Raw genomic sequence first — 245,458 nt, 5'->3', positions numbered from 1 at the left:
GGTGAAGATTAACAAAATAAATAAAAGCAAAACAACAACAACAAAAAAACCCAGGAGGCAAGATTGCTTGCACCTCTCCAAAAGCAGCTAACGAAATGCAGGACCTCCAAGGGGGAGACTGTCTGGGCCACACCTGCTTTTCTTCATGTCCGAGGACTGGGGCTGTGCCCAGATGTAAACTGCTTCATTACCAAACTGATGATTCACATCAGGGCTGTCTCCGCAGTTTCCTTTTTGGTGCTAAACTGGTTTAAAAGTTCAGGATGCGCCAAAGCATTGTCCAGCACTCTCGATGGTTGTCACCAGCAACACCTCACTCAAAACCAACTCAAGAAAATGGGTCTAAACCGCATAATACAAACTGGCAACCCAGGGGTGAAATCCAGCCCACAGGCCGTGCAGGGGGCAAACATGGTTGGTTGTCATTTTTTAAAATTTTGTTTGTACAGTGTACACGTTTCTTAAAAAATTATACACTTACAGAAACACTGCAAGAATAAAGAATTCCCACGTACCCTTCAACTACAGTCCCCAAATGTTAAATTTTTTTATATGTTTATTTTTTTATTGATTTAAAAGAGAGAGGAAAGGAGAGGGAGAGAGAGATGGAAACATCAATGATGAGAGAGAGCCATTGATCAGCTGCCTCCCGCATGCCCCTGGCTGGGGATCGAGCCCGCAACCCGGGCATGTGCCCTGACCGGGAATCGAACGGTGATCTCCTGGATCCTCGGTCGACGCTCAACTGCTGGGCCACGCCCGGCCGGGCCAAATGTTAAATTTTTGTTGCCCCCATATTATTATTACTTGAACCATTTGAGAATAAGTTGCAGACTTACTCCTAAACCCTTCAGCGACTATTTTCTAAAACAACAAGAAGAGTCTCTTATACAGCCACGTACACGGATGAGATCAGGAAATTAACACTGATTCCGTGTCACTCCCCGTCTATAGCTCCGATTCACATCTTACCCATTGGTCCCTTCGCCCTTTAGGGCAAAAGAGGAAATTTATTTTTTCAGGTCTCAGGTTCAAATTAGGATTATGTTGTCATGTTTCTGTTGTTTCCTTTAAGCTAGAAGAGTGTTTCTTTGTCTTTCATGATCCTGTCAGTTTTGAAGGGTACAGGCCAGTTTTATTTATTTACTTATTTATTTTTGCAGAATATCCCTTAAAACAGCGTTGCCTGTTGTTTCTTTATGATCAGACTCAGGCTATGCATTTTTGGCAGAAATGCTCCAAAGTGATGGATCCTTACCAGTGCGTCACATGAAGCACATCACGTTACTTTTTAGCATTTAAAAAATTTTTCTTTTTTTTTTTTTGGTTTAGAAAAAGAAACATCTATTTGTTGTTCCATTTATTCATTGGTTGACTCTTGTTATGTGCCCTGACCAGGGATCCCACCCACAGCCTTGGTGCATCGGGAAGATGCTCTAACCACCTGAGCTATCCGGGCAGGGCTGTAAACATTATTGATGGCATTAACTTTGATCCCTTGGTTAAGGTAGCGTCTCTAAGGTTTGTCCACTGCAACTTTTGTCCCTTGGTATGTCCCCTTTCTAATGAAAAAGCATTTTGTGGGGAGGTGCTTTGAGACAGTGTAAACATCCTTATTTGCATCAAATTTTTACCTTCCAGTTCCAGCATCTGTTGGTGATTCTTGCCTGAATCGGTGACTGCTGTGAGTTTCCCAGTGTGACCAGCGGGAGTTTCTGTGTGCGCCTGGCAACTCCCCATTAGTCTTTGAGCTCCTCCTTACTTTCTAGTACAGTATGTTCCAGGCTCATCCTGTCCTTTCTCTGCAATAGAAACCAGTCCTTTATTTAAGAAGGCTTGGTTCTTTTGGGTGGAGCATGGTGTTTACAAACCAAGATCTGGGGGCTAGAGATGCTCATTACACTGGGCTGTTCTTGATCCTAGGCTCACTCGGTGGACACAGAATAAATTTCTATCTATCATCTATCTATCTATCATCTATCTATCTATCTATCTATCTATCTATCTATCTATCTATCTATCTATCTATCTATCTATCTATCTATCATCTATCTATCATCTATCTATCTATCATCTATCTATCTATCTATCATCTATCTATCTATCTATCTATCTATCTATCATCTATCTATCTATCTATCTATCATCTATCTATCTATCTATCTATCTATCTATCTATCTATCTATCTATCTATCTATCATCTATCTATCTATCTATCATCTATCTATCTATCATCTATCTATCTATCTATCTATCTATCTATCTATCTATCTATCTATCTATCTATCTATCATCTATCTATCTATCATCATCTATCATCAGTTTCTCTATCTACTTCTATATAAATCATTTTATCTCTTTATCATCTATCTATATTCAATCTTCTAACCAAGAGTTTATAGTGATACCTCCAATTCCTAACAATACACGCTTCATTGTGGCCTCCCCTCTTCCCATACTTGTAACTTTCTTCTCTGACACTGAGAAACGTGACTCCCACTATCCACAATATACTTGTATACTCAAGCTTAGGACGCCCAGGGTGTAGCTTCAGAGTTGCTAACCCACCCACTGCAAAACCCAACCCACTGAGTAGAGGTCAGGATTTGTTTAAGGTTCTTGTTGTCTTTCATCAAAATACCTTATTGAGATGTCACTTGGGTTAGTTCCTCCACCCTCTGATTAGGGTCATTTTTTTGGTCTGTATCCTATTTTAGGATTTCCACCCCCCCCATTCTTGTTTTTTATTTTAAAAAAAATTTTTTTTAGGTAAGTGGAATGTTAATGTGGTTCCTAAAGTCAGAACTACACAGAAAGGTGCACTCAGAGAGGTGTCGCTGCCCCGTGCTGTGTGCCTCGCCCATAACCCCACAAGCTCTCTGCCCCACATGCTCATAACCCCTGCTTCTACCCTGGCACTTGCAGTCATCACTCTCATTTGTTTCTGGTTTATCCTTCTGGGTTTTCTTTCCTTGTTCTGTACAAATAGCAGATACACCTAAACAGTGTATCACTATTTCTCATTTCCTACACGAAAGGCGGCAGACAACAGATACTCCGCAGTGCCTCTCTTTTTCACTTAACAACATAGCCCGCAAATCGCTCTCGCTCTATGATGATATACGGTGCATGGTAACTCTATTTGGACAGAAAAGGCAATGAAATATGTTTCCCCTCTTACTGTCTTGCATACAGATAATCCCAGAGGGCACTTGACAAATTGACAGTCAATAAACCACTTCACCCGGTGGGGAAATAGGGGAAATTCCAAGATGAAATGGTAATACCCGTGACACCAAGGCTTCATGGAAAAAAGCGAAACATTCCAGCTGATGAAATTGGGGATTTAGCAAAGAAAGAATTCTTCAGGTAATTCTAGTTCTAGAATGAGAGAAAGCAAGATCTCCTAAACAGTTAAAAAGCAAATTCAGGAATTCTTCAGAGAATAACACAGATCTATTATATAGGGTTTGGCACATGGCATATGATCAATGTGAAATGAATTTTAAAGAAGCAAACATATTAAGCTGAGTGCTGTTCCTCAAATAAATTAAATGGATGAGTCTGTACCCGTCATAGCATTTAGCACACTATTCTAAATTGGGAACCCAAAGAATCATTAGAATTAATACTGTGGCAGATAATATTTTGGATGTATGTATGACTGAATTTTATCGTCCTTTTTTGGTTTATAATTTTTTTTCTGCAATTGCCACTGTTTCTTTGGAATTCTTAGCTTCCTTTAAAAAAATTATTAAATAACAAGCCATCCTGTTTTACACCCTTGCAGATAGCTATCTAATAACAAATGTTAACATTTCCAGCAGGCAAAATACTGGTGTTGTAATTCAGTATGCCATAGCTCAAGGTCATGTATTCAAGGTAGACGAATATTAATTTTCAGAAAACTTAAGGTTAAACCACCTGAGTAAAGAGACTTATGTACAATGAAAAGCGTTTTCAACTCACGGGCCCAGAGCATACAGTTAAGCACTCATACATACATACCTCAACACAGACATGGAAAATAATCCACATCAAACAGCAAAAACATAAACAGCTTAGAATCAAAGTATGTCTCTGCTGTCTTTATAAGATGTATTTAAAATTCAGATTTTTTTAGTAACTGCTGTGACACTGCAGGGAAAATGTTGCCAGGAGATACCTATTGATTTAGCAGCATTTCTCCCATTGTTACATGGGGGTGAAGAGCGAGTCTCCTTGACAATGATACAGTTTTGGAGAATGGCCTTGAGAACGGCCCCATTTCACTGTGATCATGTTTTATGCTTCATCGTTATTCTCAGTGTTTCCACAATTCTGCAACTTGAAATGAATGCCCAATTAAAACACTGCTTTTATAAATTTATGGCTGAAGTTTTCTTTTGTTTTTTTAAAAGATGCTTTCTTTTCTTTTCTTGTTAAACCCACTAATTGCATAACTTAATTTCTTGATTAGTGGTGCCTCTCAGCACTACTTCACTGACGTTTTAGGAAGCAAAATGTTCTGTTCCCATAAATACCAAAAAAATATAACCACATACTTTCAAAGCAGCTGTTGAGAAGGCTGCCCCGACATGTCCTGACCACCAGGGGACAGCCGGTAGCCAGATTATTTGATTCCTTCCCGAGTATTTTTTTCAGTTCCTTGAACAATCTAGGCTCCTGCCGGCCACGAGGTCTTTGCACATGCTGTTCCCTCTGCCTGGAATGCTTTCCCCTCCTTTCGTGCCTAGTTATTTCTCCTTCTCAAGCATCTGCTCCCTGATCTCCCAGAACAGGCAAACCCTTCCATTTCATGCCCTTATCACACCTTTGCAGGGTTATTTGCATGATTATATGTATGGTTATTGTTAGTAACCCTAGCTACGCAGCCCTGTTGCAGTTCGCTGAGGGCTGGGGTGTTACCCTGGAAGGCCCTGAGCCCTCCCCGCGTAGACGCACTCCCACACCCAAACTCACAAGAAACTCAGGAGCTGACCTAGGGTGCTTTACAGCGAGAGCTGGGACCACCAGGAGTTTCTTCAGCCACCTTGCAAATTGGAGGCGGGAGCTCGAGGCCAGATGCATCTGTTTCCATTTGCTGTTCAATTTCTGTTTTCCTTGGAATTAATAATTGTCTTTTTCTCCCTTTTACTTGGTTTTCTCACTGATTCATCCCCAAACTCAGCTCAGGTTGTATGCATCTTCCTCCCGTCTGTCCTAACATGCCAGGTGCTCATGATCAGTATTGATTTGTTGGCCAAAACAGCCTCCCCCAGAGCCTTCCTACCTGCTCCTACCTGTAGGGCTGGGCTGCCTCCGTGCCCACCGACACTGAGTGGGCACTGGTCCTTCCTCGCTGCGGCCTTTTCTAATGGTGATGTGTGTAAGGCTCCTCTTCTATGGTCTGGCGATGGGACTCACTCCCAAGTGGGTGTCTTTTCCTGTAGATCTGAAGGCCTTGAAGGGGCGAGGGGTGTGGGGCATATAGAAAACAGGTTTCTCCATCTTCTGGGTCTTCAAGTGGGGCAGCAAGAGCCTCATTAGACAGAAGCAAAGGAGGCTCGTGGCACCCTCCCACAATATCCCCATTGCATTCTTGGGCCCACTCATTTCCTCCTCTATGCCTCACTCGCGCCCTGCATTTCACATAGGGACCTGATAATGCGCGAATTTAATGGACTTGACAATCTGACAACCCACAGGATCTCGAGGCTGACTCTTGGCAACCTCAGTTCCGTGGCTGCATGAGATGAAAATTCTTTTAGCCTCATCACAGAAAGTCCCTTGTTTCCTGACCTTGCCTTGAACCGAGACTGTAGAATCTGAGCTGCTTGTCCTGGTTCATAAAGCTGTCCAGGGCGGTGCGAAGGGACCAGCTGACTCCAGTCTTTCTCATGCCTTCCCTGGGGCTGCAGTCCCGCCCCGAAGCTCGCCTTCATTCTAGGGCACGCGTGCTTTGAGAACCTGCCTCCAGCTGCTGGGGCATCACCCTCTCACCCCCTCACAGGTCCTCGTTGCCTTCGGGCTTCACCAGATGGGACAACACGTCCCGATCCCATCTCCTTGAACGTCTGTTGTTTGCAGTCATCGTGATACTAGTATAGATCAGATAGGATTCTCAGCGGCAACAAACCTGAGCACATTTTGGCTGGTTTAAGCACAGAATACATGCAGAGGCCTAGAGAATGAGGCTTGACTGTCCCACAGCCAGGAATGGGATCATGGAAGCTCTCTTTGGGATTTTTTCAATTACAGAAAAATCATATCAAATAAAATATAAAATGATGTAGACTAGACTTCGAGGGAAAGTGGAGGTTTGGCAGCAGCCCCACATGGCACAGCCTCAGACTTCCGCCCAGAGCTGGTGATACCTTGTTATACACACTTTAGTTGGATGTGTACATGGAATGAACCAACACGATCTCAGGGACCGATGGCTTTGCTGAGGGACAGCGGCCAATCAGGTTGGTGGTGTAGACAGAGATCTAAGTAAGCACTTACATTAATTTTATTACTAAGCACAGTAACCTGGTGAGTAGATGGACTTTAAGGACCAGAGGTAATCTGCTGGACTGAAAAACTCTAATTGAATGGAGGCAGACTTTCCTAACGTGACTTTTCTTCCTGTTAATTTTGTATCTTTCAGTTCCTCTGAGTTTGTCAAGGCCTCTTCGGGCTTAGGGAAAACAGGTTGGGCAACCTTAGAGAAGCGTATTTAATTAGCACCAGTAATGGTGGCAGGTCTTGTTAAGCCAGGAAGCATCTGGAATTAAAATGCCTGAAATTATTTGCTGGACCATTGTCCTAAGTGTCAGGCTCATCAATGCTCTTTGCTGCAAAAAAATCTCTTCCCTTCCAGACCTACAGTTTGTAATCTTTTTTGGCTTAGTCATTCGTACCCCTCCCGGATGTATCTTTACTTAAAAATAATTTGCATGTGCTTCACCGTTATAAAAGAAATAGATGCTCATTGTAGAAAACTAACTGCATTGTAGAAAACTGCATGCACGGGGGCATTCAGGCTAGTAAAAACAAAATAAAACAAAAAGCAAAGCAGAAACACTGACAATCCTACTTACTAAAGACAGCCATTTTTAACCCCTTGGTGTGTATCTTTTCACACCCCTCTACACTGTGTGGTGTGTATGTGTGTGAATTTTAACCACAGGGGAGGAAAAGAAATTTTAATAAAATCATTAATTAAGAACACAATGTTGTAAATGTGTAAGAATGGGACCAAAAAGCTACTGGGAAAATGCTTAGTGACTGACTGGTGGATCGATGTGGAAGCAGTGTACTAACAAGGAGGAATGTATTCTATTTAATTTGGGCACATTTGCCTTAAGATCAGGGTCTCAGGTGTGGCCCTGGGCAGGCAGGTGGTGCCCAGAGAAGGTGGCGGCCACTGAGTGGAGGCCAAGGATCAGGACCAGTTAGTTCAGCCCCCTTTAGTGGGTTGTTCACGAGCAATGAGCTGGACTTTCACCTCCCCCCCCCCCCCCCCCGCATCTTTAACATCCTTACAAAAGGTTCCAGCTCTTCATTAGCACAGAAATTTCAGACCGAACTCCTGAACCATTTGCAGCCATTTTTCCTTTATTCCAAACATGTATTTTTGTAAACCTGCATTTCCCAAACAGTGCAAGTGAAGTAGAAGTGACTGCATAGGCTTTACATGCATGTGGCTTTCGGGGGGAGGCACACCCCTCCCGCCAAAACTCCTCAATGGCAATATACACGAATGCATCAGTCAAGTTCTGGAAGTGAAGGTACATGGGTGCCTGCCATGCAACTAATCACTCGGAAAGCTTGGACACTCACTCTGCCAGTCACACCGTGCACTTCAGAATAAAAAAACCCAAACCTTAATGAAGACTGAAATCCAGACCATTGTGCTAGCACTGCGCCGCGTGGGAAATCCGTTCATTATGCCCACGACGTGCTGAAAATCAGACGACTTTCCAGAGGGTCCTCCCTTCAGCCATTCGTTGTTTCAGAAACTAGTCTCCACTGTGTACGTTACTGCTCCGTATCGCAGAACAGAACATTGACTAGAACCCTGCGGATTGCAGCATTTCCAAAATGACACTCGTTTTCTGCATTTTGTCTGCGAAAGGGTCATTTCCCCCAAATTCTAACCCTTCACAGGTCCTGTAAGTTCTGGGCAGTTTGAATCGGGTGTAGGTAGCTTTCACCAGGTATGTTTCATATGTATCCTATGGGTAACTGCATTCACTGGGCATAATGCCTTCCCCAAAATAATAGAATAACCTTTTAAAACATTGCTCTGCTAGGGATGAACTGGCAGCATACGACACACATTTCACTTGAGGGACCCACTATGCTCCGTACTGAACACAGGCCCCACAAATCCCAGGAGGCCTGCAGGTTTTTTGTGTTAACCTCTTTGCCTTTGGCTCAAGGACTGCAGGCTAGCCATGACTTGGTGGGGAAGGACTTTCTGTTGGATTTTCTGCAACAAATTTACCAGACTTCAGAATACTCCTGGTGACGCTGGTGGAACTCTCCTGAAGGACTGACTGGGAGAGCCTCAGTGGTTAATTCCAGGTACGTGCCTGTCAGTCACCAAGCAGCTGATGGACCCACTCACTTCTTCTAGGGCCTCCTTGCTCCTAAACTTCACAGCCTCTTCTTTGAGGCAGGTCCAGGGCTCACTCTGAGGATGTTCCGAACGCATGAGTCCCAGGTAAACTGAGCCTCAGCAAATGGTTTTTGCAAAAGAGGTCATGCTTTTACTCAATTTCCACAAAGCCCTTTTCATATTTAAAAAGCATCTCAATCCTTCTGATAGTTGGTTAGAACAGCAATTTTCATCTCATGGCACACATAAACCAATTACTAAAATTCTGCAGCACACCAAAAAACATATATTTTTTGCTGATCTGACCAAAAAATAGGTATAGTTTTGATTCATTTGCACTGGACAGCTATTGCTGTTTTGGCTGTTGTCATTTTTTAAATTTGACAATCTAAGAGAAAAGAGGTCAGTGCCCCTGTCTAAATAGGTATTGCATGTTTTAAAAATTCTTGTGGCACACGGGTTCAAAATCTCTTTCTTATAAGATCCCACAGTGAACCTAAAGAAACGTGCTAGGGAAGGGTAGAAATTAAAATGCGCTGTGGAACTGTGAGAGAATATTCTGGAGAAGCGTAACAGACATGACAACTCTCCCAGTCTGCTTCCCCTGAGAGCCTGGCGAGGGCTTCTGCCCGGGTGGAGCTGGGAGTGCCAACAGTGTGGACTCCTTTCTCTGTCGCTGCCCCACCCGCTCCTCAGTGTGACCAGACAAGCCGAGGCCCATTCCTCCCAAACAGGTTCCTGCCCTGGCTGCCAGGATTTGCTCCTGCTGATGCCAACTATGATTTTCTTAAAACTGCCTTACGAAGTTCTAGTGACCTCCCAGGGATGTGACCGCTCACGTGGTTCTACCATCCAGGAGCAAATGGATCCAGCTCTGACACCGCGCACAGGAGCCCACCCTTGCTGGAGAGAGGCTTTTTCCCCTGGCTGGCAGAACTGTCGGCTGTCACCCTTCCACATGGTCACCAATGCGGTCACCAATGCGCCTGCGCCCCTTGCAGGAGGCTGGTGAGTGGCTATAAAAGCATCTGGCCAAGCCCCTGATGGACCAGCCCAAAAGCCCATCAAAGGAAAGCTGCGAATGGGGTTTCATAAAAAACTCCACACGCTACACTCCACTGCAGGAAGGTCTGTCTCCCCCCAGGCAAAACGTGCCTGTGGTGTTCTCTGGGCAACCTCCAGGACCTAGCACAGTGCTTGACGCACAGCAGGGGTCCCATAAATATCTTTTAAATGAGTGACTATAACCCACGAAGGACTGCTTTTGTTACTTTTGGTTAAACTCATAGGCAAATTCTGAGCAAGAACCGGTTCCTCTGACTCCATCTGCCCCGCAGTTACCTCTGTGCCTCCAACGTTAGACGCAACACCCCTGACTTCACTCTAAGATCAGCTTTGTTCACACATCCCACTGACCCTCTGGCTTTTGTTGTCTGTTCCCACAGTCACCATGGCACCTTCATAATCTTCTCACATTGGGGTCAACACGTAAGAAGCAGCGAAAAGACACACGTGTTCCATGCCAGGTTTGCAGCTGCCCGGCACCATCAGGATTTTGCCAAAACTTCCCATATGTTTGCAAGTATCAGCCAAGTGTATAGAAAACCTTTCTCCCCTGGGGTTGTGTCTTTCCAACAACGTTCCCAGAGCCCCACCATGTTAGCTCCCAGTAGACAAGGTCCTATACTAAAGATCCTTCATCTTGTTCTGTTTCATTCCTATTTGATGCCCACTGTATGGATTGGGGCTTGAGCAGGCTCTAATGAGCCATGAAGGGCACTCTGTCAGACCCTGCTCTGAGCCACGTTTTCTCTCTCATCAGATGGTTATTCAGCAGTGGTAGCAGTAGCCATAGCTGCTAAGTTATTGAGTGTTCACTAGGGGACCAGGTGCAGTGCTGAGGATGCGACAGCCATCGTCTCATTGCCCTTTCAGAAAATCACAATGCACCCCAAATGGGCAGCATGGTGCATCCCACAGTAGACACTCAGACAGGAAGCTTGGACACCGAAGGCCATAGCTCAGCATTCAACCATGAAGGGGGGGGGGGGAGGAGGCCGGGGCTATGCCCAGATCCCTCTGCACCGTTTCTGTGCCTCCCCAGGTTGGGGTGCACCTGCAGCTCTTCTTTAGTGGACTACTCCTGAGCTGCTGGAGCGATTATGCCAGTAGGAACTGAGAGCAGAAAGTTTACATCTCCCCTGGATGCAAGAATATGAAGGCTCAGCTTCCTTGCCTCAGGTTGGGACAACCCTGAGATGCAACTTACCCTCCAGAGCTCCTCTGCGGGATCAGGCTGAAGCTACCCTCCACTGGACTTTTCCCTGAAATGGCACCCTTCCCTGGCTTCCTCCCCTTCCCTGCCCTGCTCCTCTCACTTTCATGCTGGTCCCCCGGGAGTACTTCCTTAAGTTACTTGCATGCAGATCCTTGTCTTGGGGTCTGCTTCTTGGGAACTCCACCAAAGACACTATTTTAAAAAATAATAACAGGCTGAATGATCATCTCTTGGAAGGAATCTGCAATCACCATTCACTGGGACAACAAACGTGATGGGGAAACAGAGACCTCTGAACTCAAAGGACCGCATAAATGCAACACATCACAGCGTCCAGACACAAGTCTCTGCTCGGTGGGCACTGATTTAGTCCTTGTGGTGTGTAGACTCCACACACCAGGATGAGATGCCAGTCTGAGGTTTACCAGATGACAGACTGGCGTTGCTCCAATTCTTCTATTAATCCAATTGGAAGGAGGGTGAGATGTCTGCTCTATAGAGGTGATGCAGAGCAGACTTGTTGCTAGGAATCAGGTTTTCCATCCAAGTTCCTGTTGGGGGTCTTCCGATGAAAGGTACATATGAAAAAGCACTTATAGTTCTTTAGCATATTAACTCCAAACTTGACTCCAGGCAATAGAGTTGTGCAACGTCTTGGGGGTCCTACTGCAGCCACAGTTTATAGGCGGCACTGCAGGCTCGGTGGATTCATGACACGAGGTTTCTTCCGATTATTTGATCTGCAAGTCTTTTTTAACAGCAAGTTCCAAAGAACAGTAAGATCTGTATCCTTTAAAATTTGTATGAATGCACGTGTGTTTCCGGGCCAGATATCAGTGCTTGAGTGAATTATATAACTATTTAATAGAAATAATAAAACATCGATACAAATATAAAGACATGATCAGTATAAAAGGCTTATATTTATAAAAATACTTTTAGGTAACAGTTTTCCCCTGAGGGTTGACCGCGCACGTTGCATCCATAAATATTGCTCGGCTCTGTAGCTTGCTTTCCAAAGTTCAGAGTTCATCTTTAAAGGGCAGTGGTGGCCTCCAGTCATGTGACCTGGCCGGAGTGGCTGCCCCAGGTTGGCACCTGGGCTGCACAGAATGAAGACGAGAACAGCATCAGTGGGGCCTCCGAAAAATCTGGAGAACATTCTTTCTTCCAAATATGGAAGATACAAGGTCAAGGACAACAGGCGAAATGAGTGGGTCAGGCGACTGGGGGGGCAGGTCACTGGTTTTTCTGGACCCAGTCCCAACTGTCTTCGTTCTCTTTCCGGCTCTTCTCGGCTTCAATGATTTCTTTGTACCTCCGGCGGAAGAAGCCCATCTGAAAGGCAGGCAGAGAAGCCGGGTTAGACATGCGGGCGACAGGCCGCTTTGGCTGCGGCGGCCCCGCCCGGCTGGGAGCGCGGCCTGGACTCGGCCTGGGGAGGGCGGACGCCTCCGCTGGGACCGCTCAGAAAGAGCACCGAGCGCAGCCGCGGCTCCAAACGCAGGGCTTCCCGCCGCTATCCTAGGACTGTGCCTAGGAAAGTGCTCCTGGAGGAGTGTTGCCCAAACTACGTGCTGGGGAACACCAGTTACAGAGAGTTAGCCCAAGGTGTTTGGGAGGAAAATAGGTCTCATGGCCAAGTAAGTTTGGGAAACACTGCATTCTTTCTTTTTGTTAATCCTCACTTGAGGATATTTTTCCCATTGATTTTTAGAGAATGGAAGGGGGAAGGGAGGAGGAGGGGGGGAGAGAGAGAGGGAGAAAGAGAGAGAAAGAGAGAGAGAGAAAGAGAGAGATCAACTATTTCCCAGCAGATGTCAGTAGAGAGTCTTTTTCTAAGGAAATCAGTAGAGTCTGAATTTCTGAAAGATGAAGTCAAGTTTCTGGAGGAAGGGGCGCTGTTTACTACTTTGCACAAAGGTGCTCTGTCTAGTGGGGTCTCTGTCAAACTAGCTTTTTACATGATCAAACTAATTCTATTTCAGAACATGAGACTATCACCTTAGAGCCTGTTTTGGGCTTTTGATATAGAACCCAAAGCTCCGGCTCTGAGTTTACCAAAGCAATGGTCCTCCAAACAACTGTGTCACACTGGGCCTGCCCAGTGCCCCAGACCCTACTCGGAGGAGTTGTACAGGTAAGTAATATGGCACGCGGAGCCCAGGGTCCTGAGAACCGCTTGTGCTCCAATCAACTACCCCTGGGCCACAGGGTAAGTCATTTTCTGGCTCTGAAGCCCAGGGTCTTTGTCTCTGCCCAAGAGATCGATGGCATTCTCAGACCCCTTCCAGCCATGAAACACAATGACGGCTTTTTATGTTGGCCCCCAAACCAACTTGGGACTGCAGCCTGTGGGGCACACAGCTGTGTACCCAGGACTCAGACTAAGAAGGGACGGGCATAGTGTCGATTTTTCTTAGTTTTTGAAACTTTTTGGAAAACTGACTTTTCAACTTTTCTATTAAAGTATGCGTATATTATAAGGAATTAGAAAATTCTTAAAGATTAAGGTAAATCAAGACTTCAAAAAAAGTCTCTTGCAGCAGGTGGGCAGACACGCTCACACTCGTCAGTGCTCATGGCTACATTGGGTGGACCTTTGAGAAGTGCTGGGCAAACCCATGTTTTTGCTGCTAGCTGAGCTCATGCTGAGCATGCTGGGAAATGATTAGTGCTGAGTGTAAGCTGGACCCTCAGCGGCCCCACACTCAATTCTAATCCAGTGGAGTCAAGGTTCTGTTTATAGCTGTTCTGTCTGTAGCAGAGGAAACACTCATGGAAATCCTAGAGGAGGAGAGACTCAAGCCAAGTGTTGCTCAGCTGAAAGCCGAGGGAGCACTGTGCTTTCTGGCCTTTTGTCTGGGAGGGTCCCGCAGCCCCCAAAGCAGCTCCCTGAACCTCTAGATAGACTCAGACCATTTTCCAATAAACTTGTATCAAAAAAGCTGCCAGAAAACGTCTAGGGAAACAACAGATTCAGCCCTAATTAGGGAGGCACGAGGCCTAGGGGGAAATAAGGCTTGACTGAGCTCTGGGGTCTGCAACCTGCAGCACCAGCCTCTTCCTTCCCAGCCCATTTCAGGGTGAGAGACAACGGGCCTGGAATACACGGCATCTGGTCTCTGGTGCGATCCCCACCCCCTCCTTCCCTGGCCTTTGGGTTGCCGCCTGGACAGCTATTCCAAGGACCTCAGACACACTCCTTCTTTGGATGAACTCAGGGCCTCATGTTTATCAGTCTCTTCAGTTTCTTGACTATTTACATAGCATGTCTCTGTCTCAAGATGTCAGCCCTGCATCATCAGCCCAATATTTACTTTCAAACATAAATAAGCCCCCACCAAATGTCTCTGGCACATGGTTTTAATTGAGACAGTGTGATGGGTGTTTGTGTGTGTGCACAAGTGTACACACACAAGTGGATGTGTCTGTGCATTTTTTTTTTTCCTTTAGACAAGGATGACTTCCCCAGCCTGGCTGGAAGAAAGGTGATGACCCCAGTGACCCCCGAGGGGCTGCCAAACCTTACACATTCTCAGAGCCATTTCGCAGATTTATTTTTCTAAGTGTTTCTGCTGGAGGTCAGCAATCATGCTCTCAAATAAAAACCAGGAGCCCAAAGCCAGCTCGAAAGCAGCAGGCTGTTGGAATGGCTCCAGCTGAGGTCAAGTTTGAGGCAGGCCTTTTTCTGACTGCGGCCCTCACACTCCACAGCCTGCTCTTCTCAACGGGTGGAAGAGCGGGGCCTGGTGGCCCTCGGCTCCAGGCCACCTCGGCTTGCACCGGGCAAACAGGAGAGGGGAGAGACTCAGTCGGGGAGAGTGCAGGGTTTTTCTCCTTCGCCGAGTGGTGGCCTGTGTGTCTTGGCAAACTGCACAAGGGAGGGGGGAGGGAGACAGCTGCCAGGGGCCTCAAATGAGGCTTTTTCTTCTAATGAAAGACATCCCAGCATCTTCATCTTTTTACCACTTGACTCAAAGGCTGGCTTCATGAGTTGAAAGCACTTCTTAAAGGTGCAAGCCATAGACAAAGTTCTTATCCCTACTGTACCAGTGAACAACGAAACTTTCGCCTATAAACAAGCCTTTACAATGGTCCTGAAGAGGCGCCGGGCCCAGGCCACTTCAGGCCTGGTCGGGTGAGAAGGGAAAGGAGAGGGGACTCATTGGGACTGTTCTCCCTTAAAAGCGTGTCATATTTCAAAGTTTTCTTCCCGCATGGTGGTTTGGCAGGCTACTGTAATCCTCTCGCAAGAAGTTTAAATCATGGCTCCCAGTGTCTGCGAAGATCCCAGCTCTGCACAAGCTCACTGGGATCCATTTCAGCATTTGTACAAGGGTCTGGTTAGCTCAAGGCCCTCGCTGTGGATTTTGCACTCGGGCCAGGGCCTGCTGCCGCCAAGCATGAGAGAGTGGCTGAGATGCCAGGGGCAGGCCTTCTGGAAGACTCCGGGGTCTGCCCAGAGTCAGTGGGAGAGGAGGCAGGGGGCAAGGCGGGGAGCCTGGAGTTCCTCTCAGCAGGAAAAAGGCTTTTGTTAACCCCATAAGGGGCTTCTATTTTTGATAAACAGTGGATGGTTAGTGTGTTAGTAGTACCACAGTGACATCAGGAAGGGCCAGGAGCTGGTGGCACGGGCTCCGTCATCTGCCAAGTCCTGCTCACCTCTCAGGGTCTACATGGCTTTGCCACATCTCTGGTCACTTAACTGCTTTTCCCATAGGTCGTCAAGAGGGAGTGAGGGCTGTGTTGTTTACCTCTGTCCCTTTGTCCAGAGCCTGCCACCTACTAGGGACTTGAGCGAAGCCAATCAGATCCTCTCCCCCAGACTTGTAGATCTGGGAAGCAGAGGTGCTGGAGCGAGTGTTTTCTCCCACACGTCGGGAAGCTGGAGGAAGCTGGTCTGCCATGGGGAAGGCGATGCAGGCCCGTACAGGAGGAGGGGTGAGGGCCGAGTGGGGCAGTGGGAATGAGGGGAGGCGGGAGAACGCCTGCTCTGGTTGGTGGGCACTTTCCGGGTCTGAACACACCCGTTTCCTTTGGTATCTACGAGTACCTTGCATCCTTAGAATTCTCGCTCCGGGTTTAGTGGCTACGGATAGATACCTGGTTTTATTTATTTATTTTTGACAACTGGAAACAATGGCCTCTGTGATGCCTGAGATAAGTATGTTCAGCCCTAGAAACTGAAGAGGAAACTGCCCAGGCTGGTGAGGTGACAGGGATGCCCTTCTGTTGACCTTCCCTCTGCCAGGTGAAGGCAACTGGGAGTGAGCCAGGTCTAGTCTAGTCTGCTGGAGGCAACCACACTCAGAAAGCCCAAAGCTGAACTCCTCCTCTTTCGAAACGACTTGCAGCCCTGCTTCCTCGCCCTGGTTAAGGGAAACCATTCATCGTCTAATCTGAAAACAAGAGGCTGATGCTTTTTCCTTCCTGACCTCTCAAGTCCAACTGGTCAACAAATCCTGCCTCTTCTAACTGGGTCCCCTCCTCTCCACCCATGGAGATGGCCCTCATCCCTATCCTGTCCCAGATCTCCCTTTTGAAACAGACATGGCTACGCCCCCAATCTGCTTACAGACCCCCACGCTTCCCCTTTCTCCTGGCCAGGAGGCCCCGTCACAGCCGAGGAAGGTGATCGCACTGAGAGTCATTGACTGCCTTCCCCTGACACACCCCACAAGCTGCCCCACGACAGCCACCTCCTGTAACCAGTGTTTAATCAACACAACCAAAGAAAAGCTAAGCAGATGGTGGGTGAAAGCATGTGCTCGGGAGATGGGACACCCGAGTGGCAGAGTGGAGTGGGTGGCCAGAAGGAGGGCATCCATGCCATGACAGCAAGCGGAGCGTGGCCACCACACTCCCCACCGTGTCTCTGTCTCCTCCCACCCACCCAATCATGGAGGATGGCATTTCCTCTCATCTCAAGAGCCCAGGCAAAGGCAGAAGGAAGGAAGGAAGAGGGAACACACACACACACCCCCAAAGCCCTTACTGTCTTTTCAGATCTCAAACACTGAGCTGGCTTTGTTCCCCACCCACAGACCAGAGGCTGTCTCAGCAGGAAGGAGTTGGAGAAAACGGGAGAATTAAGAATCTCACTGGCCACACTGATTAAACAAACAACAAACTGGCAGATTGGAAAAAAAAAAAAAGGTGATATCCACTCCTGGCAAATATACAGGAAATTGGGCACTTTGGATACACGGCTGGTGGGAGGGTGAATGGGTGTAACCTTGCTAGAGGGCAACTGGCAATGTGTAATAAAAGGCTTAACATATGCATTTCTTTTGACACTGTAATTCCATTTCTAGGATTTCATCTTAAGCACATAATGAAGGATTTGTGCAAATATTTGGCTCCCAGGGTTATTCACTGCGGCACTGTTGAAAGAAGTGTAAACCCAGGGGCCACCTAAATTCCAACATCAGAGCCTGGGATGAATAATCTGCAGATCTCTGTAGCCTTAAGGCAGTGCTGGAAACGGGTTGTTAACCGCATGGAAAGATGATTGCAATACTGTGTTTGGGGGAAAACAGGCTGCGAAATGGTACCCAGGGTGTCTGACATGCATGGAAAATACGATAAACTTATTTTCAAGTAATGTGCTCAATATACTTTTCTTTTCTTTCTTTTTTACATTTTTATTTTGAAATTTGATTTTTAGAGCGAGGAGGGAAAGAGAGAAACATCGATTTGTTGCTCCACTTATTTATATATTCGTTGGTTGTTTCTTGTATGTGCCCTGACCGTGGATTGAACCCGCACCTTGGTGTATCGGGATGACGCTCTAACCAACTGAGCTGCCCGGCCAGGGCTCAATATACTTTTCTTTAACTTCCAGACACCTTTTCAGGCGAAGTATCTCTAAATTTAAAGCAATCAGTCCAACTTTCAATCTGAAAAATGTGCAATAAAAACACGATTTTTTTCTGTGTTTCTAGACTTCTTGGAAAGAAGTATATTTATTATACTTTTTCAGATTAATAATTAAACCCAATGCTTTTATTTTAGAGTCTTATACCTGAGAGTAGATCAAGTATATTACTGGAAAATGTAACATACTACTCAAAAATAAGTAAATGCTGTGAGAATGCCTGGTCTATGTCTATTTGCAGAAAAAAAGGTCAAGAAGAGACAACTCTATGCTCACCATGATTATTTCTGGGATGTGGACTCCTGAGCGTTTTATAACTTTCCCCCCTCATTGATATGTTACTATGTTTGAACAGTAAATACAAATTATTTTGAAATCCCAAAGAAGTAAATTATTTAAATTTAAAGTGTCAATTCATAATAATGTAAGAGGCTGTTTCCACCTGCGTCTGAAACCTGGAACTCTGGAAAAGCAGGGATCTGGTGTCAGGAAGTCCCAGCTCCGGTCCCTGGTGCTGTTCTAGGGGCGGGGACACCATGGAAACAAGAACAGACATGGGCCCCACTCACCAGGAACACTGCTGGCCGGTGGCAGAGACAGGCCTCCGTCCCATGACTGACGCCAGTGCCGAGGAACACAGAGGTATAAGGACTCCAGCCCTCTGAGAGTGAGGCAAAGAGCCCGTCCTAGACTTAGGGGTGAGGGCACCCCTTTCTCTTGAGGAAGTGACAAGAGGCAAGACCCAAGGCATGCGCAGGTGCTCCAGGTGAAGGAGGCAGGGAAGTCCACGCCCTGGGTCACCTACCGACGCACCCCCACGGGGTCTGAGGACTTACGAAGCGGCGCCCCAGGCAGGACGCGGGACCTGCGGCCCATCAGCTGCCAGGCCGTGCGGGCAGACACCTGTCTCATCTGCCACACGGGAAAGAAACAATGAGCTGCCCTGCGGTCCCTTCGCTTGGCTTTTCTCTTTCAAGTAAACGGTAAACCACACGAGTCCCAGCTGTTGCTCCCCACGCTCCTGTTTTGAGTTAGGTCCCCACCACCCTATGTCAGGACTGGTGGGAAGGCAAGAAAAAAGGAGAGGAAGCTCTTTGCTCTTCCTCTAAGGTGGTCCAATCCTCCTGTAAATGGCCTCAGGAGCTGGGGCTCCACGCACTGCCTGAGGGGACGCTGCCCCCCCTCTGCTGTCCCTGCGCCGTGAAGGAAGTTCCAACAGGATCATCTTCCCAGAGGCTCAGACCCTGGTGGGACAGGAGGGCCGGGCACCCACAGGCAGGGACCGCACGGGGACCCGCGGCCGCCAGACTCACCTTCCAGAGCAGCACAGCCAGCAGGAGGAAGATGAGGATCCCCACCAGCAGGCTGATGGCGATGATCCAGCCCACGACGTAGCCCCGGGGCTCCAGGCTGTGCAGGGCCTCGAACACCACCTGGGAGGCAGAGCGAGAGTCAGGGCGCTTCCCGCCGGAGTGTCGCTGGCAGGATGGCGCCCAGCCTGGGCTTGACATTTGGAGGGAACGAGGGCAGAAAGCATTCCCCCCCACAGGAGGACGAGGGGAACAAAACGGACTACAAAACGCAGCAGTCGCTCTGGGAATGGAAATGAGGCCTCTTTGCAACACATGCCCACTTGCTGTGTGACCTTGGGTCAGGTCCTTTACCTCTCTGAGCCTCATTTTTCTCATCTGCGAACCAGGCAGAACAGCATCTCCCAGAGACTTCAAGGGGATCATGTGGGTAGACCCCCAGCACAGCACCTGGCAGAGCTCACCCCTGACAAATGGAGGTGCTCCGATTAGCATCACCATTGCTGGCAGGGAGATTTTTTTTTTTGAGGATATGCATGGTTGGCTACTCTTTAATTTTTAAAAAACTTTTTATTGACATCTAACCTACATAGAGAAAAGTATACCTAACCTAAGAGCACAGCTCACTGAGTTTTCACACACTGAATGCTAAATGCATCTATGTAATCCATACTGAGATCAAGAAATTGAATGTGACCAGCACCCCAGAAGTTCCCTTCACTTTCCTTTCCAGTCACCTGTCCCACCAAGAGCAACACTACCCTGACTTCTAAGAGCCTGGATTAGCGTCACCTGCTTGTGCCCTCGATATAACTGGAATTCAACATTATGTTTGGGAGACTCAACCGGGTTGTGGCTTGTTTGTTTTCATTGCTGGATAGTGTCGCACTGTGTGAAGACACAATTTATTTATCTAGCCTACCCACTTAGGGGCCAATACAAAGGATGATTTTCAGACACTAGGCAATGCTGAAGGAGGAATACTTGGGATTGGGAGGTGGTGGGACAGAAATGGGCCGTAAAGTCTGTCATCATAAGCCTGCTGTTTTCTACCTGGTTCAGATTAGAGAGTCCCGTGTTTAAAGTCACATTCATGCCTTTGGGTTCTTGCCCCTAAAAAGCTGTGTGTCGAATCATCTCCCACATTCAGAATCTCTCGTGGTGTCTTGTACAGATGAACTATGAGACATTACTGGCCATGACGGGTGACTTTAGGGAACCAAGACGCTCCTCTGAGGTTCCTCCTCTGTGAAATGGGGTCTGAAGAAACTTCTTGTTGACGGCAAAGTACTGAGACAGGCTGTGAGCTCAGATGTAAAGGCCAGGCCTTTGGGTGGCCGTGCTGGCTTCTCAAGGACATTGCCTGCCCCCCTTCATCCCAGCGAAGCCACGCTGGAGGTATGGTTTCGTGGACACAGACACAGTGAGAGATTCCGCTATAGTTTAGTCTGGCAAACGCCACAAGAATGCGCCGTCACTTCCCCGGAATGCGTGCTTCATCTTTTATTGTTTTTAGTGATGCCGGTCAGCTTCTTGGACGTGTGCTAGTTGCTTTGGCAGAGCTGCTTCCCGCACATCACGACTTGAGTAAACTCCTCTGTGGGCGAAGATCCGAGCATCCTGCTGTTCTAGGAAGTCACGTCTTGGATGAAAACCCGGAGGAAGGAACGGCAGCATGGATCACAGGGACAGACACGGCAAGCAGGTCTTGTGTCCACCACTGATGAGCTGTGGTCGTACCTGTCTCTAAGCACCTTTTCTCTCTGTCCTCATTTCCACTCCCAGTTACTGCCCCAGTTCAGGACTGGTCTTCTCTCACCAGTACTGTTTCCGGAGCCTTGGGGAGGCCTCCCTGCGGCTGTCTCATTGTGTAGCTTCTCAGCTTACACCACGGATGGCTTCCCTTTACACTGAATATATATTGTAGCTCAGGGTACTAGGCTCTGCACGATCCAGTCTCCTTCCCACCTTTTCAGCCCCTCGCAGGATGTGCATTCATGACATTCTGGCTAATTATAGAGTCATCTCTCCCATAAGACCTGGCTTTTTGTCCCCCTGAATGCTCTTCTGTTCTTGTCCGTTTGACAAACTCCAATGTTGCTCACCTTACAAATGTTCCTACCCTTTGATCCATGAATTCTGTACTTAAAAATTTACCCAAAGGTAAGAAACATAAAACACAGAAAAAGTGTTTTATTCAAAGATGTTCACTGCAGAATTATTTATATTGGTGCAGAAGCAGAAATATTCTAAACATCCAACCACAGGGCAATAGATAAGTAAGTTACGATCCATTGTGAGGTAGAATACTACAGAGCTATTAAAAATGGTGACAATAAATCTGGCTGTCAAAGTGTGATTTAAAAAAATTTAAAACATAACTCTCATACAAAAATACAGTGAATACACATTAAAGACTTATTTAATTCCATTATTGCGGGAATCAGGAGGATGGTAAAGCCAGCTCACAGAAGGATCTGAATACTATATGTGTAGTCACAGAAAAACGAAAAAAGAATTCTAAAATCAGATATGAAACTGGTTAATGGCCGAGAGGGCAATAAATTATATAACCTTTTGGATTATATTTTCGGCTAGAAAGAAATCATTTTCATCTTTTCTGGCAAAAGTTGTTTATAACTTATCTGTCTTCTATGGGCAAATATGTAACTTCACAGAAGCTGGGCCCTAGAGGGTCAGGCAGGCGTCTGAAACCAGCACTGTTCTCTAATTTTTCTTTAAATATGTTTTTATTGATTTTAGAGAGAAAGGAAGAGGGAGGTAGAAACACTGATGAGAGAGAAACATCTATCAGCTGCCTCCTGCACGCCCCCTACTGGGGATCGAGCCCGAAACCTGAGCACATGCCCTGACTGGGAATCGAACCGGCGACCTCTTGGTGCATGGGACGATGCTCAACCAACTGGCCTGTTCCCAAACTTTAATATGTACAAGAACCACAAGGAATCCGGCTACACTGCAGATTGTGAAGCAGCCAGTCAGGCTGGGGCCTGAGACTCTACATGTCAAATAAGCTCCCTGCTGAGGCCACGGCCGCTGGTCCATGACTGCACTTAAGTAGAAAGGGGATGGCAAATGCTCCAAGATGCCATTGGAAGGACATGTTTTTGCCAGATTTTCAACTTTTAAATACTTTTGAAAACATGATAATAACATGGGGGAAACTAATAAATGTTATAATGTTAAGTGAAAAAGTCAGGGTATCAATTTAATATGTAGAAGACTTCAGCTTTGCAGAAAAAAAAAAGGTAGAAAAATGTAAAACTGAAAGGTGGTTTCTGAGATTATGGGTGTTTTTTCTCATTTCTACTTTTTTACTATTAAAAAAAAAATTCAACTGAACATTTAAAGCCAAGTTAAAAAAAATGAAAAAGAGAGGCTTTGCTCCAGTACCTCCTCTTCCGAGAAGCCTGCCCACTCGTCTCTCTCTTCTCAGCAGAATTCATCATTCTCTGAGCTTTTGGAAACATGGCAATTTCTAACCTCTTTTAGCAGAGAAAAACTACTGTAGCATCCCAATGCATAAAACAGAAAAATGTGGGTTCTCTAGTTGTAAAGAGGATGGGCAGCCAGAGCCCTGCCTGCTCAGCCCCCTTCCCAAGCCTGTCCCCCCACCCCCACCCCAACCCCAGCAGCCTCTGAGTCAGCTCAAGGGAAACCCCGGCTCCACAAAGCTTAGTTTTAAAACCACAGCGAGAGCTCCTAGTCCCAGCTCTAAGTTCTTTTCACTGAAAGGTAATGATGTATCTTCCCGTCTGCAGACCCCAGCAGACTGTGAATTCCCGTGGAACAAGGGTGCAAAGGCATGCTCTCCGGCACCTAACCCATGGTAGTGATTCATGATGTGATTCACAAATGCACACATTAATAAAGCCAGTATTTTCTACCACAGCGTTAGAGGAAGCATGGATGGGACTCAGCCCGCAACGAAAGAGAGGATGGGATTTGAAGCTGAAGTCTGACTGTGCTTCTCTTCTCTCCACTTCAAAAATATATCTGCAAATGTTATTTCTTTGGCAAAAGTTCTAGCCATCCATTTATCCATCTGCCCATCCACCTACTCATTTGTTGGTCCATCCACCCACCCATCTGTCCATTCATCCATCTGACATATGTCTATGTAGCACCCACTACTGCCAGGAACCGGGGGAACTCATTGATGAATACAACAGGCAGTCCTGGCTCTCATGGAACTTTCTGCTTGTAGACAATACCGGCCAAATGGACACATAAATGCAAAATTATAACCCTGGAAAGTGCCCCAAGGGAGAGGTGCATGTTGTAAAAGACTGAGAAAGGCATGACAGTCAGAAAGAGTTCCTTGAAGAACTGCTTGAGATGAGAATTAAAAGATAAGCAGAAGTTAATTATGTAGTCAAAGAGGGGAGGGAGTATCATTCCAAGGAGCAGGAACAGCATGTGCAAAAGCCCTGTGGCAGGAGTGAGTTTGGCAGGGGTGACAGCGTAGGTGGAGCAGCTTGAACGGGAAGCCAGAGGAAGATGTTTGAGATGAGGCTGGAGAGTCGGGAAAGGCTGGAGCCACATGAAAAATTACAAGCTATTATCTTAAGAGAAATGGGAAACCAATGGAGGGTTTTCCCCAGGGGAGTGACATGGTTGCAAAGAGGACTCTAGCTGCAAAACGGATATAGATTAGAAGGGAGAACTTTTTTTGGGGGGAAGGGGGGATCAGGAAAGAAACAGCCCCAGAAAGAGGGTTGCAGGGGAAGTGGTTTCCCCAGGGGAGACCCATGCTTCTGGGTGTGAAGAGAGAAAAAGAGACTGAGGATGAAGGGAGGTCTGCTGGTTTTAGGTGGTAGGAGGCAGAGAGATGGGGAAGGCAGAGGCTGTGACCAGTGAAGGGATGGATGGCGGCATGGCCGCTGTCTGAAGCTGGAGGGCTTATGTGTTGGATGCCAACTCCTAAAACAAGAAAATGAAAAAAGCATGAGGGAGCATTTGCCTCAACAGAGCCTTCGAGAAGGACAGAGATCAGCCGGGGGCGATGGCATGGCACCGGGCACCCTGTCTGCTGCTGTAAAGTCTAATGCACCTGAAGCTGGCAAGCTGGCGTCAGGAAATGACCAGGAGCCAACTTCCAGTCCGAGGCAGCTGGTGAACCGAAACCACAGTGCTTCATTCACTTCTGGAAGCTTCCACATTGTGACCCTTGCAAATATGCCTAATGTCACAGCTGGAGATGCTCAGGTCCCCATAAGACCTGAGGACAGGACCACAGTGGGGCACACCTGGCCCAGGCTGGACGGAGGGCTTCCAGTGCTGGGGGCATAGTTCAGTCTGTACCACTCCCCCCGCCCCCACCAGGGGAAGTTCAGCTAAAGATCAATCACAACAGCAAGACCCTCTCTGCAGTGAACATTACCACGCCTCACAGAGGGAAGGAATCCATGTAAAATAGAAAGTGGAAAGAGAAGAGCATCTGGGACAGCGGAAGGAAATTTTCACCTGCTTCTGATTACACCTAATTGCCAGTGGGGGGGGGGGGGTGCGGGGACTGGGAGAAATGTCCTCCACCGAACCATGTCTAAATGGCTCTCAGCACACAGCCTCCAGAGAGACATCAGCCTGGGGGAGCAGGGAGGCTTCTGGAGACATCAATGAACAGAAAATAAACCGCATCTGGCAAGATCAACGCTGTAAGTCCGCACTGCGATAAACAGAGATGTCAACCACGTCTGTGCCTGCCCGGGCCGGGTGCAGCCATTCCTCGCTCTGTTAGAATCTGCAGAGGAATAAGCCGGGCTTGTGCTAATTCCTTTGTCATTAATAATGGGTCACATTTGCTGAGACCTTACTACGTGCCAGGCACTGTGCTGGGAGGTTTTATTTCAATTCCTCTTGAGAATCCTCAGAGCCTCTGTTTGGAGGGAAGACAATGCAGCTCACTGACCTCAGGCTACCCAGGGCCCTGGAGGAGCCCCAGATCTCCTCTTGATGAGTAGGTTGCATCTGCTTAGGGACCTGGCCACAAAGGGAAGAGTGCCAGAGTCAACAGACATCTAAGTCTGAACATGATGTGCTTCTGGGGCTACCAGAGCCAAGGGGCGCTCCTAAGACAAAGGACCGGCTGTTTAGCACCCAAGGCTCTGATTCCCACCTCCTGCGGGCGCGGGGTGGCGGGACAGCACAGGTCAGAGGGACAAGGGATTGAGGGGGACTCGGGGCTTGCAAACAGGCCGACCCGGCCTGTTTTTCCTGGTTTTTCCACTGACAAGCTGTGGCACCTCAAGCTGATAGTCTCCTCACCTCCTGGAGCCTCGGTTTCCCCAAGAGAAAATGGGAGTAATAACGCCTAGTTTGCAGGGTTGATGTGAGAGTGACAGGAGCTAATCGCATCAAATGGTCCATCCTGTCCTTGCCATCTCCGTGCAATAAGAGCCACTACTAACTGAGTGATGGGTGCACCAGACAAGGAACTTGCATCAAGATGTGATCTGAGGCCTGACCGGTGCTGCCCAGTGATTAGAGCATCGGCCTGGGCACCGAAGGGTCACGGGTTTGATTCCTGGTCAAGGGCATGTACCTGGGTTGCAGGTTCGATCCCTGGCCCCTATCGGGGCGTATGCAGGAGTCAACCAATCGATGTGTCTTCCACATCTATGTCCCCCAACCCCCCTCTCCCTCTACCTCTCTTTCCCTCCCTCCCTCCATTCCTCTCTCTAAAAATCAATGGAAAAAATATCCTTGGGTGGGGTTAACAACAACAAATCTGATTTCTTTCCTCTTCTCACCCCCACCCTGCTCCATACTGGCTGCAAGCACATTTCCTGCTCATTCCAAAGCCATAACAATTTGGTGCCTAATCTAAAATCCTGTGCCATTTTGCCTGATTTAAATTTGGTGGCTACCCTCTATGGAAATTTCCCCTCAGAGGGACAACTGACAAAGAGCCAGGCATTCAGAAGGATCACGCAGGAAAGAACGTGTTTGTTCTAAAAAGGCAAACCTTCCTTCTCAGAAAAGATTTTTTTTTCCTGCCAAGAAAGCTGAGAACAGATTGTAGAACTTCATCAGAGCTCACGGATTGAAAAGGCAAAGCCTCGGAAAGGAGGGAGGACGGGGCACGGTGGGGTGCCGATAGGTGTTACTTTTTTCTTGGGAATACTGAAGGAAAAAAAAAAAAAATCAGTTGAAATGACAGCTTCTTCCAACGAACTCTTGATAGTGAAAATATCACCAGAGGGCTCAAAACAGAAGAGTAATTACTGGAAGTGGTATTTTGGGGGCGTGCAGATGACTCAGTATCCAGCAATGGGATGTTAAGCAGTGTCTTCCTGCATCCCACACGCAGCTCAGTGTTCTCATGGAAGGCCATGTTCCCAGGGATAGGTTGTTTTTTTTTAAATATACACAAGGGATTCTACCTGTAGGAAACCTGTTAATTACTTCCATTAGCTCTTTTTAAAAATTTATTTGTTGATGGTTTTTTCAGAGAGAGGGAGGAAGAGAGAGAAAAACATCAGTTTGTTGTTCCACTTATTATGCATCATTGGTTCATTCTTGTATGTGCCCTGACCAGGGATTGAACCCACAACCTTGGCGTATTAGGAGGACACCCTAACCAACTGAGCTATCTGACCAGGGCGCTTCTATTAGCCCTTGATTGGGAACACTGTGGTCTTCCAGAACATTCTGAGCCCCCACTGTTATCAGAAAATAAGTTAACAATCTTTTTTTGGTAAGTGAATAATCTTTATGAGCATATCACTTCTGTAAATTTGCCACAGCAACGTTGACTCTTCCAAGAGAGGGTAAAGTCTCCCTTGAGACGAGGCAAGTTCCAGGGAAGGAGACACAGAAAGGTAGCATCTTTCCCGCTTGTGGGCAAAACCGGTCTACAGGCTGTTGCCTCCCCTTCCCATTTGCCTGGGATCCGAGTGTGGGAGTCGAAGGATGAGCCTCCCCTCCCCGCCCCAGTAAAAGGCAGTAAAATCCCGCACAACCAAGTGGCCTGGTTTCTGCAGCTTCCCACGTCTCTGAGGCCGGCATGCCAACTGCATTTTATGGAAAGCCAGGGGGTAGGGAGAGAACGAAAGAGAAGGTTCTAGGACCTGGCAATCTGGATGTGACCTCCTTAAGTTATTCAAGCAACTTGTTTTTATCCAGTATTTATCCATGGAGAGATTTGATTGGGAAGGCTGATGAGGTTTCAGGGAAAGGTCTGCGGCGGGTAAAAATAGTCTTGGCTTCAGGGTGGAAATCCAAGCCCTGTCAAGGGTCCTTCCAGACTATTTCTCCTTTGGCTGGTCATAGCAGGGAGCTTTCACTTCGTGAGGGACCTCTAAGGAACGCTGCTATCACAACACAGGCAGACCGCAGAGGTTCCCCACGGGGGCCTGGGAGCCGGGGCAGGCATGGTCTTGGGTCTACCACAAAGCTGACATCTTGGCTCAGAAACCATGTCTATGCTCAGATTCCAGCACCAAGTCACCCAGCTTCCCTCGTCCTCTGCGGAGGCTGTGGCGGGGGTGTGGGGCTGACTCACCATCATCTCCTCTGGGTTCCCACTGGCGATCTCCACCACCCTCAGGGCAGGGTCCACTTTCACCTTGGCGCGGGTCATGAACTGGATGACAGATGAACTGTCCTGTGGAGGGAACAACACAGTTCACTGTAAGATCTTTCAGTGACAGTGGCTGGGCCTTGACAATGGCGGGGTACCAGGTAGAACTGAAATTCCAAGATTCCACGTGGACCGGACAAAAATTATATCACTGAATCAGATACCTCCCCCTCCCAGGCACCCACATAAACAGAGATCGCCAGTCTTTCTCTTGAGAAATCTCTCACATCACGGTGGATGCTGAAAAACGAAGGAGTCTTGCCAATTATCAACACATGCAAGTATGTGTGCTGTGGTTTCCAAGCTCAAAGAGCCAGATATTTGGATATTGATATTGACATAGTCACAAAGAGTAGAGAATAAATAAAGCTGTTTAATTGTGTAAAACAAATCCAGGCCTGGCATTCCATAGCAGGCATCTGATTTACATTCTCAAGCATCCTCCTGCCCTGACCACAGCCCTCAAACCCTTCCCATGAGTTGCTTTTAACTCTTTCTTTGCTCTTCAGTGAAGATGTTTTGGGTTCAAAGCCATTAACCATGGAAAGAGGGTACCTGATGGAGACATGAGAAAGCAGGAAGCATCTGCTTACAGACTGGGCTATGCCTGAAGAGACAGGGCTGGGATGGGCATGAGCATCTCTAAGACTCAGGAAGAGTCCACCAGCCAGACGCAGTCAAAAGCCTCGGTGTGGGCTCAGAGTCAAAGCCACTGATCCAGAAAATGGGAAAATGGTTCCAAGGCAGGGATGGAGAAGGAATTTGGAAAAAGACAGGTTGGCAAAATATGGCTTAGGAAAGGGCCAGAACCTTGGGCCAGTGCGGATGAACTGTGGAGCAGAGAGGCAGCCTGGCCTTGGTGGTAGAAACAGAGGGCAGACAACTGGAGCACTTAGCATCCCACCTGCGGGATAGCTGGGGCTCTGCCAGCCAGGTGTCTTGCAGTGCCCCCACCCACATCTGCTCAGCTTGCCTGCCATGCAAGGAGGCAGGTATCAGATGCCAACTCGGGCCCACGGCTGGTTAAGCCCACCGTCCAAAATGAAAGTGGAGATCTCTCTCTATGGGAAGCAGTTCCGAGGGGACGCTCTGCTCACCTCTGACAAAGAAACCACAAATATACATATATATTTTGTTAATCTTCACCCGGGGATTTTTTTTCTCATTGCTTTTTAGAGAGTGGAAGGAAAGGAGGGAGGGAGAGAGAGGAGAAAGGAGAGAGGGAGAGAGGGGGAGAGAGAGAGAGAGAGAGAGAGAGAGAGAGACACTGATGTGAGAGAGACACATCAATTGGATGCCTCCTGCATGCACCCCTACTGGGGCTGGGGATCAAACCTGCAACCCAAGTATGTGCTCTTGACCAGAACTCAACCCGTGACCCTTCGGCGCATAGGCCAACACTCTAACCACCGAGCAACACCAGCCAGGGCAATAAAACATATTTTAAATGCTCCGGGAAGCTTGTCACTCAAAGGTAATGCTCCAGTTAGCTCACATTAAGCAGGAAATAATTTTGTATGCAAATAACCTTTTCACCAATTTTAATAGTTTTATAAATTGTGGGTTTATGTGTCAGGATATACTATATTTTCAATCTGGGATCATCATCATCATCATCATCATCTCAGGGATTGATCATGACAATAATAATAACTGTAATAAGGACGCTAACTGTCCAAGTTAAAGCTGAGCAGACGAGGGACCCGCCTCAGCACAGGCCTTGGTGGCCCCAGAACACTTTCAAAGAAATCTAAACCCTCTGATAATTTTTTAAAAAGCAGATCCTACATTTCAAATGCAAACTTAAGGTCAAAACAATAAAACCTCAAATTCCCTTGTCTGGGGCCAGACCTTGAGGTCAAAGGAAAATAAACAGGCTGGAGGCGAAGGGGAACCACAAGGCTGGCGCCGCGCCGCGTCCTGAGGGAGCTGGAGGCTCCTGGAGCCATCTCCCGCACGGCTCCCGAGGGAGGGGACCGACGTGACACTGCCAGCTCCAGCAGCAGCTGGGGCCCCAGCTGGCCTCCAGGTCAGCCTCGCTCTAGGCCTGGAGTTTCTGCTGAAAGGCCCTTTCAGGGGGAATGACTCTGCAACACCGCATGACACCCCATGGCTTTCTGCTCTCTCGGGGCGCAGACTGCACCGCATGGCCCGTGGGGGCAGCAGTCAGTGGGACATGCTGCTTGGCCAAGGGTCTCCACGGATCACGGAGAGGCAGCTGCAGAAGGTCAGGCCACAGAGCTGTGTGCACGGAAGGCTGGAGGCCCGGCACGTAAGGTAAGCCCAACAACAGACGTAGGAGCAGCGGCCACCTGGGTTCAGGGTGAAGGAGAGTCAGGGTGGCTTCCCGCCATCGGTGCCAACGTCAGGGCTCGGTTGACAGTGGGGAATAAAACTGTCACCAGGGCCATTTCTCAAGCAAACGGACAGGCTGGGTAAGTCTACACAATCACAGTCCGTCGCCTGCCCTGGGGACCCAGGCCAGGGAGACACTTGCTGTGATGCAGGACTTCTAGACTCCCTCTGGAACCACAGAAGGCCTGTGGTGCTCTAACTCGTCCAGGTCCTCTCCCAACACTGTCCTCTTTCAGGGGACAGGAACATCAGGGAAGCTCTGCTATGTGAGCCCGACATGCCCCAAACCTGTTTCCCTCCCCAGGAAACCAGAGCCAGCAGAACTGTGCAGGGCTCTCCATGGGTGTGTGTGGGCTGCCCTGGATCCATGTGGAAAGTGGGGAAAACACCCCGTATTCCCTGTTGCCCGTGATTGCTCAGGGCAGCGTGTGACTGCCATGCTTAATTTAAAAAATAACACTGGAATGACTTTCCTAAGGATATTCATACTCACACACTGACAGGTTTATACGGACTGACACGCTTAGTTCTGCCAAAGGAAAATAAATAGAATCTCTGTGGCTAACATGCATATTTAGTTTTATCTCTGGGTGTGATTATTTTTAAAGCATCTTGTTGGATGTGGCCTTTCGTACTCAGCAGCTCTTCTGTCAAAATAAATCATAGAGAATTTGTGTGACTTTCTAAGGGCCACCGATTCACTGACTGAGGTATTTTTTTATGAACTACTTTGGATAAACTCATAATAGCAAAGTGACTTTGAGGTTCCAAAGTTGGACTTCTCTGAAACAAGGTGGCATCTAAACAAGGGTCACAGACTACAACCCACGGGTCAAACCTGGCCCTTTGCCTGCTTTGGTAAGAGTTTGATTGGAACACAGCCATGCCCCTTAGTTTGAGGACTGCCTATGACTGCTTAAACAACACAACTGCAGAGTTGAGCAGTGGCCAAAGACTGTAGGGCCCCACGAGTCTCAAATATTTACTACTGGTCCTTTACCGCAAAGGTTTGCCAACCCCTTGTCTAAAATGTGGTCCCCAGACCAGCAGTATTGGCATCACCTGGGAACTTCCCAGAACTACAGCATCTCAGACTCCAGCCCCAGGAATCTGCGTTTTAACAAGGTCTCCAGGTGACTCTGACGCAAGCTAAAGCCAGCGAAAAATGTGCGAGCCCAGCAGCTAGTTAAAATGAAGGTGCTGATTCAGCAGGTCTGGGGTGGAGCCCAAGATTCTGCAGTTCTAACAAGCTCCCAGGTGAGGCTGATGTTGCTGATCCTTGGACCACGCTTTGAATAGCGAGGGTCTTGTATTTTTCCCTGGCATCCTCTGGCAAGAATTCCCAATGGTACTGGCCAAGAAAGTTGTAAAAGGGGCAGGCAGAGTTTCAGAAGAAACCCATTCAAATGCTTTTAAATGAACCTCCAGGGTGCAGCTGCCCAGGACTTACCTTCTTCAATATTTCTGTGTTCAGCAGCATGTAAATGTCTATAGTACGACTTTCTTCTTTAGCAAGTGCACTCAGGTTACAGTGCATTGTTAGGCAAGGAATTCCTGGTTTTTCACAGTCCTGAGAAGAAAAAGCGGAGAACTGACACACGGTAATACAAGCAAAGACAGATGCACAGCGGTGGATGGAGCAGAAGGCTCCATGTGCCTCAATCCCGGCGACTAGGACAACTCCAGGCCGAGGAACTGCCCAGGAAGATGCCATCTTTCCTTCTCGCCACCAGAGGGCAATGGAGGGATTTCCCACCCAGGGGCACCAGAACATGTCTTCAAGTCAAGCAACTGGGAGAAAGCAGCTCACTGTTCATCCCACCCAAAAGTCGGATTTTGCAAGGAGAAAGAACTGTTTTTAAAAAGAAACACATTTACATACTCTGAAAGCGTTTTCCTTATGAGTTCTGAACACAGGATGTACTTCCTGCATTATGTAATTTCTGCCTGTGCAGCGGCAAATATAGGGTGTCCCCCCAAAATGTATATGCACTTTGAATAATTACAAAAGCAGTATTTATTAAAGTACATTTCATTTTCAAAATTGAGCTATCAGCTGTTAAAGTGCCCATTTTTTAGGTAGGGCAGATGAGAGGGCAAAGGAGTCATATGACTCAAGAAAACACAGGAGTAAAGAAAAACACATGTTGGACATGAACATATGTGAATTACCAGTACAAACCTATATCAAAATTTAAGTTACAAAAGAGTAATTTTCTTTTGTACTGCAGGATCCAAAATGTACACACATCCCTTCATGATGCTTTACGTGGTGGGTAAAATTTTCAGCCAGGTAAAGAGTTGTATCTGTCCAACAGCTAGATATCACTACGCCTAACAATTCCAAGGGCTTTTAGTTGCATCATCAGCACTAGATAAGTAAAAGAACCCACCACTCCAAGTGGCAAAGAGCCCCACATCTTCTACAGGAATAAAAATGCTACGAGACACGCCTACGTTGGAAAAAGAAGCTACAGAGGCGGAACCAAAGATACGGGGAAAGGAGGCTTTGGCAAAGCGTATGATTCTACCTTAAAAATGTGCACTTAAGGAAAAAACTGGGATATTACTTACATACAGCAAACGAATTGAATCTGAAGGGCCCACCTTGATAGATTTTTACATATGCTTATACCCAGATCAAGATGTAGAACACGGCCAGTTCCTAGGCGGGTTCTCTCACGCCCCATCCTATTGATATTCCTCCCAAAGTAACCCCTCTCCTGACCTCCATGGCCACTGGTAGCTTTGCTATTGCTGAGCATCCTATCAGTGAAATAGCACAATATGTGTCCTTTAGTCTCTTGCTCCGCCACCCAAACATTACGTCTAGGAGATTCGTTCATGTTGCTGCGGGCAGCAGTTTTCTGTGGCTCTGTGATATTCCAGCGGATGGGGACACCACAGTGTCTACTCACGCTCCTGTTGATGGATATTTGGACTGTTCCCAGCTTTTGGCTATAATAAGATGACTGTGATTCTTGTCCACCTCTTTCGGGGGACACAAGGACTCATTTCTCTTGGGGATATACTTGCGAGTGGAATTGCTGGGTCGCAGAGTACAAATATCTTCAGTTTTAATAGATACTGCCCAGCAGTTTTCCAAAGTGGTTGTACAAGAAGCATCCCTCTTGATTAGACTCCTACTGGTTGGGGAAATGTTTTACTGCTCTGTGCTTGGTGGGATGCAAAGACTTTCCCTTTGCCATTCAATGGAACTTGAAATGTCAATTGAACACTGTGATTGAAACCTCAGGCTGAAAAACAGGAGCTGACCACAGTCCTTGTGACTTTCGAAGACAACTGATTCAAACCAGATTGGGGGAATAATAAATGCCAAATAGAAAACTGGCCTCTCATCTCAGACTTGCCTTCTTAGTAAGGACCACCCATGCTGACCCAGCCAGAAAGCAAATTCTTACCAGGACTTTCCTTCCAGACTTTGTGAAAAAAGCAAATATAGTGTGGAAGATATTTTCTTGTTCTTGAGGGATGATGCAGGGAGTGGGGTTTTTCTGGAAAGAACAGTTTCCCTTCTCTTGGCCCACCTAAAAATGAAAAGAAATCTGTCAGAGGGGTCTAACCAAGAACGGATCACGAGCATAGAATCTTACTGCAGAGGCAGTGAGAGTCAAGCCCAAGGTCAACGTTCCCCCTTGTCCGTTCTCCAGCGGACAACAATGTTGGAAGAGCTGCGAGGCACAACCAGTAGCATCAACATGGCCCAACAGGAGAGAATGTAGATCCCCTGTCCTTAAATAACCGAGATGAGATGGCACACAACATGCAAGTGAGGTGTGTCTAGGAAACAGGGCGAACATGGATGTACACTTCATGGTTTCCGAGGCACACTTACAAGCATCTTTACAGCTCCCTGAGATAAGCACTCGTACTCTTGGTCCGGAGGAGGGAGATGAGACTCAGGGTAAGTCACTTGCCAACAATCACTGAGTCCAGCCGGTTTTGAACCCAGGTCTTCTGAGACCAAACCTTTATGCATGGTCCACTGGGTTCCATGGAACCCCTAGAGCGTTTTAAAATCCTTTCAAGCCTCGCAGGCACCACACTGAGCCAGGCAGGAGCTTAAATGCCCAGTGAGCTCTTGGTGAGTTACCCGATTTTGCTTCTGACAGTGGCAGCAAAGATGCTGAGTGGCAGCAACATTAAAAAAAAAGAAACCAAAAACAACGGTGTACAGTCTCCCGTGTTGATTTCTTTAAGAACATTATTTTTAATGCCTAAATTGAGGAATTGGAAAAACAAGGTCTTCTTTATATATTATCACATCACACTGGTTGAAGCTGGAGACTCAGACGTGGCTTAAGGTCAAGTTGCAAGATTAATACTTAGTCATTCATAATTTAGGATTGTGTTTAGAACTCCATCTCTAACCAGAACATCTGTTTAAACTCGCCCACCTTTAATGCCCTTGAGTAGGATATAATGTATAGTTTGAATTTATTGAAGAATTTTTCAATTTCTCATTCATGGCAGGCTTAATTTAAAATTTTTACATAAAGAAACTTCCAACTTAAGCTAACAATGTTAATCTTTTTAATAATGAACTATAAAACAAGATCTCCAAGTTTGCCAAATTAATCTCTTTTTATCTTCAGTCTGAACATATATGCCAGGGTTTCCTACATAGTGTAGAGGCCTGAATTAGATGAAGATATAGTTCCTCAAACTGAGTATTAGAAGAGTGTTGCCCTTACAGACCTCTCACAGTTTACAACTTATTATTCCTTTTAAGTATCTCATAATTCGGTATTCTCTCAACTACTTTATTTGAACCACAAAATCTGGGAAGACATACCAGCCTGAAATGGTCTCAATCAGTTGGTTTTGGATGCTTTCTGAGGTTACTGGAGGGAACAGATGGGAAGGAAGCAATGAGATTGAATACATATTTGGGGATTACTCCTGGGATGCCATTGTTGTAAGTTGTGATAAATATTTTAAAATAAAGCTCATTTCAGAAAGCAAAACCTAAGCTGCTTATGTAGTGAGGATCATCGAGTAATTACTTATCAGACAAGTGAGAAATACAGTTACTGCAGTTATACAAATGGGTGTGTGTTTCTTTCAATAACATTTCAGCATCAAACATGGATTCAAAATGTTCTGTATTCCAAATAAATTGATAAACTGGAGATGATAGGCTCTGGAAATCTGTTGACTAAACAATGTCTGAGTAATATACATTGATCTTGAAAGATGGACGTGTGCATAAAATCCTTTTGTGAAATGTGTAACTAGGAAGAGTAATATAAATTAATGTATTATTCTTATATAATTGTAAGTACAGTAGGCCCTCTTTATCCATGGGGGATATGTTCCAAGATCCCCAGAGGATGCCTGAAGCAGCAGAAAGTACTGAACCCTATATAAACTACTACGCTTTTCCCTGTATGTACATACATTTTCACTGAAAGGAATCACTTTACGACTTCTCTTTGGCATGTCCGAATTGCCAGCATCACTACTCTTGAGCTCTGGGGCCATTATTAAATAAGGGCGACTTGGACACAAACACTGGATACCAGGACAGTCGATCTGATAACCAAAGACAGCTACTAGTGACCTACAGGCAGGTGACATCTACAGCATGGATTTGATGGACAAAGGGACGATTCATGTCCCGGGTGGAATGGAGCTGGACAGCTCAAGATTTCATCATGCTATTCAGAAAAGTGTCTAATTTAAAACTGATGAGTTGCTTATTTCTGAAATTTTCCATTTATTATTTTCGGACCATGGTTGACATTGGGTAACTGAAACTGTGGAAAGCAAAACCACAGATAAGGGGGGACTACTGTATGCAACTACCTGATTAGGTTAAATATTATTAAGTAGATATTATTTAATTCATTATTATAACTTTTTAAATATATATATATATCTTTACTGATTTCAGAGAGAGGAAGGAAGAGGGAGAGAGAGAGAGAGAGAGAAATATCAATGATGATAGTCACTGATTGGCTGCCTCCTGTACGCCCGACTGGGGATCGAACCCGCAACTGGGGCATGTGCCCTGACCGGGAATCGAACCTTGATCTCCTGGATCCTAGGTCGAAGCTCAACCGCTGAGCCATGCCCGGCCAGGCTATTATAACTTTTTATTGGTATAAAATTTACATTCACTAAAGTGCTTAGATCTTTTTTGTTTTTCAATCCTCACCTGAGGACATGCGGCGAGAGAGAGAAAAACACTAATGAGTTCACCTCATTAGGGGAGTGGGGGGCTGGGTTATTTGGGGGTTGCTCTCCATTGAGGCATAGAGAACATATTACAGATGGGAAACACTTCGCTTGCTCATTGAGCATTTGAGAATCTGAACGTGTGCTCATGTTCCTAATTTAATCACTTTCCACTCTGAGGCACTGGGTCTCCACTTCCCCGCTTGCCTTCTGGAGGGGACGTCTGCTGAAAGGCCTCTGGAAAATGGTCCTCAGCCCTGTGGCACACACTCCTCTGCGGAGATGGTCAGACCCCGCCACCCAAACACATTAGAAAAACAGGCCCCCTGAGTCCTGCAGGATGCATCGTCCTAATTAACGTCAGGGAGGAGGCAGGGCTCCTCCTGGCTCTGCGGATGGGCACTCTGGGTCCCCAGGCCAGGAGAAAGTGTGGGAGCAGACCCTACCTAGGCCAGTTCACTCCCAAGCTTTGGGTGAGGCCTGGCGCCATCACCCCCACAAGACCTGAGCACAGAGGGCAGGGAGCCGGGGACAGCGGGGCCAGGGGGCGAGAAACCGCCGAAGCCGCCCCCGAATGGCGGGCAGAGGCCTGGCTCAGGACTTCCTTTTCCTTTCCCGCCCCGGGAGTGTCCAGGGCGGCCCGCGCACCGGGTGATGACCATGACATGATGCGATCGATGTGACATTTGATCGGCCCCAGTGGAATCTGGAGAAGGGAAGTGGAGACTGAGTTCGCAGCGAATGAAAATCTCAGCCAGTTGCACTCCCAGCTGCGGTTCGGTGGGAATCACTTCAAGCAAGAAAGCGGCGTTTCTCCTGGGCGGCGGGGGCGGCCCTCCCCCGAGGGAGGCCGAAGGCTGCCCAGTGCGGCGGCTGCCTGCGGCCAGCCGGTTCTGCCGCAGGCGCTTCCTCGGCTACCACTGAGCAACAGTCCCGGCCGGGGTCATCCAAGGCAAGCATGTTCCCACTGTGTTAGGTACCCATGTATGAGACGCCAGTAACACCCGGCACTTGTGCAGCCCTACTGTGTGCCAGGCTCTGAGTGCTTTACACAAATAAACGCATCCAGTCCTCACTCCCACCAGGTGAGTGCTATTACTACCCCACTGAGAAGCAAGGGGGGCGTGGATGCCTGCCAGAGGCCCCCCAATGGCAGGTGGCAGAGCCAGGTTGGAATGCAGGCGTCTAGCTCCAGAGATCTGCTTGTGACCACCTTTCTGCCTCTCAGATACGGAGGATGAGGGTGGGATAGGGCTGGGGCGACAGTCAGGGAGGGGTGGGGGTGGAGGGAAGCCACCCCTCCCTGTTTTGACCTTGGTCAAAAGGAAGGAACCAGTAGCCTAGAAGCCTGGGAATCTCAGAGTCCTCCACTGTGACCCAGTTCTGCTGCTGTGGCAAAAAAAAAAAAAGACTCTTGCGTAGACCATGGGAGATAAAAGTGCCTGCTGGCCAGGAGGCCAGGCCACCCCATGCTGTCCTGGGCTGGAAGGGGAACAGAGCATCCTGGAATGTTGTTTCTGGAAGGCAGCTCTGAGGTCCCGTGGTCCCGTGGCCTCGGGTGTCAGATAAAGAACCAGAGACCCCAAATTCCATGACTAGTCCTAGGTCATGTGATTGGCTGTGGGCATAAGTGGCACCAGTGAAGGAATCCTGTGGCACAAATGGCCTTGATGACCACTTGATGGTCCTGGGCCTCAGCCCGAGCTCTGCCTCCTAACAGCTATGCCAATTCAGATCTCCAGGGCCTCAGTTTCCTCGTGTGCAAAATGATGATGGTGGCCTATGCAGTCACTAAGGTAGGCCTCCTTGCCAATCCCACACTTTGAGGACTATCTGGGCATTGTTTTATTTTTTAAAATTTACCTTTATTGATCTGTGAATTTTTTAAACAAGATTTTTAGAGAAAGAGGAAGGGAGAGGAAGAGAGAAACACATGCATCTGAGAGCAAAACATCGACTGGCTGCCTCCTGCATGCCCCCTACCAGGGATCCAGCCCCAAACCGGGGCATGTGCCCTGACCAGGACCAGGAAGCAAACCAGCAAGCTTTTGGCGCACTATCTGTGCATTTTAATTAGAACATGGGGTCACCTAATGTCACATTAAACAGATAAGCAATTGCTGACCACTCCACCTCCCTCAACACACAACTTGGTTCTAACCACCCTCTCTGCTCAAAATCAAGGGGTAGTAATGTTTTCTTTCTGTACCGCAGACAAGCTAAGCGTCACAGTGCTAATGTCCAGAAGCTTCGTTTCCTTGTCTGGCCAAGGACTCTGTGGCCATTGCCCCCTACATCTCTCTGCCCACTCACTTCTCATCTATTTTCCAGACTATGTGAGTCCAAATGCTTCCCATGACATGGCTGCTTATCTTCCGCGACCCCTGGGGGCTGGAAGAGGTCCATGTCTACTGGAATGTGAATAAAGGGACTTCACAAACACACAAAAAAGGACAAGAGGATGTGGGACACTGTCACGGCTGAATTAGGAGAAGGCAGCTATTGAGGGTTTTCTGTTGGCATTTGGTCCCCACCCCCTTTCCTTGTCACAACCCCAAAGAAAACATTGTACAAGTTGAAACCGAGAGATAATAGTGACTTGGGAAACTGTTGGGAGCCCAAAGAGAATGGGGACATCACTTGGTGGCAGGGTCCTGGCCAGCCTTGGTCAGGGGAGCCTTTATGGTCAGGAGCGTCCAAGGGCCCAGGTGTGTCTAAGGATGAAGATCACACTCTAGGTGGCCTGGCAAAACCTCGTTTCATGAAATAATGGGTTCGAAGTATGAATTAGGGCTGATTCCATGGGTGTGACACCAAAAAAGAGAACCCACACCTTGTTTTGAATGTTATCATTTGCAGGAACATCTAGAGCTTTTACTAAAGACTCTCCAGGCTATGGTGATCTGATAAAAGGTTAGAGGAAACAGGTATTTCCACCAAGAGTTGTTTGCTGACCTAAAGTGAGAGAGAAGACACAGGTCTCCCCCAGAGTCCTAGAACAGAGCAGCCCTAGCACAGTGTCTGTCCCTGGGTCTGAAGACTGGAGGGACATAAAGGTCCTCCAATCTGTTTTTTAAGTCTCATGTCCCAAGCACATCACCTGGGAAACCAATTCTCATTGCTTAAGGCCCCATCTCCCATCTCTACACTAAGTTCAAATACAAATGGAAATAATACTAGCTAACATTAGGTACTATTCTAAGTGCTGTGGCATACATGGAATCCTTAACACACCCATGTGCAGGGGGTGCTGCTATCAGTATGGTGACCATATAATTTATTGTCCAAGCTGGGACATTTTTGAGAGTGAAGTGGGGAGTAACCAGACAGAACAGTATGAGAGAGACATATCAGCGATGTGTTAGGCAATCTGCGCCATCTAGTCTCCTTAATTTTCACCCCCAATTTAAAGATAAGAACACTAAGGCCCAGAGAGGTTAAGTGGCCTGTCTTGTACCTGTAAGCTTTGACTCCGGGTATAAGCCTCATCCCCAAAATCCCCACCCGGATGCCACTGCCCTGTTCTACCTTCCCTGTACCCCAGCTGCACAGTTTCTGTCCCACCCACACCTTGATCATGGGCTGGTTTTTGGTTTTTTTGAATCCTCACTCAAGAATACGTTTATTGATTTTGGAGAGAGAGAAAGGAAGAGAGCGAAAAACATCAACGTGAGAGAGAAACATCAATAGGTTGCCTCCCGCCTGGCGGGCGTGGCTCAGTGGTTGAGCATCGCCCTAGGATCCAGGAGATCGCGGTTCAATTCCCGGTCAGGGCACATGCCCGGGTTGCGGGCTCCATCCCCAGTTGGGGGCGTGTAGGAAGCAGCCGATCAATGACTCTCTCATCACTGATATTTCTCTCTCCCCCTCTCCCTTCCTCTCTGAAATCAATAAAGATATATATATATTTTAAAAAGGTTGCCTCCCATATGGGCCATGACCAATGATCAAACCCACAACATAGGTATGTGCCCTGATCGGGAATCAAACCCATGACCTTTTGGTGTATGGGACTTTTCTCCAACCAACTGAGCCACCCATCCAGGGCCTGGACCGTCATCTTATTGTTTATCTTTTCACAGACTTCAAAGCAGGGCTCCTGTTGTGATTATAAATCTTGTCCACAAATGTCTCCTTCTACCAGCAAGCCAGCTCCTGTCATGATCTGCATTCCTGACTGGAAGGTGGCACTTCAGGTGGATCTTGGAGGGTAAGGGAACTTTTAGAGAGTGAAGAGAAGAGGGGAAAGGTAATTCCAGGCAGAGAGGAACAGCATATGCAAAAACATGGAGGTACAAACAGTAGACTTGAGTCTAGAGCCTAGGAGTTCAACATGGCTCAAGCATTGGATGAACACTGGGTGGTAGTGGCCAGAAATAAGGTAGGAGAGGTGGGCCTGGATATGGAGGAGGGCCTTGTAGGCAAATCTTCAGAGGGGCCAGTTACCTAGACGGTGATCAGCGCAAGTCAAATATAGAAACCACTTTTTACCTGGGGCATGTGGTCTAATTGGTATATTTTTAACAAACTAAGGCATAGATGACCTCTTTCTACCAGCATTGGCCCATTCCTTGACTGTCCTCTGGCTGCTTGGGTTCTGGGGATGGAAAAGGTCACCAAAGTGTCTCTGACTTGATGTACAGAGTGTACTGCCTTGAACGCAGTACAGAGCCAATAAAAGAGAAATGGAAGATTAAATCAGCAGAGGAACCCACTCAATGACTCCAAGCCTGGCTCATGCTTCCCATGAGCCAGGCTTGCAGTCTTCACCAGTGCGGGTCTCGGGTGAAGTTTGATCTAGAAACTGTTTGTTGAATTGACTTGGATTAAAGGGGGCATAGGTTTGTTTTTGAATAACACCTGTTTCGTGTTATCTGACATTTATCTGTTAATCACTGACTTTATGTTCTCTGTTACATCCTTGGGCCACTTTTCCATATCACGTTACACCAATCGCAGCTGATGGCAACTGGGTAAACATGACCCATCCCCTGACTTACCACCTGTTCCTCTGAATTCACATGCCCCTTGGCTTCGAAAACCCAGAGAATGTTTTGAATGCCTCCTTTGCTAATTTAATTACCCACAGTCTACTCTTGGAACCAAGGTATCAGAAGAAACAAGTTCCCTTTCTGCCACAGGAGGCTGACCGTTTACCATAGTGGCTTTGGTGATATTAATTTTAGGACTCCAAAGTTTGAAGTAAAAATAGTATTCATATCAACCGATTAATGAGGCCAACCTAAGATGTTTACTACTAGAGGGATAATTAAGAACTACATATTTTCCGTTCAAAATGTAAACTGTGATATACAGTGTTACAGAGCCCTTTATACTGTACCTATGTTCATTCACATTGCTGTGATTCACTATTGTTTTTTCATATTCATCAAAGAGCAGGAGAAGATGACAATATTTTAATCATAAATCCTAAGATAGATATTTTCATGTTACCACCATTCATTTCAAGTCTTTACAATGACCAACAGTGACCTAGAAGGGATGGATCCATTCATTTACCCTGGTTTTTCAGTATCAATATCCCCTTATTTAATATAACAACACAGAGACAGTGATAACAATCTTGGGTAGCTCCTCATAATAAATATGCTTTGTTTTATGTTTTAATGTATTCACAAGGTTGAAAACACACTTTTTGTGTGAATACATCATATCGTTCAAAGGAAGGCGCTCTCAAAGGCATTCTTTGCTGGACCCTTCTACAAATTACAGATTCTTTTACTTTGTGAAAGGGTCCCCTTGTTTATTAGTTCAGCAAGTTCTGATTTTCTGATATCTACCTCTGTGTGTAGCTAGAGTCTCAAATGTGTTCATACAAACAGACAAAAAGGAAAAACAATTTGATGATCACAGTAATACGAGGTATGTGAACATGAGGCTCTAGCTTTGGACAGGCCCTCCAAGCTTTGGTCCTCAAATGAAGAGCCATGTTCTGTTTTCAACTGAAAAGGGTGAACTAACAGTGTCCCTAAATAACAGCCAGCTGCCAAATCTGCAGAGTGGGGGATGGAGTGGGAGCAGCGAGAAGTTTACAAATGACCTTGTGTCATTCATTGCAGAAAGGGAGAGATAGTAACTTTAAAAAGTCGAAAAGATCAGCACTTTAGATGTCTTCTCTCTTTCCAGTTGGAAATTATCTTCTAAATAAAATACTTGCTTTCCTCAACCTTCTTCCCCACCCCTTAAGCCCAGCACCACTGCAAAAAGTTATACTAGATCTGAAAGGTCAGGGTGTTGCTGAGACTAAAACTGAAACAGAACATAAAGGGGCCAAGGCTCAAAACCAAGGCTCCAGAGGAGAGGGAGAGCACAGTGTGCTATACGATTCTGACCACTGTATAAGTCTGTCATTATTTCATAAAAAATCTCACTTCTTATGATAAAAGCTAATGACTTTTTTCCCCTCCACCAGCTCTAAGGTTTGGCTAAAACAACGTGGTTCCCTCCCCAGGCCCTCACACACTTTCCTTTGGGTGTGGTAGGCCAACACCCTTCCCAGTCAAGAGTGCAGGTCACCACCGGGCTGCCCGGTAGAACAGAATTCATTCACATTTACTCCGGGAAAGACCAGTCTCCCAGATGGGGCCCACTTCACGAGCACAGGGATGGCCTTTACTGGAGTTAAAGCGATACAGATGGGATGTACTTTCAGAGAAGCAGTGACACAGAAGAATTTCCAGATGCGGTCAGTTTCTCTTTAGGGAAAAAGTGAGACATAAATACGTTATCTGAGCACTTGACATGCATGCCAAAAATGTTTCCCTTCCACAGATAATGAAATATTTGGAAGCAGAAAGGTCTGCGGATTTGGATAATAAATGAGTCAGTAGCCCCCGCTGTGGGACCCGACACAGTCCTCGTAAGTGTACCGGTTTCTTGAAATTCTGGTTCTAGCTCTTCGCACTGCTCCCCTATCTTCCCACAACAGATACAGCAGCACACCCACTGACCCACTGAGTTACCTCTGCATTTACTAGATGTGACACTTCATTATTACCCCTTTATCAAAAGGTAAATAATCATTTTTCTGGATATGTAACCATCTGTCTAACCTCTTCGATTGCTTTCTGAGACTATATCCATCAGAGCAGTGAAAGGAGAAACCAAGATGTCACTCATTAGGTCTAAAGTCTTAAGGCTTCACGGGAGGCCTGAAGCGTCTTAGGGTCCTGAGTTTCGATTCTGAAGGAGTGACGCTGGCTCCGAGAGCTGGGAGTTAATTGCTTCCCAGTGTCTAGCGATGTTGCAAAAGTTCCTTTTGGAAGAGGCTTGGTATGTCTGTCAGAAAGGAGTTTTCCTGTTTTTGTGCTTCTGAAGTATCCACAATTAGTCCTCGCAGGTTTAATGAGAACCATGTGTTTCTGGGCAGTGACCGATGAGCTCTGCTTCTCCTCAGCGAGGTTTCCTGTTATCGACTTTGGTAACGACCCGGCACCCCTGCAAGAACAGGGCTGTGTGTCATGTTGCTCATAAGGAGCAAAAAAAGGACTGAAGGAAAGTAAACTGCGTAACCACCCACTTTTAGGGCCAGGAAACGCCAGGCACCTAAGCACCAGCATTGCGGCGGGGCCACACCCCGCAAGGACCCATGAATGCTTCCAGATGCCCCAGCAGCCTGAGCACAGGCCCTGGGCTCCTTGATAAGGCCGGCGCCCAGCCAGCAGGGGGATGGCACCGGAGGCTTGATTCATTGGCTCTGCCCGGGGTTAAAGGGCAGCCTCTGGACCACACGGTGCAGGCGCAGCCCAGGCTGAGGCCTAGCCCCACCTTCCCGGACACACAGTCCCCTCTCACCGAAACCAAAATCGACCCCAGAGCCCAGGAACGTAGCTCTCCCTCCAGAATTCCGTCAGCCATCTCCCCTCTTTTGTAAGTGTTTGGCTTTTGTTGAGGAAAAAAAAAAAAAAAATCGAAGCCAAGCTAATCCTGACCCATTTCAAGAACTTGACTATTCAGCTCACACTCAAACATGTGCAGAAAGAAGACAAAGAAAAAAAAATGATTTGAGCCTATTGCTGAGATCAGCAGACTTGATATGTGTGTGCCTGTGTGCGTGCCTGTGTGTTGTGTGTGTGTGTGTGTGTGCAGGGAGGAAGGGAAAAGAGAAAGAGGGGAGAGGGAAGGGGAGGGGAATGAGAGACAGGGAGAGATGTTTTCATGATTATCTCTGATCAAAGTTTTTCGAGTTTCAATCTGCTCCTGGAAGCCTCTATTTCTGAGAGGTGACGCAACCCCTTATTTCAGCTTTACCTTTTCATTTATCCCCACATTGAAATTAAGGCAACCTCTGCTGTGGGTTAAAGGAAGTTGTCAAAACATCCCTACTTGGGGATTTCAGTTCAATGCAAATTTCCCGAGTTCCTAGAACATCTGGGGAGCCCAGTGGATGTGTTGCAGGGTGTACAGATGTGTAAGGACACATGCCTATCCAAGGCAGAAAGAAATACTTGTGATGGTGATGCTACCAGAGTGGGAGCAGCCGACTCTTTCATTAAACTGAGCACACACTGTGGTCCAGGCACCAAACGCGGGGGATACAGAGGAAGCAAGGCAGCCATGACCTTTATGGTCACAGTGTTTTTAATCTTGTGGAAGACAAGAGACGATGAAACACAGTAATGTCAGATGAAGAAAATAACACATGGAAACGGGACAAAGAGTCAATGCAGGTTTGCAACTAGCTAATGTGGTCAGGCCTCCCAAGCGCAGGATGTCTCTGAGTTACACAAGTAATTAGGAGGGGAAGTCAGCAAGTTCTCAAATGGGAAACGGGGCCAGGATCTTACCTGCCTGAGGGTAACAGTCTGCGAGGAGGAGAGGTTGGATCAAGGGGCGTATATATCTGATGCTCCATTCTGAATTTTTATTTGTTTGGACAATATGGAGAGAGCAAAGAGAATGGCCAAGGATGGGAAAATGTGAATTTAAGGAATTGTGATTAGCTCAGTTGGTTAGAGCATCGTCCCGATATACCAAGGTTGCAGGTTCGATCTCCGGTCAAGGCGCATAAAAAATAAACTAATGAATGCATTAATCAGTGGAACAACAGATCGACGTCTGTCTGTCTCTCTCTCTCTCTCGGGATCTTTTGAAGATGAACAGTGGGGGAAAATGACTAAATAACAGCTCAACTTCTCCACAGAGGGAGCTAGGCAACTGTTTTCCATTTTAGCTCAGAAAAGGTCAGGGAAATGAGAGCATGAAGAATTAAGGATGGTCATAAAAAACGGACTTAGAGGAAACACGGTTCCATTGTACTGCGGAGATGTCTTGATTGTATTCTGTTCAAAGGCAGAGGGTGAGATCATATAATCCCCAAATCCACCCAGGGCTGGAAATCTATCTCCTGCTAGGGAGGGGCTTCCTTTTCCCCTTCCCTCTCTTATCCCCTTATCTTATAACATAAGCTGTATTATTAACAGTTCACTTTGTATGACATCATTCCAGTGACAGGATATCACGGAAAAGAATGCACATTACCCAAGGACCTAGTGTCCTGGGGAGGGTTCCTAAGCCTGGACTTCTTTTTTAAAAATACATTTTTATGGATTTCAGAGAGAGGGAGGGAGAGGGAGATAGAAACATCCATGATGAGAGTCACTGATCGGCTGCCTCTTACAGACTCCCTGCCGGGGATGGAGCCCCCGACCCGGGCATGTGCTCTGACCAGGAATCGAACTGTGACCTCCTGATTCCTGGGTCGGGGCTCAACCACTGAGCAACACTGGCCGGGGCAAGCCTTGACTTCTTAACAGGGACCTCCTACCCAGGATGAGGGATGACTTGGTATAGGGCAAGTCCTTGAATTTCTAGAGAAAAAACTGAGGGTAAAAGGGGAGAAAAAAAGAACATGTGTTCACCGTTGGGAAAGTAGTAGACGTTGGGGAAAAAAAGTGAGTTGTTCGATTCTGCTTTGGGTTATTTGCGGGGCTGCTTTAAAGTGCCAGGCCTGGCTTATGTACAAGTTACATATCGGCCTCCAGCAAGCCTGCTGCAGGGGAGACTTCTTGTTGCAATTACCCTCTGTGTACAACTAAGTCATAAAACCCAGGATGTTTCTCATGCACAACGTGCCCTCCCAACCAACCAGCTTTAAAAATCGGTGTTACTGTCAACTGCTGTTGCCAGCGACGTGATTCACTGTGAGACAGAAAGCTCCCCCAGCACGAGCGCCGATGAGCAACCCCCCCACACACACACCCCTGGATGCCCAATGTGGACACAACGCACGGGAAAGCATGGGGCCGACATTTCCAAGGAGAGAAACCAAGTAGGGCTAAAATCAAGGAGAGAGAACTCTAGGGAAACAATGAGTTGGCAAGGCCTTCATATGCAAAGATCACATTACAAACTCCAGAGCCAGCTCTGGTTCCACCCCCTTCCCAATGACGGTCTCAGTGAGACCTGCTTGATGAGCCCTTGTCTCCTACCTCCTTTACTTTTCTCCATAGCATTTACCACCATGAACTATATGTCTTATTTATTTATTATTTGTCTCTCTCCAGCCGAAAATACACAAGGCCTGGAAAATATGATGTTTTTGTCTGTTTTGTTCCCCAATGTAAGCCAGCGCTTGGCACAGGGTGAATGCAAAGTATTTCTTGAATTCGGCACAGACTGGATATAAAGCCACGAGTCTGGGTGAGATATCTGAGACTGAGTGTAGGAAAGAGGAGACGCTGGGCCCCACAGAAGTAGGTGAGAGGAGAAAAGCCAGTGAGAAAGGAGAAACCAAGGGAATGTGGCGTCTTGGAAACCAAGGAAGTCAAGGAGGCCAGTGGGAATGACCATATGCTAGTTACCAAGCCTTTCTTGAGACAAAACCATCTATAGTTGACTTGGGATCAGGTAGAATTGCATATTCTGCATAAACTTGAGTTTCAACCTGCACTTATGTTTTCTGAACCAATGCTTCATCCTCTGGGCATCAGTGGCCATTTGAGACACTTTATGAATGCTGTGGATCTTTCCTTCAGAAAAATGCGTTCAGACACACACAAGACTGCAGACGGTTGCTGGGCGTTTCCAGGGACGGTGAAGTCTATTCCAGAGGTCAGTTCATAACCAACCCTCACCTCACCCCAAAGAGGCCTTCTCATGGTGTTAACCAAACCGTCTCAATGTAGAAATTCAAGTGTTGTGGTCTTCCGGCGTCTTTGGATGTTTCCAAAGTTTAGAATGAGTTAAGCTTCTGGGCCCCCGGGTGGAATACAAAATGGAAATGAGCTGGCTCAAGTCTGAAAGCAACAATGAAACAAGAACTCACCACCATCTCCTGTATGTGAAACATCTCTGCACCGCCAGGTGACAGTCGATTGGGGAAGGAGATGCTGACAGATGACCCAGGAAGGGTGCTTGGCCCAGTGTTGTAGACCTGTGGGTGTGAGACACACACAGCAAGTTTTAGTAGAAGCGCAGGTCTTCATGTCATGCAATATATACCCTAAAATTCTTTGAAGTGATACACAGAGACTCTAGGGTTTGGGACCTAGAAGGTCATGACTTGAAGTGAAATATCAAATGATGGGAGATTTCAATGTTCTTATCTTCTTCCTGCTAAAAAAATTACTTCTTTTTATATCCCTAGAAATTTACTCATAGACTATGGAATTCAGACATAATCTAGGTCAGCGGTTCTCAAACTTCAGCATACATCAGAATAACCAGAAGGGCTTGTTAAAACACAGACTGGGGGGAGGGTCACACCCAGAGTCTCTGAAGTAGCAGGTCTGTGTGTGTCTGTGTGTGTGTAAGTGATTTGCATTTCTAATAGGCTCCCAGGAACCATACTTTGAGAACCACTTTAGTTTTACAGTTTGAGGTAACTGAGACCCTCACAGACAAAGTAGGTTGTCCCAAAACCAAATGATCTAACTTACAGAAAGGACTGTTTTTACTACACTATCCAGCTGATTTGGTTTCTCCGTAACTTGCAGGTAATCACTTGCTTATATTGTTCGATGACACTTGTGTGCCTCTTTCCTGTCCCAGCATTTGGTCCTGTAAACTTTAGCCCTCTCCCCCCGCCCCCCGAGTCCTCCCTATTTCCTGCCTCCAGCGGCCCATCAGCTCCTGAGAAATGAGAGAAAATTGGCAGCCACAAAGAGACTAATCAGAGAAAGGCGATGGAGCAAAGGGTAAACATGAGACAAGAAAAAAGGTGGGTAGATATATAGAGACACAGAGTAGTTTAGTGGTGGCCGAGGGCTGAGGTGTGGGGACGTGGGGAGTGTGGGAGGCAGAAGAATGCCAACCCCAAGACGTCCATGTTCCTAATCTGTGAAACCCGCGAAGAGGTCGTGTTACATGGCGATGGAGAATTAAGGTTGCTAATCAGCTGACCTAAATAGCGAACTTATCTTGGATTACCCAGGTGAGTGCAATGGAATCACAAGGGTCCTTACACAGGGGACAGAGCAACAGAGTCAGAGTGAGGGAGGTGTGTTGTGAGAAGGGCTCAACCAGCCATTGCTGGCTCTGAACATGACGGGGACCCCGAGCCAAGGAATGCACAGCCTCCAGAAGCTGGAAAAGGTAGGAAAACAGACTCTCCCCAGAGCCTCCAGAGAGGAACGCAGCCTGCTGACCGCGATTCTAGCCCAGTAAGACCCATTTCGGACTTCTGAGCTGTGGCACGGTAAGATAATAAATGGGTGTCGTTTTAGGCCGCTAAGTTTGAGGCAATTAGTTACAGCAACGATAGGAAACGAATACAGGGACTGACTGCCTATAGATATGGGGATTCTTTTGGGGGGGGGGGGTGATGACCTGTTCTACAATTAGATTATGGTGATAGCTGCCCAGTTCTTTAAATGTACTAAAAATCATTGAATTTTACACTTTAAATGGGTGAACTTTAAGGCATGTAAATGATATCTCAATGTTATTATTATTATTATTATTTTTTAAAAAAAAGATGGGTTAGGAACAAGAGAGAGGGGAAGAAGTGAAATGCTACTTTGCAATCTGGGGACCAGAGAGGGAATTCAGGGAGTCAGGGCATCCCTGAACTTGAGGTGAGACGGGCAGAGCCAGGAGACAGGCTGGAAATCTAAGCGTCTTTGCACGCGACAGAACATTATCAGGATCGAGCTCCGGCCAGCTCTTCTTACCTAAAAAACCATGTCTTCATTTTTTTTTTTTTTTACAATAGTTGGTTCTGCTTCAAAGAACAGACAAAAAAATGATAGAGCAGATGAGCTGTCACTGCCAACTCTTGGTTCAAAAGGAACAAAATTCACTGAAAACAACAATCCTAAGGCACAAGAAAAGGAAGGACTATCCAAAGACAACTGAAATAACTAATTTGAAGTGAAACTCAAGAGCACAGAATTGAGGGGGAGACCTACTGTCCTGTAAGGGAAATCCCATGAAAGGGTGAGTGGGGGAAGGAAAGAAACTGGTTGTGATTTGCATTGTCTCACCATCAGGGCCAGACAGATGGGAGAGCTTGTATTACAACATTAATTTCACAAATGTCTTAATTGATTCTCTGCAAATGTTCTTGGGTAATATCTGCATTATTTTTCAGGTGAGAAAAAAGATAAACTCTGATGCAAAAAAAAAGCCTATCACTGGTCAACAATTTATTTGTCTCTGTTAAGAAAACCCTGATGAAATGTAGGATCCAATCCCAAGACTAGTATTTCTGCCTTTCTCCCATCTGCATTAGCAGTGGGGTCTTTAATCAATCATGTAGCTTATTGAATAATAGCTTTTAAAAGACACGAAACATCTCTTTATATAAAAAGGCCTGTGCTCTCCTTCAGGAGTGATGTTGCCAGAAAAAGCACATATAGAAGAGATTTATCCATAATCCTGACCCTACGTTATCACCATGAACATAGCTGGTGGCCTTCCTGCAGGATGGTCACACTTATACCAGAAAATGACCCGTGAGGGAATGCTCAAGGAAACTGTCAGCTTTGCTAACACAAGAGAACCTCCCGATCAGTGACACACATCACCCATCTCACAGTCCCAGCCAACTCTCCTAATCCTGACGGAATGGTATGTTCTTCCTCAGGCAACTGATAATCAGGAGGTTCATCTAAGGGGCATGTCGATCACTCTTCCAGGGGCCCCGATTCTCTAGCCTGTCTCCTGTGTCAGGTCAGACGTCTAGAAAGCTCTCTGCCCGAATACCAAACTTTAAGCTCCTTGTAAAAACGCCTTCAGGGAAACATGACTTAGCCACGTGCCCTCAGATTTCTTCCTTTCTTTTTTTCTTTTTTTTAGAGGGTGATGAGAACATTTTTGTATCTTTTGTATAACTGCTCTTCCTTCTTGCTTTCTCCTCTCAACACCTATACCCTCTTCATTCCCTGGCATGTGGCATGTGAACCCTTCTAAATAATTTATTTTTTTAAAATATATCTTTATTGATTTCAGAGAGAGGAAAGGAGAGAGAGAGAGAGAGAGATAGAAACATCAATGATGAGAGAGTCATTGATTGAGCCCACAACCTGGGCATGTGCCTTGACCGGGAATCGAACCCCTATCGCCTGGATCCTAGGTCGACGTTCAACCGCTGAGCCACGCCCGGCCGGGCTAAATAATTTTCTTGACTGTATCTTTTGTTGACTGTGTCTTTTGCTACTTAAGAGTAGGTGAGTAATTACAATGGAAATGATTTAAGGAGAATGAAATAATTCCATCTGGCCTTAATCTTCTATCCAAATACAAAAAGCAATGGAGAAAAAGAAATGAGCTCTGAGAAGCCATTCGGAACCGCAGAGGTCCTGTTCTCGGCAGCCACTCTAAGGTCTCGAAAGCAGTCTACCCTCGTCTTTCCCCTCCCCCCATAAATCAAGCGGGGGGGTGTGACAGCCGGGCTTAGCTGGCCGGGCAGCTCATCCTCTCCGAGCTGGGGACATGTGCTATCCATCATGGTCTGAGGTCTCTTCCCTGGGAGAATCTTTTGGAGAGAGGTAGACCATTGTTTGTGAGACCCCACAAATGTTTTACTGCCTCGTTCTCTGGACCCTCACCCCGTCATTATTTGTCATCCCCTTGGTCCACCTAGGAGTGGCCACAGGGAAAGAAAAGAAAAATTATTTGGCCACAGCAGTGAATGCCAGACCAGGAAACCTCTGTGGGGAAGGCGGTGGAGAGGAGAGAGAGCTCAGGGCGATGTGGGACTTAGATTATCTGCACTGCCGGAGACAGGGCCCATCCCCCCCTCCTTCATTTAATCCCCAGCTCCTGGCAGGGGGCTGGGCTACACAGGAGGGTCTGGTCAGTGCCCTTCCAGTCCTGGCCCTCCCTGCCCCTCCCAGCTCTGGGCCCTTCAGCCTGTCCTGCCCCGCTTGGGCCTACATTTCCCTGCTTGTCAGTTAAGAATAGACAGGCTGATGCTAAGGCCCCTCTAGCTTTATATTCAGAGAGTCTCACGTGGAACAGTGCTGGCCTGAGAATCTGTACTTTAGAGCAGGGCGGGTGCACTATGGCCTGCAGGCCACATCTGGCCTGCCACCTGTCTTCAGCCTGTGAGCTGAGGATGGTTTTACATTTTTAAATGGTTGGGGGGGGGGGGATTTAAAGAGTAACATTTCATGGCATGTGAAAATGACAAAGTTCAAATTTCAGTGTCCATCACCACGGTTCCGTGTCTGCATCGCCCCGGGGCTGCTTCTGCGCTACAGCAGTTGAACAGTTGCTACAGAGCCTGTACTGCCTGCCAAGCCTGAAATACTCACCCTTCGGCCCTTTTCAGAAAGTTTGCCCACCCCTGGTTCAGAGAAGGAATGGTGTCCTTCACGACGGCCACAGAGAGTGGCCCTGCTGGCGGTGATGCTGGTGCGAAGGGGAGTTTACATGTGCTCACACTGCTCTGCGGTCCCTCGTGGGGGTAGCAGGCTCCTGGCTGAGTCCCCAGGGACAATCCAGGAGGAAGGGGACATGGCAAATCCTCAAGGCTACCTGGCCCATAATGTGAAAACTAATGGGGAACTGACAGGGGTCCTTTGGGACCGTTTGGGCCGGAATGTGGGCCTGGGCGTCAGCATCCAGAGGCCTCCTGGAAGAAAGGCAGCTGGTGTTCATCACGCAGCTCTCCTTCCAGGTGCTGAGAAGCAGAGGGGTCTACACGGCAGAGTACTAGCCCCAGAAGGAATTAATTCTGTGTGTGGTTACAGAAAACACGTATGCGCACATAGACGACGCTCCAGCCAACCAGACTGGCAACAGTGCCTCCTGGAAATAGCCTGGCCCTTCCGCTGCCTTTCAGAAACACATCCCACGGGCCCTCCCGTTGGTCCCCCGTGACAGATGGTCTCCAAGGGTGGGTACCTGAAGGGTGATGTTGAGGGGCTGGAAATGACACTGCAGATCATCCAGCTGAACGAAGTTGGCTGCGTCCACAGACTCGCCATACACAAAGGAGGTTGGGGACACGATTCTGAAAGAGGAAACCATGAAATCCGTCATCCCAACCTGTGGTCAAGCAATGCATGGTCACTCCTGTCCTGAGAACCCAAACCTCTGTCTCGGGAACCTGGCTCTCTCTAGTGTCTTTCAGCAACTGACTTCCTCCTGGAATTGTGACTTCTCTTTCCTGTACATGGACACAGCCAGGTGTATACTTTCTAAACAGACATTTCCAATAATGACCCCCCATCTTATGTCAAATCAATAAGCTACATATATAAATATGTACTGGGATTACAGTTCTCATATGAAAAGGAAGCTGGGGTAGCTTTGATTTCAGTTTATCTTAACTGGGTTATAAAATTAGACATGTTCTGATTTGTCATTTGAGAAACTTTCTGTAGAGTGAGGAAGATCATGGCAGGTTTTTAGGAAAGACAAAAGAATTCGATACTTGGCATCCCACGGAACATCCTGTGACAGATTCATTTAAAAAATTTAAATTTGTCAAACTACCAAAATTATTAGAAATTAGGTCCTAAAAGTGGAGTCCATTCAGTGATAGCATTTTTCTTCAGATTTCAAACAGTGGCTGTGTGAGCCGTGGCTAAGAACGCAGCATGCTTTCCATGTTGCCCGAATCAACAAACCTGAGATGAGAGGAAGCCCAGATTCATTTAAATTCCCAGACCAATAATGGATTCTAGATGAGATGCTAGAGGCTGCTCACTTGCCTAAACACTAACAATGTAAGATTTGGGGTACCACGTCTGAATGGACAGCAATGCATCTATTTTCAACTTAAGTGTATTGCTTTAGAAATGTAATGAGTCCCAGTATTATCAAATGGCAGGATCCGGTCCCTGTTTTGTGTCCCTGGAAAGATCAGAGGTTGACTAGTTTGTTTAACTGACGGCTTCATCAGGGGATGTTCACACCTCACCATGAGGCCCCCTGGGGCCAGACAGCAGGATCAAGTGAGCCAGTGTTTTCTCTTTGGTCCCCAAGGACAGGGCTGGGTTCAGGGCACATTCTCACTGTGCCTCTGATGAGACAAGTAAATAAACGACACGGTTAAAAATAGAGCCATGAACAAAGGCAAATCTATGCTGATTTGCAAATATTTTCCACCAACGCCTCCTGTCTGAAGACTGTGATGAAAAATGCCAGGAGCACAGGCCTGCACATTCCCGGGCACCCAGCAGCGCGCCAGCGATCACGGTGCTGGCTCCTTCTGCGATATATTAGCATTTCTACTGCTAGCCAAGGCCAGGGCCCACCGCACTTGAAAACTGAAAAATGAGAAACTGAACCTCTAGAAACTTCAGCTTGCATTTGGGGCAAGGGTTCAATGGATCCTCATTTGATCTAAATGGATTATGCAAACACTTTCCCCCCCATCCAAGAGGTATGTGCTGTTTTCTGAAGCCGGAAACAGGAACTTGGTTCTCAGTTTTCCAGGCCTTGGCTTTGGATGAAAACAGACACGGGTTGGTTTGGGGCCACAGCCCTGCTTTCCAGCAATGCCAGCAGCACTGAGTGGCCGAGACTTCACCTGGCAGATGGTGTGCCCGTCCGGATTGCTCCCTGTCCACTCCAGACCAGCACAGACATGGGGCAGAGCTGCTGCCAGCTCTGCAGAAGAGGTCAACAGAGTCACACAAAGACACACAGAGCCAGTGCCGCTGCGAGCCAGCCAGGGCACTGGGAGGCCTCTGGCCGCAATCTCTGGCCCAGCAGCCTTTGGTGGAGATTTTAACTCCAGGAATCAAGCTGCCTGCTACAACATGGCACTCTGGAGGGGTGGGTGCTGGGGATACATGCATATAATGGTGCACAGGATGTTCAAAGAAACGAAGGGGCTTGAATTCGCCGTCAAACGCCTTGTGTTACCGACCAGGTGGGTGGGGAGCACATGAACAGGAAGAAAGGCATGAGTCCCTGGAGCTGAAGCTTAGACCTACACGTCAGAGCTGGGGAGACTTGGAGTAGCAGCACCACTGACTCCAGGCTACACGTGCAAATTCGAGAAAGGCACAGTGTCCCCTGCAGGACACCTCTGTGCTTGCCAACCCAGGCCTGGGCTACTCACCCAGTGATGGACGTGTCCACCTCGTGCACCAGCGGCACCATCAGTGTGAGGGAGTTGTCGTGCAGGGACTCGGAGCGCTCCGTGTTGCCGCTGTACGGGAAGGGCGGGATGAATGAGCATGGGTCAGCACCAGGTCTCGGGCAGCAGCCTCCTGTGCTCCGTGTTGGAGCTCGATCTATATTCCCCAAAGCGCTGACTCTGCACCCCATTTATCCTCAGTTTTGTTTTTGGTCCCTGCACAGAGTCACAGTGGGCCCTCTATTGTCTCAGTTGTGTTCTCCTCACAAAGAGGAATTGGGAGCTGACCCCAGGAATCACCAGTCCGGAGTGGTGAAAGGAGACAGGGCAGAGGAGGAAGACAGTGAAGGCATGTGATCCAGGAGCTCAGCACTGTGGGCAGCAGGGCTGGGTCTGGCTGGGGAACTCTGGGAGCCAGTCTTCCCAACTGGGCATGGGGGCTGGGCCTTGACCCCTCGACTCCTGAGACCTGCTGCTGCTGGGGGAGGTGGGGGGAGGACCATTAATTCCCTGGCGCCTGCCCTATCACACAGGCGAGTGTGCTCGGGACAGAGAAGGCCTCAGGTAGAATGGCAGGTGCTGGGAGCTGGGAGCTGCGCAGCGATGTGTGTGGGGAAGGTGAGTGCTGACGGGTGATGGGTGGGCACTGACAGTGCGAGCTACTTCTAGGATGCTCATTCCATGAATAATGGTCCAGCAAGGTTAGGGCACTGCAGCCAGGGAGGAATCTGCTGGACGTGGCAGCCACCTCCCACCTGGAGGCATCACCCTTCTTCCAGGGACAGGCAAGCCCAGGAGAGAGGCCCTGGCCAACCCCGTCACCATAAATACCACAGAGCTCCCGCTAAGGACTTCTGGTACAGTCCATAGGCATCCCCTTTGGGGTGAGGCAGCACAGAATTGGGATTCTTGTGAGGTCATCCTGGAAAGGCAAAAGCAAGGGCGCTGAAGCTGCTGAGCGGCTGCTATGCAAGAAGTTAACGACCTCGGACAGGTAAAGAGCAGGCAGGTTAGGTAACTTGCCCAGAGGACCCGTAGCAAACCGGGTCAGTCTGCCTCCAAAAGCAGGGCTTTCCCACAGGGATTCCCTCTCCTGACACTAGGTTTGGAGGCTTGGGGGAGAGATGGGAAGAAAGGAGAGAAGAAAAAGGAGAGAGGAAGGGGAGGAAGAGAGAGAAGACCTAGTTTCCCTTTACTATTTAATTAAATTTCAAATATGAACTGTGATGATGATTCCAGGGAAGCAACCACCTTGCTAAAAGGCGTGGCTGTTGGCTGCGTGTCGCTGGACCCAGCATTTACAGTTGGTTCTACCACATGGTGTGAATATGGGATCCCAGTAGAAAGCCCAGTTCACCCTCCCGGGTGGAATATAAGTCTCCAGGACCCGCCAAGGCTCGGGCACAGCTCATCTGCACGACTCCCCATCGCACCATTCCCTGCTGCCCCTGCCCTCCCTCTGCCCACTGCTTACCCCTCCCACCCAGCAAGTGCCCAATGCAACAACACTTAAATAGCCTCACATCCCCTCTCCTCTCTCCTATTGTTCTGAAACAATGGCGCTCTGTGACCCTGACCCCACTCCTCAGCTGTCTTCCGCATATGGGGTGACACCCACGCTCAGAGGGCGGCTGCCGTTTGCAGAAGCAGCAGGGTCAGGTGCCCACCTGGCCTGGCTTCCTCGCTGGTCCTTCCCCAGGGGGCAGTGAAGGCCAGAGCAGACGCGATGGCACCCCAGGGCCTGCTCCCTTCCCCCCAGCATCCTGCCAGGCCTGCGGAATGGGCTCCGGCTCCGGATGGAAGCGCCGCCCCTTGCCCTGCCATTTGTCCAGCCACCTCTGGCCGCTGGCAGCTCAGGCCCAACAGTGTGGTCTGTCATCAGGTGACTGCTCCAGACTGAGCTAAGTTGAAAAGTTGAGATAAAGAGGCCAGACATCAAACGGCTTCCCGTCATCCTGCAGGCGCGTGACGGGGGACGCTTCCCCGAGGTCGAGGCCCGCAAAGCCCGCTGCTGAGGGGGGCTCTTAAGAAACTGTTTGCTCTCAGCATTCTGCCCTCCCACATCCACACGTGGGCAAGAGGTCTTCAAAGGGTGGTGACGGGAACAAAGGCAGGGTCGCTAGCTTTCAAGATAAGGAGCTTTAAGGAACTTTCCATCACAGCAGGAAGTCGAGTGCTGTGGGTGCCCTCGGGGGCAGTGACACCAGATTCTCACCGAAGTCTGGAAAGAAGCGAGTGCCTGAAATACTCTGCCTTGCACGCAACAGATAATACAGCTTCCTTAACATCTGTGATCCAAAGAATTAGGAGATCTGATATTTCATAGTTAAGCTACCAATGCTAGGGGTTCCCTGATACTATCAGAAAGAGATGTTCTTGAATTTAGTAAGTTATTAGCATTTTCTTATGTGCCCGGTACTGTATTTGGTAAACAGTAGGTGCTTAATAGATGTGAAAACAACATTAAAGGGTAGTGGGAGATGAAAATAAAGCTTCGTTACGTCTACACCCCATGAGTACTGCTGCTGTCCATGGCTGTGTTTTACCTGCTGGGGCCTGACCCTGGCTTCCCACAGGCCCTAAGCAGCTAAGATGGAGACTGAGGCCTGAGGGCAAAGCCTAAGATTAGTGAGACTGTGGATGATACTGAAAGATTCAGGACTTCAGAATAATCTAAGTCTAACCTTTGGGTAACTGTTTTTGAGAAAATTCAAGAATGGCTCAGAAGGCGAGGGTGATGGGATGTTAAGATGAAAACTCTGGCTGAGGCATCCTAGAAGCCAAAATTCAGAGAAAAGCACTAAGCCAGGATTTACTACGCCTGGCAGCAAACATCCAAGATATGACGTCAAGGACATAACGGAGCTGAGAAAGGGAGATTTCTGCAGACAGTTTTAGGAGAAAACTGGGATGAGGGGAGGATGTCTGCCTTTTAACTCAAGCTTCAGGAAACCTGATCAAACAGTGTGGTTGCTGCCCAAGAAATGGAAGGGAAGGGGCTGCTGGCTTTCCCTCTGATGGCAGAGTGAAAGAGAGGTGGCCTCCCAAGGGTCACCTGCATCTCCAGAGACTGGGCAAAGATTGCTACATGGGGTCTATATGGGGTCCCCTTTTGCCCTGTCCTGGAGGACACAGTCTCAGCAGCAGAAGCTGAAGGTACCTCTGGCTACCTGCAGGCTGAGGCTGGAAACGGTTTTCCCTTTTCCAGAGGGCAAGAGTCAGCTTTGAATCTCTGCACAGCCCAGCGAGTGCTCACAGCAGTACATGTTAACCTTACCTCCCCTGGTCCACACCCCTGTTGTAAGCCTGGAGGGCTCCCGAAACTGCTCAGGAGAAGGGGAGAGGCCAGTAAGAACAAGATCACTCCTCCAAGGCAAGTTTTCCTTGGACACTGTAATTATGGATTTGTGAACTTGCTTTGGGACTCAAAGTGACTGTAGGACTTTGCATCACCCAAGAGTACCTTGATAATGCACAGGACCGGCCTAGATGTCCTCCAAGGACAGGGAAAGAGAGATGGGGTAGCCATGTAAGCAGAACTAGACAAGCACCATCCCTGAGAGATCTGATTCCACCAGTGCTTTGGGGCTTTATCACTGAATAACCGCTTCTTCCTCCTCAGCATCCTGGACATCATCACAGCATGACCAGGCCATGTCTTTTTGGGTCCCAGCAATTCTTTATCTTCAGGGGGAGGGAAAAAGTAAATCCTTCTTACCTCTGAGCAGTAATGATGAAGCTGAGAACTTCCTCTTCCCCAGACAGATGGCTTGTATCAAAGATCACACTGAATTCATACTAGAAGAAAGAAAGTGACATTTGGCATCAGCAGGCATTCCAAATTAAACTGTTAGCTACAATCTTCCCCAGCTTATGACCCCTGGAAACTCATTTGTATGATAAGCTTTATTTTTTAAAAATGTTTTTATTGATTTTAGAAAGAGAGGGAGAGAGACAACAATGTGAGAGAGAAACGTCGATGGCTTCCCAGTCACACCCTGACTGGGAATGGAACCCCAAACCCAGGCACGCACCCCGACCGGGAATTGAACCGGTGAACTTTCAGTGCATTGGGTGACGCTCAACCAACTGAGCCACACTGGCCAGGGCTGTATGTATATCTTCTTGATTGTCAAGCCAGAGACACAGCTTTAACAGTAAAGTCCCCCCGCCAAGAGGCACACGAGCCTTTTCAACAACTGAGGTTCTCTTTAGGAAGCAATATGTTTGTTCTTAAACCAGGACTTTCTAAATTTGGCTCACACACAATCTTCCCAATTTTTGGCCGCATCTGCATACCATATCGCCTGTGACATTTACTTCATATTTTTATTGCCTCGACTCTTTTTATTTAAGGACTATTTTGAAAGGAAAATGTACACCGCTATCACCGATGGGAATCCAGGATCACTTGCCATAAAAAGAAGGTAGTTATCAAAATAGGTATAATGAAAACAAAGCGACACTGAATCTTGCTGCTTGCTGAAAGCTCTGAGTCTAAGGTCTCCTCTCTTTCGGTAAGAGGGAGATTAACAAGTGACAGGGAGGCGCTAAAGATATGCTACACTGTTGTAGGCCTTATCCTGCATGTGGTTAGAATGGAAAGAGTATTGAAAAGTTAATAACTTTCTCACTGTAAGAATCAATGTTGGTTAGTGCCATGTCCACATATCACCTAAAATCATCTCAGAAACTACCTAAAATCAGGTACCCCCAGTGGTAAACATGCTGTGATTTGGGGAACACTGCTCTAAGCAAATGTTTTTCAACCATATACATATGTATATGTGTATACATGTAAATATAGATACATATTTATCAGGCATGTGTAGGAACGTGGGGGGAACCCTTGGGTAGGGCTTACAGACTGGGCTCTACCACAAACTTGGCTATGTGATCTTCCCCAAGACACTTAATGTCTTTGCATTTCAATAAAAAGAAGAGGGTGGACAAAATGATTCTTAAATTCCATCAAGCTCTTAGAGTCTATGACTTATTTAATATCTAAATATTGGGGTTCCTTTATGACTAATTCTAGGCCATGGTCTAACTTGGCAAGACTGGAATCTACTGAACTGAGTGCTGCCTGAAAGGAATGAACAAAAGACCATGATGACACTGAAGCATCATCTACAGTGGCCATTGGATGTCCCTTTCTAGACAAAAATTTCTGTTGCCGTGGGACTTGTCAGCTTACAGTGAGGGTGGGGCATGGAGACAGGCTAGGAAGCAAAGCTGGAAGACACAAAGGAAGGGAAAGTCAAGGGTCTTGTCCCAGCAAAGAGTCAGAACTGGCAGAAGATCTGAATTAAACACACTAGAGATCAAGGTGAGGGGAGACGCAAAAGATGTGGGCAAGAAGCCAAAACGGGAGACGGAGGCCTGGGGAGCAGAAGGTCAGAAGCCTAGAGCTCACCAGGGTAGTGTAGTCATGAGGCTCAGCAGGTGGTCTGGAGCCTAATGACCCACGGGGCCTGAGGAAAGCGGGGGCAAGCCAGGCTGTGGACAGAGGGAGCCCGTCCCTGCCGCGTCACTTCTGAGCTCTCTCCAGGGGATTTGTCCCCAGGCCCGCTATCTCCACGTTTAGCTAAGACCTCTTGCTACAGCTCTTAACCTCTGTATGTGGGAGGAAGGTCCCAGCATTACCAGGTAGGAAAAAAATTCAATATTCCAGCATTCATATGTCTGTTGGCTTTATGACTATTTTGAAAGTTAATGATTCTGACAAACTTTAATGCCCCAGATTTCAACATCACCTGGTTTTCACAGCACTCATTCTTATGATGACCTTCTCTTTACGGCAAGTGATCCTGGGTCTATTTGTGACGGTGATATAAATTCTCCTTTTAAAATAATCTTTAACTAAAACTAGTAAGGTACACCTGAGGTCTGATTTGGGATGAAGACTGAATTTCATAACAAAATGGCAACTGTGAAAAATTTTCAATTAAGTCTATTTTCTGTTGCTCAGCCTTCTCCTGGGATGAATGTGGGCAGATGAGAGAAACAGAGCCAGAAAAATGCTCAGGAATCACAAATGTAAGGGCCACAGTAGTTTGGAGCAGGTACAGTCAATGAGGCTGACAGGTTCAAGTGATTTTTTTTATTATATTACAGATGTCCCCTTTTTACCCCCATTGATCCCCTTCAGCCCGCATCCCTCCCCCAGGCCTTCCCCAGAACAGTGTCTGTGTCCATGGGTTATGCTTATAAACATAGAAGTTCTTTGATTAATCTCTCCCCGCCCCCTCCCCGCCTTCCCTCTGAGATCCCTCAGTCTGTTCCATGCCTCTATGTCTCTGGACATCAGTTAATTTTGTTTATTAGATTCCACATATAAGTGAGATCATGTGGTACTTGTCTTTCTCTGACTGGCTTATTTCACTTAACATACATATTCTTTCTAGTTCCCTCCATGCTGTGCCAAAGGATAAAAGATCCTTCTTTTTTACAGTTGCTTAGTATTCCATAGTGTAAATGTGCCACAGCTTTTTCATTCACTCATCTACTGCAAATGATTTTTAAGAAATGAGCAAATCTTTCTCACTAGAACATTCTCAAAACTGGTTTACAAAACAGCTACCACGACTGGGACCAAAAAGTCTTAAGGATTAAAATGATCCAGTTCTAGGACAGGCAGGAGAAAAAGATTAAGCTTTCATGTATTCTAGGGGGAAACATAGGTAGACCAAGGAATGTGACCTTTCCTTCAAATCATAGCAGGGAAAATATCTTCCATTTCATAAGGCAGACCTGGTCTTTTAGATTCTAGTTTTGCCTCCAAAAGTCATATCTTCTATGTATGTCTGCATCTTCTTATAATGATGGCACATGCAAGAATGCCCCATGAATGTCTGAACATGATGTGCCCTATTATTGTTTGAGCTTTAAAAAACTGGCTCCTCACCCTGGGCAGTGTGTCCCGGTTGGGCACCATCCCGTGCACGGAAAGGCTGCCGGTTCAATTCCCAGTCCCAGCACATGCCTGGGTTTCGGGCTCGATCCCCGGCAGGGGGCCTGCAGGAAGCAGCCGGTTGATGTTTCTCTCTCATATCGATGTTTCCCTCTCCCTCAAGTCAATAAAACATATCCTCAGGTAAAGATTAAAAAAAAGAGGCGAATAAACCTGTTTAAAACAAATCGGCTCCTTATAAGTATCAAAGCGACTGTAATTTCTTTTACTTAAAAAAAATGAAGTGCAATCCAATTATTTATGCTTTAAGAATTTTAAGAAGTCTCTTAAGAAAATGGTGAGTGCCCAGGGGAGTCAGGACTGTAGGTCACTGGGCCGGACCACCCGCATCTTCTGCTGTTGTCTCAGGGACAGGAAGCGGCGAGCAACGGCCCAGAAATAAAGCATTTCAAGGCGGCCAGCCAGATGCTGCTTGCCGGAGCGCTCAGGCCATGCTGCCTCTCACATCTGGGGCATGTCATGTGGGTCACGGAGAAAAAGCACGTGACCGTGGCCCCTCGGGCGTAGACTTGGAGGAGACGGCCAAGGACAGGAGCGTGGCCCCCCAGCTGCTGCAGGAGGAAACCTCGGGGGACGCAGGTGGCGGGGGCAGAGGCCGGTGGGAAGGTCCGGGCTGCTCCCGAGGAAGTGCCCCACCTCGGCCCTTACCTTCGACTTGGACCTCATGAAAGGAAATCCCACGCTGCACTTGAGGAAGTCCGATTCCAGCAGTTCACAGGAAATGCCCATTTCCTCCTGAAACAGAACCCAAAACATCAACGGATGTGCTGGTGGCCTGGAGACAGACGTGTGCAAGTGGCCTCAGGGCGGCAGATCGAGGCTTCAAGCAGACACGGCCCATCTTTAGTGCCTAGACAATAGCCACTGCTGGCTGGCGTGGGATGAGGAACCTCTGAACAGGACGGGTCCCAGAACTGCTCTTGCTGCCCCCCCTCCCAAGGGTCCCCTGGGAAGACAGGTGCAGGCGACAAAACCACTCTTCATTCTTAACTAACATGTGAGCTGTGAACGCCTGTGCTTTCCTGGTAAACTGAACCGGGCCACATGTGAGCTGGAGACCTCCTAAGGTTTGGATTAAAAGGCAACCAAGTCATCTTTCTGGCCCCTTTCTCCTAAACCCATGCCCTAATCCTGCCTCTCAAGGCCTTGGCTAGTGTAAGAGAAAGTCAAACTCTAAGAAAATCCCACCAACGAAAATACAGGGATTCCTCCTACAGCCCAAAGAAGTGAGGAGGGCTGAACTGGTGGCTCCCCTGCAAGCCTCGGGGGGGGGGGAGAATGTTGGGTCAAGGGCAAGGAGAGGTTTCTCATTAGCCGGCCATGGACCCTACATTCAGTGCCCCGAGAGAGCCAGGAGAGGGGCACAGGGAGCTGCTGTCTTTCCACTGGAACACATGGCTTACAACCAAGGTCAAAGGAAGGCAGGAGGCTCTTCATAACCCCCATGGCTTCTCCAGGTCACTGAAGCAAATCAGGACTTCCAAGGGGGGTCAGCATGTTTGCAGATTTTGGAGAAGGGGAGGCACAAGATGGAACTAGCACTTGCTGAGTGTCCGGAGTCGGGACAATGAAGTTCAATGGGGCCCTGTGACTTCCCCAAGTTCAGTCTCGGCTGACTCTAAAACCTGTCTCCTTCCACGTTCCACACGATGGGAGACAAAAGGAACCAACTCATGTGGGTCCAGCTCTGAAACACTGCCCATGCTTCCTGCTCCGGTTTCCCAGGCCCACACCTCAGTTCGGAGCAGCTGTTCCTTGCACGGACTCGGGAGCCCTCGCTCGCATTAGAATAGGTTTGGGAGCATCTTGAATGACAGATTCTTGGGCTACACCTAGTTGTCTGAGTAGACAACTGAGTAGATTCAGGGACTGAGGGGCCTGGGAAAGCATTTTCAGTGAGTGGTGATAAAGTAGGTGATTCTGCTCTACAATGTTCGGAAGCCACTGCCACGAGCTTTCCTTTCTTTGGTCGACCCTACAGGCTGCTGGAGGAGACTTCTCAAAACAGTGTGAGGGCTGCTCTTGGAACCTGGGGGACATGTGTTGGCAATTTCAATAAGGAAAACCAGAGAGTAACTTCTCAAATGTCTCAAGACCTGCATGTCCCCAAGACTGGTCCTAATGACTCACTGTGGGTGGCCTTTTGTCACCATCTTCTTCCTCGTACTCCTCACCCCAGAAGCAATGCCCACAACTGGCCCAAGTAGAAGCTCCTCTAAATCCCAGCTAATTGGCTCGTGGGCCTCAGAGGCAGCAAGCCCAAGCCCAGGGTGACCTTAGCTCTCGGTTTCCTGGGACAGTCCTGGTTCATGTCTGTCATCTGGGTGTAATTACTCTCAAGAGTGTCCCAGCATATATATAAATTACATGATTACTCAACCCAGTTCCAAACTCCCTTTGTAAAGCTCAGTAACTCACTGGAAATCCCTTTCAAGCCAGGAGAGAGGTTTTCAATTTAAGTCAAAGGCCTGTCTGTTCTGGAAGATTTACTGCCTCGAAGACATCTTCAGTTTTCGTGTGTGTGTGAAGGAATGACCGTGGCTTCAAAAATTTACTCTGGAACTTGATGGGACCTCGGTTTACTCAGCTTTGCCTAAGACTGCTTTGGATCATTCAAGAGCTGCTGAATGACCTTCTTTTTCTTCATTCCCAAATACGAGAAAATAACATTTAAACCAGCATTGACTATATTATTCCAAGTCTCTCTTCCACTCAGTCTAATAGAAATTACAGAATTCTGGATGGATCTTGGTGGCTATAAGCAAAAAGAGTGAAAAACAGACATCTCTAGGAACGAGCGTGCTCAGCGAGGGAGTGTCTGGCTCCTGGATGATGCTACTGTTCGCTTGTCATGGATCACACCCCTGCCACCTGTCGGCACCAGCACAGCCTCCTGTGGCTACCGAAGCTCCCCTGACCAAGAAGTTTTTTCATTCTGAGCCCTGCTCTCCCACCGCAGCTTTGTCTGGGAGATTACAAAGCCCTCCCCCACGAGCACTCTGCAGCCGACGACTGACATGGTGCAAAAGGCTGTCCCTTTGCCTCAAGGTGAGACCAGCTGTGTTGTGAACTCAGGATCCAGAGTCCTCACGGGCACTGGCCGGGCAGACTCCGGCTGAGTGCACAGTCCCGCTTGGCTCCTTCCTCCGCCCCTCCCCGCTCCCTTCGTTCCTCTTCTCCCAAGAGCATTACCCGACAGGTCACCTGCGCAGGAGTCCCCATCTCAGATTCTGCTCCTCATGCATCTGACTTCAGAGAATACTCATTAGAGACGAGGCTCTGGGGATGAGAGCCACTGGAAAGTGCCGGGCGGAGAGGCAACAGAGGGGGACACTCACAGGCTAAGGTCTCATTTAAATCCATACCAGCCAAGAGGAGACTTTAACTGCAGTTTATAAAACCTGCATAGCCCCCCATCAGGGGAGCACTTGCCCTCAAAGAAGCCTCTGCACCCTTTGTTCTGATTTCAGATCATGCCCAGGCATAACCTTAAAAACCAGGGTCAGGATGGAGCCAGGCACTCCCTTGGGAGCCAGGCAGGCATGCTGCAGGCACAGAAAGACCCAGAGAAGCTTTAAGAAAGGAATTCTGGGCCCTGGCTGGTGGCTCAGTTGGTTGGAGCATCGTTCCACTCGCCAAAAGGTTGTGGGCTTCATTCCGGGTGAGGGCACATACCTAAGTTGCCAGTTTGGTCCCCAGTCAGGGCGTGTGTAGGAGGCAACTGATCAAGGTTTCTCTCTCTCTCTCTCCCTCCCTTCTTCTCTCTCTGAAATCAATACACACATATCCTTGGGTGAAGATTAAAAAAAAAAAAAAAAGAATTCTGGGAGATGTGGTTAAACTCAGCCGTTCCCCTGCTTTCTTACCTCTGCCAGGCAATCGGTGCCCACCAGGAGGTATATGGGGCTGATCCCAGGGACCAGGCTTCCCCTTGACTCTGGTTCCTCGCACGTCCCAGTCATTGCTTTAGTCCCAGGACCCTGACTTTAGCCTGGAGAACTTGACTTTAGCACTGTTGCAAAACTCAGGATTATCAGCTCTCAGCCCTCTGGGAACGCGGACCAGTGAACCAACTGTCTATCCTTTGTCCCTGGCTGCCAGACAGTGTAGACATCTGATCATCCAACTCACATACAGTGCAAATCTACCATAGAATATAACTCAAACCTTGCTGCGAAAGATCTAGGCTTCCACAAAATCAATGAAAGTCATGTTGGAAAGCTGCTTACACCACCGAAAGCAGCGATAAACCTGGATCTGGCAGCGTTCAATCAGTTAACTGCTGGCGAAATCACAGTTTTCCCTGGATGATAACACGTTAAGCCGTAAAGGATTCAAATTAAAAAAGTATCAAGAGAGCCCCTGGGCAAAATATACCGTTGTAAAGACGACCTCTCTGTGATTGTGCTTAAAAAAAAGGCAAAATATAAAGCAAAAAATGTTACTTTATGACACAGTAGGGATATTTGCCTCCAAAAGGGGCCCATCCAGCACGCAATCCCTTCTTTTGTTTCAGAAATTGATGGCCTGCTATTTTAAAGACACTAATAAAGCAAGCGAGCTCTTGCCTTGGGTCTAAGATATCCTTGACTGTTATAATCACAACGTTACAAAAGCTGTTAAATGGAAGATAATATAAACTTATCCTCATAATTTTTAGTTTCATTTTTCAAGTAAAGTTCCAATCAAAACTTTAAAAAAAAAGTTTTTACTATGAAATTTTGGACCCTATTTTAAGAAGATTCACATAACCGGCTTTTTTCCCAGTCCCGCTTTTCTTTGGCTAGCAACAACTTCCAATACTCTAAAACGCTATCAGGGTGTCTCCCTGGAGGTTTTAAGTGATTCAATTAAATTTTTTTTTTCCAGTTTGTAACCAACATACATTACTCCCAGGATCAAGAAAACATCAATTAACATTTTTGAGAGCACAGTAATGAAAAGCGTGGTTTGTGCACATTCACCTCTAGATGTGCCATGCCTGTCACCTAGCCGGGTGCTTAGCAGACCCTGAGTTTGCACTTACTCCACGAACGGGCTTTGGCTCATCGCGGATTCCGATGGAGGGACTGCAAGGAGCAGTTCATTTGCTGGTCTGCCTGGCATGGGAGATGCTTGCCTTGGCAAAGTCCGTCCCTTTTCCAGACATACCTCGGCTGTCCTGGCCCCAGGAGTGTGGCTGGTGGAGCCAAGCTCCAGCCCTGATTGTAACGTGCGGTGGTTGGCAAGAAGACTCAGATAATGAGGTTGGGGAGCCTCTGTGGCCTTCAGGCTCCTTCCTCCCAATCACACAGCGTTTGGTTTCAGTGGGGAGTGGGCTTTATCTGACCACCAACACAGTGCTCTCTGGGGAGCAGCCAAGCCTGGTCCTGGGCTTATGCTCAGAGCCAGGGCCAGCTCGAAATTTGATTTCCCATTTTCCCACTTCCCACACGTCTTTGTCAAACCGAAGAGGACCCCGATGTCTCCATGTCTGTCTGCCAAGCCTGCCAGGTGATCCCTGTGGGCCGGTAAGAGATGCCTCCGTGTTAAGTCAGTTAATAGAGAATTCAGCTGAATTTTGGAAGCATTTTATGCCAAATTCCATAATCGACAGAGGAGTCCGAGGTGAGCAGGGGTTCCCAATAACCTGGCCCAATGAGTTAACAGAAAGAGCGTTTATTCCAAGGGAAAACTTTATTGGCCTGACTCAACGGTGAGTCAGCCTGAGCCTCACCAGAAAAAACAGTCCTGTTCCCAGAGGGGAATCCTTCGGGACAAGGCCCATGAAATTCCTACCCACGAAGGAAAGCACATAAGCATGCAGCATAGAAAGTGCACATGCTTTGGCATTAGTGCCACAACTTTTTTTCATACCCTCAACCTTGGATATGTTTATTGATTTTAGAGAGAAAGAAAGAGAGAAACACCAATGTCAGAGAGAAACATCCATTGGTTGCCTCCAGCGTGCATCCCCACCGGGGCTCAAACCTGCAATCCAGGTATGTGCCCTGGCCAGGAATCAAACCCGAACACTTTCGATTATTGGCTCAGATACGTAACAGCCATACGCCATCAGGCACATTAACCATCCTTTCTGCAAGCCTCCATTTCTCATGCTGACGATGTGCCAGGCAGCTCTTCTGTGGGTAGCTTCTCTTTTTATGCCCATTTTACAGGGAGGAAAGTAGGACACAAAGAAGTTATATCACTTGCCCAGGGTTTCCTAGCTGGTAATAGAAGAATGGATCAGACGGGGTTTGGGGTGGGGACCACCAAACAAGGAAAAATAAGGTCCTCTTTCCCCCTCCCCCAAAGGATCCACGGAAACTGAGACTGACCAGGGTGGGGAGCATAGACCCCATGAATCCGGAGCACGCAGGGACTCTAGCACAGATGCCAAGGATGGCTGGTGGCCTGGCAAGGCTAGGGCAGTGGTCATAGACCTTGTGCTGGTTAAGAGCTGGCAACTGAACAGTTCTGGGGAGCAGAGGTGATGACTCACACACGTGGGGGATTTGGAGGAACAGGGCAAAGAAAGTGCTACAGAGTGGGTTCTTTTTTTAAAGTTCGTCAATACCCCCATTTGGCAGCCAAGGCCCAGACTATTCTGGGTTTATTCTTTCCAAGCTTGAAAAAGCGAAGCAAGGAGGCGGCATAGTGAAAACGAGTGTTGGAGAGAGATAAACCACATGGCTGTTAAAGCAAAATTCCCCTCCAAAGCCGAGCGATAGAAATGAGAGAGCGCCCTTCAAGCAACCCGGACCAATCACAGGCGTGGGAGATCGGAGGTGGCAACTGGGGAGCAATCGTCTGATCGAAGTGGTGACAGGGGAGTCTCTTCCCAGACAGCCCTCTTGACCCTTAGAAAGAAAGTGCTCTGAAAGCTTTAAAATAAATGAAAATAATCTTACATTTTAGAAACCAGTACAAATCAGAAATGACTTGAAAAAACGTACTCCTATAACATGCCCCCACCTTGGCGCACTTCCCCAACCCGGCTTAAAGCTAATCTTTATATTTTCCCAAAGTGAAGACATAAAAACACCTTCCCAAATGCTGATGTTTGCCCCCTTCGGGACCACAGGAATGTGAACTTGAGGATCTAAACAAACAAGTAAATAAAAATAAATTGACCAGCCCTAACTGAAGAGCCCAACATGAAGAGACCAGCAAGCCGTGCCTTCCTTCTAAGGCTGGAGTATTTGATTTTCACCCGGGAAGTTTTTCCTCCTGGTTAAAAGGAGGCAACTAATTTATTTTTAAATTTTTAAAAAATTATTTCTATTCTAGGATAAATATACATATATTTTCCAGAGCCTTTAAATTCTTGATCAACACACTAAGAATTCAAAGTTGAATTCCATCTCATGAGTCTAATTATTTTGGGTTTCTATCATGCTTTTCCTTTGCCCTACAGGCTTGACTGAATAAAATAAGGTGGAGACCTCTCCTGAAATGATTGGAAAGAATTTAACATCATGGCATAAAGGCAATTTAGGAGTGGTGTTGGGATGAAAAGGTTGTGTGGGAGTCAAGTGTTTGAGGGGCGCTTATGAAAGTCTTGGCCAGGAATCTCAACACGAGAAATGTACTCAGAGTGAAAAGTTCCATCCCACCTCCAAACCCACGCAGACCAACCCAGCCCAGGCAGCTCTCGCCAAGCCCTGCACCTGGCAAAGGGCTCTGGGCCACAAGAGGGGGCACTTCTCTCTGATTTGTGCAATGGTGTGGCTCTCGGGGAAGTTTTGTTAAAAAGACCCAGATGGAAGCCCCACTGTGGACCCACCGAATCAAAGCACACAGTGCGGGCAAGCATTTGCTGAAAGCTCCCTGGGTGGTTCCCCAGTTAGGAACCCTTGAACGTTAGGGTGCATTACAATCCTGATTAAAGAAGCCCAGCGCATGCTCCACCTCTGGGGCAGGGTTCTGGGTCAGGACCCGAAGCCTGGTCAGGAAATCTGGATGTTGAATCACCTGAGGCAGGTGTTTGAAGCACTGGCCCCAAGGGCTGGGACAGTCACTGCCATTTGGAGATTAAGAGATTGAGACCTAGAGCGGACAAGAAGTGCCTTCCTGGGGTTCTAACCTTGGTGAGGACAGAATACGTGTCATGATGGCCCCCCCTGCCTTTGAGTCCTCCGACTGAGGCCTGCAGACTGTGCCTGCCCACCATGCCCCCGGTGCGGGACACAGAGCGGCGAGCTCCAGCCCGGGCACCCCTCTGCTGCCGTGGAGGAAGCTCACCCATTCACCCAGCAAGTGTTTCTTATTTTGCGTCAAATGGGAAACAGCTTCCATGGAATACTTATGTATGAGACTCGTATGTTTCCTGTTACGTCTTACATTCCTTTGTTCATTCCCTCGGTTAATAATTATTTACTGAGCAGCCTCGATGTCCTTATGGGGCCACATGCCTTTATAACAGGGTCCCTGCTGTCTCCGACGGGGTGTTCCCAGCCTGGGACCAGGGAAGGGGACCATGCTGTCTGAGGAAAGACTCCTGCACTCCTGTGTGAAGGGTGCGTGGGGGGGCAGCTCGGAGGGTTGGAACCGATCTCCCTTTACAAGAGAGAAGCCTGGCTTCCCACCCACCTCCCCCCTGTGAGTCCTATTTCACAACTCATTAGCATTACTATTGCGTCACCTTTCCTTTTAATTGGCAAAAAAAAATAAAATAAAAATCTACAAATTCTTTAAATGATGCAATCTAAGACTGGACAGAGTGAGTGACGTGCCAGAGTGTCACACCGGTGTTGACTTAGGTGGGAAAGTTTAGCTCATCACTCAAACACCTAGATAAAAAATTATTACAAATGACGACAAAAAAACACCACTCATGACACGGCAAGACCTAGCTGAGGGTCCTCTCATTCAGAACAGTATTAAGCAGACTAAACGGCGGAGAACAGGTCCCTGTGGCGAGTGGAGGACTTGTGCTCTGTTATTATTTTATCCAACAGGTATTATTGGGCTAATCTCATTGCCAGGCATGGAAGTACCCAGGCATCTCCCTGTCCTGAGCAAGCTCTTCTGTTATATACCAGACATAGAGTAATTGCCTGCAGCCAATCTAACAGAGAAACATGTACCAGTGAGGGCTCAAGCTTTAGGAGCCCGACCATGAGGACAGGCTGGTTCTGAGGACGTTCAGATTGTGCACACAGCAAGAGAGGGCCGACGCCAAGAACCCGGGGGATCAGTATACAACTAGGACTACTGCAGGTCAATCTTACAGCACTCAGTCCAGAAGGACCCACTGGGATAGCTACATGTCCTTTTTGTATTTTGAAGAACAGGACAGGGAGATGGGCTTGGCGTTCTAGGATTATACTGGGTTTTCTCCATATTTCTTCCAACATTTTCGGTGAATTGCCAGTTGTTTAAAATGACTTACATGCACCAAGAGTATGGTTTGCTTTCGGTTGTTTGAACAGTTAGGTTTTAAGTTAAATCTTGCTAGCGTTGTTTGTGAAAAATTTATGATTTGTTCATGGTTCTTTACAAAAAGCTGCAGGTCCCTAGGATTGCCTGAGCCCCAGTATGTCTGTTCTGAACTCGCTGGAATCCACCGGATTTATGACTGTGTCAGCTGCTGGCTTGGCTGCGGGGCAGAGATGAATGGACTGACTGATTTATTACTTCCCATGCCCCGACCTGCAGAAGTAATCAATTGGTCAGCATTTTCTGTGTCTCCATCTGTCATTTTCTAGGTGTCTCTCCCTCACAGGACAGTTCTGTTCATTCTTTGTTCTCCCGTTGAAAATGTTTTCATTTGTCTTGCTTTCCACGGTTTTTTATTTTTTATTTTTATGATGTTATTGACCATCCTCTGTGCTATACATTACATCCCCACAATTTATTTATAACCGGAAGTTCCTACTTTCTAATACCCTTCCCCTTTTGTGCCCCCCACCCCATTGGTTTTTAGTTTTCCTTTAGATAGCTAGACTGACCACATGCCATTTCCTGCACAGCAGGGCGCAGGAAGGATGGGCACACAATGCTGGTGGCTCCACCATGTCCCCTGGGTCTCTCCTCCACCCACAGCTGTGCGCACTGACTCCCCAGCACCAGCACCTGTGTGTCTTCTGCTGGAAGAGGGCCCCTGGGCTGCTGGAACCCTCTCTGCCGGTGAACGTGAAAGGTGGAAGAGCTTGGGAACTCACACACCCTTGGGGGAACCATCAACCGAGCTCCCTTGTCCCTGACTAGGACACTCTGAGGTGGGACCCATACATTGGGTTGTGCCAAACATCACCCCCTACCTTTGCCTCCTTCCCCATGCCCCTGGTGGTTTCTCCTGGGAACACTTCCTAGTGCCCTTTTTACATAATGTCTCGTCTCAGGATTTCATTCTAGGAAACTCAAGACTGCCCATGCCAAGCAAACCAGGATCTTTTAAAACAAAGAACTCCACCCACCCAACATTACAGATGCGGCGAGGATGGCTGTGCAGACTTACCAGACCTACATATTGATTTTAATCCACTTAAGTGCCTCTCAAACATGGGCTCATTTAATTATCATTGCTAAGCGTTTCCTCCTGGTCCACTTTGGGAAGGACACCGCCCACACTGTCCACACCAGGCTCCCGGCGGGGGCTCTGAGTGAAGGTTAAAGCCACTGTCCTCTTTACAGAGCTTCGCAGGGGAAGAAAGTGAGACCCTGGGAACGTCTCGACTTGTGATTGCACAGTGATTTTTTCAAACTGACTTGGGTTCAAATGTTAGTTCTGTCACTTACCAAGTACCTGATGGTGGACATCCTGCCTCAGACACACCAGGGCAGGCTGCAGAGGGAGGCCTGTGTCCCCAGGCGGGGTTTCTGCAGGGAACGTAATGTTTCACATGCAGCATTTAAAGCCTCTGGGTGGGGTTTCCAACCAGAAATAGGAAATGCAAACGGGGTCTCATCTGCCTGAAGGATCCACGGATTGCTTTTAGCCCAGGCAGACAGAAACAGAGGTGTGACTGCAGGCAGAGTGGCCCCGGGCTTTCAGAAACGGCCGGGAGGCCCCTTGCTGGCAGCCAGTGTGCCCATCGAGAGTCCCAAGCAGCTGCTCCTTTGTGAAGAAAGCTCAACAGGCTTTTCTAAAGAGCACAGAGTTTTCTTTGGCACGAGGTTCAGATTTCCTGCCCTGTTCCATCGACCTCACAAGGGGGCATGGCAGCACCCCCAGATCCCCTCCCAGTGCCAACCATCTCCATTTCACAGCTCAGTTTCTGTTTATTTGGGGAGAGAGTTTGTTTCTTGTCTTCTTCATTGGAGGCCCTCCTCCCGCCGCCTTCTGTGGCTCTGTCCACTGCTCTCCTCTGTATTTGGAGACCAAAGACTGTCCCTTCTGTTGGAACCTTCTAGAAGAGGGGGTGTGGAGGAGAGAGGCCTCCATCTGTCAAGAGCACCAGTTCTGCATCTCTTCAGCAGATGAAATTTTTAATGCTGATAAATGACACGCAGGAAAAGAACTGTGGGTTTAAGTCTTACAATGAGGCAGCACTACTAGGGGAAAGGAAAAGTCACAGGAACTAGGATGCAACCAAGCCTCCCACTTGTCTGTGTTGTCCGGGGGGCGAGCTCTTTCAGGGGTTTCTGGGAAGGGGTTTTCCTAACTAGACATGCTGTCTCCTCTGGCCGGTGGGTCTTCATCCCATGCCACTGTCTGCAGTCCCTTCCAGAGCCACTGGGTATGTCCTGGAGTTTTCACTGGACACTTAACACAGCCACAGAGCACTCAGAAGCCAGGGCTGAGAGGAGGGAACCTGTTCCTTCATCACCATGAGCAGAGCAGGGAGGTTGGAGATTAGGATTCCTCACTCCCGTTAGCAGGGAGACTGGCCATGTTGCTTGCCTACTCTGAGCCCAATCCCTGTCTCGGTAAGTGCGGATGACAATGCCACAGAAAACCTTTGTTTCTCGCCACCCACATCCGTCCAGCTTTCTGATGACCCACCACTACAGGTTCCCTCTGGGGAGCCCTCCCCTCCCCACTCTCAGCCCATGGGTGGCACTCCACCAGACTCCCACTCCCCTAAGAGGTGGGGCATGTGACCCAGGCTTAAGCCAATTAGACCAAGGAGACTCAATGGAACTTTTGCTGGGACATCTGTGAAATGAGATTAGTGGCAGCTACTTTGCCACCCTGAGGGGACAGCCTGTCTGAGAATGAAGGCACAACAAGAGAGAGAAGCGGACAGATGGAGAGAGAGAGACTATGACACGTTTCTGAGGCCCAATGACAACTTGTGGCTGAAGCCAACCCCAGGTTTATTTAGTTTGCAAAAACAAGAAATTCTCTTTTCACCCTAGCCAATTTGGGTTGTGTTTTCGATTGCTTGCCACAAAAAACAATTCAATACGATACAAATCAAGAGAGATACAAATACCTATCTCCCAGTGTCCTGAGAAGCAAACTAAATAAAAGTCCTTGAAAGAACCTAGCAGAGGGTGGGCCAGAGAACAGCCCAGGGGACAGGCCTCTGGGCTACAGTTCTGGGGCCCAGTTCCCGAGTGGGAAGGAGATGCAGCCACGAGCTCCAAGCACCAAAGGGGGGGTCAGGAGTTTCTTATCAAGAGGTTTTAGGGGGATATGTGTGAAAGTCCAACGCCAATTGAGAAAGAATTTTGGCCCCCTGGGCCCCATAAAGGAATGCCTTACATCTGAAGAAGTCTCAGAGCTGACCTAATTTCCTCAGGTCCTCAACTGTAAAGGTGACTTGAATCACCGCATGTCTGGCAGGGGTGCTCAGGCTACTGAGCACTTGGGAATGCCGCTGCTGGACCTTGGAGGGCCAAGGGATTCTTTTGGATTTTAATGAGCGCCAACTCCTGTTGCAGGCACTTTACACACGGTACCTAACTTATTAGTCTGTAACATCCATCCTGAGCAGCTACACTGCCTTTCATGTATGGCCATAAATTATTTAATACCCCTCCCTTCAAAAGGTGGGTCCCCTCTTGACTGTGGGCCAGACTTAGTGACTCCCTTCTAAGGAATAAAGTGTGGCAGAAGTGATGCTGTGTGACTTCTGAGAAAAGGCCATACACAGGGGAGGCTCTCTCGGCTGGTGCACTCCGGGGAAAGTCAGCCGCCATGCTGTGAGGACACTCAAGCAACCTGCTGGAGGAGCCCGTGTGGTGCCCTCCACTCCCTCCCTGCAGGATCCTCAAACTCAGGACTTAGAGGGAAGACGACGCTGTCCCCAGTACATTCTCCATCCCTCCCTGTACCCGCACCTCTTTGCAGCTTGACTTTGCAGTGCCTCCCATCACGAGGCAGACTTTATTTTCCCACCTAAAACTGGGCAGGACCTGTGACTTGCTCAACAGAATGCAGCGGAAGCGATGCTCTGCTTGTTCCAACCCTCGTCTCAAGAGGCCTTGGAACTTCTATTCATTCTCCTGGAACCCTGCCGAAGCCACGCGGGCCGGGGCTGGCCTGCTGGAGGCTGAGAAGCACACAACTCTGCTGCCACCTCTGCCCCAGGCAGAAGCTGGGCCCCCGCTGGCCTGCCAGCTAACCACAGCCACCTGCGCGAGGTCAACCAAGGGCAGCCGAGCCAGGCCCACGGCTGAAGAATTCCTCCTAGAGTCAGGAGCAATACTCAGCGGGGGGTGTCTCAGGCGACTACATTTTGGGGTAGTTTCTTACAGTAATGCACACAGACTTGCTGTGAAGGGTAAATAAGGGCGCCTGCGAGTTACCTAAGCCCCACCCAGCTAATAGGAAGCACTTAGGAAGGGGAAGCAGTGACGATGCTGTCACCTGCCCACACCCCTGTCCACACTCCACTTTCTAAGAAGCTCAGGTCAACCTTTCTTTCCTGATTAAACCCCAAGGAGAGGTAGAACTGATATGCACAGGCGAAAAGAGACAAGTTAGAGAGAAAGAGGAATATAATCCCAGAACAGTAGCGTGGATTGTCCGAGGCTCTGAGGGGTGAGATCGTGCGACGAGGCCCATCTATAGACAGAAGGGAAGGCGGGGCCAGGGGACACGTGGAACGTGCAAGAAACCCTGACATCCGCTCGATTCAGTTCATATTTGTGTACCCTGGGGGCTGAGCAATGACCTTTTGAACACAGAAAAACATACCGACTCGGGGATGGATGACAAAAAATGGCCATCCATTTCATTTACTGTCCCCTAACCTTCAAAGCACTCGAGGGTACCGCAAACAGAAAGAAATGTCAGAAGAACACAAACATAATAAAAACAAGAAAGGTGTTTCATAAGCTCCTTCAGACAAAGAGTTTTCCTCACCTGCTGAAGGTGCAGTCACTCACAGAGGCCCCACTCACACAGAAAGGAGCTCCTTGGTAAAGCTGTTCCTTAGCTAAATATTTATGAATTGTTGAAGCACATTTAACTTTTTATTTGGATTGTAACTGACCTCTGTTAAGATGTTTTAATCTTTTTCAGTATTAATCCTTTTGTAAACAGAAAAAACCTTGTGACTAAAGAAATCAATCCCTTATTTACCTTTCTTAAAGTCTGGAGTTTATTTGTTTAGCTTAAAAGAAGGTTTCTGCACAGTACAGTTTAAATGCCATCACTTTTGAGACATTTCCACATTTAAATTTTTTCTTAATTTATACCCAGTGTCAAGAATAGTGATCAGGAAGCCCCATCCACCTCCCTCCAGAACACAAACTCTTACCTGCTCACCTGTTCTCAGAATGCAGACTGTCTTCCCCGTGGGCTTAGGGGAAATCTCAGAAACTCATACAGCAGAACAGCTGACTGATGCTGTTGCTCAACGGCAGGAAGCACTCGCAGGGTGAACTCAGGCTGTGGGAGCCTGGGCTGGGACTGGGGTAGGAAATGGGTTCAGCATGTGCCACAGATGCCCTGTATCACTTCCTTCCGGCCCAGCTCTGATTTTCGCTCGGGCATGGCAGACAGTTCCGTGGGCACTGCATTCAACTGCACCCCTTGCCAGGGCAGGACGATCTAGTCCTTCAGAGGCAGCCCTCAGCTGACTGGGACTGGGAGCTGGCGAAGCAATGCTCGGGTCTCCTATCTGGTAGGTGAGCATTTTTGGGGGGCTTTTATTTTATATGCTTCTCAAAAGGTCCAGGTGCTAGCAGCAGGGACCTCAAAATCACACCCTGGAGCTGGCTTTTCTCCCCTCCTTCCTGGGACCTGGCTCCCATAAGCCATCTGCATCACATTCTCATTTTCAGGCCTTGCAAATGGCAGCAAATGTCAGGAACAGGCAAGGTCTGAAAACGACTCCTTTGTGGGGAAAGGTGAATCAAAAAGCCCAACAGTCCAACTGAGGCTGAGAGGGAGATTTCCAGAGGTTCGCGGGTAAGAGGCACCCTGACAGCCTGAAGGGCCAGCAGGCAAGACTCTCAAGGACAAATGGCCCTTCCAGGGCAGGCTGGCATGTGTGCAATGGGGAGGAGAGAGGGCGAGAGTGTAAAAAATTCACCTGCCTGGGTTCTTTTTTTTTTTATATATCTTTATTGATTTCAGAGAGAGGAAAGGAGAGGGAGAGAGAGATAGAAACATCGCCGATGAGTCACTGATTGGCTGCCTCCTGAACACCCCCGACTGGGGATCGAGTCCACAACCCGGGCATGTGCCCTGACCGGGGATCAAACCCCGATGGCCTGGAACCTAGGCCAACGCTCAACCGCTGAGCCAGGCCCAGCCGGGCCACCTGCCTGGGGTGTTGCTCTGCAAAACCACACGTCCTCTAGCCTTACTTCCATCCTGCACTTCCACTGTACCCCCAACGGCAAGCCCATCCCATGGAAGCTGCTGGACCCTCCATCCACCTTTTCATTTCTGCTGCCCCATCCATCAGGTCCCGTTAGGAAGAGGCAGAATGGGTGCCTCAGGCAAGGGGGACCCCGCGCTGGGCCTGGCCCTGACATCACGCTCCTTCTTTCCCGAGGAGCAAGCCAGGCACTAGAAAGCGGGGTGAACGGTGCCTTTTACCAAGCCCAGCTGCTCAGTATGCAGACTCTTTCCTCTCGGTGCCCAATTAATTCAGGAGGCGCGAGCAAAATAAAATGGTTGCTGTATGCCTCCAGCCAAGTCAAAGAAACCTATTTCCCAAAGCCAAGACTAACAGTGCAGGCTAACGGCCCGAAAGCCAAGCAGAGAGCAGGCAGGGCGGGTGCTTCACGGAACACACATCGTAACCCCGAGCCGGGAAGCGGGCTGGAGGTCTCAGTGCCCCCCTGCGCCGGGCTACACTTTCAGAGAAGCCGAAGAAAGGAGGAATTATTCTGAACCTAGATTTGCTTTTCTTCAACAATTTGATAGGCCATTTGGCTTTGTGACTTTTAACAGACCATTCCCTTTTCCAGGGGCTTGTCCTATAAGTAAAATGTAACCTTTTAGGTCTTTTATAGCCTTAGCTTCTGTCCTCCGAGGACAAGGTTCTGATTTAAAGCTTGGACTTTTTTTTCCCCCCTCCCCGGCTGCTTGAAGATCGGCTGCCATCATTAACGACACAGTGACTTTCAGGACAAGGAAGTTCATGAGCAACAGACAACTTCAGCGGAAACAAATGGTCATCAATGTCGTTCACACAGGGAAAGCAACAGTGCCCAAGACAGAAATTCAGGAAAAACTGGCCAAAATGTAGAAGACCACACCAGATATCATCTTTGTGTTTGGATACAGAACCCATTCTAGTGATGGCAAGACAGCTGGGTTGGCATGGCTTATGATTCCTCGGATTTTGCAAAGAAAAATGAACCCAGACATAGACTTGTAAGACACGGCCTGTACGAAAAGACAATGACCTCAAGAAAACAGAGAGAGGAACACAAGAACAGAATGAAGTCAGGGGTCTTCAAAGGCCAACGTTGGTGCTGCAAAAGTGAGCTGGAGATGGGACGACAGATGAAGTAAAGACTCTTCAGTGGCTTTATCTGGGGGGACTACAGATTTTTCATAAGATGATTAATAAACTAAGAACTTAAAAAAAAAAGATTTAAAGCTTGGGTCCATCAACTGGCTAACGACCATCAGCAATAATCAAATGTGTAAATGGTTCTTTTATGATGACAATTCTGGCCTCAATTAAAAAGTTTCTATTTTCAGAAGGACAGCTATTTTGGGGGGGAGCATCTTCTAAAGTAAGAAAAAAATGATAAATGTATATACCCTTTCTTCCCCAGACTTAATTGTTAGACTAGAACTTCATAACAAATAAGTACATAGACATTTCTATAGCATTTAAAACATACTTGGAGGCTCCAACATTAATGCAAAACTTAAGCTGAAACACACACGCAGTCTCACTCTGCTGTTTGTGGCAGACATCTGACTGCGGGCCCCAGCAGGGCCTGCGTCACCTGGCCCTGCCCAGTCCTTCAGCCTCCTTCAGGCTCTCCGCTCACTTCCTCACTCCATTTTAGCTACACTGCCTTTCCCTGCAGTGGCCTGTGTTCCTTCCAGTCCCAGCATCTTTGCTTGTCCTGAAAACCTCCCCCGGCACCTCAGGAAAATCTTCTTGGCACCCAAGCGTGTTTCCCTTACCACAGTTACAATCAACTTCATGAAGAGCTCTTCAGATATCTATTTCCCCGACGGACTGTAAGCAGATTGAGGGCAGGGCCTATGTCTGTCTTCCTCATGTATCTCCCATGCCCCCTACATGTTAAACAAACAATCTCTATTTGCCGAATGAGTGAATGGAGTTGTGATCCTGCTCACAGTCAAGGCATTTACGCCATTCTAAGCGCCCACTTTCCCATCTGTTCCTTCAGTACTCTGAGGAGAAGTAATTCCTTTAGACCTGTAAAATATACATGAATGGTTATCTGTCCAAGGCCCAGTCCTAAACCGCACAAGCAAGGAGACCTGTGTTATTCATTCAGTCTCTTGTTGATAGAACTTGCCTTTGACTTATTTAGAGTAAAACAAAACAAAAATAAGAGGTTTTATCCCATGGAAAATGCAGCTATCTCTACAACCCAGCATCACCCCATTGCATACTGTACACCCGTAAATTAGAACATGTCACAAGATTCCAGCAGTTATATAAAATAATCAATCATTCAACACCCTACCAATTTCCTTGGTGTCTATAAGACCTTCACAACACCCATTGTGCTGATAACACAAAGCCACCAGCATCTCCTCTTCCAAGTGTCCAGTGTTCAACAGGTAGATGTCCAAACAGGAGGGACTGTGCTATTCCACTTTCCCAACCGCCTTAAAGGACAAGACTTTCACGTGTGATCTTCCTTCCAAGTTCACTTGGGGACAAATTCATTCCAGAGAGGAAAACCCCAGGGTGAGGATGCTGCCAAGCTCTCCAGGATCCAGTGTGGAGACATGCAGGCACCGCAGGAGAGCGAGCTCCAGGAGGAGCTGGTGGGGAGCTGGGTCTGCGTGCCAGCACCCTGGGGATACTGAAGAGCGCCTTGTTCAGGCAAACTGCAGCTGTCCCTGAAAATTCATCAATGCTCCTTTGCCCATTGCCTCCTGCGCAAGAAAACTGGTCATGATGTAATGAGAAAGATCTAATTCATGAAGCCCCTGGCACTGCGGAGGGGAGCAGCCACAGAGCCACGCGGGCAGCCAGCACACTGCATCAGGCACATAACTGAGCCTCTTTATGCAAAGAAGATGCAGTGGGCACGCTGGAGTCGGCCTGTCTGCGCCCAGGTGCCCGCTGTGGCTCTTCCTTAGCCTTGCTGAGTCTTGGTTTCCCCATCAGGAAAACTGAGGTCATAATTGGACATACCCATTGGGTTGCTGTGAGGGTTAAATGCGTTGGTAAAGGTTAAGTACTGAGGGCAGAGCCTGGCAAGTGCCCCAGTAAGGCTTAGCTTCTGCTGCCCGCCACTATGATCACGCTGTGTAATTTCCAGGGTGAGGAGAAAGAACGTAAGCTTTCTGCTTGTTGTTGCAAATACCAGAAAATGCCTGACACCAACCTGACATAGACCGCACAAGAAAGAAAACTACAGACAAATCTTGTTTCTGAAAATAGACACATCAATGCTACGTAAGGTGTTAGTAAACTGAGTCCAGTGACATATTAAAAGAATGACACACGACGACCAAGTAGAGGTCGTAGCTTTTAAAATAGAATTGATCTTATTAAAAGGTCAAAAGAAGGAAGCAATACGAATAGCTTAATATGGCAATCTTTTAAGTCTTATTAGGTAATTTCGAAAAGTTGTAATTTCAGTGTCCCAGTGGATCAAAAACTTTCCATTTAACTGAACTGGATTGGGCCTCATTCAGAACAAAATGACTCAGAACAAATACTTACAAAGTAGATTTATAGTAGGCTGTGTTATAAAAGTAAGGTACTCCAAACAGGGTCATTTCAGGGAAAAGATTGTGGTCACACACAAAAAAAATCAAAACCTATCTGATTGGTCAGATCACTAATTTGGGAAGCTCCTGCTGTTATAACAAAGCCTACTTATGAAAAGGAGGCCTATCTGTTTCAGGTCTGGGTACCCAGACACAGACCCAGAGATGAGGATTTGAGATTAAAGATACATAAAAAATATGCTCCCAGAGGGACCAGTGAACGGGTGGGGCAAGCAGGATAGCGGCCTGGAGGAAATGAGGCCAGGATGTGAGCTCAGGCTGAATCCCACAGAGGGTGGACTCAGCTGCTCCCACAGGGGAGCTCTGGAGTATGTTACACCCAGAACTGTCCTGACCTGGGGTGCCCGCTCTCATACATCCACACCAGTGATCGACTGGTCAAGGGCTGCCCAGGATGGGGCACTGTGGTTCTTCATAGTTAGTTACAGGTCAAGTGGCTCTTGTAACCTGAGGCCAGTCCTCCAAAAAAAGAGTCACAGATGCTGGGCATGAAAAGCAAACCGAAGTGGAGTATGTGTGTGCAGGTGGAGGGTACACAAGGCAGGAAGGGAGTGGAGGGGATCAGGGTGGAACACCAACACTGTTGGCGACATCAGCCAACTGGAGGAAGGACTAGAGTAGAACCCTCATGTCCCTGGGGCTGAATCTCCCACAGGCACCTGGTCCGTGCCTCAGGCTTGAGAAGGTGACCCTAACTCTACTGGGAATGTCAGTACAGTTGTAGCTCCAGGAAGAAATCAGAACCGAAGTCAAAATCAGAATCAAACTAGAGATAATAAAGAACCGTAAATCTCTGATAGCAGCACTCATGCAATTGGTTTTTAGTGTTAGCCTACTGATCGGTGAAATCATGGGTTTGCTTTCTAAGGTATGGAAAGCATTTAAGAGAGTCTGAGAAAATTCAATTGATTAAGCTGGTGTTTGAAGTTAAGTGGGAAAGTCTATTAGGTTGAACCGTCTAAAATTGCCAACATTCACTACTTTTGACCTATAACAATATCAATTTAATATGGTTCGATATAAACCTCTTATGTTCCTGTTTTTACTGTAGAAGTTAGACAGGTACTATGTGAATATGCATAAAAGGGTAGTTGTTCCAAAAGAAATGAACTGGATATTAGATACAATGCTAACAGAAGTGACCATCCCTTTTCATGCATGAAACCTCTTTGGATTGGGCAGAATCTTAGACATAGAAGGAAAGCATATTTGACGAGCTGTCAGTATCCATCGTGTTAATGCACTTCCGAAATATGATTAACCAACTATGGAGCTCAGGTTGACAGCTACCAACACGCTCATTACAGTGGAGACCAGAAGAATCTTCGCTAAGCCTGCCATTGCTCCATGACCTTCAAGTGCGAGGCAGAGAGCTAGTCCAGAAGAAGAGAAATTTTAATATTAGAAAGGAGGGAGCAAAATCATTACTTACATATGAGAGGATTTCTACCCAAGAAGGCCTCGCTTAATAAAACTCAAAAACTAAGGTAGAAGTTCAGTAAAGTCACCAGTTAAACTTATACCAAACTTGAAAGCTTTTTTTTTTATATACACATAACATGCAGCCATAAAATATAATGGGAAAGGGCCCCATTTACAACAGCAAGTACCCAGGAATAACTAGAACCTGAGGATCCGAGTGGAGGAAATGCTGCTGCTCTTCTGAGGGACAGAAGAGGAAAAGAGGAAACAGACAGCAGATTCTTAAACAAACCCAGAACATGTACCGAAAGATGTATACATGTTCTTCCAAAATGAAAGTACATATTTAAAATCATTCCAACCATGTGGCAATGGGATGTTTCTGAGCTTGCAAGAATGGTTTATTTGAAATAAGCATGTGACACTCACTAGGCAGAAAAAGTTGAAAAAGCTGAGCACTAAAGGAGAAACTTCTTCCAGATATTAAACTGTCTTATAAAGCTTCAGCACTTCAAGTTCATGGCATGACACTGAGGTAGACAGATCAGGAGACAGAACAGAGAAATCCAGAAACAGATCCAAACACAAACAGAAATTTGGGATGTTAATTCCTTTTGGTTCTTGTAAAGAACCCACGGCAGAGATGATGACACTCAAGCCCAGGGGACTGCAGCTCACATTCCCACCCACACGCACAAAGGATGCTCTGGCAGGAGGGAGCGGCTGACTTCCAACGTGGAGGGAGTACAAGGAACCCCGCGGGCATGGCCTGGTCCATCAGCTGTCACCCCTAAGAGGCCCAGACCCAAAGTTGACCCCTCAGTGATGAGTTGCAGCACCAAAGGACTGAGCTCACACCAGGACAGGCCTGATCCTACACAGCAAGACTCTATCACCAGGTGGGGGTAGCATTTCTCCACTTCTCTCATTCTTGGTGGTTTGTTTTTCAAGGGAGATAAGAAATGAGCATGCCTCTCCAAATCATTGCATTGTTTAAAAAGAGCATTCAGCTTAACAACTTAACAACTACCAGTGTAATCTAAAATTTAATAACTGACACAGTAACCGTAAGGGGAATAGAAAGATAGAACTATCCTTTATCTATCTATAGCCATCCTTCATCCATTTGTCCACTCAACAGTACTGAGATCCGACTACATCCCAGGCGCTGCTGTAGGTATTTGGGATGAATCAGTGAATACGGTCATTCCATACTATATGGAGCTTATAGTCCCGTGGGAGAACCAAGGCAATCAGCAACAAACAAATGGTATGTCAGGTCGTAATAAGTTTTATGAAGAAAATCAGGGTGAAGGAATGAGATGGGAGTGTTTGGAACAGTAGAACAGTAGGGTATTTCTAATCAGGTGACATTTGAGCTGAGACAAGAAGGGCTTGAAGTGGGTCATGTGTATATCTTGGGGAAGAGCCAGTGCAAAGGCCCTGGGGCAGGAACAAGCTTACCGTGTTGCAAGGAACAGCAAGGAGGCCACTGTGGCTGCAGTGGAGAGGATGGGGGAGAGCAGTAGGTGACGTGTTCTGAGAGGCAGCAACTGTGTCAGGTCTTATAGAGCTTTATAGCTTTTGTAAACAATGAAGCTTCACAACAAGATGGGAAGTCGCTGGAGGGTTCTGAGCAAAGGGCTGTCAGGGGGCAAAGGTATTTTGGAGGATGACTTCTAAAAAATCCTAAATGCAGTCATGCAGAGCCTGAAAGATCCTTGGCAAAAGGGAAATAAGAGAGTAATTATGCTAATCGTTTTCCTGTTTGTGATTCATTCTCCGTCTCTCCCCTTTCTGCGGAGTATCTCAGAGACGCGTGCTTCCCAAAGACCTCTCCCAGATTTCTGCTGTGGCTGCTGATCCCTTCCCATGGCCACGCTTCCCTTCCTCTCCAGTAACAGGACCTGAGTGAGTCTGGGTTGGCAATGTGCCCAGCTAAGAAAATTCATCTCCCAGCCTCCCTTGCGGCCAGGGGTGGCCATGTGACATGGTTCTGGCCAATGAGATGGACATGGAAAATGCTAAATGGAGCTTCGCGAAAGCTCTCTGAAAGGGGCAAGCCTGGCCTTGTCTTTCTTGCCACCCGAATGCAGCTGCAGTATTGAATGTACAAACCAAGAAGCATCATGTACGAAGAAAGGCTGAGCGGCCAGACAGAAGGAACTGGGTTCCTGATGGCATCGTGAACTTGCTCACCAGTCTCAAAAGATCCAATTCTAGATTTATTGTTACAAAAGAAAAATCAAAATCTCATTCTGATCAGCCACTAAAAGTTGGCTTTTCTGTTACATGCAGCCAAACACATTCCTAACTGATTTTTAAAATCGGCTGTTTAATCCACTTGCTTAGGAGAAAGGGCAGGCTGGCTAGTTATCCTCAGGTGCCTGGGTAAGAAAAACACCAGTGGCCATCACGCACCAAAGGGCTACAGAAACCTTGACTATTTGTAAGTCTGGCTTCAGAGGGGTGAAAAGACGGCTCTGGCAAGCTGGGTTGCAATGGGTTGCAACTATGCATTCATGTTCTCTGTGAAATTCCATGGGCACCTACGCTTGCGGCTTCCCTCATTCAGATGCTGGCAGAAATACCCTGTGTGCCACCGACACTGAGAGTATCACACAAGAACCTCAAGAGTTCAAAGATCTTGGTCAATATGTTTGCAACATAACCTTCAGAACACAAAGAAAACCAGCTGATGGTAAATGTACTGTAGCAAACTCTTTCAGTGGTCCCCCCAGATCCCCTTGGACCCTCTTGATATGCCCTCTCTCTGGCTTCAGTTTGCATTTGCTTCCAAGAGCCAGCATCTGTCGACATTCTTCGGAGGCCTGACCTCAGGCTACCAGAGCCACTCTGTCCACACCTCACCCTCAAAAGGTGGAAAGTGCCTGGGAAATTATCCTTTGTAAGTGGTGCTTGTGGGGAACAAAAAGCCCAGCTTCCAGGCCTTGAGATGAGATGGTGCTGTGTGCACTTTAGAGCTCCCCTTGCAGGACCAGGCTGGAGCCACCCTCTGTGGTCCTCTGCCTGAGATTGTACCCTGCTCTGTCCTGCTCCCCCATTCCCTGCCTGTCTCCCTGGGGAGCTCATCCCTCACAAACCACCTGGCATGAACCCTCATCTCAGGATCTGCTTCAGGGAAACCCAGTCTAAGACACTTCCATTCCTCTGGGTTTTTTTAGTTTTCTTTTGTTTGCCTTAGCTTAGCAGGCCATTTCCATGGCTTTCTTTTTAAGAGGTGCGATGCTGCTTTACCAAAACAATTTAAAATCCAAGACTCCCCTTCTCCCCTTAGAAGAGGAAATTATTAAATTGCTGTTTTGCAGTTCATTAGAAAAAAACCATCCAGAGGTTTAACACATGTTTTCTAGGCTCCCCCACCAGAGATCTGCCCAAGTCCTGCAGCTCTGGGAAAGGGCCTTCTTAATTGACCCTTGTCACAGCTACAGCTCTGTTGACATTTCTAAAGCAAAACGCAGCCTTCCTTCCAAACGTGCTGAATACACAAATGAAGCTTTTCATATATGTGAAAACTGAGCCCCACGGTGAAACACTGGGGCCACGCTGTGACTTGAAATGGACATCTGGGTTTCCCCACCACTTCCTCGCTGCCGGCTGCCACAGGAAGGGCCCTGCCCTTTTCTCGCGGGCACAGTTACACTCCGGGTTAGGATCTCTCCGGCTGCATGGCCAAAGAATGCCAATTCAATGGCCACAGGTAATCCAGGTGAAGAAAGGAAAACAAACCTGGAGTTGCTGGGGTATGCGGTCCTTACCACCCACCCTTACCCTCTTATTTAAAAATTTAAAATAATTTTTTTTTTTTGTTAATCCTCACTTAAGGATATTTTTCCCATTGATTTTTAGAGAGAGTGGAAGAAAGTGCGGAGAGAGCGAGAGAGATGTGAGAGAGATACATCGATCGGTTGCCTCTCACACATGCCCTGACCAGGGCGCTGGTCGGGGATCGAACCTGCAACCCAGGTACGTGCAATTAATTGAGAATCAAACCCAAGACCCTTTGGTGCGAGGGCAACACTCTAACCACTGAGCACACCACCAGGGTTCACCCTTACCTCGTGAAGAGGAAGGTCAGGGCCTGTAGAAACAACTCAGAAATGCCATGGGTCTCTAGGGACTGTGGGATTTCCCTTCGACAGGCCTGATGGGAACACCAACCCAACTGTGCAATAGAAAGGGCTCGCTGCTATTAGAGCCTCAGATGGGCTGGGAGCCAGGTGAGGTTTTTCTGCCTGGCATTAGGCAGGAAGTTCAAGGTAAAGTCACCAGGGGGCTTGGGGCACTGGATTAAAGACAGGAAAGGGGCGGAAAAGACTTATTATTTTCTGAGTATCGATATCCACCCTCAGGGCTCTCTTACAAGGGCGAGCAGCGAGTTCATTCATCATCTTAATGGCCCAGCAGAGATGACTATAAACATCTAAGGGTTGCATTTTACTCGGGGCTACTATTAACTTGACGAGAGACACCGGAGAAAGCAGAACACAATGAAAATCAGTTCCTGCCATGAACCAGAGCAGTGGAAGGGGGGCAAAGGCTGTTGGAAATCTGCTTACACAACCACGGGTGGGGTGCACCCACTTCTGAGCGAACCCTTCTGAGGAGCAGTGTTTGGCTTCCCGGCCCCGCTGAATACAGTTCATTTCGTTGCTATGTACGGTTGCTGCTTCTGTGGGGAATGTTCTGTCTGACAACAGGCCCTGGCACTCCCACAGATACAAAGGGAGACAAACACGTCAGTGTCTGTCTTTCCTGCTCCACCCAGGTTAGAAACCAACGGATCGGTTTTATCGCCTGGCACCATCTTTGCGATGTGCTTTGAAAGTGAGAAGAGAGAAACTCGGGAGAGAAGGGACCACCCTTTCCATGGTCAAGGTAGATAGAGATGAAGCATCGCTTTACAAGAAAAACAAACTTACGAGCCCTCTCTGTCTCTTGTAAAGGATCAGCCGCCTAAAAGCTGCCGGAGCTGACCTGGTGCTTTTCCGCCCCCAAGGCCAACTTGGAGGCCTCGTTTGACATTGGAACTCAAAGCACTCACTCCTCAGAGAGAGCAAAACCGGGCTTTTCTTCCAGAAACTTCTAACACTGTCCCACCTCCCACATTTGGCCCTGCCATGGGAGGAAATGAAAGGACAGAGGGCCCGTCCCTCAGTCTCAAGGTTAGAAGGCAATGCAACGACTAGCTCATGAGCCGAATTCGGTGACTTATCACCAGCGGAAACAGCGCTAACCTGAAAGCTGTAAAATGAATGTCATTCCCCGTTCTCACTGGCCTCTTTCCTCCAGCAATCCCAAGGCGAACCTCACCTTCTGACATCTCTGTTTCCTCTCCCTTGGCTCTTCCTCCAGATGTCGTCTCCAGCCTCTGCCCTTTTGTTTCCTCAGTCCAGACCCTCAGTCCAAACACAGCTGGGCCCACCGGTGCCCTCCTGATAAGGAACATGGGTTCCCCCTCCGGCCACACCCCTGTGGCCTTTCGGGCCAGTCGTCTCCTTGCCCCACCTTCCAGACACAGGGCCTGGCCCTGCCATTGCTTCTGGAGCACTTCATTCCATTCTCTGAACTCTGATATTATTTACTGCATGTATCACATATATGAGCCATTATATATCTGGATTTTTAAAAGTCAACGTCCCCAAACCAAATAGTCCAATATTTTAGCTAAAAGTAAATTTGGGGAGAAAAAAAAAATCAACAAGCCTGATTAAAAACAAACAGGAGCCACAAAAGCAAATACAAACATTTATTGAACTGACACATATTTACTATGTTTCACGTGAATTCTCACGTAACTGTATTTTTTTAAGTAAAGGCAATTCGTTAAATGCAAAAATATGTTCACTTTAACACCGTCTCTTTCTTGACAATGTAAGCGCATTTGCGCACACATGTGCACCCGCATGCAGTCTTTTGTTAAGACCACGGGTCTTTATTTGAAAGGAAGCGTCAATACCCTCTGGCTTACACACTTTGTGCTATATCCTTGCTCTTTTCCCTCCTCTCCCTCAGCTTAATCGTGATCTGCAGTAGGTGATCCATATACACTTTCTGAGTAAATGAATGAGCTATTGGAGGAGTCGTTTAATCCTCAGCACATCTCATTTTATAGAGAAAGAAACTGAGGCGCAGACAGAAGACCCTTGGTCTGAGGTCACAATGACGTGAGAAACTGAGCTACAGTGTCACCCCTGCATCTGAGCAGTAGCCAGAGCCTCACTTGTGCTCTTTTCCAATTCCTCTGCTTGGTATTTTACTTTTCTCCTCTAAGAACTTATAGAATAAAAACTCCAGCTTAGCAGCTTCTCACAATCATTACAAAGTACAAACATTCTGGCTTGAAAATGGTTTTCGAAACATCATTAGCTTCAGATATTCCATGGGCATTTTTGGGTTCACCCTCCCCGACCACCTCCCTCCCCTCAAAACACACTCACACCTGATGCCCTCAAATTCCAATCTCTTGGGCTGGTTTGTCTGCCACGCAGGGATGGACGTGAGACATAGTCAAGGCTGCAGACAGACGAGGTTTACCAGAAGTACAGACCCACGTGACACACAGGTAGGGACGAGAATGGGACTCGAACACATGGAAAACAGCTAAGCTGGAGGTCACAAACTGGTGGCCTATGGACTGGATGTGGTCCGTGGACATGTTTTGTTTGGCCCATACAATGTTCAAAGAACATTTTAATGAGCTGCCAAAGTCATGAGATTTCACATAAAAATGTGGATTTCTGGCTTTTACTGAAAAATAGGAAGTCTGGCAGCACTGGCTGAGACTCCCACCTGACTACCACGGACCCTGATGAGAGCTAGATGAGGCTGGAACACTCCGTTTTTCCAGTCTCCGCTGCTTCCCAGTGTCCCACACCTGGCCCTTTCTCCAATTTATAACACCTGCCTTCTCACATTAGACCCACAGTGAAGTTCTATTAGGCCAATTTACAACTTCTGGAAGCCCAGAATGTGAGGTGCTCATGTTGGAGGTGCTTCCAACGCTGTGTGCATTTCCAGCAGATGCTGGTGAGCTGCTCAGATGCCTCACACCTTGCACGGGGCTCCGCCTGCTGCCAACTGCCAGCGTCTGCATCTCTGCACCTGAGGGCATTTTCCAGAACCGGGTAGGCTGCTCTGCACATGCACATTAGAGGACAAGAGTACTGGGGAATGCACATCCCCAGAAGGCCTCAAGCACTGACTCTTTGGGAGGGGGGTCAATCCCCTAGCTCCCTCACCCCTGAGGTTTGTATTTTGCTCTGTTTCCCAGATGTGCCCTTGGGGATTAAACCCCATCATGCACTGCAGTAGCTGATTTAATGGCACCCTCTTCATTAGCTGCCTCCACCTGCCTGTATCATTTCCCCACCTCCCCACCAGTGTTTTCTGCACCTCCCAAATAAGCTAATGGCCCTCAGGTCTTTGCTTCAAAGTCAGCATCTGGGAGACCCAAACCAAGAGAGCACTCCTACTATGGAGAAGAGCCGGGCCAGGGAGTCTGTCTCTGTTCTCCCATCCCTCCCAGCACCCCTCCTCCGTAACTCCAGTGCAAGCTTCTGTGTCCCCTCTGTATCACAGGTCAGCTGACTTGAAGCTTACACTGTCCATGTTCATGTCTGTTTCCATGTGCACCAGAACAGTCATGCTACCAGAATAGCACGGAGATGTGCTAATGAACCCAGCCCCGTCTCTGAATTTCTCTCTCTCGGTCATGTGAGACATCCAAGAATGCAGGATTCCTAACAGACAAGCAACTTCAGCACAGGACAGCAGGCGTCAGTGTTCCTAAAATGTCCTGAGGTCACCCCCCATAGGAACGTTCCTGGCCCTTTGTCCCGCATGGGCAGCCCCTTTCCATCTTGCTGGATTCCTCTCCTCTGCCCTCTCACCCCTGTACCAGCCCAGCTCTCCCCTTCACTGCCCAGATAGACTGACCCACCCCACCCACCCACCTTAGCTCTGCAATGCTGACACTAGCTGACACCAACTTTTCAGAGACCCATCCATCTACCCTCAGCCTTTATCTAAGGATTTAGGCCAACCCAAGACTATCAGTTGCAGTAATGACTTGCTTCACCTTGTCACATCTGTGCTTCCAAGCCCCTTCTCAGCACCTGTAGAGCAGCTGGCATCTTGTGCCTTAACTGCTTGCTGACATGCCTTTCACCCACTGTATGTAGCCAGAGATGCTGAAACCCTACAGATCCTTGGTCCTCTCTTGCTGGGGCAGGGCCTAGACCAGGGCCAATTTCTAGGGCGTAGAAGGTGAATGGAAAGGATGCCCTTCCTGCAGTCCTTCTTAATTATTTTGGGGGCCTCCCCCAACCTTGGAGCTCCTCAACCTCAGAGTCTGAGGTGACCTCTGAGAAAGCTCTTGGAGCACTGCCATGCTAGATGGCTCTGTATGCTTCAGTTGCCCCCTAAGCTGGGCAAGATTGGCACAACCCTGCCAGAACTACTGAGTCTGACAGGACATGTGCTTGAACAGAAATAAGGCTGCCAGCGGGTTTGACGGTACACCCAGTGGTCATCTGTAGGCAGGGTGAGCGTTTTCCTCAGAAAGTGATTTTTGTTCCATTTTAACACGGACATCAAGCCACTGCGATTCAAGGCTATAAATGCTCTGAAAAGCTGCAAAAATTCCCATCAGAACCGCTGTCAACAGTTAGAGCAACTGCGATTCAAGGCTATAAATGCTCTGAAAAGCCGCAAAAATTCCCATCAGAACCGCTGTCAACAGTTACAGCAACCACGGGGTGGAGTAAGGTCTGTTCAAACCCACCCATTCCTCCTGCTGCCCACCCAGAAGGCCTGTCCTTTCTCCCCAAAGGTGGTCCATCGAGGCAGATTATACGGCAGGAGAGACTCCCAGCTCCTCTCTCCTTTCTGAGTCATGCTATTTAAACCCCAATTCATTCAAATAAATTAATTCTCTCTCAAAAGCTCACTCAATTCATGGAGATCATTTAATTTCCTCAATTCCCTCAGATATGTCAGGAACAAATAAATATGCCGAAGTGTAGGCTGATGAACATGACCCTCGAATGAAATCATCAAGTGCTGATAACAAGCACGCTCAGCTGCAATCCCTTCTCATCTCTTATCTGGTTTTTCACAACTACTGACCCAACACTAAAGCTCTCTGAACACGCGCGTGCTGGAGACAGTGGCCACATCATCGCGGAGAAGAGACCAGACATAAACTGTATGGAGAGGGTTCCACAAGGGACAACAGGGTGGGAGACACTGACACTGCTCCGACATTCGAGGTATTTATAGTTTTCTCTCTGGCTGTACCAACATACTTTCTAAGTCCAGGAGGAAAAAAATTCTAATAGTCTCAAATGACACTCCACGTAACAAAATAGTCTTTGCAGAATCACTGCACATTCTGAGCTATGATGCAAGTCAGAAAATGCACGAGATGGACCAAACGCTCTCTTTCGGGGTGCCCTCCTTACCTTCTGCCACATGTTGATAAAGAAGAGCTCCCGGGAAACGTTGAAGGACACGTTGGCATCATAGGCATCGTCACCGAGGTTGGCGATGGAGATGTTTAGGGAGATGTTCTTCACAGCCCCCAAAGCCAGATAGGGGGTTTTCTCATCAATGCTGCAATGAAAAATTATCAGCAATTAATGCCCTGAAGCTTTCAGCTTTCACTGATATAACATGAGCCATCGTGGGGGAGCTGAGGGTGGGGGGCAGGAACTCCACGAGGATCGGAACTACAAGTCCCAGGAACCCCATGAAGCAGCCATGCCCACCTGGGGCCTAGGTTAGATCCCATGAGCCTCGGTTTCTTCTGTGCTGCCCATCTCACTAGGCTGATCTGCGGATCACATGAAATCTTATACATCCAGCTTGGAAAATTATACTACGCTTATATTCTACAAGAGTTCTTTCCTTCTTGCAGCTTCAGGGAGACAGAAAACACAGACACAGAGAAGCAAACGCACAGGTCGGATTGTGATAAGAGCTATGGAGATAACTTGCCAAGGGGTAGAAGGATTGGCAGTGCCGGACTTGGAGGGAGAGTAGTTGCAGCACTAACTGGGGTGGTCAGGGAAGCCTCACTGACGAGGTGCCCTCTCAGTGCAAACCTAAAGGAAGGAAGGGGGCAAGATACAAAGGTATCCGGGAACGAGCGAAGGAACAGTTGTGCCTGGAATGTCCAAAGACTGGCAAGGAGGCTTATATATGACAGGGGACAATTGCTGGATGGCCCCTGAACAAATGGAGGGGCTGCCTCAGCTGGTATGAGGTGAGAGAGAGGCACATATGGGGCAGATGAATTAACAGATGGGTGTTAGGAGCAAGGAGAGATTCCCTTATGATTGCTTCCATTTTACATGAAATAAAAGCTGAGTCAAGGACTGGAAAGTGGGGGGGAGGGGTATTTGAGGGGTGAGGAGAAGAGGGGAACAGCAGCCAGGAGAGTGGAGAGTGGCTGGTCCATCACTGGATGGGTGGAGCAGGGTGGAGAAGAGAAGGAGGGTGAGAAGGGGAATGAAGCGGTGATAGGCCTGAGACTGATGATCAGTGTGTGATGTGAGCACTGGGCAAAATAAATTCACACGGGTGACCAACCTTTGATTGGCCAACCAGTGGACAGAAAGTGTGGTCAAGCATATGGGGGTCTGTGTAATGAACAGTTGATCTTTTTGGCCACTCAGCATCCTGACACCTTCCTGTGTGGGAGAAACCTCAAGATCAGTGGGAGGGGCACAGCAGAAGAAAGGGTTAGGGTTGGCTGCCAAGGTGTGGCCAGTTAAGTGCAGTCCTGTGATCTAAGGGTGGGTCAAGTGGCCTCAGTGTGGTGAGCAGATGCTCCGAACTGCGGTCATGAATTTTGAGAATTGCCCAAAGCCACCAGGGCCCTCTGAGATCATCTGAGGTGGCCACTGAGGATTGGGAGCCCAGAGGTGGCATCCTGGGCGAAGCCTTGTACCTCCTTTGTTTCCTGTAATGATGATGGTTCTCCAGCTTTCCTAGCTAAGCTCTGAACCAGCCCATATCCTTCCAAAAAATTCCTTTTCTGTTTCTTTTTAAAGTATGTTTTTATTAATTTTAGAGGGAGAGGAAGGGAGAAGGAGGGAGAGAGAAACACTGATTGGCTGCCTCCTCCATGCCCCCTACTGGGGATTGAGCCTGCAACCCCGGGCATGTGCCCTGACCTGGAATTGAACCGGCAACCTTTTGGTGCATGAAATGACGCTCAACCAACTGAACCACACCAGTCAGGGCTCCTTTTCTATTTAAATTATCCAGCATACAGTTGTTGTTGTTTGCAACCACTGACACAGCTAGTAGAGCATGAAAGATAAGAGAACTATCCAAAATCTCAGTAGGCTCAAATATTTTGAAATACAGATTTGGGGGGAAGGAATCCTCATTACCCAACCACGAAGAGAGAACCTCACATTCCTGCATGCCTGGCACGTCAACAAGAAGACCATGTGCAAGGAGAGATCTGATGGTCTCATTGTTGGAAGCAAGAGCTCTAAGGATCCAAACAAGATGTGAAAAATTAACTTAGAGGAAAGTTTCAAATTCTTGACTGGCCTCCAATAAATTATGACCCTGACCTCAAGCTATGTGGCAATTATTTATTATTGTTGGCCATTTTAATTTTAAACAATTGACTGGTTATTTCTGTCCTCTTGTTTGCTTTTGTAAGATTAAAGGAGCAATCCTGAGGCCTTGAGGAGTTATGACAGAGAGAGTGCTAACCTTGCTTTATCTCGAGAAGGAGTTGCTTAAGCACTCACAAGTAGCCTAGTCACCTCAGAGAATATCCACAGGTTCCAAATGGGATATTAAATAGAGAGGGAGCATAAAAAAGCGCAGGACCATGGGCAGGGGTACCTCCTTATTATTCCAGTTTTGTTGTCCATGATCAGCCACCTTGGACCAGGGCAGGGTTGTCTAACCTTCCGCTAGCCCCAAAGCTTAGACCCTTGTCACTTAATCATGCAGCAAGGTCCTCCCCAGGGTCTCAAACATGTGACTCAAACATGGCTCAGTGACTGAGGGAAGCCAGGCACCTTCCAGGGCAGACCGTGAACTCAGACTTTTTTAAAAAGTGACTCGAAGCTGTGTCACTCCTCCACAGCTAAAACCCCCATGTTTAAAACAGAACATCTCTGTTTCCAAAGCTATTCTTAGAAATGAGATGTAATGTAATTTGCCTGGTGCTGGGTACTTTCAAACATGTCATCCTTCTGAAACCTTACGACACTGTGAAAGGTTCCTGATGTTTGTTCCATTTTTAGAGATGAGGAAATTGAGATGCAGAGATAGGAGTTGTGCTGGGCTCAGAACTCAGTGCCTCCTAGGTCTTCAAAGCCCACTCTTTGCCATCGCAGCCCATGTTCTCCAGCCCCTCACCTGCCACACCCGGGTGTGACCTCCCTCCTGGGTGAAATAAATGCCCCCAGTTATGAGCTCTTCCAGCCCCACGTGCTCCACCACCCTGCACATCACTTACTTACCAATGTTGTGATGACACATTTATTTGTGCAGATATTTGATTAAGAGCTGTCTCTCTCCCATTAGGATCTAAGCACCAGGGGGCAAGGGCCCCTGTCTGGTTTTGCTCATCACTGAAATCCCAGTGATAGAGTTGTGCCTGGCGCACAGTAGGTGCTCAACAAACCCTTGTGGAATGAATGAACATGCACACCATCCTATAAGAGATCATCAACTCAACCTTTGCATTTTACAGGTGAAGACCCTGAGCCCCCCAAGAGGGAAATGCTCTTTGATCCGGGTCACGCAGCTATCTGGGGGCTGGGCTGAAGTTAGTGCCAAACTTCCCCTGGCATGAAGGCCGTCTGAGCCACAGCTCTTACATAAATTCCATCACAGTCAGGAAGGGCTTTGGCAAGAAATATCTTTTCATGGCATCTGAAAAGAACAAGACTCCACAAAGACTGACCTCTGACAGGACTGTTGAAAAGTAAAATGACCAGGCATAAGGTTATAGTGCCAAATATTCCCTGGGTGCTTACTTATGAAGTAAAGAACAAGCTTTCTAATTTCCAAGGAATTTTATTCCCTGAAAAAATGGCCCATTAATTTTAATTTGCTTGTACAGTCTTTTGAGTGGGTCATGTTACTCTGAACACCTACTGCTCTGATGTTCTTTGATAAGAGAGGCATTATTAATAGTCAACATGAGAACCAACTGTACAGTTTCTAGAGAGCTTATCTCACCACATCTGCAGCCTGCTGGAAACGTATTGCTCATTTGCTATAAAAAATAACAACTCTCACTGTCCTAATACATGTCACAGCAGCTGTTTTTGAAAATGTTGGGTTTACATTGAAGTCTGGCACAATCCACTCAGTACTCCCAATGTCAGCTGTTACTGCTGCCATCTTGGTGGCTGCGTGGTGCCGGAGGGTCACTGAAGGATCTGTTCTGTGACCTCGCTCAGCACGTTCCATGAAGCGTGCGTGCCCCTCGAAGGTTCTTGTTGGAAAAGGCAGTGCAATCCCGGCTCAGTCACCATGTGCTGAACTACTAGGGCACTAAACTGAATTCTCCCCCTTCTACCATCACGGGAACAATTTTATACAGACAGTGTTTTGTGAAGATGCTAAGGGAAGAAACTAAAGTAGCTTAATGGTGTTTAAGAACTAATTTTCCTTGACTTTGATGGAGGCATTCAGGATGGTTCCAGACACCTTCAGCACCCCTGTTGGGCAATCTCCTCGGTGCTTTGTTGGCAACTATCAGTTTTTCCACTATTAGAGCTTAAACTTACAAACGTGAAAAACCCCATAAAACCACAGTTGCTCGTCTGATGTCTTCCTATAATGTGGAAAGGAGCAGGGGACGGACATCCTTGCAGTAAGATCAGTGGGAGGCCAGGAGAATGCGTAGGATGCATCCAGGTTCCCATGGACTTGAAATGTCAGAGTTTGGAGTTGATCCTCTGAGGCCAGTGACCTTGAGTCACCAATGCCAGGGGTGCTGAATGTGACTTGTTAATAAATAACAAGGCACTGGAGTGAGGGCATTATAAAACGTAGTAGGCTACGGGTGGCTCTACCCATCCCCGTGGGTCTTATCACTGTAACCTGCACAGGCTGCAACTCAATCCCCATCTTTTGCTGAAGGACTTCTCTCTGCAGGCCACCAAAGTGCCAGAGAATCAAGCCCCCGCCAGCCCAGTGGCAGCCCTCAGCTAATGACGGATGGCAACCGGTGCATGATGACCTCAGCTCCCTCGCCCACTGGGGAAAACGACACTGAAGTCCCTGTTTCGGCTCCAAGGCTGGGCTGTCCAACATGACAGCTACCAGTCGCATATGGCGCCGCGCACTCGAAATGTGGCAGGTCTGCCTTAAGTGTAGAATACACATCGGATTTCTAAGGCTTAGCACAATAAAAAAGGATATTAAAAAAATCTCAATTGTTGTTTTAGTATTAATTACGTTTAAATGATTTTTGGCTATCTTAAATACGATTTGTTTTACAAGTTTCACTTTTAATTTTTCAGGGTGGCTACCAGAAAATTTTAAATCGCCTATATGGTTTGCGTTATATTTCTATTGGTCAAGACTTTTCAAGACTCTCAGTAAATACTATGTATTTTGCTTCTCACAATATAATATGTGTGATTGGTGCTTAATCTTCAATGGTACATATTTGCTCATGTTACTTGCAAAGTAGAGGTGTAGAGAAAATTAAAAAAAAGGGGGTAAAAATAAAATTGATACTATTTAGCCTCTAAAACTCACTTGCTCATAAGAATGTAATGAAAACTGAGAAATGGCACAAATGAAAAAGTGTACCACATGTGTGCTTTACTTCCCCACAAAGTAATTTTGAGTTCACCAAAATCTGATGCCCAAAGTTGTACACTGTGCAAATAAACCTCACTTATTTTTATTATAAAAACATTTTTTCATTTAAAAATAAGAGCAGCAAAACATGTCCAAAAAGGATATTGTACCAAAAGGTGTAATACTAAATATATATAAAAAAGCAAATCTAATCTTATTTTAGCTTTTAATGTACTCTAGAGTGACGGGAGTTGTTACTTCTGCCCAGTCTTAGCCTTGTCCTGTAGTCATTCCCACGGCCCCACATAAACCCAGGCCTCAGGCAGCCCCTGCGGTTTACGGCCTCAGCCCTGAGCCACCCGGTGCTCTACACCATCAGGTGGCCCTCACGCTGACTTGCTCAGGATCCTCTCATTTCACACCCTACAGTATGTTTCCCTTCGTTCAACACTCAGGGCCACATCTGGGACCAGCCTGCTTCTCAGGTGTTCCTGCCCTACCTCTGCTTCCACTCGGCTTCCCCTCCTGCCTTTGGTTTCCCTGCACACACTCCTCCCCGCGACTGGTCGGACTTCAGCTGAATCCCTGGGCTGATGTGCTGGCATGGCTTGTCCCAGACCTCCACCGGCATCTACTGGATATTGCTCTACTTTCAAATACACTTAAAAAAATCTAAATAGCAACAGTTTACATTGATTCATTTCTGCTTTTGTTTTAAATCTGCAATTTTAAGTAGTTTTAATATTTATATTGTTCATATCCTTCAATACTGCCTAACCCAGTAAGTGAATTGTATGTGTGTATGGATGTAGGTTTTAATGTTTTCCAACAGTGGGTGATTAGGCCCTACAGTTGGAGATGGGCTTCACCTCGCACAGTGCTTTATAAATCCCTTCTAATCATGCAACACAGACCCACATGGTTATTAACTCCGGATAGGAATCCTGAGGCACCTCTGTAAGGCATGTCAATTAAAGTTTATAGTGGGGCAGGGAAATGATGCCTGGGACTGGATTTCTGGTTGGAAAACCACTTACATGCAGCCAGAAATACCCCGATCTCCCTGCTATGTACCCACCTGGGCCAGTTTTATAATCATCAAGAGAGAAAAGCATTTACTAAGGTGATCTGAGCCAAAATAGTGGTTTCCCTAGCAACATGCAGATAATTAACATATGTTACTTTAAAAAAGTAACGTGCCTAATATCCTCGCTGACTTCACTCGCATTAATCTGGCCCTAGCTCTGGCTCATTTAATAACTGATGCAGGGACAGAATCAGCGCTTGCTTCAAAGGCCATCCCCTTCCTAATGAGGCAAACATGAGAAGCCAGAGGGCCGTCCCTGGCCCTCCAAGCAGCTTAGGCTCCTTCCTCCTGCCCCATCTGTTTAACTGTGAAAAGAACTGCTGGTTCCCAGCTAGCAGAGGAATTCCAATCCTCATCAGCCTTTGCTTTAGGAGCAGTTTCCGGAATCACTAAATCTTCGGGCATCTGGAACAGATCAGCGAGGTTCACTCGCTGGAAAACTGGATTAAAGGCAGAGAATACTCGGGGGGGGCAGAGGAATTCCCAAGGTCTGTGAGCTGCTCAGCCGTCTGACGTCATGAGACAGGGATGGTGTGCAGTGATGTATGGCTTCACCGAGCAATGGCAGGGCGCCACCTGATGTCATACATAAGCCGCCCGTTCAACCCGGCCACTCACTACACACTCACAATGCGACGAGTGGATGTGCACTTCCCAGAAGCTGGCAGGTCAGGCAACTCAAGAGAACCAGGTCAGCATGGCCACCGTGGTCCTCTGACCCTGATTCTAGCTCAAGAACCAAATAGGGGACGTAAATGGTCACAGACAATAACACGTAGTGAAATGACGAGCCTCCCTGGATTTGGAATCATTTTTTCCTGTGAGATGAGCAGCCACTGGGGCAATGGGGGAGAAGGTGCTCAAGGCTGTGGTCTTGGGCAGAGTCTACTTGGCCTGATTGACACCAGGGCTCTGGAGCAGAAACCACTGCATGGAATTACCCTCACTTGACACAAAGGGGGGGGCTTTTGGTACCCAAATCAGTCGGTCATTGGCTGAGGGCTGCCCCAGGCGGGTGTAACCTCCCAGGGTGAGGGCCATTCTCCAGGCCAGAGGTGGAACAGCTGCAAGCCCTCAGCAGCCAACGCTTACACAGCTGGGAACCTGGCACCTGCACAGCAAAGGGAGCGGGGCGGGGCACCAGCATCCACCCAGCCTCGTCATTTTTGGATCAAGGTCACCTGGCATTGTCAGGGACGAAGGCTCCTGAAGCCCAGAAGTTCTTTAGTGGTACCTCCCCTCTCACGGCAACAGCAATGAACTGTGACTTTCGGGTGGTTCATGTTTTTCCCGAGTCTGTCACCTTTGGCTGTGGGGGGAGGGACCAGTAACCACTGGGGACCGTCCCTCCTCGGCCACAGCTGTCCTTGGCTTTTCATCTGTGAAGAGCAGCAGGGCCGCCTTCCAATCAGCCCGAGGTAACGTCAGGGGGCTCAGAACACACTTGGGAGAGGAGCTAACGAGGGTGTGTGCACAGGAGGAAAATGCGCGTGGAGGAAGATTTGCTTCGGAAAACGAAACCACTGTGCATCTTCGGGATTTGGCTTTTCTTACAGTAACTGAGTCTGTGGTGGGACGGCTGAGTCTAGAGTTAGTGGCCAGAGACCAACAACACAGTCACACAGAATAAACTGAAGATCTCAGCGAGGACACAGCACCTGGCTCCCTGCCTGCTCTCAACTTGAGAGTAGAGCGGAATGGAGCTGCTCCGCTCTCTGGGCAGGTCCTTTTCTTGGGCTGAACGTCCAGTGAATGGAGCCTCCAATGGTTGGCTACATTTGGAAGCCAAGGAAAATACTACCAAATAAAATTTTATTAGGTACACCCGTGAGGTAGACCCAGACTTCCCAGGTCGCTTGGGAGGGAGGCCAGCTAGGAGCATGTTCCCAGCTGCTTGCGTGGCTGCCATGGTTACCGCTCAGCCCACCTTCCATGCTCGTCAATGGATTCCCCATCCTCTCACCCTCCAGATGGAAAATCTCCATCGGTGTCTGCCGAACAGGAGGGCTGTCCTCGAAATCCAGAATTGGTTGGGATAGATTTCTGCGGCTCATGTATTGGAGGGAAGCCCTGAAAATGAATTTAACTCCCCAAGGGAGAAAGGTCAGTTCCCATGGTGATGGCCCACTGTCCCTATCCTCACGTTGAGGCCAGTAAGCCATTTAGGAAATCAGATCATCCCTGAGGTAGGAAGGAATTTCCTAAATTGGACAGCAGCACATCACAGTGGGAATGAGAGACAGGCCAGGTTCCCAAAGTTGCCACAGCTATCTATTTATTTATCTATCTATCTATCTATCTATCATCTGTTTGTTTGTTTTTAAAGATTTTTTTTAATTGATCTTTTAGAGAGAGAGAGAGGAAGGGAGGGGGAAAAGAGAGAAACATTGATGTGAGAGAGAGACATTGATCAGCTGCCTCCTGCATGTCTCCTACAGGATCGAGCCCGCAGCCCGGGCATGAGCTTTGACCAGAAATCAAACTGACAACCTTTTGGTACACAGGACGAGACCCAACAGAGCCACACCAGCCAGGGCTGCCACAGCTATTTAAAGACAGAGACCACGGAAACATTGGATTTGGACTCAGGAACCTGCCGGCAGGTGTTTTTCCTGCCATTGCCATTTAACTTCCCTTTTGAGCTCAGATAAGTGACTCCAATCCCTGCCTGTCAGCTTCCTGTTCTATAGCTGAAATGACATGGGTCCAAGTACATACACGAAACCACCAACCACAAAGATCCTGTGAGCTGGGCTTGTTTCTATCCTGCCTGAGTTACTGTGGAGGACAATGGAGGGGTGTCTCAGAGCCACAGAGTCAGCATTTGTGCTCCTCCCTGGGCTGAGCTGGAGCCAGGGCTCCAAAGAAACACAGCTGTGTGGCCCAGCTCCACCCCGGTCCCTCCCAGGATGATGGAGGGGTCAGAGGTCTATCCTCTCTGCCTCGGATGTGCTGTGGACACATCCCTCATCTGCTGTCCTCAGGAAAATGGGAACAAAGCTCCCAGCCCTGTACTTGGATCCTGGGCTTGCTCGAGAGCCAAATGCCCTTCGACATGTGGGCAATACGTGGCTAGGCCTGGTAAAGACGGGGAAAAGTAATAAAATGCAGACAAGTGCAGTGGGGGAGTGTTGGGTGTTTGGCAAAATGTGGAAAGAAAGCATTCCCAGGAAGTTAATGGGAAGAAGTCTTGGTGTCAAAAGGTGATGTTAATACTCTTGTTGGAAATTCCAGAATAAACTCATCTGAGAGTCTTTGAGAAAGCAGGTGTAGCAACAACAAAAGCCAGCTGCCCCCAATCAACAAACTTCTTTTGCATTTTTTTTCCAGATCTGGGGCAAAAAGTAAAGAAGTGAAGAAATAAATAAATTGTATGGCTAATATTCTGGCAAGGACAAAAGTTTTCCAGGTTTCTGATCAGTTCCCACCCACCTTCCTTCTTTCCTTCAGTACTTCTCAGTGTTGTTGAGAGGACTGAATGAAATGATGTTCGCTCTCATCTACTGAGTGCTTACCATATGTCAAGCACTTTTAGAAGCATTTAAATATATTTTAATTCATTAAACACCCAAAATAACTTTACAAGAGGTTGTTCTTATGTCTCCCATTTTACAGATGAGGAAACAGAGGCCCAGAGACGTTAAGCAGCTTGTCCAACGTTGCACTGCTGGTAAGACACACTACAGTGTGTTTATGTACACTGAGGACTTTATATAGAGTACCTAGTGCCTGTAGGTGCTCAATAAACAGGGCTCTCTTCCCTTTCATTAAACAAGACAACTTTACTTCTACCCCATACTGTGCAGTTAATGCTTCTGGCCACGTTGCCATTTTTTGAGAAGAACAATTTGTTTTACACTCTAAATAGCTCTCTGGGTGCAATGATCCTCCTCTCAAAGGCTGGTCTCTCGTGGCTAAAGCTACCCATCTCCCAGCCAAGGGTTCTGGGAAATTCACTCGACTCCCTCACCCTGACCGCGATAATAGCATTAGTAAGGCTATAACCGTAGGAGCAGTATATGTGGCCACTAGATGGTTCTTCTAACTTCATAAATATTCTACTGTGTCTTTTCACTACCCTTAAGAGTGCTTTCATTATTGGAGTTGGCTAGCCAGAGGCACTGAAATGTTCCACTGGTCTCCTATGGGAGGCATCAAAAAATATTTTTTTTAGCTCCACTGCCATAGTCTATATTTCTTTTTCTTTAACCTAATCACATGTGATGCATTCTTAGGTACTGCGAGTATTCCGACAGACAAAACAAGACATAGTTGCATCATTTTCCAAATGGAATGCTCAGTCCTGTTTAACGGAAACTATACGGCTTCATCTCCATCCCTGGACATTTTTGGAAATGGCGTGTTTTGGAACTAGGCTCAAGACCATTCCTGATTGTGGGCTTTTAATTGAAGAGTTGATTGTTTTAGGAGACAACAGGCCTGCCAGGATTTATGCTCTCTGGAGAAAAAAATAAAAACATCCATGAGTCTCAGTCATAGACAGAATTTCCTGGCTCGATCCCCGGCCACTCTAGGTGACTCGATCATCCCGGATGTCTTTCCCTCTGTCTTCTCAAGACAACGGCTCCTCAGCCTGGTGGGAACTTGGCTGCTTCCAGCACAATACCTTGCACTGCACCGTCCACCCAGTCATTGGAGGGATCTTTCTCTGCTGCCCCTTTGCTTCAACTTTTCAGTACAGTAAGTCACAGCTAACGTGAGAGCTGGGTTCTAGAGACAGCATGAAAGGCAAAAATTGTGTCCAAATGGCCCTCGAGAAGCCCTTGTGGAGGCACCATGGTGGAGATCAACACATCTCTCCTAAGTCCAGCCCTGCCGAGAGTGCTCCTGCACCGAGACAAAGGCCACTCTGTGGTCCTTAGCCAGGGATACAGGAACTAAGATGGATGGAGAGAGTAGTTGACTCAGAACTCCGGATGGAACGTACTTTCACCGCGTGGAATCGAAGACCAAGTGACCCATGCCAGCCTCTCCTTCTCTCTCTTCCCCTCCGTCCCTCCCCTCCTTTTTTTCTCCCCCCTCCCTCTCTCTCCCCCAGCCTCCAATCTCCTCCTCTCTCACTATGTTCTCCTGACCACCTCCAGACCCTGAAGGTCTTCATGGGAACCCTGCTCTCCACACCTCCATTGCTCTGCTCACATTTTCCCTCTGCCCAGAATGCCTGGATCCTCCTTGTTCCCCTTAATTCCTCTTCTTGGAAGCTGCTTCCATGGCCCTGTAATGACACACCCACCTCTCTTAAGCACTGAACAGTTTTCCTTATGTGGTAGGGTAGACAGCATTATTGGTCCCAATTCTCCATCCCTTCTATACTTGGGCCCTTGACTGTGCCTTTCAGTGAGTTCCTCTCACTGAAAAGGAGAGCATATTTTGGTTAGAGCATATTTTCCTGTCCCTTGACTATGAGTTTGGCCATGGACTTGTTGTAACCAATAGAATAGGCTGAAGTAAGAATGCACAGTTCTGAGCCTAGGCCTCAAGAGTTCCTGAATGTTCCTGCTTGTCCTCTAGGATTGTTGCCATAGCAGGAGAAAATGCCCAGGCTAGCCCACTGGTTCCAGCAGGACAGTGAAAGACACATGAGGCAGAGCCGAACTGGGTTGCCCGCATCTGGCTGCGATCAACCCACCGTCTGTTGAACTGCAGATGCATGTTGAATCTAAGATCCAGCTGAATCCAGCCAACCCTCAGCTGACCCACAGACCTTGAGACTAAGTGACTGCTGTTTCAAACCACTGAGTTTTGAGGTGGTTTGTTACACAGCATGTTTTGTGGCTACGGCTAGCTGATACATTATTGATTACTGGGCCCACAGAGCCAAAATGGTTCAGACCAACAGGCTTAAGAGGCAAAGCTGTGGAAGTAGAGGCAGCTTTAGCCATAAGGTACCTTACTGATCATGAGCCTTGGGCTTTACATCTTGATATATGAGAAGCACAATCAACAGAGAGAGATTTCACCATCCATTACTGGGCAGCAAGAACGTCGGGACTTTCCTCACCTAATATTTAACCTTGGAACAGTGAGCATTTCCCCACCACATGAACTTATCCATAATCCAAACTAAATGGCCCACATTTACAGTCTGCCTCAAGACAAAACAAATCCATATATTTTGTTTCCTGTTAGTTTTTCCCCTAAAACACTTTTTGGAAGACCTATTTAAAACTAAAAGTAATGACCCGATAATTTATGAACCTTCTTTAGATTTGGTTTCTTTAATAATCCCAAGAGGTCCTTCCTACTAAGTTAAAAATTTCCCAGATCCACTTCATCAGGTTGAAGTAATTTTCTAAGCTTGGCAAAACATGTGATACTTTAATCTACCACTCTTGGTCCTAACTAAAAGTAATGCTAATTAATATTTAAGTGGTTTGGAGGAGTATTTGTGTGTGTGTGTTGGGGGGATTACATCACCTTTCACCCAATAAATGCAAACAAAAGATAAAGAATCTCCGTATTACTTTCCTTTGATGAATAACGCATTTATCATCATGAGTGTCCTAGTGTGGTGACTGGTTCATGAGGGGGATATTTTTTTCATTCCGCCCACACTTAATTTTCACAGATACAAATAAGGGACAGAGTATGCATTTCAGAGAATAACTATCAGGACAGATGAGGATTTTTGAGAAATGGTAATAAATCATATGGAAGGGCTTTCTGGCCCCAAGGCTAAAACAATCTCTCAGAAGGAACTGTCTGGAAAGGAAACCATTCTCTGAAGTGTGGCTAAGTGATTCGGGGCCAGTGCCTTCATCCTAAAAGAAGTCTGAAATACAGGGTTGGCGAAGAGGAAACAGGAGGCCTGTGTGCGGTTCACCTTTAGCCTGGGGGATCGCGGGCTGTGGGAGGAAGCCCTGACACAATAGAGACTGGCTGCTCTCTTGGATCCGGACCGCCTGCCCCCTCCTGCTACGGAACCACTAACTGTTGTTAAAGTAGACATCACTGCTAAGTATGGGGGGGGGGGCAATAAAAAGAACCTTTATATAATGATCAGTCCAATCACAGGAATTGTCCTAAACAGTTAAATACTGGCAGCTTCATATGGTTCATATGGTTCAACTTAATACAATGAGTAAACATAAAATACCCACACACACACATACACAAATACTCCCAGAAATTAGAAATATAGGCTAAATTGTGAGATATGTGGAATTGCAAACAAAAACCAAACTATTCCCCCAAAATAATAGCTGTTGTTAAAATTATTGTATAACATACATTTTTTAAACCACAAAATATCATTGCAACCCACCACCTCTATTTGCCCTCTTGGGTGGGGAAATCTGCACATTCAGGCTTTGGGCCTGGAGTCAAGACAAAGGAACTTTCCAGGGCAATGTGGCGAAAGGGGCACTGACTCACCTGGATAGCAGCAGTTGACCCTGAAGCTGCAGGTCAGCAGCACAGTCCTCAGAATGGCAATTCCTTTCAAAAACAGTCTGTGGGAGATACAACAGGAAAGTTGGAACCAGATTTAATGGCAAATGACTGAACAACAGCCAAATACTTTCTTCCAAACCAACGGGAATTCTTCCATGAGCCCTTCAAGCCCTCCACTCCTCAGAAGCCAGCTCCCAGCATGGTGAGGGGTCCTTCTCAGGCTCCAAGGAAACCCACATCAGTGGCGGTCTTGCCTGCAGTGTGTTCCTTACTGGGCTCATTTTTCAGTCTGTTCAAGGGCTCCTTCGAGTAGTTTTCTTAAGAAGGGTACAAGATAGGAGTCCTTTCCATCTCTGAGAATATCTCTAAATGCCCTCAGGTGAGTGAATAATAACCAATTGAGTAAAGAATTCTTAAATTACTGTCCTGTCACTTCCCTCTGTTTGCTGCCTTGGGGAGGCAGCAAATCTCTATTTGAGATGGATTCTGCCTGATCAATGGGATCACACTATAATTTTTAGTTCCGAAGAGCAAAGTCAAAGGCAATTAGACTATTGGGCTGAGGGGACCACAAAAGGGCCAAAGGGATCCTCTCCTGTGTCTCGGGGGGCAGCGAGTGGTGAATAGGGACTCCCAGCAGAGTGAAGGCTTGGCCTCCGGCCTGTCTCACTCACTCCCGCCCACTGCAAAATGCCTGGGACCCATTAGTAAGCCTGCACTTACCATGCCATAGTCACTGTCTCCAAGTTATATACACTGTCTGTGCAGCTATCCCACCAGGACAAGACCATCACTGGGGGCAGACCCTAACTCTACAAGACCACCATGATTTAATCCACTCCAGGGCACGATCCAACATGGGCTCGGAGCCTTTGAGTTGAAGAAATTAAGGCATTTAAGTCCTAATGTAAGTCCTAATGTTATCTGGCCACCTGACTTAAAGAGCCCCAATGGAAGAAGTGAACTGCTCTGTGTGGAGCTACCATATACGCATACAAAGGTTAAAAACCAGCTCTGCTTCCTGGGGTGGGCCTCGCTCTCACTCTCAGAATCACTCTTCCCCTCAAACTGAGCCAACATCTGGAGGACACATGGAGGGAGGTAATTAAATTATCTTTTAAAACAATATATTAATCAGGAAAAGGAAAACAGGCAAGGATCACTCTCCCACAATTTTTCTCAGGCTCCTGGACAATCTTCCCAATCTAAGGGCAGTGTTTTTCTTGCATTTTAACTTCAACCAAAGAATCACAGGGTTAAAACAAAAATAATGACACCGCCACACACCTCTCTACTGAGTTCCTGCCCTCCAGGGACAACCACTATTACCCATATCTACTTTATGTTTCATTTCATGATTACTTCCATCTCTCTCAAAAAATATCCTGGTACTACCACTTCTTGACTTATCAGATTTAGATTATCTCACTTATATAATGGCCCCTCCCATCCGCCTTCCTAATTTTAACAGGCAAATCATTACTCTTAGCTCTTCTGCTACAGTGATTCTCAAATACGAGCTGCATCAGAATCACTGGTCAGCTTCTTAAAACACAAGACGCAGTACATCAACATCTAATTCAATGGGCCTGGGGTGGTGGTAGAGCATTTTCATTTCTCCTAAGATCCCGAGAGGGGTTGATGCTGCTGACTGAGTGACCACACTTGAAGCAGCACTGGGACCTGTGCAATTTTAGGTAACAAACAACTATTTCTGGTTTCATCAAGTTTTATAATACCTGTTGGCTCACCAATTTAAACAATTAAGAGATTGAGGGAATGTCTGTAGAGCTACTTTTACCTCTATCCAGTCAAATATAATGATATTTATACTTTATACTATAACCATAGTATACAGGATTGGTTGTAAATACTGAAAACCAATAAACAGTGCTAATGTTATTACGGCCACATGATTATTGCTCAGAGTAGAGCCAGTAAGCATGTCATGATTACACATCCTCCTCTCCAGGGTCAAAGTTAAACTCCTAGAATACTCAACTTTTACTTAAGGGAGACTATTTCTAGGTCCTTTTCTTCCTTATACTCTTCTTCTTTCTTAAAATCTCACCACATTTTAATTTGTTTTATTTTTGAACTATGACATATTGACCATATTTCTGTTTTTCCAGGAGTTTTTGATTGCCTTTATTTTTTTAATCCATAGAAAAACTATATTTCATCAACACTGTATCCTGAATATCTGCTGCTTTCTGATCCTGTCTATTGCTGGCTTCATTCTTCTTGAAGTTCCCTGACTCCCCCGTTCTAAATTGGTCAATTGTTTTTAGATTTGCTGCACAGCTGTAACCCAGAGTTTCTCGTCGTCAGATTTCTGGGGGCTAGTTCCATAGTTTCTTGTATCCCATGTTTTGCTCCTTCTGTCTCCCCTGTTTTGTTAGAGCACATCTCAGGTAATTTCCTGGGAAGGTTACTAGGGAAATAAACTTTCTGGATCCTTGCTTGTCTGAAAAGTTATTTTGACCTCATACTTGACTGTTAGGCTATGTATGAAATTCTAGCTGCGAAATCACTTTCTCTCAGAACTTTGAGAGCCTTACTTCACCATATCCTGGCTTCCAATCTTGCTAATAAGGAGTCTGGTGGGCTACACAGTATGACTCTAACTCTGCTGTGAGCTGACATACATCCCCCAGTATCGTCAGCCTGTACTCCCTGTCCTGGAAGCATTTAGAATTCTCCTTACATCTTAGGAGTAGTGATATTTCAAAATGAGTTATCTAGGATATTTTCGGTTTATCTTGCTTGTAAGTCAGTGGGCCCTTTAAATTAAAAAAATATCTTTAACACTGGGGAATTTTTATTCCATTGTCTCTCTCATAATTTCTTCCTCATTTTCTCTGTTTACTTTACTGATATTCCAGTTACTCGGATATGGGACCTTGTAGATTAATTCTTTACTCTCTTTTCTATCTGCTTTTGTCTGCTTGCTGGGAGATTTCTTACCATTATCTTCTAGTCCTTCTACTACGTTTTTGGCTGTGTAACCATATTATTAATTTTCAAGAACCTTTCCTTGTTCTCTGATTCTTCCCTTTCAAAATAAATAGAATTTCAACCATTTTACAGTGGATGATATATATTCTTAAATCTCCTTATGTGTATTAACAGAGCTTAAGTTGGTTTTACATTTTTTATAATTGCTTCTATACCCTGAACAGTTTATTTTCCTCTAATCAGTTGCTCTGTAGGTTTATTTATTCTTTCTTTCATGTACCACATTTCACCCTAGTCTCAGGTTACCCTGATTGTTCATTCATATTTAAGAACAGGTAAAAGGGCTGACTGGGAAACTTGTGGGAGTGTTTGGGTGGATGGTGGGAGCGGAAGCTAGCTCATGCATTTGGAGAAGTGCCAGAGGTAAGGCTTTCCTGGGGGCACCACACTATCTCTCAAGCAGTTTACTCAAGTCTCCTTTATTTAATCCTTACTTGAAGACATGCTTACAGAGAGGAAGGGAGAGGGAGAGGGAGAGTCCCCTTGCCTCAAGCAGAGGACATCTCTGGTGTAATTTATGCTCTAGAGTTTCCCACCTAGGGCTAAAGCTAGATTGGAGCTGAGATCAATCCTCGCTCAGCCCCTTCCCCTCCCTCATTCCCTCCCAGGTTTCTCCCAGGACCACAGCCTCATTAAATCAGGTGCTCCAAACCCATCTCAGGCTCGGTTTCTGGGGAACCCGACCCAAGACCCATGGAAGAGACTTTGGGAGAAAATAGGGATGACTTTGTGGAAAAAAAAAAAGGGGGGATCACCACTTAATTGAACATCTGGCTGGACATCTTGAACCCCAAACACTTCTCTGTAGTTCTGTTTACAGCTCTAATAAGCAAGCTGTGGGCCACTGGTCTGCTTGTTTTCCCATAATCTCAGAGAGTGGTGGAGGGTGGGGCTGGTGCATGGTTCTACAGCTTTGCCCCCTCCCTACACAGAAGTCTGGTTTAGCCCAAAAGATAGCTTTGTCTGACCTTCCCTAGGGTTCTGGGTCTGTGCAATCTTGGGTGTTAAAACAGGCTTGGGATCCCAGGTTCCTTACACATTTCCCGATCAGCAGTCAGTACTGCTCATCTCCAGATGGCTCAGGGCAGACAGGCCAGGGCTGCTGTGCAGAATGAGCTCACAGGCTCACTTCGGCCCCGTATGGCCTCACATGGCCTCCACACAAGCGGCACATCGTGGAATCTGATGAGTGTCACATGGGGTGGGTGGCCCCCCCGCACTCACAGTGCTCCGGCTCCCAGAGACACCTGGGTTGGGCATTTTTAATTCAACCACCGATTCTAGCAAGATGAAGTTCTTGCTTCTCTACCCCACTTGCTCCCCCATCAATAAAACACTGATTAAGCACCTACTATGTGCAGATCTAAGCTCTGGAAACAGTCTAGGAACAGGGCACAAGTTCAGGGACCAAGTGGTCAGTTCATGACCTTGAAGGGGATTATAATTTCCTAATTGCTTGAGAATGGCCTCAATGTGTTTCAATCACGTGGTTGTTAGAAGCAACACTGAGAATCATAAATTTCATCATTGTGCAGGTCAGGAACGGGAGGCCCAGAGAAGGGGGTGAGCCTTGGCCTTGGTTCCAAGGACAGCCAGGACCGTGACTCCTGCCATATACACCTGCTCCCTCGGGGCCCAGTTGCGGGCTTTAAGGTTCTGACCTGATTCTTCTGGGCGATCTTTTGTCCCTTTTTCCAGCGGAGCACAGGTGTCAGAGCCGGCAGCTCCCTCTCCTCCTGTCCTGTCACATGCTCCCCCAGGCTGTAGGCGGCTTCGAACACGATGGGACTGATGACGTCCTGCACCCTCCGCTGCAACAAGAAACAAATGCGCGTGAACTGGGAATACCGGCCGATGCCTGTGGCGTTTCGCAGGTACCAAGGCCACCACGTGAACCGCCTCACACGACCCTCGCCACCGCCGCTGCGAGGCAGGATTTGATAATCCTCATATTTTGATGAGGTCACCGAGGCCGAGAACAATTCAGGTCTCGTCCGAGGTCACTCTGCTAATGAGCGGGGCCCCTGCGCTCTACCCTGCGTGGTGCTCCATCGTCTCCCCTTTAGCATCTGGAAGGCATTACCTGACTCATCTTCCAAATATGCCTGTGAGCCCGGGGCGGGCAGGGGAGCATTTGCACGCACCCTGCAGCGCTCGCCCCTCGCCTCCGTGCCGCTGGGCTGATGAAAGCTTCTCTGCGCTGAGATAAATGTGGATCGTGTGTGAGAAAAGGACACTGAGGGGCCCTGCGTCTTCCCCAGGCTGCCCGTCAGTGGCGCTGGAAGAAAAGTCTGACTTCGGGCCTTGTGTTCTTTCCTTGGGAACCCAAGGACCTTAAGACCCGAGGGAAGGATAGGTTGACAGTCACATCAGGAAAGCAGAGAAAGGAAAGGGACGCAAGCGGGCATACGAGCGACACCTAGGAGATGCTAAGTGCGGTGCTAGGTGTTCTCAAGAGATGGGCAACACTGTCGCCCAAACCCTGTGAGCCAGGGCTCATCACCCTCCGTGGTGCAATACCAGGGAAATAGCAGTGCAAGCCTGAGTATCCAGGACACAAGGCTAAGAGGAGTTTTCAATCACATCTGGTCAAGCCTGGAGTTGTCGGCCTTTCCGTACAAGGTGTCACTGTCTCCCAGGGACTGTGGGCTCCCAGGCTCACAAGTTAGAGTCAGAGAAGGAAAGGGTAGGTAGCCCTACATTCTTGGCCAGGATGCTCTGCGGGAGGTAGGTTTCCAGGTGGAGTAGAGCAAGCCTGAGAAGCGGCACCAATGAGCCAAGTCCCCATTGCTTCTGTCACGGGAGAGACGGGTTGGGAAGGGAGCCGGCAGGAAGCAGGAGTAGCCCAGTCAGGGCGGGAGAGAAGCTGGATGTCCAGCTGGCAGGCAGAGGCCAGCCACAGGGTGAAGGACTTCATGCTGCTCTGTGTAAAGTTTGGAGCAGATCAGTGCTGTGTTCACAATTATAGAAAATTCAGCCTGGTCAGCATGGCTCCGTGGTTGATTGAGCATTGGCCTAGGATCCAGGAGGTCGCGGTTTGATTCCTGGTCAGGGCACATGCCCGGGTTGCGGGCTCGATCCCAGCATCCTCCAAGATGGGCTCTTTGACCCTCAGTTCCCCACAAGGGGAGGTAAATAAAAGGGTCTGTGATCAACTAAGTTGCGGGGACACCAGGTTAAACAAAGTTAAAGAGGGTTTTATTCTGTTTTGTTTGTTCTTTCTGTTTTGGTCCTGAGTTTATGGGGTCATGGCACCCTGCGTTTCCTTAGAGTTCCTTGGGGTGCGAATGTTGAGTAGAACACACTCGGAGACACTGGAGGGCAGAGCAGAAACCTCCAGCAGCAGCCCAGGCGAGGAGATGGAACTAGAGCCAGGCGGGGGGGGGGGGGGGGGGGTGGTTGGCAGACAGAGGCAACTACAGCTCTGGCTGCTGAGCTGTGGGGTGTGGGGCACAGGGCAAAGGGGCACGGATGACTCTGGGGTTACCAGCAGATGATGTACATTTGTGTTTAGAAAAGCAATTATTCAGCAAAATAAAATACAGAACCTCTCCAGGGGAGTGGGGGTGGGGTGGGGGGCTTTGGATAAACTGCTTCCAGAAAATTCTCTTCAACTTCAGATTTTAGGACCAGATCTTTAATACCCATGCCCTTTCCAGGAGCAAAACACACACCTGGGATCCAGATCCCCTCAGCCTGCTGACTCTGCTGAGCAGTTTACAGATTGTCAGGGGTATGGGAACAGTAAGTGCAATCTTCATGTTTTTACAAACAAATGCTTTAGTGTCTCTTTAAGGTGGACTATGTTAAGAGTTTGCCTCTGAATCCTTCATGTTGAAATAAGTCAGGTGTGATGTTGCTATTCTTGGGGGAGAGGCTGAATATGGGGGTGAGGGGGACAGAAGTAACTTAACGTTTCCTGGCTACTGAATGGGCCCAGGCATCTTCCTCCTTAACCCACATAACCCCCAAGCTGGACATTGTTGCTCCTATTTTACAGACGACAAAACAGAGGCTCGGGAGTTTGAATAAACCATGCCTCATCCTAAAGCTAGTAAGTTTTAAGAACCAGACTTATTCTTAAAACCTGAAGCAAAACAGCTTTCCTTGAAGTCCGTAGAATACTATTTTAAAATGATCCCAACCGCTTTAGTTTCTAATACCACCCTTAAAAATTACCTGTTACTTAAGAGGCTACAGAAGGGGGTTCGCATGGCGAGTGTTTTGCACACCAGCCTGAATGTAAATACATGACAGCGAAGAAACTGGCTTGAAGCGAGGGCGGTTTCCATTCCAGCCACGACCACCCTCGGAGGGAAACCTCAGGCACGGCCTCGCTTGGTTGGGACGAGTTCTGACGTCCGGGGCACAGAGTGTGTGCTCTGGCGCTGACTGCACGAACCTGCTTTAACTAAGGGTCTGAAAAACAGCTTCTTATTACATGTCCCAGTAGCTCTGGGCAAGAGGGCAGCAATGAGAAACAAGCCAACACCCCACAGGACAGCCCCTCCTCCCGCTACAAAGGAAGAGCAGCGGCCACATTCTGTGGTTTCCTTCTCGTTTCTGGAAGGGCAGCCTCCCCCGGCTCAGCCCTGCAATTAAGCGGAGGAACTCCTCAGGGCAGAGGAGGCGGCTTAGGGTTCTGGCATGGACCGTAATTGCTGAAATTTTACTGCCGGAAAAAAAAAAAAAAAATCACCACTACAAACTGAAGCTTCTAAAGTTGAACAAACACTTATCCCGACAGGCGGAAAGGCAACAATCTACGTTTTCCTGCTGAAAGTCTATGGGAGTCTCCTGTTTTGCAAACTGAAGGAGCCCGCCCAGAGAACACCCAGACTGGTGGCAGAATTTGTGGCCACTGAGGTTTTACAGGGAACTTAACATATGCTCAAGTTGAAGTTTATTGGGTGCTTACTTTATGCCAGGCAATGTGCTGGGCCCAAGGGACACCGAGATGAAGGGCTTTCAGGAGAAACAGGCGAGCAGTGACAATCCAGGGCCACATGCACACAGACAGAGGTGGCTTTGGGGACACAAATGAGGGACACCTGATCTGGCTTGAGGATTGGCAGGCTCCCCAGAGGAGGTATCCGGGGCTTAGACATAAGACAGCAGGATATCAGGCGGAGAGCAGGTGGGAGGCATGGGGTTTAGCAGGGTAGGAGGGGCCTGGGGTGTCGGGTGTCAGTGGATTGAGCGTGATTCCGAAGCTGGGAAAGTTGGGTTTGTGGGTCTGCAAACAAGAGGGAGCGAGAGGCTCAGGGAAAGGCCCAAGGTGCCACCCTGGGAACCCCATTCCTTCAGGGAGAGCCTCAGGCTTCTCCTCATTAATTACTTTGCTCTGAAAATGAAACAGAAGTAACTCAGGAAGTCCAGCAGATGAGGCCATTGACAAGTAGGTGCCACCCACACAAGGGTTTCTACTAGAGGGAGGGACACTCGGCCCTGCTATGCTGGGGCATCTAGGCAGCTGTCAGAATCAGAAAGAAGCCCAAAGCCTTTCATCTCCTCTACTTAGTGGAAGCAGGGAGCCTTTACTGGTGAGTATAGCAGCGTCAAATCACAGACTAAGGGAAGACCTGCACGACTGCTGGGGGAAGGGTGACTGGATGCCAGCTCTCACTCTACAACACTAAATTAGCAGCACTCCAGTGCCCTGCGCCCCCCAACCAGCCACATGACTTAGAGATATACCTCCCAGCTGCTTTTCTCCCAGAAAAGAAGGGTTTTCATCTTCCTGGGCTGTCAACTACAGTGGTAAACGAAATGTAAACAGGAAGGGCTGACCTCACTTTAAATTGGCAAATAACACAGAGGTCAGCAAATTAGCCACTAGCATTAGGCCAGCTTATTGGTTTGGGGGGAAAAACACACCTCTAAGTGTTTTTGTAAAGAGGCCTCAGTATTTTTCTTTTTCCCATGTGATTTTTTTTTTTTTTGGTGCATCCATCTGGTATTGTTTCCCACTATTTCCCTACTCTCCACACGCAACTCTACTTCTGCCTATGGTCACCTTGCTGGCATGCCTAAAAGTGAGAAATCTTCAAAAGCGAAATGCCTTTTCCTTTAGTTCTATGATCATAATGATGAGAATGGTGGTTGAAACGTTATAGACAAGTCTTAAGTTCTCATAAGCTTGAAGATTTGTTAAGAACAAACTGAGGAATTTGCATTTCTAGTAACAATAGAACAACACTAAAGATCTGCGCCCCTAGAACGACTAGAAAAGCTCACACACACACACACACACACCCCTGCTTAAAGGTACCAGGGAACTATCAACACAGCCAGCACTTCAGGGTCTAGGATCCCACAGAGAAGGAGGGAACACTGCAGTGACCCCGGCATGGAGCAGCACCTTCCTCTGAGCTGCTTACAGGTCTGTCAGCAACGTGGAATGAGAGGCGAAGAAACTGACCGTAAAGTAGTGGCTGAAAGGCCGAGTTCTCAAGTTTCTGAGCTGCCTTTCTGGCAGTCTTACTAGTCTGCAAAGACACAACTGAAAGCTCAGGGCTAAGGCAGCCAGGACTTGAGGGCCAACACCCCGAAGGAAAGAAGCTTATGGAGGCGAGTCTGACATTGACACATTCACATCGAGGTACCTGCTGATTCCACAGCAGCATGGTGACTTGGGACTAAGAAACCACGGAGAAGGCAGTGGCCAGGGTGCTGAGAAGAGAAGATGTATGTGTTTAACTGTCGATTGGACACAGCAGGAGAGAAGACCAGTGGTCCACAAGGTAAGTCAGTAGGAAATATCCAGATGGAAGCATGAAAGAAAAGAGAATAGAAAATTCAGAAATAAACATAAGAGACATGTAGGCCATGGTGAAAGGAATAGCGAACTTGAAATGATATATAATAAATAATATTTATAATTCTATAAAATACCTGGCACAATGACTAGTATAGTATGTGAGCAATAAATGGTGGCTATTCTTATTTTGCCATAATTTTAAAAATGGCAACTTCGATATGAAAATCTGTAAAAACTGCCCTATTGCAAAATGAATCCTTATGAACTGTGCACGTGACAAGAACCTATTTCCCATTTTACAAGAGAATAAACTGAGGCCTGTGTAATTTCAATTAAGAGTCCTCCTATAAATTAAAAAAGAAACAAAAAATTTTTTAATTCAAACCAAGGAAGGCCCTGGCCTGTGTGGCTCAGTTGGTTGGAGTGCCATCCTGTACATCAAAAGGTTGCCGGTCCGATTCCCAGTCAGGGCACATGCCTGGGTTTCAGGCTCCTAGAAGGTGTGCAGGAGGCAGCCCCTTGATATTTCGCTCTCACATTGATGTTTCTCTCTCCCCCTCTGCCTTCCTCTCTCTCTAAAAATCAATTTGAAAAATTAATAAAAAACCAAGGAAGAAAATCCTAGAAATAATTTTTTAAAAACTTTGTGAAAAGCACAAGTGACTACTATAGTCTTTACGAGACAGGATTTACACAGAAGAGACAAAGCTTTATCTTTAGATGAGCTGAGTTATAAACAGTGACTAGACAGAGCTCTGAAAAGCAGCTGGATCCAAAACCTCAAACATTCTGTCACGGGAGCAGGAAATAGGCGGTGAGCAAATCGGTGTATCTTATTTCTGGAAGTTTCTCAATGAGATTAGAGATTTTAATGATGACAACACATTACTTTATGTGTAATACCTTGCTACAGAAATGGATATCACTGTTCGTCTAAAATGGATGACCCTCGGGCAAGAGCCAGTTCTCAGGAAGGGCAAGAAAGCCTCAATACTCCTTAATGGACACGGCCACATAAATTACCTATGAAAATCACATAACCCCGTGGATGCCTTTTCCTCTTCAAAGATAAAGTGACATCTAGCTGGATATCTGGAAAATGGTTTGCTTTTGTGTTTGAGCCTGTGTGTGTGTGTGTGTGTGATGGGGGGGATGGGTTGCTTATATTTACACGTTTCTTTGTATTATGATTTTTGTATCTTTTCCTCTGACCCATTCCAGATTAGGTGAATGGGAGATCAGACCCTTCGACAGTTTGGAAACAATTTTCTAACAGCACACAACACACTTGCATAAGTATGTTGCACGCTTCATGTTAATTACATCACAGATAATTACATGCATCACTTCACAGCTAAGTGACACCAGCTGGAACTGGCCCCACATGGAGATCATCCAGCCTGCGGATAATCTCCTCCCTCTCTCTCTGAATTCTCTCCTCCCACCTCCCATCCTCAATGCCCAAGGTGTCTCTGGTAACAATATGAGGAGGTGAGAAGCTAACATAAAGGAAAATGCTAAAAATGGAACCCACAAGAGAAAACGGACAGAGCTGCCCAGGCCGGGCTCTCCGGCTCCCCCACCCTCTCCATCGTCTCCAGCAGTCCTGCGTCCCGTTGGCGCGTCAGGCTCAGTCCTCACATTAGGACAGATGCTCTGGCAGTAAACACAGGCCTCCCTGCGGCCACTCACGGGGAGCTCTGCCCGCTCGCTGAAGGAGGAGACAGAGAGAGGCAGGGACCGGCGTGGCCTGGCCAGCACCCGAAAACCCTGGAGTGCGCATCTCCTCTCTCTCCCTGCAACCTGCCCCGCTAAAGCTACCTTTCGAGGAAGGGGACACAACTGAGCCAAGTCTGTGCGCTCAGCCCACCTGCTGACCCCACCTGTGCCTCTGCTCACGCTGTTCCCACATCTGGAGTGCCCCCTTCTCTCTGCAAAACCTGATCCACCTCCAGGGCTCAGCTCCAGGCTGCCCCTTCCGTGAGATTTTCCTTGAAGATGCCAGCCCTGCCGCCGCAGTCCCCCCGAACCCCAGTGTCCTCAGAACACAATTTGGCACTTAATTATTTTCTGTCTTTTATTGCTTCCTTTCCTTGACGCTAAGGACTTCCCCGCCTCAAGAACCAGATGATATCGCTCATATATGGGATATAAAACCGAAAGCAACAAATGAACAAGTAAAATGAACAAACAAAAACTCAAGGACACAGAGTACAGTACGCTGGTCACAGAGGGAAGGGGGGTGGCGGGTAGTAAAGGGTCAAGGGTCAAATATACGGTCACAGAAGATCTGACTTTGGGTGGTGGGCACACAATGCAAAACAGAATTGTACACTTGGAACCTATAAAATCTTATTAACCAATGTCACCCCAATACACTTAATTTTTAAAAAAAATAAAGTTTCTGAAGCTGGGCTACATCTTAACATCAAATAATACATTTATTGTGAGGCTGTTTCCCACTCTCGGCCCCTGCCTGGAACTCTGTCATTACCCTGTTAGCAATGTGGGAAGCAAAGAAAAGTGGGGCTCGTGTGGGGCTTGCTGGCTCACTGGCGGTAACTGACTGTGGGACCAATCGCAGCTCTGCCTTGAGCTCCCCGTGTCGTGGACAATACTGAGCATACTCTTGTCTGAAAGAAGGGGTGGCAAGGACACGGCACTCAGGTGAGAGCCGGGATGACAGTGTGTGGGGCAGGCTGTTAGGGGGGTTGACTTTCCAGAGGAGCTGCACCTCGGTTGCTGTGAGCCTGTGCCAGGCACCACGTTAGGCGGAGGGAAGCAGAGAGGAGGGGGGGTGCAGGCAGGAGGCTGTGAGCAGAAAGATGCAGAGAAGGTGCCCACTCACGAACAGGGGAAAAAGAGGAGAGGGACTCGATTCTGACCCAGAGTGGCCTAGGGGTGGAGTGTCGAGACCCTGCACAGCAGATGGCCCTGGAAGAAAAACTAGAAGTTCGGCAGGCTGAGGGGGAGGGAATGAGGGCTGTTGGGTCAGGTGACAGAGATTATATGGAGGCTGAGTAGACAACTGCTTGTCTGAGGACTGGGGGCAACAGACAAGGTAGAAAGCAAGGACTTTGACATCGGACAGTCCTAGGTCTGAGGGAGTCCCAGCTCCATCTCTTACAAGCCATGTGACACTGGTCACTTAAACTTTCAGAACCTGCCTTCTCAGAGGTAAAACGGTTGATAGAATCAATCTTGCGTGACCATTCTGAAGATTAGAGATGACATGTGTCAAGGACCTTGGAGAGCTCCTGGTACTCAGCAGAAGTTAACAGAAGCATCTTTATCATAGTCATCATCATCACCCCCACCCAACAAGGGTCTGTGGGGCAAGATCACAGGGTGAGGGGCACACAGATGGGGCAGGAAGGCAGGCTGGCACCAGGGCGCAGGACCTCTGAACCCAGGCGAAGGCCCTGATTCACTCTGTGGGCAATAGGGGCTGTCATGAGTTTTTAAAGTCAGCTTTGGGATAAGAACCCCAGTGGTGATCTGAAGGACTGTCTGGGGATGGAAGGGGAAGAGGAGAGGACCCTGATGGGCCTGGTGCACCCACCCCCAGCTGTATGTCAGTTGCCATCAGCTCCCAGCTGCCCCTTCTACAGAAAACTGTCCTTGGTTAAATGGGAGCCATGTCACCCAGGAGGTTTTATGCCCCCCTCTATCTCTTCCCACTAGCAATGACTGACTGCTATAGGGGTACAAAAGCGGTGCCCCTTGCCTCAAGGTGGGACAACTCTGGAGTGTGTGCTTCACGCCCCAGACTGCCCCGTGGGCTCAGGCTGAGGCTGGCCTCTGCTGAGACACTGTTCTTTCTCAGCTCCTCCCCTGCTCCTTCCTGCTCCCCTCATCCCCTTCTCCTGAGAACACCCCTCAATAAATCTTGTGCAAGTGAGTCCCTGTCTCCAGCTCTGCATCCAGGGAACCTTGACCTCACACAGTAACTAAGTGATACCAAAAATCGTGGCAGCAGAAGTCCACATTTACATATACATACAATATACACATAAAACATGGACTCAGAGGTAGGGAGAGACAGAGTCCCCACTTGTTCAGCATCTATCCTAAAACCTCTGGCATGCCCAAGGGGATACCCCTGTGACCACCTGGAAAGCTTTCATGATAGAGATGGAAACACTTAGGGCCAAAGAGGTGAAGAGACTCCCCAGGGTCACAGAGCCAGCATCCCTCTCCCCTCTGCACCCTTGGACTCTGTGAAGGAGTGAGAATGCAGCAGGCATCAGCAGGGAAGCTGCAGCCAGGGAAGTCTTTGACCCGAGGTGAGGAGGGACACCTCCCACAGCCCTGCGGATCCTGGGAGTCCCGCGCTCCTGCTGGGGAGGAAATGCAGCAGAGAAGGCAGCACTCAGAGAGATGCAAGTGGTCTCGAAAGTGACCCAACCTGGCCCTAGAGTTCCCAGGGGATGCTGGCCTGCAGGCGCCAATCCCTCCTGCTCAGACATGGATTTGCATGGCCAGCACTGAGTGATTGCTGTCCTCGTGCCTGTCTCTACCACCAAACTGTGAGATCACAGTGGCATGAGGGGCGGAAAGCAGACTCTCAAGGCAGCCGATTCCACAGCAGCTTTGGCCTCTATTTTTAAAAGCTATAGATCTGAGAAGATGCCCATCTGTAGCAGTCTTGTTGGTGCCCTGCCCAGATGCCCTTGACCAGCTAGCTGGTGCATCCCTCCGCTGGCCACTACAGGCATTGGCTACTAACAGCCCACATCTACAACCTTCTCGGGAGGACTGCCCTTGGCTGACGGAAGCCATCTCCTCCAGAGAGGCCTACTAGGCGATGCCCTGTGATAGGAAAAATCAAAGACAAGCCCCAATGGCCAACGCCCACATAGAAGCCATCCCTTCCCCTTGAGTGTGGGAAGGACTGTAAATATGATGGATGTCACCCCTGTGATTATGTTACAGTATATGGCAATAGTGAAGGGACTTTGTGGATATAAATAAGGTCTCCAAATCAGTTGAATTCGAGTTCATCACAAGAGGTATTATCTGGGCAGGTCTACCCAGCCAAAAGGGGCATTGAGTCTTCTCTAAGCTAAGGGATTTGACACAGGACAGACACTCTCCCTTTGACCTTGAAGAAGCCACCACTGGTCCGGAGCTGCAAAGATACGAACTCTGCCACCAACCGCATGAGCCTAGAAGACCTGAAGCCTCTGATGAGACCCGGCTGACACCTGGATTGTAGCTTCGAGGCCCTGAGCAGGGGACCCAGTTGGGCCGTGTCCAGACTCCTGACCCACAGAAACTGTGACGTAATAAACGCGTTGCTTTAAGCTGCTAAATTTGCAACTCTTCACGCAGCACAGCAAAGTAATACATGCCCCGCTCCCCAGCTGGCGGACGCCGAGGTCTGACAGCCCATCCTGCTGGCCTCTGCGTGAATGAGCTCTGCGGTGTCAGCCCCCAGAGCCCCCTCCTGGGATCAGGCTGAGGCCAGACGCCTCCTGAGACCACATCCTCGCTCGGCGGTCTCCTCCCTTCTGCGCGCAGGCCCCAGAAAATCCCTGGCAGAGAGCCCCAGCTCCGCTCCTGCTTCTGCAAACCGGACGCAGGACACTGGGTAACAAATTCCACACGGAATTGGCTGGTCACAGCATCTTTCAAGAAGTGACAAAAGCTAGACAAAGTGCCAGGGATGACCCAGAGCTCATGCGTGACCAACATTCACGCAGATCCATGTCGATACTGGGGAAGCGTGGGGATTACACGCAGGCTGTCATTTTGACCGTTGCTCTCCATTACTTTCAACTCATAGACTTTTTCTTTGCCCTTCTTTTATTTATTTCCAGAAAGAACAGAGCTAGCACCTCATGAACACATCTCGGGGCTCAGGGGTGGCATACAGATACAGATCAGCCCCAGGCCTCCTGAAGGAAAGAAAACCTTTTATTTTTCGCTTTTTCAGAGCTGCTCACGAAGCACCTTTGTCTGTATACACAAGGCCCCGAGTTTTACAAAGGACAGAGTGAAGAGAGAAAGGGGCTGGACCTGGACTACCCCAAAATTAACAATGAGCTTCTCAACCCTGAAGAGTCAGTGATCCATTCCCACATGTCACATAAACGATGCAGACTTTCTCGTTTGTTTTTTCACTACTTTCAATCAAAGTGATATCTTAAACCAGAGGTTAGGAACCTGGAATTCAGGGGATCTGTAAACTTGGAGAAAAAAAATGCACCTCTTTATTTTTGTTAACCTCTAGCTGAAATCTAGTATTTCCTTTCATTATAAACGTAGGCAGCAAACCACGGAACTATTAGAAATACCTGTGACTCTGTCATTAGTAGAAATCTGAGATATTTTCACATCGTATTTCAATTGTAGAGTCTTTGAAATACGGTGTATGTTGCTCAGTACTTCAGAATTCTAGATCTCATTATTTAATACATAATAAACAGCAGGTATATTACGAAATTACAAATGTGGGGGTTTTTGTTAACATTTTGATAGCTGAATTTCAATAGGATTGGTTTCTTTGTAATTTCGTGTATTTTATCCTATGATCTTAGAAACATTCTGAGAAGGGGGCCAGAGGCTTCTCTCAACTGCCAAAAGGGCCCATGTGCAAAAATAGTCAAGAACTCTTGTCTTAAGGGTAAGTGATACAAGGAGAGGGCCCGTCCTGTGGTTTCTGAAATGCTTCAAGATCTGCTTCAAAAACTTCAAAAAGAATCATTATGTTGTTTCAGTCTTCATCGGCTGTATTAACTCACTGGTCTCAGCAGTTAAAAATATACCATCCATTACATTTCATGACAGGTTCAAGGCCTGGGCTCAGAATCACCCAGGGCCCCCGGGGTTTTAAGAATTTGGCCCCGGATAGATATTTCTGGCCAGGGTAGAGCAAGGCTGAGCTTCGCCTACAGTTACACAAAAGCATCTGTTTCCCTGTGTGAGCCCTTAGGAGGGGAAGGGTCGAGAGACTAGGCTCCTCGGGGCCACATGGAGAGTTCACTCCTTTTACAAAAGGAGCCCTGACCTTCCCAGGGCAGGCCTGCAGCTTCACAAGCCCTGAGAGGGTATCTAGAAAGCTGAGACGCTTGCCCTAGACCTTGGTGGTGTGTGAAAATCCTGAACCGTGACGGAAATAAAGAAGAGAGTCAAAATACCAACCCCACAAGATTTCCAAGTTACTCAGACCACAGTGGGCCTAGCTGCTTGGGGTCTAAATGAACCAGTCTAATCGCTGTGAATGATTTGCTGCTTAGCAAGTGAAGAAAGTAGCTCCCCTCAAAGCTGTAATAAAACAAGGGCATTAAAATTCCAGGGACTTTCATCAGAACTTGCTCACTCCTGGTTCTCCTTCATTCTCCTTCCCGCCACTCGGTTCCCACTGGTCCTGACAAGATCACCAACAGCTGCTGTGTTGCTGATTCCATGGGTACCCGCTCCCTGTGCTCATCTTTCTTGACCCCCACAGGCATTCCTTACAGTTGAACTTCTTCTTGCAGCTCACCCCTCCTTGATTCCCCCAGGGGAGAGCTTACTCCTCCTGTCCCCACTGTCCCGTGTCCTTCTGAGATGATATCTAAAACAACCCATGGCACTTATTGGTTGACATATCCCCCCGCCACCACCACCACCGCCAAACTAGACTGAACTCCTTGGGAGCGGAGGCCCACCTTTAGCACAGCTCATGGGACACAGTGGACACTCGGTAACATTTACTGAGACATACATGGAACTGAAATGGACATTCATCCAAAAAGGAAGGCTTTGGTCAACTTGAGATCACCCCTTGTAAGAAAAGCAGCCTTACTGGACAGACCAATCTTACACCTAGAGTCAGTGCACAATATACACATGAACATCTCACTAAACATTTACCTAAAGCATTATTTCTTTGCTCTACCATTACTTCCTTTCAGTGAATATATATCTCACACCTTTTTACTGCTTTTCTTTCCAAACCTTCCCTCCTTCTTACCCTTGGCTATTTTGAACATCTGTAAGCTCAAAAGAAACAATGTCATACCTATTCACAAAAACCTTATTAAACCACTTAATAAATAGCATTTATAATACCTTTTCGCTAGAGCTTTTGGGTTTACTGGGTACTATGGGATCCTAATCCAATAAAAGGAGACAGATACTGGGTTCTTAGTAGTGGGAAATGGTTGGAACATTGGCAAATGGACTCTCTGAGGGAGCTCTACTTTCATTTAGGTCCCTTTAACATTGGTACCTGTCACATCTGAATTCAACTAACATTGATCAATCATGCTTTGGACCGGGACACATGCTTTTAGAGATTGTCTAATATAATCTTATCATAGGTGATATTTTCCCCCAAGCGGTGAAACTCAGGTTTTGACAAATTAAGCCTGTATATGTATCATTTCAGAGTTGACTGACATGATCCCAAGAGACTGTTAAAGTTGTCTGGAATCACGGCAGAATACTCTCAACTATTATTACATCTGGAATCTCTGCAAGTAGATAATAAAGAACATGTATCATATTTCCTTCTTATTTCTCCTTCTTCTAGTTGGGTCGGTCTTATTTCCTTTCCTACCTGGCCATTAGATGGAAACCATGTACAGATTTAAGATGACCTATGAGTTTGAATTAAACAATTTAGAATGACAAAAATCATCTTCCTTTTGGGTAAATAGAAGATTAAACAGCTCTGCCCTAAAGAATTTGAAATCTATCTGAAAAATAAAGAAAGAAAACAATACCATTTAAAACAGCATTAAAAATAATAAAATACTTAGAAGTACATTTAACGAAGGAGGTGAAAGATCTGTAAGATATTGATGAAAAAACTGAAGAAGACATAAATGGAAACATCCTATGTTCATGGGATGGAAGAATGAATAATGTTAAAATGTCCATACTACCCAAAGCCATCAAGAGCTTCATGCAATCTCTATCAAAATTCCAATGGCATTTTCTAATAAATGAAAAAAACCATCCTAAAATTTCTATGAGCCACAAAAGACCCTGAATAGCCAAAGCAATCTTGAGAAAGAACAAAGCCGGTGGTATCACATGTGCCGATTTCAAACTATACTACAGAGCTATAGTAAGCAAAACAGTTTGGTACTCGCATGAAAACATACATAGACCAATGGAACAGAGTTGAGAGCCCAGCGATAAACCCATGCACATACAGTCAACTAATATTTGACATGGGAGCCAAGAATACTCAATGGGAAAAGACAGTCTCTTCAAGCAATGGTGCTGAGATCACTGGATATCCATATGCAAAAGTATCAAACTAGACCCCTATCTTATACCACTCACAAAAACCAACTCAACGTGGATTAAGATCTGAAATGTTAAAACCCCTAGACGAATCCATAGGAGAAAAGCTCCTTGACATTGGCCTTGGCGATAAGTTTTTGGATTGACATCTAAAGCACAAGCAACAAAAGCAAAAATAAACCAGTGGACTGCATCAAACTAAAAAGCTTCTGCACAGAAAAAAATAAAAATAAAAAGGGATCAACAAAATGAAAAGGCAACCTATACATTGAGAGAAAATATTTGCAAATCATATATAGAAGAAGGAGTTAATATCCAAAATATATAAGGAATCCATATAACTCAATATCAAACAAACAAGCCAATGGCTATTGTTTTATACTATAAAGCTTAGGGTGGCCTGCTACACAGGAGCAGACAACTGAAACACCCATATTTTGTGATGCATAGTTACTTACAAGTGTCATGGGGGAAACCATGTCATTCTTCGATAAATCTTCCACAAGAATTTTTTACTTGGTAGGAGAATGTGCACATAGGTGTTAACTTGTTCAGCCATTCCACAAACACTTATTTCGAAGGCCCTCTGTGCAGGGCAGAGTGTGGTAGGGATCACAGGCATAATAAATAAGATATTTTATCTGATAGGGGAGCTTACAAATATTCTTTTCATGGAGACAAGACCTGTTTACAAATATTTCTAACACAAACCCAAAGAGACACGAATGAGAGGAGCATGTGATAGGAGGAAGCGTGGGAGTGGGCAGGAAATGAGAGTGGGCTCGGTGAGAGAGGGCGATTATGCGGACAACCTGGATGAAACAGAAGCAGGAAAGCCCGGCACATGTCCCACCTCTCAGGAAGGACAGGGAAAGGAGTGATCCTGTGGTCCCAGTCAAGGATTTTTTTCTCAGTGGATAAAAAGGAAGGTGTAACACCATTTACTTTGGGACAGTCACAAATTTAGGGGATGCTGACCTACTTCTTGGTGCAGCAAGGCCCAGAGAGCAAAGGAAGCCTCTGGTCCCAGGAACTTGGATCTGTGGAGCCCATCGCTCTGCCCAGCCCCCCACCTCCCCTTAAGACAGATAACATCTGGATTTACAGACTCCACTCCAAGGACTACCCTAATCTGAAGTTTCAATGAAATCCTCAAACAAACAAACACAATACCCTCTAGGCTTATAAAACACACCATAAAAGAGTTGGTCCTGCTAACTACATAAAACAGTATTTATGTTTCCAATGTCATGTCCAGCAAAAGCCTTTTAATGGAATAAGGAAGCGTCTCCAGGAACTCTAAACACAGCACTGTTTGTACCAAGGACAAGTTTGTCCAAAAGGACTTGGAAGTACAGATGGACTCTCTGGGGCCCCAAGGACAAACCCGTCTGAAGTGATCACACAGTTCGGTGAATTCTCTGGAGTCCATGAACCACATTCTTGACTTAACCAGAGCTAAAGATGCTGAAAAGTTTTTGTTTGTTTTGTAAGTATTAGTTGGTTGAGCCATTTTCCACTAAATCTCAGCCTTGATAGTCCATATAATCAGTTAAAAAGGAAAAAAAAGAGAAGACAAAGAAAAAATAGTTAACACGTTTCGGTAGGTGCCTTCAAAGACATCGTCCCAAACCCTTTCTGTTAATAGCAAGAGCTGAGTTTTATGTTCTCAAAACAGCGTGCGTGCTGCATTTATGATCTCTTTGATCTTAACGTTTTCAGCGGGTAAGTCAATAACACTTCTTATATTGGAAAGGGAAACATAAATGATGGAGGCTCCCCAATCAAGGGAAATTTGGCCATAACCTTTAAAAGCATATTCTGGAAATATAGCCATAAAGAGCCCAAAGACATCCCCACACACACCCAAACCACCTGTTTATAAGCAGATCGGCTCAAACTCGGGGTGTGAACAGAGACGTGACAAGTAGAAAAAGCCATGACTGCAATCCAGATAATTACCTGCAATTGCAGATCCCTGCCTGGCTTTCTCGTGCCTGGCCACCCCGACAGGAATAAAAACAGCTCTCGGGAATGACCACCAATGGTGAAAACAGGGCTACCCTCAAATTAAAAGCGGTTCCTGTTAAACCTGAATGTTTAAAAAAGAACCAGCAGTCCTTTCGCAGGACCATGTTTGCCAGGGCCCAGGCCTCCCTGACATCCCTCCTAGGTCTGGGCTGTTTCTCGGCCCAGATGTTGTTTCTACAGGATCCCATGGGCTTTGCATACCTCATCACTATGATAGATGGCACCGGACATTTTTAACCCTTTTTGTTCCTGAAAAAGTTATATTCTAAATCTATATCATGCAAACAAAACCAAGCTGCTCTCCACAGAACATCCATCCGTTATCTTTCACGTGTCTGTTGCTGTGTAGAATATAAACTAATCCCCCATATGCTGATGCTGAGATCTTAATTTGAGGAGCAGGACTCGCCCAGACATCAAATTCCAGAATGGGCAGAATTGGTGCCATTCACAATGAACACCCAGTCTGCCATCAAGCTGGGGCACCTCACCAGTCTTCCCTTCCTCACCTACAGACCGAAAAGAACAATGTTGGGCCAATTTTTTGTCCTAAAGCCGTTTCCCCATCTGCACTGGAGTAACCTTCAATGGCTCCTTCTGTAGTCAGGTGAGCTACCTGATTTCTGACCGTGAATCCACGTGTCTCCTGGTCCTGGAGAGCACTGCCGGCTCATCCATGCACCCACCCATCTGCCACTGAGCCAAGGCCTCCTGAAAACACTCCTGTTCCTAAGGAGGTGGGCAAACACGGGGTTCATTTGGCCTTGCTGTTGTTATGGCCCCTACACTGTGGTCATCAGCCCCCAGAAATCCAAAAAGTGGGCACGTGCCCCCAAACCACTGACTTTCAAGTGTCTACACTGGTGGGGACAATATTAAACAAATGTCCTCCCGGGGACTGGCTGTCCTCTGCAGCCACCACTGGGGAACCAAAGAGACCAAGCAGGAGAAGGCTAGAGCTCGGAGCAGCGCTCAGGGCTGGGGATACCGCACTGTTCCCATCTGGCTGTCCCCTGTAATCCAATGAGAAGCATGTGTCACAGCAGTCCCCAAACACAGGAGACATAGATGCTGGTGAGGATCTCGGAGGGCACGAGGGGAGTGTGTGAGCTCACAGATTCACAGAACCGCTGGGGCTCAGAGGAGGGGTTTCCATGAGAGAGAAAAAACATTCCTCCAGAACTGCACTGTCCAATGCAGCGGCCACTAGCCACGTGTGGCTATCTAAATTTTAACTAATTGAAGTACAATACAATTTACAATTCAGTTCTTCAGCCACATCTCGAGGGCTCAGCCAGCGGCTACTATACCGAGGGGGGCACGCGGAGAACACTCCCACTGCTGCAGCGCCTCCCAGCAAACTTTTTTAAATTGGTCTCTCTGGGCACCCCGAGACCCTCCTGGATGACAGGGCAGCAAATCTCAGCATCTGCTCGCGGCCGTAACAGAAAATTGCATTTGAAACAGGATATTTCCTGGTAACTTAAGGAGTCCAAATGGCCCAAACTCATGATGAAAAATGGACTTGCTGTGTTCAAAGCCAAAACAAGTATCATGTGACTTTACCCTAAGAACCCTGAGGTTCTCGGGGGGCAAGGACACAGCAATTCACTGGACTAGGGGATAGTGGTGGCCCATGGGCACTAATTGGTGCTAAAAGCATGTGGCCCTCTGTCAGTGGGAGAGTGACTGTGGGGAGGTTTACGGGCCCCCACCAGGCATCTCACATTCGCAGCACGTCACACTTACACACTTCACCACACTCATACGTCACCCACATTTGGTGACCAGAGACATGAAGCTAAAAAGAAAAAAAAAAAAAAGGCTCAACCATTCCAAGTTATTACCCCAGTAAATGACGTATAAATGACCACACCGTGGGATTTTTAACCAGCTGCCCTCCCTGAGAGAGACACTGATGGCAGTCAAGAAACAAAAGCATCTTTTGAGCCTTGGGCTGTAATAAAATGTGGCTCACGTCGGGCAGCTGAGTGATTTTTCCAGCTTTGCAGGGGTCCGCCTCCCTTCAATATGAATCATATTATAGCTCAGATAAGCATATGGTCCAGGTTTATAGAGGCCTTTATGAATCCTTATTCCTTCCAGAGACCACATGAGAAAATACTTACCCCTATTTTATTAGGGGTGAATGCCAGAGACATTAGGAGGGCTGCCCAAAATTGCACAGAAACAAAGTGGCAGAGGCGGGACTGGATTTCACCCCAGCTCACTGGGAAGCATGGTGATTGCTCGCCGGACCTACCACACGCGTCTCCTCTCTGGCTCCCTGCTGTTCTCCTGTCCACCCTTCAATCAAGAGGCACAGCAATCTCCTGAAAGCACAAGGAGAACCACATACCCCTTGCTCAAAACCCTCACCACTTCCCACTGCTCATCGAAGTGAACCCGCTCCCTGAGCATGGCCCACCAGGCCCCTCGGGAACTGGCTGTGTAGACGCCACCATCATCATCACCTCCTCCCACTCTCCCCCTCGTCCACCACGCTCCAACCGTGCTGGCCCCTTGATGCCCCTCTGAACACCCATTCCTGCGTCCAGGCTACACCTTTGCTGTTCCCTCTGCCTCCAGTGCTTTTCCCCCCAACACTTAGCATGGCTGACCCCTTCTCAAACATTTCATCCTGGCCCCCGACGGCATCTACAGTGATCAATTTCTACTATTTAGTTAAAACGTGTTTGCTTTCCAGCATTCCCAGGAGACGGCGGGCTCAGTGGGGCGCAATCGTGTCTATTTCATCGGCCTCCAAATACCCAGCCCAGAAAGAGATCGGTCAATGAGCTGAACGAATGAATGAACTGGATGGATGACCGAATGCTTCCTCACGCCCTGCCAACGGCCTCGGGCTGTCACGGACAGGACAAGGAGACCTGTCTGAACGTCCCAGAACCTCTGCGTGGCTGCCCTTGACTTTCTGAAACTAATGCTCCTTTCAGGGCCTTACAGGGGTGGGGTGAGAAATACTGCACTCTCCCAAGGACACCTGCCAAGAACGACATCTGTCAGGCTGCTGTTCCGCAGTGAGGAAAGAAAAGGAGATATTGAGGAGAGGTGGATTGCAATTAGAGGCTGAGCAGAACTGGGGTCGCCCGTGATTTCGACACCGTTCCCGAAAGCCACACAAAGCCCTCAGTGTGGAAAGCCTCTGGCCAAACATTTGCTTCTGTAAACAAGGTTTTCCTAAATGTTTAGCTCATGCTTCTGGTTCTCACAAGGAACCCATTTTTTGCTACCATCCAGGTATACATGATAGGAAATTAGTATATAGATCTCCATGAATTCCTTCTGAAATACACCAAAAGATAAGGCTTCGCTTCTGACAAAGGCTTCTAGAATTCACCCGACGACGGGAATGTTCTACCTCTGTAACTGAGTTTAACACAAGGTGGTAGGAAGTGCAGAAAACTAGAAAAGACTGCCTGACTAAATGGGAGATTCAACCCCTCATCGTTCAGTTGGCATCTGCCTCACTGTTACCTACACCCGGCTGCCACCTTCTCCCCACTGCTTCTCCATTGAAACCTCAGAGGCTTTAGTGACTCCAGATGTCTCAGAAAATAAGTACAGCAGATGGGGTGTGATCTGGGAGAGGGGAGCTGGGAAGACCCATCAAATTTTCTTAAAACACAGTTTCCTTTCTGATAGAAATGTTCGCCCATCTGTGTCCTCTGTCCATTTCCTGGCTAAACAGGTAGCCTGCTTTCCAGTCCCAGCCCAGACCTAAGGAAGCCGAAGCAGTCAGGACGTGGCTCGGACACACCTCGAATCAGGTATGTTCCCGATCCTTTCATCCAGCAATGAGCATCCTTGCTGCCCCGCCCCATCCCAACAAGATAAAATAATGGCAGCACGGGGTGGTGGTCAGAAACCCCAGGTTTAACCCCTTCGTCTGCGACACCCTGAATAAGGAACATGGCCTCTCTGAGCCTCAGTCCCCTCCTCTGGCAAAGGAGAAGACAGGTGCATGGACACGCACCTCACGGGGTCTGGCACACTGGGGGAAGCAAAATCTCCTGTCGCGTGGTCCCTTGTCAGTTACGAAGAGAACCCCAGAAGTTTCTGAGAAGAAAGCTCAGAAAGGCTCCGGTTTGAGCCTCACAGCACCCCTCCATTCTCAGGCAGCACCGCGCACCGCTTTCCACTACGATCGCGTAACTGCGGCTTGGCACTCGGCGGGGAAACACTGAGCAACATAAATCCCAGCGAACGGGGCCCAGAACCTCAAAGCCACCGAGTGCGTGGAATATATGAAGTAATGAGGGAACTGCAGGCTGGGACAAGTTGGAGACGCTTTAGCGCCTTTGATGGCATCCAGATCATCACATCACGGGTCCGGAGTGGGACACACCACCCTGGAAGTGGGCGACCCACCGAGAAATTCCAGGGGGGGTGTTTCACCCTCACAGGAGAACGTTAGTGAAGGGCCGAGATGACAGCCTTCGAAGGAATATGAACCTCTGCCCCAGCTCTGCCAAAAAATGGCTGTGTGGACAGGCACACATTATTTACCCTCTAAACCTCAGTTTCCTCCTGGGCAAAATTATGGTAACGGCATCTCAACACAGAATGTTGGTCTCGATTAAATGAGACAATGCGCACAAAACAGCCGGCATCAAGCGAGGTCTCGGTAAACACAAAGCGCCGTCGTTAAAAGAGAATCTGTTATTTACAATGACAGCTTGAATCCATCGACTGTAACTGACCTCACTTGGAAATGGCCAAGAAATGCGTAGAACTGGAAAAATATGCCTGACTTAATAAGCATAAATGAAAGAATTCAAATAAAAAAGAATCTAAATCTTAATACAAAATTCTTCATCTAATGAAAGAAGATAGCATTTCAAGAGAGCCAGGAACTGACTTTGAACTATATTCTTACAAAAAAGATGATGGATGGGCAGATATGTGATAAAGCAAATGTAATGAAAGGTTAATTGTAGAATCAAAGTGATGGGTACAGTTGACCCTTGAACAACATGGGAGTTAGGAACGCTGACCCCCCCCCCCCGCCCCATGCAGTTGAATAAAACATGTATAACTTTTAATTCCTCCAAAACTTAACTATTAATAGCCTACTGTTAACCGAACCCTTACTGATAACATAAAACAGTTGACTAACACATATTTTGTATATCATATGTATTACATACTATATTCTTACAATAAAGTAAGCTAGTGAAAAGAAAATGTAAGAAAATCATAAGAGAAAACAGTTACAGTATTTTGAAAAAAATATATTATCAAAAAAACTCCACATGTAAGGGGACTCACACAGTTCAAACCTGTGTTGTTTAAGGGTCAACTGCACATGGGTACTCACTGTGAAAATCTTTAAACTCCTCTGGTTGTTTAAAATCTTTCAGGATAAAATATTAGGAAAAATAACAGAAGTAGGAAGTGTGAATCCTAGTTTAAAATTCCAGACTTATCCAAAAGGTTTGGGAAGACGTTTATAACCCCTGAAGGAACTCCAATTTAGCCTTTAAGACAATCTTCAAATGTCACCTCTCCCCTGGGCTTCCTTCGCAGTGTTCCCACAACACTTGCAGAGTGTGTGTGAACGCACATGTGCAGTAATTACTCAAAAACATGAATATGTTCTTGTTTTATAAGATCAACTCTCTCCTTGCCCTTCTCAGTTCCCTCCCCATACATAGTCACTATTATCAGCCTTCCAGAACTTTAAATACATATTTTATACATATATATATATATAAAGCAATACAAGATATACTTCATTTTATTGAGCTTCACTTGATTGTGGGGATCTGGAACTGAACCCCCAATATCTCCAAAGTATGCCTATATATAGCATCGTGAGGATTGTTTTCATGTAAATGGTATCCACTATGTCCATGGTTCTACACCTTGACTGTCGCAGGCTGAGGTCTGGGGAAGCCAACTCTGAGACGGTGAGCAGCGAGTGTGAGGATAACTAGGGAGTGCCCTTGGGACCAACACTTGTGGAGGGGAAGGGAAAGAAGCAGACTAAGCAGGTGGAGGGGTTGAGCTGTGATGTGGTCTCATGGAAAGCTTAGCCAAACCTATTAATTACTCAAGAAATAATAAACGATAATAATTATTAATAATCATACATTATTATTATTAAAAAGTTCTAAAGATGGAATGACCTTTTATGGTTGTTCCAAGTTGGGCCAAGGGGCTCAGGTGAGGGTAAGCCATTGGATGCAGGTTGCTCCAGAAAAAGTGTGATCTTGGACAAGGTCAACTGAAGGTGATGCACAAAGGGAGAGATGACAGCTAAGGCCTCAATGGGAGGAAGAAGTCCCTCATTTTTGGAGGAAGACCTGAGATGTGGCTGTATGTCACAGCATCCACCCCATTGCTTTCTTCACTGCTCTTTGTCTCAATTTTAAAGTAGGATCTCTGAGAGCTTTCTGTGTTGGTACAAATAGACAGGCCTCAGTGTTCTTACCCGGTGCAAATTAGAGTCCATAATATGACTCCATTACAACTCATCTAACAATCTCCCTACTTGTGAACAATTAGGTGCTCTCAATTTTTCTACCATCATAAACAACAGTGTAGTCAAGATCCTTGCTTTGAGCATGTGTGCAAATATTTCTGTAGGGAAGATACCAAAAAGTGGAGTTAAGTCAAAGGATATGAACAATTAAGACATTTGATGGAAAAACAAATTACACTCCCATCACTAGTAAGTGCAAATAACTGTTTCCCTATTTTCACCAATATTTAATATTGTTAATCTTTCAATTTTTTTGCCAATATGATGGATGAAAAATGCTGTTTCATTGTTCTTTGTTTCTTTGATCACAAGTGAGAATAATATTTTTTTGCCTGTTTTTGTATTTCCTAGACTATTTGTTTCTTACTGGTGATAAATGGTTTTCTTTATTGTTTTTTAAAAGGTTTGTAAGAGGTCCACAATTAATGTTAGTTGACTAAATTGATGGGATCAAAGGACAAACGTGTTTTTTGTGTTGTTTAGTCTTTTAAAAAACAGTACTTCGGGGATATTTTTTCATTTTTAGGGAAATAAAGCTATCGATTTTGACTTCAAGATTCTGATCAAAGGAGGAAATGCAAGCTCTGATATATGTGAGAATTTCGTTCAAGTCTGTGTTGATGGAGCTCGAGTCTGCTTAATATCAGAGGTAAAGCCTAATATTGCTTACGCTGATAGTTAGCAGAAGCCACAGTGTCTAGACAATATCAGTATTCTACCTGGAGTCCTTAGGAAAATTGCTCGAGGTGAAAGTAGCTCCTGGAGATTGTATGAAGCTACCGCAGGAACACGCTGCTTCTGGGGGATCACCAAGGTGACTCATGCTAATGAAGTGTTAAAAAGTGAATTCCGATGCTGATACCTCATTGCCATTTCCCCTTGCTGCTTTCTGGGAACACCACCTGACTGGCTAGCAAGGGAACCTTTGCTCGTCTACTGGCCATTATCTGTCCCCCTGGCCTCTGTGTTCCCGCAGGCTGCCCTTCTCCAGAGAGCTGTTCTGTTTTTGTTCCCGCTGCACCCTCCCTTCCCCATCCCCCACCTCCGACCGGCATGGGGCACTTAAGGCCTGGTTGGTTCAACGCCATTCTGCTCAGCAACAATGCCATGGAGGGAAAATGGGAGCCTCCAAGGGAAGACGAGTCATGGCAGAAAAAAGGGAACCACTATTCCCCTTTTTCTGTCCAATGAGGCTAGGAGGTATGTGGGAAAGGAACCTGAAATCTCAGTCACTGGCGCATCCTCGAAGGGCTGGTGATGAGACTCTGGGAAACACCAGGGCAAGCGCTCTGAGCGGTTCCCTCCTTTCTCTTGGCCTGAGGTGAGGGGATACACCCCCTTCTCTCCTCCAAGGGGCTCAGGTGAGAAACCACCACACCATCAGCCTTCTCTCGCCAGCGTCAATACCTGGGCCTCTGGGATGGCAATCCCTTTGTACTCTCAATGTCGGTAAGGGACCAGGGGTCCACAACTGAGTGGAGCCTTTCTCTTTCCAAGTCTTTACAGGTAGTTCAGTATCCCAACCGAGGGTGTGGAAAGACCTGCCACCTCTCGGGACTCGGTGGAAACTGACAAGAGGATGTCACATGTAAATATCCAGGTACACTTTAGTAGCAACAGGTTTCCTCATGACAGTGTCACAGCCTCCTTTTAAAATTCACAATCATGCCCTGGCCGGTGTGGCTCAGTTGGCTGGGCACCATCCTACGCACTGAAAGGTTGCAGGTTGGATTCCCAGTCAGGGCACGTGCCTGGGTTGTGGGCTTGATCCCCAGTAGGGGGCGTGCAGGAGGCAGCCGATCGATGTTCTGCTCTCACATAGATGTTTTTCTCTTTCTCCCTCTCCCTTCCTCTCTAAAAATTAATTTTAAAAATCTTAAAAAATAAAATTCAGAATCAGCTTAAACTTCCAGCCTCTCAAAACCCAGGACAACACACGTTCCCGTCCCCTGTCCCCTGTCCAAGTGTCTCCATGTAGACCCAGGCCAGGTTTCAGAGTGGAAATCGAGGCATCTTGGGCTGGGGATGGACGAGAGTGTGGAGACAGATTCCACAGGCGACTCAGGAAGGAACATGCCAGGAACAGCTCCCAAATCCGCCAAGGCTCAGGCAGTGATGCGTAGGCTTTTTGCTAAGGTCCAGAGACGGGCTGATTGAAGGGCCCAGGCTTTGTACACAAGGAGGGTCTACAGCTGAGGAGGGGGAGGAAAGCCCGGGAAGTCCTAACCCCAGCAGCTCACAGGAGCAACTTGAATATATGGGGGCGGGGGCACGACTCACGCCCTCACAGAAATGGCTAAGGGTGCGGGTCCCCAGATGCCAATGGGACTCATTCCATCCCAGGTTACATAACCTCTCGGCTGCAGCCAAGCTCTGAACTAAATATGAAAATGGAAAACGCTCCAGCAAATAAATTCCAGGGGCATTAGGCAAATGGCCCTTTTAAATAAACAATAGCTTTCATTTTCACACAGACGCGATGAAAGGGAGGTGGGGTGAAATAGGAAGAAAAATGGAAACTTCCCTGATCACAGATATTATCCTGAAGGCCCAGGGCCTCTGCTTACCCCCCAAACCCAGGGCCCTGGAGTCAGGGGTAGGGGGTGAGCGGTCCTGCCCAGTGGAAGCCAGACTCTGCTAAGGGCAGGGCCCCCCTCTGCAGGGCATGGTGAGGCAGAAAAGAACAGAGAAGCAGGGCGAGGACTTCCTCAATCGGAGCAACCCTGACACCCACGGGGCTGTGCAGAGGGAGCTGGTGTTTCCACTGGCAGCTTCTCCCAGAGAGAGAGCTACAGGGCTTCTCTGCGTTCATTCCAAGTAGGGTCGGGAGGGGACACATATCAGCAGGAGGTTCTGACTCCATAGGAAACCCTCCGACCCAGGGCCACCCCTCACCTTCACTGCTGGAGCAGCAAGTGAAGCAGGCCTTGCTTATCCTTCCACTGCCCCCCCCGGCCCACCCACAGAGCTGCAAAGGGGACATCTGCACCTTGGCACTGGTCCCAGGAGAGCCTTCCAGCCCCCTGCAAGGCTGGCCGGGCTGATGCCAAGGGCAGGGCGGATACTCTCAGAGGGTGTCTGCACAGATGTCTGTGCCACAGTTACAAGCAAAGCAGGGGCTGGCGTGGCCGTGGCTAACTGTTTGGGCTCGACTGCACCATCCACTGGAACAATACTTCTTCAGACTGAGCCCGAAACCCCAGGGGAGAGCCCCGACTGGGAACTGGTTAGAGAAAAGAACCCAGCCCTACTTCCTGCTGGCTCCCTAGCACACACACCCTCGTCCATTTAATGTAAAAGGAGGAAATGCTGCTCTGGTCCAGTGTCATAAGGATGCCTCCGGCCTGCTCCACCTGGACTGGCTGGGCGGTCCAGGTAAGGGACATTAGCTTCTGCTTCCTCATAAAATGGGGGATACAGATCTTACCCCACAAAGATGCTCTGAACGTTGGAGACTGTCTGGCAACAGGTTTTTAATAAATGATGCTTTATCACGTAGACACAGTGCCAAGTAGTCTGTAGGAATTAGTAAATGTTGACATGAATGGATGGGTAGATGGATGGACGGATGGATTGCGGACAGGAGGGTAGATTCTTGGCTGGACTCATTAAAGGATATTACAAACTACCCAGTAGTCACAAAACTCCCCACCCAATGACGATTCATCCAGCACTGCCCTCGAACTGAACCTCAAATACCAGGTCATAAAACTCCTTTTGTCTTTCAGAAAGAAAAACAATAACAAACAGCTTGGAATTCATCACTGGAGTTAGGACTTGGACCTTACTGTATCCTTCTAAAGGGTGTGCTGTCAGGTCCTGTGCAAATGGTCAGAAGCTCAGTTCTGGATCTTAAAATGCACATTTCAGGGTTCATGGCCCCTAGGGTCTCAACATCCACCATGGCCTAACGTCTGCCCTTGGACATGGAGGCCACTTTTAATATCACAAGTACTGGGTCAATGAATTGAGGCTCAAGTCTCAGTCAACACTATGCAGAAAGAGAAAACAGACGTTATACTATTTTTCCACTGGTACAATGCAATATACACCAAACCAGGGATGCTGATAAATCAGTTTCAGTCCAAGGTATCACCATGAATGAGGGAAATGTGCCAACACTAAAACACACGGACATCATAGCTCCCCAACCCTCCAAGCCCGGGGGCTTGTATTACTCATTCCACGTTGTCCTAGATTTTGCAGAAGGCAGAAGAAAGGGTGTGGATGGGGATGGAAAGGAAGTGAGAGAGCTAAATGTTACAAACAGCACGAGTGGGGGCAATAGGAAAATGGAACAGTCAAAGCCCTGAGCTTTGCCGGCGAGAGATTTCTTTCTTCAGTGGGTCACAGAAGAAATAACCAGATGAGTGATAAGTTAACAGGCAGCCCAGGCTCTCTAATTTAAAGTGAATAACGAGATGGTTACCCAACCGTATTAATTAATAGCTTGAACATTTCCCCCCAAAACCTCAGACTACAATCCCAAAGCATTTGATATCAACGGCTGCGAAGTCACCTGGGATGTCGGTTCCGTAGGTATGGCTTCCTGCAGGACTGTTACAGAAACTTGAATGGCATCCCTAAAGGGAGCCTTCCTAACCTGCAATATAACACCAGCTCCGCATGTCCTTTGGAGGAGGAAACATCTGTGCTCCTCTCCAGAGAGCAGTCAGTCGGGAGATCCCCTTGCCTAATGCTGTCTGTCTGCAGGAAAGCCCTCTGCAGAGCTTTCTAGAAACTCCTCCTGCACGATCCAGGCACGGGGTGAGGTTGAAAGATCTTATCAAGAAGTCATGCCTCGGTTCTCAAAGGTTGGACTAAAGGCTGTTTGCATGTAGCTTTCATTTGTATAACATGATCATTGCTGTACCTTTGCTTCTGGGATCAATTAGGATATTTAACAAAAACCTGATGGTACTATTGTTTTCCATTCAATTCTGGTAAAATAATTCTGGTGCAGGCAATATTAGGCAAGAACAAACCCTAAAGGGATCTGCGTGGTTAAGGAGAATATATGTAAAATCTTGGCAAAGTGGACCGTGATTTCTAAATGTTACATGTTCTCATGTACTACTATCATCATCATCTTCTTCCTTTAGTCAATGGACCAAAACCTGCGAGGATCATTAGCCGGGCCCAGTGTATCCCACACTTGATTAATATGACTCACCCGGATACATGTTAAAAACAAATTCCTAGGTCCCACCCCAGGCCCAGTGAATCTGAATCACTGGAAATCTGAATTTTTAACAACACATTGTCTTGACCAGGGAAGTTTGGGAAATATTCCAGTGGTTCTCAAATGCATTTGGAAAATTGAAATCTCGGGCCTTTTATTTTCCTGCTTAAAAAAACAAAATTCATTGTTCTATTGAGTCAGGCACGGTGGTGTTAATGACCCCCTCCCGAATTATTACTAGTGGGTTTTACATATAGTCTCCGTATGTTGAGACTTCTTTAGCCACAGACATTCTCTACATTCCCTTCTTAGAACGTGATATGGTACATCTGGGAAATAAAACCTCCACAATTTATGGAGAAAATGTTGAACTTGAAAGAATCCCTAATTATCCCACACGGCATGCCAAAAAGCCTCGGAGAAAAAAAAGGAAAACCTTATCTTCTGAATTCACTCTGATGAATTTCCTCTGCCTGGTTCCTATGAGAGGGGATAGTGGTTGGACAAGTAATGGGGAGAGAGGGAGGCTGCCCTGATCTGAAATCCCATGGGGTTTTCAGGTAGAAGAATTCAGTGATCAGTTTGTAGTGCAAAGGCCAGAGGGGAGGGGAAAAGAGGAAGCCCTGATGCTCTCTTAATCATGCACTTATTGAGCACCTAATGTATCTGCGAGGGTCCTGCCAGGGAATAGATGGCTCTTGCAAACAGGCAGGATGAGAAGAGCTCACTGAAGGGACTCTTTATAAGAGAGGGACAGGTTTAAGAAGGGAGACCCCAAGGGGAAAGCACTCCAACGCTAGCCACAGCAGGCAGCTCCAACTCCTCCAAGTCTGAAGTTACTAGAACCAGATTAGCAGAACTAGCTGCCCGGGGAAGCTCCGGCCTTCGGCAGAGGGCCACAGCCACACCAACTTCTTTCCACTGTTCCCATCTCACTGAACCCAACTAAAAGCCACAGGAAGGTGGGCCTCCCGGGGCACAGAGCAGGGAGGATGATGGTGGAGCATAGACCTGCAGAGGGGAAATGGAGACTATCCAACATACCCACTCGGAGCCAGATACTGTGCAATGCCCATAGCGAGGGTCTCCAAATAAATACCCCACCTGCACCCCCCATCCCTCACCTGCTGTTCATATCTTCTGTCATCCATTGACTCTGCAGTTCCTCTCACTAGAGGCAAATCTATTTCCACATTCCCCAGCCTCATGGCTTGCTTTGGCTAAGAAGTGCCAGTGCTAGTTCTGAACCTGCCCCTATGAGGTCTCACATGTTTCTGCTCCCCACTCTGGCCCCAGGAGGCCACCAGCTCTAGAAGGAGGTGAGACATGGAGAAGAGCTTCCCAGGCCTGTGGTTTGAAGCAGAAGTGTGCAGCCATCTACAGACCTGTGGAAATGAGAAATGCTTTTCTGGTTGTGTGCCCTGAGTTTTGGGGGTAGTTTGTTAGACAGCAATAGCTAACTGACTGACATCAGTCTAGCCAGTTAAATAAGCCACTCTTCAGTAAGAGAAGCTAGAGGGGTAGAGAGTAAAGGGAAAGGATGGGCACAGCTAACAGAGCCAAGTTCAACGTGGTCATTAAAGGCCAGTAGTGTCCAGTAGGGAGAGACACCACGTGAAGTCCCAAGGCTTAGATGTGAGGCCACCCTGGTGTGGGAGGCTATCTGAAGTGAGAATATAAACCCTCTCTCAGAGGAACAGATGCTTTTTTAATGTTGCTTTTTTGAAATTTACACCTAGCCTTGTTCCAGACAGGATTTAAAGATGCTTACAAAAATCCCCATGATAAAATAAGCAAGTGAGAAAAGCAGAGCACTGAGAAAATGATGGCATATGAAACCATGGAGTCAATAAATTAAATGCACGCCATAAAGTCACGTCCTCCCTCCTAGATGTGAGCTGCAAAGTTGCCTCTGAGCTTCCCGTCAGCTAAGGCGAAGATAGAAAGAAGATTCAGAGCATGAGTAAGGTATAGATGAGCCAGTAACTCAGCAGAAGGACAACCACTTCCCGGAACTGAGATCTGATAGACATGTCTTCCCTGGGGCCCCGTAAGACCCTGGGTTATGCAATGAGCAATGTTCTCAATAGTCCTTACCAAAAAACACACTGAACTCCACGATGATGATGATGATAGTCAGCGCTTACAGAATGCTTTCCAATGTACATACAGGTATTTTTAGGTGCTCAACATACAACTGATTTTACTCTTTTCTTGCTATGCTCAAAGAAATAGCATTGATCAGGGCAAGAAAACCATGACTTGAGCAGGAGCCAGCCTGCAGGTCAGCAGTTTCAACCTCTGGCCTAGGAATGAATGGATGGCATACCCTTCCGGCACTCCACCATAAATACAATTAATTTCAGCCACCGTTTCAACAAATATTGAACGGCAGGGCGTCTGAAGTCCTGCTGATTGACCCTTTGGGGGATGCTGACATTTGTAATGTTGTTAAGTATAGCAACCCTAGGGTAACCGAGGCCAGGGGTGGGACAGACAGCTTCTTTGGGGGGTTGTAGAACAGGGTGAAGATACCGTCCCTGCCCAGAAATGGGACAAGGAAGGTCCAGAAACCAGCCAATTGGTCTGCGAGAAATCACACCATCATTCCTTGGACTATGGGTTTATTTCTTCAACTTAACAGGTTTGCGTGGAAGCCGATAAATAGACTGCCAGCGCCACTCCTCAGACCCATGGTCATCAAATGTGCCATCAACACGCCATCACCGGTATCCTTCAAACTCCGGCCACCCAGGCAGCCCTGGCTTCTTCAGTGGGAACCAACCTCCCCTTCCTCTTCTAAGAGGAAGTTTGGAGCAACGCAGGAGGTGGGAAGGGGAAGAGTAGAAAACAAGAAACACCAAATATTCAGCCATCTTCCTCCCCTTAAAAACCAAGCCCTATTTGGAAATGTTTGCTGCCCCTTCTCAAACAAGACAAGTGACCTCCGGCCAGAGAAATAAAATCCCCTGCCTGTCTCGACTCAACAGGTTCCCGGACAAGCTAAACACAGCTGCACTGGAGCTGCTATTTTTAGAGCCTATAAATTCTCCTCTCTCTTTTTCTCGCTGAAATATTCTTTGCAGATTTGCCAAAGCCTTTTATCTGAACCCTAACTCCGTGACAATAATTTCATATGTATGAAGTCCTCACTGTGCGTACTTGTTGGCTGTTTACGGTCATTATTTTGGGAATACACTCATAAAACACACGAAGGGTTTCTTTCTCGTCAGAGGGGGGCTGCCTGCCTCTAATTGCCCCCTGAGTCTGAATTATGAACAGAAAGAGGAAATGCTGCCACCAAACTGATATCCTTCCCCCAAAAAGTGGAAGGAAAAGAATCAGAGCAGGAGTCATCTGGAACACCCCTCCCCTGACAGTGTTTCTCAAAGTAGCTCAAAACCCAGATTTCCAGGTGATCCCCCCCACCCCTGAGGGATAAATAATGTGGGAGGGGTCCTGACCCCACCTGTGACAGCCATACCACTACAGCACCAGATTTTGAGAAAGGTGCTCAGATTCCAAAGTCCATTCCGAATCCAGCTCTGGTTGGTTTCACTCTGTTCTGACTCTGTGAGAGTAGACAGCTGCAGGGAGGCCACCAGGGTCATCTAAGGTGGTATCAAGGCGAATGTGAGGCGCCCTTAAAGATTTCAGGAGACTGTGTCACTTTCCAGGCCTTGCTCAATCTTGCCCAACTTGATTCTAGAAGCCGCCATCTACATGGGTGGGCGGTCGGAACACAACAGCTTCAAAGCCAGAGCAGAATGGACGGTGGCTGATTCCACTGTATTCACCATCCACGTGGCCCAGTCACACGCACGCCTTCTCTCCTCCAGCTGCTCATGAATCCCACCATCCAACCAACATTTTGTAGGTGTCGCCCATGTGCAAGGTCCTCTGCTAGGCTCTGTGACAGGCACCACCATCCCCAAACCTAGGAGTCCTGCATGATTGTCCTCTTTCCCTCCCTTTTCCACATCTAAGGATTTAGCCATTCCCACTGTCTTTTTCTCCAAAAGGTTCCCAGGCCCTTCTTTCTGCTCCTTCTGGCCCCACCATGACCAAGCTAGTCCAGACACCCTGTCCACCGCTCTCGCCTCCTAGCTGGACTGTAGGCTTCCACTCCTGTTTCCCTGCCCCAATCCACTCTCTCTGCAGAGCGAGAGGGAGCTTTTAAAAACATCTATCACATCATGTCACTGCCCTGCTCCCCAGAGCACTTCAATAAAATCCAAACTCTCAACCCAACACAATCTGGTCTTCATCTACCCCCATGGGCATTTCTTCATTCATTATTTTGTTCAACTCTCTCAACAACCCTTTGATGTAGGAATTAACCTCAGTTTACAGATGAGATTCAAGAGATTCAGAGGGTTGAAGTAACTTGCCCAAGTCACACAGCCAATACTGGTGGAGCTAGAATCAGCACCTGTGTCTTCCAAACACCAAACTTCACGCTTTCCCCTCCACCTCTTAGCTCATGTCAACCAGACTCAAAAAGAGAAACATGGCAGGCAGCCCCCATGGGTTCTGGTTCACATATTTCCAAAGATCAGACCTGAGCTGACTTGGGGAGAGCAGAATGGTCACACAGGAACAGGTAATGGAGAAAGAAAAGAGAAAAAGAGGAACAGCAAAAAATACGCTACGGCCAACACCTAAGACAGAACTGCTAAACGGAGCTATGACACTTCATCTGCTCTTGGCCAAAGCTCTGCTCGGTTTCCTGAGCCAGAGGGCTGGGCCAACATCGATGGCCCCCTCCCTGGAAGCCGCAGTCCCTGGTTACATCACCTCTCCCGGGACCCAGCAAAGTGAATCAGCCGGTCACGTGGCGAGGGCTCGCCAAAGGCCCTTCCCAGCGGAGATGTCCGCAGTCAGAGTTTCCTTCCCGCCCGAGCAGGAGCGAAAGCGAGGGCGAGAGGAAAGTCCTTCCTTACAGCCCTGCTGATTTTTCCATCCACTTTTTTTTTTTTTTATGTGCTGGAACATGAATTTACGTCACTAGGTTTTCAGAAGGATTCCCTGCCCTTCTACAAATATGAAGCTGACTCACTGGCCTGAGTTTTCTCAGCAAACTCCTCCCTTCCTGCGTTGTTCCTTCCGACGCAAATGAGACTGTCAAAGGGGGCATTTCTAATAAAGGTTTTGCCCTAGCACTCTATTGATACTGACTAGTGGGGAAACCCTTACTTCTTGCTTCTCTAACATCTGGCATCAGGTAGTATAATTACACATTTCCCAAGCCTGCCAATTTTCATGGCCTAGATTTTCCCAAAACACTGATAATTATTAGCATCTTTATCGTTCCGATGTATTAAACTGATAATCATGTAAAAGCCCTCTGGGAAGAAGTTATTTTTTTAAAAAAGTTTACAAATGATTTCTTATTAATTGTAGATCGATTGGGGGGGGTGGAGCACGCAGGGTCCAAAGTCTGATTCAGTTCAACAAAGATGAGCAGAGAACCCGCCCTGCATTTTTGGGATGGGAGCTATAAGTGGGACAAGATGAGGGGACTGGCCAGGGCTTCCCCACAGCGGAAGGTCTGACACGGGGGCGAGAGGTTACATCAATGGGAGAACGCTCGGCAGGACATGTGAAGGCTCACGCGTGGGGTACTTGGCGTGTGCGGGGCCGCGGCAGAGGCCGCTGTGTGCCCGGCCAGGGTCCAGTGTCCGCTTTTCCCGTTCACTGGCCTTCAGTCCAGCCCAGCCTGCGCGGCGCCTCTCCAAAGGGCAACAGCTTCCAGTCTCCCCTGGAGAAGGGGCGAGCAACAGGGTGTAAGCAGGAACCACCACGGGAGGCTTCCAGGGAAGCTCCATAAGGAGACAACTTAGCCCTGGCCGGTGTGGCTCAGTGGTTAGAGCGTCAGCCCATGCACTGAAGGGTCCTGGGTTCAGTTTCTAGTCAAGGGCACATACCTGGGTCTCAGGTTCGATCCCCAGCCCTGGCTGGGGCGCGTGTGGGAGGCAGCCAATGGATGTGTCTCTCTCACATCAGTGTTTCCCTCTCTCTCTCTCTCTTTCCCCCTGTCCCTCCCTCCCTTCCACTCTCTAAAACAATCAATGGGAAAAATATCCTTGGGCGAAGATTAACCAAAAAAAAAAGGGGGGGGTTAGACAACTAGCTGAGAGATGCACTCTTCTTTCACCCTCCTGTTTCCGATCTGGAATTTGATGGGATGGTTGGAGCCGAACTGGGTGGTGAGGTGGCTTTGAGGATGGAAGCCAGGTTCTCAGGATGGTGGGACAAAAAGGGAAGAGGACCCTGGATCCTTGTGGTCATGAAGCCACCACACCAGTCCTGCACTTGTTTTGTGTGAGAGCAATACACCTGTATCTTACAAATGTATTACATGGATCGTCTGCTACATGCAATTTGGTTTGGCCTAAAAGAATGGTGGCACTAAGGAGCCACCAGGAGAGGTATCAACAGAAGGGCAGGCTGCTGAGAGTGCTTCTCTGGGATTATGGGGCTGCTGGAGGCCACTCCCCAGACACCGGACAGGTTCTCAGGACTTCTCTTGGGAAGGATGGGATCCTACATGGCGAGAGAGGGGACAAGAAGGCAGGGACAACTCCCCTGACCTTAACAGGAACTAACTCCTACTCTTCAGTTACAAACACCACCTTAAATGGCCTTCCTCTCCTCCCCCTCTCTGCTTGCTCCCCCTCGGTGACTGGAACACCGCGACATGACTGAAGCTCAAGAGCAGTAGAGAGAAAACATCTTAGGACCTTCCTTCTCACCTTCCTTTTTCCATTCCACTGTAAGGACACTTTTCCCTGAAGCTCTCCAGGGGACCTGGACACAGACATAGGTGAAAATATGCCAGGAAGAAATATTCCTGAGATTATGAATTATGGGAGGCAGGTTCCTCTCATCTCTCTTTTTTTAAAGGATGCCAAACAAAATCCCTGATCCCATCTAATTGCAAAACAGAGTGTGAGCTCAAGCCTGGCAGGTGAGCCTCTCTTGTCCAAACTGGCAAATACAAGGAAAGAGGCTGCAGAAGTGTGAGGGACCACAGTGGGGAAGGATGTGTGAAAAGCAAGCATCCCCTAAGGGCACATCACATCAAAGCAGGAGAGGGGCAGCTGCATCTTTGAAAATTCACCAAAAGGAGACTGGCCTTTATATTTTCCACCAAAAAGTAGAAAGTCACCCATGTCCCTCCAAGGATGCAGTCCCTTCGGAAGGAGGTCAGCTTCCCCACCCCCTCCCCGACGCTGGCTCTCAAAACACATACATCCTCATAAAATGAGCTCACCCAGGGTTTCCCGGTAATGAATTAAAATTGAGCACCACCAAGCAGTACACTTAAAAGTTCTAAAATCAACTTTTTTTTTTTTTTTTTTTTTTTAAACACAGGAAACACAAGTTTTTAAAGAGCAAAAGGAACAGGAGTCAGAGTGTCTCCCTCGCTGGGCACTCTTTCCACCTTTTAGACACATCCCTTCCCCCCCCCAAAAAAAAATTCTTTCTGGAACTAAAAATACCAAGCTTTATTAAATATCTTGTCCTCACAAGAAACCATGTTTGGGCTTGAGATCAAATAGCAAGAATTCTTTAAAACTACATTATTTTTATTAGGGAATGTAAAAAAAAAAAAGACGACATTATGTCAAAAAAGTAAATAATGACCAAGACAAAAAGAATCCCAGATTTTTCCAATACAACATAAAGATGAGAGCACAAGATAACACCGAAGGCCCTATTTATACTCCGTGACACTCGCCATGAAATAAACATGGGTTGTGTTTGCACAAAGCCATTTCGATCTCACGTTCTGTACACTTCTCCCTCGCTCACAGGGAGAAGGTATAGAGCCTCACGGCAGATGCAGAAATGGACGGCTTTATTAATTGTTCCTCTTGTACTACAACCTAATTAAAAACAGGCCTGAAAAACATAATTCAGGAGGAGCTTCTGGCGGATGGGAGGTGGGGAAAAGGTGATTATTTCAGAATTAAGGAGGCCACTGAGAAGGAATTAACCTTTCCGTCTTCTATGCCACTTCTTTACGCCCTTTAAGGACACACTAGAAATTAAATTAAGTTAGGCAGGGCTGGGGGAAAACATTTGGATAATTCAATCAAGGCAGACAGAGCTGGTTCCACTGTTGGTCCTGGGGCTTCGTGAGTCCCACTCTATGGGTCTCTAAGGAGCTCAAGTCCACCCTTTAGCCCCTGAGGACACAACAAGGCCTGCAGCGCTCACAACTGTCCTCCACAAGGGCATGGACACCGTCCTTGGCTCAGATAAAGCCAGGGTCGTTATTTGGTTTTTATGGTTATAGACACTCAATGTCCAGCCAGGGCACAGGCTCCAGCCTTTCACACTCCAGAAAACGAAAACAATTAACTGAGGCTTGAGGGTGTCCTGCCCGAGGAGGAAACAGAAAGCAAGTGCAGTGAGGCCAAAGGGCTTTGCCACGTGGGTCCCCTGGACATGGGACCGTTCGCCTCCCCCATGGGTCGACGTAACAGGTGCACCACAGGAAGTAAATGGCCTCTCTGGATGTGGCCCTCGCCTCTCTGCTCCTCCCATCCCCACTGTCCACCTGTACCATGTCACGGGAACAGAGCCCAGGGACCCGACGGCCCCCAGGATGTGGGCCTGAGGGGCAGGGGGCAGCCTCCGTCGGACTGGACCACAGGGCATCCTGGCAGAACCCGGGGTCCCGAGCTCAGCTCCGCGGCCCGCTCTGTTGCGGAATGAGCTGACTTGATCCTATAATCTCTGCTTTAGGTTTTTTTTAAACACGAATTATGGCTGCGGCCTCCATGCCGGGCGGGGGCCTCTGTGCTCAGCTGGGGCCCCCATGGGCACTCCTGCCATGCTCCATGAAGTCTTCCCCCTCACTTGTCCCCACCTCAGCGTCTCCGACAGGACCTTTCCTGATGGAACACGATCCTGAGGACGTCCCCTGACCTTCCTCACACTGCTGTGACCGAAATCTCTCAAAACCAAACGAACATCTCTGCACTTGGGTGGAACTCCTTCATTAAAGGCACGTTTTCTCTCACTAAAGGTACAAAAGAAAACACAAGAGGCTGGCCACAGGAAGTGTGCTGGGAAAGGTTATGAGTGTTTCTAGTAACAGGCATTAAGAGGCTGCCCTGGACTAAGGCCAAGGTCATCCTTCCCTCCTGCCTCCCCAGCCTGGTATGCCCTGCGGAGAAGGCCCCACCTCACTTTCGTGGCCAGCTGTGTCCTCTCTGGAGGATGAGGTCCTTGAGGACAGGGACGTGGCTTGCTTACCACCGTGTCCCTGGAGACCAGCAGTCCTCAGGGCAGGCGCTCCACCGACCACAGAATGAAAGCCATCTTGAGGGGCTTGGGCTCAGGGATGCTAGGCAGGGAGCCATCCCCAGGAACACGAGCTGTCCCTTTCATCACTTCTGAGAAACACTGGTTCCAAAAGAGTCCTTCTACTTGACTCCAAGTTTTGTTTCTTGAGATAGCTTCTCAGATGGTCTAAAATTAGCACCCAGCCCCTCAAAGTCAATTAGGAAAACCTTGACCTTTTATCAGAATAAAAAAGTCCAGGTGCTAATGACTTGGCTTCCATGGTGCTCAAAGCTCCTTCCCCTTAGCCCCACTTTGGGTGAGCAGACTCGAGGGGCAGGACTGTCTCCACAGGGCTGTTCTGCAGCCCTGTCTGACCACATTGGTGAGTGCCCACCCTCCACCAGGATGGCCATGGACAGTCAACTAAAGAGCCCAGCCGCCAGAGCAGGAGAACAGGCTCCAAAGAACAACAAATGAGGCCTGGGGCCTGCCTCACTGCTTCCTGCTTACAGGAGCTGGAGCAAAGTCGCTCACCTCCCCCGGCCTCCGTTTCCTCGTGGGTAAAGGGGAGATGATAGCAGACACTTCACAGGCCTGGGTAAGGATTAGCAGGCAACGCTGGGCAATGAGCTTCAAATAGTGCCTGGGTGTAGCAAGCGTTCAATCAGTAGCGGCCATCCTCTTCGATGTTATTTTTGTGACTCTCACTACCTTTATTTATCCTTAGGAGACAGTAGATCAAGTCAGATGAAACAGCAGCCTGAGCAAAACAGCAGGTGTGGGTCTGGTGGACTACTTGTTAAACACCTGCTGAAGGTCATCTGGGGACTCCCTCCTCCCCACAGTGCGCTGAGCCCCCGCTCCATCAGCAAGCAGGATAGTCCAGAAACTGCTACTGAAAAACAGGAGCTCATGAGGGCGACCTACACCAGTGGCACGGAGCGGGGGCACCTCCGGGGACAACAGTCCATTGTTTCATCGACTTCCTCACCAGCAAGATCTTCACCAGTGGATGTCCTTTTATCACCAAATGTCCCAATGCAACCACGTGTAGCTGCCTGCCACCCTCTCTATTAGTCTTGACTCCAGGGTTCCAGTCAGGGGAGCTGAATCCCTGTGCAAAAAGACCCCGGAAGGCAATTCCAGGGCAAGGTCCTCTGGAAGGTTCTGAGAAGGTGCTCCTGCTCCAGAAGGATCTCTGTAAGTCCGGGCCAAGGGTGCTCAGATTCTGCTGGGGCTCCCAGGCTAACATGGGCTCCCTCACCAATGGGACCTCTGACCCGTGCCACCAGGAAGGGGCCAGTGGAGCCCCGCTGGGGCGCACTCCCTCTGCATGAAGGAATGCAGCTACAGAGCCTGTGACCTGAAGAGGTCTGCATGGTTAACAGCCCCCACTCTGCAGGGAAACGGCAGGGATCTTTCCAAAGGCTCAGTAAGAAATCAACTCCGAGGCCAAGAGGAGACAACTCAGGAAGTTTAGGAAAAGGTAACCACATCCCAGTGGGAGTTCAACGGCATTATGGTTTATTGGTTAAAACCCTCAGTTTTAATTTCAGATTGGATCTTAATGTAACAACTCTTGGCTGCAAGAGCTGGATGAATGTGGAATAACAGGAAAGGATAACAGGGAAAATCAGCAAAGGTGGCTCCTGGGACTGGTACTTTATTACACCACACTTGACCCTCACCTACAGGTCAAAAAGCAAGAGCGCCTCACTCTACTTAACCTGGAGCATCTCCAACCATTATTTAAAGTTAGATATTCTGAGGACACGAGGATTCAAAAATAAGAGTGAGCCGATTGTGGTGGGGCGTGGCAAATGAGGAGGAAACACACTATTAACAGTCTCAAAAGAAATACCTACCCTAGGAAGAACACCAGGACCAAAAATAAACTTCACACAGATGGAAAATAAACTTTTACATGCAATCATCTCCTGGTGCTGATTTTTTCCCTTCCCCTCGGACTGAAACATAAGCAAGACAGGACGCTGACTGAGATGAACTTTTCACATTTTTAAATAGTAAATGGGACTTTGTAGGTCCTGTGCTAAACATAAATAAATCTTAAAATGGTCTTCAGGAAGGTCAAGTTTTCAACAGGATGAGACTATACTACAGAGTCCTGGATTTCCCACATGAAGTGATTTTCTAGAACCCCTACTCACTCTGCCTGGCCCCAAGATAATCTGAAAAAATATTCATGAGGTGATGGATGACCCAGCACCCCCTTTCTTCCTTTGCTTCCCACCATGTCCAAATGGACCTGACCTCCACCTGGGATCTCCACCTGTGGCTCAGTATGCCTAGAACACATCAGCTCACATTCTCTACTTTTTATGTAAAAATGTATTTCCATCCTTGAAGTCGTCTACTTTTCTATAATGCAACCTTGATACTCCTCCCACTGAGTGGCAAGGTCTGTGTGCCTTCCCCTTGAACTTGGAGAGTCCGTGACTACCCTGAACACCAGAAGAGATGCTCTGTGACTTGGAGGGTAGATCATAAAAACACCATGCATTTCCATTCTGCTCTCTTGAGACTCTCACTAGGAACACCACTGCCAAGTTGGGAGGAAATCCAGATCAGCCCACAGAAAGAGAACACGCTGACAGGCCACATGTAGGTGTTCTGGCCAATAGCCCATCTGAGGCTCCTGTCCCAGCAAGGAACCTGCCAGACCTGGGAGGGAAAATAACCCAGAGAATACCAGCCCCAGTATGTGCATCTTCCAAGCTGAGGCCCCAAGCATCATGGAATACCCCATCCTTCTGGGCCCAACCTGAATGACCCACAGAATCCATGAGTAAAGCTAAATGGTTGCTTTACATCCCCAAGTTTTGGGGTGGTTTCCTATAGAGCCTGAGTAACTGGGACATCGACCCTCAATGAACAGAATCACAAATTTGAATGAGAACCCAAAGTGACAGACGAGCCAGGTGTTACATATACTGCGAAGAGGATGGTCCCAGATGCAGAGATGTGGTTAAGGATCCCAGCTGTCATTACCACCTATGGAGCTTGGACCAGTCACTTCTCTGAAGTCTGCACTGTACAAATTGTGAAATGGGATTAACAGAACCTGATCATAGTAAGGATTCAATAAGACAGCCTACAAAGACCCTTTGAAAGGTATGAAGTGTGAGGCATTATGACGAGCATCGCATGTGAGGTCTCATCAATATCATATACATCTTGCCCTGGCCGGTTATGACTCAGTTGGCTTTCTGGTGCCTAAGGAAATAAAATGTAGATTTCCTCCCCGAGTCCACACCTCCTGTGCAGTCTAGACCAATGGCCCTCAGAGTGTGGACCTAGACCCAGCAGTGTCAATATCTCTAGGAAGTGGTCCCGGCTCCCACCACAGACCCACTGAATCAGAAACCCTAGGGTGGGGCCCAGTGATCTGTTTTAACAAGTCCTCCAGCTGATTCTGACACCCGATAAAATGTGAAAACCGCTCTTCTCAAATGAGTCACAGACCTGAATTATAGGACCACAATAATTGGGGGGGCTGATCGGATGAGCTCAGCCTTCTTGTCTAATTGTCTTGCTCTTGGTCAATCATCTTTTCATTCACTGAATCATGGGCAACAGAGATGGAGTCTTGTGAGACTCCGCTAAGCACAGCTCAGATTCTGCGCACTCTCTCAATTTCTTAGACAACTCATGTATGTCAGATGCTGCCTCCAGTTGACCCTGGACTGGCCCCCTGGCCAGGGAGCAGTCGCTCTGGGCACTCAGTATTACTATGCGTCCCCTCCTGCCCTTAGCAAGTATCTTTGATGAGATGCTTCCCATCACCCAGCCTTCCCCAGGGTCTATTCACTGGGCCTGTTCTTCTGTTTTAAATTATCGCATCTATGTGAATAGTCAATGTTTGACAAAGGTTCAGTAAATTCTTGCTATCAAACTGACAAATTATTATTTCTAAATCAAGTTTGATGAAGTGATCACTGTCTACAGTGGTTCAACTTTTAAGTTAAGGGAAAAACTTTTACTGTCGATAATATAAAATAAAACCTACAGAATATTATCGTTTCCTTCTCAGAAAAAGTAGATCACATTTATGGCCTGGAGAGCCCCAGGTTCTTAGGAAACCGGAGAGGGATGGGCTTGGTAAACAAAGGCCCACTGCTGCTGGATGGCACATTCCTCGCATCCAATACAAACAGCTCCATCTGAGCCCTTATCTGCGTCTTATTTCTGCCCGCCTCTCAGCAGCGGGCTCGCATCCAGCGCTACTTCTGGCCTATTTTTTCCTAGTGTTATCTCATCTCTCTACTCTCTGCAGTTGTTCCATTCCATTCATGTTTCCCTCCTACAATTAACAAGAAAAAGAGCTAAAATAAGAACATCTTTTCAGAAACTGAAGGAAGCTCTTGGATGTCAAAGTTTAGCCTTGTTGAGAAGGTGCAAGTGTTCCCAGTGGTCCTCAGCCAGGCCACCTACAGAGGGAGATCCCCCTCCTCCAGGAACCTCACATGTGCGGTTTTTTTATCCTAAAGTGAGTCTGACAGATGATACCAAGGGCAACAGAATGAAGGGAGCCACCCACTAGAAGCAACCCAGATCTACGCACTTCTCAAAATACAAAGGCTCTATGTGGTTCAGAAGAAACTTGTAAAACAATCTTGTTTGGGGAAACTGCTCACTGCAACTCACAGCTGCATCATTCCTGCCCCCACTCCCATCCCAAAGAGTCCCACCCAGCTGAGATCGAGTTTGCGAATCCTTTGGACACTCAACGTGTAAGAATAGCGACAGCCAGAATAATCCTCAGGACTCTAAAGCTGACCAGAAAAAGCTGCCAAGCACTTGAGAGGTGCATCCTGTTGGGTCTCTGCTATACACTGCAGGAGGAGGTCAGCCAAGGCCAGGGGTGGCCAAGCCCAGGGAAGAAATGCTGGAACTTTGGGGGAATCAAGGCAGCTGCTTTGGGATATGGCGAAATTGCTGACCAACCCCACTTTGGCGGGAGCTGGTTTCTCACAACCGCAGATCAGCTTAAACCCTCCCGCTGGTGTGACTCAATTTGCATTCGCAATGCAACTCCTTGTAGTAACATTTTGTCATCACCACAAACTGGAGGCTAAAGAGATAAATATAGGGGCACTGTCCTGAGGGTATGTTCCATAACGGGATGCTTTGGGCATGGACACAGCGAGAGCACTCAGGTTCTTATCATCTCTAAGTACTAAAAGATATGGCAAATCCAGTTACTTCCATGGCCTTGTCTTCTCACCCACTGCTTTATACCTGTCGAGACAACAGCTGTCTGGTCCATTTATCATGAGCCATGCCCCTACCTGTATTAGTCAACCCAGCCTCTGACCAGCAGCCAAGGTAACAAACACTCAGGCTCACCAGGAAACCAGAGAAGGGAACGTCAGTGGACCCATAAGGAGCACCAACTACATGCTAAGCACCCTCTGGGGTGCTCTGCACAAGTCATCTCCATTAACCCTCCCTACCATCCCTGCTCTGTCCATCCCACAGAACCCAGGAGGCAGGAAACGCGCTTCAGGCTGGTTAGTGCGGAGGCGCAAGTCACACTCCAGGTGGGTGCTTGCCGACCTACGGCTCACTGCGGGGAACCACTGGCCCTTGGGTCGGTGATTACGCCAGACAAGTTTTCAGAAACCTGTTTTGTTCAAACCCTTTAACTTCACTTATGCCTTGAATCCCAATGCCCATTCCTACTCCTCTCCAGGGGTGGTGTTTTGGAATGTCTGTTAATCCCATGGGCTTCTTTTAGCCCCTTTCTCCTCATTAAGTCTGGGTGGGGATGGGTGTGGCTGGAGAGCAAGGCCTGGGAATTTTGTTTAGGGCTCCAAGGCCCTTCAGTGAAGTACCAGGGCCCCAGGGCCCCCTGGCATTTGCACTCCTGGGCATTCAACAGATGCCTGTTGATGTAAAGGGGCAAGTATATCATCTCGGTGATTCGCGATTTCAAAAAAGACTCCCACATATCCAGTGGTCATAAATCTGTAATCATTTAATGACGGTGCAGAGGAGAGAGGATTGCATTTTCTTCCATTAGACCAGCAATCCATCAAGCCTGCTGAAAGTCCAGCTAACTTTAGCATGAGACGTGGCTTTCAGAAAGTCCTCCACGGGGTGGGAGGCCACTAAAAATATAACAAAACTATTAAGTCACCACAGGACTGACGGAGGTCTATAAATGGTGGGAACCCTAGAGATTGGTGCGAGGGCCCTGGGCCATCCCTTTAAATCAGGCTTACTGACGAGAAGGACCTAGAGAAAAATCTCTAGATGCAAAATATCACTCAGTTTGTCTGTGATTAAAGCTAAAGAGCATCTGAGTGAGGAGAGAAGGAATTGGAAGGTATACCGTCAACTTAGAGAAAACTCATCTACAGTGGAGCAATATCATTTAAACTTCAGGAGAAAAAAGTGCTTTGTGGTCCACTACACTTGGGAAACGCAGAAGATTGTACCCCTTGTGTACACTGGTTTCTAAAGTTCAGGTCCTGCAGTAAAGAAACCTGCCCAATGTTACATGCAGTGTTTTCCAAAAGTTATCTGAACACAGAACTTTGTTTTGTTATTGACATGAAACCTGTCACCATCCTGTGGATAAAATACACTTTGGGAAATGCTGGTATGAAGGGTAATGTTCTTGATGTTGTAGATGTGATTTCAACAGAGACCTGGTGTCATCAAAGACTGTTCCATAAAGATGATCGGCCTGTGCATTGCTGCTGACAAGCACCACCTGTACCGACTGAAAATGCACCGCTTCAGCCCAAGGTTGACAGTCTTGGGTTAGGACAATCCCAAACGCAGCAGGAGGAGGCGGAGAGTTGCTGGCTCTACTCTTTCTGAAGCCAAACTTCAAATGTAGGAACTCTCAGGTGACCATTTTCCATGCTCTCAGCCATGTGCATTTACAGGTATTCATTTAGTTACGATTACAATCAAACAGAATATTTTTATTCACATCTGTTCTATAATATCTTGGACAACAGACAAATTAACTCAAAATGGATCACTGACTTAATGCAAAAGCTGACATTGTAAACTTCTAATAGAATATCTTGGGCATACGTTCAGCTTGGACACAGTCCAGCTTCTTCTAACATTCAGTGAACATTTATTGAGCAATTAGTCAACGTCAATTACTCTGCCTGGCGCTGGGGATATGGCAAGAAATGACACAGTCCCCGATGCCAAATGTCTTACTTATGAACTTTTAGGAGCTCTTTATGGCTTTGTCATTAACAAAATTATCCCAACCTTGTTGAATCCATTGTCTATTTCTTGCCAGTACTATCATGGTTGTAACCTAAATAGGTGGAACTTTTTGGCTCATTAATTGATCGAGTAAGGATACCATCAGCTATATGCTAACATTTCTCTTACCAAGAAGATGGGAAGAAAGACATCAAGCCCGGGGAAAGTATAGGATGAAAGAGGAACCAATGTCAGATTCAGGAGCACCCCACGGATAAACACCAGCGTCCAACCCAGACCCACACACACTCCAACGTGGAAGAGTCGTCGAGCGGGCTGTGGTTCCAGGTGGCAGTCCCTTTTCAGGCAAACCGGAGGGAACAGGCCAACAGGAAGGAATTAACACTCGCATTTTACCCTCTGTTGCAGGCGCCCTCCCACCCTGGTGTTGATAGGAGCAAAACTGGCTGGTTTGAATTTCTTCTTTATTTTCCCTGACCTTTGGGGAGGGGGTTGGCTCAAAAGTCAGATACAGAGGAAGAAGGGAATAAAAACAAAGAGCGTGGGTATCTCGCTAATGGAATAACAAACGGGAGACCCAGAGGAACTGGGCCGGCGGAGCCTGGGGGGAGACAGGAAGCGGGGGGCTGGGAAGATGGACAGAGGCCCGTGGCTGCAGAACTAGGAGGGGGTGTGATTACAGAGGACGGGCTCTGGTGCAGCACCAGGGAGGACTTTCAGGGTATCCGCACCACCCGACGCTGGATGGGCAGCCAAACACAGCGGCACCCTCGCACGCCCAGGGTGGCCGGAGCTGCAGGACACCTGTGGTGGCCCCCGGTGCCCTCCTCACGGCTCTCTGCTCAAGACCACAGGAACCCGGCCAGCAGAGGAGCTGAAGGAAGGGCAAAGCTGCATTTCCCAGGCATTCCATCCAGGTGGACAGCACTGTTTGGGGCACACGGGAAATGCTTACACCCTGACTTCAGCACAGGAAGCCCTTAACCGGTAACAGTGCTCACTTACTTCCTCCACCTTTGCACCCTCCAAGCCTCTGAGTGTTAACAGGGTTGATATCCTACGTCCACGGGAGAGGAACACAGACACCAGAAACGTGGGCCTCTCCAGCCCCAAGCACTGCTGCACCCACTCTCTCAGCTCACCCCTCTAGCATGATCCCAGGAACCCCTACAGTGGCATCAAAAGCTAAGCAGGAGGTCTGATCAGCACAGGCTCCCCAGCAAGCTGTCCTAACACATGGGCAGAGAGCGACGGTGCTGTTGTCAGCAGCTGGATGGCAATCACTGTGACGCCCACAAGGCTTTCTGAAGGGCGGATTTTGCAGACCGTCATCACCATGTTATGGACAGTTGGGCTCCAAGGAGGAACTTGAGAAGCATGCTTCCTAATCTAAGTATGAAGGCGACCTTCCTAAAGTTAAAATGCTTCTCAGAACCTCAGGTGACAGAAAGCGGTACTCTGACCATGAGCTGATTCGGGAAATGCGTTTGCACATCTGAATTCACACTCCGCCCCCTGCGGCAATCCCAAGGTCCCCCGAAGCGATCAGGAGGTTTGACTCTAGACCAGCACTGCTCAATACAGCAGCCGCTACCCACGTGTGCCTAGTGAGCGCGTAAAATGTGGCTCTAATACACAGTGGGTTTCAAAGACCTAGTAGGACAAAATAGAACAAATATCTCATAATAATATTTATAGTAATTAATGTTGAAATGATAATATTTTGCATACATTGGGTTAAATAATATATCTTATTCAAATCATCTCACTGGTTTAACTTTTTCAATGTAGCAATTAGGAAATTTACAATTACATATGTGGCCTGTATTACATTTCTATTGGACAGTGAAGCTCTAGAGTTTCCATTCAAGGGACAACTCTTCTTGGACAGAAGTAAGGGACCACCACTGACATGGGGCCTAGGCATGGCTCCCTGTCACCTAAATCAACTTGCTTCCACCAGGCATCCCAGCAAGCCACAGAGCTGACTACACGGGGTGATTGCTCTGTGTGGTTTTCTTAAAGATGATATAGCCTTGAACCATTTCCTACAAGTGTTTGGGTCTTCCCTTCATTCCTTCCACAGCAGGTTAAGTAATCTGGGAAGGCACTCGGGACAGGGTGTCCGTGTGACTCCACAATTACCATCTGGTGGGTTTGGGGTTTGAAACAAGTAATAAGCAAAACCACAAAGGGCTAAAAAGAGGCGGTGAGGACACCTGCCTGGAAACTCCAGCCCGGCGGACTTACAGAGGACTCTCAGGTATGTGTTTGCATATTTTCCAGTGAGCTGAGCTTCGCACTTTCTAAACAGGTCTCATTTTATCCCCACACCAATGCTATGGGGTAAATATCTGGACTTTGCCTTTTCCCTTTATTACATCTATACCCAAAGAGAGAGATTATCCAGAAAGTAATTCCTTATTTTTTTAAATAAATGAGCCCAAAATGGTTGTTGTGTGCATGTGTGCATGTGTGTTCATATGCTTTTATCCACCAAAATCTCTCTAGGATCAGAAACATTTGATCATTACATCAGAAAACAAAAATCTCCTTTGAAGCTCAGTCCAGTGACTACACTCATCCTTTGAAATGGACGGTAGAGATGACACTGGAGCCTAATCAGTCGTCTGACAACCGTTTTGGGTGTCCTATTCCATATTAGGCATGGCCCAGGGTCACAGTTCCAAATGTCGTAAGCTCCCTGCCCTAAAAGAGCTGATAATCTAATAGAAGAGACAAAAAAAGCAAGGACCAAAGTGTTAAAGGCTGGTTTGTGCCCTCCCAGAATTCCTATGTTAAATCCTAACCCCCAGAACCTCAGAAGGCAACTGCACTCAAACACAGGGTAACTAAGAGGTAGTTTAGTTAAAATGGGGTCATTAGGGTGGGCCCTAGTCCAACATGACGGGTGTCCTTATAAGAACAGGAGATGTGGACACAGAAGTACAGAGGGAAGACCACAGGAGGACATCAGGAGAAGGCAGCCACCTGCAAGCCAAGGAGAGCGGCCTCAGAAGAAACCAAGCCTGCAGACACCTTGCCCGTGGGCTTGCAGCCTCCAGAACCTGAGAAATAAATGTCTGCTGTTTAAGCCATCCAGTGTGTGCGGTTTGTTAAGACGGCCTGAGCAGACCGACACCAAGTAACCCAGGAGGGAAGAAGGCAAAAGCCCAGCTAGGGAGCTGGGCGAGAGGAGGGAAGGGGGAGAGGAGTCAGGGTGGTGGCCGTCATTCTGGAGAGGGCAGTAAGGTTTGCACGGGTGGAGCTGATGGGAAGGAAGCAACGAGAGCAAAAGCAAGGAGCCTGAAGAGCATGGGCAGCCCAAGTCACAGCTTTCAGAAGAGATGCCCAGAGACCAAGAGTTCCTTGGACACAGGGGCTGTGTTTTACTGTTCGCCCTCTCCCCAGGGCTCAGCACAGTGTCCGGCACACAGTGGGTGCTCAAGAAGTGCAGCAGCGTACATAATTTGCCACCCAAACTGGAACGCTTTGAAAGTGAAAAGGTAATATTAGTGGTTATGCTGGGTCCACAGGTGTAAACCTCAGGCCCGTCTCAGGCTCGAATGGACACGGGTCACTTATCGGTGATGCGTGTAGAAGTGAACTGAAGGTAGAGAAGTGTGGGGCGAGAGGGGCAAAGTGAGAACTGGCCAGGGCCCCAAATGCAGGTGTAAAACAATCTGAGCTTGTCAAAAGCAGGCCCTGGTCTTTTTCATCTTAGTTTCCCAGCACCCACCAGAGCCTGGCACCCAATATGTACGTGTACTGGACACACACCTGTGGGCAGAATGCGTGAACCACACTTCGAGTTCCCCAAAAGGGATTAAATGACTTTTTTTTTTTTTTAATGGTTGAGGCCGAAGACCCACCGAAAAGGCCAAACAGAAGGAAAGAGAAGCTCCATTGCTCCAGGCCCCTGCCCTGCCCTGCCCTGGGCTCACCGAGCCGCACCTGAGCGTTCTTCCTGCACACGGCCCAGCAGACACGGGCACACATGTGCAGCAGCTGTGAGTCAAGTTCTCCGACTAACATGGGAAACCAAGTACCGACTGGCCTGAAGACAGACCTCCCAGAGCCAGGGCCTTCTTGTCCTCAGACTGACTTCTTGATCGTAATTACAGTGACCATCCTTCTTTGTGGGCCATGGTGTTAAGATGACGTAATCTGTTCCAGGTTGCAGAACGATTAAGTTGCCAGATGGGATTCAAACCCAAGACTTTCCTGCTGATCAGCTGTGAGAGCTTGAGTACATTAGAGGCTCACAGTCTCAGATTCGTCAGCTCTACAATGGGACTTTATTTTACTTTACTTACATATGTATATGTAAATATAATACATGTCACTTTATGTATATAATGTCGCTGGGTTCTCAGAATGACCAAATGTGCATGGAAAAGCACATAGTAAATGTTTAATGAGAGAGCTATTATCGCTACTACTTATTTTCTTTTTTCTAAATTTATCTTTATTGTTGAAAGTATTACAGATGTCCCCCACTTACTACATCAAACTAAAAAGCTTCTGCACAGCAAAAGAAACCATCATCAAAATGAAAAGGGAACCTGCTTGCTTTCCTTTTACATACACAGCCCCAATGCACTCAGAAAAAGCAGCAGTTTTATGTCACCCTCTTCACATCAAACTTCTAGGACACACATGGGTAGGTTGTCCCCCTTTGCCCGCCACTATTCCAACTCTCATGACATAGGGCCAAGTCACCTGCAGACAGCTACCTGGATGGGGTGGGGCCCTTCCCTGTGGGGGCCTCCGTGGCGGTGAGCGAGAGACCCCTCTCCACCCACACTCACTACCACCGGCACACTCTCCATTCTTAAAAACAGAGGTCGCCCAAGAGGCGGGTGCCCAGCAGTGTCCTGCCAGGGAAGAAAACCACGTGACCACCATTTTCTCACAATAAAGGAAGGAACCTCACTATCTCTAAGTTGGTTTCTCCTTCCCTGTTTGTCCCAACAGAGCAGACCCAAGGGAAAGAGAAGGGAAAATACACTTAAAATGATTCTGCTTAATGAGAGCTTGTACTGCAAGAAGTTCCTAGTCTTTGGAGGAGGAAAAATAGGTTTCTGACATGATCGTGCCCAAAACGCTCCAGCGAAGTTCAACAGAGCCGCTGAGTAAGTCAGGCTCGGGAAGCTGACGCCTAACAACGCTGTCCCGCGAGCAGCAGGCAGTGAATGAACGTAGAAGTTGCAGCCGCGCCAGCCTCCAGTAAGGGGCACACCCTGCAATACCACCAAGCATCGGTGTGAGCCAGTGGGTCGCACAAGTCACAGTGAAGCCAGTGGCACGAGGAGAACTATGGCTCCACATCATTGATGAGGAACCCTCACCAGCAGTATGAGGGGAGGGGCATCTGGAAAACTGCTACTCGATGGTCTCCGTCCTTTGACTCTCACCCTGTAACTCTTGGTACCTATTCTCCTAGCTCCTTGCTCCACAGAGTGTGGTCCATGGACAAGCAGCATCGGCCTCACCAGGGAGCTTGTTAGAAACTCACCCAGACCTGCTGCATCAGGGTCTGTGCTTACAAGGTCCCCAGGTGACCGGAGTGAACACTGAAGTTTGAGGAGCCCTTGTAATCCGACCCATGAACACAACTCAGGACTCTGACTTGCTCCATCCCAGGTGAAGGAAGATGTCATTTGGGAGAGTTGCTACCATCTGCCCTCTTCTCTTCCCATATATAATTCTTGTTTGCTCCACACTTTCTATTTTCTTTTCACCATCTATTGCTTATTGTTAAAACAAAAACATCCCCCCCGACACCTGTGAAATGAGTCTTGGCCCATTCCAAATGCAAAGGCAGCTAGGTAGAGCAGTAGATTTAGGGGATAGAGAAGGGAAAAGGGGTCCAATGCTCACTCGACCCCCTACAATGAAGTTGGTGGTCTTCCTCCCACTTTCAGCTGAGGAAACTCAAGCTCAGCGATAAAGATGAAGCAACTTGCATGAGACCACGTGGCTGACAACAGACAGACCTGCCCCCCTACACACACACCATGCCAAGTGGGAAGAGCCCTTCCATCCACCCGCATCGTTCACAGATGGAACTGAGGCCCCCACAGCCTCAGGCATTGGGGAAAGATCAAGAGAACTGCACCCTCGAGCCAGTGGAGTAACACCAGTAACTCCACTTCCTCCAGGAGTCTTATTGTGTAAGAAAAGGTCATCTTGATGTGCTCAGGACCCTGCAGTCAGGTCTGAGTGGATTCCTAACTGACACCTCTGTGAAACCCTAGGATGTTACGTCATATTCATAGACTGTAGTGAGAACTCGGAACTCCTTCCAGACACCATGGTACTGGCAGCCCTACTCATGACCCAACCTATCACCTTCTCACGAGCTGGAACTTGCCTCTGCTCCGCGGAGCAGGGGAGAGAGGCAGTTAAGCAAATTATCCTATTATTATAATCACCTCCTTCAAAGACTTAGCTGACTCAGAATCTTTCCTCAGAAGAGGAATTTTCCAGAGAGATCCCCCACCAATGCCACCCTACCCCAGATAGTCTTTTCTATCTAATGGATAATTTTATCTGTGTCCTATCTTAATGTGACACACAGCACAAAGGGGAGCTTCCCCCCCCCCATTTCCCCTTCTTGCAGTTAGTTCCTACCCAAACACACAATTTTCATTATCAGTCTAGATCTGAGCTGTCCCCTTCCAGCCTCCTGCAGTCAGCCACGGAGATGGCACTGATGCCCGGCAAGCTGGCCCCATGGCCCGGCTCCTTCGCAGGAAAACACTGTGGCAGAGCCCACTCAGCTCACCTGTCTTCACCTAGAGGTCATTATGGGTCCTTCCACGTGCAGTTGCATGTGTCTCAGACACAAATACTCTCATGGAAGGAGAGACGAGGGCAAGGGCTGTGTGTTCTGGTCGAGGCCACCCTGGGGCTGGACTGAAGGACCAGCTGCTACACAAAGGGTGGCTCCCAGGCCTGTTGCTCCTTGGACCATGTGTGGCTCACTTATTAGGCCGGAGAGCTCTACAAAGGGCTTTGGGAATGGATGTCCCATTCATTGGAAGAAGTAAAGGAGACAAGGAAAAGTAATAGTACAATTTAGGTGACCTTGACATGCTCTTCTGATAAGGGCAATTAGTAAGAAAAGGGCAGGATCAGACTTCAGGTTCTACTTGATCAAGTCGCCAGGCAAGAAAACCAAAGGCTGAAGGTTGACGCCCAGAAGCCAGTGCATCCCGCACTCATCAGTGCTGGGCCAGATGCAGCTTAAGAGGTGAGGAGACTCTGAGGCCCCTGGCAGCCCTACTCATGACCCAACCTACCCCTCCTCTGCTCCACGCAGCTCCTCAATCAGCTCTTCACAACTCTTTGGTATGTAGAGGGCTGATGAACAGAATCTCAATTTGTATGAGGGGTGAGGAGTGGTGAGCTTGGTCAATTTAAATACAATCTTTTTCCTTATTTTAAATGCAAATGATTAAGCCATCTAATAATTTCAGTCAAAATACAGAGCGCTTCGGAACCAAACGTACAAATATAAAAGCTCCGGCTGGTGGCGAAACTGACCCCACTAACTTACTTCCCCATTCTTCTTCAAATTAAGCCACAGGAAGCCAGAAGAAAAGGACTGTGCTAATCACACATCTGTGTGCGAGGCAGGACTTGAGTGATATGAGCAACTTAGAAACAAACACAACCGGTACCATGGTTACTGCTGGGGGAGCTCACTGTAGCCGGCTTGCAAGTGCCAATTGTTAAATTTTCAGAGAGTTTATGAGCCTGTGGTTAAACACCATTATTAAAGTTAAATTGCATTTATGATAAGTGAAATAAGTCAGGCAAAAAAAAGACAAATATGTATGATCTCACATATATTTGAAATTAAAAAAAAAAAAAAAAAGTAAAACCAAACTCAAAGATAAAGAGAACAAATTGGTGATTGCCAGAGGAGGGAACTGGAGAAATGGATGAATGTGGTCAAAAGGTGCAAACTTCCAGTCACAAAGTCAGTCCTGGAGATGTCACGCGCACCATGGTGATATAGTTAATAATACTGAGATATATTTGAAAGTTGCTAAGAGAGTAGATCTTAAAAATCCTCATCGTAAGACATGGTGGCCAGTGCCCTTGGCCACGCCAGGACGATCATCTGCCCCACAAGCGACAAAGCAGCTGCAGTAACTTAAGGTTCAGGCTCCCTCGAAAATTCCTCCAGCAGCATAAAAGCCCAGCCTTAGGAACATCTGCAGCTACTCAGAAAGCTACTGAGCTTTAACAGTCCCTCGTCGAGCACAGAGTGGCTTTTCTGCCTTTTTACATTAATCCTTGTCGTTGGCTCCCTTGACAGTGGCTGACGTGTGGTTTTGCGCACCAGTGAGTTTCTGAAGGCCTCCAGATCGGGCGTCGCTCGTCCTGGGCGTCGGGAATGATGCAACTGACCCCATCCTCGGCCTTGCCTGGGCTCCTCCACTGTCCCTGTTATAGACTCAAAATTGTGCCCCCGTTTCCTGGCTCCTGCAGAGGCCCCCAGTTTGCCCGTCGGACACAGCGCCTGGCCTCACAGAGGGCTGGCTTTCTCGGGTTTTGTGCAGGACTCGAGGACGGGGCACAGCTGCCACCCAGGTAAGTACAGAGGGGCCAGGAAACGGTGCAGTAACGACGAGACACTTGTGTCTATTCTCAGCACAGACTCGCGTCCCAAACTCGCTGCTGCGTCACCCCGCGCCGTCGCTTTCCGGCTGTAGGTCCACGGAGAGGTGAGCAGGCCCCACCCGGGTCGCACGCTGCCTGTGACCCGCACTCCAGCTGACCCCATTAGTCACTTCAACAAGTTTCGGTTTGACAAGCATTTATTTCGTGCCCATCTTTCTCAAAGTAGGAGTTGGGTGGGGGTGAAGGAGTGTGGGTGGAGGTGAAAGAGGTCACAGAGGGGATAAATGATGGAAAAAATTAAATTAAATTAAATAGGAAAAGAAAAGCAGGAGTTGGAGTCGGGCAGCTCTGAGAAGACACGAAGCTGATGGTGGCATCACCAGGGACCGTGGCTGGCGGAGGGCGTTTAAGACCCGTGGACTGACTGAGCCTTGAAGGACAGACAGACCTTCAGCAGGCAGGAGGGGTGAGGCACAGCCAACCACAGCAGAGCACGGCCAGGACTTAGGGCTCCCACCCGGGGCTCAGGATGCGGTTTTCCCCGGCCCATGGGCTCTGCTCTACCAAAGGACTGACACGTTTGGAAGTTACTCCGCTTGAATCCTTCTGAGTGCATCAGGGAGGAAGTTCCAGAGCAGTACCCGGGTGTCTTCAGTACCTCCCTAGCCCTCCATAATTCCCCTTCTAACATGGAAAAGCAGGCCGCTTCTCCAGAGACTCTGGCAGACAATGAAACCCAGTTAGAATTCAATGACATTGTTGTGTCTTCCGCGTATTTATTTTTACAGTTACATTCTATTTTGGCAGGCGATAATTGGTTTTCTCCTCATGGGGGGTACAAGGTTTCTGTTTTAAATTACTTTGAAGCAGAAAGTCAGCTGATTTAAAGAAAAAATATGAAATAGAATACCAGAGGAAGTATGTATTTTAGACCAAAAAAAAAAAAAAAAAAGCAAAAACCACGCACATGGTACGTGGTTATGCATGGATATGACAAAAACTGGGCCTCTGGCCCGGCCAGGGTGGCTCAATTGGTTGAGTGTCGTCCCATGCACCAGGAGGTCACTGGTTTAATCCCAGTCAGGGCAAATGCCGGGGTTGAAGGCTCGATCCCCAGTATGGGGCATGGATTAATGTTTCTCTCTCATCAGTGTTCCTCTCTCTCTCCCTCTCCCTTCTTCTCTCTGAAATCAATACAAACATATTTTTAAACAAACAAAAACCAGACTTCTGATGGCTGAAGCACCAGAGACGTTGGGGTGAGCAAGGGCCAAGGCAAGGAAGCACAGAGGCACATCCCAAGAGGAAAGGAGTCAGTTCACCTTGACAAGAGCCAAGGGAGCCTATGATTCAGAGGATGAGGCTAGGAAGGTCAACTGAGGCCATGTGGCGGAGAGCCTTGAGGCTGAGCGCAGGTGTGTGGGCCTGCGACCATGGGGCTCCACAAAGGTTTCCAGCACAATTCACCAGAAGGGGTCTGTCCCCAAAACTGGGCTGGTTTGGGCAGGAGAGAAGGGAAACTGAGGCGTGTCGCCGGTGAGGCGGACAGGCCAAGGAAGCAACTGGAACAGCCTCAGGTCCAAGGACCACAGTGAGGCTTGAGACTGGACCAGGCACCCCTTAGAGGACGGGCTCATCACCGACCTCTGTGCGTCCCCGAGGCCTCACCAGGGCCGTGAACAGAACAAAGCACAGGACGAGCGGCTAGCCTGGGAGGCAGGTGTCGGCCCAGGCAGCGCTCTAGGACAGACACTCATCACCATATAAGGAATAAAAACGAGGGGAAGGGGGGAAGGGGGAAAAAAGGTTGGAATAGGCTTAAAGAAAAAGGGAACCTAAAGATAGCCTAAACAAAACACGCCGGGCCCCTCGCCCTGCCTCGCTGTCTGCCGGCCATATGGTGTGCGATAAGCCAGAACGCTTTTATTTATCTTCCTGCGCTGCCCAGTAAACCCCCCGGCGCAGCGCCGCCCGAGGCAGAGGCTGTGCTCGCCCTGCGACAGCCAGCTCCCAGTCCCCCTGCAGGAGGCAGCCGGGCTGCGGTCCTTCCCCCAGCCTTGCTGCCTGTCTCGGCCCCGCAAGAGCCCAGGCCCCCACAGCTGTTTCCCCACAGCTGGAGAAACGCCAGCCAGGCCCGCTGGGCCACGCCACAGACAGACAGCCAGTTCCTTAGCGTTCACCCTCGCGGGCTTACTCGGCCACTCAGGGGGGTCCTCTGCTGTGGCCCAGGCAATACCTGGTAGGGAAAAAACGCACCTTTCTCGTGGGTATAAGTTATGGGACACCTTGAGCGCTGCTTAACAGGCATGCTGCCTCTTGGACCATTGACACCTCAGGGCTCATGCCTTCCTGATGGATCCAACCACCCCATCTCTTGCATGAGAAAATGGTGAAGCGCTAACTATATCCGAATTTCACCAGGTCCAAGTTCACTGCTCTTCCCTCCCACGACCCAGATAATCACATTAAGGTCTCTGCTTGCTCTGCACTCCTTAGCCCAACCCTCAGCCTCCACGCTCTTCTGGCCACCATCTCTCTCTCGTCGGCCACGTTTTGACTAAACGAAGGGTGACATATGGGATGGAAGGAGACTGACGGGGGAACCTTCCAACAGGATGCCCAGTTAAATCTGAATTCAGATAAACAACAAATAAATTTTATTTTTAAAAAGTTTTTTTAGTTCTTTCTTCAATTACAGTTTACGTTCAGTGTTAGTTTCAAGTGTAGAGTCTAATGATTAGACAATCATATACTTTGCAAAGTGATCCCCCTGGTATTTCCGGTACCCACCTGGCACCACACTTGGTTATGAGCATATTATTGACTTTATTCCCTATGCTGTACTTGACATCCCTGTGACTAGTTCAACAAATCGATTTCAATATAGGTATCACACGCACTATTTGTGATATACTAAAAAAAATTATTGCTTGTTTATCTGAAATTCAGGTTTAACCAGAAATCCTGTATTTTTATTTGCTAAATCTGCATGCCCTGGATATCAGGGAGGAGTAGGACGAAGGCCTTGGGCCTCGCAAGCTCTGTGTGGCCCCATCTTGTGGCCAGGACCCCAGGTAGCTATACATGGAGGGCAATCTCTCAGCCGAAGCAAGAAGTCACAGAGCCCTGAATAAAGACCCAGCGGGAGGAAGTCCCAAGGAAGATGCCCTGCCGCCAGGAAGTATGCAGATGCCAAGCACAGGTTCCTAAAGACCTGGCAGTGTTTGGACAGAGTCTGTCCCCTGCAGTCTTACACCCCCAAGGGCACCCACAAGCCAATGAAACCTAACACCTAGAGGGGTAGGTGGCTCATTGGCTTAACAGAAGCATGAACTGTTTTATTTTATTGTGTTTTTTTTATAAGAGAAAATTTATTTAGAAAATCATGGAGATAGAAGTGAGCGGTAGAAGACATGGGCTCAGGAAACAAGTTAAAGAGGCAAAAGAAGGGTCCTTGAAGCTTAGGAAAGAGAAGGGTAAAGGTAATGTGCCTTGGAGGGAAAGGGAGGGGGAGAGGGAAGGCTTGGGTCCTCCCCGTAAGGGCTTTTAAGGGTGGGGATGAACTGTTTTATAAATGGCTTTCACCTGGTCCGTAGGGCAGCGGGTCTGGGCAGGTCCCAGCATGAATCCTGGCAGGAGACATAACCCAGCCCCTGTGAAAAGCAGGGCTCTGGGCCAGGCCAAGTGCCACGCATGTGTGGGGCATTTCTCTATATACAACCCAGAAACATCTAGAAGCAGCTGTTTTTCTCTTACCCTGGCACTTAATGCAATAATAGAATGACACTTCACCCCTAATCTGGGGACTATTTCTGCTATGGTCCAGAAAGCCACCGGCTAATAATATTAGGTTGAACTACATGAAATTGCCATTTTTGTAAGTCAAGACTGTTAGAATATTGGCAATTACATATAGCTCAACCAAATAACAATAATGCTTATCACCTGCTGTGTGTCAGGCTTCATGCAAGTCCTTTAAGTGTACTTATCGTGTAATGTTTAGTTCTTATAACCACCTTTCAAGGTAAGTATTGCTGTACCCATTTTAGAGATGCAGAAACTGAGTTACAGAGAGGTAAATGTATTCATCTGACTGGACACCAAGTGAGTCTGTGTCACTCCAAACCCCACATTCATTTCACCTACCATGTGGCGTGGGTTATGGGAGGGGGGTTCTTCCACCTCCTGTGCTCTCTGCCTCTGCTTGTGGGTCAGTGGCTGGTCATTCCTGCAGCACTGGGCACTGCCAAGATTTCCACCCTGCCATCGCCTGCCTACGCAGGGGCCACTCTGTACTAATCAAAGTCCAGCCCCCTGAATTAGCAGCAAAGTGTATTTAACAAACAATTTCAAGAGGAGGAAAACATTTGAGTGTTTATTTAGAGTGAGAGGGAAAAGAAGCCCAAACATGTACTCCTAAAATAAACAGAAAGTAATCAAGAGAGAAAAACCTAGTCCAACCAGTTTTAAAACGCCTAAACCATGACTATGAGCTAACATGCAGTGGCCCACTACGAAGGCATCAGGTGCAGTGTGATCCAGCATCACCGCAGACCCAGAGGCTTGTGCTTCTGTGGCTCTCCTCTGAGAAGGTTACTGAGCCTCATGGAGGGGAGAGGCAGAGAAGCCCCCCAAAAGACCAAGTCAAAGACAGAGAGGGTCACTTGTCTCCTGGCCCACCATAACTCGCCTCGGGCTGAGATCAGCACAGTAACATAAATACAGAGCTGTCAGACATGAACTTTAAAGTAAGAAGAAGAAAGGAATGTTCTCCTGCTTGTGAAATTACATTTTGGAAGTCAGAGCATACGTAATGCACAATAAAAGTAGTTTCCACAGTTCCAAATGAACATCTGCAGACATCAAAGTTTGAGGATAAAAAGGACTGACCTTCACGTGGGCCACGTAGTGATGACATGTCTCCTCCATGTGGACCAGCTGCAGCTTCTCTGAGACCTGACCCACGGACTCTCCCAGCAACACAAAGTAGACCCTGGGCAACTGGCTCTTTTCCTTTTTGGCCACATCAGCCGTCAGAATGTAATTCAGGCCTGCCGATAAACAAGGTCAAAATGTCAGTGAGGACACACACACAGTGACAAGGCCACCTCCGCGCCTCCTCCCAGGGTCATAAACACATCTCATATGACACCTAACCGTCCACTGCACAGAGGACTGTTGCTCCAGGTCCACACCATGTCAGAAAGAAGCATGTAGCCAGGTGCTGGCAGAAACGAGGGACAACCAGGTGCCCGCTGCCTTCCTGTTGATTCTCTGGGCATCACATCACGTGGCTCTCCCAGATTTAAACCTCATGAGTTATTAACTGAGCCACCAAGACACACATCAGCAATTAGCTCTGCTCAACACAATTAGTATCCTGAAAAGCAGACACCCCTGTCGAACCTACAGAATATCACTAGGAGCTGCTGAAATTATCAGGGCTGCATGTAATATTGACTTCTACAAAGCAATGGGATATATGCCCAACACAAGGGAGAAATTATCCAGTAATTCTGACTCATATCACAGATGTTGAGTCGTGCTCTATAATCACTACATCGACTGGACCATGCACCACCCATGGTCCACTGAGTACAGACGATGTGCCCGGCACTGTGCAGGCGCAGGGGACACATCAACAAACCACAGGCCAAACACCCTGTCCTCACAGAACTTATACTTAAAGAAATCCAGACGCAGGCTGAAGCTTTCTTCCCAGACAGCCCAATGTGGGGATCGTACATTTTATAGTGCCTACCATTTCAACAAGACCATGACCACCATGGGCCTGTACTGAGGTGCCCTCCTGAAAAGCAAAACTCATCCGCTACCCCTCCATGTGTAATGTCAGCTGGCAGAGCCTGCCGTGACACAATCTGGGTTTGTTTTTTAAACGGTCGTAATATAGAATGCGCATTGGATGAACCCCAAAGGTTCCACCTCCATTATTTGAATCTGTTAGAAAATAAAGGACAATGTGTTTTATTAGGTAAGTATGGCTTTAGTACTAACAGACCTATTTCACTGCTTGTCTGTACCGAAGAACCCCGTTTCAGAGGTCAGCCCCTTTGTAACACTTTATTCCTGGCTGCTTGGTGGGTTCATGGGGATATGACATTTGTAAAGTGAGAGAAAAGGAACTCTCTGTCCGTAAAATGACCATATGAGACTGAGAGCAATGGGAAAGCAGATGACCCAGGACTGCCTGTCCCCACACCCCAGCATCTTCGAAGCTGAGCTCCTGCATCAATGAAAACCAGCCTCGCGCCCGCCGGCACTGACGTTCGGGAAGCCAGGCACCGGGACGGCTCTGGCTTTGAATCACACCGCAGGGCTCACCACCAGGGGAGGTGTGAACCAGGACCGAGGAAAGTGACCTGGGCTGGCATTCTGCAGCTGCCAAGGGGCATGTTTTCATGCATTTAATGGTTTGCCTGGGCCTCTGCCATCTCAGGCATCTTGCCCTGTCAAGCTGGCGGATTCCTGGTCAGCAAGGGCTACTCTGCCCCAACTTGTTTATTTCAACAAACAGCTGGTTTCCAAGGCAGGGCTGGGTCACCAGGAGGGACCTGGGACCTGGAGCATCGCAGGAGATACTAAGAAGAGAAGAATGCCTGGGGGGAAGTGCTTCAACAGAGAAAACACAGGGGCCTGTGCAAGAGCTACACCCCGACTCCCTTGCCAACAACAGTGAAAACTGGGGTATGTGCATAGAATGTAGTCTTTAGGGCAGGGGTGGGGAACTTCTGGCCCTCGGGCAGTATATACCCCAAAATCATTTAGTCTGGCCCTGCCAAGGCAACCGCAGGCGGGACTTGAAATTCAATAAATCTAGGAGCCTTTTTCATAGCTAATTTTTAAGCTGATAATTTTGCACGGCCCGAGAATGATGTTATAAATATCCAAATGGCCCTTGGCAGAAAAAAAGATTCCCCACCCCTGCTTTAGGGCAATCCTAGGGACCATCTAGTCTGAAATCCTCATTTTTCAGAGGAGGAGTTGAGGCCTCAAAAGCAAATAAGACTTGCTCCAGGCCAAAGAGCCATGAACCTCAGGGTGGGATGTAGACCTCTCCTAATCTGCAGTGTGGGCTATTCCTCCCACTCAGGTTCTTGGTGCATTTTTTACATTCTCTGACAAAGAAAAATAATAATAATAAATAAACAAACAAACAAACAAAAACCCTCACATTTTTTGAATGCACAGAGAGTAGAACCAAACAAAGATCTAGAACTGAACTCTGGTAAATTTACTTTCTACTGGTCACCACTGCTCCGAGCAACAGCCAAACAGTAAGAAAGGGTAAGTGTAAATGAAGTGTTTCCAAGTTCTGTTGAGCAAGATCAGAGCTGGAGGTAGGTGTTGATGGCAGAGGAGCCAGAGACCTCGGCAAACCACTGCAGTGGTGGCAGCTGTTAAGCAGGGTCTCCTTGGCAGCCCCCTACCTGGCCCTCCCCCAGGTGAGAGTACTATGGCTGTCCTCCCTCAGGAAGGGAGATCATGGAGGGAATACAGGGTTTCACCCACCTTGCCAGCAAAGAGCTGGCTGAGCTCAGAGAAAGCTGGGTGAAAATGAACACAGGAAGACAGAGCTGATAACATCAGTGCCCCACCCATATCCTCTTGGCTCTTCCCATTTTTCCACTGTTCAGCCTCACTTGCAACTGCCAGCACCTACATCCCCTTTCCCGAGGGCTTTCTGGTGGCCCTGCCCATGAGCATGACAGGCCACAAGGAACCAAGAACTCAAGGACCCAGAGAGCAGCCCTCAGTACTGCATGACCCAGCTCCCTCATCCCTTGGGTAGGGTGACTCTGAGGTGTGTTCCACACTGACTCCCAGGGTTCCCTGCAGAACTCACCTCCAGCTGCCCACAGTGGAAACTTGCTCAGTAACACACCTTCATTTGACAACTGTGATAGTTAATGTGTCTACTTGACTAGGCCACGGTACCCAGATATTTGGTCAAACACCAATCTGGATGTCACTGCCAAGTATTTTTTAGATGAGATTAACATTTAAATCAGTACAATCAGAATAAAGCAGATTACCCTCCATAATGCAGGTGGGCCTCGTCTAAGTAGTTGAAGACCTAAAGAGAAAAATACTAAAGTTGCCCCCAAAAAGAAGGCATTCTGCTTCCAGACCGCCTCCCCGCTGCAATATCAACATACACACATCCTCTTGTTCTGTTTCTCTGCAGAACCCTGACCGAGGCAGCTGCCTTCCCTTCCTGTCTCACTGTCCCACTTTCCTGCTGTGCTTCCTGGGGTCACCTCCTGAATCAAAGCCCCACTAGCTGCAGAATCACTGACCCAGTATAGCCCTCTACAGACTGAGGGGAGGGGAGAAACAGTTAAGTTACTAGAAACTGATCCGAGGACCACAACCACGCTCTGCTCGAGGCAGCACACGGGCTGCCAACGTGCTCACCGATCAGACTTCTCTAAAACATTCAAGTGCACAATCGCAGGCAGGCCGAATTATCCAATTCGTCAAGCGCTATCATTTTGGAAGCTTTTTATCTTTAGAAGTGCCTACCGGTGCTTCTCCTTGATTTAAAATTTACTTTGACATTTTAAATTACACAAAAAGAAGTTAGCTCCATAGCAAACTCTCTCTTCTAGAAGAAAGCATCCCCAAGGAGACTTATGATGGCAAACCCAGCCTGAACGAGGAGGGTCTTGGAGCTGCCAGGGTGGCAAGTAGTGCAGACTATGCTGAAACCCTGAGCTTGGCGGGTAGTTTTATTTATTTATTTTATTTATTTATTTTGGTTAATCTTCACCTAAGGATAATTTTTCCATATATATATATATATATATATTTTTTTTTTTAAAGAAAGTGGAAGGGAGGGAGGAGAGAGAAATACTGATGTGAGAAAGACACATCAATTGGTTGCCTCCCGCATGTGCTCAGCCAGGGTGGGGATCGAACCTACAAACCTGTATATGCCCTTGACCTGAAATCGAACCCAAGACCCTTCGGTGTGTAGGCTGATGCTCTAACAACTGAGACACACCAGCCAGGGCTCAGCTTGTAGCTTTAAATAGCACCCTCCCCAAGTGTGTCTGAAAGGGAGCCCCTAAGAAGGGGAGGAGACACTACAGCAGCAGCCACTCAGCCTGCTCCGACAGTGTGCTGGCCCAGTGGGAAGGTGCCCTGATGCAAGCCAGCCCAGCCAGCCTGTCCCCCAAGGTGCTGGTTCTGATTAGGGCCCTCCCCAACAGCACATTTCACATCTTCAGGTCTGCCTCCTGGCAGCTTGTGTCCACGCCATGTCCAATGATGTCATGTTGATGGAAAAGTTGATCAGCCCCAAGTACTGCTTCCAGACGCCTCCTTCCCCTGCCCCCAGCTAGTTCCCGAGGGCCCCCCTGAGCCAGAAGGGGGGGCCAGCTGTCTCACATCAACTCTGGCTCTGGTCTCTCCCAGCGAGCTGATTCATTCCCTTTCTCCATCAGAACATGATTTCAGTGGTGAAACTCCAATAAATTCTCCTTCCAGAGTTACTCTGAGGTTCCCTTAGAGTGTGAGAGGAGAGGAGAGGAGAGGAGAGGAGAGGAGAGGAGAGGAGAGGAGAGGAGAGGAGAGGAGAGGAGAGGAGAGGAGAGGAGAGGAGAGGAGAGGAGAGGAGGGGAGGGGAGGGGAGGGGAGGGGAGGGGAGGGGAGGGGAGGGGAGGGGAGGGGAGGGGAGGGGAGGGGAGGGGAGGGGAGGGGAGGGGAGGGGAGGGGAGAGGAGGGGAGAGGAGGGGAGAGGAGGGGAGAGGAGGGGAGAGGAGGGGAGGGGAGAGGGAGGGGAGAGGGAGGGGAGAGGGAGGGGAGAGGGAGAGGGAGAGGGAGAGGGAGAGGGAGAGGGAGAGGGAGAGGGAGAGGGAGAGGGAGAGGGAGAGGGAGAGGGAGAGGGAGAGGGAGAGGGAGAGGGAGAGGGAGAGGGAGAGGGAGAGGGAGAGGGAGAGGGAGAGGGAGAGGGAGAGGGAGAGGGAGAGGGAGAGGGAGAGGGAGAGGGAGAGGGAGAGGGAGAGGGAGAGGGAGAGGGAGAGGGAGAGGGAGAGGGAGAGGGAGAGGGAGAGGGAGAGGGAGAGGGAGAGGGAGAGGGAGAGGAGAGGAGATTTCCACTTCACTCACTAGCTTTCCTAAATTTTCTCCCCCCGCCAAGGGAATGAGTGGTCATTATTAGACCAGGTTTTCCCATTCCTCATATAACATGGGTTTGCCCCATTCATTATCCCAGTTCCACGCTTCTTGGGAAACCAGAAGGAGCTAAGAGAAATGCAACCCAAAAGCCCGAGGAAGGGTCAGGGATCAAGTCACCTGGTTTCTACCCTATTTCTTGGATGACCCTGATGCCATCTCCCAGTACCTGGGCTCAGCTGCAAAGCGAGGGTGCTCATGGCTTTGCCAGGTTGACCAAAAGCCATGGAAACATGATCAGAGCACAAAGCACAACCACTTAGGGTTCATCCCTTCCTGGTTTTCCTCTAGGGCTCTAGTCAGAGCACAGAACTGCTGGCTGACTCTCATCCTCCAGAGACCGACAGGCACATGGAGGCTTCAGCTTGGCCAGCAAGTAGGTACAGGCCCGGCCCATGGGTCAGGGACAGAGCCCTGGGGGGCAAAGCATTCACCACCCTTACTTAGGGCACCTAGGAGGCTCCAGGGAGCCATGGGCCACAGCCCGAGCCCAAAATGAAGGGACGAATGAAGTGAAGAGGGGCAGACCTCTTGCCTGATGCAATGCACTAGAAACCTGTTCTTGAGGCTGTTGGAGTTGGACGCCGTGTCTGCGCCCCAACACTGAGCCAAGGGCCTGCCACACAAAGGCCTCAGACCCACCCAGAGGCAGCAGCATTGGCTGTTTCTGTCTTACCATCTGCCTCCCTCTCCCTAGATCACAAGCTCCATGAGGACAGGGCTTTGCCTGTGCAAGCATCGTATCTGGCACTTTTAAGAACTTAATAATGATCTTTTGATTGACTGACCCAATGGGCACTTGGGTAACTCCAGGGGACTGGATACTTGCTGTGTTGGTTTTGGAAGCTATTGTGTCTCAGCACCAAACCTGCCCTTCTCACTCTGCGATGCTGGAATGGGACTCTGCAAACTCATTTCTGCTTTGCATGTGGCTCTCTGTGTGGCTCTCCCAACATGGAGAGCTCAGGGGAGGCCGCAAGGCTGGAGGGAAAGGGGCTCGCTCTGTCCCGCCTGCTTCCCATTCCTATCAGCTTAACACAGCATCAGTTTTTCACGGCAGCTGGCTCCAACAGCAGTTAATTCAAGTTTCACTTTCCCCCGCCGAGCCAGCCTCCCTGCACCCCCTCAGAAACACCAGCAGCACGAGCTAGCAGCCCCTCGTCCAAGCTTTAGATCCTGGCTTTGCTAGGTCTCTTCTCCCAGCTTCTAGGTCCCCAAGGGAGTGGTCCACCCTAAGAGTAACCTTTCCCCTTTGTTCCCCTTGACCAGGGGTTCTCAAATCTAAGCCACCTGGAAGCTTGTTAAAACACAGGTTGCTGGGCCCCACCCTCAGAGTGTCTGATTCAGTGAGAAGTTGCATTTCTAATAAGAACCACGTGCTGCTGCTGCACCCGGTCCGGGGACAACACCTGGTGCAGATGTAGAAGCGGTGGCTGCTTCCTACAGTTACCACCAGGTCCTCTGTGACCTGTTGAACCGATCCCCGCCGTTAAATTTCCTTTGTTAAAATAACTGGTGTGGTTTCCGTCTTCCTGACTGGGCCCTCCCCGAGGGGCCAGGGCAGAGTCACCCCTGCAGAGAACCTCTAGAGTCCCCACGGTATCGCCAGAAGCCACAGCAGCCCCCAGCGGCTTGCCTAATCAGCTGGCCCTGAATACTCCTGTGACCACATGGGAGCTGTGGTTTTCCATTGCTAAAGCAGACAGCGAAGAGGCGAATGGGGTCCCTTCCCTGCAGTCCCCTCTCTGTGCATGTGCTTGAGCCCACCAGGTCCCAAGGGAGAGAAGACACCAGAGACAAGACAGTAACATCAACTCCAAGACACCACCCGCCCCGTAGCTGGACTCACAGCTACCCGACAAGCTACCTTTCACCTCCACCTGATTTCCCATTCCCACAATGGCTGCTCATGTCTCCTTTCAACTTCTTCATGATTCCACCGCCAGCTCATCTGGGGGCAGATTTCCGCATTTCCCCCTTTACTGGGAAGACTGAGATAGAGTTCATTTTCCTGAATACCAGGGGATGTGTGGCCTGCTGCCTGCAAAACCAGCTGGGCTGCCCAGCCAGCAGGAACTGCAGAAACATCCCGACTCGGTGGCTCATTACCGATTTCTCCGGGGACGTGCCTGCCATGGAAGCGAAAGCAGGCGGTGACGTTCAGGCAGTTCACAGGCTGCTGTCCGTCGCGACACTGAGGTGCCGTGATGTTGATGGAGACTGGGAGGAAGATGGAGACGTCCACTGTGATGACCGGTCTTGCCCTACAGGTCAAGAGAAGAAGGTGGCTTAGTTGTGTTGAGAAGCAGCTCCCAGAATCAAACAAGAGCTAAACCGACAGGACAAATCCTAGGCCTTCAGCCCAACATGTAAAATGTGAAATAACTGCCCAGCTGGTGTGGCTCAGTGGCTGGGCATCATCCCATGCACCAAGAGGTCACTGGTTCGATTCCTGGTCAGGGCACATGCCCGGGTTGCGGGCTCGATCCCCAGTAGGGGGCGTGCAGGAGGCAGCCGATTGTTGTTGATTTTCTCCCATCAATATTTCTTTTTTTTTTTTTTTTTACACATATGTCTTTATTGATTTCAGATAAAGAAAGGGAAAGAGAGAAAGAAACACCAATGATGAGAGAGTCATTGATCAGCTGCCTCCTGCACGCCCCCCACTGGGGATCAAGCCTGAAACCCGGGCATGTGCCATAACCAGGAATCGAACCTTAATCTCCTGGATCCTAGGTCAATGCTCAACAACTGAGCTATGCTGGCCGGGCCCATCGATATCTCTCTCTCTCTCCTTCCCTCTCCAAAATCAATAAAAACACATTTTAAAATTGAGAAATAACCTAAGAGAAAAGGTCCAGGATGTTCAATAAATACTTTTTTTCTGGTTCTATAGCTTATTTCCTAATAAATTAATGGTTAGCTTCCCAATAATAAAGGCAGGGTAGTTGTTAATAAAACACATCTGGTTGAAGCCACAAATGAACCACCAGATGTTAAATGATTAGTTGAGACTTCACCAGTTAAGTTCCGATTTCCATTTCACTAGGAAGAAATGAACATATTTAAGAGGCGTCTGACAGTGGATGGCATGACTGGAGAAAGAGATGCACAATTGGGATCCCCACAGCATTACTGCCATTAGAAGCATGAACCGCCAAGTTCCAGTCCCATTCCGTGGGTCAAGCCTCCCCTTTCATTGACTCCATCAATTCATTATGTATTTTTCTGAAAGAACTTGACTAATGGAGTCCCAGCTGGTAACAGCAAAGCACTTCAGAGCTGATGAAATCAACCCGCCTGGCCTCAGGACCACGTGAAACCCAATAAACATCCACACTCTCAAAGCAGACGTGGCCCGCCCCCCAGTGCTTGATGGATGGGCATCATCGTTGCCAGTCCCCAGAGAGAACCAGCCCACTCTGCCCTCCTGCGAACATCTGCTCAGGGACCATTCACCTAAGCTGCGGCTTGACCTCCTCCCCTCCAGGCCTCACAGAGAGACCTTTTCACCTCGGCGGAGCCCTGGCGCTCCTGCACTGGGGCGACATAACAGGATTAAGGGGCATTAGCGGCTTGTGAACAATGACCTTACTTGTGTACAGTGACCCCTCAAAGAGCGCCCAGGGTGACAAGACAGATGGGAACGATGGCCAACACTACCTCTGAGGGAAGGAAGCATTAAAGGAAACCTCCGAGCAAAAAGGGAACAAGACAGCGCGGATGGGGTCAGGGAAAAGATTTCACAGCTGCCGTGAGACGTGGGTGAAGGGAGGAACAGTGTGACAAATACAAGGGAACTGTGGGACTCCCAGAGCACATCTAGCTTCAGGACTAGTGGAAGGCATACAACAGGGGTGCTTGAAAGAAATCCGATATCCTGGCCTTCCGATTTTCTTCTGGGGTCACCCTTACAAGATGCTATAGACAAATAGTTACTCCTGGTCACAGTGAGTGTACAGATGCCAGTGGACACTCTCTAAAGCCCCAATGGCCCTTCCACAGCCCGCTCAAGTGTTCCCCCTCCCAGGAAGCCTGGAATCCTGGCAAATTCATCTCAATGTTCTCAGGATAGTAACTGTTCGGAAGCCCTTGTTAAATGGCTGCAAACTTTACTCCAGGCCAAGGGCTTAAAAACCACAGGAAAGCCCAAAGTTTCACAAAACAGACCGAGGTACCAGGGAGAGCTGGCCTGCACCCTGGGAGAGCCCCGCCCTGCCCAGCACATGTCCTGGTCCTCATACAGAAGAAAAGCCCAGCCCCTCCCATCATCCAGGGGCCACCTGGGATGCCTGGTTCCTCCTCTCGCCCCAGAGGCCTGCAGAAGGCGAGGTGAACAGGAAACAGAAATGAGCGATCCAGACAAAATGATGAAGGTTGTTAAAACAGAATCCTTTGAAATGACCCGCGAGGACCTTCCCAGGCACATCTACCTCCAACATCAGTTCCCTCAAACCTTTTTGTTCCAACTCCAAGTATTGTTTTTGGACCAGGCAAAGCCCAGAAATCTTTCATAGGCCTCTCTGATCACTTCCTTTGACTCTCAATGGCACCGCACCAGCCGCCTATCGCCCCACCACAGGACTGGCCTCCCCAGCTAATCGGAGAGAACAAACTTCCTGAGGGCAGAGCTGGCCCAGCCTGCACTCCTGGGGGTGGGAGGCCGGGTTTCACGGTGCCAGCCTCTGAGATGAAAGCAAAGGGGCACCTCAGGACAGCAGTGCACATGTTCCCGAGATTTTATTTTGAAGAGCCTGGTGGCTGGAATACTTTCTAATGGCCAACAGCCGTATTTCACATGTAAGTGCCCTGGGCTTTGTCGGGGTCAGTGCTGCCAGCAGGGCAGAGATGGGTGGACAGATAAAGAGCTGAGTGGCTGGGGAAGACGCTGGCCTACCACACCTACCCTGAAACCATCTACTGTCAGTACGGTTTTCTCCGAGCTCAGCCCAAGGCACCTCTGAGGCCTCTCCCTGAGGACACTTAAGAACCGGCACAGGCCCTGGCCGGTGTGGCTCAGCGTGGTTAGAATGTCAGCCTGTGCGCTGGAGGGTCTCGGGTTTGATTCCTGGTCAAGGGCACCTACCTGGGTTGCAGGTTCCATCCCTGGCCCCAGTCAGGGACTGTGCAGGAGGCAACCAATCAATGTCTCTCTCTCATATCAATGTTTCTTCCTCCCCCCTCCCCCCCGCTTCCCTTCCACTCTCTGAAAATCATGGCCCTTCTCCCTTCTTCAGTCCCACCCAAATCCTGAGGTCACTCCCAGTCTACCTAACTTGCCTATCGGCTAGGTCATGACTAGGACACAATTACCACCTTCTAATATTGAGGGGCTACTACGCAGAAGTCAGGGGACCAAGCAGCAGATTTGAGGGAGGCAAAATTAACCTAATTTATGTCAGAATTGCTTGCATTTACTGAGCACTTACATTAGGCCTGTTCTATGCATTTGACATGTACTAATTCATGGAGTTCTCATGGGAACCCCATGAGGTCGGTCCTATTACCTTTTTAACAGATGAGAATCCTGAAAGAGAGATGGCCAGACTCACCTCCTACGGGCAGAGTCCGGCTGGGGACCCAGAGCACCTGGCCCTGGAGTTCACACTCAGCCTCACGGGGATTCTGCCTCCCCAGCAACTGAACGTTTTGAGTTACCTGGGGGTTAACTGGTTCCTTCAGAAGCTCAAGGCATTGCTAAATGAGAGGACCTGGGGTGTGGAGCTGCACGGCCTCTGGGACCCCTTCCAGCTCTAAGATCCCACTGGTCTATTTTAGAAAGTTCTGCCATCAGGTTATTAACAAAACCTAAGAGTTGGCTCCCACTCCAAAGTGTAATGCTGCCTCCTCTGACTCATACAGACAGAAATACTTGGAGGTGGCTCATGGGTGGGAGGGCGGCCCACTGGCCTCTGCAGGAGAGATCTGGGCTGCCTGGGCCCCAGCAAGCACTGGGCCCGAGCACAGTCCCTCAGCTCTGCAGCCACCAGACACCGACGTGCTGCCCCGTGGGCAGAACACTCCCCAGGGTGTGGGATGAAGAAATGGGCCTGGCCAGTGCTTCCAGGGCCTCCTGAGGGTCAGGGCACCACAGGAAATGATAGTGTGTGCACACCCATGAATGAAAGGGGCTGTTCATGGCAAAAAGCAAAAACCCCTAGGGCTCAGGACGCCCCAGACTCTGCCTAGAATCTCCAAGGATGCTATCATTTCACACCTGTAGGCTACTGGATGCCCACCAGCTGGAATCCCTGGGACAGAGAAGACTAAGAAAGGTAGCATCGGCCCTGGCCGGGAAGCTCTGTTGGTTAGAGTGTCATCCCGCTACTCCAAGACTGCAGGTTTGATCTCCGGTCAGGGCACATACAAGCAACAACCAATGAATGCCTAAGTAGAGCAACAAAGTGGCCTCTCCCTCCCTCTCTCTCTCTCTCTCTCCAATCAATTTTTTTTTTAAGTATTTTAAAAAGAAAGGTAGCATTCCCACTTACTAAGCTCCGCCACCTGCAAGGAACAGGACAGAGGGAATTGCTGACTAATGGTGTGTGACTCCCTTGTGTCCCGGCCCCTCCATCAAACCCCACCCCTCACCCACGAGGAATGTAATCCAAGAAGCAAGAGAGAAGCAACTCACCTCAGAAGAACCACACTGTCGGACATGAAGGCTCCAATAGTTACATCTGAAACCAGAAGTTTACAGATTCAGAAACTTGTTGAAGTCCATCCGCCCCCCCCCATACCCTAAGGTGCTCCGAAGCTATGGAGGTCAGGGGCCCCTGACAGCCGTCCTCTGGGCTACACAGTGATGTTGTAAGAGTCAGAGCCACACTGTCCCATATGGCAACTAATCGCCAGGTGTGGCTGTTGAGCCCTTGAAATGAGATGTGTTATGAGTGTAAAATACAGACTGATTTCAAAGACCTAGTACAAAAGAACAGCTATCTCTTTAATTTTTGTATTGACTTTATGTTAAAATGATAATACACTGGATATACTGGGCTAAATAAAACATAATTAAAATTAATTTCATCTGTTTATCTTTTTTATGTAGCTACTAGAATGTTCTAAATTACATATGGGTTTCACATTATATTTCTTTTGGGCATTGATGAATGAGAGAGAGGGACACCTGGAATTAAATGACTCTTAGAGAAAGCCCCAAGTTCCGTGGAGCATGAGAAAAATTTCCACTGCCCCCCTCACTCTCAGCATCATCTGAACAATGGAGACAATTATCCTGTGTCCTCTCCAAAAGCTGGTAATACTTCATAATATTTAAATTGAAAAATATTTATTCAATATTTGTCAAACATAATATTAAATGTGTTTGATATAACACTTCTGAAATATTTAAATATGTGTTAAATGTAATATAGTAAATCAGATATTTAATTCAGAAAATACTTGGTAAACTACAAGCTAAAACACAAGTGTTAGCTGGCAACGTTTATTCTAAACGACTTTAATTTAGGAAATAATCACTCTCCCAATAGCTCTCCCAATAGCTCTCTGTCTAGTGGAAGCCCTTAGCCCCAGGGCTCCCATTACTGCTTCGCAGATCCCAGCATGTGAATCCCAGAGTCAGGCCCTACGTCTATCCGAAGCCCTCATTAGGGAAAAGTAGAGAGCAAATCCGTGAACTGCAGTGCTGCTGAGATTTTTGCACTTGGGCATGCCTGTTCGTTTCACTATTTTCCAACAGTCTCTTTGAATTGATTGAACATTTGCAAATAAAAGAACCTGATCAACTGGCCACTTCTTTTACGAAAAATGCAAGATAAATGCAGATTCCTCGTGAAGTATTAATACACCTGCTTAGAGAGAAGCAGCCGAGGTCCTGGCCCACCTCAGTGTGGTCTCTGGCCAGTCCCTGCAGTTCTCTGAGGCTCAGTCTCCTTGACTGTGAGGTGGGGAGAGGGGCGCTCCCATCTCCACCTACCTACTGGGGTTATTATAAGATGCCCATTGCATGTGGAAGCATTTTGCATATATTAAAGTGCTAAGCCAGTGTAAGGTATTATTTAGGGATAGCCACAAATTGCCAGGGGCAAGGAGAGCTACTTTCTCAAACTGAAAAAGACCCATGAGGGTCTAGAGGGACAAAAACACCCACACCCACCCTTTCCTATCCCCACTCCTCCCGGCTCTGTAGCTACGAGGGATGCTTGAAACCCCCGTGTGTAAGGAACTACAGAATTCGGTGCCCTCCTGCAGAATTTCATTCCTTTTCCCAGAGCCTCCTTAAGCACTCTAGTGGAAAGAAATATCTTCTCTAGATAGACAGCAGGATGACCTACAGTTTCAGGGAAATTTTTTTCTGAATTCCATGATGATTTGGGAATTTTTAAATTCTTATCTCTGTTTCCTTACCTATTCCCACTCCATCCCCTTCAAACACCTGAATCGGGTATCCCTTGGGACTGGGGTATGAAATCGTACATTTTTATTTGATTGCCCTCAACCACCACAAGGCAGTAACCTCGACAAGCCAGCCAGCCTGAACGGTGAAGGTCTACTCTGTCCGTCAGCGGTTTTCTTTTTGCTCAAAATCTTTCAATAATTTTCGTGCAGGAGGAGGGATGCTACTCGGCTTCTTTTTCCTCAGGACTAAGGAACTGACTAGGATTCAATAATATCAAGGAAAGCATAAGGTTTCACTATCATTTGAAATGTGGACAGTGCTTTCTTTCTTCATTAGAAAGACTCCTTGCCACAGAATTCACTGTGAAATCCACCCACCTGCTGCATCGAGCCTTCGGAGTCGATCGTTTAAAAAACCCAAAAAGAAACTTCTACATTTTCACCCTAAAATCAAACACCAGGCCAAACACCATTTCTATCTGTGTGGGTTTTCCTAATCCTAAGTAGATGTAACCCCTGCTTAACCAGACTGGAGATTACTCTGCCTCGTGCATCTTTCTTTGTTTACCTCAGCTGCCTTTAAAGAGGACTAGCTTACCAGGATAGCCATTTCCATCCATATCAATGCCTCCTGATATGGACTGTCCAAACATCCGCAGAACCGGGCTTATCTTCCGCCCCAGCAGTTTCTGAAAGAAACAATAGGGAAATTGAGTCACCAGAAAGGAGCGCAGTCACAAATAAGCCCCCACTGACTGTTGTAGCCCAGCTTCCGGAGGACACTTGGCCTTGACCTTGTTGAAAGAAAAAAAATGGGAGTCTTAATTTAATCAGGTGGGTCTTTAGCAGGCAGCCAAAGACCACACTCCTTTATTGTTACTTGCCTTAGCCAGATGCCACGATTTAAAATTTTTTCTAAGTTCAGTGCTAATGAAAAAATCTACCTCGACCAGGGTGTTCAAGTTCTGACATGTTCAACGAAGTGTGAAGGGAGATAAAGTTTAGCTTCCATTTCTAACGAAGGCTCTGTGTTGTTTTTGCACAGGTATAGCTGGGCTGAAATTCTAAGAACAGACTTCCCTTGTATCATTCTGCCCAGGTACGTGCTAAATGTGTAACACTGCTCCCCTAAGAGGCACACGTTAGAGTCTTTCCCCAGGCGGACAGGCAGGGAGCATGTCTAAATGGACCAGGTGGCCATGGGCAACCGCCTCCCCACCCAGCCAACCAGATCACAGGCTCCTAAGCTCCCCTGAGAGGGTGAAACAGCTTTACCTCCTGCATCTAGAATTCCAAAGTCCTGAACTTTCCATAACACTCTAGAAACCAAAACCTATGAGCTGGAGCCTCCTCCCTAACGGGCAGCTCTCACCCAACCATCCAGAGTTCACGGCCCTACCAACACGAGGCCCACTAGCATCTGTACTTTGTTCATCTTCAAGTTCAACACATGTTAATGACATGTCACACTGGTTCAAGACTATCTGCTCACAAGCAGCCTTCATCATACATGACATTTGTGTGGCTCAGTTCCTCACAAAGATACCTAGCTTTCTCAATCAGAAAAGTCCTATCTTCTGGGATATGACCTGCTCTTCCTTCCCTTTGTCTACAGTCTCCTTGTGGACGCTGTGCCCATGACACCCTCCTTGCAGATAAGAGAAATGCTTTGTTTTCACGCCATGCAGCAAAATCCTTGTCAGAGCCAGGCATACGGATACCCAGGGGCTCCCTTTGGACTTTTCTCCCTTACCCTTTTCCGTACTGTGTCATCCCCCGGCAAAGTCACGAGGCTGGGGAAGGGGAGTTTCCATAGGCTCTACAGACGGACACGGCACAGACATTCCCCACCCCCAGCAGCCGATAGCTACACATAACCCTCCACGTGCCACCTCCAGTGAGGCCATCCAACAGGAAACGTACAGATGTGAAACCTTCAAAGGACAAGTCAGAACACTGTATGAAACACTGGAGAAACGTGTCTTGCTCCCAGGGAGCGCCCACACCCCACATGGCTCTGTCTGAACAAACATGTATGTGTGCAAGCCCGCGTTATTTCATGAAAGCCGCTTCTTGAAGCAGACCATCTCAGCTCTGAGGCCCAACACCGCCAGCGACAGCTCGCCCTGGGTTTGCATGTCTAAGGGCTGCTGTGGCTGGGACAAGGGGGAAGAGTGGAGGGGTGGTCCACTTGGGGGTGGCAATGCAGGCCTAAGTTATCCCACAGACATCTGCAGGCCATTATGCCATAAAGCCAGGAAGATACGTCTGCTCAGTGCTAATAACTCTAAATGAAAACCAGGAGCTTGGAAAGCCTCCGCTTGACCAGGTTTACAGGCAGTGTCCTCCTGGAGGGAGGGAGATCACAGGGGCCGCCACGATGTGCCCAGAGGGCTCGCGCACCGAGAGAGGCACGCAAGGATCTTAAAATCAACACTTTTCATGGTGCACTGGAGAAAGAGGAATGAGTTCAAGAGCAATGTGGAAGAGCTTGACTCGGATCTCACAATTTATCCAGTAGAAATAATACCAACCCAGGCCAAAGAAAAGCGATTGGCTTGCCCGGAGTTGTTTCTGATTTCCTCCCGGAGTTCCCCTGCACAATGCCTGCTCTGTCCGGACCTGGGCCCTGAAGAATCTATCATGAAAGGTTTTTTTCTTCCTTTTAAATCACTGACCTTATCACATACGTATTAGCAGCTTGGAAAAGTATAATCAGAGGTTTTTTTTAAGAGCCCCAATCTACTTCTCTTTGTCGACGTTAACGAGCCAGCCTGCTGACAAAGGCCGGACGGGTCCAGCTGCTGATCCCTGCTTCCTACTGAAGACATTGCGCTAACCACAAAATTTATACTTCAGCTGCCTGCAGGATTCCGCCCAGCAACAAAACAAAACACTGGAGGGCTGCAGGAGGAAGGGAGGCGGGGGTCCCTCAAAGGCTGCCTCCCTGTGTGATGAGCTCCCGAGGTCCGGGAACCAGCTTCCAGGAGGATGCATGGAGAGTGACCCCGGACGGCTGCCCGAGTATGGGGCTCCGGAGATGGCATTCAGTTCGTCAGCAGAAAGATCACAGGGCCCTCTGTCATACCTGGAGGGCTCTCAAATGGAGAAAGGCACCCAAGGATCTTAAATCAACACTTTTCACGGTGAATTCAAGAAAGAGGAATGAGTTCAAGAGTAATGTGGAGGACCTGTCAGCTTGTCGCACTGGGAACGGCATGTTCCTGACTCAGACAAGAGCAGCCCTGGTGACACGGATGTGACCCCCAACTGCGACTGAAGCCCTCTTCCTTCTGCCACATCAGCTGCATCCCCCAAGAGTTTATTCCCACCATTAATCATTCATTTCTAATGAAAAGGAGATGGTCCAGCCTGGTCGGTGTGGGTCAGTGGTTAGAGTGTCAACCAGAGCACCAAAGGGTCATGGGTTCAATTCCTGGTCAAGGGCACGTACCTGGGTTGCAGGTTTGATCCCGGGCCCCAGCTGGGCAACGGATCCATGTGTCTCTCTCCCATAGATGTTTCTCACTCTCCCCTCATTCCCAACCTCCCCTCCTTTCCACTCTCTCGAAAAATCCATGGAGAAATGTCCTCAGGTGAGAATTAACAAACAAAACCGAAAAAAGTGGGTGATCCATGTAGATAAATGCCCCTTGGAGTAGGTACATCTTATAGCAAAGCAAGTTTCCACCTTCCTAAGTTTCCCAACTGAGCTTCCCCAAAGGGTCCTTTCTCCAATGTGCAGCTGAAGACGGTGGTTACAATAAAAGGTTTGGGAGTCAAACTGGCAGTTTCAATGGCCATGTTGCAACGTGTTGGCTGGTGCCACTTGTTGGCTGGGCAAATTAAACAACCTCCCTGGGCCACAGTCACCTCATAAATAAAAGATGGGTAACAAAAGTACCCATTTCACACGGCTTTTACGAGGACTCAAGGTAAGAAGAGGGCAGAGCAGCCTCTCAGGAAGCAGTCCTTCCACTCAAGCATGTGCCTCTTGGAGTCACTCACGGAGCAGGATGCCCCAGCACAGAGGAAGCCTAAAGCCCACCTGGCAATGACCCTCAACCCTTAATTGCCAGCTTATATCTGCAGCAAGAAGAATAACTATGAATGTATACACTGAACTTACGTGTACGTACTGCCTCTAAAAGTTAACTTATAAGGTCTGTTTCTTTTTTTCCTTACCTAGAAACTTCAGTACATGAACAGGTTTTGGTACTTTACTACTATTTTCATTTTATGGAATATTTATAGAACATTTTATAAGAGCAAGACTCGGTTCAACCCTGCGTTTCCTTAGCAATAATCAAGACAGGAGGCAAGCCTCTTCCTGATGAGAAACATAAGCACGAGCAGGAAGTAGGAAGCACATAAGTGCTCAATAAATCAATATTTGCTGATGGGAAGTTTCTCCATTTATGCTCCGTCCCTTTTTGTCACTGGCTTGCCGGGAGAGTGACGCAGCCCTGTGCTGCTCTACACACGGACAGCCACAAATATCCTGACGGCGCTTCTGCCGAGAGCATGACTTCCTTTTTTCCCATGAGCTGGGCTTGACACCATCAGCAAGTTTGAACGCCAAGCTGATATGACAAAAAACTGAACTCACCACTTCCATGTTCCCAAGTCTGGGGCATGAGGCCAGAGCTTAACCAGCTTCTCGTTTCAGTGCCAAGTGTGACAGCAGCCCTGGGCTGGCTTTTGGGCCCCTCCTCCGTGGACCACAGTCTTTCTAGATTATATTTTACAAGAGACTCCTTTGGCTTAGCACAGATGGTTGACAAAGGCATAATAAAACAAGCAAAACAAAAAAGAAAGCTTCTCCTTAAATAAACAGCTCTACCTCTGGGTATGAATTTGGATGTTATCTTTTGTAGGCAGAATGTATCCCTGAATGTGAGCAAACTCTGGAGTCTATGAACATGTTTTCATACTTAATAAGCAATGTCCATTGCTTCTGTCTTTCACTAGAGGGTGGCACGGCTAAAGGCAGGAACGATGTCATCTGCTCCTCTGTACCCCAGGGTGTGGCACGGAGGAAATTCGAATGAATGTATGAACTAACAGTTACCATGTCACTCTCACACCAATTACCATTGAGTACTGAGGGACTATCCCACCGGCGTCACCGTGGTAGATATAGACCGCCCCCGAGAAGTCATCCTCCTTGGGTGCGCCGATGGCCACATCTGAGGGGGAAAAAACAGCTGCGGTTAGAAAAGCCACGTGGAATAACATAAGAGCGGGTTCCCTAACTCCTGACATCATGTCTGAGTCCCTCCCTACAAGAAATGTCTTGGCTGTTGGTTGTTCAAGCATCAAATCAGGCACATAATCTCTCAGCAGAAAAAAGTAGAAAGAAGCCCAGCCGGTGTGGCTCAGTGGTTGAACGTCAACCAAGGATCCAGGAGATCGAGGTTCGACTCCCAGTGAGGGCACACGCCTGGGTTGCGGGCTCAATCCCCAGGGGGGGCCATGTGAGAGGCAGCCGATCAATGACTCTCATCATTGATGTTTCTATCTCTCTCTTCCTCTCTCTGAAATCAATAAAGACATATCTTTTAAAAAGAAGAAAGAAGATTATAGAATGCGAGAACAGTTTTGTTCCAGAAAGTTCTTAGCTCATTCTTCTAGGGAAAAAAATCACTGAGCCATCCAATGAAAGAAATACAAAGACAAACCTCCTGGCCTAATTTCCGTCTGTTGGAGGGGGGAATTCTATAGACAATAGATACGGCATAGAGAAAGTCAGCTCTATTCCTGGACAAGGAAATGTATAAAATGGCATTCACGTCACACACACAAATCAACATCATTCTCACAGACTGACAACTCCTGGAACAAAGCCTAGATCTTCCTTACTTTTTGTCCTTTGCATCTAACAAAAGTCATGTGTCTGCAGAAGTGGGGTCAAGGGTGAGGGGCGTGCACCCACGCGACCTCCAGTGGAGATCCCCACTCTCTGAATGAAGCCCTCTCTGGTCAGTGGGGTGAGGGCATCAGAGCAGCCTGGCCTGACGCAAGAGCTGTCCCCAGCCCATCCCCCCAGTGACATGGCTCCCACAGGTCCCGATATCTGAGCACTGCCTCTGCAGTGAGGGGATAGGTACAGAACAGACCAGAGGGAGAAACCAAGGCTGGGAAGGATACTGCTGTCTAAGCAGAACTAGACATTAGGTGTCCCCACCCACCCCCAACAATGAACTTATTCAAGTCACTTGAGCATGCTGTCACTAGCAGGACACAGAATGTCAAATTCTCTCCTTGCTCATTTCACTCACAGCACGGAAGAGCATTGTGGAGCATCAGAGGCTCAGAAACGAGAAGTATCTGCAGCAGGAGGAAGCTGGCTCTGGTTTCTCTGCCACTAGAAGCCTTGGTGCACCAGCCCCAAGGTTTACTTGCCCCACAATCACACAGCAAAGTGCACAGAGCTGACGCAATGGGGCTGCTCGGAAGCAGAACTCCAGTTGGCTCGGAGCTCAGCCCTGAGTGTCTGCACAGAGAACATCTTCTCTAAAGGTGTCCTCTCTCCCTGGGTGCAGGCAGATCCAGGAATGCATCGCTCGGGGCAAAGTTGGGAGGCAGGCGCATGCTCACCAACCTGGGAACCCGTCATCGTCAAGATCGCCCAGGCTGGCAATGCTCTCTCCAAAGTGTGCGTTGTAGGCACCATCCCCAGTCAGGGCCACCTGCTCTTCCAGGGCTCCCTGGGAAACAGGATGGAGGAAAAAACAGAAAACAAAACAAAAACAGAACAGAAAACACAATAAAAAAACAAAGCTGGGAACTTGGCCTCTCTGGTGCATCCCCATTGACAGGAAACACCTGGGCAGGATCACAGGCACCCAAACCTCTCTATCCTGGTGACAGGATGCATCCCTTTTACCTGGGCTGCCTGGGGCTCTCCAACAGCCAGGGATGCCTTTTGGAGGGAAGGAGAATCTTGTGTGGGCCCAAAACTAAATCTCTCCGTAGTGCCAACACTTGCTCTAGGGACAAACCAACCAACCGACCTACCTGTCCCCACAGTGTCCTCTCAGCTTTCTTACAGCATAACATTTTTGCCCCAAAGTCGTTTTAAACAGGAATACCATTTCTGTTTTTCTCCCCTGCTTTTCAGTACAAGTTGGTAAGGCTGTTTCGCTAGGTGCATGCACTAGTAACCTTGACAGAAGGAGTCATGGCTCAGGCCCTCCCACGGCCAGCAGTTCTTGGCTGGGGTGGGGGTGGGACACACAACTGTGTGGTATCATGTGTGGTTCAGATTTCCTGAGCAAACACCAACCAACCCAGGGAGGAAGTCAATGGCTGCAGTAAAAGCCATCTAAGGATACCCACTCTAGGATATTCATGTCTAATCATTGACGTGAATTCCAGAGTGTTAAAATGTAATCTGGTGTTTGAAGGCGTAAGAGTGTCTGAACCAGCACCACTGTAGGTTTAGACCCTAGACCCACTGGACACTCACAGCCGTCCCAGGGAGTGCCTAGCTTTTGTCACGACCCAGTCTTCTTTTTCACTATAAACACAAACAACTTGTAACTTGGAAACAATAAAGATGTGACGATTTCTTAAGTCAATGAAACCCCCATCCCAGGACACAAGTAGGTGCTGATTTCTTCCTATGAGTTTAGTGGGGAGGACAGTAGCCGATTCCTTGTATGTACCAGGCACTATCTCCCCATCTCCCAGTTCCAATCGTGCAGTGACTCTGTAAGGAAGACCTTATGACTCTCCCTGCTTTACAGCTGAGGACACTGAGCGACCCATGTGTCCACGTCGAACAGGCTAGTAAGTGGCAAAACCAAGATGCAAATGCAGGTCCATCTAGATGGCTCCAAAGCCATCACTGTTTCCACTCCTCCACGGTGCTTCGTTATTGTTAATCAAACAGGAAGAGGTTCATCAGAAATAAGATGACCTTGGTCCTTAGGGTGAGCACATGGCCTTAAGAAACACTGATTGTGGGTGGCGAGACGTGTGGGTGGGATGTCCCCAGAGAAGGTCTGGGAAATTATCCTGCTCCAAGTGTCCACACCCTGACTTAGACACATGGTCGGGCTGTTGGTCTGGTCGCCTGATTGCCTCAGACAAGTTAACACCCACACAAATGTTTCAGTCTCCGGCAAACAGAGTGGCTGGCAGCTGCTGAATGAACGCCTGCTATTCCCATCTCCATGGTGATCACCTCATTTCCCTCATGCGCTCCCTGTTCCCCTTCCTGCAATGTCAGTGGGGATGCAGGTGATCAGAGTAGCTGCAACAGGTACCGGGAAGCATCTTCCTTCCCAGGTTTAGATCCACCTTGCAAAAGAGTTTGCAAACATCCAAGAAAGCCTAAGGCTCTTGCGTGCCCTGGCTGCCCTTTCTCTCTGGCATCTGCCCACCTGGTTATGGGGAAACACTACTGCCCCTCCTCAATCGGGATCACTAGCATCTTGGTCCCTGCTGAAAAGTACACTTTTGCTGATTTTTTTTGATTATGGAAGCATTACATTTTTGCTCTTTGGATAAAGATAAAACTAAAAATCTACCCAAGACCACCACCCAGTGAGATGTTATTATCATTCTCTGTGCACTGGGTGTGTTTTTAAAGGTTGATTGTATACGCAGTTTTTAATCCTGCTTTTCACTGATTATCTCATAAGCATTTTCTCATGTTAGCTCAAAGGCTGGTGGTACCAGAATTCATTCATTTAACCATTTCCTTCTGGCTGAACACTCTTACGTCCAGACCCTGAACGGATTCCGCTTCCTCCCTGGTCTCCTGCCTAGCCGCCCTCCCGCCCCCGCAGTCCTGCCCCCACCCACCCTGCACTCGGCTGATGGGGGACAGAGGCATCTCTCTGACCCTATCACACCCCTTTCGTGATTCTGCAGAATAAGGGACGTCACGATTACGGCCACTGGCCCTACACTGGCCCCACCCAACCCCCATGCTGAACTAAGTGGCCCTGCTGTAGGGACGCCCAGGAAGACAGCAGGATCTAGGGACGATGCTCTGAAACCAGCCTGCCCGGGTTCAAATCCCAGCCCCACCACTTCTTAGCTGTGTGATTTGGGGCAGGTTACTTTACCTCTCTGGGCCTCCGTTTTTTCACCTGGAAAATGGGGACCATGATACCACGTGCCCATTACACTAAAACCCGTCTCAGAAAGCGGGAGGAATAGTTCCCGGTACATGGTCAGCACTCAAACCACAGCCATTAAGATTTTTCTTAATCCCCATGTGTTGGCAGTTGTAACACTGTCTGTAACTTTCTACTAATGGGACACTGAGCTTTCTGAAGGTAGGAAGCACATCTTCTCTCCTCCTCTGGGTAAGGGGGCCCATGCACGGCCCAGAGAGGTGCTCAGTCACTACTCGCTGGACAAATGTCCCTCTCCCGCCACCCTGTCCACAGGTTGCCCAGAGCTGTACTCACATTTCCTCTGTTGATGTAGACGGTGACCTGCCCCTCATCCCTGATCTCAGAAAACATGGGGGCCCCCACCAGCAGGTCGGAGAGGCCGTCTGCGTTCAGGTCAACTGCGCATAAGGAGGAGCCGAAGTAAGAGCCCATCTGCAACCAAGTTGAGTTGCAACAAAGCGTTCAGTGTCTGCCCTCACACAGGAGGCCCGCACTCCCCTCCGCCCACGGGCTCTAGAAACACCTGCCCCAGGCCCCTCACAGGCCGTGATGGTGGCGCTGCCCTTAAGCCAGAGGCCAAGGCGAACGGGGAAATACCCGACTTCCCTGCGCCTGCCAGTAGCGACACGGAGCCCCCGGTCTGCATGGGACCCGCGCTAACTGGCTCAAAGCCTCCCGTCCTGGAGCCCTACCAAGGGGACAACAAATGGACCAATCCCGAGAGAACGAGGCACTGTTTTTAAAAATATAAACTGAGGTTGCAAATACAGGTTACAACCATAATAAAAGTACCTGGTAATTCAGACATTTGACAAGGCCAAGCAAAGAGGAATATGAAATTTCATGATACGAGGCAGGTATGAAAACATGTGACATGCAGAAACAGGTTACCCTCTCCTAGTCCTGGTCACAGCTAACGGTTGGTTTGGAACACGTGAGCTGAAGTGACAGGAAAAGGGAGAACTCATAGACTATGTGGTGGATGAGGGAACACAGCCAGGCTATACTGGCTCTTCTTTATTCACAGCTTCATCCAGTACCTAGTATTTTAAATTGGGGGTCTTAAACCCAAACACAAATGGGATCCAGGCAGGTGATACAACAGGTGAAAACAAATAACAGTGCAAGTGTGTTTACAGGTGGTAAGTGATGCTTGGCTAAGTGTCTAAGACACAATAGGGAGTGGTGGAGACTGGGGCAAACTGGTATCGACAGCCCTAGCTATGGGAGCAGCTTCTACCCAGCTGCAGTCAACAGTTGCCATGAGGCAGGCTGACCAAGGAAAGGCCAAACTTCCCATTTTCAAGAGAAGCCAAAAACGGAAAATTTTATTTGAAGGGCCTATTTTTGAAATGATAGCAACTAACTCATATTTTTCTAAAAAAACACATACTGCACAGGACAAACAAAAATTTTTGTAGGCTGTATCCTTTTAAAGGCGCCAGTGTGCAAGCTCTGATTTTTATTGTAAAAGGCTATCCTTTTAAAAATCTATGTTTTCAAAAAAAAAAAAGAAAGAAAAAAAGAGCTCTGGTTTTATTGACATGGGAAAGCATTTTCTTTCACTGTTGGAGTTTGTTGGCAGCTGACCTCGGGGAGGATGACACAGGTGGAGGGCGCTCCAGACCGCTTCCTGCAGCAACCCTGAGACAAGAGGACTCAGAAGCCCTTTCCCAGTCAAATGCCAAGGCCACATGCACTCAACCCACACACTCTCTCAACCCCCCATTCCCAAGAGAGGAGGGCATTGGAACGTTCAGAGTCACAAGAGGTAGGGGACATGGAAACCAGGTGCCAGTCACCGACTCAGTGGCCTTGCTGATCTCCCTATCTGGACTTCAGTAAAAGGACTGAGACCCAGGCAAGGCCCCAAAGCTGCTGTCTGAGCCCCAGGGAACGATTCATTTCATTCTAATGGGCTATTTAACTTGGCATCTTCATCGGTGCTAAATCAGAACTCCCTGTACGTGAAATTTCCTATCTATGTTTTGACATACTAATGCCTCACATACTCAGTCAATTCAACAAAACTTCAGAATGACAACATGCTTTGGGGTAAGCAGTCCTTAATCAGAGATCTCCCGTCAGCCTGGAAATGCAGGGATGTGTGTCTCTCCTAACATCTGAACTGCACACATACTCGTGACTTCTTATGTGTCCCTACAGATGAAGGCTGTCCACCAATAAAGACCAGAACTGGGGGGATTTTGTTTGTTTTTTTCTCATGGTGAAGCCAGGAGGCAGGACTATCTGACCAAATTCTGGCCACATGAAAGCAGAAGTGGGCCAGAGAGCCAGAACCTCCGTGTGTGTGTGACACCAGACACAAGGGTATGGCCAAAGGCATCCTTTCAGAGCCTGGGGTCACGTCCTTTCCCTATGAAATAAGGGAGAAGTCAGAGAGGTAGGAGTTTCTCACATCTTCTGGCAAAAAGCAGAACAAGGCGCATAAAGAAAATAATGGTCTATTTCAAAATTAGAAAGACGGCCATGGAGGTAAAGCTCGAAGACAGTAGGACAAGAGGGCCAGAGGGAGCGGCAGGTGAAGGAATGACTGGGACGGTGCGAATAAGGGCAAGAAGAGCCCTGAAGAACATGACACGCAGCATTCACACCCTACTCGGTCTCTGGGACCCTTTATTGCTAATGACATAGTTATTTCTTTCTACTTTGGGGTGCTTGGGAAACCTCCGCAGAATTGCTCACAGTCATTTTCCAGTGTTGCTGCTTTAAGGTTTGGAAATGTTAAAATAATACAGGCAGCCCAGTCCTCAGGGAAAAACATCACAGGACCAGAGTTTGGAGCTGCATTTTTTTTCCTGAAAAGATTGTGACAGTTATATACTGAGTATAAGCATTAAGGTTGTTAAAACTGCATAAAATGAGTGGGATTTTTGGAACTGGGACTAGGATTCAGCATCAGAACATGTAATGGTGCCAGGCTCCTACAGCAGGTCTGACTGGTAGCAGGACCTGTACTGGGGCTGGGGCACATGGCCACCCAGAAAGGAAACAGACACCCCCCCCCCCCCCTTTTCTCAGGGTAGTGGTAGGGAAAATCACCTTCTGACAGTCTCCTAGCACCTTCCTCCCAAGTCTCAGGTCTTGTATTCTTCCCAGAGGTCATGAAAGGCCTCCACCAAGACAAGCCTCCGAACTACCCACCTCATCTCCCAGCCTAAACTCGTGTCCCCTGAGAGCCACCAATCACACTAAGCAATCCTGCTGATCTAAACCCCACTAAGGAGTGCATGACTGATAAGTCCATGTTTATTCATCAAAGGACTCTCCAACTGGCTCACTTCCAGACTACGGTGCAGCATGAATAGAAATTAGGATTTAAAAATGTGCAGGAATCTGAATTAGGAACACAAGATGAAGATAATAAGATGACGTTAACAAGATGACATGGGGAATGAACTTTGCCCGAGACGAATTTGAGGGCAGCCTTATAAGCTATTTCTATTTCAAGGTTCTAAAAGAAAATTGGTGATTTTCTCTGGTTTTTCTTTGTGTGACAACAGTCTCCATGGCAATGATGGCAGAGGGCTCAGGACACGAGGAGGCGGGTCAGCGCCGCGTTGGTGAGGTGGGGAGAGTGAGAACCATGTGTCTTCGGGCCTCCTTGGAAAGTAACCAGGTTTGCTTGCTACCTGTACGCAACTGTGTGCCATCTCTCTGGAGGTGTCACAGACAGACAGACAGATGCCGAGAGACAGAGGCCGAGAGAAACAGAGCATGCATCAATTTTTATGACAATATCTCTCTGTCTGTCTCTCTCCCCCAAATCAGTTAAAAACAACAACAAAACTCTGTGCTGAACTTGGCCATGTACAAACTCATCTTGCTACATGTCTCCAACAACAAGCATGAATCTCATGAATCCGCAGGTTACACTCAATGCTGAGAAGGTAACAGAACCGGCAACAAAGCCACCATATAAACTCAGGGCACACAGAGGGCCCTTTAACCAATTTTTCAGAGAGTAAAATCTGATTCCCACATGATGACATCTCTCAAACAACAAGAAGACACTTATACCAAGAATCTCACCTTTTTACCTGATGCCTGAAAAATCTTAATTAAGGTGCCTGATCTTCGGTCAGCTCTAAAAATATAAACCTGCGGAATGAATGAAAAAAAAAATCTAGTTAAGATTGAAGCAATGACCAAGGACATTTATCAGCATCCTCCTGGGAGTCCTATTTAAATACCTGACCAGGCACAGGACAGGTGTGTTTATGCTGGCTGATAACGATGCTGGCAGCATGGCTCTCATCTGACCAACTCTGCAAAGAAAGTGTCCTTCAACTCCGAGGCGGAAATCACCTCCACTGCTCCTGGGCCACATCGCGGAGGGCAGCCTCACACGGTAAGACCCAAGGAGCTTCCAAGTGACCAGTAAGCAATCCAACACTTAGAAGAAGTGTTTTCTTCCCTGAAATATTTCCTTTGTTCCTATTAGTGAGAACTTGAGCAGGTGTGTCAAGATAAGATCAAGGGAAGGAGGTATTTCAGACAAAGCAGTTTCCCAAAATGACCCCACTGAACCTGAGAGCCATGAGATCTGCCTGGGTAAACAGTTTAGTTGGCAAATGCCAGAGTTAAACATTAAATACATTCCTTTACTGCAGGACTTGTCAGAGCCTTTAGCATGAGCATTTATATCATAAATTCCCACCACAGAAGATAATTGATGTAGAACTTCCGAAATGACGTGACTATGTAAGTTCTTCTTCGTGTTACATCTTATGGGAAGAGGGTGCCCCATGAGAACCAAGGAACAGCCCCCCCCCCCCCCCCCCCCGGTAAAGAATCTCAGTGTGAATGCTGTCAGGCCCAGAGAACAGAAACAAATAACCGCCGACATCCGGAAGGCTGGAGGTCCACTCGGGGGTCCTTGGGAATCAGGTCTATATCAGCCCCCACCCCCGGGAAGATGGAAGAGTCATCAGCTTTATCAAGTGCCACCAGATTCCCCAGCGCCTCTCATGCCGTCCAACTGAAACAGCGCTGAGGCATCGGCATGGCTGGGAACTGGGAGGTAAACGTCTCTGTCGATGCCACAGAGGTGCCTGGGCTCCGCAGCTGCCCCCGGGGATACATTAGCAATGTGGGAACAGCGCTCAGCACTCCTTCCCTCTACCACGGAGAGGAAGCCCTGTGACTCAGAGGGACCCTTATCTTTCCGGAAGCCATCAGAGTTCATCTGCACGCCTCCCCCTGCTCAGTGTCCTGGGCTTTTGCTCTGGTTTCATTTTCACAAACCCTTTCTCCACAGCATCAGCATTGAGGGGAGGGAGACACATGCTCCGGAAACACGAGCAATGGCTCCTATTCCTGCCCAGGAGGGTCCAGGGCAATAACCCTCAGAAACACATCACAATCAAGCCTGGTCAGCTAATCACACTGACACCTGGCTGAAGGCTCCAATTAACAGTGGTCTCGGCCCATCTCGGCTGCTCCAGAATCCAGACTCCACTTCTCTGAGGCCCCCAGAGATATGGTCAGGCTATCCTAGGTCCACCCCATGGGCTCGGATCCAAAGATCATTCCTCTGTTCAATCTTTCCTATCAGAGAACCTACAGAGTTTATTGAAAATGCAGATTCCTGACTCATCTGGACCTACCCAACCTACTCAATCTGGATCTCCTGTACCCTGGAGCCAAAGAACCAACAAGCACAGTTCTCCATAGGTCAGGCGCCAAAGGAGGCCATGATTCCCAAAGGGACCCAGATAGCTCTAGACTCATGGGGTCTTTTCTATACTCAGGATGGATACTTTAGGGAAAGTGACCCACATAGTCCCAGCCCAGCCTTTGCACTGAACCAGTCATGGTTCTAAAATACTGGGGAAATAAATATAAGAATCTAGGCCCAAAGATAAATAAATAAATAAATCCCCAAAGATATCTGGGACTAGACCTGGCTCCATGAGGTCAAAGTCAGACTCGGAAAGGGTTTGGGAGAACGGAGGATCTGAAGGTAGCGCTGGACACCGTCTCCTCTGAGGAGGGCGCCACGATGCCAAGGTCAGTCTTCATGATCTCATGCGCACGCGTCAGCTGTAAGAAACAGTCTCAGATGCAAACGTGCAGGGAATGGAGAGGTCTGGGAGTACTGTCCACAGGCTAAGCTTCAAGGTCAACTCTCAAAAGTGGCTGGAAGGAGACAGCAGAGGTGCCTCAAGACTTCATCACCTGCCTGCCAGCCACCCAACAGAATGTTCAGATCACAGTGAGCTGACAAACCCTGTACCAGCGGCAGCATGCTCCCCGCTTCTGTCTGACCCCATGCTATTCCACGGACCCTTCTCCTCACCTTTCCAATGCCTTCATCCTGGGGGGCGCCTCCTACCACGTCAGTGGTGGACGGATGAGAGAAGTGGCCAGCGGTAACTGCATAGCCTGTAAAGAACGGGCAGACACCGAGGACAGGGTTGAGAAAGAATGGCAGGGAAGAAAAAGATCTCTCAGAGGAAAGAGTTCCTCAAGGTTCCCTCCTCTAGACAGTTACTATCCAGCTAGTCTTAGACCAAGTGGCAGCTAGAAGAACTTATCTCACACCAAGACATGCTCATGAGGACATCAGGGCAAGAAAGAGTGGTCTCTGAGTGTCTTCTCTGGATCAGGTACTAGGCTCAATACTCCATATCTGGTTCTTTTTCTTTCTGATACATTTTGACTTTTGACACATTTTGAACTTTCATACAGTATACACATCTGAAGTGTAGAACCTCATGAATGTGTACACATGTACCTAACCATGTGATCACCACCCAGAGTAGACAGAACCATAGAACCATAACCCAGGAGGATCCCTCATGCCTTTCCCCAGTCAATACCCCCTACAGATGGCCACTATTCAGATTTCTATCACTATATATTATATTTGCCTGATCTAGAACTTCATTCAATCAACATAACTCTGACATCCACCCATGTTGAGTGTAGTCGTTTCTTTTTATCGTTAATTAATGTTTCGTTGCATCAGTATATCATAGTATCTTTTTTCCTTCCTATTGCTAGGCATTTGGGTTGTTTCCAGTTTGAAAATTTATGACATCTTGTACGTGTCATCAACTCTTTTAATCTAACAACTCTTGGAGGAAGATATGATTCTGTCTTCCATTTTAGAGATGTGGAAACTGGGACTAAAATGTGATTAAACAACATTCCCAAAGTCACACAGCAAGATTCAAATCCAACCTGTGTGCCTCCCAAGCCCCTGCTGCTAACCATTACGCAACACTCCCTCCTAAGAGAAGACAGAAAGAAGCTAATGGTGATGGATGGATGGATGGATGGATGGATGGATGGATGGATGGATGGATCAATGGATGGGCGGATGGATGGATGGGTAGACAGATGGATGGATGGGCAGGTGGATGGATGGGTGGACAGATGGATGGATGGGCGGATAGATGGATGGGTGGACAGACAGATGGACAGGCAGACGGATGGATGGGCGGATGGATGGATGGGTGGATGGGTGGATGGATGGATGGATAGATGGATGGATGGATGGATGGATGGATGGATGGATGGATGGATGGATGAGCAGGTGGATGTGTGGGCAAAGAATTTGGATACAAAAGGAATCTAGAAAGAAAGGAAAAGTCTGAACTTTGTCTAAATGTTTCCTTTACCTTCTGAAAGCCTGTCCCCTCTGGCCAGCAGCAACCCTGTGCAGGCTGCCACATATTCCCCAAACCTTGTCATCAACTTCAAACCCTAAGCTCTTTGGGTTTTGTGATGACACCATATTGAGATCAATTCATATTCAACATGTGGCTGATTTCTCAGACTGGAGGCTCACGTTACCCAAAAGCATTATGAGTGATATGAAAGCCTCCAGTGAGCCCTGCAAAGCCTGCAGCACATAAGGGCCTCTCTTCTGTATTTAGGAAGAAGCCACCAGCCCTAAGCCTAGACCCTGAGCCACCACCCAAACCAGGCTCTCTTCTGCCTTCTTTTCATTTTATGACCTAATAAACACGTGTTGAGTCCCTATGATGCACTAGGAACAATACTGAGTCCTGGAAATGTGAGACAAATGCCCCACCGCCAAGGTGCTCCCAGCCCAGGGACGATCGGTGGTGTCTCCCAGCACACACAGGGAAGGCAGATCAGAGTTTAGACCCTGAGCTCGGAAACCACAGGCTTACACCCCCACTCTATCTAAGAGCCATGTAACCTTAGCGAATTCCATAACTTCTCTGTACCTCAGTTTCTTTACCTGTAAAATGTGGATGGCAATAACAGCTATCCCAAGAGGTTGTCTCAGGAATGGGAAGACATAATATGCAGAGCCTGCCATACAGTAAGTGCTCAATAAGTGACAGTACTGAGGAGCTGGGAGCACAGAGCATGAAACACCCCCAAAGACTCCAAGTAAAGGTATTATGGTCCATTCATTGGGCAAAATTTGAGAGTTAGAAGGGAAAAGGCAAGTCGACAGCCCCCTTCAGCCATCTCACAAGTGAATCTCCGTGAAAAGTGGGCGGGGACTCCCCCAGATTTAAGTAACGTGTGTGAAAGGACGTTGTTTTCTCATTATTGGGCCTGCCTAAATTTAGCTTCCCTTTCAGTCCAGAATTATAGGATTTAGGGTACGAATTAAAGAAAAGCCATGTAAAATTTTCATGTACACAAGCAAAGACAGCCTCCCCCTGTTCTTAACAGGCATGGTCTTGCCCCGGCAACATTCTCGCTTAAATTGTGTCTCTCTTCTTTCTAGAAGATTAAAAAGGTTGAGAAAATAGGAGAACTTTTCCTGAGCCTTTAATTAAACTCCAGCATTAGGCTGCCATCCATCGTGATAATTTCTGGGTCTTATTATTTCTATTTGCAACCACTTCTGTGACCAGGAAGCGGAGGCCTCACCCACAGGAACGCCATGGAAAACCAGGATTCCGTTGCACTCACTCGGTATCTGATCATCCGAACCTGACTAACTGCTAAAATAAGAAAATAAAATGTTTGCCTCCCTGGAGGTTTGACGGTCGGCTTTTTAATTAAATCACCGTTTTCATTCAGTTCCCTGCTTTGTTCTCCTGTGTGGGGCTTGATGTGAAGGTGCTCTAGCTAAAACTGTAACTAATTAGCCCTGGCCAGTTTGGCTCAGTGGTTAGAATGCTGGCCCGAGGACTGAAGGGTCTGGGTTCAATTCCAGCCAAGGGCACAGACCTTGGTTGCAGGTTCAATCCCTGGCCCTGGGTCGGGGTGCATGGGGGAGGCAACCAATCGATGTCTCTCTCCTATCAATGTTTCTCTCTCTCTCCCTTCCACTCTCTCTGAAAAGCAATGGAAAAAATACCTTCAGATAAGGATTTTAAAAACAAACAAACTGTAACTAATTAGAATAGATGTAAAAGCCAACAAATTCTTTTTTCCACCCGTAAAGTAGTAATTTGTGAACTTCGTGGCAATCGCTCCCGTTTCCCTTCTCGCCTGTCGCCTCCCTGAGCTACTCACCCAGGTAAGTGTACCGCCTGTTCATGATTACTTCGTCGTTCAGCTTGAAGTAGGTGTTGTCCGTAAGGTTCAGCACTTTGACCGTCCCAGCCCAATAAAATGACCCTGGGGCACCCATCACCACCAGCTCCTGCCGAAGAGAAAACCAACGGAAATCAGAAAAGCAGCTGAAGAGAGAAGTAGGCGGTGAGACTAGAACCACAGTCACAACAAGGAGCTCACAAGTAAGTTAAAGACACCTCACCAGGGACACTCTTCAGCTGAACGATACAAAAACTATTTCACCGGATTCCCTGGCACTGTGGAGTCTATTGCCCGGAAGGGGTTATCAGGAATGAAGTCCAAGATAACTGAGCAAGTTGATGAGGTGAGGGGTTCCTGTCCTACCCCAGATGAGGCTTCACATATGCAATCACTTTCCCAGCAGGATCAAACAGGGACATGGCAAAGATGGGCCACTGTCCTAAATCGCAGAATTCCAGGGAACGATGCTCAGGAAAAGACTCTGCCCCCTTATTCAGAAGCGCAGGGAACAAATGTCCGAAAAGGCCAGAAGCATCTCAAGAGAAAGTCACAGAGAGCAAGGACAGAGTGTGGGGGTGGGAGCAGTGGTGGCATCCGAGCAACACCTTGACCACCCCATCCTGTGGTCAACTGGGAAAGTACCTGAGCAAAGAGCAGGGTGTGAGCGCAGATGGTAGAGAAGCCACCAGATTCCCGCCTGGATGGTTTGCTCTTGATAATTCGGGACGGTGTTGACCGCGAACCTTCACTTTAAGGTTCTGGGTTCCTATCCACCTCGAAGGAAGCTGCTGATGATAAGCTGGATACGCTCAGAGGTATCTCACTGTTTTCTAAAAATACACCACTTTCTGCTCAGGGCTCTTCACGGGGAAAACACGGGCCGTGCACTCACGTGTTCATTCATTCCCGTTACACTCGTGTGTTCTGTGAAAGGGACTTTGCTAGCTCCAGAAAGGGTCTGAGAAAGACAAATGATCAGCTCATCGGAGGAGACTTTCCTTGGCCTTGACCTCCAAAAGGAATCTGTCTTCAGAGTCCAAGTGCAAAGGGCACCAAAGAACACAACGAACATCCTCAGAGCCAGCTGTGTACATGGGTAGAGCTCTCTCCACCTGCAGCTCCTCTGAGCCAAAGCTCTGAGCGTCACTGCAGGCGGCAAGGCCTTCGGAACACCTGGTGGCAGACACGCTGTTTTCGGATGACTTAGATCAATCCAGCATAAGCATGTCCGACACATCCCTGCCTGTCCTCTCCCAAACATTACAGGGGGAGTAAGACAAGGTCATCCCGCTCCTCCAAAACCTTTAAAACTGGCCGCTCCTTTTCCCTCCTCTGCTCATGCCCCATCTCCCTTCAATTCAAACTGGATAAACTGAGGGGTTAGGGGAAGGGGTCAAGGGAGCAGCACCTGTCCCTATAAGTTCCTCATATTTGGCATTTTCCATTCAGTGCAGGTGATGCCTGTACCTTCTGGCATTGCCACAGTGCAGGAAATGTTACCGATGCTCAGTTCCCCACCACCCAGGACCAGCCAATGCAAATGCAGCACGCAGAAATGTAAGCTTCTCCAGGAGCCCATGGCCACCACTGCCTAAAGCCCCTTGTGGGATCCCATCAATAGACAGTGTGGGCCTTGGTCAGCAGAACCCCCCAAGGTGCAGGGGTATCTGGGTGCCCTGAGAGAGGCCTCAGGCTTTCCTTTGCCAACTGCGAGATGGGAGGAGCTGGAGGGTAGAAGAATGCTTGGGATCGACAACAGAAGCCTGTGCCCAACAGCCTTCCACCTAGATGTCTCCCAGCTTCCACCCTGGGCTCCGATGCTGGAGGGGTTGGTCTGCGTCTTTTCTTGCTGCTTAGAGGTATCTACCACCTCTGTCTATTACCCTAGGCTACAAAAACATATGGAGCTCCCAGGAAACACCCCCTTATCCTCAATGACAGGCGAAAACCCATGTGGTGTCCATAACTCAAATAGCTTTGATAACCCCAGGGTCACCAACCTCCAGGTCAAGCGTGCACTTTGGGGTAGAGCACATCAGGGCCACATGGCCATGTCTGGAAGGCCACAGAAGCATGTCCAGCTTGAGCCCAGCTGCCTGCCCTGTGCAGGGACAGCCCGAATGGCGAGGTCAGCAGGGGGGCAGGGGAGGGGAACCGCGCTGTCTGACCCCTGCAACCACATTTCCTGCTCAGCCTCCAACAGCTGAAGTTCCAGAAACAAGGGATGCAGTGAGTTCAAAGACCTCCTGTTCATAGAGGCCAAAAGTCTGGGAACTGAAGCAGAGGCCAAAGCCCAGAGTGTCCTGGAGACAGTGTGACTGGGTCAGAGGACTGAGCCTTCCGGTCACTGCCCACCCTCACTCCCACCCCCACACCCCATGCATGAGGCCCCACTGCCATTCCCTCCAAGCGCAGCCAGCACATGCTGAGGCACCAGGCGTCGTTCCCTCGGGCTCTGGACCCCAGAGCCTGGAGTCTGAACAGGTCCTCTGGCTCCTCTGCTCACCCTGAGCTTGCACGGCCAGCTGGGTTCCCCTCCACACCCCGGCCCTGGCCAGCTCCCCCTACGGAGTCCTCCCCCGGCCCAGCCCCAATGCCCTCATGCTCTTCCCTATCTGGCTGATGAGACCACCATGATACCCCCCCCGCCCCTGGGACTCTTCCCCTCCCTCAGTTCTCCATCAACATCTCTGAGGAGTTCCCATTTCTGCAATGAGTCTACTTTTTCTCCCCACCCCCCACCTAAAGGAGGCATTCTCCCCACTGCCCCCTCTGTCCCCATGCTAAGCACACTCAGCCACTTCGGACAGTTACTAGCATTGGCCAAATCTAAGTTTCTAACTCAGGCTGGGATCCAGTCCCTATGCCCAAATACCTTCTAAAAAGGTATCTGAGTCTCATCACCTCACTCAGCACGTGTCTAACGCAGACCCATCAGTTTACCTGTCCCAGTGAGTCCCCCCTGGGCGGCCCCTTTCCCCCGGCACCACCGTACTCCAGAGCCCTGGCTCAGAACCTCCGTCCGCTCCCCACAGCCCTCTGCGCGCCCAGCCACTGATACCGCCTTCATTTTCTCCAACTCCCGCAGCCTTTGCATTCCTGAAGCGTCGCCTAACCTGCACTGCTGCTTTGGGGCTGGACCCCACCACAGCCCCCTACCTGGCCTCCCTCCAGGCCCTCCCGCCTCCTACCTCCTGGGCACACAGCCTCTCTCACAACACCGCCAGCCAACGTGTCGTCACCCGCTCCCGAACTTACAGGGGGTCCCTGTCGCCTACTGGGGTGAGAGCCATACTGCCCTTGACCTCACTGGAGGAGCGACGGACACAGAGGTTACACGATCTGACTGAGATGGAGGGAGAGAGCAGCCTTGGCACAGGGCAGGGAGGTATTTCCAATCAGCGCGCACAGGAAACACTGTTCAGCACAAAGTATCAGAAACAATCGACTCTACGTTTAGGAAACAACGGAGTTCATTTCTACCACGTAACGTCTGCAAAAACAAATCTAAGATGCATTAAAGATATAGAAGTTTTTTTTAAACTACAGAAGTGCTAGGAGAAAATACAGGTGGCAATGTTACATTCCTGGGACAGGGATGACACGCACCTCGGTGAAGCAGCCTGCGATCCCGGCCTGGCAGGAGCCGTGTTCCTCTCCATACTTCTTCTTGTACTCTGGGGGGGAGAACAAACCACAGCCTGGTCAGTGTGGGCCCCCGTGGGCTGGTGGTGTGGGGCGGCCACGCGGGCCGCTTCCCCGAGTGCCCTGCGGCCTGGGCCCTGGCGACGCTGTCCAGCCTGGGGCACGGCGGGGAAGTCCCAGGAATCCGCCAGACCTCAAAAATCCGGACACCGGTGCCATCAGGTAGCGAGGCTGCCAAGTGCCCCAGAGGACTTCCTCCCTCTACACATGTGAGAAAGAGGAGCAGCGACTGTGGTAATGAAGGGGGAGGCGGGTGACAATTATTTCATTTGCTTTAGGAAGGACACAGAGCCCCAGCAGGAAGGAGGAGCTGAAAGCATGGCCCAGAAACTGGATGATGTCGCCCTCCCAGTGTGGAGTCCCTTGGAAGACGACCAAGCCTCCGAAAGGACACTCCGTACAGCTGGAGGAATATGCTTTCCACCACCCGCCCGGGGACCGGCCGTGAGAGCCCGGCTGCAGCAAGAGGGACTCGCACACCTGCCCCAGCGCACGGCCACGCCATCACCGATGGCGTCTGGTGACACTATACACGTCTTCCTTGCTCCACAAAAGGAAATGGGGAGGATTTCTCCAGGTCTAAAGAAACCAAAGGGTGAGCTCATTCCTCCTCCACTCCCTCAGTTCCTAACACTTCACCCAGGGTTTTATTTTTAAGTTGGCAAGCCGAAGTGTTCAGCACGTTCCCGGCACTGTGTCCACATCACTGCGTGCATCCCATATCCCCGGGAGCCCGTATCACCATTTACCTGTTAACAGGCAAAACTCCTGAGGCTCAGAGAGGTTAAGTGAACTGTCCAAGGTCACACAGCTAGTAAACGGCAAAACCAAAATTCTACCCCAAGCTTGGCAGACTCAAAAACCCCCATTCTTTCACCTGTGGGGCCTCTCCAAGGTTTAGCAGAGTGAGTGAATGCACAATAGTCAGGAAGCCACCTGACATCAGTACATGCGTAAAAGGCATGGAGATGGAGAGGTGGTCAGCTCAGGTGACTCCGATTAATTACACTGTGGCACTGACACTGCTGGGCACCGGCTCACGGCTGCCCCTGGGCACCTTTAGGCTGGGGCTACCCTGTAAAATAACCCAGAGACACACACCCCCATCACCCCCAGGGCTCTTGACAAATCTCTGGTACTGTTAAAAGCAATATACTTACTTCGGAAACTTTTATACTTAAGTACACAATATCCTTAAATCTGGAACAAAATAAATAATACAAAGGAACAAAGATTGCAACACAGTGCCACTTCCTGCAGCTCTGAGTGTCTGCCGGAGAAGGGGGAAAGGGCCCTGGGGACACGTCCAGAGTAATTCAGTTTCTAACAACACTCACCACAGAGCCTGGTAACGTTTTCCAGTAAGTGGCCATTAACCGACTGCTAAATTACATCGGAATGTCAAGTGAGTTCGTAGTCTTCCCTGCAGGGGGCTGAAGGGGCTCTCCGCAGGTCCTGCGATTACAAGGCACACTGCACAGGCCTGCCCCACACAGCCCGTGGCGAGGGCAGCTTGCCTGTTCTCTGCACGATCTCGCACCAGGGCTGGGAGTGGGGCTTGTGCAAAGTCACAGATAGATCATGCATCAAATTGTAGGATGGCAAGAAACCATAAAAATTAATAATCATCCCTATACCATAAGGCGAAATGGTAACGGAGATCAGAATGTGCAAACCTGAACAGTTACATTAAATCTGGAAGGTCTGGAGAGGGCATATCCATTCACCCACTGACCATAGGGGCTAAACACCCAACTGTAACTCCCGAGCAAATAAAACAGGAAGGAAATGCAGACACCCCCAAGCTGAACGAAACTATATGGTAGGGCACCAGTTCAGCCTCAGAAATTTATGATGTGAACAGGAATTATGTGGGCATCCTTCACGTTTTAAAGAAGAGACATGTCTCGAGGTCTCTTGCGAGAGACGAAAAAATGGTAGGTAAGAAAACATCAGTGTCTCTCCGCCTCATCCCCAAACTCTAGGCCAGGAGCAGGATGCAGGGTTTCTGAGGTGGCCACAGTCATACTGGAGCTGGGAGCACCCCAATCCAGCCCCAGGCGAAAAGTCAGCAAAGTGAAGCCCTTTTACGTCACCCCGGCCTCAGCCAGCATCAGGGCACCAACCAGGCGCCGTCACAGCCAGCTGCTGGCTCCCCAGATGGGGACCTGCCTCATCAGAGGGCTGAGGGCCAGGGTCACACAGAGAGCAGCACCATCCCACTGGCTCTGATGTTTCCGAAACCCCAGGGGCTATAACTGACTCCTCAGGATGCTCTAAATCAAGGACTCGAACCACATGGGGCTCCTGACTGGAACCCATCACTCTCAATTAGAGGACAGGCAATGTTCTGACCTCCCCGAATCCTGTGTGACTCGGATTAACCCCTTACCTTGGAACAGCACTCCCTCCCTCCCCCCACAAACTCGGGGAGGGGAGGGGTAGTTGTAGCAACTCTTAGTGTGGGAAGACTCAACTGATGTGGCCTCAGGAGAATATTCAGATCCAGTTCTCCAATCCCTGCCCATCCCCAGGCATGACCCTTCACTGACTGTCCTCAAAAACCCGAGAGGAACCCCTGAGCCACAAACGGGATGGCCCAGCCCCGGGGGACCAGGCCCATGAAGTTGCTGTGACTGAGTCCAAATCCATCCCTTCTTCTCAAAGACAGACCCCTCTGAAGAAGTGACGTGAGTGGCTGCCACAGCTGTTCCTGAGCAATCACATCTTGAGAGGCAGCACCGCTGTCCCAAGCCCCAAGCTCTGTGCCCAGCCCAGTCTGATCCTTTGCAGTTAAAAAAAATAAATAAATGACATTGTGCCTGCCTGCTGGTTAGTCAGTAATCCCGAATAAGTGAGAAGCCATCTCAGAAGGCACTGTGTATAGGAACATAACCACACAACAGGCAAACTGACACCTCAGGGTGCCATGGTGATCTTTAGGGCTCAGGCCTGGGCTCTGGGCACCTTCCCAGGAGACAGTGGCCAGGTCCACCAGGCACTGGACCACAGCACACATCAGCTGTTTTTACTCTTTGGAGTGCTATTTCTACCACTGTTATTTTAACCTGATCCTTTTTTAAATGACATAAAGAGGTCAGGTTGAGGTTTCTCCCTAATCCGCTTTCCAAATGTCCACATACAGGCCTGGGACCTGGGTGTGGCAGACCCACCTATGTGCCTTACCCATGGCCTGGAAAAGCTGGATTTTGCTTGCCTAGACCGCAGAAGGCGGAACTAGGAGAAGGGTGGTGGGCATGGAGATAAGGGGCTGCGCTGGCGCTGTATCCCCAGGAGACCCCCCCAGGTCACACCCCCTCCCTCTATTGAGAAGTGCAGGAAGTGCAGGGAGGAGGGACGGGGTGGGACCTTCAGTCTCCTGTGTTCCCAGGGAGAATTCTTCCTGCGCACACACAAAGGCTGTGGGCCCCGCAAAGGGCTGCTCCTGGGCACGTCCACTCAGCTTCCAAATGCCCAAGGACAGGGCCGCTTCGGAACAGAACATTTATCCATCTCGAAGCCACAAAGGAGAATCGGGCTTGGATGGCAGCAGCTCACAGCCGCTGTAGCAAATCTGAGACTGTTAAATTGGGGGGAACTGGATCTGGGGAGCGAAAGATGTGGTTGAATGAGGGGGCCTGGAGGAGGCTTGGAGGAGCCAGGGACAGGTTGGAAGCTGCCTCCCGCGGCGGCTGGGTCTGAATTCCTGGGCCTGCATTGCACATTTTGATTCATAAAGTCGTATGGCTCCTCGTTCTAAAAATGGCAGTATTTTCCTCAGCTCAGCTGCTGGTTTCACTAAACTCTGTCTAAACAGAAGGCAATTCAGAGAGGAAAAAACACCAGTTTCCAAATGTTCACAATCCACAACTCAATGCTCGGAGCTTACACTAACGAATTTTAATTCGTTCAAGAATAAACTTGGGTGGAGTCGCCTCCTGAACCCTTCCCAGACGCTGGTGGGATAAAACCGACCCATGCAAAGATCGAGATTTATATACAGGGTAACATACATCCTTCCTACTAATCTATTAGATGTTTGTCTCTCTGTCCCTCTCCCTTCCTCTCTTCTCTGCAAGATCAATATAAGAGAGTATTTAAAAAAAACACACACACAAAATAAATGCTAGTCTTTTTAACACACCCATTTTTAATTTATCTTTCCATAGTTCCTTAGCTTAGCCATGAAATAAAATACCAGATTTTAAAAAATATCTTTCCAGTCTTACATTATTTCTGATTTTTCGCTCGATTTCAGAGTGAAAACTAAATAACTAATAATTAAACAACAATTTAAAAGACAGTGAAGTCGGGCAGACAGTTCTAGTCATCAAAAGGGCACCGAAACATACAAAAGTAAAGAAAGAAAATGACCTTCAGTTGTGAGGGACCACAGTCTAAATGGAAAAATAAAAAAAGATCTAAATAGCTAGGTTGGAGAGGAAGGGACAACATTTTATCAAAATAATTGACAATTAAGCTATGGTGAGCATTAAATGCAAACTGCAATAAAGCTAGAAACTTACAATTAAGTGAGAAAAAGAGGCTTTAAGAGGGGAAATGATCTTTAGAGAATGTCTATAATTCTAATCCTAGCCGTTCATTTTACAGATAAATCACTATTGCTCAGAGATAGCAAGGGGTTGATTTAAAGCCACACAGCTAATTACCCTGAGTCGGGATTAAAGAGCAAGGCTCCTGACTGCCCATCTGCTGCGGCCACACCATGATGCTTCACAGAGCACATTTCCAGTGGTAATAGTCCTATCCTTTAAAAAAAAAAAAAAAGTTTTCCATTGATGGATGAATGGATAAATACAATGTGGTATAGACATTCATTGGTGGCAGTGAGAATGGCACCAGGTGTTAGACCGCTGGGGTCAGACCAGACCTTGGTTTAGCAACCTCGGTACTTGAGTTCTGGCTGGGAAAGAATTCAGAGTCAGGACTCAAACCATAAAAGAAAGTCTATTTAGAAAGTCACAGAGATAGAAGTGACCCAGAGAAGAAATGGGCTTAGGAAACAAGTTACAGAGCCAAAGAAGGGCCCTGGGAGCTTAGGAGAGAGAAAGGTAAAGGTATTACACTGGGGGGAAGGAAAGGGGAAAGGGAAAGGGGCGACCTGCTTCTGGGAGGGAGAGCTCTCTGGGTCCTCCTTCCTAAGGGCTTTTAAGGGTGGGAATTTTAGGGGAGGTCCCAGGCAAGGATCTTAATAGAATATTCATCAGCTTTCCAGGTATGTCCTTTCAGGGTCTTGTCTCCACTGACTGGCCGGCACCAGGAGTTCATTAGTCAATGCATCTGATCCTGAGGTCAGCGACAGTGTCGCTTGTCTGGTTTTGCTGCTTTTCTGGACCTGCAGCTGAAACACAACTGAGGCCTAGATGCATTTGATGCAGGTCAGAACCTCACTGTCTTCGGTGCTCAATGTTTATGGGCTATTCTCCAGCCCCCCTGTTCATTACCCCCTCTAAGGGAGTCTAACCTCCCCCGCCCCCACTAGCAACATGCCAGGGGAGGAAAGGTCAGGAGAGGGTCCAAACCACAAGACCAGCAATATACTAGGGAAGGAAAGGGTACCCTCAGGGTGAGGTCCTGGCTTTCCCAGTGTTGTCCATGGCTAGGCATCTGGGGCTTTCCACCCTGGTGACCTTCTGTACCTGGCCTATCATCCTTGCTCTGATCTTGTCTGTCTAGCTGCCTACCACAGGTTCATTGGAATATTATTCAGCCTTAAAAATAAAATGCTGCCTGGCCTAGTGTGGCTCAGCGATTGAGCATCAATTTATGATCCAGGAGATCGTGGTTCAATTCCCAGTCAGGGCACATGCCCAGGTTGTGGGCTCTATCCCCAGTGGGGGGCGTGCAGGAGGCAACCAATCATTGATGTTTCTCTCTCTCTCCCTTCCTCTCTCTGAAATCAATAAAGATATATTTTTTTAAAAAGGGAAAGAAAATGCTAACACATGATGCAATATAGATGAACCTTGATGACATCATGTAAAGCGAAATGAGCCAAAAACAAAGGACAAAGACACTATGATTCCACTTATATGAGGTCCCTATAGTAGTCAAATTCATTGAGGCAAAAAAGCAGAATGGCAGTTGCCAGGGGCTAGAAGGAGGGGGTTTGGGGAGTTATTGTTTAATGGTCCCAAGTTTCAGTTTGGGAAAAAGTTCTGGAGATTGGTGATGGTGGCTGCACAAAAACATGAATGTACGTAATACCACAGACTTGCACTTCAAATGGCTCAAATGGTAAATTTTATGGTATGTAATTTTTTTACAACAGTAAAAATTTGTTTTAATGTTTTGTAATCTTTAAAGAGTTCCTTCCACCCAGAATCTAATAACACATTTTTGCCAACTCCCTACTTAGAAGCAGAAACTAGCAAATTATAAGCACGTTATAATATACCTACATTCAACCTACTATGTGTTATGGACTGAATATCTGTGTACTGCCAAAATCCCTATGTTGAAAGCAAGCTCCCCAATGTGACGGTATCAGAAGGTAGAGCCCTGGAAGGTAATTAGGATTAGATGAGGTCATGAGGGTGGAGCCCCTGTAAATGGAATTAGTGCCCCTGTAAGAGTCCTGAGTGAGCTTGCTTCTCTCTCTCCGCTCTCCACCATGGGAGGACACTAAGACAACAGCCATCCATGAACCAGGAAAGGGGCCCTCACCAGACACCAAGTCAGCCAGAGCCTTGATCTTGGGACTTCCCAGCCTCTAGAACTGTGAGAAATAAACGTTTATTGTTTAAGTCGCCCAGTCTACAGTATTTTTGTTTTGCAGCCCAAACTGACCCAGACTGTTACGTTATTTTTCATCTCTCCAAAAATAAAAGAGGCCCTGAACATGAGACAGTCACATTTCAGTGACAACTAAGTAGAATTCACGTTCTTCCCAAAGCAAAAAACTTATGAAATAACTATCACTAAAACATGGACAGTCAAATCGCTATTCAGATATTAAAACCAAATGCTTAGCGTAAAGAAAGATGCAGAACAGAGAACAAATCAGCCTCTCAGCCTCCTCCTCTGGGCCTGCTGCCCCCTCCAGCCACCCTTTCTCTCACCCTTCAGGGTTCTTCTCTTCCTTTATTGGCCATAATTCAGAACTGCATCCATTTTTTATTATTTTTTAAGTGAACTAATAAATATTAAACATACAAATGTAAGGAGTAAATGAATATATAAAGTGAATTCTTCTGTTAGCCCAAAATTTCCTTTTTTGACAATCAATATTATCTTATATTAGTTTCAGGTGTACAGCATAGTGGTCAGACTATTATATAATTTATGAAGTGATGCCTCCCCCACCCACAAAAATTCCAGTACCCACCTGGAACTATACATAGTTATTTCAATATTAACTATATTCCCTATGCTGTATTTGACATCCCCGTGACTATTCTGTAACTGCCAATTTGTACTTCTTAATCCATTCACCCTTCTCACACAGCCTCCAAACCACTTCCCTTCCAGCGGCAACCCTCAGTCTGTTCTCTGCATCTATGAGTCTGTGTCTATTTTGTTTGTTCCTTATTTTGTTCTTTAGATTCCACACATAAGTGAACTCATAGTATTTGTCTCTCTCTGCCTGACTTATTTGATTTAGCTTAATACCCTCTTGGTCCATCCATGTTGTCACAAATGGTAAGATTTCCTTTTTTACAGCCAAGTAATATTCCACTGTATATATGAACCACTTCTTCTTTATCCACTCATCTATTGATTGGCACTTGGGTTGCTTCCATACCTTGTCTATTGTAAATAAAGCTGCAGTGAGTATAGGGGAACATATGTCTTTCTGAATTCGTGTTTTGGATTTCTTCAGATATATACCCAGAAGTGAAATTCCTGGGTCATAAGGTAGTTCTATTTTTAATTTTTGAGGAACTGACACACTGTTTCCCATAGTGGCTGGACCAATCTGCATTCCCACCAACAGCGGAAGAGAGTTCCCTTTCTCCACTCCCTCACCAACACTTGTTGTTTGTGGATTTATTGATGATAGCCATTCTGACTGATGTGAGGTGACAGATACCTTATTGTGGTATTAGTTTACATTTCTCTAATGATTAGTGACGTTGAGCATTTTTTCATATGTCTATGGCCACCTGTATGTCCTCTGTGGAGAAGTGTCTATTCAGGTCCTCTGCCCATTTTTTAATTGGGTTGTTTCTTTTCTTGGTGTTGAGTTATATGAGTTCTTTATCAATTTTGGATATTAACCCCTGATTAGGTATATCATTGGAGAATATCTCCTTCCATTCAATAGGTTGTACTTTTGTTTTGTTGATGGTTTCCTTTGCTGTGCAAAAACTTTAGTTTCATGTAGTCCATTTGTTTTTCTGTTTGTTTCCTTTGCCCGATGAGATACATCAGAAAAAATATTACTAAGAACAACCTTAGAGAGTTTACTACCTATGTTTTTTATAGGAAGTTTACGGTTTGGGGTTTTACATTTAAGTCTTTAATCCATTTTGAGTTGATTCTTTTATACAGTGTTAAGAAGGTGGTCTAGTTTCATTTTTTTCCATGAATCTGTCCAATTTTTCCAACACCATTTGTTGATGAAACTGTCTATACCCTAATTGTACACTCTTGCCTCCTTTGTCATATATTAACTAACCATACAGATGTTGGTTTATATCTGGGCTCTTTATCCTGTTCCTTTGATTTATGTGTCTGTTTTTATGCCAGTACCATGCTGTTTTATTGTACCGTTTGATATCAGGTAGCATGATACCTTCAACTTTATTCTTCTTTCTCCAGATTATTGTGGCTCTTTGGGGTCCTTTGTGGTTCCATATAAATTCTTGGATTTGTTCTAGTTCTGTAAAAAATTCAATTGGTATTTTGATAGGTACATTGTTAATGCCATTTTATTGTTCATACTTAGGTTCTTTTCTTTTCCCCCTTCTCTTCTTAAAGAAGTCCCTTTAACATTTCTTATAATTCTGTTTTGGTGATGATGAACTCCTTGAGCTTTTTCTTATCTGGGAAGCTCTTCATATTTCCTTTCATTTTAAATGATAGCCTTGCTGGGTAAAGTAGTCTTGGTTGTAGGTCCTTGCTTTTCAATACTTTGAATCCTTTGTGGCAATCCGTTCTGGCCTCAACACTTTCTGTTTAGAAATCAGCTGAGTCTTATGGGAGTTCCCTTGTAGGTAACTGTCTCTCTTGCTGCTTTTAAGATTCCCTCTTTGCCTTTAACCTTTGCCATGTTCCTTATGATGTGTCTTGGTGTGGGTTTCTTTGGGTTCACCTTGTTTGGAACTCTCTGCATTTCCTGCACTTGTATGTCTATTTCCTTCCCCAGGTGAGGAAAGATTTTAGTCATTATTTCTTAAAATATGTTCTCAGTCCCTTGCTCTCTCTCTTCTCCTTCTAGCGACCCTATGATGCAAATGTTGTTATGCTTGATGTTGTAACAGAGATCCCTTAAACTATTCTCACTTTTTATTCTTTTTTTCTTTTTGCTGTTCTGATTGGGTGTTTTCTGCTACCTTGTCTTCCAAATAGCTGATCTGATCCTCTGCGTCATCCAACCTGTTGTTGATTTCTTCTAGTGTGTTCTTCATTTCAATTATTGTATTCTTCATTTCCGACGGGTTATTTTTTTATGGCTTCTGTCCTTTTTAATGCTTACTATCTCTTTGTTGAAGTTCTCACTAAGTTCCCTGGGCATCTTTATAACTAGTGTTTTGAACTCTGTATCTGGTAAACTGCTTGCCTCCATTTCACTTAGTTCTTTCTCTGGAGATTTCTTCTGTTCTTTCATTGGGACATGTTTTTCATCTCTGTATTTTGGCTGCTTCTCTGTGTTTGTTTCTACATACTAGGTATATTTGCTACATCTCCCAGTCTTGGAAGGGTGGTCTTACAGAGTAAATGTCCTGTGGGGCCCAGTCTCCCTGGCGACCTGAGCTGGGTGCTCCAGGAATGTCCTTTGTGTGGGTTTTGTGGGTCCTCCTGTTGTAGTTGTGCCGTGATTGCTGTTAGCACATCAGTAGATAGGACTGACCCTAGCTCTGAGGACTGGCCATGACCCCATCGTGCAGGATTTGCCCCAGCTGGGTCTGGTGCCTACTGAGACTATCCTTTGGGTGTGCCCCTTGTGGAGCTAATCTGGTGGTGCTTTGTTGTGGTCTGTAGCCAGCCATCAAGTATGTTGGTTCTGGGGCTTCTTGGGAGGGGCCAATGTCAGACACTGCCTGTGACCACTCTGAGACTACCTATTAGGAGCTACAAAGTGATCTGCAGTTGGAAGCTGCCTGTGCTGGGCCAGGATGTGCATGGGAGAGGCCATGCTGCAACCTGAGGCCAGCTGCCACCAGTACTGGGCCTGTGGCAGGTCAGTAAAGGGCACCAGGCACCCTGAGACCTCCCACAGCCTGCCAGCCACCCATTAGGCTCAGCCACTGGAAGAGCCTTGCATGGTATGTGAGTTGAATGAAGCAGGTTTAAGGGAGTCAACAATGTGGGCTGAGTGGTGTTTACCGGGTTAATGCAGATTCAGATTTGGCCATGGGGGGAACGGGAGGGCTCAACACTGGAAAGATGGCACCCTTCAGCCATGCCAACACAGGGACAATGGCAGCCATCCCTCCAGCCCTTGCCCTGAAGCCACAAAACTCAGTTTCTCCCTGTATGTCTCTGGCATCACCCCAGATTGACCGGAATTTCTCAAGAGTTTTTTAAGAAAGACTGCAAGAGGGCCCAGGCTGGCTGGCGCCAAAAAAGCCTCAAACAATGCGTGAGTTGGATGGGGCAGGGGTCTCGGGGAGCTGTCAGGATGGAGCTAGTGGTATTCCCAAGACTAACTGCATCCACATTTTAAAAATTTGCTATATTTACTTAAATGAGATAATGTTTATGAAAGCTCTTTGGAAACCATAAAAACCTATGTAAATGTAGAGTTCTTATTTAATAAAAATTTACGGGGGTTTGTTCTTAAATTTTTAAATGGATCAACTTAGACTTTTATGGTTCTCTCCAAAACAAAACACAACAAAACAGAACAAAACCTCAATTGCTTTTCATTTGTAAATGGCTCTTGATTGATTTTTATCCCCTGTGGAGCCATAGCCTCCAACATTAGAAGGGGGAATTAAAAAATCTCCACATCTGAATGGGTGATCTATTTCCTTCCCTAGAAATAATCACTGTCTTTGGAGATGCAAAAGAAATTGGGACTAAAAGGCCAGCCAACCCCTGTTAATAAAGAAAGTGGTACAGAAATCTTTGGAATCAATGGGATCATTTTAAAGCATGGTAAAATTTGATAAATTCAACCCCAACAATTCCTTACTTTAGAACATTTAAACATGGTATGAGTTAAACGTTAGACTGTCTACAAAAAGAGAAGAGAGTTTAACAAGCAAATCAATTGTGCAAATATGATCTTCAAAGTACTTAAGAAATGATCATCTTTTCAAGAAGTCTTAACATCATTTTAGTAATACCCAGCCTTCTAACCTCCATTATCTATTCTTTAAAGCAGAATCTGCTAGATACCTTTTGAGAATATTTAAGAATACTATTATGGTACTTAAAGATAATTAGAAAATTCACATTTACTGAGTGTTCGCTCTGAGCTACCAACTGTGTTAAGCACATTATATACTCAAATGCCTCTTAAGTAGGGCTTGGTCTCCCCCATTTTACAGATGAGGGCACTGAGGCTCAAGGGGTTTGCCCGAAGTCACCCAGTTATAATGTAGGAGCTATGGGTTAAATCATAGGAATAAGTCAGTGGTAAAGCCAGATTCTGAAATTAGATCTAATATACAATGGCACCCTAATTGCATTTCTTTGCCAGTGTTTTATCTGGAACACTTTTTATTAATGTAGCTGAGCTGCTCCCAAATTATTCCATATTAGTGAGGCTGCTCTATCATAATAAAAGGATTACTCGTTTACAGCCCCATTCCGGCCAAGCCGGCTTCTTGTCTCTATGGGTTCAAGGACAAAGGATGAAAGAAATCTGTGTTTGATTTTATCAATGCACTGACAACTTTTGGGAATCCTAATATTTTATAGTGCTTGTTCTTCCAGTTACAAAGTTTTCCCCATATGTCATCCCACCAAACCTCTCAGTTTCTCACAGATTCTGATAAAACCAACAACATATGGCCGTGAAGATGCTGTTCTCACATCGAACATAAACTAAGTGGTTTGACTTAAGGGTGTGCTCCACTCGTTTATTTTAGTTTGTCCTAAATTCATTTCTGTTTCCCATTCCCTCTACATTTCCTGGTTCCAAACAGGAATATTCTGATAGCATTTCCCACCAAACCAGAAACAGGAAGCACCTGAAAAGTCATGAGAAAAAAGCCCGTGTGCCAAACCAAAGACCAATTTTTTAAGAATGCAAAAGTTTGAGGCATTTGGAGAAGTGCCCACTCAGAGGCTTTCCTTAATTAAACCAACCTTGCTCCATTCTGAAAAGAGCACAGCAAAGCCTCAAGGGGACCCACAGTAAGGCCACAACTACAGGACAACGTATGGTCTTTCTGAGTACTTTCACCTGAGTTTTCTCATGATCCCTTCCACCCCAAAATAACCCTGAGAAGTAAATGCAATGGAGCCATCACAGCACCAGGTCCCACTGTCGGTCCAGCCACAGACAGCCATGAAGACAGCAGCATTGAAGAGCAGGTCTGAACAAGCACCCCACCCCCTTCCGTGGTCTTTCCACAGAAGTGCACCCATGTCTCCTGTCTTGCACCCTCCACCATGACCAAGTATGGATCCCCACCATTCCTCTTCTGTGGGCCCCAACAGACAGCAGACTCCACACAGGTCTCAGTTCTTCCAGTTGTAAAACAAAATAATTCTTCCCTAGTGCCACCTTCAACTTGGATGTAGCGTGGGCTTGGGGAGAGGTACCTGGCAGGACACACTGGCATGGGATTCCCCACCCCACACACAGTTCTCCCACTTTTGAAGCATCGTGTTCCCTCTCTTTCTCCCCTGTAGATGGGGAACTTCAGAGCTGAGACTTGGGTTTTTTCTTAGCACAGTGTCTAACACTACTTAATATGCTTATGTGGACTCTATTCCTGGTAGACAAATTAGTCACCCCGTGGTGAGATTAACAAACACTTGCTTGGTATATAGAACATTCGCCCATAATGTGGTGTATCAGCCTATATATGCTTAGTATTTAGTATATCAGTATATGCCAGGCACTGTTCTAAGAACTAACAAATATTAACTCAATCCCCAGTAGGGGGTGTGCAGGAGGCAGCCGATCAATGACGACTCTCTCATCATTGATGTTTCTCTCTCTCCCTCCCTTCCTCTCTCTCGGAAATCAATAAAGACGTATTTTTTTTAAAAAAGAGTACTCACCTTCATAGCAAGGGATCAGCGTCCTGCCTTTGGCCTGGAGGTTGGACGGGATCACGTAACAGAAGCCGTGGGGCAGGATGTGGTCTGTTTCATAGTAGATGTTCTTCCAGCGATGGGCACAGGCCTAAAGAAGAGAGAGCGGTTCTGAGCAGGGAAGGGGCTCTCTGGAGCCTGGTTAGCCGTCAGGTCACTCGATGAAGCATCGCTGCCCACCAGCCTCCCTGTTCTTGATCCCTTCAGGCCACCTGGCAGCGGGACCCTGGACAAGGCCACGCTCCGCCCGAAGGCACAGAGGACACGCTCAGCAGGACCGGAAGCCCGAGCTTGCCCACACACGCCTCTTGCCCCAAGACATGAAACTACGTAAAACAATCCCGTTAGTCCTGGTGCCGCAAACCACCCTCATTCCTCCCCACGTGGCGCCGTTTCGCACTCACAGCACACTTCTCACGGACGGAAACGATGTGGGGCGACGCGCTACAAGAATGTATCGCTGAGCAGATCACTCGATTCCACTAGGTAACTGATTTTTTGTATTTTAGTTCTGATTCAATTCTGGCGGCTTGCAAACTTGAATGCCTTCTTATCATGGAATTAGCTGGTGAATCAGTTCTATTTTAGTTTATGGATTAGCAAAGCCCTTGGCGGCTAGGGCTTGCCCTGTTTTACTGCGTTTCTGGGTCAGAGGGACGGTGAAGAGAGGTGGCTGTTTATTGAGAGCACACGGACTCTCACAAGGAGGGACTTTCTGCGGTGAACGTCCAGTTTATTGCTTCCTAGTGTTTTTTTAAGTGCCGTAAACTGTTTAAGGAGTGATCTTAGAAAATTCCTAGAAGATCCAAACATTGCATTTCACAGTAAACTGAGCTAAAATTAAGGCATTTTGTGAGGTCAGACAGCAAGGGGTCAGAGGCAGTACGCGTGTAGGAAAAGTTTCTCCGAATATAAATTATAAAAAGAAAAGACTGTTTAGCCCCGATTATCATTATATATACACACATCAGTCTGACCCCAGCATTTTAAAAAATGCCTAGGGACTGTCTCCAAAGCATCAATAACTCCATCAATCTCTCCAAATGAGTTCTGTTGAAGGGAGGGAGGGAGGGAGGGAGGGAGGGAGGGAGGGAGGGAGGGAGGGAGGGAGGGAGGGAGGGGCAGGAAAAAGAACATTCTGTGGAAACAGCAAGCTTTGGTCAAACTCAGATTCCAAATAATCACAAAGAGGAGAACGAGGGGTTAGCACCACCCCAAACCTTACAATCTGACATATTTCAAATTATAAAGATCGTTTTTCCTCCCAAAAGAAGAAAATGAACAATTTAATACACAGGCCTTTTTTAACAGCACATCCTTGGGGGGTGGTTCCTGGGCTTCTCCAGATGGCTCAGCCACAAAGGCACCTAAGTCCCCACCTCTAGCACATGCATTTGTCATACACAGATGGCCAGAGCTTCTGCCAGGTCCTCAGGTCTACCCCTGGACCCCTGAGAAACAGTGGCTGGGGGGACAGGGGCGTGATGCCACAGACCCCCACAAAGACGTCTTCCCCGCCCCCCGCCAAGGGAAGAAGAAGGGAAGAGGCTTCTGGGATGCTGGGAAAGTCCTTCTGCGGATGCTCAGAATGAAAACTCATCAAGGTGTACACAGATTATTGGTGCACTTTCCTGCATATGTGTTACAGCTCAATTAAAAGTTCACTTTAAAAAGTCAGGAGCCCGGCTGGGCATGGCTCAGCGGTTGAGAGTCGACCTAGGATCCAGGCGATCGGGGTTCGATTCCCGGTCAGGGCACATGCCCAGGTTGTGGGCTCGATCAATGACTCTCTCATCATTGATGTTTCTATCTCTCTCTCTCCCTCTCCTTTCCTCTCTCTGAAATCAATAAAGATATATTTTTTTTAAAAAGTAAGGAAATAGAGCAACAGAAGTAAAATATATATGTATATAGCCACCCTGTGGCTTAAAAAAAAAAAGTACAGATGACACATGGTGAATAGATAGGGACTGCCCTGATGTTTGGAAAGGAAATGGCAACGAGACAGAGCCGGAGAACACTGCTTCCACCCAGAAGTAATCTAGATGCTTACAGTATTTGTTGTCTGAGCCTTGGAGACTAATGAAAAGCAGAGACCAGACTTGCACTCCGTGAGCTGCCCTCCCAGGCCCAGGAGAAGATCAGTGCCTGTGCTGTCTGTTGGGTAGCTGTGGCAGAAAGTGACTTTCTTTCCTATTTCTCAAACTGCCATCTGCACACTGGGATGAGTGTGTGGGGTGAGTGTGTGGGGCAGGAGGGGCCTGCCTCTAATCCCAGTGCCGTGTTCACACCCGGTACCACTTGTCCCTGGGGGAAAACTGGAAAGGACCACAATACCTCAGAGCCAAGTCTGGCAGATACTAAGCCAAGATCAGCCCAGCAGCCCAGCCCAATGTCCATGGGTCAGAAAATGCCATTTTTCACTGAGACACTGGGCTCCCTATCACAGCTTTTAAATTCTCCAGCTGTTCTTTACTTTGAAATCAGCACCAGGTGCCAGTTTTTAAAAAGCCACCTCCGCTCTCCCTCCTCAAACCCAACCTCAGAATCCAATATGATGCTCCGTGGGGATACAAGTGTCATACCCACACCCCCAGGCACCATCTGAGTTCTCAAAGCATATTTAAATAAAACACATCTCCCTGTTTTAAATTTTAAGATAAATACTTGCCTCCAATACAAATCAAAGCCACAAGGAGATACCACTTCACAACCATTAGGACAGCCAATATTTAAGAAAAAAAACAAAACAGAAACTAAATGTTGGTGGTATAAAGAGATTGGATCCCTTCTTTGTGCACTGTTGGTGGGAATGTAAAATGATACAATCACTGTGGGAAACAGTATGGTGGTTACTCAAAAAAATTTTAAATAGAATTACTATCTAATCCAGCAATTCCCTTCTGGGTATAGACCCAAAAGAATTGAAAAGCAGGATCTTGAAGAGATATCTGCACATCCATGTTCACAGCAGCACTATTCACAATAGCTACGAGGTGGAAGAGACCCTAATACCCACCTGCGGATGGATAGAGAAAATGTGCTGTATACATACAGTGGAATATTACTCAGCCCTAAAAAAGGAAATCCTGTCCTATGCTACAACATGGATGAACCTTGAGGACATAATGCTAAGTGAAATAAGCCAGACATATAGAGACCAATACTGCATGATCCCATTTATATGAGTTATCTAAAATAGTCAGACTCTTAGCAAAAAGACTGATGGTGGCCAGGGGCTGGGAGAGGGGGGAAGAGGGTGCTATTTGATGACTACAGGGTTTCAGTTTTATAAGATAAAAAAGTTCTAGAGAGCTTTCACACAACATTGTGCAAATAGGCAACACTACTGTACTGTACACTTACAATGGATAAGATGGTATATTTTTGTGTTGTGTCTTGACAGAAAAAAAAAAGCTACACGGAAATGGCTGCTGCTGGGTGCCCCGCTCTTTCTCCAGCACCCGCATATAGTGGCTTACTGAATGGATGGTGCAGTCATTGTGTGAAACATGAGAAAAACAGCTCTGCGTGCAATGAATTAGAACAGGCCTACCCGGGCACAAGGGACCACAAACACCCCAGCTCTCTGCCTTCACGGCTCCCTTTGCTGAATTGTCCCATGATCCTCACTGCTGTTCGTGTCCCCAGAGATGGCCCCTTCCTGATACTGACTTGCAGTAAGGCAGAAGCCTCTGGAAACAAACTCCCAGCCCCACAGAGGTTACCCTTCTGTGGAGAGAGGAGATGTTTTCGCAGGAGCAACCTCCAGCGGTGGGCGCCAGGTTCTCTAGAGCGTCGTGTGCTATGTGCCATCAGGCCACTGCCTCCTCTGTCCTCAATCTCGACCTCAGGCTGCCCTGACTTTAGATGGATCAGTGTCTTCCCTCCTTCTCAGAAGAAGGTGACAAGCTTTCTGGCCTCCAGAGGCTGAGTTGTCCAGCTGGGGTCAGGCCTCTACGGCTGGAGGAATGTAGAGGCTGGGAGAGGGTCCAGGGCAGCTCTCGACAGTGATTAAAGGACTAGAAACCAAGATAAACAGCAGCAGGGTTGGGGACCCTCAGCAGGAGCTACAATGCTTTCCAGTAGGGAGGCCTGGCGATGCTGGCGACAGCGTCCAGCTGCTCCCTCCCTCCCCGCAAGGGGCTGACAAGGGGGAGATGCTTAACTTGTGCTGAGCAGGAAGGCGGAATTCAGATGAACTGCCTCTGCCACAGAGAAGCTGACCACAGAAATGGGCTCCAGGAGAGGGGACAGAAACATTCCGCCCAGGTCCTTAAGGAAAACCTGTTTCCCCTGGGATAAAATATATGTAAAACCCTCAGTTTTTACCGCATTTGGCCCAAAGGGAAACCCTCAATAAGCAGCAACTAGTGTTATTTTCCCCTCTTGATCTTGTTTTTATAACAAAAATCACTGGCTCTGGCCGAATGGCTCAGTTGGTTAGAGCCTTGTCCTGATACATCGCGGTTACAGGTTCAATTTCCAGGTGGGACATATACAAGAATAACCGATGATGCATAAGTGGAGCAGCAAATCAATGTTTCTCTCTCTCTCTCTCTCTCTCTCTCTCTTTCTCTGTCCCTCTCTCTCAAATCAATAAAATAAAAACTTTTTAAATGATAACATGTACTTCATAAAATATAATACCACGCAGGAATAAAGAGGAATGAACTACTGATACACACAACACGGATTAATCTCAAAAGCATTATTATGAGCGAAAGGAGCCTTACACAAAAGAGCACACACTGAGTAAAAGTTCTAGAAAAAGCACAAGTAACCCACAGTACTACAGTTCATAACAGTGATCGCCTCAGGGCGGGAGGAGCTGACTAGAAAGGAACATCCTAGAACTTTTTGGAAAGACACAAACAGTCTGTATCTTCCTGGGGGTGGGGTGGGATGTTACACGAGTGTGTACAATTGTCAAAACCCAAACTGTAACCTTAAGATCTGTGCATTTTACGTAAATCATACTTCGACTTAAAAAGACACACACAAATATTTATGTCATGAACAAGATCTCCGAAGTACTTTTCCCATCCATTTTATTTACGTCTCCATAGCCACATCTCTGCACCCCGGGACAGACGTTATTAACATCTGACAGAGGAAGGAAATAAAAAGATCAGTCATGTGTCCAAATAGTAGCCCAGAATAGGCCACCTCAAAGCCAGGCCCCTGTCACCACCCCGTCCAGCTTTCCTAGGAGATCAAAGCCATTCACGCTCAGTGCCAGGCCTCCCTGTGCCCCCCCCCCCCGACGCCTTACCAGGACTCGGCCGTCGGCCTTGGGCTGCCGGGCCAGGCTCACCCCCATCCACTCATCATCCCGGTCCTCCCGGCAGGTCTTTCCGCAGGACGTCCCCTTACTCTTCCCTGGCGGGAGAAGAGAGACACCAGGCATGGGTTAGGGAAAAGATGCCCCCCTGGCTGCTTTTCAAAGAGTGGTCCACCGCCCAAATGTCTGTAACCAGCTCAGGAGGAGACAAGGAACTTGAACAAAGTGTAAAATCGACTCTAGCGCCGTGCGTGCTGTTTAATTTGGCCACCGTATTTTCCATAGCAAGTAGTCCTTGGTGGAAGCATCGGGCTATGTTTGGAAGCAAGCTCCTGAATTTGTCACGCATCAGGAATAAACAGCTCGCCAACCGGTCGCTCTGAGTAGTGCTAGAGAAGCCCACGGACACCTCTCCCTTTCTGCTAAGGAAAATCACGACAACAGTTCATTTAAAAATAATAATCATTAGAAGTGCTTGATGGGAAAGGACTTTGGAGAAAGTGAGGAGCTGAAGTGATTATCATAAAGAATCTTCTTTTTTAACACTTTATTAAATTTATTGGGGTGACAGTGGTTAATATGAACATACAGGTTTCAGGTATGGGTTTCTATGTTGCAAGATCTGTATATTGCTCTATGTGCCCACCATCCAAAGTCGTATCTTCTCCCATCACCATATATTAAGACCCCCTTTACCCCCCACAAACATAACTTCTACTTACTGAGTATCTACTATGTGCCAAGTACAATTCTACATATTCACCTCCATTACCTCACTTAATCTTCTCCAGGTAATACTGTGAGGTAGGTATCTTAGTCCTAACGAGGAAACTGAAGCCAAAGAGGCTATGGGACATTCCCAATAAGTCCCAATTAGTAACTGGCAGAGCTGGGCTCTGAACCCAGGCAGATCCATCTGATTCCACCAGATCAAAGTGAGCTTTTTAAAATATCCATTGATGCCAGGCCAGTGTGGCTCAGCGGATGAGCATTGACCTATGATCCAGGAGATCGTGGTTCAATTCCCGGTCAGGGCACATGCCCGGGTTGCAGGCTCGATCCCCAGCAGGGGGAGTTCAGGAGGCAGCCGATCAATGACTCTCATCACTGATGTTTCTATCTCTCTTCCTATCCCTTACTCTCTCTGAAATCAATAAAAATATTTTTTTAATAAAATAAAATATCCATTGATCATATCTTTCCCTACTTAAAATATAAAACCTAAAATTGATTTTAATGGCTCCCCCTTCATACACAGAATAAAATCCTGACACCTTCCACCAGCCTGCCTGGGTCCTGTGTGATCAGCCCCAGCCCACCCTGCAGAGCTCCTCCGCCTCCAGTCTCTCCTGCTCACCACTCCAGCCACACCACCCTCGCTCTGTACTGATCGTGGCACATGCTCTCCTCTGCTTGGAGGTTCTGCCTCCCTGCCTGCTCAGCTAACTACTGTGCACCTTTCCAATCATGGGTAGATCAAATACCCACCTTCCCTCTGGTCTTCTTGCTCTCGATTATTTGTTTTTAATGTCTCTTGTCCACTAATTTGTAAGGATGGCAGGATCTCTGTTTTCTCATTGGTATATCCTGGTGCTTAGTAAGTAACAGGTACTCAATACATGATGGATGGATGGATGGATGGATGGATGGATGGATGGATGCATAGATGGATGCATAGATGGATGCATAGATGGATGCATAGATGGAAGGGAGGGAGGGAGATGAAAGAAGACCAGGCCACCCTAAGAAGAAAGAGGAAAGTATGGGGGTACAGAGCCCATTTCCACTTCGGCAGGATGTCCACCCACCTCGAGCCATGTCCAGTTCGGTGCATCTCCGGTCAGGGTTGGTGTGGATGCGGCACTTAAACACAGCCCCCGGGGACTTCACTGACGTGCTGTACTTGGAATCTGCCTTTGGTGCACCCACAAGGACCCTGCACATTAAGAAGAAAGGGCATCCTGTCACAGCCCAGTACCAGGAAAGAGGAGGCCACGGGCAGGCGGTCTGAATGCTCACTGGGAAACCATACCCCACCCCAGCGTTATACTGTGCTGGTGGGAAGGGGGGTGGGGCTCCCATAGTCAACCTGGTAGATGTTCTCCAGGCACATTTAAAGCTTAAGTTTGGTTGGAAACACATATAACCAACAAATGGTGCTTATCCAGAATCTATAAAGAACTCCTACAAATCAATAAGGAAAATACAGGTATCTAATATCATAATGGACCAAAAACTTGAGTAGATACTTGATGAAAGACCATAACCAAATGGCCAATAAACATATGAGAAGGTGCTCAATTATATTAGTTATCAGAGAAATACAAACAAGATATCACTTTACACCTACTACAAGGCTAAAACCAGGAAGACTGAAAATGCCAAGTGCTGGCAAAGCTATGGAATAATAGAAACCCTGCTGCTGGGAGTGAAAACCGTTACAGCCACGTTGGTGAACAATTCAGCAGTTTCTGAAAACACTGAACATGTGCCTAGGACCCAGTCATTCCACTTCTAGGAACATACCCAATGGAAATGCGGACACATGCCTACAGGAGACAGGTACAAAAGCTTTCACGGCTGAATGCAGCAACGGCCAAAACCAAAGAAACCCAAAGGTCCATCAACGCTAGAATGGATAAGTAAGTTATGATACAGAAATACAATCGAATTCTATCCAGCAATGAAAATCAGTGAACATCACTCAACCACAACCACATGGATGAACCTCATAAACACAACACTGAGCAAAAGATGTCAGGACCTATAGCGCACTCACTGATGCCATTTACCTGAAGTTCCAAGCAGCTGAAGTTAACTGGTGTGAGAGGGCAGGATAATGGTTATCTCGGGGAGGGGCAAGGGGGGTTGTAGTCAGGGAAACAGGGCTTTCTGGGCACGCATGAAGTTCTACTTTTCAACCTGAGCAGTGTTCACAAGGATTGGTGATAATTCGTTAGATTGTACATATGATATGGGCATGCTCCTGGATGTATTAGACTTAAAAAATAATGACGTGAATAAATAAGAAATTTAGAGATACCATTTCTCTTCTGGGTCCCTCTCTTCCTCCTCACCACACACAACGTGCACATTTAGGGGACATAGAGAAGACGTAGCAATAGTGTAGAATCAAAAATGCATCCTCTATCCCAACACAAACCAGAGATGGAGTCGTCCACATGCAAACTGAGCAAGAATGCAGCTCTGTCCTTCCTCTTGAGCTGGAAAGCTGCCTTGCGGATGGGCCGTCCCCTGCACAGCCCTTCCCTGGGGGGAGGAAAAGGCACGACATGCCAAGAAGACAAAAAAGACACATTTGGGCCTGCGTGGGCACGGAACACAGGGGGAACAGCAGAGAGTTCCCTTCCAGATGTTATGAAAACAATTCTGACCTACAGTTTCATGCTCTGTTTCTGGAAAGCAGTCAACCGAAGAGCTACGGCAAAGAATACTAAACAGCACCAATCAGGCACAGTCTGTGCTGAGCTACGAGCCATTTGGAAAAGAACTTGTACGATGAGACTTAAACAAAACCTATACCGATGTTCAAAGAGCAGAAAATTCTAAGCCGCTGCTCTGTGTCTCTAGCGCCCGGAAAGGGGATGCAATTCCCCTCGGAAGGTATGAGGCACATTGTGAAATCGATCATCTCCACTTGCCTGGGAATAGAAAGCATTATTAGGTATCTGTGGGAAACGTGGCCAGTAGAGGTTAGAGTGACCCCAGACGGCCTCCCTGGGGATGTGGAAAGTGGGTCCAGGCTCCCCTCACTTTGTCCTGAAGCCACCTTCACCTGGAGATGTTGGACACTCACGCTTCACCCCCACCCTGGCCTCAGAATGACGCTGCTCCCCGACCAACACTCTGGATGAGCAACAGAAGTCGGAGACCCTCAGATGGGCCTCCAGCAAAGGCTGGCAGACATCACAAAGGACACCCACAGTAATATGACTCAGACACGTGGTATCAGTTCGTGGGAAGTCGAGTGGGTCCCGTCTTAATTGCCATTCCCCCATCCCCCAACACCCAGAGGGTGAAGGATCTCTGAGGACACAAGGAGCTGGGGCGATCCACCCCTTCCTTGGAGTGCTTCCTTCAGGATCAGTGTTGGAAAGTCTGTGTTTGACTCTGTCAGGAATCAAGTCACACCCTGCTGGGGTGAGAGAGGAGCCAGGCCCCCAACAGGGAGGGCACCCAAGCGGCCCCACGGCCTCTCAGCAACACCCCGGGGAGCTGCCCCCCCAGCCTCACCACGGTGGGCCCCAGCTGCAGGATCTCCAAGCTGACGCAGGGCTGGAACCCACAGCCTTTGGAAATCACAGCGAGCACTTTCCCAAACAGACCACAGCGCCTCTGTCGCCCACACAAGGGCAGTTTGGCCGGCTCTCGGTGGCTCTAACTCAAATGCACAATGACACACCAAACAAAACTCCAGTGAGAAGGAGGCCGTATTTAGGGATCAATTTCCCCCACCTTGCTTCTGGGGCTGAGCGTTAGAGCCCCCAGGGCAAGCCGAGGGTTGCTCTCTGAAAGGCCAGTTATGTTTTCACAGGTGAGAAGAATTAGCAGTTGGGCATATCTATGCAGCTGAAACGCCCACGCCTTTCCACGCATCGGCCTGTCGGAGCTGGGCAACGTACAGAACGCCTCCTCCACTCGAGAACCCCCGTGGGACAGGGCTGGGTCTAAAAATTCCTACCAACTCCAAATTTGCATTAGCACAGTGAATAAACGCCACTTGCGATTCATTTTGTAAGAATGACAAAAGGGGGGATGAGCCTCATACAACAGCAGGCTGCTTCTCGATCGCGTCCCCCCAAATGGCACTGGAACTCTGGATGTTCCAGATGGTGGCTTTGCTCCAGATGCACAGACCCAGATTCACAGGTTACCCAAGCAGGAAGGGACCCGGGTGAGCTCGATCCCAGGCACCGCTTCTCTCAGCCTAGGGAGGAGACTGCGAGGGGCTACATTAAGACAGAAATCTAAAGTGGGGAAAGGACCAGCGGAATTATTTTTCCCTTCCAAGCCCAACGTACTCAATGGTTCTAACAACAATGGCTGATCAAGCACTGGTAACAACCCTCTGGTTCAAACCCTTAATCAGGTGGTCGGATTAGAAAGTTTTTCCCAAATCCTGTGCAATGGGAAATGAAGCGAGAGAGCAGGGGGCGTGTGCACCAGCACGTGTGCACCAGCACGTGCGCGCCCGGCCCACGGCTCACCGGGTGGCACGGTGCAGAATGAGCTTGTATCTCTGTGTTTACAGAACATCGTGGCTTCTTCCTCCGCTGCCTGGCGCTGCTCTTTACCTAGGCTGCCGGCCAGGGGGACTGCGGCTGCAGGCCAGCCGATGAGCTTGTCTTTTCTGAAGTCTGTTCAGCTGGCTGTTCGCCAGGCTGATCCCAAGAGATAGAGAGAGCGCGATGGCCCAGGGTTCGGGACAAGCCACTAAAAAGATGCCATCTGCTTTTTCTCAGTCTTCTAAGTTATAAAGAGACACCCCAGATACTTCCAACATCCCACCAAATCTTCCTTGAGACTTGACGAGACAGTATGACATTTCTTTCCTCTGTATGGTTACCATATAAAAAGACCTGAGTGTCCCCCACCCCCACAGGCACCCACGAATAAATCATCAGGCTGATTCTGACCTTTGCTCGATACTCCCAGTGTGGTCCTCAGACCAGCAGCAGGGAGAACACCTGGGTGCTTGGCGGAAACGCAGACTCTAGGGCTGCATTCCCGGCCGGCTAAATCGGAATGTGCATTTGAACAGGCTCTCCAGGTAATTCAGTCTAAGAAGTAACTACCCATACCCCCGTGGGGCAGGGCTGGGTCTAAAAATTCCTACTAACTCCAAAACCGATTACAAATAATCCTGTTCATTTGGAGCTGGTATGAAGAGGTGACCCTTGAGAAGTGAGGCTTTCGTCCTATGCCATCCCCAGTTAAAGATGCACTCAAACTTCAAAGACATCTTAGAGTCTCCTCATTAACTCAGAATTCTAGATTTCTAATCACAAGGACAACCAACACGGATAGGGCACCTGGAGTGTGCAGGCACCGGGCTAGGCCCCTGATGGCGGCATCACGTCGAATCTTCACAGCAATCCTGTGGGAGACACTAATATTCTCCCCGCTGTACACACGGAGAAGCAGGTGGCCAGAGAAGGTCCCAGGACTTGCCTGAGCCCACCAAGCGTGGTAAGATGCCAAGCTGTAGCACGTACCCACGAATAGAGTGCACTGCCCATTCCCCCATTCTGCCCATCCCATACCAGCCAGGAGGAGGAAAGGGGAACCAAGAGGTACCAAGTGCCCCCCAGTGGTGGCAGCTGCTCACACGGGTGACCTGCCTGAAAAAGCCCAGGTGAGGCTCTGCAGGTGGCTCCCAGGTGAGAACTTTGATGGGAAAGCTCCTTCATGCCAAAGGACAGACTGGGCTTTGGGACGGGAAGGTGGCTTTCTCCTCCCCATCGGGCTGAACTTCCAGCACCTTCTTGCTTTTCTAAAACGTGTACATTACTGGCATGGGATTGTCCAGAGGTTTGCCCCTCTCAATGAGTAGTTCATGTACCTATTTAGAAATGTGGACCCATCTGTTCATCTGCCAACGCCAGTTATGCTCACAGTTTGTCTGATTATTGCTCATGGCAACCCTGTCAAGCACCCTCTTGTGTGCATTTTACTCAGAGATGGTGGTGACTTAGTTGGTAGGTGGCAGGGCTGGATTTGAACCCAAGGCATCAGTGTCCAAGGGCATGGTCTTTCCAGTCCCTCAAACTCCCTCCTATTGTGGCAGTTTACATGCCTTCCACACAGCCACTTCTTCAATTGGCCTGTGTGTGGTCCAGCTGGCTACAAAGGCTCCAGTCCAGCCACCCATCCTGCTCTGAACACATCCCTCACATCCTGAGGGTGAACTGCAGGTCTGTTCCCTGGAGAGCAGGTGGCAGAGAAGGGCTGAGCCATAGCTGCCTCTGGGAGCAGGCTCAGAACTGTGTCTCAGAGGCTCCCTCCCTCCCTCCCCACAAAGGCCACGGCTGTGCTTCTGCGGCCAAATTACAGCCAGACCCAGGACAGGAACTGGGGATTCCAAACCTTAAACCCATTAGGTTTGCTTTCATGCGTTTGATCCCAAAGCCAAAGCATCCCCAGGGACCCACGTGGCCATTACAGGAGTGGAATTCAATCACTATGTTCACCGCACCGCACGGAAACCCCAGGAATCACTCCAGGTCCCTTAATCAACAAAAAACAGCCCAGACTCATGCAGAGGGAGCACCACCCCTGATGACCAAACCATCCCAGAGCGAGGAGACTCCCTGGGCCAGTGCTTGCCAACTGGGGGTGTGGAACCTGAAAAACCTCAGAGGCACCTCCTTCGACACTTGAGGAAACTGAGGCTCCAGGTGGTTAAGCAGTATGTACTAACTGCTTTTAAGTATTTTAAAGTAGTCGTGCCGCCTGAATTCTAAGTTCCAAGGGCAAATTACTCAGGGTGGGGAAGTTAAGAAGCACAGGGGTAACACAGAATTCAAATTCTGCCTCTACCAGTGATAAGCTGTGTGACCTCAGGCAAGTGTCTTAAACACTCTGAGCCTCAGTTTTCTTCCTCTGTAAAATAGAAGGAAAATGTACCTACTACGGGTTCTTGTGAGGTTTAAGCAAGATGTTTATAAAGCGCCCAGCACGGGGCTTGGTACAAAGTGGTAGTTCGAAGAAGTGTTAGAATGCTGGGCACTAGGCCAAAAACCTTGGCACCCAACTCGTCACAGCTCCACCTCCTGGCAGCACCCCAGGAACTCACAGATCCTTAGAACCTCAGTCCCTTTTCCAGTGTGCCGGGCAGAAATTTATTCAGACTGTCAGCTGAGGTTGCAGAAATCCAGGGATGGCTAGGACACTTTCAGCACTGGTAGTAGATTGCAAAAGTAGCCACGATTCTCCACCCTTCCTGTATCCATGTCCTTTTCAATGTGACTTTGCAGCTCTTTCCATTAAGAGATGGAGTCTGTTTCCCCTCCTCTTGAATGTCGGCTGGCCCTGTAACTGGCACTGGCCAACAGAATGTGACAGGAGCAGCCCAGGCTTCAAGAGACCAAGCATATTCTGATTGCTCTCTTGGCACCCTGCCCAGCCACCATGTGTCCAAGCACAGGATGCTGAAGAATGAAACACGCACGGAGCAGAGATGAGCCATCCCAGCTGAGGCCACCGTAGACCAGCGGGCCAGCCTGCGAGCCCACAAGCTGAGAGCAGAGGCACAGTGAGCCCGGCTAAGAACATAAGAACCACCCAGCTGAACCCAGTCTCAATGGCCAAGCACAGAATCACGAGCTAATAAATGGTGACTGGTTTAAGCCACTGAGTGTTAGGGTAGTTTGTTCTGCAGCAATACTGCAGTAATAGAAAACAGATACATCATCACGCTAGGGCCATGCCACCCCTGAAGAGAACTAGACTGTGGCACCTCCACCGCCCACCGGCTGCTCCTGGGTCCAACCCAATTATCCAACTCTGCAGCTCAGAACTGTGGCTACTGTTTCTCCACCTGCCTAATCGCCTTTTCTTCCCGCAAAGGAATCTCACTGCCACCCAGGACCACAAGGTCAAAGGGCTCTGATATGAGAAGGGCAGGGTGGGGTGGTAGAAACAGCCCTGAAGAGTCTGCCAGTTCCTCTCCAGCTGTGTGACCTTGGGCAAGTCCCCAGGCACTCCCTTATCTCTAAAAACAAAGACAATAACAAATGCAGGGACCCCTCCCAGGGCAGCAATGAGGAACAAAAGGAAACAGCAAAGGGCAGTTTGTGGGGGAGGGGCCACGCACCCAGGATAGCCTGACTTTCGGAGAATGGGGTAGGACCTTTCAGGTTCCAAGGCCAAGAGCAGACAGAATTAGTGCCCAGGCCCTTCTCCCAGAAACAGCGTCAGGGCACTTTTTATTCCCCCTCAGGAACCTGATACCTTGGACAGGGACTTGATGGGCTGGGTGAGGGGAGGGCCGCATGGGTGACCCTGAGAACGGCCAGAGGAGCACTGAGTCAGACTCACCCTGCAGTCTACTTGCTGGGTAACCTTGGCCTTGGCTTCTGTGCCTCTGCAGCAAGAGCCCCACTGCATCGAAGTGACTGTGAGCATGGCCTCTCCAGCACATAGGAAGTACTCATAAAAGGCTGGGGATGATAATTATTTTTATTCTGGGAACCCCAGGTTAGAGTAAATAAAGGGAGGGAGAGGGGCTCAATCCATCCTAGAAAATGCTGATTCGGCGAATGTAGGAGGTGGCGTGCCATGTCCAACTGGGAAAGAGCAGAGGCACCGCAGGGTCCCACCTTAGAGCGGTATCAGCCCCCTGGCTGCCGTGTCAGGGAGTGAAGGGGCCTCAGATGTGGGGTGCAGCCCCAGCCACGGGCTCAGGTCTTGGGAGATGCACTGAGGGGAGGCAGTTGGAGAAAGAAAGACGGCAAAAGGACTGATGCTGTCCTTCCTCACCTGAGAGCATCACATAAACATTAAAATCCAAGAGACAGAACAAGCTAGAGACCTCTGGGAGATCTGAGTAATAGCCTTGATGTCTTCCTGTTGGTTCCTTATGATAATTTTCTTCTCCAAGAAAAACAGATCAATAAATTCACTTTTTTTTTTTTTTGCTAAAATTCTCACACCATCCCACCTTGGAACTGAAGACCTGCCTCCTAGACTTATCTAGAGCCAGGACGCCCCATAACACAGTGGCCTCTAACCTCTCTGAGAGATGGAGAAGGCACACAAAACTCTAGGATGTGCAACCCCACAGGTCTCCAATTAAAGCAGCCATCCCAGATCTTTTCTGGAAGCAGATGGGATGTAAATGATACCACAAAGGCACATGTCTGTAGAGCACGACCAAAATTTCAGAGACCACACATCACAAAGAGCGTGTATTGTGCAAGACTGATTCATTTTCAGATTGAGTGCCGACACTCAGATTTCAATAAATGAATGTATCAATCAACAAACATACTAAAAAGCGAGCACTTTCAGCATCCAAAGGCAGGATGAAGACCATTCATTTCAAAAGTCAGATCAGAGTAACAACAGAAATAACTACTAGTGTTTATCAAGGGTTTACCATGTGCTACACATGTTACAGGCTTTGCAGACATCCTCTCATTTAACTCCCCAGCAACATGAGTGGGGGGAATTCTTATCATGCTTTTATAGAGGAGGAAAAGGGGCTCAACAGCTTGCCAAGATCACCCAGCTCCTACACGGGGGCGATGTCAGGGCTGACGCTGGAGCCCACCCTATGATGGCCCAGAAACCACAGGTGTGGTTGTCGCCGAGGAATCGAGCCCCAACGAAGGCAGAGCCAGGAAGAGCCCCACCCCCAGGTCTGGAACACCCACTCTCTAGGACCCGTTCTGGTGGAAAAGCGGTGACAGGACCCTCTGTTGTGCCCTACCCCCTGCCTCTGGTGTGCCCTACACAGCGCCAACCCTGCCCCGGGGTTTGTGCACATCGCAGCACATTAACACCTGGTGGTCGGGAAGGGGCGGGAGAGGCCACCCGGGCTGAGACAGAAAAAAACAGTCAGTGCCTGTGGATCGCTGAGGTTGGGTGGGCGGTGGACGCCACCTGAAACTCTGCAACCCTCAGTTCTCACCTGGGAAAGTGGAACCACTCCCGGGTTGTCCCAGATATTCCATTAAAGATGATATCGTGCCTGGGAAAGCATCTGACTTCTTGTAGATGTCCAGCAAATACTATCTGATGGCATCACTAATTCTGATTTCTTAAAGTTACATGCAACGCCCTTGAAAGCGAGTGACTTTTGAGGACACCATGGCTGCTTTTAATAAACGTGAAAACATTTTTCCCGGACAAATCACAGTAGGAGTTATCAGAAGGAGACCGTTTCCTGACCAGCAGCAGGTCACCGGGGAATCGGAGCTGGCTGGAGCCTGGCCCTTCACACCCTCACACTCAGGGCTGTGAGTGACTGGCTGAAACAAGTCTGTGTTCTTGCCTTGGAAGGTCCTCCCCTGGGCCACACAGCCACCTCTGCCCGGGCCAGAGTTCAGCACCAGCTCAGGAAACAGCACCCTCACCAGTTTCAGGATCTATGTTCAGGGAAACTCCCCTGAAACCCCAAGAGACGTTTTCTGGGTCCCCTTATAATGTGGGTCTCATATACATGTCATCCAGGAACCAGGAACCAGATCTGAAAATGCTGCTTCCAAAAAATCCAGATGGGGAGGTGGCACTACTCCCCCCTCCACCCTGCGCCTGGGATGAGGCAGGGGACAGAGGAACTCAGCAAAGACCTCCCCGCCAAAGGTTATGAGAGGCAGCTGCAAGACCATTTTTAGGTATCTCCTCACTAAAATGGGGGCAGCAAGGCCCTTGACCCCAGGGTCCCCCTTCTAAAGGTTTTAGTTTCCCAGGGGTCTGTCTCTCTTCTGCCCTCTGAACACTCTGTGCCTCCCCAAGGAAAAGCCCCTCCTCATCAGAGCCCATATCTTATATTTTGCCTGAGATGCAAGACTAGAACCCACAATCTTCTTGCCCATCAGACTGGGAGTGGATTTTTCCTTCTTGAATCCCTGTGCCTTAGCCCAGAGCAGGCATCCAATGTTTGATGACTGGAAAAAGAAAGAATTCAGCCGCTTTGGCTGCCCACTCTTAATTTATAGTTAGATTTAAGCACCTCCATTTCCAGTTTAATACTCGAATACACCAAGGGTTGATGTTTCTTTTCTTGTGTCACCTTTTGGTCTTTGTCTAGCCCTATAAGACTGAAGTCATTGCTCTAAACCATCCAACAGAACTTTCTGCAGTGATGATATGTTCTCTCTGTGTGTGATCCAAAACGGCAGCCGCTAGCCACACGGGGCTATTGAGCACCTGAAATGTGGTTGGTACAACTGAGGAACTGAATTGCTCATTTCCTTTGGTTGTAATTAATTTTACTTTGAACGGCAATACATCTGGCTACTATTGGCAACTGTATTGGCAGGGCAGCCGAAATGTCTAGCTTGCTCTTTTGATTCCCAGCCTTAATACACAGTGAGGATGTTATGTTCTCCGTGGCTCTGAATCACCTCCTATCTCTCACTGAACGATGCTCTGACAACCTCAACAAAGCAAAAAGCCGGCACGTCTCCCATTTCCAAGCACTTGCTCTGTGCCCAGGCACAGCCGTCTTGCTGTGTCCCAGGAGATGGGGCAGGAAGCGTGTCGCCAGAAAGGAAGCCGATGTACCCAACCAACTCCAGGGTGTCTGGGGCAGAGAGGAGGGGAGGGGTGTGGAAGAAACGCACTCTGGGCGCTGGACGCCAGTCGGGTTGTGTGTATTTATATCGCAGGGTGTTAGAGTTGTCTGTCCTGCAGCTGAGGAACCATCCACGGCTAAGGGAAGGGAACAGAAATTGGCTTTGTCCATGCCCTCTGGCCTCTGGCACCTACTGCTGGTGTTCAAAGAGTGGAAGAAGACCGGGGGGGACGGGGGGGGGGGAGTGTTATATGAGAGGAAGCTGTCCCTGAGCAGGTATGCACCCTCTGGGTGACACTGCAAAGGAGGAAACTGAGTCACCTGCATGTTTGCATCCAAACTGATAGAAGTGACATCTGTAACACTCCCCAGGATATTGTAGTCCCCCTGGCCATCGGGACAACTCCCACTGCCTAGAGCATGGGGACAGAGGGGCCACTCAAGCCCAGCCCTTCGAGAGAGGAGGGGTCTGGGGCTCTGCTTTCAATGCACTATGACTGCAGAAGCCAGACTCAGTCCCCAGGACTTGGAAAAGCAAGGCCGCACCCCTCTCTTAGAGACATAGGACCTTCTGATTAGTGATCATTTGAAAAGCACTGATAGGAATGCTCAGTTATGGGACTGAAGAGGTGGGGTTAGTTCTGACTGAGCACAAACGTGCCTTGTGACGTGCACCAAGGGTCCCTGACCAGCCCGAGCTCTCAGCTCTGCGCCTGCAGAGCCCACGCCGACCCGGTGCCCGAGCTCCATCCCTGCCCCTCCAGCACGTTCTTCTCACTCCCTTACCCTACATACCACAAATCCTTTCACCTGTAACACGGTGTTTAACAAGCATGAAGCAAACTTATTAAACTACTAACAATGAATTAAGAAGCTAAGGCGCAATTCCCTCTCAAGCAGACAGACACCAAATACGAGGCTTAATCAACATTTGCTGTCCTTTCCTCTCCAAGTGTCAGTGTACTGCGTCTCCTTTTCGTGTCTATCGCTTACCTCTCTCGTCCGTTCTGACTATCTGTGATCTATTTAAGTCCCCTTCTGCAGGCGGCTATGCTTGTCCATTGCACGGGACCAGCCCTTCGGTAAATACTCCAAAACTCCAGTGCCAGGTAAGTTACTGCACTTCTCTAAAGTACACACTCCAGGTTGGCCAGCACTTTGAAAATGCATAGAAAATTACTTCAAACCTCCCTTCCTCTTTGACCCAGCAATTCCAAGCTCAGGAACTTATTAGAAGGAAATAATTAAGGATGCCGCAAAGCTTTAGTTACAAGGATGTTTACCCCGGTTGCTGTTTATCATCTTGAATAATGAGTCAGCTTACGTGTCCCTCAAGCAGAGCTAAAGATCCAGGGCCCAGGGACTGCCTGGTAAGAAGAGACCAACAATCACTCACTAAGTCCATCAACCAACCCAGAGCGGAAAGTTAAGGTAGAGATCTTGGGTTGATCTAAATTCTGCAGGGCCAGAATCTTTTAGGGTGACATAATTTTGAATTAAGAGAGTTCATACAGAATTATGAGCATAAAGTGGGGCCCAGGACCTTGGTAGGGGCCTGTGGGAGTGAGAGGCCTTCAGAGGAATTTTTATTAGCCTCACCGTAAGTCCGGCCTCTAGAAGAAGGAGGAAGGAGGAGATGCTGGAGGTTCCTCGCTTCAAAGGCCACAGCTTACCAAGATTGGGCAGCATAATCAGCAGAGAGTAACGCTCAAGGTCTAAATCAAAGAATATCTGGGGGAAGGGAGAGGAGATAGGGAGGAAAACATTTGGAAAAAAGCAACGAGAGGACAGAAATCAAGGAGATACGCCAAGCTAAGATAAAATTAAGTCAGTGCAGAGGGTGGGGGGAAGGCTGCTTTAAAAATATTTCAGTAGAGGTTAGCTGGTACCTGAAAAACCATAGGGACAAGTGCTCCAGTAGAAAGAGCAGGGCACTTCTGAGACCAGCAGCCCTGGCGGTGGACGGGTTCATCTGACCCCTGAAATATCCATCCCACGTCTCCACTGGCACCGTACCATGCACCAGTGTTACCGCCCAGTTCCACTTCCTCTCTGCCATTGACCCAGGTGCCGAGTTGAAAGCCAGACCGTCTTTTCCTGCACTTGTCAAATGTACTCACACCACAGATTTTCCTAGCCCCCCTTTTTAAAACAAAGCAGGCTCAGCTCTTTCCCCGCGTCAGGTCTGCTCTGGGCTCCTCCCAACTGTTCTCCAGCTGGGGCAGCTTAGACCTGCGGCCCATCCAAATCCAGGTGAGAGGGTCTTGGCACCTCTCCCAAGAACTGAGCCGTTCAAAGAGCTGGGAGTGCACAAGCCCACACAGCTGTGGATCGCACACAATGCCCCAGGGCCACCGCCCGCCGCCCTGCAGGAGCCCCCTGCCCGGAGAAGCCCTTCTATTTCTGACAGCTCTCTCCACATGCTCTGTGCCAAGGTCACGCAGTCCAGGAGCCCGGCGTGGTATTCTGGGGTGTGCTCTCCAACTGCCCCTGCCCAGGGTGCATTCTCTACCACATGGAAGCACCCAATGGGCTGAGTGTGGAGGAAGCCGTGGAAAAGGTGTTCATCCTGCTTCGCTTTATAAAGTGTGCTTGGCGCGTGCAGGGAAGGAGTCTAACCTTAAACTCGGCACCTGGGGTAGATGGTAGGGAGGCAGATGTAAAACCAGACAGGAGCTACACAAGGACTTGAACTGGTTCTCTCGGAGGCAGCTCTTTAAACAGCGTGACTGTTAATGCTGGCTGGTCACAGAGTCCCCACTTTTCCAGGAATTCCTGAAGACCCGATCTACAAATCCACCCTTTTCCATCAGCCTCTGTCCAATTCAGAGCAGCGACTCCGAGAGAACTGCACGCTGAGCGCTCAGACATCACTGACCTTGCCCTCCCAGCCTGCCACCCCAAGGGATGCTCACACCGGTGACCACACAATAAACAGTCACCTGGGCCCCCACTGGGGCATGACCTTGAATAGGTGAACTGTCCATGAGCCTCTCTCTCTCTGATGAAGAGGTGACTGTGTGGCAGTTTCATTCCCTCTTGTGCAGAGAAAAGGGCGAAGGAGGGACCAGCCTCTCCTGGGTGCTTCTCTGGGGCCGCACACTCCAGCTCTGAATCTCGCAGCTGCTGGTGCTAAACCAGGGAGAGTTCTCCACCCCTTGGGACTCTTAGGGGGACGCCAGGGAGCAACTGGACTCCTTGACCTCTACAAAACCACATCCCTCTACGACTTCTGGTGACTGTGTCCAGGTCAGATGGCCCATAAGAGATAAGGGTCAGAATACCCTAGAAATCACGCACCAGGCCCCTGTCCTGTCACCCGGCGTCCTGGACCACCCTCCTTTTCTGCATCCTGGACCTCTCAGCTCTCTTCTGCAGAGGGCCTTGTGAGAGAGGAGGGGGCCTGTGGACTCAGCGATGCCCCTGGGGTCCCAGGCACTCAGGCCTCTGAGGGACCTTCCTCACCCCCAGCACCCCACCAATGCGCGCACACGGTCTATGCCCTCAGATCCCGGGGTTACTGTGCTTCCTGTGCGCAGTGGCGCGGGACAGGCTCGGAGCCCGGGAGAGGCGGGCGGGGTGTCACCAAGAGGTCCCCGAAACTGGAGTCTGCGCCGGGAGCGCCCCGTCTCCCGGCCCCGCGGCGGCGGGCGGAGGAGCCAAGTTGCTCCGCGACCGAGAGAGTTGAGCGGAGCCCGGGCGGGAGGCCGAGGGCGGTTCTCGCCGCGCGCTCGGGCTGGGACCCCGGGGAGCGCCCCGCCCGGCCCCGCCAACTCCGGGCGCCGCCCGGGACGTCCGGGGACCGGGGACCGGGGACGGCGCCTCCCGCCCGCCCGCTTTCCATTCGCGCAGCGGAGACATTTAAATCGCCCCTCGGGACGGCGGCGTGGAGAGGCCGGAAAGGCGGCGGCGGGGGAGCCGAGGCCGGGCGCGGGGGCGGGGGCGGGAGCCCCAGGACACTCACCAGCGCGTGTTGTCGTGGAAATGCTCCAGCACCGCGTAGCCGAAGAAAGAGCCGGCGGGACCCTGGAAGCGCACCGGGCGCTGCGGGTCCAGGTTGTAGGCGCCCGCGGGGGTGCCCGCGGCCACCAGCGCCAGGAGCAGCGCGCGGAGCCCCCCGGCGCCCCTCCGCGCCGCCGGGCCGCCCATCCCCAGCCGACCACCGCCCTGCCTGTGCCCCGCGAGCAGGGCGCCGAGCGCGCGGGCGGCGGGGCTGCGGGGTCCGCCGACGGCCGGGGGCTCCCTGCGGCTGGCGCGGGGCGCTCGGAGGGACGCGGGCGGGACGCGGGCGGGACGCGGCGCCCGGCGGGGCGGGAGGCGAGCGGGCGCGGCGGGCGAGCGCGGGCGGCGCGGGCGGGCGGGCGGGCGGGCGGCGTCCTCCGTGCGCCGAGAAGTCTGCGCGCTCGCAGCCAGCGGTCCCGGCCGGCGGCTCTGACCGCGAGAGGCGCGCCCGCGAGGCCGGCGGCCGGGGCGGCGGGGCGGGGCGGCAGCGCCCCCTGCGGGCCGCGAGCGCCCACGCACCTCCGGGCCGGAGACGGCCGGGACCCCAGCCAGGCGCCTCGGGCCGCCCGCCGCGCCCCGCGCTCGGGTCCAGGGGCCACCCGATCCTCCCCGGAGCTGCGCGCTCCGCCCGCCCCGCTGGGTCCCTGCTGGTGTCTGTCGCTCCCTCTCAGTCTCACTCTCACACCAGGACCAAAGGGCCCCGGGGGAAGGACTGAGTTTATAGTCTAGCCTGGCCCATCCGCTGCCCCTTGGCCCAGCTGTGAGAGAACCTGTAGGAGCTCAGGAGCCGCTTGGGAGCGAACAGAGTACGCCCCGCGCGCGCACACCAGGTTACGCCCACCTGGTCTCCTACACCCGGCCCCTACCTGCGGGGCCACACCAGCAGCAGCAGCACCTGGGAACTTGCGGGTCCCGCTCCAGACCTGCTGAATCAGAAGCTCTGGGGGTTAGGGCCCGAAGTGGGGGGGGGAGGGGGTGGATTTCAACAAGTTCTAAAAAGGTTAGGACCCACTGATCTAAAACACACTCATTTCAATCTCCATAAACTAACCCCGAGAAGTGATACCAGGTAAAAATTGTAGCCCTAGTCTTTGAGTTGACAAAACAGTAGCTCCCAAGCCTGGCTGTAGATTAGATCCTCAAGCAATCATTTAAAAATACAGATTTACAAACACCACTCTGGGTCAGAATCTCTAAGGGTGAGGCCCAGGAATGCGTATTTCAAATAAGCCTCAGCACACTTGATGAGGAGCCGGCTGGGGACCTGTGGCCCTCCAGGAGAGGTTCAGAGTTCCGCACTGTGCTCCTGAACGTGGGAAGCACAGCATCTGGCTGTAGACGGAAAGGGTTTCATTCCCAGGTCTGACCAGCTGTGTAATCTTGGGAAGTCAATGAAACAGGGGTGCTAATAAACTGATAAACCTATGGATGGGCTTCTTGGGACAGCATTTTCTAACTGTAAAACTCCGAACATTTGTTAGTTGTTCATATAACCTGACATCAAGCGTGAGCTCAGTTTCCCTGTGGCCAGAGTAAGCTTCCCCACAGAGACGCGATCTGAAGAGTGTGTCTCCAGGATGACTGGCTGCCGGGAACATAATAATTCGAATTGGGCCATGCAGAATGCAGACTGGCTTCATGGGGTTGCGCCTTTCGAAAAAATGAAGCTCTTGTCCAATTTTCTAACTGAAAAGACAACCAACTGCTCTTTCTCCTTTTATTCTCTCACTCCAAGAACTAATCTGAAGGTTTTCCGTTAACCCCGGTGGTTACAGAATGAACAATGCTCAGAATCAGCCCACCTATCATTTGCCTTTTCCAGAATCTGCCATCGGTTTTCCTGAGGCAAACCTGACTTCCTTCTACAGGTGAATATGACAGGAGCATCTTTGCCATAACAATGCAAAAGAAATAATAGGGTTTTTTTGGGAGGGGGTGTAATTTTCATTTTTATTTCAGAGAGAGGAAGGAAGTGGGTGAGAGAGAAACATCAGTGATGAGAGAGTCATTGATTGGCTGCCTCCTGCACACCCCCTACTGGGGATCCAGCCCGGAACCTGGGCATGTGCCGTGACCGGGAATCGAACCGTGACCCCTTGGTTCATAGGTGGATGCTTAACCACTGAGCCACACCAGCCGGGCAGAAATAATAGTTTTGCCCTCACTCCCTCCCCACCCCACTGCACAGAGGAATACTAAATGATCAAATGTCCCTGCAAAAACGTTGACTTTTCATAGGCCTTGAAAAGTCTTTAAGATTCATTTGTCTATTATTTCTCTTCCTTTCTCTACCAACTTTTTTCCTTATAAATTTGTAAAGTTTTGTCTGCCTCTCATTATTTCCTAAATGCTTAAAGACTAGGTCAAAGCTAGGCATGTTTCTAAGGTTCTTAATACCAGCAGATTGTCTCCATAATCTTTATGTTTAGAATATAATTTTTCATTTCAGAAACCCCAAATTACAACAGAAAAATACACACAGTCCTTCCAGTAACGTGAGCATTCTCAGGCCCTGTCTTGAGCCATATCTTTGCTTTCCTAGAGTGTCCTCCCCCTGGTGTCCAACAGAAAATGCTGATTCCTCCTTGATGGAGCTCCCCAAACATCTCCCTTGGCTCCTCCTTGTGAATGCTCCCCCTTCTGGGCTCTGCCTGAATGTACCTCAGCAGGGTGCTAAGTGGCAGTCTTGACCTTAGCAGTGACTATGGGAGCCTGAACTGCAAAGACAGAGCTGTTGGGAGTGCAACCTGTGAGCAAGGCAGATGCTGCTGTAAGCTGACCAGCAGCCAGCTGCAAAGCAGGAGCATTCGCGATGCATCTAACACTGCACCGAGCATTTTACAAATCATTGTATATCATTTAAACCGCACAGGGATCCATTAGAAAGCTACAGGCAAAGCCTCGATCTCAGTTCAAGCGAGGCCTGCCTATATCACAGGTGCACAATCTTTGTTCAAAACTCTTGGGGCCAGATATGCTCCTGAATTCAATTTTTTTTTTTCCCAGAATTTTCTCATCATACTTTATACTATATCCAGCACATGAAACAAACATAGAACTAGGTGGTAAAATGTGTAAATATTCATACTTGTGAGCAGCAGAATAATGCCTGCCCACAAAGATGTCTGTGTCCAGGTCCCCAGAACTTGTGGGTATCTAACCTTACAAAAGGGATGTTGTAGATGTGATTGAGTTCAGGATCTTGAGATAGGGAGAGTATCCTGAAATATCCAGGTGAATCCAAAAAGGAGGAGAGTCAGAGCCCACGAAGAAGATGTGACAACTGGGCAGAATGATGTGACCAGCAGCCTCTACAACCCGGCAAAGTCAGCAAGAAAATGGATTCTCCAGAAGGAACTCAGAGCTCAAGAAGGAACTCAGTCTTGCTGACCCATTTTACACTTTTGACCACCAAAACTGTAAGCTAATAAGTTTGTGTTGTGTTAAGCCACTAGGTTTGTGGTGATTTGTTACCACAGCAACAGGAAATTAATACAACACTATAGCAGTCTAGCAGTTGGGTAAGGTTTTGCCACCAAATTATTTTTAAGAAACTCGGTTTTCAGAACTTTTTCTACTTTAGAATTGTGACTCTCCCGTCCCACTCCCATCCTCACTTTTATACATGGAGAAAATTAGGCACAGAGAAGTTAGGAAAAATATGGATATTAATAGTAACAATCTCATAAGTTTTCTATAATGATTCAATAAGATAAAGCACATATAGCACAGCACAGTATGTGGCACACGGGAAATAGTCTATAAATATTAACTGTTTCTCATTCATTCTTTAGTCTACATTCTGAGAAATTTCTTTAGTTTTATTTTCCGGTTCACTAATTCTCTCTTCAGTTGTGTATAATCAACCGCTTGTCTTACCAGTCCTTTGAATTTGTAATTTACATTATTTATATTTTTTCATCTAAAAAATTCTGTGAGACTTCCTTTAAAAACTGCTTTGTCCATTTTCATAGTGTCTTGCTCCATCATACCCCCAACATCTTCCTTAATTTCTTTAAATAAATTAAACTTGTTCACTTTCTCTTCTGCCTCTGTTAATTCTAATGCCTCCAGTCTGTACAATTGCTCCTGCATCGTGGTCTCTGTTCATTCTCTCTCAACGGTGGCTTGTTTCCTGTGTGTTATGTAATCTTTGGCTGTGAGTTCATGTTCCTTGGAAATTTATCTTTGTTTAAAATATGTTTCTCGACAAATGATTTGCATTTACTACTGCCAATTGCCTGGGGCACTGCTGTTTTTACCACTACTTTGACCTCAATTTCTGGCTTGGATTTTTTTTCTACTCACATGTAGCATAGCACAGACTTACAGATCAGTATTCTCAGGGGATGCTTTTTCCTTTTATTTATTTTTTTATTCCACCAAGAGCCAAGGAGGCCCAACAAGAAAGACTTCTTACAGTGTGGGGCAGGTGTTAGCCTAGTTCACCCACTGAAAAGGTTCAGCTTCATTTGACCTCTCCAATCTGACTACACCCAGGCCTGGGTCCCAGGCTTTGTCTGCTGTCCCTTGCATGTGTGAGAGCCACTTAAATCCAGACCTACCCAAGGTGAATGCTGACATCGGCACTCACTTTTTCTCCTCGATTAGAATTGTTTTCATTATTTCTGGCCCCTGAACACTCACCTTATTTCTTGCCAGTTTAGCAATCCATTATTCATTTTTATATTTTATTCAGCAATTTTAGATGTTTTATACCAGGAAAGATTCCCAGATATCTGGGCATTTATTTTACTATATTTCCAGAAAGGAAACCTCACTCATTTTCAAGTCACTGAAGAACCTAATCATGTTTTGGAACCCTTTGCTCTACTCGGAGGTTTCACATTATTGCAAGTCCTTGAAGAGGAGCCAGGAGAAGTGTAGGGCTCTGGAAGGTCAGCGTGATGTAAAGAAAGTCCTTGGACATCTAGGAAAGAGTCTTTGGAATGGAAGGATTTACGGGGCATCCCCTCTTGCCACCCCCCTGGGATCAGCTATCGCAAGGACACCTATAGGAGTACCAAGTGTGTGACTAAAGTCTTTTATGAGTTTGTTTATTTACTTTCTCACATGTATTTTATTTATTCACTAGTTTAAACTTTTTCAAGCAGTGAAAGTGTCCTCCCATTCTGCTGTTCCTAGGGAGAACCACCTTAGCAGTTTCTCAGCATGCTTCTAGGAATATTTTGTGCATATCCAAGTAGAGGGCTTCTTTATACCCACATGAGCATACCCCACAGGTTGTACCTTCTTTCAAGGCTTAGCAATGTGTTAGAAGTGCTCCTTGTGGATATGACACATTTTTCTAATGGCCGCGTGGGTTCCCATCCTATGGACAGAATGTAACTGATTTAAACAACCTCCCCCACTCCTTTTTGGGAGACATTGTTAACTGTGAGAAATAATGCTGCTGAGAACATTCTGGTACCTGTATCTTGTGACCATGGGTAAGTATTTCTGTAGAATAAATTCCTAAAATTGGAATTCCTTAGGGGAATGCACATTTTAATTGTAAGGATATCACTAAATTGCCCTGCAAAGAAGTCTAATCAATTTATAGACCCAATAGCAGTGCACAAGAATGCTGGCTTCTGAGGGCTCTTTTTTCAATTACAGTTGACATTCAGTATTATACTATGTGTACACCTGTACACACAGTGGTTAGACATTTATGTAACTTAGAAAGTGATCCCCCCCCCAATAAGCCTAGTACCCACCTGACCCCATACATAGTTACTACAATATTATTGGCTACGTGTATAACTTTATATACCGACAAGAAAATATACCTGAAGTATATGAAGAGGAAAATCTCAGGTTCCTTAACAATATGCTCAGCATGATCTGAAATATGCACATTTTCATGCATCTAAGTGCAGACATGCACATAAAATGAGGAAGTTTACTGCAAATGTTAATAACGGTTATTGTTGACATTATGAGCTATTCTTCCAGATAGATCCATCCGTCCATCCATCCTTTTGTA

At 48.1% G+C, this 245,458-nt stretch overlaps 1 protein-coding gene and 1 pseudogene across 2 annotated transcripts; one reads left to right on the top strand and one right to left on the bottom strand.

The window, feature by feature from the left end:
* Positions 1-11,711: 11,711 nt before the first annotated feature.
* ITGA9 (integrin subunit alpha 9) lies at positions 11,712-239,705 on the bottom strand. The gene is made up of 28 exons (XM_081160497.1): positions 239,432-239,705; positions 225,014-225,141; positions 223,197-223,303; positions 217,889-218,012; positions 204,425-204,492; positions 200,792-200,921; positions 197,637-197,722; positions 195,368-195,436; positions 191,609-191,746; positions 188,785-188,890; positions 187,275-187,369; positions 182,779-182,869; positions 180,454-180,499; positions 175,929-176,083; positions 168,513-168,673; positions 110,408-110,557; positions 105,711-105,787; positions 91,894-92,044; positions 62,338-62,424; positions 58,435-58,514; positions 54,699-54,788; positions 52,529-52,637; positions 47,505-47,612; positions 33,439-33,564; positions 31,467-31,586; positions 27,584-27,685; positions 19,060-19,179; positions 11,712-12,204 (listed from the first exon to the last, which is right to left on the bottom strand). The coding sequence occupies exons 1-28, from the start codon at positions 239,614-239,616 to the stop codon at positions 12,106-12,108; spliced, it is 3,108 nt and encodes a 1,035-aa protein (XP_081016623.1). The 5' UTR covers positions 239,617-239,705; the 3' UTR covers positions 11,712-12,105.
* LOC308568135 (small ribosomal subunit protein eS24 pseudogene) lies at positions 78,165-80,586 on the top strand (annotated as a pseudogene). The gene is made up of 2 exons: positions 78,165-78,509; positions 80,512-80,586. The product of its transcript is annotated as a small ribosomal subunit protein eS24 pseudogene (transcript).
* Positions 239,706-245,458: the final 5,753 nt, after the last annotated feature.

Source organism: Miniopterus schreibersii (genome assembly GCF_964146895.1).
Source record: "Miniopterus schreibersii genome assembly, chromosome: 15".
Taxonomy (NCBI): Eukaryota; Metazoa; Chordata; class Mammalia; order Chiroptera; family Miniopteridae; genus Miniopterus; species Miniopterus schreibersii.
Note: the sequence above shows the minus strand (reverse complement) of the source record. Positions and strands in the feature narration are given on the sequence as shown.

Coding starts and splice junctions, on each gene's coding strand:
- ITGA9 (XM_081160497.1), bottom strand. CDS start 239,616: ATGGGCGGCCCGGCGGCGCGGAGGGGCGCCGGGGGGCTCCGCGCGCTG. Junction 92,045..105,710: donor GGTCAACTGCTGCTATCCAG/GTGAGTCAGTGC, acceptor TTTTCATTGCAG/CATTGATGAGAAAACCCCCT. Junction 12,205..19,059: donor TGGCTGTGCTGCTCTGGAAG/GTGAGTCTGGCG, acceptor CCTGCCTTTCAG/ATGGGCTTCTTCCGCCGGAG.